This window comes from Dermochelys coriacea, chromosome 8, assembly GCF_009764565.3.
Source record: "Dermochelys coriacea isolate rDerCor1 chromosome 8, rDerCor1.pri.v4, whole genome shotgun sequence".
Taxonomy (NCBI): Eukaryota; Metazoa; Chordata; order Testudines; family Dermochelyidae; genus Dermochelys; species Dermochelys coriacea.
In genome coordinates this window covers 88,892,729-89,136,067 of record NC_050075.1, presented here as the reverse complement: position 1 = coordinate 89,136,067, position 243,339 = coordinate 88,892,729, and the positions used below count along the sequence as shown (strand labels likewise).

Genomic DNA, 243,339 nt, shown 5'->3' with positions numbered 1-243,339 from the left:
GCACCTGAGCCCAGAGTTCCTCAACAGTTTTTTCCTCCCCGCTCCAAGTTCTTGATGATTTCTCGGACAGTACAAAGCTCAATGTAGAGCTCGTCCGGGTCCCTGGTACTCTGCAGATTTGTTGTTGTTACCGCTGCAGACAGACCCGTGAACTCCAACTCCTTCTCTTGGGTGATATTAAAACACTGAATTTTGTACACGTAGCCGCTAGTGGAAAAGTCAAACTATTTCTCCAGATATTTGACAGAAACATCATAAAGTTTGTAAAGTCCTTGCAAAGGACTGAATACAAAGATGTCATTCCAATGAACGCATTCTCAACTTTAGCAGCGAAGAATGGGTCATTTTTTCGTTGCTGTAGCTTTATTCGCAGACCGTTTATTATGGCATACACTGCACATCGAGTCACACTAGCCTTCTCCAGGCAGAGCATTGCTGAACGCTTTAAGTACATTTTGTAGAAAAAAAAGGTGAATCTCAACACTGTTGGTTTCCTGACCTTCTTCACCAGGCTCACTCTCAGCAAACAGAGGCCGCAAACTCCGTGGACAGTTGTCACTGCCCAGAGACAAAGTAGCTCTTGACTGCTTGCCAAGTGCTAACCAGTCTGTTCACAAATTGGAAAGACTCAACCAATGTGTTGGGACGTGACGTAGCAAAGCAGCTTACTCGATGTCCATAAACCCAAACATCTTTCAGCACAGCCACTCTCTTAGTAGAACTGCTGAAGTGATTAAATGTCTGAATCACCAATGATTCATTGTCCACTTGTAGAGCCACTGCATTACGCATGATGTAGGCTGGGCAGTTAGCAGGTAAAATATTTTCATTCTCCTTTTTCAGGTTCTGGTATACAGATTTCTGCCTACCATCAGGGACACTGGGACCAGAGGAGATTGGGTTGTGCCAGGGTGCCCTGGCCCCATCACTTTTTTCCAGCTGTAAGGTCAAGTAAAGTGGGGGAGATGGGGTGGAGAGGAGCAAGTGGGAAGAGGGGGAGGTCTTGAGTGGAAGGGGTGGCGCAGGGGCAGGGCCATGGTTCAGGTGCCGGTGGCCTCCCCCCCACATACTTTTAGGGAGCTTCCATCGCTCCTGCCTGCCATAATTAACATTTGTATTGTCAGCACAAAAGGAAGAGACCTAAGTCAAGTTTGTGAATTACAAATTTTTGAACGAAAGTGTTAGTTATTGACTTGAAGTCTCCTCATTTTCTTCATAAAAGTCTAACAGTTTATCTTGTATTCCTAGTTCAGGTGTTCAATATCTTAGGGACAAGGGAAAGGTTTTACATTACCTTTGTCTGATGCATCCGTGGCAATTGAGAAGTAGGGTCTGTCTTGACTGTGAAGAATATTCACAAATTCAGTTAATGGCAGTGATGGTACATTTTTAATCAGGGCTTCGGCTTTTGTATGGCCACAACTAATTTTTTTTTGCAATCATTGAATCTGGGTATGAGGTGCAAGCTTCAATTCATGGTCACAGAACCAATATGACTGTTGGTGCACTACTGTGTGATACACTTGGTTAAGCTCTGCAGCAACAACATGGGTCTCCAATGTTTCATTGGGCTTGCTGAAGAAGTTTGAGACCAAGGTATTCTGTTTTGCAATTTGGCAGTTTTGCACGTTGTTTCCCACTGGCATGATGCTTCACATCCGACTCACTGCTGTGTCTGATGCTGAATTCTTTTTTTACTCAATTTACAAAATGCCTTTGTAACCCAGTCATATTATTGACGAATCCAGTTGTAATTTCCCTCCCCCACTCCGATCAGTACTTGCATTTTCTTTTTAGCTCTTTTGTGACGGGTTCATCAGCAACACTAACCATCATGACTCTTTGCAACAAAGTCTTTGCCAGTGAAATAGCATGGAATCACACACATACGCATGCACCAAAAAACATGATGTGATTAGATAGCCCTATAGATGCGTTGCCACAGTAAATCAAACAAACACACAGGACCGGCATTAGGGGGTAGCAAGCAGAACAATTGTTAATAACAGTCACATATGCCATCATAGGCAATCTCATCATTACATCCCCTTCATAAATTTATCAAGCTCAGACTTGAATCAAGGTAGATTTCCCCTCCTCCTCCCCATTCCTTCCCTTGGGAAGCTGTTCCAGAACTTCTCTCCTGTGATGATTAGAAACCTTTGTCTTAGTTTCCAAGCCTAAACTTGTTGATGTTCAGCCTGTATCCATTTGTTCTTGTGACAACATTGGCCCTTAACTTAAATAATTCCTCTCCCTCCCTGCTGTTTCAGTTCCCCTTGCGCATATGCTTTGTGATACAGTCTTTAATTACCTGATGACATGATATTTTTTACACAGGACTCCAGCCTTATTTAGCTTACAGTTAAATTTTCCCTTATAATTTTCTCTCTCATAAGGAAAAGTGAAACCACATTTTTCTTCATCACGAAATAATACTTATTACTAGAGCTGGGCGAAATATTCATCACAAAAGTGTCCGCGTTCATGAAACGTCTGTGAAATTGTAAAAAGAATTTTTTCTTTTTTTTTAATTAATGTTTGTGTAAAACATTTTAAGCTCTATGGAAATTTGGGGAAAAAACCAATAAAACCATCTTAGCATGAGAATTTTTTGTACTTGAGAATTTTGAACAAGTTACTGATGAGCTCCAGTGATCCAGAGACTGGGGGCTAGGAGTTCTTTTCCCACCTTTACGTTTATTTAGATAGGCCTCACAACATCCTTATAGATCAGGTAAATACTGTTTCCCCATTTTACAGATTAGGAAACTGAGGCTGAGAGAGGTCAATTGCCTTGCTGAAGGCCATACTTTGGGGACACATTTTGTTCCTGTGAGACTTTGAGTTCCTGTAGGTCATGCCATCCCTCACATCCATGGAAGAACAGTCTTGAAGGGCTATTTTGGAGGCAGTGGGTTAGTTTAATTAGAATGTTGAGCTTTAATATAGTGGTTCTCAAACTAGGGCTGCCGCTTGTTCAGGGAAAGCCCCAGGCGGGCCGGGCCGGTTTGTTTACCTGCCGCGTCTGCAGGTTCAGCCGATTGCGGCTCCCACTGGCCGTGGTTCGCTGCTCCAGGCCAATGGGGGCTGCAGGTAGGGCGGCCAGCACATCCCTCGCCTGCGCTACTTCCTGCAGCCCCCATTGGCCTGGAGCGGCGAACAGCGGCCAGTGGGAGCCGCGATCGGCCGAACCTGTGGACGTGGCAGGTAAACAAACCGGCCCAGCCCGCCAGAGGCTTTCCCTGAACAAGCAGTGGCCCTAGTTTGAGAACCACTGCTTTAATATCCTTGTCAGCTTCAGCAATTTACTCTGCGGAGGTTTGTGCAAACATTTTAATTGATTTGCAGTCCAGTTTGGGTCACTCCTGTCCTGTCCCTGCCCCAGATTTCAAGTTTAAATGAAAGCACAATCTCCAGGCACAAACCCTTACATTTCACAAAGGTTTCAAGTAACAAACAAACACGAACTTTGCAGCATTTCAACACAAAACATCAACCCAGTTGTGAGGATGCGTGTGATTTCTTTAAATATGCAGTGGGAAGTCAGGCTGAAGTGGCTGGAGGAGGTTCTGGGTCCAAACGGTTGAAGTAGAGAAACAGAGCAGCTTTAGGTTTAGAACCTTATTCTAGTAAAGTTCCTTGTTTGCCAGAAGAAAGTGACTTTTTCTGTGTCCTTTCCCATTGTCACATGACACCAAGTTCGGTCAAACGTTTCACAAACTTTAGCAAAGTTGTCAATGAACTTGTTCAAATTTATAACAAAATCTAAAGTCAGGTAAGCTTTATATAGTTTTAAATGTCATTCTCACCATTTTTCACTGATTCAATGTTATGCGATTTGTAAGGTAAATACTAGAGTCTGGTGTGAGCTACAAAACTGACATCTAACTCTATAACTAAATTATCCCAAATTCTGAGAGTTGTTCAGATCTGGGCCCATTTCTAATCTGTGTAATTAATACACATAAGGGGAAATATGAATTCGGTATTCCTTAGAAGAATCAAGGGGGCCTCATTGATTTCAAGAGAAATTTTTGCCAAAGTTACCGATCATCCTGTGGGGGAGAGACCACAATATTGATGCAAAAATGGTATTAATACAATTACTATACCTTGTTTGATTAGGGCTTTACAAATGTCTTTGGACCTTCGCTAAATGTTAAACTAGGATGCTTGGAAATATAATAGTACATATATTTAGCTTGTTATATTATAAAATGTTAAAGCTAATCAAAGAAATCCCTAAAGGTTTCTCTTTCTATCTCCCAAGGACATGCACGCATCAAGCAGATAAACAATGTTAAACATTCATGATTTAGGAAGAGGTGTGATTGTGAAAAGAATGTGGGGTGTGTTACCAGAGCAATAAATAATAAAGCAGTCTTTACTGACCTTCACCATCTTGCAAGAAAAGCTGCTCGTGTTCTTCGGAGATGTTTTCAACTTTTGTTTATTTCTTAAATGTTGAAATGGCAAAAACCTTTGTGAAGTGCTGACTTGCAAACATGGTAGCTAAATGCAAAGCTCTAATGTCATTGCTCTGTAAGTGGTAACAGTTTAAGTAGCAACATGAAATCTAATGACCTGGCTAAACTAGTGTAAGTATCCATTTAAATAAAGAATATTTATATTAATGGGCAATTAATTAATTACAGGCCATATACAAACAAGCCCTCACCAACTCAGGACGACAAGAAAAATCTTTTCAAAAACTGTCATGTAGAATCAACAGCTTATGCTAAAGACTTTCTAAAAGTTATTTAATGTTAAAAGACTGTTTTGATAACTAGAAGCTTTTATTTTGAAACTTTTAAGGCAAAGTTACAATAAAATAATATCATATTACATTGCACATTACTTATTAAGGATCAAGTTAATATTCAAAGAACCTGGCTAAAGATTCTGGCTTCCTAGCTGGGGAGCTCTGCTCCTCTGAGTACACTAAAAAAGATGAGCAAATTTCTAAATACTTATCCTCTTTTTGGTGGTTCTTTTGTGTACCTACTTGTGATGAAGAAGTTTTGGACAGTCCATATTTTACTATATCACATTCCACAGGAGGAGAAATCCCACTTTTCAATAACATGCCATACAAAGTCTTGCAGCTAATAATAAAAAAAATAATTTGTCATTCTGTTTAAAATGTAGGTCCTTTTACTGGCGCATTAAGAAAGGAGATCAGGAGATCTCTAGGAAGATGGCATTTTGTCATAAAATGAATCTCTAATAATTTCCACCCCAACCATCTAATTCCTGGACACTGCCACCACATGAACAAGTTTGTTCCCCTTATCCTGCAAATCCCCCAGCAGAGCATCTCCTTAATAGCAAGATCTTTATTATATAGATGTCATTTGACTCCAGTTATTTATAAAAAATTTCTTTATGAGCTACATAAATTGAAGATGTATATCTCCTTTCGCACATAAAGACCCAACTCAACTAGTTCAATGTCTTTGTCTAAACCCCTCTCCCATCTTTTCATCTGGGTTGTTTTCTTATCAAAATCTTTTTCAATCAAGACTGTGGTTCCCAGAATGGGACATCAGACCTCAACTGGAGTGTTGTAAGTGCTGAGTAGAGTGGAAGAATTACTTCTCGTGTCTTGCTTATAAAAACTCCTGCTAATGTTGACCATAATGATGTTTGCTTTTTTTGAAACAGTATTCCATTGATGACTCACTTAGTCTGTGATCCAGTATAACCACCAGATTCTTTTCTTCAGTACTCCTTCCTACACCATCGTTTCCTATTTTATATTTGTGCAACTGATTATTGCTTCCTAAGTGTAGTTCTTTGCTCGTCCTTATTGAATTCATCCTATTTATTTCAGACCATTGCTCCAGGGTGTCAACATCGTTTTGAGTTCTAATCCTGTACTCCAAAGCACTTGTCACCCCCAGGGCCGGCTCTAGGTTTTTTGTCGCCCCAAGCAAAAAATTTGCCACCCCAAGCTCCAAGAGCACAACTGCCCAAGCAAAAAAAAAAGAAGGCCGGAACGACGCCCCTGGAATTGTGCCGCCCCAAGCACGTGCTTGCTTTGCTGGTGCCTAGAGCCGGTCCTGGTCACCTCTCCCAGCTTGGTACCATCTGTAAACTTTATAAGTATTCTCTATGCCATTATTCGATCATTTATGAGGATACCGAATAGAACCAGACCAAGGACAGATCCCTGCAGGACACAACTCGATATGCCCTTCCAGCTTGATTATGAACTATTCATATCTAGTTACCTGGAATCTTGCTCCCCAGCAGGATACTGTTAAGCAATTCAGTTAAAAAAGGGAACACCTCTTATTTTAGAGCTCTATAATACTCCCTCCCAAAAAACTATTAGAACTTAGGGTTTTTTTGGATTTTAAATTCTTCATGATAAATTCAACTTCCTCTGAAGCAATTACCCTATCAAGAGCTGCCACATCATGCTCTGAAAGCTGAGGTAGTTTCACACTTCTCAAATATCTATTTATAAATTCAAGATTTGGATGTTCAGAAGTGTACTAAGTATGGAAAAAGTTAGCACATATTTCAGAGATCTGTTTGATGCTGGTTACTAAATCCCCCTTTTTATTTTTAATCAGAGGGATGGCTGACTTTTCTTGTTTCTTTAAGTATTTGCTCACCCTAATCTGTTTTGTAACAGGTTAATCTTCCCTCATCTCAATTATTTTCTTATACACTTTTAGATCCCATTGATTTATGTCTAACTTCTAAAACAGAAAGTTCCTTACCCAAACTTTCTTCTTCGAGTGCTCTCATCTTATTGAGGTATGATTCTTTATTTATAAGGATCCTTCTCATTACTGCCTTTCTGGCATCCTAGAGAATGCCTGATCCCTTCCTTGCCATTTTCTTCTATTTCTGAAAATATTCTTCCAACTCTTTAATTCTAAAGGGGTTATACAACAAAGCTCTATTCAACATCAGACACTTTATTTTTCCACTGGGTCCCAATCTTTTAATTAGGGCTGTCAATTAATCACAGTTAACTCACACGATTAACTAAAAAAATAATTAACTGTGATCAAAAAAATTAATCGCAATTAATCTCACTGTTAAACAATAGAATACCAATTGAAATTTATTAAATATTTGTGGATGTTTTCTATATTTTCAAATATATTGATTTCAGTTACAACACAGAATACAAAGTGTACAGTGCTCACTTTATATTTATTTTTATTACAAATATTTGCACTGTAAAAAACAAAATAAATAGTATTTTTCAATTCACCTCATACAACTATTGTAGTGCAATCTCTTTATCATGAAAGTTGAACTTACTAATGTAGAATTATGTACAAAAAAAACTGCATTCAAAAATAAAACAATGTAAAATTTTAGAGCCTACAAATCCACTCAGTCCTACTTCTTGGTCAGCCAATCACTTAGACAAACAAGATTAGTTACAACTTGCAGGAGATTCTGCTGCCTGCTTCTTGTTTACAATGTCACCTGAAAGTGAGACCAGGCATTCACATGGCACTTTTGTAGCCAGCGTTGCATGGTATTTACGTGCCAGATATGCTAAACATTTGAATGCCCCTTCATTCTTCAGCCACCATTCCAGGGGACATGCTTCCATGCTGATGATCATCGTTAAAAAACGGTCCACACTGTTTTGGATCGTTATCGAGCAGAACCCGTCATCAGCATGAACTCGTCCTCTGGAGTGGTGGTTGAAGCATGAAGGGACATATGAATCTTTAGTGCATCTGGCATGTAAATATCTTGCTGCGCTGGCTACAACAGTGCCATGTGAATGCTTGTTCTCACTTTCAGGTGACATTGTAAACAAGAAGTGGGCAGAATTATCTCCTGCAAATTGTAACCAAACTGGTTTGTCTGAGTGATTGGCTGAAGTAGGACTGAGTGGACATGCAGGCTCTAAAGTTTTATATTGTTTTATTTTTGAATGCAGTTTTTTTTCTACATAATTCTACACATGTAGGTTCAACTTTCATGATAAAGAGATTGCACCGCAGTACTTGCATTAGGTGAATTGAAAAATACTATTTCTTTTGTTTTTTTTACAGTGCAAATACTTGTAAACAAAAATAAATATAAAGTGAGCATTGTACACTTTGTATTCTGTGTCATAATTGAAATCAGTATATTTGAAAATGTAGAAAACATCCAAGAATATTGAAATAAATGGTATTCTACTATTGTTTAACAGTGCGATTAATCACGGTTAATTTTTTTAATATCACAAATCATTTTTTAATTGCTTGACAGCCCTACTTTTAATCCAATATATGCAGGGGCACGATCAGACTAATTTATAACTCCCAGATTAGCTTTCTTTAACTACATTAGCCAAGGGTCAAGAAACAAAAATCATATCAATACTGGAATAAGATCCATGAGTAGCAGAATAAAATGTATAATGCCTGACATCCTGATTCATCTCCTGCCAGACATTCACAGGTCTTCATTTTCTAAGTGATGGAACAAATTTTCACTTGATCCTCAATGGCTTGTCTAGTGTCTATAGGCACTCTTTTGTTGGGGGAGGAGATAACGCCTTTTGTGGTGAATAGTATTTGGTAACTTGGTAATGCTTCTCCCCTGACTGTGGGGGTTTACAGTCTTAGCAAACATTTTTATAATTACAAAGAAAACGTTATAACTTTACAACAACCTGGGATACAGATATTATAAGTAGGCTTAAGACATGCAGCCTCCTACAAGTATTCCAGTCAGTCTAAACACACTCTTATAACCCTAATATCTATTCAACAACACTAACACACGGGTGAGCCAGGCAGGTTTCCAGCTATGCATTTGTCAGTGTTTTGTGAGGCTCAGTGGCCTTGGCGTGAGCTGGCAACTGGTCTGCCAGCATCAAACCCTCTCACGTATACCTCCTATGCTAGTCTTTTTAAAACAGCAAGCCCTCATCAACTTATCCCATCCATCTGTACAAGCAAGCTGCCATGGACAGACAAGAAAACAGAGAGAACTCAAGAAGACACCAACCCAGGGAAAACCTCCCCAAAACTTCAACAAAGATTGATGAAAGGAAATTTCTCCTGTCAATCACCAAGTGGTTGGACTATGTACTTTCTGGAGAGGAGACAGGGGCTAAACATTGATAAACAGAGAAAAAATGGGATTTAAGATTCTGAATATTCATAATTGGCCGGTTCTAGACAGCTCCTCAAATGGTTTCTTCTAAGTAACTGATTTAAACTTTTTCTTTAGTTTCATAGCGCATAGTTAAGATTGCTTACTTTGCCAACTATAAACTGGCTGGTTAGTTATTAATAACCAGCAGGTCCACCTGCACTGAAACAAAATTCTTTTTGCCATCTATAAACATTCTTAGTTATCGAAGGATATAATAAGGAATGGATTCATAATAATTTTAGGAAGAAATATACTTTGATCTTAACTTTCCCACAGAAAAGAATCCCCCTTCTCACCTTCCCATCCAGAGGTGGTTCCCTCTTAAGGGTGTAGTGTATTTTTAAGTTCTCCACTGAGAGACATACAGAAGAGATTTCAGAGTGGTAGCCATGTTCGACTGTATCAGCAAAAAGAACGAAGAGTACTTGTGGCACCTGAGAGACTAACAAATTTATTTGGGCATAAGCTTTCGTGGGCTAAAGCCCACTTTATCAGATGCATGCAATGGAAAATACAGTAGGAAGATTGTCACAGCATCTGCTCAAGTTTCCACTCTCTCGTGCCTGCACCCTGTGTTGGCTGGTTAAATAAAGAGTCCCCACGCCTTCTTCGGTGCTTCACCCTTGTGTCTTTATTTACAATACAACAGTGTTATTCCCATTCTTCCCCCAACAGCTATCCCCAGTCAGACCCTTCCCAGGGTCTGCTGGCTTGTGAGGCTCCCTTCCTTGGGTGAGGAGACAGAGGTGTAACCCTCCTATCCCCTCCCAAGTTTGCCTCCCGACTGAGCTTTCCCCAGGGCTTTTATAGCCCTCTCCTCTTCAGCCCAGCTGTCACTACTTAACTCAACTCATAGCAGTGAGCCAGCCCTTGTTAGGGCTTGCAGCTGGGCTCTCTGCTGACCACCTGGCCCCCGCACTTGGTCTCCCTACCAGAGATTAGGGCTTAGCCAGCATTTTAGCAGGACATTCAAGGGGTTTACCCCTGCCCTGCCACAAAGATATATATGAAAAAGAGAACATGAAAAAATGGGTGTTACCATACCAACTCTAATGAGACTAATCAATTAAGATGGGCTATTATCAGCAGGAGAAAAAAAAACTTTTTAGTGATAATCAGTTGACAAGAAGGTGTGAGTAACAGTAGGGGAAAAATTAGCATGGGAAATAGTGTTTACTTTGTTTAATGTCTTTGTCTTTATTCAAGCCTAATTTAATGGTGTCCAGTTTGCAGATTAATTCCAGTTCTGCATTTTCTCATTGGAGTCTATTTTTGAAGTTTTTTTGTTGAAGAATTGTGACTTTTAGGTCTGTAATTGAGTGACCAGGGAGGTTGAAGTGTTCTCCGAATGGTTTTTGAATGTTATAATTCTTGATGTCTGATTTGTGTCCTTTTATTCTTTTGCGTAGAGACTGTCCGGTTTGGCCAATGTACATGGCGGAGGGGCATTGCTGGCACATGATGGCATATATCACATTGGTAGATGTGCAGATGAACAAGCCTCTGATGGTGTGGCTGATGTGATTAGGTCCAATGATGGTATCCCTTGAATAGATATGTGGACAGAGTTGGCAACGGGCTTTGTTGCAAGGATAGATTCCTGGGTTAGTGTTTTTTTTGTGTGGTGTGTGGTTGCTGGTGAGTATTTGCTTCAGGTTGGGGGGCTGTTTGTAAGTGAGGACTGGCCTGTCTCCCAGATCTGTGAGAGTGATGGGTCGTTCTTCAGGATAGGTTATATATCCTTGACGATGCGCTGGAGAGGTTTTAGTTGGGGGCTGAAGGTGACGGCTTGTGGCGTTTTGTTACTTTCTTTGTTGGGCCTGTCCTGTAGTAGGTAACTTCTGGGTATTCTTCTGGCTCTGTCAATCTCTTTCCTCACTTCCCCAGGTGGGAATTGTAGTTTTAAAAATGCTTGATAGAGATCTTGTAGGTGTTTGTCTCTGTCTGAGGGATTGGAGCAAATGCCGTTGTATCTTAGAGCTTGGCTGTAGACAATGGATCGTGTGATGTGGTCTGGATGAAAGCTGGAGGCATGTAGGTAAGTATAGTGGTCAGTAGGTTTCCGGTATAGGGTGGTGTTTATGTGACCATCGCTTATTAGCACTGTAGTGTCCAGGAAGTGGATCTCTTGTGTGGACTGGTCCAGGCTGAGGTTGATCGTGGGATGGAAATTGTTGAAATCATGGTGGAATTCCTCAAGGGCTTCTTTTCCATGGGTCCAGATGATGAAGATGTCATCAATGTAGTGCAAGTAGAGTAGGGACATTAGGGGACGCGAGCTGAAGAAGCGTTGTTCTAAGTCAGCCATAAAAATGTTGGCATACTGTGAGGCCATCCAGGTACCCATAGCAGTGCCGCTGACTTGAAGGTATACATTGTCCCCAAGTGTGAAATAGTTGTGGGTGAGGACAAAGTCACAAAGTTCAGCCACCAGGTTTGCAGTGACATTATCGGGGATACTATTCCTGATGGCTTGTAGCCCATCTTTGTGTGGAATGTCGGTGTAGAGGGCTTCTACATCCATAGTGGCTAGGATGGTGTTTTCTGGAAGATCACCGATGGATTGTAGTTTCCTCAGGAAGTCAGTGGTGTCTCGAAGATAGCTAGGAGTGCTGGTAGCGTAGGGCCTAAGGAGAGAGTCTACATAGCCAAACAATCCTGCTGTCAGGGTGCCAATGCCTGAGATGATGAGGCGTCCAGGATTTCCAGGTTTATGGATATTGGGTAGTAGATAGAATACCCCTGGCCGGGATTCTAGGGGTGTGTCTGTGCAGCTTTGTTTTTATGCTTTTTCAGGGAGTTTTTTGAGCAGATGGTGTAGTTTCTTTTGGTAACCCTCAGTGGGATCAGAGGGTAATGGCCTATAGAATGTGGTGTTAGAGGCTGCCTACCAGCCTCTTGTTCATATTCCGACCTATTCATGACAACAATAGCACCTCCTTTGTCAGCCTTTCTGATCATGATGTCAGAGTTGTTCCTGAGGCTGTGGATGGCATTGTGTTCTGCACGGCTGAGGTTATGGGGCAAGTGATGCTGCTGTTCCACAATTTCAGCCCATGCACGTTGGCGGAAGCACTCTATGTAGAAGTCCAGTCTGTTGTTTCAACCTTCAGGAGGGGTATACACAGAATTCTCTTTTTGTAGTGTAGGTAGGAAGTGTCTGTGGGTTAGTGTGCTGTTCATAGCTGTGTTGGAAATATTCTTTGAGTCAGAGATATCAAAAGTAGGATTCCAGGTCACCGCAGAGGGAGAGGCCCTGAGATAGGACAGACTCTTCTGCCAGTATAGCTGGATAGATTAACAATATTGTTGGGTGAGTTAAGGCCAACTGTTATGGCCCCTTGTGGCATGTAGTAGTTTAGATAGTTTTGTGTCCTTTTTCCTTTGTACAGACGCAAAGTGTGTGTTGTAAATGGCTTGTCTAGTTTTTGTAAAGTCCAGCCATGAGGAAGTTTGTGTGGAAGGTTGGTTTTTTATGAGAGTATCCAGAGTTGAGAGCTCATTCTTAATCTTTCCCTGTTTGCTGTAGAGGATGTTGATCTGGTGGTTCCGCAGTTTCTTTGAGAGTGTGAGGCACAATCTCTCAGCATAGTCTGTGTGGTATCTAGATTGTAATGGATTTTTTTACCTTCAGTCCTTTTGGTATGATGTCCATCTCTTTGCATTTGGAAAGGAAGATGATGTCTGTCTGTATCTGTACGAATTTTTTCATGAAGTTGATGGATTTCCACTTCATATGGCTAAATTCAGTGCCTTGCATGGTGACAGGTTTCAGAGTGGTAGCTGTGTTAGTCTGTATCAGCAAAAAGAACGAGGAGTACTTGTGGCATCTTAGAGACTAACAAATTTATTTGGGCATAAATTTTCGTGGGCTAACGCCCACTTCATCAGATGCATGCAGTGGAAAATACAGTGAGAAGATATATATGAAAAAGAGAATATGAAAAAATGGGTGTTGCCATACCAACTCTAATGAGACTAATCAATTAAGGTTGGCTATTATCAGCAGGAGGGGAAAAAAACCTTTTGTAGTGATAATCAGGATGGCCCATTTCAAAGAGTTGACAAGAAGGTGTGAGTGAGTAACAGTAGGGGAAAAATTAGCCTGGGGAAATAGTTTTTACTTTGTGTAATGACCCATCCACTCCCAGTATTTATTCAAGCCTAATTTAATGGTGTCCAGTTTGCAAATTAGTTCCAGTTCACCCTAACCCTAATCCTAACCCTAACCCTAAAAAGAGATTGTAACGGAAGCCACCAGTTTATCAGTTGTGTGGTTTGTTTAAGGCTTTCTTTCTTTAATAATAAAATAGGTATGGACAATGATTGCAATTATTTTGCTTAATCATGGTGTCCCCCAAAAATGTAAAAGAACCCTTGTGACTAAACAGTGGGAATCACACCCTGGAGCTGGCAGTAAGAAAAACAATTAGGCCTACCATTCCTTGTTTCTCTAAACTAAATATTTTTAGTAATTTTAAAAATACAATTATTTGGCTTATCTAGGGACCTGATCCATCTCCCAGTGAAGCCAATAGTCCTTCAATGGGACAGGATCAAAGCCTGGATTCTTAGTGAGATGCAGTAAAATACTACGTATGGATCCAGCAAGTGAGACATGCAGAACAGTTGCTGCCACCGAGCCAGAAAATGTAATAAGGAAGAAAGGAAAGAAATGTGAAATGTGTTTCCTAAGACCAAGGTGACAGTTGCTTGTTTGAAGTAGGAGCTATCAACGTGAAAAATATACTGACTACTGAAGAAGGATCTGAACTAAAATACTGGATCCAAGCATCCAGATTTAGGGGGTTTATACAGCTGTGAATTTTGCAGCTTGGGCTGTTCCTGTATTACATTAAAAGAAAAGAGGAAAAAGTTGGTAGACAGGTCACGCTCTCCATGTCCCCAAGGAGTAACCTATACAAAATTGACCTTTTTTCAAATGCATAATTAAGCACTGTCAAAAACAATGTGTTCTCTGTTTAAGCAGAGATGCAAACCACATGCTTGCTATTACATTTAGGTCAGAAGCTTGCACTTCTGTATAAAGTTTAAATAGACTCATAACTCTGGGACAAATCCTATCCTTGGCTATCAGCATGCAACTACTGCATCTTTGAAATCGAATGGGAATGGTATGCAAGTTTCTAAGGGCAGGATTCTTCTTGGTGGGATTAAATCACTTTTTTACAACTGATTCATGAAGAATACTGTTTTAATTATTAGTGTTTATTGTAGGACCTATTTTGCCTTCCTTACTCATGCTGGTAGTACTTTACTCTGCCAGTAGTCTAAATTATTTCAGTGGGACTACTTGTGTAGTAAGGCACTCGGCTATTAGAGACCAGGCCATGGGCTGGCTGGTCTAGTGGTTAAAGTGAGAATTCAGACTACCAATTACAGCTGGGTCCATGGTGGGCAGAGTTCAGGAACAAGCCCAGGGTCAGTGCTGGAAGGACAAAAGGCAAATGCCAGAGCCAGAGGGTAACCGGAGTCATAGGTCAGATGCAGAGTTGAGGATCAGCACGGGAGAGACAGGCGCCTATAGGAAACTGGAACGAGCAGGAGCAGGGACAGGCATGATACACATTGTGCAGCCAGCCAGCTACTGCTGGGCTTAAAGCCAGCCAGCTGCCCTTCCTGACCAGTCAGGTGGTGCGGTCAATCAGGTAGCCTGCTGCAGGCCAGCTGTGCTTGTAGGGTTGCCAGGAGACTGACTCTGCTGCAGGCCTTGACCCCTGACATAGGTAACAGGGATAAGAATGAATGGATTATGCTGCATGTGTTAAAATGTAATTCTGCTGCTTTAATTATCTTTAAAGAGAGAGCTATTGGCTCTACCCCTCATGATGACATAGGAGACCATGTGGGCAGGTAGTGAGTTTGGCCAGCAACAAAGGAAGATAAGCAGCTGGTCAGTCTGGGGTCCCCTAAACATAATTCATGAACATTAAACTAAAGTATTTCTTTTTGAAAGACTAGTGGCCAGATCCCCAGCTGGTGTAAAGTGGCCTGGCTCCACTGAAGTCAAAGGAAAGTTACATCAATGAGGTTTGGTCCCTAAGACTGGCCACTTTCACTTCCTGACTCTCACTTTCATGAAAAGCATTCGTCAATTTAAAAGTAGTAAGAGGTGCTGGTGTGCGTGGCGCTCCATAAGTCAGAGACTCTTTTCTGTAAGCTATATTTCTGTTTAAACTGTTGCAAATATAAAATACCACCCTAGCAGAATGTGGTAAATGTTTCGTGTGGTTACTGTGTCTAATGAGGTTAACACAGCTACTAAGGTTAACTCTTAAACTTGTCATGAGAAAAGAAGCCACCTCTTTAAAAGTGTTTTATAGTGGAGAAAAATCTGTCACTGATTGAGAAAATATTACGCTAATGTAATCCACAAACATCTCACCCCAATCCTCAGGTTCCTGTCAAATCTAGATCCTCTCTCCCCACTATCCTAGGTTGGTAGCAACCAACTGCTGTCTGGAGACCCAGTTGATGTGGAACCCAAATCTCCAGTAAAAACCCTGCCTCATAGACCTAAATTCCTCCCTTTAGCTTGAGTTGCCAACACACCCTGCCTCAATTCTACCCTGCTGGGACCAGATGGCCTTCTCAGCCCTCACTTGTGATTTAGTAGGGTCCTAGCCAGCAGCCTTTCCCCTAAAAAGAGCACCCCCCAGAACAGGATTTTTAGGGAACTGCCTTGTATAGGTCTATGCCTCCTAGAATCCATAAAGGTTCTTCTGGAGCAGGACTGTATTTATCCAGACTAGCTAAAGTTTTGAAGAAAATCTGCTGAGAAGTAATTTACGTTAATGGGACCCTCTAAACACTCACATCACCCTTTAATCACAGGTTTCAGAGTAGCAGCCGTGTTAGTCTGTATTCGCAAAAAGAAAAGGAGTACTTGTGGCACCTTAGAGACTAACAAATTTATTAGAGCATAAGCTTTCGTGAGCTACAGCTCACTTCATCGGATGCATTTGGTGGAAAAAACTGGTTTTTTCCACCAAATGCATCCGATGAAGTGAGCTGTAGCTCACGAAAGCTTATGCTCTAATAAATTTGTTAGTCTCTAAGGTGCCACAAGTACTCCTTTTCTTATCACCCTTTAAGTGGTCTTTTTGCCTTAATGCCACATACAACAAGCAATGTCTCAGATTACAATGTCTACCATTGCTTTAGAGACTTCATTTTTTCTCCTGATTTCTCCTTCCCCTACTTTAAGAGATAGGGCATCTACTGGAAAGCACATACTAGGGTTACAGGGGGCAAGAGATCTCCCTAAGGGACTTCTTCATTTCTTCTAGAGAACAACACCTATAAAACAGCCCTCGGCAGAAACACTTTTTCCTCCATTTGGGTAACTTTCTGGAGAAAGTCTCACCTTTCAGGGACATCCCTTACTGCCCTCTTCCTTCAGAAGCAGATATTCTTGCCATACAATTCTTCTTTGCCTGGACCATTCTTTGCAGAACTCTGCGCCTTCTAATGAATCCATTGGTGGCTGCCTCTGTGGTATGAATGGACTGTTGTCCATAGACTGGAATAGGAGTTGTGGATGGGCTTTGCTGCACCCTTCCACCTGGCACCACTTCTCTCACCCACTGCACTTCACCAGACTAGAGCCCAATTAAAATTGGGCTTTCTGAGGTGAAGTGTCTTTTTCCCTCTAGTAGAGGAATGAAGGGGTTGTCACAATACTGAGCTCACTGTTCTATACTGACCTAAGTGACAGGGCCAGAGGTTACAGGCAATACTATGAACTGACTTGTCAAATAGGATGGTCAGAATCTCATGTTTTAATGGTAAAGATGGCATTTGTGGATCCAACTGTCCACATGAACACCTGAAAGCAGGTTTGGTGCCCACATTAGGTGCCCATATTTTAAAGTTGTAGTCAGAATCTACTCTTAATCACAGCATTGGGATATACTATTAGATATCCTGAGAATCTGCTTCTTAAAACATTCAATGAGAGGGGGAAATTCTGTAATAAATTCAGTTTAGGAAATAAGTGAGAAGGGCAGCAGTTTGGGATGGAGGGATGTGACTGGTGGAATGCTGTAAGGTAAATATTAGGAACGTGTCTGTTCATTTCACACATAAGCTGCCTGGAAATAGGGGCAGAGATAGAATGTGATTAAATTTGATGAGCTGAAAGCTGGAGCATTTTGGGGGTGGCAGGGGGTGGGGGGAGATTTTTGTAATAGGCTGATGTTTGTATTATCAGAAAGACATTTTTCTTAACAGCTGAATTAAGCCTAACTCATTGCTATCAAACAGTAAATATGAAATATATCAGATTTCTTTTCTATATAACTGGCAAACATTAGGAAATTGAGAAAGGTTGTTTGTTTGTTTTAAAAAAAAACCTGAATAATAATAATTTAAAAATAAACTTTTCCAAAAAGCCACAAGAGAAAAAATGAGGCTGTTTCTTTAAGGGGTGCTGGGTTTTCCCACAGAATGACTCAGAGTCAAAAAGATACTTACTTGTCAAACTGGAAACAATAAGCTATTCTTGAGTGATCAGTAATGTAGGTCAGGGTTTGCTGATAGTTTCTGTTAGAGCAGTGAACTCTGAATTAGTCCCAGCCTCTTTAAAATGCTATGAGGTAGCAGGGAGTAGAGAAATCAAGGAGCTGACTGCAGAAGTGGAACAATGTCCTGACAGATGGCAAGGTAAAAAAATAACCAAACTCCTCAAAACTTTGATAAGATTTTGTTGTTTATATCTGAAGCTGCTAGCAGGCTTGAGTATTTTACTGCTTTCTTGTTCATGCTTTCTGTAAATATGCTTCACAGCATGTATTTGCAGAGCCGGTACAACTACTTTGTCCAGATTATTTTCTGTAAGTCAGTGGTTCTCAATCAGAGGTCTGGGGTCCGCTGGAGGGCCACAAGCAGGTTTCAGGGTGTCCACCAAGCAGGACCAGTGTTAGACTCACTCAGGCCCAGGGCAGAAAGCCTAAGCCCTGCCATGCAGGGCTGAAACCCAGGGCCCTGAGTCCCACCACTTGGGGCTGAAGCAGAAGCCTGAGCTACTTAGCTTCTCGGGGGCCCCTGTGGTGTGGGCCCCAGGCAATTGCCCTACTTGCTACCCTCTAGCGCCAGCCCTGGCTTTTCTATGCAGAAAAGAGTTATTGTGGCACAGATGGGCTGTGGAATTTTTATAGTATGTTGGGGGAAGCTCAGAAAGAAAAAGGTTGAGAACCCCTGCTGTACGTTACAATGCAGTGTCAGTGTACTAAGGTATTTAGGCATTGGAGCACTCAGCAGTGCAGCAACTAACTGATTTAGGAGCCTACGTCTCATTTTCAAAAGGGATTCAGACATTTAGGAGCCAAAATCCAATTGACAGTCAATGGGATTTAGGGTCTTAAGTACCTAAATCACTTTTGAAAATGAGACTTAGGGTACCAAAGTCAGTTAGGTATTGCAATGCTGAGCACCCCAACACCTAATACTTTTACAAATCTGGGCCTAAGATAGAGGTGGGCAAACTACAGCCCACGGGACTGTCCTACCCGGCCCTTGAGCTCCCCGCTGGGGAGACTAGCCCCGGCCCCTCCCCTGCTGTTCCCCCTCCGCCGCAGCCATGCCGCCACGCGGACAGCACTCTGGGCTGGGCGGCGCGGCTGCCAGACATGCTGCTTTGAGCAGCACGGTAAGGGGGCCAGAGCCGGGGTGAGGAGTCCTGGGGGGCAGTCAGGGGACAGGGGGCAGTTGGATAGGTGTGGGAGTCCCGGGGAGGTCCTGTCAGGAGGCAGTTGGATGGGGTGGAGGTTCTGGGGGGGGGTGGTCAAGGGACAGGAACATGGGGGGGTTGGATAGGTGTGGGAGTCCCGGGAGGCCTGTCGGGGGCAGGGGTGTGGATAGGGATTGGGGCAGTCAGGGTCAGGGAGCAAGGGGGGTTGGATAGGGGGTGGGGTCCCAGGAGGGGGAGGTCAGAGGACAAGGTGCAGGAGGGGGTTGAATGGGTGGGGAGTTCTGAGGGGGGCAGTCAGGGGGCAGGAAGTGGGAGGGGTTTAATAGGGGGCAAGGGCCAGGCTGTTTGGGGAGGCACAGCCATCCCTACCTGGCCCTCCATACAGTTTTGCAATGTGGCCCTCGGGCCAAAAAGTGTGCCCACCCTGGCCTAAGAGGTTTTTAATAGTCAGAGTTCTTAGTAGAGATGGGATCAAATCTCCAGCGCCAGATACTTCTAAATTATTGGGATGTTCAAATTCCAAGCCTGCATCTGATTCTAAAGTTTGCAAGTGGCCCCTATGAATTGGAATAAAACTGTAAATTTGAATAACTCCCAAATCAGGTGGTGTTTGAAATCCTGATCTAAATGTTACAGCTGGAGGTTTTTCAAAGGATGTGTGTTTTTTATTTGTTTCTTTTAACTTGCAGGATGTTGGTAGGGTGTTAAGATTTTTGTACCAGATCAGATAAGGAGAGAGAGTATGAAAGTTGATGAAAGGGACTATGAAGTATTTTTACCATCTCCAATACAGAGGAAAATCTTAGGACACTGTGGCAAAGGCAATACAAGGAGAAATACAAGGATTCTTGTTATGCATTAGACATTTTAGATATGTATTCTAGATCACTATGTACAGCAGTTGAAGAATTACCATTTCCATTGGAAATTTTTTTTTCAAATCATTGGGATTATTTAAAAATATTATTTGGCAATATCTACTTTTGATCATTTTTCTATAGCCTTAAGTACCAGTTTAAACAGAAGGGTAGAGTGATCATTGACCTTCAGCTAGTGCCAATCCTGTATCTCCTAGAGCTCAGTTTTGAACTGAGATCCACAAATGCATAGCCTCACAAAATAGAAAGATCGCTGACTCCCCTCAGAGAATCAGCTGCAGCAGCATACTATCATGTGCCTCAAAGTTGTGCTTGGGTAGCTAATGTGTATGTGCAGATAGCCTCCAAAATAGATGTGGTATCCCAGGAAGAGGTTTCAGCCCTGCCCATCAGTCATGCTTGTATACCCATCAAAAATAAGCATGGCTGTTCCAAGTTTCACCAGCTCCAGATATTTCATAGTCTAGCTCCTTCAGAGGCATCATCAATCAAGAATTCTCTGGTTTTTACCCATGTTATATCTAACTTGGGTCTCAATGTAAAAGTCCAGCACTGCGAAATATCATGTGGATTTCTGGCATTCTCTGGAGGGCTGTGGGTTCATAAGAGAGAAAATGGCCAGGGACAGGTGGTATGGAGGGATTAAAACTAGGTGTAAAGAGATCGAGTTCAGCAAGGAAAAATTGAGATTGGGTATTAGAGAAGACTTCCTGAGAGTGATAAGCTAGTCTTCCAAGGAGAAAAGTAGAAAACCCATTGCTTGGGACTTTTAAAACTAGACTGAATGACGCCCTAGAGAAAAATACCAGAGTGATTAATCCTGCACAAGTTAGGGGAAGATAAAACCAATCTAATAGCATTATAAATGGAAGAGACCTAGGAAAACAATTACAGCTCCCATCGTATGGGGTAGTCAATAGGTGGACCATAGGCCAAATCTGGACCACCAGATGCTATTGAATGGACTGCAAAATCTTTTTATTTACTTATCATCATTATTGTTTCAGGGGTGGGGGGGGGAAGAGATTTTTGTAATAGGCTGATGTTTGTATTATCAGAAAGACATTTTTCTTAACAGCTGAATTAAGCCTAACTCATTGCTATCAAACAGTAAATATGAAATATATCAGATTTCTTTTCTATATAACTGGCAAACATTAGGAAATTGAGAAAGGTTGTTGTGGTGTGAAAAATGTTTCTTTGGAGTCTGGACCAAGAAATTTGGACCTTGACAAAAATAATTTACTACCCCTTGCATAATCTTATGCATGTAAATAGTCCCATTGAAGTCTCTAGCACTGCTTCTAATAAGAAAGATTATTCATCTGTAACTGGAGCTTTCCAAGTATATTTTCTCTGCAGATCTGCTCTTGTGGGAAGATGCACCTTGATTCCATGAGCTTGCTACTAGCTGGAATGTTGTGATATTTGGGGCCATTTTTATTCCATTGTATGCTTCCAGATGTTTGATGCAAGGCTAAATCTCCTTAAGTCCTTTTCTTATTGCCATTAAGTGGTGCGGTCTCAGAAATCATGTTCCATCCATTGGTCTTTTTGACCCTTTAATCCTCTCCCTTTACCCATTAGTTTGTTTTTGAATTATTGTAATTTAGCTAACATTTAATGTTTTTTAAATAGTTTTTAAATGGTAGTCCATAGTGGTACACAATTATGGACTGGTTCCTCTTAGTGCAGTTGAATGGTTCCACACCAGAACTAGAGAAGAGATACTAGTGTGTCTAGACAAGAAATGACTTGCAAGGCTGTGCTGATTTAGACAGACACAACAATGCACACAGCAGTCAAATAAATGCATGAACGTTAACCCAGATTCATCTGCAGGTTTAAGATTGAATGTGCTTCACAAAATGTAACTTCAACAGACCCTGTCGTCAGCAGGATCGAACCAGGGACTTCCGGAGCATAGTGCATGAGCCTCTACCACATGAGCTAAAAGCCAACTGGCTATTAGCTAAGGCTGTAGAGCAAACTCATTTTCTCTCTCTCTCTCTCTCTCTAAGTGGTCTCTGCCACTGGATGGGACAGAACACTACACCCAGGAGGTGTGTGGGTTACATAAGCACACATGAAAACTAGGGCTCTGTAAAAATGATTACAACAACCCCCAAAATTCAACCCAGGCTTGCAAAAAGGTTTGAGCCTGGGCTAAGCTTTGGGGGTATGTCGACCCTCACCCTCCAATCCATTCCTGGCACACACCTACCTCCGTCTAACAGGCTGCTGGATTCCCCATATGTCTGAAATCATCCAGGGAAGAGCTCCATTCCCCCTTCCTTCTCGTCTTGACTTTGGGGACTGTCCCCTTCCCTCACTGCTGGGAGCATTCAAAGTAACAGCAGTTAGCCCCGTCTTCTGTGCTTGGAGTAAAGGGGTGGGAGGGAGGAGGGTGTTCTGGTAGCTCTGTTTCTTGCCATCAAAAAAGTCTTCCAAGGAGCTGGAAACCACCCATTTCCATCACCCAAATGGGATAGGAAGTAAACTACTCCTGTTGCTGACGACTCCCAGAGTCACTCTACAGCCAGAAGCCATGAATGCAGAAGTTTCCTGCCACACTGCTGCCTGATAAAGGGAAGAGAGGCTTCCAGACACCCCCGATCCTTAAAAGACCTTCCCAGGATTGGGGGACAGCTGTCTTATAAGTCAACCCCCTGAAAAGGGCAGGCTAAGGAGGCCTCTACTCAGCATGTCTTTTAGACACACAGTAAAGGGTCAGTAACCTTGCCCTTGAAGACCTGGGATGAATGTGATGGGAGGGCTTGCAGGCCACTGATCAGCCTTCCTATTAGGCTCCAAAGAGAGGAGATAGGGACTAGCACTGGGCGAGGAGTAGCTATGGATAGAGAGAGAGAAAGGCTTAATGAGGATGGAGCCTGGGCTCCTGCCATTCTGAAATTTCACGTCACCCGGATGGTGCTGAGTTTACCGAATAACCCTGGAATAACACACCCAGCTCAGAGCCAGATTCGGTCCCATTTCTGCCATGCCAGGTACATGCTGTAAGCTCTGATGCCCTTAGGGCAGAGAGGGGTGCAGCACATTTTTGCACCTATTCCTTTTGTTTCTAACCAAGTTCAGATTTGAGCTCTTCAAGTGGTGAATACCAGCGGCCTACAAGGAAGTGATGTCTCTGGATGGCTTTACCAAGAAAATAAGTTTATCCAAAATCCATGCATGTCATGAATTCATGAGAAGAATGTGTGTACATAGTGGATTGCCTCTCTCTTCAGAACATTGATATATTTCCAGGCCCAGTCTATTTCTTCTTCCATGGGCTGGACATCAAACCTCTAGATCTTTACAAGGCTCAAAAATTCCAAGTCCTTGCAAATGCTGGCAGAGATGCATCTAGAGCAGTGGTCCCCAAACTTTTTATGCCACGTTCCCCTTATCTGTAATGTAATCAGTCTGCACCCTCTGGGAGCCAGGTCCAGAATTGGGAGCTGAGGCCAGGGCTGGCCCTGCAGCTGGGGCCATGGCCAGGAGCAGAGCTGCAGCCAGGAGCGAGGCCAGGGCCAGAAGTGGGAGCTGCAGCCAGGGTCTGAGGCTGGGGTCCGAGGCCAGGGCCAGGCCATGGATGGGGCCGGGACCTGACACCAGGACCTTGACGGGGGGGTGGGGCTGGGGCTGGAGTGCTGGAGAGCAGACTGGGGGCAGGTCGGGGCTGGGGAGGTGCTCCCTTCCCACCCCCCATAGGGACTGGCCCAGTTCCCACCGCAACCCCCCCCCCGAACATTCCTCCGCGCCCCCCTAGGGAGGCATACCCACAGTGTGGGGAAAACTGATCTAGAGCAATCAGGTTGCAGTGAGGCTTAAGGCCAAAATTTTCAAAAGTGACTCGTGAATTTGGGTGCTCAACTTTGAGACTACCTTGAAGGGGCCTGATTTGGAGAAAGTGCCGAGTACCCACCCTTTGGCCACTTTAAAAGTGTTTCAATTTGGGCTCCAAGAGACCCCCAAAATTACTAGGCACTTCAGAGGCTTAATCTAAATCTTCTACAGTATGATGGCACCTGCACAAGTCAGAAGTAGAAGGGGTAAAAATCACTTTGTCTCCCTACCAAAGGGAATGTGGGTGTCTGAAGATTATTGGGGGTAAAAATCCCCTTCACCATCAGAACGTGCCAGAAAGTGTCACAGGAAAGTACTAATTAGAAAGTACTCAAGTGAATTTGCGTTAGATGTGACATCTTTCTTAAGAAGTCAGAGTCTATCTTCAAAACAAAGCAGAAGAAAGAAAAGAAATAGAAAAATGAGAAACAAAGTCATAACCAGTAGGCAAATTACCCAAGTGCTCCACCTTACAGCAAGTCATTTTCCTTTTCTCTAACAGATAGAAAGGAGACAGATAAAAACAAGAGCTGTGGGTGGTCTGCACTTCTGAAAATCAGGCCATATCTACTTTAGGTACTCACCATTAAAGACCTAAGTTTCCACATTATAGCTTCTGTATACTTTCCTCTCTAGCAAACCCTAGTCCTGGAACTCAGATCTCTGAATGTTGCCTCCTCCACCAGCTCTAAGCAACGCCTCTCCAAATTCACACCCCTATTACCTTCAATGGAATTGCCCCACTCATGAATTTGGTCCACTGTATTTAGAAGCATCTAAGGATTCATCCAACTGTGGCCAACATTTTCAATTTTTGCTGCTGTAGAATGGGAAAATAGCCTTAGGCCCTTCTGTAGGTCTGGAAGTTAGGTAGGACCAGAGCTATAGCAGTATGTACAGATCCAGAAACTAGTAGGACCAATGACATTTGTGTATTATAGGTTCTGATACTGGCCTTTCATGTTATTAGTTTTGTTTTGTCTTAGAACCTGGTCTCAGCATTGTATTGTTTAGTGTGAGAAAGGTCTAATATTAATTTCATTTTTTCAAAGGCCATGCTTTTCCACTGACATCCGCCACGATTCAATCAGGCCATGGTTAGATTTAAAGTGGCAGTGGCGCTCCACATACTCTTCAGCTGGATTTACAGAGGTATAGTCTGTCTTCCATCTAACCACTTTTCAGTGCTGAATTCAGGAACAATTGTTAGTATAGTTTTGTGTCTTAGAGAAATAAATACATTTCAGCTAACATAATGGAACACAGAGCTGATAAACTGCCAAGTATAAAGTGAATGTAGATGAAATAAAATGAACATATAAACTATTTTGGGGCCTTCTATTAGCTGTTTGACGCCTACAGACATATAGATATGCCTCGTTTTATTGCACATTTTAGAAGTCAGACGTTTCAATGCAGCCACGTCTTTCCAGGAAGAACAGATCACATCTGATATCACTCAGAAGCTAAATTTGTCATCTCTGGTGCAGAGCTGTAATCTGATCATAAGGGGCCCTTGTGCTTCTATCGTGGAGCTGCCTTAATCCACTTATATTTGCTTTAGCTCAGATCTGTTTATAAAAGGTTATCTCCCTATAGTCATTATTAAAGCACATTCTGAAATTTGTGAAGTCAGGTGATTCCTATCTGAGTTCTTACTGCATACTGCTGATATTTCATAGGGCCAGGTTCTACGTGCCCTCACAGGAGAATGTGGGGGCATTGGAGATGAGGCCTCCCTTAATCTCTGCACCGTGACCTGTACCAGCGAGAGCTGTGCAGAAGGGAGAACAGCATGTATCAAGTCACTATGTTTCCCCCCTCCCACACAGATGGAACCTTGGCTTCATGCCCGCAATGAACCAGTCAGTTTACTACAGGATGTATGATGGATCACATATATAATACTTTTCTCTCCCCCTTTGTCACAGCAGGGTGAGCTGTGAGTAAGACTGACTCTAGAGTCAAAATCTGCTTCCCAGTCTGTTACTGGGTCAGCTACATGCTGCCTCATATGGAGGCCTGGTGGCAGCGCTGCCACCCCATACTAATTGGTGCTGTCAGTTAAGTTTATGGTCATTGATAAACACTGGCCATTGAGCCATATTCTGACATCCTAATGTTCACTAGCACTTTGCTTCCCATTTGCGTTTCGATGGCGTGGTGTCCTGCGGGTGCACGCAACTGCCCCGGTGCCATTGCGCCCACGGGCACCGCATTGGGGTCCCCTGTTTTAGAGGGTCTGGAAGGCAGCGCTTCTGTACTCCAGGATTTTACAGCCACTGATTTGCTGTAGAAATCTTCCCCTTAGCATGACTTTGTGATCTAAACTCTAAGCTCTCATTAGCTATCAATAGCTTTGCACAGCGGTGGGCAAACATTTTGGCCCGAGGGCCATATCGGGGTTGTGAAACTGTATGGAGGGCCGGCAAGGCTGTCCCCTGACTGCCCACTCCCGGGACCCCCACCCTGACCCTTATCCACACCCCCGCCCCCAGACAGACCCCCTGGGACTCCCACACCTATCCAACCTCTCCTGTTCCCCGTCCCCTGACTGCCCCCGCCACCAGAACCTCTGCCCCATTCAACTGCCCCCTGTCCCCTGACTACCCACTCCCGGGACCCCCTGCCCCTTATCCAACCCCCTGCTCCCCACCCCCTTACCATACCGCTCAGAGCAGTGGGACAGGCAATCTCGCCACCCGGCTGGAGCCGCCACGCCACCGTGCTGCCTGGCAGGAGCTTGCAGCCCCGAGCACTTAATGTTTTCAAACATGTATTTCTCACACAGTCTCAGCGCAAAAATCTGTGGCAAACTGAAACTGCAGGTGCAGGGTAAAACAGGTTACACTTAGTATCCAAATAAATAATACAAAGGATATTATACTGATTGCCTTGTTCATTTTAACAAAAGCAACACTTAGCTCCTATATAATGCTTTTCCTCAGTAGATCTCAAAGTGCTTTACAAGGGAGGTTCATAACTAAAATAAAAAAACATCTCCATTGTTTAATCTATACCTGAAGTGGATGTAGAAGTTCCAGGACGCTACTCTGGAGCACTGCAGAAACCAGGGATAATTGTTGGACTTAGGTCTGACCTCGTACATTAAGGTCTGGTTTTAAGCAGCGTCCACTGGAATCATTTGACTCGTCAAAAAGAAATGCAGCCAAATGTGCTGCATAACTGAAACATTAGCTTCTTCTATTTAAATAAGCAACCAAAGCCTTATTTTAACCAAATTATGCTTTCACAGGTGTCATAAACGTTCACTGCTCTGGATACGTGTGGATAGAGCCAGCTCCAGTCATTCAGATGGGTTTGAACATTTCTATAAATTGCCACTCTACGGTAAACTGTCAAATGGCAAAGTTATACATGATACTAAATGAAACTCATATAGAAGAGAAATTATTAACAACAATAAACAAAACTACAGTACAACTTCAGCTTCGTGATTTCAGGAAACCATATTCCACTGTCCTATGTTATGCCAAGTGTCCCAGCAAAGCGGCAAATATGATAGTATGTGGAACACAGTTTTCTGCAGGATGTAAGTAATTTGCTGTGTGTATGATGGTTTCCCCACTAATTATACTTCATCCCATTTAAGATGGTGTAAACTGTTATTCCTTCCTAGACAGGTATTTGGGGGCTGCAGGCTATTTTTGGATTTACAGTATTAGACCTTTTAATAGTTTTAGATGCCCCCCCCACCCAATCACACAAAAGCAGTGTGGGTATTTTTTCCAGTTGAAAAGTGAAACTTCCATTTTTTATTTTATTTATTTAACAATAAAAGGTTTGGGGTCTTATTAGTAATTACACCTATATTGTAGTAAACCAGCAAGTTATGTTGTAACTGGAGTCAGCTGATATACGTCATTAATAGCAACGTCAGTGCATATTCCATCATGTGGCTGTGTACAGGTATCTGGACATGACACTGAAACTGTCCTTCTCCTGTCACTGTCATGTGCTTGCCCAAATGGCAAGGAGCTATTGAACTCCCTGAGCCAAGTAACAGAAGCGACTTTGTGCATCATTCCAGGCTATACCTCCACCTAACTCTTATACAGCACTTTTCAGTGGTAGATTTCAAAGCACTTTACTAGGAGGTCACTACCATTATCCCCATTTTACGTACAGGAAAACTGAGGCATAGAGAGGCAATGTGTCATAGTTTACCTGATGTGGCATAGTTTACTTTCTTCTACACAATCACTAGCATGGGTATCCTGACATGTGGAGTTGAGAGGAGGAAGATGGGGCAGCCAGAGTGCGGAAGGAGTTGGGAATCAGATGGTTTCCTTTCCAAATCCGTGCATGTTATGCAGACGCGGCTGCAAAAGTTTTAATGCTGTTTTGAGTAACATTAAAACCCTCCCCGCACTCCAGAGCCCCTCACTGCAGCAGCCCCATGAACACTTCTGGCAGGAGAGCTGCCGTAAGATAGCTGTACAGCCGGATTTACCACCAGTGTGCCTGAGTGTGCTGGAAGTCACACATCTGGCCTGAGATTAATAGAGTTTGAGCAGACTTTGCTTTCAGATCCTTGGCCACCGCCTCTGAGCTTTTGACAGGCTGTCCCCCGCCCCTTCACGCCTACCTTTCTCACTGTACCCATCTGTAAAATAATACTGATCTACCCCACGGAGGTGATAAATCTTTCTAACAAATAAATGCCAAGATGCCCATCCACGTGGTATCTGGCCACACACTGACATGGCTTAAATTGGCTCATTAACATTCTAAATTAGAGGAGAAAACACACTATGTTTCCCTGGTGCCTGTAGCTTTAAGACTGAGCGAAGACTATCTGGACTGTCAGCTAAGGCCCAGATTCACATTTTAAGTGTGTTTCTGGCAGAGTGAATCCCATAAGTGCCAGGAATGCCCTGCCTGCAGCCTGCAAGCTCCATCCTTAGAACAATAAATTCCAGCATCCCAGTGCAGTGGAAGATTAATTTCATTACTACTAGTGGAGAACTTTAAAATTTCAGCTAAAATCCACTATGGAAAGGCACAGAATAACACAATCATCTGATTCTGGTATCAAACAATTATAGGTAAAATGCAGCACAACTTCGTAACTTCTGTTCAAAAAGATATAGACCCCTACCTTTAGGTTCTATAGGACATTACAGTTTCAAATGTCTAAATGTCCAGTCATTGGATGAGCTGCCCATTAACTACCTAACTGACGTACATTTGCATATAATCTATCTTTGTAGATCCACCGGACAGTCCAACCAATTTAACTTGTGTCATTTATGAACATTCAGACCACCTAACTTGTGCTTGGGACGCAGGGAAGTACACCTACCTAAGTACTAATTACATTCTCTACCTGAAGAGGTAAGCCTGCCAGGACAGCTCCTTGCCATGTTTAGTTGAAAACCAAGAACAATTGAAGTAGAGGGCTCTCTGCAGGGCTTAGAATGTGGCTCTGAGCGTTTGAAATGAATAAGAGCAAGAGGCTCTCACTGATTCTCTCACTTGTTTCAGAGTAGTAGCCGTGTTAGTCTGTATTCGCAAAAAGAAAAGGAGTACTTGTGGCACCTTAGAGACTAACAAATTTATTTGAGCATAAGCTTTCGTGAGCTACAGCAATGCATCCGATGAAGTGAGCTGTAGCTCACGAAAGCTTATGCTCAAATAAATTTGTTAGTCTCTAAGGTGCCACAAGTACTCCTTTTCTTCTCACTTGCTAGTGTGCTTTGTGGTAAAGGTGCTAATGGTATGGAAAGAAAACAGCAGCACAAACTAGGTTAATTGGAGGCAATAGTTAAGACTGGGGAGCTCTTGTAACCTGAAGTACCAGTATGACTATGTGGTCAGAGTAACAGCAGCCACAAACCAAGCATGATTATACAAATGTTCTAGTTTTGATGACTGGAAAGACAGTGTCCTAGTTACACTTTCTAGAACACCGCCTTACAGATCTCTTCAGGTGAACTGCCTTGTGTATATGGCTAGCTCTCACTTAACGCAAATGAGGTGGTGTTTAAGATTTAAATCTTTTAAGACCTAGGTTTCTGCTCAGTGTTGTAATTACTTGTCTAATCAGTGCTATTTGCCTCATAGTTGAGCACGTGTTTCTAGTCAAACCTAAACCAAGAATATAAAACAAAAGCTAGCTTTTTACTCAATGGGCCTGAGCCATCACTGTGTTACGTTACTTGTATGCCGACGTATCTCATGCTCGTAGAACTCCATGGACTAATCCCTCTGTAAAACTGGAGTAGTGCAGTGGGAGAAAAGGGCCACATGCTCTGTTGGGAGGTGCTAGACAGCATTAATTATCTGTAACACTTAGTCTCCCCAACAAGATCAGGGCCCCATTGTGCTAGGGACTGTACAAACACAGTAAAGCTACACTGAAATCGGAAGGGCAATTGCAGCTCTGGTGCACACATCTGCACTGTATCTTTACTCTAGCTAGCAAAGGTAATAAGAGCAGTGAAGACACTGTGGCACAGTCAGCGTTGCAAGCTAGCATTACTGTACCCAGAGTTCCAGGCAGGCTTGTACAGCCGGCTCTGGGGTCCATGCCACTGTGTCTTCACTGCTATTATTTTTAGCTGTGCTAGCAAGATTACATCTTGGATAGGCATATTCATTCTAGCTTTATTCACACCTCCAATTATAGTGTAGACATGCACAAAGCAAGAGATTGTAAGGTCTTTGGGGCAGGAAACTATCTAAACAGACAAGACAAATAAAGGATGAAAAGGAAAATAATCCCCATTTTATAGATGAGACACAGAGAGGTTAAGTAACTTGCCTTAGGTCACACAGGAAGTTTGTGGCAGAGCCAGGAATTGAACCCAGTGCTCTGAAGTTCCATCCTCTTTCAATAGCTTACACATACTCATGAAACTTAACAGCAGAGAGAAAACTGACTTCCCACAGATTAATCAAAAAAACTGTGGATTGGAAAGTGAGAAATAGGCAAATCAGAAACAGAAGGGTGGGGTGAAAAAGGAAGGAAATATAGAGTAAACCTCCCACCCTCAAATGTATGGCATGTATATGTTTCTATTTGTCAGTAAGGACCCAATGTCCAGAGATAGTATCAAGTTGTTTAACCAGCCCTTGAAGAGGTCTTGAGATGCTATAATCTATCACAGTGTCTTGAGATAGTAAAGCAACAATTTAAATACATGCTAAAATACTGTAGTGTTTACTGCAGAATTCTTCCTCATTGCTTAGCTTTCACCTGTCAATGTTGTCCTTTCTAAGTAGATCCATGAAAACTGAGTACACCAGATTCTATTTTATTAAGAAAAAACAACACTGTCAGTACAAAGATTCACAAAAAAGTATCCAGTGAATGAGAAATCACCATCTTTCCTTTTGTTTAGAATTCTGGACATGGATGGCAAAATGAGAAATAATAGGGTTATGATGCAATGAAGTAGTAGGAAAAGACGCTACTACAACAGTATCCATTTGGCAATGGTATATATTGCTAAGGAAAGAGGTGGCATCACTAGCCCAACAGTCGTCCTATTTGGTCTGGGTGACCAACTGGGGATTGTTCGGGGATGTAGGAGACTGCCACAGTGCAGGAGGATCAATTTATTATCATACCACTAATCTTAAATGAGCTGCTGAGCTGCATTTGCAGCAGGAGATAAGACTGACAAAACCGTTGTAACAATGTGGTGGCCCTACCATCCCCATTCTCGGGGATTGTGGTTTTTAAATTGTATTGGTTTAAACTGGCTTTCGTGCTGTCTCTTTCCTTGCTTCATTGAAGTCAATTACAAAATTCCCATTGACTTGAATGGGGCCTGGAATTTACCCCGGTGCTTTTTGCTTTTTTAGTTTACAGACAGAGGAGGAGAAAGCATTTCCTTCGAATGCAGCACACAACGTTTCATTGAGCAAATTACAAGGAGGCAAACTGTATTCTATTTGGGTCCAAGCCAAAAATGACCTGGGCACAGCACATTCGGAGCATCTGCAAGTTAACCTTGAGGATTTAGGTAACATGTGGTATCTCAGTAATGGCTTTGAAAGCAGGTTGTAATACGTATGAACTAAAATAAACCCTAAACAAAGTGATAAAATCTACATCTAGATGGATGTGCAGTACTGAAGATTTCTGAGCGCATCAGTGATAAATTACACATTGTTGTACACAGAGTGCTGTTTAACATTAGGGAACCAGCTGCTGATGTAAATTTCGATACACTGTCTTATGGCCCTCTCTTATTTGTTCTTCTCAAGTTGGTCTGTAGTATTTTTCATCAATATTCTTTCACTGGTCAGTATGCTCTCTCCTTAGTTTTTTGTGATGTGCTGGATTTGAGTAAAGTACTTTGACGTTGAGGCTCACAAAGCCTGTGAATTGGTAGTACATTTCAATTACAGCAAGTCTCATACTGCCTGTCTGTTAGTTCCAACTTTAAATTCCCAGTGTACACTAATGAAAGTATAAAACTGATTAATGGAAAGTTATTTTTAACTGACTGTGAAATTGTCCAGCGATTTTTCTCTGACAGGGCTTTTTAGCAGGTTAAACTGAAAAATCAAGATATATTTCTCTCAGGAGAGAACAGATGTCCTCTGTAGTAAAGTATATTAAAAAATCATTATAGCAGAGCCTAACAGTGATAGACTGGCACCGTTTTCTTCATGGGCTCAGAATAGATTCACCATTCTTTTGTCTCTCTTCTAGTGATACCAGCTACACCTGTTGTCACCAATGTTGAAACTACAGACAGCTCAGCACCGAAAACCATACTCCACTGGAAAAAGCAAACATCCATGGAGAACGTATATTGTGAAGAGAGACACAAAGCACTGGCAGACCAAACTTGGCATGTGAGGCAACTTTTTTCAACTACATAACATGAGCCTGCTGCTATTCCCATTGACATCAATGGCAAAACTCCCACTATGTTCAGTGGGAGCAGGATTGGGCCCTGCGTGAAAGATTGCTGGACTAGATTATTGATACCAATTCTCTGGCATTTTTCCATGCAGTCATTTGCTGTATTCAAATATGGAGAGGAGAATGTCTATGAAACAAGGGTTTGCAAGCGATTGCATATCCTCCTTACGGACATAATAGCACCATAACAACAAGGGTATTTGAGGGGTTGTTTTTAAAACAATTTTAAAATTAACTAAATACTTGTAAAAGGTGCAAGGCTACTAATCCTGGAGACTGAAGTCTTCTGCTTATTCAGACAGGTACAGCAGTGGCAGGATGGTGAATGCTTCTTTGCACTATCCCGTTTGTGTGCATCAAACCTAACCTAGAGACACCTCCTCTGAGGGTTACTCTAAGCTTTTCCACTGAAACTCCTACCAGGAGTCAATTAGTGATGTTAGTTTTGTGCAGTGGACATGTCCACTCATACCTGGACTGAGACCACCTCGTCACTTCACATAGACTCTCAAACAGCCATGAGATTACTAACTACATTAGGGCATTTGTAATTTAGGCTGGATTTGAACAGGTGATTTGGAAGGGAGAGGCTCCAGCTGAACTATTCAGTAACACCTACTCACTGCCACGTGCAGATTTGCATTGCCTTGTAACTCAAAATAATTTACCTCTGTACTTGCAGAATTCTTTAGATAAACCCTATACTAAGCAAAGGAAAATTAACGCAATATTCAAGATATTTCCCAGTGTTACAGTTTAATTTAAATCACTTCCAAAGTGACCAACTGAGCTAGAAAAGCCACTCATACCAGAATAAGAGTGTCTGCCAGGGGAATTATACCAGAATAACTATTGCAGATTAAATTCACACCATCATTAAATTCACACCATCATCATCACACCATCTACATGTCCCATGTAGAAGATCCCTAAGAGATGAGATTGCTTTTGTAGGTCAATTTAACATCAGCTTGTTAGGACTCAATTGTGCCCGGCCCCTGATGGACCGTGCAAAAGGGCCACGGTGTATGTGGAGAATTTTATCCACCCCTCACACCCTGCCAGAGGGACAGGGCACAATCCCAATCCCTCCATTTGGGGGAGCACTGCTTCCTCCTGACACCCCCAAAGGTGCAAACCCAGCCAGAATGGATAAGGACAGAGGGCCATGGCCACGCCCCCCTCCACATTGGTATGAGGAGCTGGCCATGAGCACAGCTCTAGGCTAAGGCACAGTGCAGTGCCAACACTGATCCTGCACTCCTAGGCGCTCTGGGGAGGCTGGTGCCTACTCCCTCAGGGCTAGGCCACTTGGGCAGGGATTGTTAGAACATCATTAATAGGTGCCAGTACATGTTGTTGAAAGAATGTCTAATTTCATGAGGCTAGTTAGTACAGCTTGGAAAGTTATATTGTTTGTCAATTTTAGATGAAAGAATGGGACATAAATGTGACAAGAGGGCCACACCCAGACTACAGCCTGGAGGCGAACACAGAGTATGAGTTTCAAGTGAGATGCCGATTAATTCTTGCCAAAAGCTATTGGAGTGGATGGAGTGCGCCCTTTATTTACAAAACCCCAGAAGCAGGTGAGTTCATACCCAGGCTTACGAGGGGATTTCTCCATCTCTTGCTGTCATGCATTACTTTTTCTCATTTTTTAATGAGATCACCCCCTTGTTTGGGGCAATTGTCAAAGGGAGTGGAATGGTGCAGGCTTCCAGTTACCCTGCTATTGGAACATGAGGGATCAGTGGACTGTCAGGTGTACCTTACTGGAGCAGCAGATTATATATACTATAACAGGGTTCAAAAAAGAACTAGATACATTCATGGAGGATAGGTCCATCAATGACTATTAGCCAAGATGGGCAGGGATGGTATTCCCAGCCTCTGTTTGCCAGAAGCTAGGAATGGGTGATATGGGGGTGGATCAATTGATGATTACCTGTTCTGTTCATTCCCTCTGAGGGACCTGGCATTGGCCACTGTCGGAAGACAGGATACTGGATTAGATGGACCTTTGATCTGACCCAGTATGGCCGTTCTTATGTTCAGATTCCCTGGTCAGCGCATGCCAGCTGGAAGTCTAGCCATGCCTGACCCCTGTTGGCTCATCAGAGTCCCTTTGGGCCAGGGTGTAAGGAATGGGAATGTTAGCTGGGCCCACTTCTTAGTACTCTTAATCACTGATGAGAAATCCTGTCTCTGTGCTATGGTGGTGATAAAGAATGCTCCTTACATCTTCTTCCACCTTAATCCAACAAAGAGACCAGGATTTGTCCCTTACCATGTAAAAGAGGAATGTAGCATTTGATTTTTTCTAATCAGACTAAATGTAAAATATAGTCTCTTAAGCCAAGCCCTGTGTGACAATCTCTCTTGCTACAAACACTTCCCATTCCTCCTGGTTGGCAGGCTACAGGAGAATAAAGGCCCACTGTAAAGATATTTATGATGGCATGTGACACATCATTTCCTACTTGAAAGCATAAAAGGTACATTTTTTAAGAAGGGCTGAGGTGTGACCTCCCTTTTGACAGCTGCAGTTAGGTAGCTAGAGATGAAAGTACCCAGCTTTGCACCTGGGATTCAAACACACATGCAAAAATACAAATACAAGTGTATCTGCAAAGAGGAGATTGACTTTTTGTAATGTTTGATTAAATGTCAGAAAAGGTTAAAGCCCAATCAGGGTAGATGTCATTAGAATAGTTAGTGCCATTTTTTAAATGACTCAGTCAATAGAGACACAAGGTGGATGAGGTAATATCTTGTATTGGGCCAACTTCTGTTGGTGAAAGAGACAAGCTTTTGAGTTACCCAGCGCTCTTCTTCAGGTCATTTGTAACTCAAAAACTTGCCTCTTTCTCCAACAGAAGTTGGTCCAATACAAGATATTACCTGATCCACCTTGTCTCTAATATCCTGGGGCCAACATGGCTTCGACAACACTACAAACAACATCAGTCAAAGGAGACAGCATATCTTATGGTTAAAGTAGGAGATTTGGAGTCAGGATATCACAATTGTGTTCTTGGCTTTGACAATGACTTAGGCAATCATTTAAACCTCTCTGCACCTCAGTGTACATACCTGCTAGATGGGTTCGATACTCATCTACCTCATAGGGTCATTATGAGCCTTAATGTATATAAAGATCTTCACATGAAAGGCATTGATATGAGCACAGAGTATCAGTGCTAGTTACTGTCCTGTGTTTTAAACTGAGCTAGTAAAATAATTGCTGTACCCATTCTGCCTCTGCTCTAATGCAGCTGGTATCAGCCCTGGCCAATGCACTGCGACACCTTTCCTTAGATCACTACCTCCCAGCCATGGCACATGCAGGAATGATACAGCAGCACCATCCAAAGCTTGAGCCAAAGCCACTGCCATCAAAGGGAACCTTTCCATTTACTTCATTAGGCTTTGGATCAGGCCCCTGATTAGCATCTCATTACTGGATATAGTTTTTCAAAGATACCATGAGTACTTCCATCCAGGGAGGATAGATGAACCATGGTAGAACTCACACACTTGTCATAAAGGCACTATGCTACTTACCTGTTTGCAGTGTGCCTCATCTTTGAAAGTACAACAGAGGCTATTTCCTGGTATATCAACAGCATAATTAATTTGATCCTATTCTTATGCCGAGTTGGATTATTCAGTCATTCTGTGTGCTCTGCTGTCATGCAGAGTGCCATTTGATTCTGAACAGAATTATAAGTTAACCCCCCCAATCCTGCAAACACACCGCAGTAACTTCCCACATGTTAGCATAAGCAAACACCCCACAAATTGATGGGCAAATGGAGTTAACAGCACATCCTAGGCAAGAAGTGGTCTCACAGCAGTGTTTTGCTGGTGCCCTCTGCTGGCTAATTCTGGGTCTGGCATTGTCAGTAGCCAGAAAGCTTGCTGGATGATTTCTGCTTCCATCTAGAGGTGATGTATCACCAGCTGTTATAGAAGCAGATGTCTCAACTCTTCCTGGAACTGTCCTGATTCCAGCCCCACACACTGGTATGATGCCTGCTCCACCTCTACCCCTGTTGATCGAGGCATTCAATATTCTGTTTTAATAACGCAGTCACAGGGTTAGTTGGTTACATTTGCATTTACATACATTCCCCTTCCTTGGGGCGGGGGGAGGGGGGCTTTGTATTAATTTCATTCAACTCCCTTTCACATAGGGACCCTTCTCAATGGGAAATGGCTTTCTTATAACCACCAGACACCTCTCAAAATATCCCATCTCCACTTTGAGAGAGAAGGTTCTAATGTTCCAGCAGCCTCTGCTTTCTCCTGAGCTCCACCCATCTCCACTTTGGCCACATCAGGTATCCTGTGATATTCTTGGAGCAAATGCAGTTGTATCTTAGGGCTTGGCTGTAGACAATGGATCATGTGATGTGTCCTGGATGGAAGCTGGAGGCATGTAGGTAAGAATAGTGGTCATAGGTTTCAGGAATGGGGTGGTGTTTATGTGACCATCACTTATTTGCACTGTAGTGTCCAGGAAGTGGATCTCTTGTGTTGGCTGGTCCAGGCTGAGGTTGATGGTGGGGTGGCCAGCTGGAATTCTTCAAGGGCCTCCTTTCCGTGGGTCCATATGATGAAAATGTCATCAATGTAGTGCAAGTAGAGGAAGGTCACTAGGGGACGAGAGCTGAGGAAGCATTGTTCTAAGTCAGCCATAAAAATCTTGGCATACTGTGGGGCCATGCGGGTACCCATAGCAGTGCCACTGACTTGAAGGTATAAGTTGTCCCCAAATCTGAAATGGTTGTAGGTGAGGACAAAGTTACAAAGCTCAGCCACCAGGTGTGCTGTGGCCTCATCAGGGATACTATTCCTGATGGCTTATAGTCCATCCTTGTGTGGAATATTGGTGTAAACAGCTTCTACATCCATAGTGGCCAGAATGGTGTTTTCAGGAAGATCACCAAGGCATTGTAGTTTCCTTAGGAAGTCAGTGGTGTCTTGAAGACTTCTAGGAGTGCTGGTAGTGTAGGGTCTGAAGAGAGTCCAGATAGCCAGATTTGCTCCAGTCCCTCAGTCAGAGACAAACACCTACAAGATCTTTATCAAGCATTCTTAAAACTACAATTCCCACCTGGGGAAGTGAGGAAAGAGATTGATAGAGCGAGACAGGTATCCAGAAGTCACCTACTACAGGACAGGCCCAAAAGGAAAATAACAGAAGATCACTGGTCATCACGTGCAGCCCCCAGCTAAAACCTCTCCAGCACATCACAACAATCTACAAACTATCCTGGAAAATGATCCCTCACTCTCACAGACCTGGCGAGGCAGGCCAGTCCTTGCTTACAGACAGCCCCCCAACCTGAAGCAAATACTCACCAGCAACTACACACCACACCACAGAAATACTAACCCAGGAACCAGTCCCTGCAACAAACCCCATTGCCTACTCTGTCCCCATATCTACTCGAGTGACACCATCATAGAACCCAACCACACCATCAAGGGCTCATTCACCTGCACATCTACTAATGTGATATATGTCATCATGTGCCAGCAATACCCCTCTGCTATGTACATTGACCAAACCAGACAGTCTCTACGTAAAATAATAAATGGATTCAAATCAGACATCAGGAATGGTAACATACAAAAGCCAATGGGAGAATACTTCAATCTCCCTGGACATTCAATAACAGATTTAAAAGTAGCCATCCTTCAACAACAAAAACTTCAAAAACAGACTTCAAAGAGAAACTGCAGAGCTACAATTCATTTGCAAACTTAACACCATTAATTTGGGCTTGAATAGGGATTGAGTGGCTGGATCACTACAAAAGCAATTTTTCCTCTCTTGGTATTGACACCTCTACATCAGTTATTGGGAGCGAATCACATCCACCCTGACTGAATTGGCCTTCTTATCACTGGTTCTCCACTTGTAAGGTAACTCCCGCTTCTTCATATGCCAGTATATCTATGCCTGTATCTGTAAGTTTCACTCCATGCATCTGAAGAAGTGTTTTTTTACCCACGAAAGCTTATGCCCAAATAAATCTGTTAGTCTTTAAGGTGCCACTGGACTCCTCATTGTTTTTGTGGATACAAACTAACGTGGCTATCCCTCTGATATTAGCCTCCTCTTTGTGACCTGGCCCTCTAGCTGGATAACCATACACGTTCCCACCTTTCCGAGTATCAAAGTCCCTCTTGGCAAATTGGCTCAGGCTCTCTTCCTCCTCACTGCCCCACTGATCCCACTTTGTCAGTGGCTGGTAGGGTGACCCAGGTCCGCCCTCTACTCCAGGTCCTGGCTCAGGGGCCTTCTTATCAGCAGCCAAGGTTTGACCTACTCCATACCTCACTGCTCTTTCCCCTGAGCCTTGACTCCCTCTCTGGCTCTCCCCCTGCTCTGGGCTTGCAACGCCAGAGCCCTCTTCCCAAGGAGTAACTAAGCTACTTGTCTCTAGCCCCAGATACACCTCCCTTCTCCCAGGGAGCGACTGGAGACTCCTTCCGTCCGGTTCCCCCTTCTGCTGTATGCACCTTGGCTTTATGGAAGTCCCACCTATTCCTGCCCTGCATCTGTTCCCAGTTAATCCCCTGCTCCCTGGCTCCTCCTCCAGGTGCAGTCTGTGGAGTTAATTGGCCTCCTGGCCATCTGAACGCCTTCCAGTCCTGTGTGGGGTAGACACCCCATCATGGGCCCATTCAAAGAAAATGCATTTTAAGGTAGTCAAATGCAAAGTTACAATACACATCTAGAAACAAGGAATGTAGGCCACACCTACCGAATGGGGGGGCTGTATCCTAGAAAGCAGTGACTCTGAGAAGGATTTAGGGTACAAAACAGCTGAACATGAGCTCCCAGTGTGATAACATGGCAAAAAGGGCTAATGTGATCCCTGGATCTCCAAGTATGAGTAAGAGTAAAGAGGCAATTTTACCTCTGTATATGGCATTGGTGTGTCTGGTACTGGAATATTGTGTACAGTTCTGGTGTCCACATTTTAACCTGGATGTTGAAAAATTGGAGAGGATATAGAAGAGAGCCACAGAAATGATGCAAGGTCTGGAAATCTCAAACTGTTTAGCTTACCAAAAGAGTGAGAAGTGACTTGATTACAGTGTACAAGTACTTTGTGATGACAACATACTTTAAAAAGGAGAAAATACTTCAATTTAGGGGAGAAAGGCCAAACAAGAACAAATGGTGGGAAATTGAAGTCAGACAAATTCAAATTAGAAATTAGGCACAGATTTTTAACAGTGACGGTAATTAATCACTAGAAAAAACTATCAAGGGAATTCCCCATCTATTGGTGTCTTCAGATCAAGACTGGATGCCTTTCTGAAAGATAGGAGTTAGCCAAACACAAGTTATTGGGCAAGTTATCTCAATGCAATGGTAAATGGGTGAAATATGGTCCCTCTGGCCTTAAACTCTATGAATCCTCTATTGGTAGGGGGCCCATCATAAAGCATCAATAAGTACCAAACAATAAAACCAAACCACAAAACTTCAATTGAAAAGTCAGCTAAATCAGATGCACTGATTTTTGGGTGTAGGCACTAAATATGAGTTCAGAGGAAAACCCTGGGATTCTCATGGGAACTATCTACCAATAGAAGAGGACAATTTCCAACTCATACAGACAGGGTGGGGGAGTCAGGTAGATGGTACAAAAAGCCACACAAACAAGGGAGTGGACCACAGCAGGTCACAGTTACAAATAGGGCTCACACGGTGCCCGAAAGGCAGTGAGAGACATGCTGTGTACCAGCAGGTCCCTGAGACCAGGTATCATCAACTCTTTCCCTGCTGTCTGAAGGAGCTAAACTAAAGGCAGCTCAGTTCTTAATTATTATTAGACAGATTATAGAAACGTATCTGCCAGAGCCTGTGTCTCAGAATGTCCCCAAGGGGGTGCTTTGAAAATACTTGCTGATGCCATTTCATTTGATTTTGAAAACTGAACTAAGTCACATATCAAATCATGGCCATTACCTTGTTCATTTAAATGTTAATACCAAAAATCACTGATTCAGTTACTGTGCTTCCTTTGGATGCAGCACCTTCTAAAATCCTGGATGTGTGGAGGGTTATGGGTCCAGTATACATGAACGGTAGCCGAGAAGTGACGGTCTTGATAAAGGTAATGCCATTTTCTTTTTCAAGCCACATGGGATTCTAAGCACCAGAGGGGTAGCCATGTTAATCTGGATCTGTAAAAGTGGCAAAGAGTCCTGTGGCACCTTATAGACTACAGACATATTGGAGCATGAGCTTCTGTGGGTGAATACCCACTTCTAGGTATTCACCCACGAAAGCTCATGCTCCAATACATCTATGGGATTCTAAAATACCATTTATTATTATCTGTATTACTGTAGCATCTAGGAGCCCCAGTTGTGGGCCAGGACCCTGTTTCCCTAGGTGCTGTACGGACGCAGAACAAAAAAAAACAGCCCCTGTCCTGCAGACCTTACAATCTAAATAGACAAAAAAGAGACACAGGGTGGGGTAGGGGCAGAATACGTCAGCAACAGTGTGATGGCAGCAAACAGCATGTTAGTGCCACTACTTTTCTGGGGAAGGAGGGTTAGGATGTCAGCTAAATAGAAGGGAGAGGGGACACTGGTGGACAGGGAGAGGGAGAAGAAGGTAAGAGGAGTGAAGCTGGGATGAAGAGAGACCATTGGTACGTCTACACTGCCAGTTAGCTCGGGCTGCGGGGCTGTTTCATTGCAGTGTAGACCCAAGGGTCCTAGAGCCCGGGCCCCACCCTGAGCCCTGAAGCCGATGCTGCAATGAAATAGCCCTGCAGCCCAAGCCCACGCCAGCCGGCATGGGCCAGCTGAGCTGTGGATGTCTAATTGCAGTGTAGACATACCCTATGAAGGAGGGAGAGGGGGATGGCTGGAGTAAGCAGCCAGTCACCAAAGAGCAGAGAAAGTCCTGTCAAAACTGTAGAAAGTTCTCCAAAAAGGACAAACAGCTTTGGCTGTTTCTGCCCCTCTGGCTGGCTGGTCTTTCCATCTTTCTCCCAAGCCCACCTGGTGGGGGGAGGAGATACACCCTTGGATCCTGATACCACATAAGTGGGGGGGGGGGGCGAGGGAGTCTCCCCTGCAGAGTTATGGGCTCAGGGAGAAGGGGAAGGAAGAGATTTTAGTTTTGTGGCTCTAGTGCCGAGCAAAATTAGGGCTCATCGGCAAGTGTTCCACATTCTGGTTATATGGGAGCTCAAAGATGCAAGGAAAAGTGATGGTTTCCTTGTATAAGTAGTAACCAGCCAGTTTGTTCAAGGGAAGAAAGAGGACAAAGACGATGACATGTCTGTAGAAACTTAAGGCAAAATTTGTTTGTGTCTATTCCTTTAGAGGAAATTGTTCCGGAGTATTCTGCATGCTAAGCTGATGAGTCTCACTCCAGTCCTTTGAGATCCTCTGTCAATTAACAATACTCTTGGCACATAGTTACAATATCATGTGGAGCACTATGCGTGGGGATGGTGAACTGAGGAATGTAATTCCCAGTGGCAGCAAATAACTGCAAATGTTCTATAAGGGCATTTATTTTCCATTGTTTTCAGCCTCTCGCTCCAAAAGATGCCAGAGGAAGAATTCTGGGTTACACTGTGTTCCATGAAAGTCAGGGAGAAATGATTAACTTATGTAACACATCAGACACCAAATGCAAAGTTCTGGTTTCCCCAGCAATGCGTACCATCCATGTGACTGCATATAATTCAAAGGGAAGTTCCATGCCAGCCGGTATAACAGTGACCCAAGAGCACAGTAATTTTAACGGTAAGATTATGCACACATCATCATTAGCTTTAACTGATATCTGATTTTGTCAGAACTGGAGGAAAAAAATCTTCTGTTTATTGCTTTAAATTGGAGAAAACCCCCTGGAAATTCTGCTCCCACCCACTTCTTTTTATAAATGAACTGAGTGCTCTCCAGAAGACGCCAGACTGTGTGACCTGGAGACAATAAGCAGCCATATATTTCAAATGTTCCTCTCTGACAATGTTCAACAATAGGTTTAAAAATAAGTTTTGGGCTACATTGGCTGGCTCCAGCTGGCACAACTGTGCTACTTAATTAGGTCTTGAAAGCAGTTTCAGAACATGGGCATTTTCCCTATGTACACAGGACCTTAGTGAAAATAACCCCTTTCATTTCCCATAAAGGCAGTTTCACCTTTACATCTCATCATTTAAAACAAACAACAACAACAGGGAATTAGAAGTAGTTTCAGGGTCTACACCTTCCTCAGATTCCCCAGGCCAATGACTGTGGTTTTCCACAACCACATTTTCCTGTTTTCTAAAATGTTTCTTGCACTCAGCAATGGGGGAAAGTCCCACAGACACTGCCAGTGAAAGGGGTTATATAGTGAAAAATGATTAAATAAAAAGTAAATAAAGTGGAAAAATCAGATTGTTCTTGAGTCTCTCTGTTAGAAGAATCAGAGGTATTTCTTGTAAAAAGCAACAGATTCAGATTTTCAGAGAGAAAAGGTGCGATAAACTCGACAATGGGCCTTTAATATATAAAATGCTCCATGTATGTGTAAAATCTCTCTCTCATTTCAAGATCAGTTCTTAAACTATTTCAGAGCATAGGCAGTTTCCCTGTGCAGAATGGGCCATTTAACGGGCGTTCCTATGACTGGAAGGATCCGGCCCACCTTAGTCATTTCACTCCTCCTACCTTGTTTGCAGATTTCCTATCCCCCATCAACATGCAGATTAGCCATGATGACAACAGAGGAATCTCTGTCAAATGGGAACTGCCTAAAAACATTGGAAGATCAGTTCTGTGGTTCATAGTTGAATGGATTTCTGCAGCTCAGCATAATCAGCAACACGATTTTTTATGGAAGAAAATCCCCAGCCAGGATACATTTACATATATAGAGGGTAAGATATTTTAACAATCTTTTTGCTATCTATTTTCTCTATAGTGCTATAGATGTACGCAAGGCCTTGTAGCTCAAAATACAACAAAAGAAAACAAAGGAAGTGTGAATTTAAATTGAGCCCCAGATCTCTGGTACTTTTAACAGTACAAATATGACAAAGGAGAGCAGGTATATGTTTGTAGCAGATAGGCAGGAGGAAGAGTTACGTGGAGTGAAAGAGGTTGGGGAAATTAATTGGGAGGCTGTTCTAAATGTAGGATGCTCTGTGAAAGGACGGACCAAGTCACAAAGGGGGAGAAGACAAAGAAGCAGTAAGACATGAAACTTGGCTAGATTGTGGGAAGGAAAGAAATCATACGTGGGCAAGGAAGAGTGGTACGTATGGAAATGTGTCTATAAAAAGTGAAAGGACAGGAGAGGAAGCAGTAATATGTGAGGCAACAACTGTCTTCTGTGGTTATGGTTACTGAACAATTGTAGGGGACAAAACCTGCAGGCTTTACTCAAGCAAAATTCCCACGGAGGTCAAGCATCCTGCAAAATAAGGATTGTGGCATGTGTCCCATTATGCTGAATGCAGTGTTGTTGTAGCCATCTTGATCCCAAGATATGAAAGAGAGAGAGAGAGAGAGAGAGAGACAAGGTGGGTGAAGTAATGTCTTTTATTGGACCAACTTCTATTGGTGAAAGAGACAAGCTTCAGAAGCAGAGCCCTATGTAGCTCAAAAGCGTGTCTCTTTTACCATCATCAACTTCTGTTGTTCCAATAAAAATGATATTACCTCACTCAACTTGTCTCTCCGTTGTGTTGAATACAGATCCTGCCAGCAAAGTGTTCCTGGTCCCCACATTTCCATGTGATCGTTGACAGTCGGCATAGTCGGCATAGTCTTGGTGAATTGCATATAATGGGATCTGTATCCTGAGCAGTGTAGCAATATAGCCTAGTATGAGACTCCAGTTAACCATATTAGTTGGAAAAAAGATTCTGTACTATGAGGAAAGATTCTGTATTATGAGGAAAATGTGAGAAACCAAATTCAAGTGAAAACTGTAGCTGCTTTCATCATAATAAATACAGCTGTATAAATTTAAAAAATGAACACCATCCTTTGTAGTCATCTTCTCATTGGATGCCATATTACATTACATGTAAATGAATATGAAACTAAAATCCCTTCCATAAACTGTTAACTAATAGGGTCTTTACAGTGGGGAAAACAGAGCCTCACTGTAATTGACACACAATTAATTAATTCTTCCATCTGTTAAACCATATGTCACCACAGAGATTATAAAATTTGCTATGGCACATATGCACAAATGCATTAATTTTGCTAAATCTGCAGCAATGCAGATTCAGGAAGTTTGGATCTATAGTTTTTATTACTGGTGAAAAGTTTGATACCCAAATTCTCTCACAACACAATCGTCTCCAATTTTATGTATCAGAACAGATCTGTCATACATAAGTTAGCTATCTATATTCAATCTGTATTAAACTATAATTTCCTTCTAAAGTTGATAATAATATGCTTCTCTTTCTAGGCATTTTTTAAAACCACCAGTCAGTGTGGTGTCAAATATCCATAAGACTTTTCATCTTCAAAGCACTTTACAGATATTAACTAATTAATCTTCACTGCAATGTTGATGAGTGCTCTTCCCTTAGAGATGGGGAAGCAGAGAGCGGTTTCCAAGAAAATTTGAATTTTTTGTCAAAAATTAATATATAAATACATTAATTTTAAAAGCCCCAAAAATGGAAATATTTCAGCCAAACTCACAAAATATTTAGGTTTGCTGCTACAGGCAATGCCTCCTGGGAAGTGTTGTTCACTTGCCTCACCTCTCCATTGTCCTCTATGGGCTAGGCTTCCCAGCCAGACGACATCTTCCCATGATGCAAGGTGCCAAAGGCACGCATGGTGCACTGCTTCCCCTCTCCAAAAGGAGAGCCCAGAGTGTATCATTCAGTAGTTGATTTTTCACTGTAAAAAAATGAAGTTTTCCACCCCCCCCCCAAAAAAATGTGACCAGTTCTAGTTAAGTGACTTGACCCAAACTGAATAGTCAGTCTGAGTGATGGGAATAGAATTCAAGCATTCCTAGTTCCTTCCTGCTCCCATATATTCAGGCCAGGCCTCTTTTCACCTTTTCTTTAAATATCCCATTAGAATTTTCTGCAGTTTTAACTTTAATTTGCACAGAAATTTTAAATAAAACACTAACATTCATTTCAGGCAACATCACATCAGGAATTCACATGAACCTTTCAGTATATGCAGTGTATCATGATGGAATAAGCAAGCCATGTCTTGGCCAGCTCTATCTGGTGGATTTAGGTAAGTGTGCTCTTGTGGTAAAGTCACTGCATGCTGGGATGGAAGTAACATTTCAGTGTTTGTTTTTTATGGAAAACAGTCTTCCACCAGATCTTTCCATGATTTGGCAATTTTGTAGAGTTACATGATTTTATAAACTATGGCTAAACCTATCAGTTTTCTCCCACCTTCCTTGAACTATAGAGAAAAGCAGAACTTTAGAAGGAGTTTGAAAGAAGGAGGTTTTCTTTGGACACCAGAACACCACTAACAGGGACCTTGTCAATACAGTTGTACTTTGCCTTTGTGTGGGTATAATCTAGTTTGCAGCTCATGGAAATCAATTTTCACTTTTCAAAATGGTGCAAATACTGATGTGTTTGTGAATTTTCATTAGAATCTGCAGATTTGTTCATGGGGAGAATTTTCACTTTTTGTAATGGAAGAGGACAAAATTTGCTTCTTTTGGGGGCACATTTGACAATTAAAGCCCATGCAATGTGGGGAAACACCATCATTTTTATAGGGAGAAAATGACAAAGCTGTGACCCTTCCTAACCTCCCTTCAAGAAGCAGCTGTGTAGGTCCCAGGCCAGGCCCTACGTGGTCTAAATATAGAAAAATAAGAGAAAGCTTTGTATGACTTCCAGTATTCTGAATGCCCTTGCCTCCCTTGTAGGATAATTGAGTGGCCTCTAGCATTATTTTGACCTCTGTTCTGCTTGGGAACCAGATGCATAACATTAATTGAGATGTTCTGTGCAACTGATCCTTGACCAGACCACCAGCTGAAGTGACACACTGGGACAATCCAACAGCCAGTCAGGGATCTTCAGAACAATATGGGAGAACACAAGTATTTCCCTCTCCTACAACTACTCCACATACTTTCACACCCAAATCAAAGGGAAAGGGTCCTGTTTTCTCCTGGCCTCGACTCATGAAATCTATAATGTACACAAAGCCCAAACCTGATCTTTTGTTCTGGATCAATAGACACACACTTTCGGAGACCATCAGAATTCTACTGGCTGTTTTCTTCAGGAAAGAAAAGCAACTGTACCCATAAGCGGAGACAAGGACAACATGTGTGTTTTTTTCCATAAAGCCACAAAATAATTTTTCATGCTGCTCTGAATATATTTCCAGAGGAGCTACCTGAAGCTCTACATACATTGCCCCTAAGACAAACTGGCTATGTTTCTGGCCAGGATTTTTCTCGGGGGCAGTCCTGCCAATGTTTTCCACCAAGGAGGCATGACCTCAAGTAAATACTCAAAGTTATTTGATCACAGTCTTCAGTGTTGTCCTTCCTCAAAGACAAATTGATTGTCTCCAATGTGGTGATCTAGTTACTAGATCAGCAGACAGTGTTCTCATAGAAACTAACAAGGTTGCAGATATTCCATCTACTCCTGGGTGGGAGGGGAGAATCAGTATAAGCAAGACACTAAATCTTGAACTCTCAACAAGACATAGCTTAGGGTGATGTTTGCTGCACTGCTGAAGACACTACAGGATCTAAGTATAGAATGTTATCGGTACTACCGAATATATCAGTAATATATTCATAGGATTTAAGGCCAAAAAGGACCATTAAAGTATCTAGTATGACCTCCTGCATTACACAGGCCATAGAATATCACCTGATAATTCCTGCATCAAGACCATATCTTCTGGTTGAGCTAGAGCATATCAATATTTATATTGTGATTTTAAGCTACCTATGTGAAATCAAATATGTGCTATAAATGACTGGGGTACATGATGTATATTATATAGATAGGTAGGCAGCTAAGTTCTGTGCCTGAAAGTGCCATATTGCTGACTCCTGGATTGCTTCCTTACCAGTTCCCTGTTTCCCAACAGGTAAAGGAATAAACGTCAAATAACTGAAATCAAAGATAAAGTCTCAGACCTCCTGACTGTTGCAAGGCTCTCCACTATGGGTTTAGCCAAGTCTCTACAACCAGAGCCTCAGGATCTCTTGTAGTGCTCCTTCATTTCAGACCTCATTATTTGCTATTCTTATAATTCATTCATTATTCCCCAGTTTAAGAGTATTTAGTCATCCAATCAGGGAACAAAAACAATGCCATATGCCTTTGGTGACCAACCACACACACTATGAATCACAAGTAGTCAAAGACATAGTTGAAAGAAATACTTTGTGGAAATCAGTTTGCATAAACTCTTTGATGAATGCTTGCAAAAACCAAATATATTCTTAGAAATCAGGACTGGGTCATGAACAGAACAAAGGGCCAAAAAGTGACCAGATAAACTATTTGCAATAACGGATTCAACTAGTTCTAAGTAACATCCATGGTACAGGTATATTGTTATAATTTGCATTTTCCACCTGAGCCACATGATGGCAGCATTCCATGTAGAATATAGTAATTCTGTCTCAACCCACTAATATTGGCTAAATATATTTTAATGTATAGATCAATACATTTCTCGTTCCACACCCTCAACTTCCCTCCTCCCCATAGTTCTTCAGTGTTAACAAATAATATATTGGGAAAATCATCATACAATAGCAAGTCATCCTGACAAAATTGAACTTCATATAATGGGCTTTTCACATAGGCCTACAAATTACATTAGGTGAAAGTCATGTCCTTAACCCAAATAGAGCACAGATCTAAGATAACCACAATTCTTTTAAGTGGTGCTCAATGACATGGCAAAAGTGATTTCACACTACGATCATTTCACACTACGGTCATTATTATTACTAACTGTGTTGTTCTAGGCACGTCTACAATAGAGGAACCAAGGAACAGAGTAAATTATACGGTGCATGGACTGTAATTGTCCACAGTGATGACTCATTTGTATTCAGTCAGTATTATAATGGTATTTTATATCCTGAGAATCAAACATATGTTCAGAATTCAATATATCTTGTAATGATGTTTATCATTAGCAGGATTAGCAGTTCTCAAAATCCAGTACATATTTATGTGTAAACCTACAATATATTTTTCCTTTATAAAAAAAAAATATTGCATTACTCTACAGCAATGGCTCAAATTTCAGTGTCATTCAACTCTACTTCTTACAACAATGTTTTATTTTAAGATTTAGTGCAATAATATTGTCCTGTTGTAAGATATTATAAGATGGAGAGTTTTGAACCTTTACAGTATTTTTTTTAAAGGGATAAATTGTATATGTAAACTCTTCTTTGTTAGCTTTAAAAAGTCCTTCAAAATAACGTATCAGTGTTGGACTTGCTGGCCTGAATTGCCAGGTCTAGGGGCACAGAGTTTGAATGTAACTTTAAAAACAAAGTGAGAAGCATAGAATGGAACTTCAAAAATTAAAGGAAGAGATTTTCTGTGGAATCAAAGACACCTCCTATTGGCTGAGGGAAATGGAGATGCCAAGGGAATTGCAACAATAAAACAAGAAACCAGCTAGTGACTTTGTTCAGTAAAAATGTGCTTCCTTCCGTGGAAGCTACTCACAGTCACTGGCCATCACTCTGCATCCAGCCAGTCAAAATGAATGATATCAAAAAGAATTCAAAAGAAATTCAGGCAAGGCTGCAGCGTTCTTCTTTTCAGACATTTAGACTGCAGGGAAAAATGATTGAGGGGGTGGTCTCCATCTCCTGGGAGTCCAGATTATGGAGGCCTAAAATAGATAGATAGATATAGATATGGGACTCCATGGCTGTAAATAAGATTTTTTTTTAAATAAAGGTAAGTTGCGTGTTACAATTTGTCATACTGGTCTGTGGTCTTGGCCATCAAAATCCACACTAAGCTAATGAAATATCTCTGATGGGATCCTCTCACAGCACAGTGGCGTAGGGATTTCTCTCTTTTACCATTTAAAAATTATACAAAGAGGCTCATTAGACAAGGACGTTTGGCAACTGATTTACTGGCAGTCAGCATTAGTAAGAGAAATCTCAAGCAGCCACCCAGTTCAGAGTGGGGGAGCTGAAGAGGGTAAGTACGGGCATTCTGCACTTATGTCTAAATTCCCGACAGGTCTACAAAAATCCAAACTGAATTGCTTGGGCACCAAGGCAAATAGGTACCAACAGCTGCCTTGGGGCTTGAGTGAAACAGCTCTATTCTTTTCCCTCAGTAAGGACATGGGTAAAATGTTCAAAAAGCACCTAAGCATCTTGGGTGCCTAAATGCCATTTTGAACAGATTTAGGCACTTTAGATCCAATTTTTAAAGGAAGCACATTCTGTAAGGTTGTCACCACAACACTGTTTTCTCTCCCTCATTGAATTATTTCAGTGAAAAGGCTTCCAAACACAAGCATTTATACTGAACCTGTAATCGTCGCCACAGCTACAGGGGAGATTTCCTATGGTAAGAAGATAGTATTTCAGACTGGGTAAGCAAGAGTTTCTACTTGACCAGAAGTGGGTGGTTTTAGCTGTGCTACCAATAGTATCTCAGAGACTGTGAGAGGGGATGGCAGTTTCTTGATGCGATAGCAGAGAAGTGAAAAGTTAGTAACACTTGGTTTATTACTGGAGACATGGCCCAGTAAAAAATACACCCTTTCACCAGTACAAGAATGCTACAACCCTATAAAGCAAACAACACATGTTGGTTAGTCTAGGGCATAATGTTACGAGGTTGTATATACTGTGCTATTGCAACAATTATGCTTTAGGTCTTTTTGTTTTGTTAAGACATTTAAAATTAAATGTATGTGACAACAGCTAAGATATGAGAAACTGAGACAAAAAATAAGATAGCATTTCCTGATCATACACATAGGCATGTTGGCTGAACTATTTTGACTCCACAATTTGAGCCAAAGTCTTGTTTATTTCTCATGTAACACTAACCTCAGTTACTTTTCTGGTTTGTTGTAACCAATAAAGGTACTTTTGTGTTGCTGGTTCAGAGTCAGGCAGCCAAAACCAAATAAAAAATCAATTTAAAAGGAGTGTACACATTTGTTCTTATGTGTAGGTAATGGTTAAACACAATGGCCATATTTCTCAGAAGTGCTTGCCTGGAAACTCCGTTCCACAGCTAGATTCTCACAGCCAGATCACAGTAGCAAATGTACAGAAGTCTGCAGTGTAAAGTGTGCTGCTCCTCTAGCTTCTCGTCCTGCACTCACTGAAGACAGTGAGAGCATGGGGTGCACAGGGAATGTACAATTAGGACAACAGTGCACATTCATCTCCCTTGCTTTGTCATTTTTAAACAAATGGGCTGAATCAAGCACTCAATAGTCTATTTTGTATATCTCACCCCAGATTTTCAACTGGTATAAAACAGCATCGCTCCATTGACTTTAGTGGAGCTATGCTGATATGTCAGCTGAGCAATGGGCCCAACAACATTTCTTAAGTAAGAAAGATTTCTTCAGCTTTTCTAAGCTTCATTTTTGGAAAAAGGTTTGTCCTCTCAGCAGAGTTTACAAGCTAATGCCCCAATCCTGCAAACCCTAATGCACATTAATAACTTTATGCGTGTTAATAATCCCATTGAACTCAATGGGACAACTCACACACGTGTGTACATGTTTTCAGGTTTGGGGCCTAGAAAAAAAATCTTCCCTAAGATATAAACTATTTGATTAATTCTCTTTTTTTCCCTCCTTTTTCAGATAATGATGGAGAAGTTTTTTGGGGAATAGGCACTGGTGCGATCATACTATCAATTGTTTTCTTAACTTTGATATTTAAAAAATCACTTAGAAAAAGGTACTGCTTTCTTTTCAGTTTTTCCCCCCTTAGTCTCCAGAATATACCTCTCTCTCAGAAAACCCTAGAATTATAGAAATTGATCCAGTTTTGTACAGCCCCCTGTTATCCAGGGCAATCGTCCCCATTCATAATTATACGTTGCCAAAAGATGTCCTAGATTTTTCCCCCCCACACACAATAAGGTAGATAATCACAACACAAAATAATCTGACCATTTCTCTATAAAGCCCATATTTAGAGAACAAGGGGTATTTCATAAAATAGACATACGAGAAAAAAGAATAAGAAAAAAAAACTTATTCCAAACCCTAATTAAGTTTGGTCTCATGTTGGCCTATATTTGATCTTTTAAAACTTTATTGCTGAGGCATAAATGGAAATTACTGCTTAAATAGAGCTTGCCTATCAAAATCCCACATTAGGATATTTAGAAACGGGAAGAGATCATGGGAGAGGGGCAACAGAAAGAAAAATCAGTCAGAACAGTTAAAATATTTTACAAAGACTTCCTGACATCCATTTCACCAGTGATACAATACATTTGATACTGTATCCCCTGCTCCTTCCCTCTGAACCAGAGACTTCACAGAACAACATGCATGTTATTTGTGAATGACATCAACATTTGAATTTTGTGCTTCACTAAGATATTGATATCTAGGAATCCATCCACTGCTGCATCAAACACACCTGTACAGGAAACTTGAGTGAAATGCTGTGGTTCTTGGGCAAGCAGACTCCTGTGGCATAACACAAAATGGCTGATTGAAGATTTTCCTAATGTAGATTAACCTGCATATGGAGTTAACCTGCAAGATCCAAAGGATGGCACTAACACAAAGTAGGCTTACGAGAAATATGTGGACAGATGGTGTTTAGGGGTTCTCTGAACCAGACACAGAATCAGGTTTCATCTATTCTGTTGTTGATGCACCTGTTAAATAAAAGCATTTAATTGAAACCAGAGACTTCCTACTCCCTCAGGAACACTATACCACACAGTGAAATCAATGGAAGTTTGGCTCAATTAAAGTTTCTTTTAAGTAATTTTCATTTGTGCAGGTTACAGAGCAGCTTTGATTGTAAGAGAGTCAAGGTTCAATACCACCGTTTTTCTGACCATGTGCCTGAGCCAATCTCAACAGATCAGGAAACATATGCATCCTCTTCCTCTTGTTTTTTCCAGTTTGAAAGCTGGCAACACTGTAAATTTAAACCCATACATTTTGCACAAGGGCTGAAATGGCTTCCATGGTTTCTGATTTGTGGATGCACCATAGGCCTTGGAGGCTGCACTGCTGCAAAGGCTGAATCTGAGAGGATACTGCCTCCTTAATAGCAGCCACCTAGCATAAGACCAGAGTAAACATTAGGCAATTTCCAGAGCCTGTCCCCTTCCCAGGGGTGAAGCCAGACTCAACCCACCCCATCCCTCAGGCTCAGTCAGTCTGTTAGCATCAAACTGATTCAGGGATAGGAAATGTGTGGGATTCAAGCTATATTCTCTGGGCCCAGTCCCACAAGTAATCTGCAAATGGAGCGCTCCATGGTTTCCCTAGGAATTCTACGTATGTAGGGCTTTCAGGATCAAGCCCTGACTCACTTGTATGCATCTACCAAGCTACTTTCATGTTCCCAAAGAGCCCTGTTCAGCGCTTACCTTTCTCTGACTTCTATGGGAACTCAGTCTGAGAAAGGGGTACTCAACTGGGCACTTAAATTGAAATTTGCCAGGAGGTTTCAACATTCTTTTTACGATGAAAATGGGATTCAGTTTTCAAAAAAATTCTGAGAATTCACAGCCCACCATTATTTATATCACATTACTGTAAGTAAATGAGCCTTTAATACTCCCAGGGTAAATGTCACCATTGGGCAGAGGGCAAATGCAAGGCCTATATGCCACAAAGTGAGACATAAGTTGTGCGTAGGTCTCATATTGCCACTTTGTCCAGAGGCAATTTTACCCTGCTAAGTGACTAATACAATACACTAACTTTTTATCTATTTTATTTTATGTCAGAGTTAGCACAGCACTTGCATCATTGGCACCAAAATGGCTGACTGAAGATTTTCCTAATGTGGAAAACAGCAGTGTGGTAAAGTCACTCCAGGTAACTACTCAAAACAACATCCCAGTTGTTTTCATTTTTCTATACAGCTCAAATTTAACTCCACATGCAAAAAGTCATGACAAATAAATGCAGACCAAAGTGAGAGAAATCTTCTCTCTCTGATAGATATGCTCTGGTTCAAACAGGAATTAATTCAGGGAAGTCCTGTGGCCTGCATTAATAGGAGGTCAGATTAGTTTATAACAATGATCCCTTCTGGCTTTGGAATCTATGAATCTATCTGGAACAGGTTATGCTGCGGTTATGAGTCATGGCTCACCGTGATTCCACAGCAAGCACAGTGACATTCTGGAGTGGCTCTGGAAATCAGACTGCAAGCTTTTTGGGGTAGGAGCTATCATCCCTGTGTGTGTGTACAGTGCCTAGCAGCATGGGGTCCAACCTGGTTGAGATCTGAGACTCTACTGCAACCTAAATATTAAATAATAGCGCTACAATCAGGATTGGCCTTGAAGTGTGTTGAAAAATATTCAGGCACACTCACCTGTTCCCTTTCCTCCTCCCCTCTAGTTCCCTTTGCAGAAGGTGGTTAAATGATGGTAACACATACTAAGAAAGAGACTGAAAGGGAGAACAGTAAGGATAGGTGAATTGAGTAGGATTTTGAATCTGCGCTCCTGTCTCTCTCTTAGGAAACAGCAGTGACATTTCTACCATTTACAAAATATTATCTATTTGTTAATTTTTTTTTCCAGGAAAAATGTGATTTAATGAGTAGCAATTCCACCCACTTGTTCTTGAATAATTGTGACCCAATCGTTACGGAAGTACTAGAGACATCACTGCAGGAGGAGTGCAAGACCACAGACACCAAAAAGGGAAACAGAAAAATGGCCACTGAGCATATGGACATCTCTCAAAACTCACTGCTTGTCAGCACTCCAGACACTGAGCAGAACAATGGCTATAAGCCCCAGGTTTCCAACAGAAGCCGACTGGGAAACGTATTTAGTAATACTTACGAAACACAGGCCCAAGCACTGGATCCAAACACATATCTCTCAAGCCAAGATACACATGTTTTCTTAAAAGATTATACAAGTCCTATTACTTCCTTGTGGAATGCTGAAGGAACTGGGAGCAATACATTTTTACTTGAGAAGATTAACCTCATTTTAAACAACAACAGAAGTGGACAGAGCAACACTTTCTGTACAACAGATGAAGAACCTAATACACTTTTGGAAAACCAGTGGAAGAGTCCACCATCCACTGAAAATGTTCAAGAGCAGTCATTAGTTCCAGATGAGTTGGTCTCTTGCTTAGGAGTGGTGACTGAAGAATCCATAGGTATAAAGTCCTATTTTCCACAAACTGTTGGTAAGCTATTTCAATAGAAATAATTGTAATAAAGAAATAAAACTATTTTATGGCCATAATACATCTATCTCTCTGAATTTTCAAGCATCAGAACTAAAAACCTAATTCAAAATCTGAAGTTCATTTTCTTAAATTGAATCAAAAGACTTTTGGATGAGATAAAACACTTTGGGTCCTTAAATCACTAATCATTTGTAGTCATTAAATTTCCTTGGCTTTTCAGAAGAGTAAGTGTATCAATCAGGTGCCTTAGATTCATTCAAATGTAAGAGATTATAGACTGCCTGCTTCAATATCCGTGCAGTTTTAACTAGATACAGAATTCTTCTCCTATCCTAAATCCTAAATCATTTTCCTGTTAAATAGTTACAATAGATACATTTCACTCCAGAGCTAGTTGCATTTTAGTGAAGGATAAAATTATCCCTATATGTATTAGCTGAAGTTTGTAAAATATCTTGGGATTATTAGGAATGTAAAGGCACTACATTTAAGATGATTTTTATATATTGTATAATACAGGCCTGGAGTCTGAAAATACAAAATCTTTTCCATACAAATGAAAATCAAGATTTAATTGTCACTTCCATCCTGTAATAAGAATAGAAGAACTAGCCTTCAGCACACCTTGCCCTGCCCAGTTGACTTAAAACATCTTTCTAGACTAGTCATAAAACAACTTCTTCAGACTAAATTAATGGGAACTTAATGTTACTGATTTACCACCATCACTTCCCCTCCATGCCCCCCCCAACTTCTTACTTCCTCATCAATTATTTTCTTATAGGCCAGCATCAGTGTTCCAAGTGACCTGCAACATGGCAATGAGAACGTGCATTAGGTATGTTGCAGGGAATACAGTTTTGTTGAAATCAAGATAATGAAAAGCCAGGCCTCCCTTTTCTGATATGTGCCTATGGGGATGACCTGGTCTGCTATCATGGAAAATTCAGCCTGTGCTTTTAGAGGTATCACATAGTGTTCCCTAGGCATTCTGAAACTTACTTTAAATGAGAAAGGGTTGTATCATTGTGTTTAATATTTTTATTTTACATGGTGAGTCAAAACTTTTCAAAAAACATACAAATTGGCATGTGTTTTAGAGACTTAAATATGATAGTAAAGGGAGTTTAAGTACATTGTTTAAAAGAGTAAATTCCACAGAACTTCAAATAATTTTGTAATTAATAGAAAGTGTCAAGTTTTTATATCAAACTTTCAGCAGCCCATTCAAAAACAGACTTGGAAACGTTTGCTTTCCTAAAGTTTGCTTTCCTTCGTTACTTTCACTGTCAGCTCTTTGGCACAGGGGCCTTCATTTGGTTCTGCGTTTCTATAGCACCTACCACAATGGGGTTCTGCACCATGACTAGGGCTCCTAGGTGCTACTGCAGTGCAAATAATAAAATAAGAACAATATTTTAATACCTGTAATTAAAATAAAAGTCTTTAAGCACCAGGTCTGGACCTACAGACATCATCCAATATTTAAATACACTGCTGGCTTATCATTGTTATATTAAGGTTTTTAGCCATCCACCTACTCATATCATAAACCATCCTGCTACAAACAGCATGTTACTTGTGATATGTCTAGCTCCACCTATGGGGTTGTTTTAAAACACCTGAGGCCTGGTCTACACTACAGTTAGGTCGATGACAGGCATCTTGCATCAACCAATTCATGCATGTGTCTACACTCAAATTTGTCTCCTACTGATGTAAGTGTCCCATTCTGGTGATGCAGTAATAAGACCTCCCTGGACAGCCTTGAGTCCTGGGTGATACACTGAAGTTGATGCAGAGTGAGTGTAGACATTGCATGACCTACATCAACCCTACTAATCCTCTAGCAGTGTTTCTCAACCTTTTTGCAGTGGTGCTGGAAAATAATTTAATAGTGGGGGTGCTGAAAGCCAGCTCCCTTGCCTCTGTCTGCATCCCTCCCCCCAGACCTGGGGCCAGGCTATGTCTCTGGGAAGGGGAGACCCAGACAGGAGTAAGGGAGCCAAGGCTGTAGCCACTGCTAGGGGAGGGTGTGGGTTAGGCAGCCAGGACCCCATGTAAAACCTGGGGGTGCTGCAGCACCCCCTGCACTCCTACTTCTAGTGCCTATGCCTTTTTGATACCAGGAACCGGCTTGCTGCTTTCCTGAACTGTGTCAGGGAGATCTCAGGGACTGGTGCCAGTCCTCGGACCGGTCATTGAGAAATACTGCTCTAGTGCATGCCTGACACTGACTGCTCTGGTCACAATTGTGAACTTCATTGCCCAAGGGTTCTGGGGACCAGAAGCCACTCCCCACCTTTGGAAAACTCTGCGTATTTTTGAAATGCCTTTCCCTGATTGTCCAGCATGGAGAGTGCCCTAGCAGCTGGTCACATGTTCTAAACATGCTCCTGCCTGGAATAGACAGGAGGTATTGGATCTCCTGGGCCCATGGGGAGAAGGGACCGTTCAGGCACAGCTACGGAGTAGTCATAGAAATGTGGACATCTACAAAAATATACCACGTGAAAGCAAAGAAACTGTGGCGGGCATACCATGAGGCCAGGGAGACCAAGATCTGGTGCTGAGCCGCAGACCTGCCACTGTTACAATGACTATAGCAGAGTCTCCACCACCACCCCTTAGACCATTACAGATACCTCCAAGGAGCCCAAGACACAGACCCTGGCCATGAATAGTGACGAGGAGGAATATATGGGCTATGCAGTGAGCCAGGACCTCTTTGAGACACCACCACATTCTTGCCAGTCCCACCAGCCAACCGCAGATGAGCCTGATGAAAGGGAAGGGAAACTTGGGTAAGCGTGTGCATGTATTTTCCCATTACAATGTTTAAATGGAAAGATGGTGCCTGGACCATCCCAGGTTCCCAAAGACACATGTATCAACTTTTCGTCAGTTTACTTGTGTGAGAAAAGGTTGCAGTGCAACAAGCTGAGGTAGAGTTGTTTTCATTCCCCTGTAGGATTAGGTGGCAGGAGTAGGGAGGGCATGTGGAGCAGTTTGTTGATATACATAAGGACATCCCTTGTATCCCTCTGAGCAGGGCCATCCTTACCCATATGCAAAGTACGCAGCTGTGTAGGGCACTAGGAAACTTGGGGCACCAAATTTCCTGATGCCCTGCACAGCTGCGTGCTGCTCCAGCTCCCACTCCACCCCGCCCCTTCCCCATGGCCCCTGCCCCTGCTCTGCCCCAGCCCCGCCTCTTCCCACCCCTTCCCCAAATCTCCCGCCCTGCTCCACCGCCACCCCACCTCTTCCTGCCCTACCCCAGCCCCGCCTCGTCCTGCCCCTGAGGACTGCCACAGGGCCAGGTCTGCACTCACTGGCAGTGGGAAGTGCAGCGACCCAGCTCCAGCCACGTTGCAGGAGAGTGCTGGGGGGTGGTTCCCTCCTGCCCACCAAGCCAGCCCCCTCACCTCTGCGAAGGCCTGCCCCCCCCCAGCAGGGGGGCTGCGTAGGGCCCAGAATAGCTAGGGATGGCCCTGCTCCTGAGAGATCTCCATTAAACTTTCATAGAGATACTCTGTGAGGTTTCTAGGGTTGGCTGCCTTATTTCTTCTTCCATAGGAAGACACTTTCCCATGCTACTCCACGATGAGTTCAGCAGACACCATAGTCAGACCCTCTCTGAGGTCCAGAGAGGCTCGGACCTGTTCCAGCTTTTGAGGCCCCAGCCATAATAAAAATAAAAAATGACAACACATGAAAACAAAATAAGGCACCAAAAAAAGAGTGAGACATAATTTGAATATTTTTTTATTTAACAAATGCTTTTCTAGCCTTTTTCTGTGCAAATACACTAATTATTAAGGAAAAATCTAGCTTTCGTGCAATGTCACAGTTGATATTGAGCATTGCGAACCCATTCAAACACTCTTGTCCCATAGTTGAACGGTGATCGTTCTTTACCTGCTTCAACATGTTGAAGGTGTGTTCACCTGAAGCCACTGATGCAGGCAAACTGCCAAAAATACACAATGCAATTGTGATATTAGGAAACACCCCAGAGAGTCCAAGTTTGAGTATTTCTTGAAGCAATTCCTTTGGCTTGCAATCCAATTTAAAGTTTGTGGAATATATTCATTTGAGGCAGATGACCTCGTCGCTGAGATCTTTTGAGATTTTTGTTGTACTGTTGATGAAATTGTTCAGCTGCAGAAAGAAGATCTTCATTACTCAGTCTGTTGAACTGCCAAAGAAACCCAAAAAGGGTACAAATTGACATGTAAGACCTGATTGAATAGAGTCAATGATGACAAGGAAGACATTGACCCTATAATGCTGCTTGGCATCTGTAGTGGGGTGGCTACCACACTCCTAAATTAGAAGGGGTTAAAAGCAGCCCTGGAGAGGGCTGTGGCTGGAGAGGGCTGATTGGGGAAGCAGCCACAGCTGGGCCACACCCAGCTCCAGCTGTCAGGCTCCAGCAGGCCTGTATAAAAAGGCTGTGAAGCAGAAGCCCAAGGAGTTTCTCTCCAGGCTGGAAGAGAGCAGGGCCTGGCTGGGTACTGAAGGCGGGGCGGGGCGGGGCGGGGCGGGGCGGGGCGGGGCGGGGCGGGGCGGGGCTGGGCTGGGCTGGGCTGGGGAAGGAGCAGGCTGAACGGGGGTGCTCCAAGCTGGCAACTCCCCAGACTGTAGGCCCATAGAGGTACTAGGAGGCAAAGGAAGGCAGCAGGTCCGAACCCCTTTGCCTATGATGAGTGCCCTTTATGCTGCAGTCTGCCTTAGGGAGTGGGGGCTTGGTGATGACTGGCAGTAGTCCAGACTGAGGCCAGGTGGGGATAGTGGGTTGGGGGTTCCCCAGGAAGGGGAGACCCAGAGGCAGAGTGTGGGGGCACTGCCAGGGGGCAGAACCCCAGAGAAAGGAGGCACCGGGGTCTGTGAGGGACATGGGGACCAGAGCTGGGTGGATCACCAGCCTACAGAGGGCGCTCCAGGCTGGAAAAGAGCTAATTCCCAATGACCAGCAGGAGGCGCCACAGGGGTGAGTCCACTCCTTTACAGCATCGGATTCAGTAGGTAAGTTGTGATTGGTGGAGAACTCGGATGAAATGCCAATATTCTGTGCTACTAATTTGGACTCAACCCATTGTTCACGTATCTGTTGAATGTCATTGATAAGACTTTCAGTGTTATCCCTCTCAACATCAAGTGTAGCATTGTGTGCTTCAATTACCAGATTAGTTTGGTGGATCATTGTAAGCATCTTCATCCACAAAGATGACATCAGAATATGTACAAATTTGGACATGTGCTTCTGAATAGACTGAAGTTCAGTTTGAGCCTGTGCAGTGAGATGAAGAGATTCAGGCTTATTTAAAGCCTCTCTCACTAAATTCAAATAGTGTTCAACCAGCTGTGCAACATCAATCCATGCAGACCATCTAGTTTTGGACATCCCATGCAGTGAAACAGGAAGATATTGCTTCTGAATTTCCCACCTTTGTGGACTGCTACTGAAGAGATTGTACATTTACTGAACAGTTCCAAAGTAATTGCCTCCTTGCATGATTCAGCACAGTCAACACCTACAAGGTTTAGGGTGTGGTTTCCACAGCTGAGAAAATAGTTTGAATTATGCTCAAGCAGAACTGCTTGTTCACCTTTGTACTTCCCAGCCATATTAGATCCATTGTCATAGGCTTGACCAGTGCAGAGTTGAAAATCTAACTTAAAACCTTCTAGAATTGCTAGTACTTGAGCAGCAATTTCTTTTCCAGTTTTACTCATGAAATCAAACAAAACTTTTCTTCAATTGAAAATTTTGAGCTGTCTACAATCTTACATATCAAATAACCATAGTAGTCTTCCTTGTGAGAACAATCATTGAAAAATGCTTGGCATTTCGAATCTCATCAAGAATTTTTTGTACGAATGACCCACAAAGCTCAAACTCATTTTGTATGCGTGTGGAGAGATAATAGACTTGCATGCGCTTCTGATTCTCTTGCGATTCTTGAACATGTTTAAGATGCTCTGATAAAAGTGGGCCATATTTGCTGAGGAGCTCAACTATGCCTAGAAAATTTCCATTTGCACGATCACCAATACGTTGACTGGAACCAAAGAAAGCCAATCCCCTCTCAGAAAGAAAAAGGATGACATTCAAGATGCGCTCAAGAAGTCTTTTCCAGTTATTTTCTGTAGAGAGTTCAGTCAAGAGTAAATTCTCAACTGAACTTTCAGCTGATGCTGCCCTACTGGCTGATTTCCATGCAACATAGTTTTCTTTGTGCTAAATTGAACTCGTATATGATGGTATTCGGTCTTTCAACTTCCTCCAACCTCTGTTGATGCTCCATCCTGATTGATCAGAGAGAACTGTTGCATTTGCAGAACTTTTGTTCAAAATGAAGCAGGGTGCAGAGTACAGAGATTGTTTTTACATACTCCAGCATAACCAGTCTTTTTAGCAGGTCTCACCATTTGGAAGAGTTTGTCAGCAGGCAAGTAGGAAAAGTATGATTATCAGCCTCTCATGGGATGTTACTTGGAATTTCAAAACAACTAATTTGAAGAAAAGATTGCATTTGGGCAGCATTGCTCTGATCAATAATTCCAATGTCAGTCAGTCAAACCTGTAGTACTCATGAATTGCTCTTGCTACGCAAGATCTACGTCTTCCTGTTGCTGTTGAGTTTCTTGATCATACACAGGATCTTCTGCTGCATCTGTTGGCACATCTCCTTCTTGACTACTGTCCTCATGTTCAGGTATTGGCGTTGAAATATCACCTGTTGTAATTGCAGAGTTTTCATTATCTGTAGCATGCTTTGTTGGGTAAGGTGTTTTCCAGTGGTTTGAGGAATGAAGTTATTGGCTTTGAGCTCTTAGCTGCTGCTTCACTCAGTTGTTTTCATTGTTTCTTGCTTGCACCACTTTCAAATCTCCTCTTCATAGTGATCTCCTCTTCATAGTGATCTATCTGATCAATATGTAGCCTATCCACACTTAATCTTCTACTGTAAACATGTACACAAATGCTGAAAAGACTTAAAACGAAGGATACTAATTAAGAAACACAAAATGAAACAGTCGGACAAGTTATTATCCTGATCACTGAATCAAAACTCAAGCACACAAGGTATAATATAACAGGCTGAGCTGAAGACAAAGGGATGACATATATAGTTAAAACACAGATACAGACAGAGGGATAATGTCCAAAAATTTCAAACATGTCCTCACAAAACTCACTGTACAAACTTTCACCTTGAATCTGGGCCTATAGACTATGAAAGTCAATAATGATGACCAAGCTACCAGGCTAGGGCTCGACCGACCAACCAGTCACCTCTTTTTAGCTACCATATGAAGATAAGGAGGAATTCTCACACAAATAATTCCTTAGTCAACTAAACGTAAAACTATAAGGCACTAAAATGTAACAATTCTCTACTTTTCAACATGCACTTGATCCAGCACCAGCCACTAGTAGTGCTTTGTTTATATAATCAGCTGATCTGAGAGGACACATTTGTCACGGTCTAATCTTGTGCCATCAGAACCAATTTTTATTATTTATGAACATTTTTAACTCTTTAATGTGACAATCTATATCAGTTTACAAAAAAATTACTACTTATTTGCTTAAATTTGCATCTCTAAGCTGAGAGTGTCACATTTTGGCCCAATAGGGATGCGCATAAAAACAAGTTGCGAAACTTATCAAATACCAAAAAATTAACAAGTGCCTAAATCTGAAGCCTCCTTTGAGCTTGAGGCCCAGGCCAAATGGCCCTCCTCTCTCCCTCCCCTCCCTCCCATTGGCCCTGGCCCTGGGCACCTCAGGTCACAGCTCCACAATGAACTTTTCTAATAGCCTTTTTGTTTGGCTTGTCAAACTCGGCAGACAGCAGCCGCCCCCCCACTGCCTGGCACCAACTTTTCCTCCTTGACCTCACAGATATTACATTGGACACAACAGGCAGCTATAACCAACTGGGATATTTTTCTCATGAGCACCAATCCAGAAATACATTCAACAGTCATTTTGCACCTACTGAGCATGTAATTGAATCTTTTCTTGGTGCTGTTGAGGTGGCCGATGTACAGCTTCCTGTGCCAAGGAAGCAATGGGTCGGCTGGGTCTCCCAGGATCAGTATTGGCATTTCAACATCACTAATGGTAATTGGCCAGTCAGGAAAGAATGTCCCTGGTTACAGTTTTCTGAACAGTCCTGTGGTGTTAAAGGTGCAAAAATCATGTACCTTTCCAGATCAGTGCACACGTGCTCTGCCAATGCTTACATAACCATAGACCAATAGTCTGTCCTGCTGATGTACTCTATTGCAAGGCTGGCTGGTGCCAAACTAGGGATGTGCATGCCATCTGTTACCTCACTGCAGTTTGGGACCCCCATTGGTGCAAATCCATCCATCCACTGTAATGTGCACATTGCCAAGAGCCCTGGTTCTGTGTAGCAGGACACAATTAATGACCCAAGAAACATGACAACGGTCCTAACTGTGGATTTTCCAAATCCAAAATGATTTCATACTGACCAATAGCAATCCAGTGTTGCAAGCTTCCAGTGTGTGATCGCCACTTGCATCTCAACTCTCAACACAACTATCATTTTGGTGTCCATGCTCTCTCTGGAGGAATGGCCAGTGCACACAGATCCAGGAATATGGCTTTGTTTCTGAAAATTCTGCAGCTACTGCTGGTCATGATGCAATCCCACCAGTGCTTGTTTCTCGGCCCAGAAGCAGCAGTCCACCATCTGAAGCTTTTCTGTGAATGACACCAACACCCTTGAATTATTTTTTGCTTTGTAGCTCAGAAATCTGTCCTTGAAGAAATTGTCATGTCCCCTGTTTTGTTTCTTCCTGCAGTTCTGATAACACTGGAGAATCGTATGTCCTGTATTTGCTGCAGTCATGAGACTAGTACAGAGCTGTGTGGGCTCCATGCTTCTGTCAGAGATGACTGACACTGAATAATGCCACATGGGTTTGTGGGATATTAAAAAATGGCATAAAAATTATGGGATATGGATGCTAGTGTGGGTTGGCAAAAGTTGCATGCTGGGAACTTGACCTCTAGCTCCCAGTCACCACTGAGCTACTTGTTTCCACTCTAATATGTATTGCCCGAATTTCCCAAAAGACAGTGCACAGGACAATGGTGACGTGCACAATGAGACATCTCTCCATGCATCTCACTGTGAAGTGACACAAGGACACCTGATGAGTACATGCTGTGCTGATGCAAGGACCTAAATATGCACATACATGAGCAATATACTAACTGTCTGCTTTATGCCAACATAACCTGTGTCAGCCTACTTTTGTAGTGAAGACATGGCCTGAGTAAATTTGTTTTTTTTTGTTTGTTTGTTTGTCCCCCCCCCCAAGACCCCAGATTCTGATATCCTTACTTGGGTTGAATAGTACCTTACCCCAGAGTAGTCAGACTGTCTTTAAATGTGCAATTCAGCTTGAGAATAGTATCAGAATCACTTGGGTTCAGATTCTATAAACACAAATTTTGCATGTCTTTTCTGGTACAGTTACTGCAGTTGCTCTATAATTTTTACCATAAAGCAATGAAACTAAAATGGATTTTTCTCTTGTTTACACCAGTGCAACCTCAGTGGGGTTAATCCCAATGAAATGAAAACAGAATTAAGCCTAGTGGAGAAATCAGTGGAGTTATAAAGTGAGTGTGATGAGAATCAGGCCCATTGCCTTCAGTGCAAGCTTTACAATTAAGGTCTGAATAAGGGCTGTAGGCTTTGGCTTGCTGCCATTACAAAATCTGGGGGGGGGGGGGGAGAGATCTTTAGGTTCTCTCAAATTCTAAGATATTTTCAGTTCTGATGATATTTTAGTACCTACTTTACATTGTACGCAAATACATGCTCAATCCTGCTCCATTTGAAGAGCATGGCAAGACACCTGTTGACTTCAGTGGAGCAGACTTGGGTTCTGAGGTACTGCGATTACTTCCACTTGATGCCCCAAGACACCAAGAGTCACATTAGTAGCTTGTCAGGAGCCCAGGGCCCAATCTTATTTACATATGGACTTTTTTATTTTTATTAAAAATAAATGGTCAGAGCCAAAATCTTTGGTTGTACACCAGTTTTTAGGAGTACATTCATACAATTTATTGGTTGCTTTAGTTGACTAGAAATAAAATTCTGCAGAAAACCAAGCATTGTCCTTAGCCTGCATAAGAGGGAGAAGGTGGGGTCACCATAAGATGCATTTGTTCCTTTTGGTTGTATGTGGGGCACACTTATTTTATTCATAGGAAGTACAAGCCTATTAGGCACATTCTTTTTACTATGTGACAAAAGATTATACAAGTGTCTCGGACGTGCTTAGTCATGGAGGATACTGTATATACCTGGCTTAATTGGATACACAAATTGTAGGGCTATCCCTCTCGCTGTGTAATGATGAAGCTAATAATAATCATATTAAAAGGAAGTGTTACATCTGAATGCCTACTATCAAGCTGAAATGTAAACTAAAGGGAAACAAATATTGATTTTTATGAGTGTTAATAGTCTTAAAGCTTAGATAAATTATAATATCCATACCAAGCTATCTAGGAACATGGCACTTTATTACTACTATTTATTTTTTTTTATTGTGGTAGCACCTAAGAGCCCCAGTCATGGACAACGAACCCAATTGTGCTAGCACTCTACAGGCTTTTCTCAAATTGTGCTAGGCTCTATAAGCTCTTCTCAAATAACAGATGACTGAATGACTGATCTCTCTAATTGCTTGTCCTTGGCTTTTGAGCGGAGGTAGTTGTGGATTATTTGTGGCTGCTTCCTAGTAATGTGCAGTGTGCTATTCAGATCCATGAAATCTTTCACCTTTCTACTTAATTTACAGAGTACTCTATTACCAGGTAAGTGGTTTTTTTTTTTTGTTTTTTTTTTTTTTTTTTAAGCTGGTGGTTGTGGTGGTATTTAAGAAGCTGCAAACTGTCTCCAAGCATCATTGTTTTTCTAGCATGCAAGTTGATCTAAAAGTAGTGATCGTTACTTGTGCAGGAAGGAAATTGTAAGAGCAGCCACACCACCCAAAATGTGAGATGTGGAAGTTAATAAACCCTTTTCTTGTCCACATCCTGACATTTCAGTTCAAGACACTACATGAGCAAGAAATGCACAGGAGTCTTCACAACCTGGAAATGTTTCATTGTTCTCTTTGACAAACCAGAAGGTCTGATCCTGCATTCCTTTTGTATTCCAAATACCTGGGATGAAATCCTGACCCCACTGAAGTCAATGACAAAACTCCCATTGACTTCAGTGGCTTCAGGATTTCCCTCCCAGTCATGCAGAACAGGGCCCCTATACTTGAGCCCAGATCATCTTTCCTCATAGTTGAATGAGTGCAACTCAAATATGGTGTTGGTCAAACAGTCCTGTGTTTGACTCTAGGAAATTGCTCCATCTCCAGGGCTGGAATGGATGGTCTGTATTTTGACAGGTATATGAAGAAAACAAATATTTCAAATATAATATGTCACAAACATCATTCATTCACATTGCAAATCCCTAGCAACAGGATATCTTAAGCACAATTCCATACAATTTTGTTGTATGTAGAAAGATGGATGGGGTAATATCTTTATTGGAACAACTTCTATTGGTGAAAGACAAACTTTCCAGCTTACACAGAATTCTTCTTCAGATCTGGGAAATATATTCCCTATACATGTCTTTTCCCTTATCTCTCTGTTTGCCTTTTCTGAGCTCTTTGGCCCAGGGATGGTGCCTTATTTTGATTATGCCATCTAATCCAGTATGCTAACTGACAGTAACCATACCAGATGCCTCAGGACAGTAGTGTGGTCTAGGTTAAACATGGGTAAACTGAGTTTACCCACTTCTCATTTGGGGAATATGGAGTTCTGGTTATGTTAGCTTATCCACTTCCACATCACTACTTCAGACAATTATGGAATAAGTGAGAAGTCTCAGTGGCCTGATCCAATGTGGAATAACAATTTTATGATGTTTCTTTTTAACCCCCACACCAGTTAGTGGATGGCTCATGTCCTGAAGGATGAGAGGTTTTTATCCCTTCTAAAAATATTTTATGCTATCTAGTGTGACTATGGATGTTCTCATTCCCCATCTATCAATCTAATCCTTTCGGAATTCTGCTATGCTCTGATATATTGTGGTAATGGATTCCACGTTACTTATGAGTGTGGCAATGTGTTCTACAGATTATTATGAATGGTCTAAAACTATTTCCATTTAACAGTTTTAAACTCAATTTCATTGAGTTTCCTTATTATTCTTGTGAGAAAGGATAAATAGGAAGGTTTGATTCATCTTCTGTATATCATTCATTATTTTACATTCCTCTGTCATGTCCCCTTGCACTAATCTTCTCTCTAAATTAAACCATCTTAATCTTTTCAGTCTTTCCTCATGTGGAAGTCTTTCCATGCCTCCTCTTTTCATCCTGTCTCAGTCCTTTAAAATTCTGCTGGATCTTTATGTGCATTATATTTTAGGTGTTGGAGGATCCTGAAAACCAGCTTGGATTCTGATTGGAGAAATGTCTAATCCTCTTAAATTATATTTAAGCCATTTGTCTCAAATGTATCTTGCAGCAGGCTGTTCCATGGGTTACTTACAACTTGGATGTTGGAGAATTTCCTTTTATTTTTTCTAAGTGCATTGCCTTTCAGTTTCACCATGTCCTCTACTCATTCTTGTATCATAGTATAGGGCAAAATTAATTGTTTTCTATCCCTTCCATGTATTCATAGGATGTTGCAGGGCTAGATATTGTGTTAGAATGGCAGTAACTATATATACACAGGTGTATTGTTAGAATGAGACCAATATGCCACTGTGTGTGTGAAATCTGAGTGTTCCCGATATGACAGAGCTATTTCCATCAACTTGTGCACACTTTGAACTGAGAACTCATGTAGTTATAATTGAAGTGTCCTGCTAAACCTGATTCCTTACTAAATAGTACAGATACTGACTTCCCTAACAGAAACTACAACAAACCCAAAAGCACAGAAGTTAGTGATCTTGTAGATAATTTTTAAATGATCAAACAGTTTAAATCTTGAAGTTAATATATTACTCATGTGAGATCCCAGATAAACAACCCAGGGGACTGAAGTTCTAGATTTAGTCAAACAAAAGGTAAACATGGCCATTGTTACTGTCTAATTCTCCAGCAATGAATCTCAACTCTGACATAGATGAAATGACCTGTAAGGGAAAGTGGATAGTTCAGTGTCCATGCTCCTCCAGTCTGGACTTCCCTGCTGAGACTCTCATTAAGTCTTCTGATCGTTGCCCATTGTGAGGGTGATTTTAATGTATGAACATTTGTTAATGGATGGAGAACATTTGCTAATTTCATGCAGGCCCCCACATTGCTGGTAGTTAAAAGTCATTACAATCTATAACCAACATATGTTAGAATTCAACCTGTGACTTTGAGGAAGGGTTTCTTCACCTAGGCCCTGCAGTATCATTGCTCTTCAGAAATGCTTTTATAGCTATAGAGCCATATCGTGCATCAGGAAAAAATTATGACTTAATACACCAAGTGTTAAGGAGCTATATGCCACTACTTGCTCCATAGAATCTGTCTTTGGTTTGCTATTAGTACTTCCTGGATAAGTTTACAAACGAGGGCTTTTTTTTTTTTGGTTACTTCAGTCTTTCACCACCTTTCCTCCCACCACTCCAGGGACAGAGGAAAATATGTACTGGCTGCTCTAGAATGCATGACTGAGCTCTGGCACATCAGTAGGATTTAGCTGATCTTGTATGACAGTGCAGAGTTCAAACATAGATGTAGAAATTAGGGCTGTCAACGCATTAAAAAAATTAATCACACAATTAATTGCACTGTGCTCACTTTGCAAATATTTGTAATCAAAAATAAATATACTGTAAAAAACAAAACAAACAGTATATTTTAATTCACCTAATACAAGTACTGTAGTGTAATCTCTTTATCATGAAAGTTAATTCTTAATTAAAAGTTAATTTGGAAGTTCACGTACAAAAAATACTTACTTTTGAATGCAATATAAAACTTTAGAGTCTACCAGTCCACTCAATCTTATTTCAGCCAATCGCTCAGACAAACAAGTTTGGTTACAATTTGCAGGAGATAATGCTGCCTGCTTCTTGTTTACAATGTCACCTGAAAGTGAGAACAGGCATTCGCATGGCACTGTTGTAGCCACCAATACAAGATATTTATGTGCCAGAAGCGCTAAAGATTCATATGTCCCTTCATGCTTCAACCACCATTCCAGAGGACGTGTCCATGCTGATGATGGGTTCTCCTTGATAACTATCCAAAACAGTGTGGATGGATGCATGTTCATTTTCATCATCTGAGTCAGATGCCACCAGCAGACGGTCATTTTCTTTTTTGGTGGTTTGGGTTTTGTAGTTTCCGTATCTGAGTGTTGCTCTTTTAAGACTTCTGAAAGCATGCTCCACACCTTGTCCCTCTCAGATTTTGGATGGCACTTCAGATTCTTAAACCTTGGGTCGAGTGCTGTAGCTATTTGTAGAAATCTCACATCAGTACCTTCTTTGCATTTTGTCAAATCTGCTGTGAAAGTGTTCTTAAAAAGAACATGTGCTGGGTCATCAAATGAGAGTGCTATAACATGAAATATATGACAGAATGTAGGTAGAACAGAAGACATAGTTCTCCCCCAAGGAGTTCAGTCACAAATTTAATTAACGCACATCAGCATGGAAGCATGTCCTCTGGAATGGTAGCTGAAGCATGAAGGGGTATACATATGTTTAGTGTATCTAGCACAAATACCTTGCAACACCAGCTACAAAAGTGCCAAGCAAATGCCTGTTCCCACTTTCAGGTGACACTGAAAATAAGAAGTGGGGAGCAGTCTCTCCTGTAAATGTAAAAAAACTTGTTTTTCTTAGCGATTGGCTAAACAAGAAGTAGGACTGAGTGGACTTGTAGGCTCTGAAGTTTTTACATTGTTTTGTTTTTGAGTGCAGTTATGTAACAAACAAAAAATCTACATTTGTAAGTTATACTTTCAGATAAAGAGATTGCACTACAGTACTTGTATGAGGTGAATTGAATACTATTTCTTTTGTTTATCATTTTTACAGTGCAAATATTTGTAATCAAAAATAATATGAAGTGAGCACTGTGCACTTTGTATTCTGTGTTGCAATAGAAATCATATATTTGAAAATGTAGAAAAACATCCAAAAATATATAATAAATGTCAATTGGTATTCTATTAACACTGCAATTAATCACAATTAATGTTTTTAATCGCAGGGTTTTTAATTGCAGTTAACTCACACTATTAACTAATCAACAGCCCTTGTAGAAATGTCTGTGTTGCTGCATGCATCCTACCACTGAGCAAAATCTTTACCTGCTATCTCATGACAGCCAGGCATTCTCTTTCTGTACATAGTGCAGAGGAACTGGCTGGTGTCAGAATACGGTGTGGGAGAGCTTCTCACGCTGATGTTGCCTTTTATGATACACAAAAGCTGTGGCCCCACATCCTCTGCTGTAGGTGTCAGTGCAGATGCAAGCGAAGTAACAGGCCCACTCACAATTCATACGTATCACCCTGTGGAGGAACTCCTGAATAACAGACCTACTAGTGCATGCATATATCATGCCAGTACATTACATTATTATGACGTTCAATCTAAATATAAAGAAAAGGAGTACTTGTGGCACCTTAGAGACTAACAAATTTATTAGAGCATAAGCTTTCGTGAGCTACAGCTCACTTCAGCGGATGCATTTGGTGGAAAAATGCAATAATATTTAATATAATATGCATTTCCACCAAATGCATCCGCTGAAGTGAGCTGTAGCTCACGAAAGCTTATGCTCTAATAAATTTGTTAGTACTTGTGGCACCTTAGAGACTCCTTTTTCTTTTTGCGAATACAGACTAACACGGCTGCTACTCTGAAATTTAAATATAATGTCTTAACTTAGCATCATACTCTACACAATAAAGAGTAAGCTAGTCCCATTGTTTCTTACTGCTGTAATGCAATCTCAACGGGAGGGACCTATCAGTGGATAAAGAGAGGAAAAATAATACAAGAAACTGTACAGTAATCCATTAAGAGCCTGGCTTTTGGATTTTACCCACAAGAACAAAAACATTCAAGCTCAAGGCTTTGATATTATCCTTAACTCAGCCCTGTCATACCTTTAGAAGATGGCATATCAGGAATTCTCCTAAGACAAATACAAACTTTAGGTTCAGTGGGATGAGTTATAGATAGAACAATAATGATTATAGAGTCTGTTATTTTGCTTCAGTTGTTGTTGGTCTCTTATTTTAAGAGCATTTTAAAATTAAATATTATCCCATTAAATTAAACATGCATTGTTATTGCAGAATGATCTACACTTCTGAAGGTCTAACATAAATACTCAGCTATTACAGTGTGGATGCTATGTGGAGGAGGAGGTAAAAGTGTGAACTAGTGTATAGAGCACTAGACCAGTGTCAGGAGATTTAGGTTTTTCCAGATCTGCAACTAACCTGCTGTGTGGACTTCAGCCAATCACTCTGCCTCAGTTTCACATCAATAAAATAAGGATATTGAGAATTACCTTCCTTTGTAAAACACTTTAGGCTCAACAGATGACAAGTGCTATATAGGAACCAAGTAGTAGTGTTATAAAACACTAAATAGAATAATTCTTCTAATAATCTGGTAATGCTTAGTTTTACCGTACATTACCATAAAAAGATTTTTTTGACATCATATCACCATAAAAAGATGTTTAAATATTATTCTCTGTGACCAGTGTGTTACAGAATAAAGCTTTTGGCAGGTAAGTATGTTGAAGTGACTAAAAATTGGATTAAAAGACTAAACTAAAGTTTTACAATGTTAAGTAGTGATGCTGAAGCACTAACCCATAGCATTTTTGGCTTTCTTAGTGCAAGGATAAAAGGTTAAAGTTCAGGCAGACACACATAAGCAAAGCAATAAATAAACTGCAGTTGGTACATCAAAAATCACCCGGACAACAAAGCAATGGAAAACATCAGAGATTCAAGTAGTCACACCAGCGGAGCATGAATGTTTATTAGAATGATATGATTCAGTATGGTCTCTATTATTTTTTGTTAGCACTATTGAGGATTAAGTACATACATGGCTAGCAGGACTGAATGCAACAGCAGAGAATGAAACTAAATATGTAGTTTCTAGAAGAGGATGTAAGAAGTCATGGATGTGGTTTTATACATTTACCTGCTTCATTGAATGTTAGCTTTACAACATCACTTGTAATGTCTAGTAAAAAAATGGAACAAATATTAGGAGAAAATAACCAAACACTAAACATAAGGGATTAAGAGAATCATAAGAACCATGAACAATTAGCATCATCTATCGTGGGGGGTTTCTGGACTGCTCCCTCCCCAATATAATCTAAATACCTAAGAAGTAATAAAGAATCAATCTTACCACAAGGGGTGGGGGCAGGGGCAGGAGATTCAACAACTGTTAGCTATTTAGATTTTAGTAGATTATTGGTACAATGTCTCACAAAATCCTACTCTCCAAATTAAATCAACTTGGCTTCAGTTCTGAGGTGGATGGGAGGGCAGTTGAGGGGAAACTATATTTGATACAGCTATATAACTTTTTTTATACTGCTGGATAACTAACTTTCACTGAACAAAATTGCTGAGATAAACAATACACACATGCGCAGAGAGCCAGAGTAGAGTTCATTTGCATGGCATTGTGAAGCAAACCAAGTGAGCAATATAGTTCATTCAAATCATTCAACTCAGAGTTAAATAGAATGGTTGCAAAGGAGGGAGATGAAGTGAGGAGCTGTAGCTTGAGTCTTGGAAGCTGGTTGTGTGTGTGTGTGGGAAGCAGTAGGAAGAAAATTTAAGCCCCTCAAAACTGGCCTACAAAGGGCCTGGACAACTGAATCACTAGCATGGGGCTCTGGAGGACTGTCTCCATAAATACCATGGTTAGTCAGGATGCAAGAAAAAAAGGGAAGGGATGAAAATAGAAGCATGAGGGCTGGCAGGTGAGTGATACTCGCTCATATGGTCAAATGGGGACACGGATGGCTCGAGGATTCAAGATTCTTTGATTTCCACTTCATTTAAGCTGTAACAAAGAGCCTTTCCAGCTACTCCATGAGGCCTGTGATAACTCTCTACAGCAATATGGAGGGGAGCAATTTATTTGTCTTTATTCTATATTTTCAACATTAAATAAACTTTGTATTATGTAAGCTACTCAGTGTTACTGCTGCATGCTATTTTAATGATCGTCACTCAACTTGTGTTCTTGATCAAAGACATCAACCAACGGTCTTGGCCTTAAGGAGTTATTGGTATTCTGGCTGCCATCCGACCAAAGCATGGGAAAGGCCTACAGAGTCAGAACAGGAGCAGAATTTGGAGGGACAAGAAGAACCACGACACATGGAGGAAAACTGACTGAATTACTGTAAGCAGAGGGTAATGGTAAATGGGAATGCATTGAACTGGGGAATGGGTGTCTATGGGGGTAGCACAGGAATCGCTGTTAGTTCATGAGCATGTTAAATAAGGCAAGAGCTATCTGAAAGAGGAAGACAGCAGCAGCATGTTAGTGAAACTTGCGTAGCTTCTAAATTGTAAGGGGTTGCAAACATCAGACAGAACAGAAAAACAACACAAAAGGGGCAAGAGAAGTTAAAGGTATGGGCAAAGATATCAAAATGAAAGCTTGGGGGAAAACGGTCTGCTGATATGTTAACTTGCAGAGATTCATTCTATCTGAAGAAAAATAATCTAAACTGCATATCCAATGGGAGGGAGAATACTGGAAAGTAGTGATGACAAGAGTATCCTTGGCATAATAGTGAACGTGAGATTAAACATGAATTTGTAATGCAACATGATGGCACTTGACAATATGGCCAACATATTTTTGAGTTGCTTGAGTGGAGACATTATGTAATTGTAACAAAATCAGGCTGGAGAGCTGTAAGAGGGTTGTCATCTCAATATACAGAATTGCTTGAACCTTCACAAAAACATACATGTTCCACAATGAAACACAGTCAGTACTCAGAGTAGCAGCCGTGTTAGTCTGTATTCGCAAAAAGAAAAGGAGTACTTGTGGCACCTTAGAGACTAACAAATTTATTAGAGCATAAGCTTTCATGAGCTACAGCTCACTTCACCTATCCTGAAGGATGACCCATCACTCTCACAGATCTTGGGAGACAGGCCAGTCCTTGCTTACAGACAGCCCCCCAATCTGAAGCAAATACTCACCAGCAACCACACACCACACAACAGAACCACTAATCCAGGAACCTATCCTTGCAACAAAGCCCGTTGCCAACTCTGTCCACATATCTATTCAGGGGATACCATCATAGGGCCTAATCACATCAGCCACACTATCAGAGGCTCCTTCACCTGAGCATCTACCAATGTGATATATGCCATCATGTGCCAGCAATGACCCTCTGCCATGTACATTGGCCAAACTGGACAGTCTCTACATAAAAGAATGAATGGACACAAATCGGACGTCAAGAATTATAACATTCAAAAACCAGTTGGAGAACACTTCAATCTCTCTGGTCACTTGATTACAGACCTAAGAGTGGCTATCCTTCAACAAAAAAGCTTCAAAAACAGACTCCAACGAGAGACTGCTTAATTGGAATTAATTTGCAAACTGGATACAATTAACTTAGGCTTGAATAGAGACTGGGAATGGATGAGTCATTACACAAAGTAAAACTATTTCCCCATGGTATTTCTCCCCCTCACCCCACCCCCCACTGTTCCTCTGAGGGATAGCTCAGTGGTTTGAGCATTGGTCTGATATTCTTGTTAACTGCTGGAATTAGCCTACCTTGCTTGTCACCATGAAAGGTTTTCCTCCTTTCCCCTCCCTGCTGCTGGTGATGGCTTATCTTAAGTGATCACTCTCCTTACAGTGTGTATGATAAACCCATTGTTTCATGTTCTCTGTGTGTGTATATAAATCTCTCCTCTGTTTTTTCCACCAAATGCATCCGATGAAGTGAGCTGTAGCTCACGAAAGCTTATGCTCTAATAAATTTGTTAGTCTCTAAGGTGCCACAAGTACTCCTTTTCTTTTTGACAGTCAGTACTGTTATACATTTCATAAAATGAACTTCAGGTTCAAATAATCCATGGGAAGATCAAGGTCAGACACTCTACTTTGTTGTCAGCCCAAGTCTATAATTCTACAGGAGCCCTGATCCTTCACTTCTTTATTGTTTTATATGCCACTTCTCATTAGATAATAGACTCCTGTATTTTGGACAGGATACTTCTGTTCTCTGCTTGGCGTTGGAAGGCAGGTATATTAACCCTAGAATGATAAAGACTCTTTTCCCTATAAACTGAAAAGGGATTACTTAAGATCAGTTAGGGATCCCTATGTCCATTTAAAGGCTGCCTGAAACCTTTAAAAACTCCACCTCCGGTGAGAGAGGGGAGGTGAGACAAGCTGCTGCAGGGCTAGTGGCAGCAGGAAGAAAGGGTGCCCCCCGGGTGGATGGCTGCTCTCCTCTCTACAGAGGAAGCTACATAACAGATTGCCTGTTTAGTTTAGAGAAAGGAGGGGCACCCCCAAGGCCAATAACAAGGCCACCTACCCTCAGAGTGTGGGTAGGGAAAGCTATTCCCGTCTGTTTTGTGTTGAAATTGGTTTATTTTTGTTTTCGTTTGGTGGAGGGGCACTCTTTGGGCTTGCCCTGAGTCCTGCCTAGAAAATATTGGGAAATAAACCCCCAAGTGGGAGAGTAAACACTGTCCAGAATGGAGCTGGTTTACTCCAGGCCCCCACCACCAGAGGGGGAAGTGCTGAGCCTGCGGAGGTGGAGGAAGTGCATTGCCACAGTAGTGCAATAGTGAAGAAAGTCTGTCTCTATATGGTCCAGGGTGTGATCACTCCTAGAATAGAACATTCAGTTCTGGTATCTCATTACCAGAACAATAACGGGGATAATCAGAGAAGAAAAATGATTGGAAGGAGTGACTTCAAAGCGAAGTATTAATAGCTTAGGTAAGTGATGACAATACGGTAACAGTCTAGTCTATTTGCATGTTTCATGGAGGGAGAGGAATTATTTATGGTGATACAAGGAAATATAGCTAGGGACAGTGTGGCAATATTAAACAAAATTAAAAAGAAAATGTAGGTTGACTGAGGTCTTTTAAGCAAAGTGTGGGATAGTTTACAAGGAATGGAGATGGAAGCATGGTCACTTGGGACTTTTCTAAATTGGATTGGATAATGTGGTAATACAAAGAACAATGGTTTGCATGGCAGGGGAATAGAGTAGATGATATATTTGTCTCTTCTCATATTTATGGGACACATAGCAAGAAATGCTCTTTCTTTCAAGGTTCAATTCTGAAAGGTGCAGAACATGCTGGCCTCAATCTAGAAAAGCATTTAAGAATGTGCTTAATTTTGAACACAAGTAATTGCAGATGCTTAAATGATTAGCTGGATTGGGGGCCAGAATACTCATCATCTTGCAGGATTGAGCCCTTAACCACATTGAAAAGAGAGACTACGCAAGTTGTTCTCCAGCTTTTAGTTTCCCTGTGAATAGTATCTCCCAGTTCTGCACCAGACTGTTTTAAATTGCTAAATGATGTACTGATCTTTGTAAAACTGGCCTGCATAATCCTTTGTAGAGAAACAAAATGATGCGCAGAGACTGCGGTCATGAACACAGTAGAAATGCTTATAAACAAACAAACAAACAAACAACTATTTACTGACTTAATAATCTGTGAAGAGTTTTGCTTTAATCTTTCATGACTGTCTAGTGCCTCCACTTTTTGACAAGCTCAGTATATTGTCAGTAAAGCATTTGCATATAGGATATAATAAAAATAATTTCAAATATAATAAAGCCTTGAAAAGGGCAATGGGATTGCATAGTGACCAGCACAATGGGGTCCTAGTCCACAGCACTACCACAATACACAAATAAAAATAAAAGATCTAATTATTTGAGCAAGTGTTATCCTTTTAAAAAGCTTAAAGAGATTGCATCTTAATTTCTAGTTTGACTTTTTGTTTTGTTTCCTTTCTTGTCAGACTCCATAACACTAAGATGGATTCTGATACCCTCGCTCACTGTGAGGTGCTCCTTACTTCAATGGCACCACTTGTGTAGTAATGTGCTATGCATTCGCTTAAGTGATTATTCTGAGAAGTGAGCGCTCTTCTAATTTGGAAGCATTTTGCACCCACTTTCCACTGATACAAAGGACTACACACAGTGCCCTGTTGATGAACTGAGCCCCAACATGAGCAAGGGAGTCAGAATCTGGTCCTTTAGGAATAGTAGGAATCTTTGTTTTACAAATGGTAGAAAGACTATGCTGGAACCAACTGCAATGCAAAGAACTCTGAAAAAAAAAAAGAGAAAAATTAAGTGTTCAGTATAAGAACTTGTAGAAGTGGGGAAAAAAAATTCACACCTAAACTGAAACTGGGGAAATTTGTGTTTTCATAAAGTATGTGGTCCAAAACTGCACTGTTCACACAAGCCAGTGCTGTGAATTGTCAGCAGTTTTTTTTTTACTAATGCTACTTTGGGTTTTGGTAAATGGAGGTGCTGAGGAAGCTGAAAGTTCACAGATTAATCCTTTGGACCCTGCAGACTTTATACACATCTTTGGGCATTCATTTGGATGGCTGTCCAGAGAATACCTGTCTTCTGAAATTCAAGCTAGTCAAGGGGACGTCATTATTAACAGTGCCGTTTTGTTGTCATATCCTGAAAAGAGAAGCGGCAAGGACAAATATACAAGTACATTTTTTTAAAAAGCTAAATTTAGGTAGAAATTGACTATATTTTTCCTCAATGTTTTGTAGTCTGTCCTATTAGATAATACTGAGCATGTGATTATAGAAAATTAACTTTAAAAGCTCTTTGGAACACAGAGTTTGAGAGAGGAGAAACTATAAGGCAAAGGGTTTCCAGCACATGGAAAGAAAACGTCACATGGGATTAAGCACAGAACAAAAACTACTCTCCAAGTTTTCCTATAATAGGAAAATACAATGACAATAGCTTTGTCTTTGTGTCACTGCTCAGAGAAAGGAAAAAATTAGGTGGGAGGGAATGTTTGAGCAAAATCCTTTCAGCAATTCCTTTTCTTTCTCTCCAAATTTCAAGAATCTTACAATAGGTACGCATCCTATACTCTGGTCACCTAGCCCATATTATAAAAAAATAAAAATAAAAATGCAGAGGACTGCCCCTCTCAGCCCATTATTTCCTTGAGAGCTATTTTTGTTTGTGTTTTTTAAACAGAATTTTAAAAGTAATTAATATTTGAAGAGTGGACATACACAGCAGATTGTGTGTTGGGTTAGACATTGCCCACTTAAACAGTAGTGTATGTCAGGGTCAGCTTGAAGTTGGGGAATACAGGTTTCAAAAGTTGGTTAAGCAGCAGAAAAGGTTGGACTTTCCCTAATTGTTGTTTCTTAACCTGTCCTTTTCCATCTTGCTGTCAATGCTCCAGCCTCCTGGCGGTCTCCAGAAGCGATCTGGGTTTTTTTGGAATATTTTTGAAGATTAAAAATAGAATGTATCCTTCAAGTGATTTAAGCAACTTCAGTGGATTTCAAGTTTTTAGACTGTAAGCTCTTTAGGGCAGGGACTGTCTGTATTTGTACAGCACCTACCACAATCGGGTCCCTGTCTGTGGCTGGGGCTCCAAGGCACTACAAATCATATAATCATTACGAGGGGCATGATCCAACACCCACCTAAGTCAAGAGAAAGTCTCTCATTGGAGCAGAACCTGTAGATTTGATGATGCTACGGCAGAGATTTTAAATAACAACCCACCCCCATCCCCAACCATGGAGGGGACGGAAGGTGTGAGCCAAAGGGCTGGCAGGACACTCCCCAGCCATACAGCTGGCCCTGCAGGGGTAGACGGCGAGTAAGGGTGATATTAATAAATACAAGCACCCAAGGGTGCTGGAATAATGTGTATAGTGTGGGGGGGAGCTGAGAGCCACTGAACCAAACCCTAAACCATGAATATGAGGCAAATCGCTTCAAACCCGGGGGTGGTGCCGCCGCACCCCTAGTTCCAGCACCTGCACCCCTGAGCTCTGCCCAGTGGCTCCTTCAGTTGACGGGGGGGGGCTCATGATGGTACCCAGCGCCTCTTCCCGGCTTCCACCGCTCTGAGTAAGCGCAACGCTGTCCCCTCCCCCGCCCCAGGCAAAGCCGGCTCCGCCGCCCGGCGGCCGGCCCTGCCCACGGCCAGCGGGGCGCCGGCGCCTACGGGGGCAGAGAGGCGCCGCCGGGGTCCGCAGCAGCGAGCTCCCCCGGGGCCCCCGCGGCGCGGTTTGCCCGGGAGCCGGGCAGGCAGCGGGGGCGCCCGGCTCACGCGGACGGCAGCGCAGCGCTCGAGAACCGCCGCCAGGGCCCGGGGCCAGGCCGGGAGCCGGAAAGGCCGGCGGGGAGGGGCGGGGCGGGCGCCGGGGGCGGGCAAGGAGCGCTGTCCTCGCCCGGCTGGTGCTGCGCGGCGCACAGGACTGGAGGGGCTCGGCGGGGAGCCCGGCTGGCGATGCTGGGGGGTGAGTGGCCCCCGGAGGGTGAGGGGAGAGTGGGGGGGGGGGGCAGCGCGGCCTGCCAAGAACGGGGAGTTTCCAGCCTCTTCCCTGGGCAAGGGTCCCCTCCTGCAGGGAGTGGTCCTGTCCCCTCCCCTGAACTCAGCTCACTGCAGCCAGGGCACAGGGGGCTGCTTGGGGGGTGAGGGGAGCAGCTCAGCGCCGGGCGCCACAGGCTGGGCTTTGAGGGAGTCTCATGCAGGGTCAGACTTTGCCCCTCTCACTTTCCAAATTCCCTCTGAACAGGAAAGCTGCGCCCCCTGAAGCCAGCTGTAGAGACACGCTGGAAGGGACGCGTCATGTGGGGTCAGTGGTGGAGATGGAGCCGGCCTTTCTTGGGTACCTCAGGAGCTCTCCCCTGGTGACTGGAGCCACATCAGTGAAACCAGGCAAGTCTATTCTGTGGTCAGGATAAAAAGGACAGAGAGAAAGAGAGAGAGAGAGAGGAGTGTCTTGCCCACAGAAGTAAGAGATGGAAAAGGCCCTGCTGGATCAGCATCCCGTTTTCGAGTTAGCTGAGAGAAGCTTTTGGGAAGGAGGAAAGACAATCCTGAATGATAAACTGCAGGTCATGGGCTCAAATATATTTATCCCTTAAAAAAGTGCTCACAGACGTTTTTGAGACTCTGTACTCCAGGCTGAGAATGTCTGATCTCATTATGCCTTTTGGGAGACAGTGCAGGAATATTAATAAGTACTGACACTACACCATTGCTAAACGCTATTATTAGCGATTCAATACTTACTTCTGTTACTAAGGCAGGACATCCTGCCTTAGTATGTTACAATTACATTCATGGTTATATCAATGTGTATTGGATGCTTTCACAATTCAAATATGCATTTTTAAAGTACATTTTTGCAAGCCATGTGTGCATAGGAATGGAAATTAAAGATATCTCTGGTTTCAGATTAGCAGCCGTGTTAGTCTGTATTCGCAAAAAAGAAAAGGAGGACTTGTGGCATCTTAGAGACTAACAAATTTATTTGAGCATAAGCTTTCGTGAGCTACAGCTCACTTCATCGGATGCATTCGGTGGAAAATACAGACTTGACTGGCAACATCTTCCAAGCAGGACACTCATTTTGACAGGATTGTTTAACATTTGTAATTGACAGAGAAGTCAGGAAAATAAAAAAAACAAAACCTCAGAGATGTTCCAATAAGCCTCTTTTACAGACTAGCCTCCTTTTAGTCTGGGTCCAGCAATCACTCACACCCCCATGGTTACTGTCCTTTGTTCCAGTTTCTTTTAGGCATCCTTTGGGGGTGGAGAGGCTCTTTCTTGAGCAAGCTGAAGACCTTGCTTGAAGATAATAGAAAGATATTTCTATTATCTAATGGGTCCAGTCCAGCTCCCACTGAAGCCAACAAGAGCTGTGCTGTTGATTTCAATAGGAGGATGAAGCCCAAAGTAATCATATTTATTATTCGTATTACCATTGTACCTAGGAACTGTAGGCACAGACCAAGACCCCCGTGTGCTAGGTACTGTATAAAACAGAGAACAAAGAGACCATCCCCCCCCCCAAAGAGCTTTTGCATAACTATTGCTAAATATAAAAATCCATATTACCATGGAATGGTTTCTTATTATTGGATATTATTGGAACCCTGTAATAGCTTCCGTTGTCAATAATCCAAATAAAAATTATAAAAATGTAATATTTTGAATGAAAGCCCTACCTTCAAAAAAAAAAAGTTGGAGGGGTTCCTCCCCCCAAGACCTTATGATTGTATTAAGTAAGTTACAGGTATTTTTAAAAAATTGTTTAAGATATGTTTACCCAACAGCAGAATGGTTAGGCTGTCATATAAACGCTATAGTTCCAGTCATTCTGACATCTGCAAACAGCTATATTCACACCTTTCTTTGCTCAACATTAAAGTCTGTCAACCCACAAAAGCAAGGACATTCCATAAGTGCTGTAACTCTATCTATAACTTCTCATGGTCCTGTCTAGAAAATACCTTCAGCAAAAGTGCAGCTGCAGTGGTGCTACTAGCAGCATAAGCACTACCTTAGGGAGCAGGCAATTTTTTCAGACTACCTATGAGGTTAGGTGATACAGTAGTAAACACTCCTGTTCTTGGTGTCCACTAGATTTTACACTATCAGTACCACTGTTGGTGGTTTAATGGTGCTGAACAAACAAGGTATTAGATTTATTAGTATAGTATTCATGATTCCTAAATAGTATGTGATCTGTCATACTGCATGTGCTGTAATGCATGTAAGATAATGCACTGTCAGAAATCATGCTGTCATTAGAAAGACATCTCAATGTTCCTATCAATGTCAGTATATCCTGCTTAGAATGAAGTTTCTGCCTGAACTCTGAATTTCTTCGCTCTTGGAATGAGAACCATTAGACTTAAAGGTGAACTGCAAAGCCTTTGTGAAGGATATACTTCACAAACTATTTAAGAAGTAAAAATTAGTTGATCAGTTACTTTAAGACAATTGTAATACTTTCATGGACACAGAATTCACAGCCATCAGCATTTTTGCATATCATGTACACTTCATAGTTGTAAGCGTGCATAAGCACGGGGGACCTTTTACTTTTTTTTTTTCCATAGGTCCGCTACGTCACAAGCTTAAAGAGAACCTCAGTTATCTTTTATTCAGTCTGTGTACAGGTGGCAAAATTTCCCCTTCCTGATGTAGAATCTTAAAGATTGTTGTTGTTGTTTTTTTAAAAAAGAAAGTTTGAAGTTTACCTCTGATCTCCTTTGATATTTGCTCTTACATTTTATGCTGTATGAATTTTGCGTATGTGACTTGGTCAGTTCATCTGATAGTGCTTTCATTGTCTAGAACTTATGCAATAAGCAACTCTCCAAAGAAGGATATGAATAGATGCGTTGTTGGCATGTTGACTCAGTACTATGGCTATGGTTTTGCTGTCATAAAGCAAGCTGTCTGAAGGATGTTTACAGTTACTGGGCAAATTTCAGTTTATTGGAAAACACCTCATTTACTTGAATCACATTAGTGCTCTGATTGCTCATCAGTATGGTAGCTGATGATTTCAGTGACTGCTGTAAGTAAAAGTTTGGCAGAGGCTGAGGAATTTTACAGTGAGACTTAAGATTTCAGTTTGAAGGACTTATAATTACAGGTTTAAAAAGATAGTCTTTGTAATTTTTGAAAAATCTTACATATTTCATAAACCAACACATGTCAACTCCCCTCTGTCTTTCATCCTTAGATACCTCTCAAAAAAGAAAGTAGTTCACATTTCTTTGCCTAAACCCACTCTCCTCCCCCCCAAAAGCCTGGAAAATAAACTTCATATTAATGTAAAAATAGATTAGCAAAAACCGGATTTTTCTAGAACAATGTCTCAGGCTTGTCCCCCCCAAAATGTCATGAAAAGGGGTCAGGATTTACAGAGTTTTAACAGCACAAATACTTTGTTTGAAATAAAGAATTAAATCGTGAAAATGTTTCAATAGAAGTATTTTCATTACAAAAGGTCAAACAATAAGAGTCGTAATAGATTCACTCTGCTGCAACATGCCTGATATGCCTTCACTCCTCCAATATATAAAGTTCAAACACTTCAACATCATCTGTGTTTTAAAGTTGTTTGTTATGACCAGAACTAGTATAGGTTTGCAGTTGGAAACAGATACTTTTATTTTTTTATTTTTTTTATTCTAAATAATATCAGTCCTTTAGAAGTTTGAAGCTTAAATCTCTTAGTTTTAAAGAGTGTTTGCCTCCACTACATCTGCCTGGGCGTTTGTTTATTGTATGGTAGACTTTAACTAACTGTTTAAAAGTCAGCAGTGTTTTTATCATGAGTGCTGCCTTTCATTTTGTGGAAATGGATGGATCAAAGAATTGTGGTATTGCCAACTTCCACAATTTTATTACAAGTCTTGCATTATTTGGTGTTTTTTGTAAAGTTCTGGATCCTTGAATCACATGATTGTGAGAATCTCAGGTTTCATTAAAAAAAATTGTTTATGGCCCTCATTGAGGGTTGCCAACCATCCAGGATTGGCCTGTTGTCTCCAGGAATTACAGATTAATCTTTAGTTAAAGATTATGACATGTGATGAAATCTCCAGAAATACATCAACCAAAATTGACAACTCTAAAGGCTCAAAAGCCAGAAGGCAAATAAGAACCACCCCACTTTTATGTTTAAAAAATTCATGATTGTGTAGGGCCTGATGCATGATTTTCTTGGAGTCAGCAAAGACTGATTCCTAGGAGAACATAGAGCCTTTGACATATAACCTATCTTTTGATGTGGCAAGGTTGAACTAATTTCCTCATGCTGGAATAGCACTTCCCATAGTGGCCTTCTCAGTAGTGAGGCTGGACTATGCCCTAATCCCTGGAGGAGTTTGGAGTTCATTAACAGGGAAGCTTTCACTGCCTCTACTACCTGTTCTGTGTATAGAAGACAGCATTCTGGTCCTTTCCACAAGCACGCACTCACTTCAGGGCAATATCTTGGGTCAACCAAGAAAAGTCAGAACACAGACTTTGAAGAATGGCGGCAAACACTGTGCCCCTCCCAGTCCCCCATCCCGTGGCTTTCTAGCCAGGGGATCATCCAGTTCGCAAAACCGCTTACTGTTCTCTTCTCACCATTCGCTTGTCCTATCCACTAACTCCTTTTCCCCTGGGCTCCTACAGAGCAAAATTGCAGAGTTTAACTCTGTAGCACACAAGGGTTGCAGAGTGTCCCTACCTAGCAGGTCTTCTTTCTTGTAGCTATGCAAGGATTAAAATATGACAGAACTCCAGGGAGCTGGGGAATGTCACCCCTAAGAAGTTCTGGATGACTAATCCTGCTCAGATATACAAAGAAGTGGAAGAAAGGGGATGAGAGTAAGATGTGAACAGGGACCCTTACACCTGCTTTGCACAGGGACTAGTCACAGTCTGTCTTTGTGGTTCCTAACCATAAACACTACAATAGCTAGCACTTGCAGTGGTGCTAACCTCCACATAGCCTTTTTAGGCTAGTGGGTTTATAAAGACGGGCTATTGGGGTGGAGTGGGAAAAGCATATGCTATATCCTTTTAGAGTGCTCTGAAGGCACACTTAGTCCATATTTTCCTATGGATAGAATGCCTGCCAGAAGCAGTCAATAAGCTCTCTAGCCAATGCCCCCAGTAAGCCACAATTTATCCGTGTGTGAAAGGATTATTTTTGTATTAAATATTGCAACAATCATCTTTGGGTGCTCTAAATTGCAGATGTTGTAACAAAAGGAGTATTTTAAAATGTTTTTTATTTTTTAAAACAGGGAAAAGGAATTTATTTCACTTTAGAGAGCAAAATGTTCTCCACGTGGCTTGTGCATTTGGTAATTTGGTGTTTGGTACAAGCAGTAACAGGTAAGTGTTTGATTTCTAAACAGAAACTTTGCTTAGAAAATCTTGAACAGTTTAATTTGTTTCTCCTTCAGTCTTTGAGTGCTTTGTTGGAAAATACCTTCCTTATATCTTAGTTCCAGAGGGTCACACTACTATAACTTTGATGCCTGGCTGGGTTGTTTTCTTATAAAAAAAAAAATTCATTTTCAGGTAATTGGATAAAGCTATTAAGAATAGTGGATGTGATTCTCTGCTGCCTTCTGCCATGTCACTTAAACCTGGTCATAGAGGATGTATGACACTACTATTCTGATATGGCAGCATTTTACACCCAGGGTGCACAACTATCACCAACCCTACAAAGTGCAAGGCATTGGAGGATCAGGCCTGGTGTTTATTGAATGTACTTTTCAGAACCAAATGGTGCACAAGATAAGAACCAATACATGCAACCATTGGCAACTCACTTTCATTTGTTTATACTGCATATTCAAAGTTTCACTTCTGTCTGATGTGTGAATTCAAGGCTACTACAGGAAATAACTGCTTGTAAGTTATTTATTTATTTAAAGTTAGAGGTTTGCTGTTGGTTACCTGAGAGGCACATCTTGCATACAGTCCATTTCCAAATAGGCCGAGCTGACTACGTTAGCAAATAAATAGCAATTCTGCTCCATCATTTTCCACTGCCCATATCAGTTTTTTATAAAATATTTAGTTTCTTTTCTCTTTTAGATTTGTATTGATTCAAAGGGTAGCCTGAAGGGCCACTGAGCAACATCAAATGTATATGCACATCTCTGTTTGAATTGGGTGTTACACCTTCCTATCCTTATATCCACACAGGAACTATGAAAAAGAAAATAAGGCATATCTCTCATGGAATTCAGAGGGACGTTTACTATTCACCTCAATAGGGGCATGATTGCTGCTATTTCACCAATATGCATAGTGTTTTTTGTTAAAAGAGAAGATAAATAAAGTTCTCCTATCAGGTGGCTCCTTGAATTGTACTTTTTTCAGTAAGAAAGTAGGTTGACTTTCATTCATGATGTCCCTTAAATCAATGAAAATTTAGTGCCATGCACAAATCATGAACTGGATTATGGTGGAGGAGTCTCCTTCGCCTTGTAAAATACCCTATACTTAGGACCCTTCTTTTTCAGTTTACTGATTTTTTTCCAAAAATTCTGAAGTTTTAGAAAAGCTATTACTTGGGTTGGTTTTTTTTGTTTTAAAAAAAACAAACAACAACAACAACTTTACACAAATTTTAGACCACTTTACATGAAAATACTGATTATGGTTAAAAAAAAATCCAATACATTACATTAGATAGATGTGTAAATTATAAATGTATAAATTAATCTAAGTATAAATGTGATGCTGTCTGTTAAAATAAAGCAATGTAGTGAAGGGTGCACGTGCATACAAATGCATCCCAAGTCCTTAAAAAGAAAAGTGACAGAATTCCCTGGGCCCAGCTCCCCAATGTGGAAAGAGAGATGGCAGCGCAGTAATCTGTTGCTTTTTTTCCCCTCTGTCCTCCTGTTCCCTGGTATTAACCCTGATATTTACCCAAAAAACCGAAGTTAGTTTTTTGCACTGATTTTCACCCCTTTTATAAATTTTTGCAATAAATACTGATACATTTCTAGGAAATTTCAAACAAAAGGTTTTGCACACTCTTTAGAAGGGATCATGTGAATATTATACTGTTTGTTTTTTCCCATTGTATTATAGAAAATTGCAAAAGAGGACACATGATCGCTAGCACAGATTCTGTAGTCCTTCCTGGATCAAACATTACCCTCTCGTGCCAGCTAAAACAGGGTGAACAATGCAAGGAGCTAATTTTCAATAAGTCTAAAATGGTCCTTGCATATGGAAGACACACATTTAGTTGCAAATGTAAATCGAATGGAAAAATCATCTGTGGAATTGACATCTATGTTGGAAGTAAGGAGAAGCCATTTTCTATTTCTTATTCTATCAGCTGTGATGTACCTCTGAGAAGCACATCACAAAGTGGTAGTGGGATAACTACTTTAGTGAGTCCATTGGGTGATGGATAGGTTATTATAGTCGGAGTTAGTTAATTAGATTGTGCCTCAGGGGTCCATACACTGATCTCCCCCCATGCATGTGTGGGCATTCATCATTGTAGTATAATATGCTTTACTTTGGGAAGGGGTTGGACACATGTATCACCAGCCCACTGTATACACATTGACCCTTCCCCCTTTGTAAAATACTACATGAGGCTTTATTAATGTTTGTGCCTCTCCCACCCTCCTCAGTGGAATGCCCCTTCTAGTGTGATGGGGACAAAAGATTCCAAGGCAGTGATAGATGGAAAAATCCCCAACAGATTGCTCCATTGGAGCGTGCAGGGTTCCCCAAAATACAGACATAGGGTCTCGGCATTGATGGATCCAGTGGATCCCCAAGATTTGTGATTCAGGGCACAAACTCCCAGTAGTTCCCTTATGAATCCTACTGTGAATAAGAAACTGTGAAATGGGAATCCCACAGAGTTTCTAGTAGCCTATGGGAGCTAATACTCCTGAAGTGGGTTGGGGTTGTGTCTCTTTTGTCTCATGGGGAAAGAAAGCTTTTGAAGAGCAGTTTTCAGTTGCTGTAGGCAGGCTTTTGGGCCCCAATCCTATCCAGGCTGTGCAAATTGAGGCCCCTGCGTCTATGTGGAATCCCATTGTCTTCACTAGAGCTCTGCACAGCGGTCAACCCATGCAGAACAGCTTGCAGAAATCAAGGCTTTAATTTGTTCTTCTAAGTAAGTAAAAAGCCTGTCTCCCATAAAAGAACTAGGTAAAAAGACAGCCTGAACCCAGAATTCTTTGTTTTTAAAAACAAAATCAACAAAACAAAACTCAAGACTGTGTAGAAGAGGGTTTCTTAATACCTCGGTTACCAGTGTTTACCTCAAATATTGATAAGAGTGTCTGTTCAGATCCTCCAGACCAGCCAGGAAATGTATCCTGTATTCTGTATGGAAGAGATGGGAACCTTACTTGCACTTGGGATAAAGGAAGACTTACTCACATAGAAACTACCTATGTGGTACAGTAAGTAACTAATGGACAAGATTCTTTTAAACCTACAGTTGAATAATAGGTGGAAAACTTACTATTTCCGGCAGGCCTATTTCTTTTTATTAAGGCCCCAAAAAAGTCAGTTGTCTTATGTTCAAACCATTTTGGGAAAAGCACAAACGGAGACAGTATATGACTCAAGTTCATGAAAGTGAGTCTAGTTGCATAAGGAACCTATTCAGCTCGCATTTTTCCTGCAGATGCAGCACCACATTACCTCAGCACCTTCTGGGCTAGGCAGGTGCAGGGACTATACCCCATTTCTAGACATGCTTCCCCCTTGAAACTGGATGTTTAATACTGGAACTGGTATTAAACAGCTGCTTAAGCTTGCCCCTTCCTAGGAAACAGTCTCAAACTGTCCAGTGTCCTAATATATGTCCAGGGCAGGTTCTTCTCTGCTCAGTTATGGCATGAACTGAAGTACTTTTACTAAGAGACCTATAGCTTGTATCTCTGCCATGGAACTCTGCTAGGGAAATGGAAAGTGGCCATTGCTCTGAAATGTATTCACCAAACTTGCTGCTCAAACACAGGGACCAAAAACTCTCTCCTCTGATCCTACTGAGGACCCATGATTAACTCCGAGGGAGGGATATAGGTTTCCCTATATCCTGCTATGGAGACCTAGGGAGCTTGTTCTCGACCCACACAGGCTACCTTGGTATGTGAAAGGAAGAGGACTAGATCATTTAGGGAGTCAAAATGCACGGGAGGTGGGAAACTCTTTAACAGAAACTCTTCTCCCACCCAAGTGGCTGTACCAAATCTGCCATGGAGTTGCGGTGTATTCGTTTCATCCTTTACAGGCCAGCTGGAGAGGCTCAGCTGCTGCCTAACCAGGCTTTGGACACCAACAAGGCATTTTGTCCTTCTAGAGCACCTATCATGCTATACTCTTTGCCATAATAGCAATGGTGCTTGTATAAATAATGGAAACCTGCTATCAAGTCTCTAATCTGATAAGAGGATATGCAAGTAGATTATAGACTAGGAGGAAAGTGTGTATCTCTTGTTGTAAAGAAATACGATGTAGATTGCTATCCCCATCGTTACAAGAGTAACCTACCTGGATTCCTTCTAAGCTGCAAGAAATGTATAGTTTTTGAAATAATTTTGTTTTAAAAGTACACCATGGGCCCTGTGCTATCATCTTGGTATAATTTTGTTTACTTTAAAACCTTCCATTGCTTTGATGATATTTGAGGCATTTTAGAAGCTACAGATAAATGCTACATCATGTACAGATCATGTCATCTGTTTTCAAGCAGAGCTGCCCAGCAATTGAACAGTACAACCCCATATTAATAATATTTTGTTGTTCAAAGAAGAACTTTAGGGCCAGATTCTCAACTGACGTAATCCAGTATGACTCAGTTGAAACAACAATATACATCATCTGAGGATTTGGCCCACAGAGTGTGTGTTGAAGATTTTAATCACAGGTTTATCTTTTGTTCTAGGCTAACAAATGAGACAGAATGCTTAAGTTTTGCAGAAGAAAGTATGAATCCTAAATACGGCTCACTGAATCTGACCAAGTTGAATTTTGAATCCAATTATACAGCTGTGGTTGCTGCCTCAAATAGCCTAGGAAATGCTTCTTCCCTACCCTTTACATTCATGTTGATAGACATAGGTAAGTATTACTTATCTCTTAAATGAGCAGATCTAGGGAGTTGGTAAGAAGAGGTTGAATATACCAATATATGTCTTAGTGAATCAATTTCAAAAGGTTGCCAAAGGCACGCAGAGCTTTGGATGGGGGCTCTTGTTGTAAAGTAACCGCAATCTAAATAAATAAATAAGCAAGCAAGCGACCCAGTGTAAATTTACCTGAAATTTATATTCCATCATATCTTACACAAACAATTTCTAATCACATTGCATATCTAACTGGCTTTTTTTTTTGTCTTTGCTATTAGTGAAACCCCATTCTCCAACAGATATTTTAGTGAAATTTGACAATGTTTCTGAAACAAATTGCACTATCTTGTGGCAGGATCAACAACAGACACAAAGCTTTCGACTAAGATATCGACCGGTTAACAGTCACTCCTGGAATATGGTAATTCTTTCAAGAAAGGAAAAAAAAAAGGAAGTTGCTGGCCATTGATGATTGGTTTTGTTTAATTATTTTTACCAGGTTTTATTTCTTCAAATTTGCATCTCTTCTTGTTGGCACCATATTTAGGATAATGCAATAATTCATATCAGAAATTATTAACTTTAAATTAAACATCCATCATAAACACCATCTTTGGCACTATCTGAAGTTTTCTGCATGTGAGGCCCTAATCCTGCAAGAACGTATTCATGTACTTAATTTTATGCATAGGAATAGCCCCAGTGAAGTCAGATATTCATGTGTGTCTTTTCAGGATCAGGGCCCTCATGTCTGACATAGCCCTGTGTTCAGACTTATATTAAGTAGCTTGCTGCACCTCAGCAAAAGTCAGAAATTTTTTATTACGCTTTCAGAGTTACAAGATATAAACTACAACCCTTGTTAAGCTGAAGAAGGGCTTCATCCAACTCCTACTGAAGTCAATAGAAGTTTTTCCTTTTACTTTAACAGGATCCAAGTTGGACCTCAAACAAACATTAGGGTTTTTTAAAAAGTAGAAATCATATAAAGAGAACAGAATTTGTGAACAATGGAAGAGTTTGTTATCTTCAGGTTATTAACTATAGAATTTTGTTGGAAAACTGTAAACCAAAATATTCATTACACTTTTCTTTTTGAAAAGGTTATTCAGGGTTGCACTGAATTAGTTTGCCATTGGTTTTAAGCATTATATATATTTTTTTTGCTACGTGAGGATAGCTGTAACTCCCAAATTGATATTTCAGTGAGTAACCCCAGAACTTGACAGTACTGCAGTAATGAGCAGTTTGGTAAAACTAGAAAATTAGTGAACCATCAGGAGTTACTATGGTGACCCACTAGGAGTCACTATGAGTTATGTGCTTTATTTAAGTTAGCTATAAAATGTTAGATAAATAATGCGCCTTGGAGCAGTTCAAGGAAACTTGTCTTCAGGCAAGGAGCTGACACCTAAACTCCCAATCAGACAGAAGAAGGGCTCCCGAAGCCTGACTGGTGATCACTCAGAACCATCTCAGACTTTGGATAACTGGGCTTGGGGTACTCGGAACCTACTGTGACAGCATATATTTTTGTGCAACAATATATATTAAGACCTAATTGGGAAAAAAAAAAAAAAAAAAAAAAGGTAGATTTAGGTAAAAGCACTCATGTTTGTACCCATTATCAAACGGAGGAGCTGTCCCCATTGATTTATTCCTGACACTACCTAAATAAGACCGTTAAGTTACCACTGCTTTGGGTTCTGAAAACCCTGGGTAACAATACAGGCTTCAGGCATAATATAAATTATCCATAATTCAGAGCATTACTTCATTGAATCTTTATTTCCTCTTAAGTTTAACATTACATATGCTTTACATTTAATGCCATTAAAGGTTGAAACTTTAAATTCTACAAGATACAATCTACATGATCTGAAGCCACATACAGAATATGAATTTCAGGTTTGCTGCAAATTTCACCCTAACAGAGGAATATGGAGTGACTGGAGCACATTTCGAAAACAAACTCCAGAAGCAGGTAATAAAATATGCAGTTTGCCACGTTAATCCATTGTCTAACATGTATTTAGAAATTGTTTGAGAACAGTTTAATATTAATAAATGCAAAGTGTGGGGCAGATTCTACCGTCAGTTACGGCCATGTAAATTCAAAAGTAGAGCTAGTTGGAAACTGGAATTCCTGTTCATTGGGAAATTCCAAAATGTCAGAAAAAAATAATTCATTTGGAAATGGAACAAAAATTAAATTTCTGAAGTTTCCTGCAAAACAGTAATTCCAGAAATGTTGTTTATTATCAAAATGAAATAAAACTTCAGCTTTTCTTTTTGAAATGTTTCCGAGGCTCTTGAAGCCCAGGAGCCAGGACTCCTAAGAATGCTGAGGAGCTGAGAACCTGGAAGCCCTGGTTCTGGGGCTTGTCTGCCTGACATACTGCCCTGGAGCTGGGGACCCTTGAAGCCCGGACTGCCAATGAGCCACAAACCTGGGAGCAGAGTTTGCCAAGGAGCTGCACCCCTGAAAGGACTTTCAAGCTCTCAGCTACCGATCAGCCTACCAGGTGGGCTCCAAGAGGCCAAGAATGGTGACAAGAAATCCAGGCAGGCTTCCATTAGAAACCTGCCTGGTTTCTGTTGTCAGTTTCAACTAACTTGACATATTTCTGTGGAACATTTTGATTGAACCAAATTGACATTTTCGGATGGAAAAATGTTCTGTTGGAAAATTTCTCAACAGCTCTATCCAGAAGTCAATGGAGTCACTTCAGACTTACACTATTGTAACAGAGCAGAATCTGCCCATGTGTTCTGACAGTCAAACACACAATAAAGTGTGATGTGAACAGGAGATCTTGCCACTATTCCATATTGTAGGAACAGGTGACAGTTTCCAGGAACACATAGTAAGACCATAAAGAGAATTAGTATTAATCAGTTTGTGCCAGCTCTAATATAAGATGTGTGATGCTCACTATCGTGTCGTGTTTGCTTGCTTGACTTCAAATTATCCCCTATGAAATAGTACAGGATTTTCAGTTCTTCTTAAAGAAGAAAACTTCTCAGAAGTTTGTCTCCCAAAGTTGTGTTAGTTTGGCACCAACTCCTTTGATCTTACACAGACCTTTGATATATTTGTAAGTTATTATAAAACCTACTGGATCTTACTGTGACTCATGCAATTTACCACCATTGACAGCATCAGTTTCTGTATGAAGCATTGACTGATGCAAGAGAGAAGTGTGAACTTTTCTCCCCACTAACAATTTCCTTCTTGTAACCCTTTGTACGCACATTGGGTTGCTATAGTATTTCAGTTAAATGTTAGGATTTCAGTTAGGGCGGGGAAAAGCATTTTGTCTTTTTCCCAGCTAAATGTGAAATAAGAATCTCAAAAAGAAAAGGAGTACTTGTGGCACCTTAGAGACTAACAAATTTATTAGAGCATAAGCTTTCGTGAGCTACAGCTCACTTCATCGGATGCATTTGGTGGAAAAAACAGAGGAGAGATTGATATACACACACACAGAGAACATGAAACAATGGGTTTATCATACACACTGTAAGGAGAGTGATCACTTAAGATAAGCCATCACCCACAGCAGGGGGGGGAAAGGAGGAAAACCTTCCATGGTGACAAGCAGGTAGGCTAATTCCAGCAGTTAACAAGAATATCAGAGGAACAGTGGGGGGTGGGGGGGGGGGGAGAAATACCATGGGGAAATAGTTTTACTTTGTGTAATGACTCATCCATTCCCAGTCTCTATTCAAGCCTAAGTTAATTGTATCCAGTTTGCAAATTAATTCCAATTCAGCAGTCTCTCGTTGGAGTCTGTTTTTGAAGCTTTTTTGTTGAAGTATAGCCACTCTTAGGTCTGTGATCGAGTGACCAGAGAGATTGAAGTGTTCTCCAACTGGTTTTTGAATGTTATAATTCTTGACGTCTGATTTGTGTCCATTCATTCTTTTACGTAGAGACTGTCCAGTTTGGCCAATGTACATGGCAGAGGGGCATTGCTGGCACATGATGGCATATATCACATTGGTAGATGCGCAGGTGAACGAGCCTCTGATAGTGTGGCTGATGTGATTAGGCCCTATGATGGTATCCCCTGAATAGATATGTGGACAGAGTTGGCAACGGGCTTTGTTGCAAGGATAGGTTCCTGGGTTAGTGGTTCTGTTGTGTGGTGTGTGGTTGCTGGTGAGTATTTGCTTCAGATTGGGGGGCTGTCTGTAAGCAAGGACTGGTCTATCTCCCAAGATCTGAGAGAGCGATGGCTCGTCCTTCAGGATAGGTTGTAGATCCTTGATGATGCGTTGGAGAGGTTTTAGTTGGGGGCTGAAGGTGATGGCTAGTGGCGTTCTGTTATTTTCTTTTTGGGCCTGTCCTGTAGTAGGTGACTTCTGGGTACTCTTCTGGCTCTGTCAATCTGTTTCTTCACTTCAGCAGGTGGGTATTGTAGTTGTAGGAATGCATGATAGAGATCTTGTAGGTGTTTGTCTCTGTCTGAGGGGTTGGAGCAAATGCGGTTATATCGTAGCGCTTGGCTGTAGACAATGGATCGAGTGGTATGATCTGGATGAAAGCTAGAGGCATGTAGGTAGGAATAGCGGTCAGTAGGTTTCCGATATAGGGTGGTGTTTATGTGACCATCGCTTATTAGCACCGTAGTGTCCAAGAAGTGGATCTCTTGTGTGGACTGGTCCAGGCTGAGGTTGATGGTGGGATGGAAATTGTTGAAATCATGGTGGAATTCCTCAAGAGCTTCTTTTCCATGGGTCCAGATGATGAAGATGTCATCAATGTAGCGCAAGTAGAGTAGGGGCATTAGGGGACGAGAGCTGAGGAAGCGTTGTTCTAAGTCAGCCATAAAAATGTTGGCATACTGTGAGGCCATGTGGGTACCCATCGCAGTGCCGCTGATTTGAAGGTATACATTGTCACCAAATGTGAAATAGTTATGGGTCAGGACAAAGTCACAAAGTTCTGCCACCAGGTTAGCCGTGACAGTATCGGGGATACTGTTCCTGACGGCTTGTAGTCCATCTTTGTGTGGAATGTTGGTGTAGAGGGCTTCTACATCCATAGTGGCTAGGATGGTGTTTTTAGGAAGATCACCAATGGACTGTAGTTTCCTCAGGAAATCGGTGGTGTCTCGAAGATAGCTGGGAGTGCTGGTAACGAAGGGCCTGAGGAGGGAGTCTACATAGCCAGACAATCCTGCTGTCAGGGTGCCAATGCCTGAGATGAATTAATTTGCAAACTGGATACAATTAATTTAGGCTTGAATAGAGACTGGGAATGGATGAGTCATTACACAAAGTAAAACTATTTCCCCATGGTATTTCTCCCCCCCACCCCACCCCCCACTGTTCCTCTGATATTCTTGTTAACTGCTGGAATTAGCCTACCTGCTTGTCACCATGGAAGGTTTTCCTCCTTTCCCCCCCCTGCTGTGGGTGATGGCTTATCTTAAGTGATCACTCTCCTTACAGTGTGTATGATAAACCCATTGTTTCATGTTCTCTGTGTGTGTGTGTATATAAATCTCTCCTCTGTTTTTTCCACCAAATGCATCCGATGAAGTGAGCTGTAGCTCACGAAAGCTTATGCTCTAATAAATTTGTTAGTCTCTAAGGTGCCACAAGTACTCCTTTTCTTTTTGCGAATACAGACTAACACGGCTGCTACTCTGAAAAGAATCTCAAACTAATCAACAAGTATGCTCTAGCCTCATTACAACGGATCTCAATGGGAGTAATGACTTCTCATTCACAGGTACAAAATGGCTACATTACTACCTAAAATAACTAATGTGCAGAATTCAAAGCTCTGCTTTTAATACAAGAATGCATTTTTTAAAAAGCTTCTTATTTTCAGGTCTCTATAGGGTCTGGTCCTGCCATGGGACATGTTATATTTAAGCGCCATTCTGAAATTTGTGTTCTTTGAAGCACCTTGTATAGGATGTATGTGAAAATAGCCTTGAAGGAGGAATATTTGAGCTTGATAAATTTATTTTTGATTCTTTGGAAAAAAAACAAAACCAAAACAAATAGCAAATAATTTATTTAATTTATTTTCACTGTCTAATAATGCTTAGAATTGGGAGAACTAAATCTTAGTTTTTTCCCTCCTCTAGCGAAGATTAATAAGTTTGTGGGAGATTTACAGGTGATCGGGGCAACAGTTCTTAGCATTGCTTATATTGAGAATTTATCTCCTCCTTGCATGCAGTCCCAATCACATTCCAGTCAGCTTTGTCCAAGAGCTCTTGCTTTTGTTTTAGGGTTATTAGTAACAATTTGTTCTTATTTGGAGTTGTGATGTTTTTCTTTCAGCATACATTAGTGAAATCAGTTTTGAAGACCCCGTCTGTAGTATCTTTTGTTTTACTATTTTTCTTCTTATTTTGCTACTTTTCTGATTTTGAACTACTTGAGCACATAAGCCAAAAGTTGGTGGACATTCTCCACACTCAATTTGCTTGATTTTTGCTATTGTGGGTTTGTTAAAAACTTTAGCCAAAGCTTATCAGATATCTTATTTCTGCTAAATCTTAAAAGGTCTTTTTAACATTTTTCTTCTTTGAGCCTGCTGCAACTTTTGACACCACTAATCATTATGAACATTTATTATTTTCAGTAACATAATAAGAAACAGTATATTCCCATTGAGCTTAGATCTAGTGCTCTTTCTACCAAGAAAGAAAGTCACAGATATAAATCGTACAAGAAAAACCCTATCAGAATGTTATCTATGGAGCTGTTGATCTGTCTTGAGTGGCCACAGAAAAGTTTGCCGATGTTGCGCCAGTAAGAATAAAAAACCATCCAGTGCTTGAGTGCTGTGGCATAACCACAAGTTTAATTGGTTTAGTGGTGAAACGGTTTAACTCTCTAAGTGTTATGCAACTATTAGCTGCTGATCTTGTTAGCACTCTATTATAAATCGAATGATGGCAGGATGTAGCCTTAAGAATGTATCAGAGTTTTATGGTTTGGATGGATGCCCTAGAATATTGGGGGGTTTTTTGTACTTAATCACACCACTAACATAACCTACCTGTCTTAGTACTATGTTGCCATTCATCTAGAATCATTTCTAAAGTGCCGCTCACCCTAGACTAAGTACTATACATAGATGAAAAATTCAAAAGAGTCCCTTCAGGGATTCTAGGCTGCATAGTTTTGTGCAATTTAAAAAACATTTCTGTTTCAGTTTAGTTTTGTTTTCCCTCATACCTTTCAACATTTTGCAGATTTGTATCAAAGTGCAGTCATAACTCTATACATTTTTCTCCCCCAAACAGTGCCAAGTGGGTTGTTAGATGTCTGGTACATAAGGCAGGATATGGACTCCAAAACACAGAAGATCACGCTCTTTTGGAAGGTAAGATTTTACTAATCTAAGTGAATTTAAAGGCATATAGTTAAGTTTGAAGCCGGGACTGTGTCTTACCACGTGTTTAAAGAGAAAGGGCTTAGAGCAAGGAAAAACACAGCTGCTCTTCCCCTGCTAAGAGCAGAGAGAGAGCTACCTCCTTGCCTCTCTTAAGGGAACTGACCAAGAAGGAGAAGAAATTCAGCTATCTGTGAGTTTTCTTCTCCTCTTTGATCAGTGCAGCAAAGACTCACCAGGCAGGGGAATGTGAAGAGGGAGGAGGAAGAGGAGCCAGTTCCTGGCTAAAGAGTTTTTGGGGTTCCAACATTTCCTGCCAGTGGATGGAGTATGAGTAGCAGTACCTGATCAGGAGAGTAAAAGTGTCCCAGATAGGATTTCCCACCCCTTTCCTTTAAAAGGGATGCTCTTCATCACTACTTCCCTCTTCCTTCCACAGAGATAGGAGAGACAATACCCATGTTCTCATCCCCCTCCCCAACATTTCAACTCTCATCCCTGCTGTGGGGAGACATACTTTGAAATATCTTTTGTGGTGTTATTTATATCATCTTAGTCTGAGGATCTTCCAAAATGCAAAAAGTTTCATGGGGAATTTCAAAATTTAAGAACATCAGAATGGCCACACTGGGTCAGACCAATGGTCCATCTAGCCCAGTATGCTGTCTTCCGACAGTGGCCAATGCCAGGTGCTTCAGAGGGAATGAACAGAACAGACAATCATCAAACGTTCCATTCCATCATCCACTCCCAGCTTCTTGCAGTCAGAGGCTAGGGACACTCAGAGCATGGGGTTGCAGCCCTGACCATCTTGGCTAATAGCCATTGATGGGCCTGTCCTCCATGAGTTTATCTAGTTCTTTTTTGAATCCTGTTATAGTTTTGGCCTTCATAACTTACTCTAGCAACAAGTTCCACAGGTTGAGTGTGCGCTGTGTGAAGACATACTTCCTTCTGTTTGTTTTGAATCTGCTGCCTATTAATTTCATTGGGTGACTCCCAGGTCCTTGTGTTATATGAAGTAGTAACACTTCCTTTGTATCTGGTAAGTTATTGACACAGTAGCTGCTACTTCTAGTCACAACAAATATGCTTCTGCTAATTAAAAGCAATATATTCAACTTCTCCAACATGAAGTGCCACTGCTGACCGGTTAATTTCTGATAATGAGTTACAGTTAACGAGTCTCAATAAGCTCTCAAATAATGCCTATGGTGTTACTTTACTTCCTTCCTACCTCTATTCCAGAAACTGGAGGAAGTGAAATTCGTTACTAAAGGACAGTTGTTGATACAAAGTGTCATTTTCTAGCAAAGAGGACTATTACTATAAATAACTATCTGACTCAGAAAAATGTTACCTCACCTTGAAATGGGTATTGAAGGAACACTGGCTGAGTTACTTAAAATAGGCAGCTTGAGGGTCTGAAGCAAGATGTGGAAGATGTGAAAAACACTGAACAAACAGTTTGTCATTCAGGTTAGCGACAGACCACAGTAGTGACAATTGGTAGGCACAGCAGCTGTTCTTGAAGTCGTTCCAATTTCTTGAGTTTGTTTTCCAATTCTTTATTCTCATATGGAATACAAGCACATGAGAGAAGTGTTAGATCAGACTATGCCCCTTCCTGGAAAGGAGGAAGGATGTGCTGGTACATTTTTTCCAGAAAATGACAGCTCTCCCAGCTGCCATCAGAGGAGATGCTGAATTAGGGCCTGATTCAAAGCTCATTGGCTTGTATGGAAAGACTACATGGAGGACAGTGGGCTTGAAATCGAGCCTTTAATGGACAAGCGAAAACCCATGCGTACTATGTTCATATTATAAAAACTTACAACAAGGAGATTGTATACAAGGAGGCACAAGAATCTGTTTTCTTTCATTGTATTAGGCAAACAGACAGATCTAGGAATTACAACTTCTATTGTTCTAATCAGTGCTTCCAGAACTGTCACAGATCCCAAGATGGTGTTCATTAATAATTTTCCACAGCAGGGGGAGCACAGGTAGAATATCTTTTTGCAGGTATTACATGAGCAGCGATTTTTCTTCTTTATATTTCTCATTGACAGGATTTCCCCTCCCTCTCTCCTTGTCCCTGGATAGCAGCCTCTAATGAATCATTTTCTTAAAAAAAAAAAAAAAAATCCTGTCAGCGCTGAAGTGAAGCTAAGGTAGCAGCTAATGGCATAACTTTGCAATGGGGATTTTCAAAGGAGGAGGAGTTAGGTGACCAATTCCCAGTGAACTGATCTGATTGAATGGGGTTTAGGTGCCTAACTACCTTAAACTCCTTTGAAAATCCTAGCCATAAGCGTTAATTTAATTACGTGTAGCTACCTGGTAGAAGATGCATTTGAGCAGAAGCAGAAACACAGTGGGTTATTTTAGATGCACACAAAGCTATCTAGCAAATAATTGCATTGTTTTTCTGGGTTTTTGAATGGAGTCAACTAACATTGCTGATCTCAGGTTTGTTAGCTTACGGACACAGCTCTGGGAAACAAAGTGCATTAGCCTCCATGGAACCACCACCCAGGACATAAATCATTATTTACCACAGGTCCCACAAATACCAGCTTTCCATCCCTCTCCTCTACAGAGAGGGAAAGCTGGATTAAAGTTTTATATTTTTATTTTCCTTAAGGAAAAGTAATTTAACAAATGATAACCTTTCTGTATAATTTGAAACCAACCTATAAAATCCCGTAGTAGGGATAAGACCTATAGTGGTCTGTACAGCCTTACTGAGTTCCCTAGGACTTTTCCTTAAAGGTATAATTGCTCTTCAAATAGTTCATTTATGAGCTAAAAGTTTTGCAAAGCTGTAGAAATCATAAACAAGTAGGGAGATTACTCTGTGATCACTATATAATTAAGGTTCTCTGCCATAGAATTAGTATTTATCTTGGCAAAGATTTTAAGGCCAGAAGGAACCATTAGATGATCATTTAGCCTGACCTCCTGTAGAACACAGGCCATAGAACTTTAGCCAACATCTTTGCTATATATTTTGTTGTATAAATTGCAACAGGCTTATGAACAATAATAAAAATGAGTGAACTAGAGAATGTTGTCAGATTGTAAATTTAAGGTAGGTCATATTTGGTATCTGAGCTACAGAGTAGTGTCCCTTTGATCACTCTAGTGTCTGCGTATAAATTAAAAAAAAAAAAAAAAAAGAGAGAGAAACCCAAGATATGCCTATGCCATCTAAATGGATTCTTTAAAAAAAACCTGAAGATAGCAGGTTCATAACAAAAGTACATAACAAAAGCTGAAGTCTCTGTTTTTGATGCAAAGGCAAAAAAACAAAAACAAAAATTGTAAGTCTGATGCTACTTTGGGAGGCGTCTATGTCAGTGTAATTGCAGCACTCTCCGTCAATAGATGGGGCTTGCACCATCCCATCCCATCTAACATCCCATCACAGGCCATTGGACCTGTTTACCATGAATATTTAAAGATCAATTAATTGCCAAAATCATGTTATCCCATCATACCATCTCCTCCATAAATTTATTGAGTTTAATCTGAAAGCCAGATAGGTCTTTTGCCCCCACTGCTTCCTTGGAAGGCTATTCCAAAACTTCACTCCTCTGATAGTTAGAAACCTTTGTCTAATTTCAAGTCTAAACTTCCCGATGACCAGTTTATATCCATTTGTTCTTGTGTCCACATTGGTGCTGAGCTTAAATAATTCCTTTCCCTTCCTGGTATTTATCTCTCTGATATATTTATAGAGAGCAATCATATCTCCTCTCAACCTTCTTTTGGTTAGGCTAAACAAGCCAAGCTCCTTAAGTCTCCTTTCATAAGACAGGTTTTCCACTCCTTGGATCACACTAGTAACCCTTCTCTGTACCTGTTCCAGTTTGAATTTATCCTTCTTAAACATGGGAGACCAGAACTGCACACAGTATTCCAGATGAGGTCTCACCAGTGCCTTGTATAACGGTACTAAAACCTCCTTATCTCTAATGGAAGTACCTCGCGTAATGCATCCCAAGACCGCATTAGCTTTTTTCATGGCCATATCACATTGGCAGCTATAGTCATCCTGTGATCAACCAATACTCCAAGGTCCTTCTCCTCCTCCGTCACTTCTAATTGATGCATCCCCAGCTTATAACTAAAATTCTTGTTATTAATCCCTAAATGCATGATCTTATACTTCTCACTATTAAATTTCATCCTATTACTATTACTCCAGTTTACAAGGTCATCCAGGGTTGCTGTATCTCATTCTGTTTGTCTCTGCTGGAAGAGCTCATTGCTGTTTTTGATAGAGTGGAAATGGCAGGATCCTCGTAAACTTTCTCCAGTCTTCATAATATCTTTTCTAACATCCAATGCTGATTCTTTAATAGCTGCTACATTTGTTTCATAATTACAGAATTATCAAAAACAGAATGTTACTGTGTAGAAGACTCTGGTACATCTTGAATATTAAAAGCCTTTATGTATATAAAAACAAAAACACACCCCAATTATATTCCAAATATTTGATCTGAATTCATGCATTTTTCTAGACATGATTCCCCGTCATTTATTACAGCCTCTTCTGCGGGCATGTATTTTTATGCTAATTTTTTTAGGCTTTGTACCTTTTACTGTTGAGTTTAATTATTACTATATTGACCTTTATACTGTACTTGCATTATGCACAGGCTATTTTAAAGCACCAGATGCTCCTGTGAACTGCTAGCCATAGCTTTTGGTAAGATGTATAGTTCTCAGACAGCTAACAACATCTTTATCCAAGAGCAGATGTGAAAACTTTCCAAAGTCTCTTGAAGCACTTCAGTTAACTAATTTCAGTTGAACAGTGCTAGTGCAAGGTGTTCTTAAGAGTTTTGGTAAATTCCTCTTTTTGAATATTTGTGATCTTGCCAGGAAAATAATGGGGGAAAGTAATAAGATATATTTCTTCACAGGTTATGAGCAAGTCAGAAGCAAGAGGAGAGATCCTGCATTACATACTGGACTTTCAAGCACTAAATCAGACGAGTCTTAGAACAACAAACGAGACCATTACCACACAAACCCACTACACTATAGTCCTCCCCAAGGTGGATTATAACATAATGGTCTATGCTCATAATTCAAAAGGAAACTCACCTCCAACATCCATCGTTATTGATCTGAGTATTTTAGGTAAACACCTTTACTGCTTGAGTTACGAGAAATATTGGCTCTTGCTTTTGAACAGAGCAGAACTCTGTGTTCTGAAGTATTCAGCTTTTGTGCTACAGCAGCCTAAGCTAGAAGGTCATTCAAAGCCCTGTTACTTCTTTACACAATTAAGATTAGTGCTTATGAAGCTTGCTGTCTATGCTATAATTTGTTAGAGTTTGTAATTAATGAGCAATATGATTGGCTCTAAGCACATTGTGTCCACGTATCATGGTTAATATTCAGCAGCTGGACTCAGCTAGCCAGGTTTCATCCTTCTCTGCAGCCTAGGCTGGCACATAGTTGCCTTCTTGTAGTCCAGAAGTAATGCTTATTTTTAAACTATTGATAGGATCCCCTACTGGGCCCTGTCCTAACTTTGCAGTAGGATATTCACAGGGTGCATTACTCCACGTGATGCTTATTCTGCTCTGCATTACTGTTTCTGGACACTCTCTCCCCAGCTGACACAGTACGGCATATCTGCTGAGAATGTGTTGATATAGGCCCTCTTTACTTAGGCTGCCTGAGATGGCTAGAGACAGTTGATACATGACTGTATTGTGAAAAAAGCGGTTGCATGGACACAACTCAACCATGTTTGTTGTACCAAGGTCAGATCTGTGACATGGTCATACTTCAGTGGTAGACAGAAACTTCCTAACCCACCTTCCTCACCAGCTTCCCTCCCACATCTTTTCCCTGCAGAAGAGAGTAATGTGGCCCTGTGTCTGAAAGCAAAATTTTACTCTTATGTGGATCACACATGTTCCAGACTCTTGGTGGAAGCATGGGCATTATTAGAATGGTTGGTAGGTAGAAGCCATGTGAAGACCATGGGGATTAAGGTGTAAAGCTAGCACTGCTCCGGTTGCTGTACCATGATACAAGATAGCAATAAAAACAGCCAAACAAACAAACCCCATTGTTTTAGCAGCTTAGTTGTAATCAGACTAGCACAAAGAACTTTTCCCTCTGATCAAGGATTCTGTACACCATGTAGCACTAAGATGAAGAAAGGCAGCAACTGCAGTGAGAGGACACATATCCAATCTACAAGTCAAAATACAACAGCCCATGATTAACAGATTCAAATAAGTGATATTGTTTAAGGGAGCGTAACAGGCAACTTTTATGTGTTTTTTTCTCCTTTTTAAGATTTACCTCCTCCACAAAGCATCTCTGTTACACCAATGGGGAATAACAGCATCTTTGTCATTTGGGAGCCTCCCATTGAATCCGCAGCCTTCATCAATGGCTATATAGTGGAATGGGCAGAGACACATAGCCCTGAACCCCATCTGAACTGGATAAAAATTCCAGCATCCAATTTGTCGACAACAATATCAGGTAATTGTACAATTTAGAAGTGAATTCTCCTTCCAATTAGAAAGCTCTTTGTTAGGAACCATCTGATTCACTGTTAATTTCTACTAGACCAAGATGAACAGTTATAATATTTAAAAAATATTTAGTGGCTGCTATGTAATTGTCTAACCTAGTGCAACTAAGATTGTCAGTGACTCCTTGTATGTTTGTAACTGGTAAATGGACGGTTCTGTGTCAGTTCTCTCGCATTCCATAAGTAGTAGTCCTTCCAGATGATTTAAGAACAGTGCTACACAAAGTCTGAACACTGAAACAGATTAACAAGGCAACTTTATCATTAATCCCATGAGTACCATAGAATCAGTACAAAGTATGCTGAAGGACCATCTAGGCATTAGTACTTTGCTTTTTACGGCAATAAATAGTCTTTCCAATATACTGTATTGGGACTGTACCTTGTTGGCTGGGCCTTTCAGGAGTAAGGACCCTGCTGTCTCTGGAGTAGATCAGAAAACAACAAGCAAGCTTATGCTACTATTTTGTACTCTCCTGGAACAGAGTGAGTTACTAGCAGCATCTCACAACCCCCAGAGACCCTTCTAGTGGGAAGGTGCTCATATTTCATGGTTATGAATGTGGGATAGGAGACCATCACTGGCACTGCTTCCAATCTGGCTTTGCTACAGCAGCCATCTATCATATATATTAAAGCTGTGAACCGTGTAACAGCTTGTTTCCTCCTTTGCTTTCCCAAAAATGTTTGAAGAGATTTTACTCAGACTTTTGACTTTTCTTCCACTGTGTTGGCCTGTGCTATACCCACTCCATGGCAATATAAAGGACTTTGGTCTTCAGGACTGTTAGCTTGACATCTTTCACAAACATTAAAGCTACTTACACAAACAGAAAGATGATGCAAAGCTGCCAGAGAAGAGAACATAAAGAGCCTCTTGCTCAATTTGAAGAATACATACAATAAAATTGAAGCCTAATCTCCACTTTAGATGGTTAGTTGGGTTAATAATATTTCAATTGACCACATATCCGATCTCTCTCGTTTCAGAGAACATAAAGCATGATGTGTGCTATGACATCAACGTATTTGCACTTTATAGGAACAGAATCGGGAAAGTGGCTTCAGCTAGAGGATACTTGAAACAGGAAGGCAAGCTCTGGCTATTCAGTCTAAGATGTTTTCTTTAAACTAGCCTTAACATTTGTCCTTAAAAAGAAAATCTTGTGTTTTGCAGCACCATCAGCTGGCCCCCAGGTTTATACAGCAGTAAAAGGAGATGATGTTTGCGTTTCATCGGAAGAAATTCCAGGCCACCAGCAAATGGGCGGTATCACTAACTACAATATATACTTGCAGAAGAAAAACTCACAGGAAGGCCCTAAAGTTTATGGTAGGTATCTGGCAAAAAATAAGTAGAACATAAACCCTGTTCTTATACAGGACATATGAAAATATGAACCCCATAGTTCTAGGTAAGAGAAAAAGCGCATTCAGAAAACACATGAGCCCAAAAGCCACAAGACTTAGCTCGAGAGCTGAACTTCCCCAGAGTTGGAGCCAACAGATTCCAGGTTTTGGTTTGGGCCCTTGTCTACTAAAAGTATCTGCAGAAGGGACTGGAGAGTCAGTTTTTAAAAAATGTGTCACTTGTACTAGGAAGACAAAAATAGAATAAACTAATGCAATTTGATATCTGTGCACACTGCTACACTTGAATTATCTACTTAAAGTTATTTAAACAGTAATTGACGTAGTCCTTTTTAGTTATAGATTGGATAAGGTAACAGATTTATGCAGAAATCATGCAGGATATACACATACCAATGAAGTTTTTAAGCAGTACATTGTGTGTGTGTGTGTGTGTGTGTGTGTGTGTGTGTGTGTGTGTGTGTGTGTGTATATACACACACACACACACACACACACCACTTTCTTATTGTGCAAATCATCTATTATCCCATGAACACTAATTCCTATATCCATCACCCCCTCTCAGAAGAGAGAAACCCATATACATTCCTTTCTCAATTGTATCCAGGCACTGCAACAACAGAGTTCTTAAAACACAAATATGCCTTTCAAAATGTCACCTCACAAACATCTTTTGAGGCAAGGGTGATCTTTCACCCCTAACCAGTAATATGCAGAGGATAAAAATATCCAATCATCAGGCAATATCTAGTAATCATTGTACTGTAGGATACTCACAATAGTGTTAATTCTTCTGTATGCTTTCTAGGTTCTCAAGACTAATACAAAAAAAAAAAAAACAAACTTACCTCTGTTGCAGCCATACATGCCCCTCTGTTCTCCTTACTCCTACTTGCATCACTTCAACTGCAAGGTCCTTTACTGTTTTATAACACTGTGTCTCTCAAGTATCTTCTCCCTAATTACACATCTTGGTCTTTACATAGCTGCTTTTCATTATTGATTCTATTTTCTGCTATAAACCATATATAGACTCATCTTTTACACTGTAACCAAACAAAACAAACCCTAAATCCCACTTTTTTCTCTGCTCTCAAGTTTCTTATTGACAGCACCTGGGGGTAAGATTAGGTCAATTAATCACTGTGGGAAGGCCACAAATCTCAGTCTGTAGTATCTCCATGATCTCTGTGGGTCTTCTGCTCATTAAGTATGTATGAAGATGGCCTAGAAGACATGTTTCTTTCGACTTCCTTTAAATGAAATTCAGGTCTTATCTACCCAGGTATTTTGGGTGACCAGAGAACTAGTAAGTTTATGACATCAGAGATACCAAGGAAGCGAAACCTAATTGAGACCTTGATGCTGCTGGTTCATGTATTTAACTTTATTATTGTGAGTAGTTCCACTGAAATCAATGGGACAGTACATAGTAGTGAAGTTAAGAATGTAAGTGTTTTCAGAATTGGAACCTGAGAGAGGAAGCAGTTTATAGTCACTGCTTAAAACTATGGGTTTTTTTTCTCTTTTAACAACACCCCTTTTAACTAAAGAATTGGAGAAAACTTCTTGGATAAGGATTTGGCCTGCTGGCTCCTCCATTATGGAACGAGAACCCTTCCAGCTCACATTTCTGAGGCAGCCAAGAATTCTGCCAATAGAGAGACAATTTATTGTTTCTAAGAAAGAGAAAAGAAAAAAAAAAAAAAGCAAAAACCACTTCCACAATTAAAAAAAAAAAAAACAACTCCCCACCCCCTTACTCCCAACAGCCTTCTGAGAAAATGCATTCAGGCCCTTTTTTAAAAATATATTGGAAAGAAGCAAAAAAAAAAAAAAAAAAAAAACCACACACTCTCATTCACCTTTAAAGTAATTTTATAGGAGCCAGTTTAGTTTTTAATTTTGTCCTCTGTGCTTTATCCAGTTGTTTTTCTTCCTTATGTAAATGCAGTTTATTTCTACCGAAATAGCTAACACAGAGAAGGACAGCGGTTAGGGCACTAGCTTAGGACTTGAGACATGTAGCTTCAGTTGCCTGCTCTGACAGAATTCCTGTACGACCTTGAGCAAGTCACTTAGCCTCTCTGTGCCTCAACATCCTGTCAGTTTAAAAAAAAAAAAGCCAGTATTACTTCCCTCCCTCACCAGATGTTGAAAGAATAAATACATTAAAAGATTATGAGGTGTTCATGTACTACTGTAACGGGGCAGTACAAGATAGCTATTGTCTAGAACAGCAGTTCCCAAAACTTGTTCTGTCGCTTGTGCAGGGAAAGCCCTTGGTGGGCCGGGCCAGTTTGTTTACCTGCCGCGTCCACAGGTTCGGCCGATCGCGGCTCCCAGTGGCCGCGGTTTGCTGCTCCAGGCCAATGGGAGCTGCTGGAAATGGCAGCCAGTTTGTCCCCCGGCCCGCGCCGCTTCCAGCAGCTCCCATTGGCCTGGAGCAGCGAACCGCGGCCACTGAGAGCCGCGATCGGCCAAACCTGAGGATGCAGCAGGTAAACAAACCGCCCGGCCCGCCAGGGGCTTTCCCTGCACAAGCGGTGGAACAAGTTTGAGAACCACTGGGCTAGAGGAAAACATGCCACCATCTGCACTGATTTACATCCAAGTTCACAGTTTGAGGAGTAGTTTTGCTACCACAGGGATTTTGATGAGATTTAATAAAATAATAAAAGCTTAGATATATGACACTCACTATGGATCTATTCAGTGAGCAACTATTAGCTAGCTCCTAATCCTGTGAACAGACCAGTTTGTGATCTGGGGGCTTCTGATCCATGTGGAGCTATGGGCAGGGATTTTTTTTTTTTTTTTTTTTACAGAAAAACCAGTAATGAATCATTGGTAAGGCTAACATTTTGTCACAGTATTTTTAGTAAGTGTTGATAGCCAAAAATACTATCAAACTGCAGAAAATGCTGCGAGAACACCACAAAAAACAGCCAAATCAGACTGAAAATTAACTGCTCCAAAATTAAATTTATGCAGTTTGATACCTTGCCAAAAGCCCAGATAACAATAACAAATAGAAGTTGAGCAATATGTCTATTTGGGCCAAGAAATTAATATGCGCCACGATCAGGAAGGTGAACTCTTGCGAAGAAAGAAAGCAGGCTGGTGCGCATTCAGTTCTATCAAGGATGTTCTCTAAGGAAAAATCAACAGAGCAACACTCGCCAGCCTCTTCAATTCAACAGTACTGCCAGCAATGTTGTATGGCAGTGAAACATGGACGGTGATGAAGTCAGAGGAGCAGCAACTGTCTGTCACGGAGAGGGCAATGAAGAATTCTGGGAATTTCAGTCCGCAAATGAGTCCCCAAAGAAGTGATCAGACAGCAGAGTGAAGTGGAAGACGTTGCTATTGAGAGCAGGCATAGTAAAACACAATGGGCCGGGCATATAGCGAGGCTCACTGACAATCAATGGACTGCAGCTGTTGCTGAGTGGTACCCATGGGAACTGAAACAACCACTCGGCCGACCTCCAAAGATATGGGAAGATTTTATTGTGGAAAGACATGGCCGTACATGGAGAAGGGAGGCCAGGATATGAGAAGAATGGAAGACGTGTTGTGATTGGTGCAATCTATACAAGGGCTGAAGGACCAATTGAACAAGGTGATTTTTAGTAAAAGTCACAGACAGGTCACAGACAAACAAAAATTAATGGAAACCCACAACCTGTCCCTGACTTTTACTAAAAATACCTAGGAGAGGAGGAGGGACAGAGTGCTGCCGGTCCTTGCAGCTGCTCTAGCCCCACCACTATTCCTGCGGCAGGGGCTGACCACTGCTGCTCAAGCCCCAGGGGACTGCTGCTCCAGCGGCCCTGGGGCTGCCTGCCGGTCAGCTGTTCAGTGGCTTGGGGCTGGCCTCCGCCAGTCAGCTGTTCTGGCAGCCCTGGGGCTGACAGCTGCTCCAGCCCTGCCCCCAAAGAAGTCCCGGAAAGTCACAAAATCCATGACCTCCATGGCAGAATCATAGCCTTAATCATTGGGGTAGAAAATGAAAGCACATATATATAATTTGTAAACATGCCTCACCCCCATCCTATTACAAATGCTGCATAGGCAGACCCCTGTGACCATGTGGAGCTGCACTGACTTGAAGTAGGGCTCCATATGGGAATTTGAGTCCATCCTTCTTGGAGCTCATTGCAGGAGCAGCCGATAGAAAGTAAAAGTAGCTGTTCAAATATGAACACTACTAATCTATGCTTAGTGTTCCTTTACAATATAGGAATCACACCAGTTAAAGTAGGTCAGAAAATGGTACTGTTAAATTCTTTGTAAATAACCATGTCCTGTACATAAAGTCCTTTAAGCATACTTAGTGCTTATCAAACATGGCAATCATAGTCCCTACCCTGAGCAGCATATGATCTAATTCAGACAAATAGGATAACAAGACAATGGCTCAGATTAAAAAGGGCAAAGGGGACAGAGGGACAGATCTGGGTTGAAAAAGCTTCATGAAAGAAGCTGCACAGAGATTTAGAGGAGAAAGCAGGGCACTTGGTGAAGGAGGAGCCTGTTCAGAGCACAGGTCATAAAGAAAAATAAAGATGGGTAGCCAAGAGTAGGAGAAAGCAGTGAGATGGAGAATTGATGGTTCAGTTCTTTTGAATTAAACAAGAGAAATAAAAACACTGCATTCTTTGTTGATTTCTCTTCCCCCCCCCTTTTCAGTCATCCATAAAGAGACTTCCAGAAATTCATTTTTAATGAAAAACCTGCAGCATGGTGTGAACTATGTTTTGTGGATGACAGCTTCAACCATGGCTGGAGAAAACCCTGTGGGGAACAAGGAACTGGTTTACCTAGAAAGTAATGAATAGCTTCATTTTAAGACCTTTGTGTGAGGAGCCAGCAGAAAGACACCTTAGCCTATCCCTTGCCCCAGCTCTTTCACACAGATTTGGATTGTACCTACTCCTGTTAATCCTTACAGAGAAAATAATCGGAAATTTTCAGCTGGTTATAAAATTGTGCATGTGTTTTTTTTCTTCCAGTTGCCCACCTTCCCCCAAAACATCTGTAGAGACAAATAGGATATGCAAGTAGTAATTTGAGCCCAGTGGGACTATTCACATGAGTAAGGCAAGTTTGACCTCACTGAAGGTAATAGGAGTTTTGGCACAGACTTCAATATAAACAGTCCCATTGACCTCAAATTACTACTTACATATTTAAGCTAGGGATAAAGTAGGGCCTGATTATGCTCACATTGAAGGGAATGGCAAAATTCCCACTGACTCCAGTAAATAAATAAAATAAAATAGTATTATTTCTGAATTCCTGTAATTCTCAGCTATTTCAGATGTTTCCTATATTCAGAAGTTTCCCTCTTTGTGTGTGTATTCCACACAATTATGCCTGTAACACCATTTACAAAGTCAGACCCCTTTCTACAATTTTTGACTGGAGCTGGTAGAATCATACTTTCCAACCCCTGGGAAATTCCCATAGTTTGAAATTTGTTTTCATCCCAAATTGGGACAGAAAGTCAAAGAACAAAATTTTACACATATAACAAAGTTCAGAAAAATTGTGATTAGTAAATATCAAAATTTCGTTTTGGTTTGTCAGCTCTCCTACAATATACAGTGCTTATATGACTCCCATCATGCACCACAGCAGTTCAGAGGAGAGCATCATGGGAGATGTCCAGGTAAGGAGCCTGGCCTGTAGAGAATGGGGGCATGAGGCACTGTGGCACCTGAGGCAGACACAGAATCATGTTGAACTGACCTTAAATGAAATATTTTGATTCAGTTCGACAAACTGAAGTATTCAGATTTGGGTCGATCTAAACCAAAATATTTCATTTCAGTTTCCCTAACAAAAAAATTAAAAACTTCAGCAAAATCAAAATGTTCCCCCAATGAATTTTGATTTTGCAGAAAGTGAATTTTCTTTCAAAAAAATTCCTGACCAGCTCTAATTTTGATTTTCACAGATACAACATAGTATATTTACTGTTTAAAAGCTTTTCTGCCTAGCTTAGTACTCGCTACCACAGTCCCTCTTACTGACTCCAGGTTTATTTGCTGCATATGTCTATGTTAAGTGCAGTGGCCCAAGACAAAGATTAAAGGGCTGCATATATTAGACAATCAGTCTTGGGTTAAATTGCCAAATGGAGAGCCCCATGTTATAAAGTACTCTTTTTTCTTAGCATTTCAGCAGTGCCAAATTCCAGTTCTTAAATGTACTCAGTTCTTTTTAGTTTATGAGCAAGAGAGCATACCTCAGGACTATCATAGTTAAACCATCCACACAGTTGAGTTAGCATATTTAAAATCTGATTGTTGCTGTTTATCAACTTGGATTTGCAGGTGTTTCTGAATGGATTATTGTTTTGGCTGCTTGCATCTTCTTCAGCATTTCAACCTGCATTTGCTTTGTACAATCTATTCAAAAAGCGTAAGTGAATTCTTTTTGATCATATCTGAACTCCAAAAATAAAGTAGAGTTTTCTTTAGTATGTATAATCATGTCTTTTTACAACTTGTTCTAAACGTCTTTGAAATTTTACCTGAAATTTTTAAGATGCCAAATAAAATGCATAAATGATATTAAATAAAAACAGAGCACAAAGTTAGGTATTTGTACACGTAAATAGATGCAGGTTCAGAAATGCACCAATCGAGAATGCGCGCACACCCCATATATATTATTTTTTTTTCAAGTTTAACCCTTAGGACCTAATCCTTCTCCCATTGAAATGAATGACAAGACTCCTGTTAACTTCACTGAGAACACAATCCGGCCCTTAGACTGAAAACTCTTAGGAGCAGGAATTTGTCTTCATAAAGCAACACATACCAAGGAAATAATAGATGTCTAGAGACCAGAACAAAATATAAGTCATAGAACAGAAGAGCTCTCTAATTATATGAGGTTACAGAACAGTTTTGATGCCACAAGGATTTCCCTATATTAGCTACCTTCCAAATTTAATTCATTTAAAACATTGAAGGGTCCACTTTTTTTTTTTTTTTTAAAAGATGTACTTAAAGGTAAAAGGCAAAGTAAATTATATACTAGCTTGTTGACTCAATGACCACCACAAAATGCTAACAGCAGAGACAACAAAGTTTGGGAGCTACATCAGAAGAGTAACTATCTGGGCTTCCAGCTTAGCAAATTTCAGTCTATATGGTTAACAAAAATATCCAGCATTACCTTAGTAAGGAGCTATGGCAAACAAGAGCTACGGAAGGAATGTAACTCTCATGCTTCTGAGCATAAGACAACTTGTAACTATCAGGGTTAGGATGAAACTTCCTGACGACAGACCACTCCATTACTGCTTACTGCATGAGTTTCTGTTGAAGCATCTGTTGCTGGCCACTACCAGATACTAGCTAGACAGACCACTGGTCTGATGAAGTATGGCAATTCCTATACTTCTAAAGGAGCAGCATCACAGAGGTGATACATTACAGGAGGGAGCTAGTTGCAGTGTTTTGTCTACTTTGTGGTAAATTATGATGTAGAATCAGTGTCTTAGAAACAGTCCCTTGCCATCTTGGCCACAGGAGCGAGAGAGTAGTGTTTGCAGCTGTGAAGAATTAGGATAGGATATGAAAACAGCAGCCCAGAATGTAGAGTTGAACTACAATCCCTAATAGAACTGGCCAGAAATTTAGATTCTAAGTTTTTGGGGACAGGAATTGACTTTTGTGGGGCGGGGGCGGGGGGGTTGGTATACACACACACACATACACACACACACACACACACACGAGTGCCTAGCACCGTGGCCCCCAATCCCTGACTGGAGCCTCTAGAAGCTATTGTTACACTGTTAGGTGAAAGTTCAGCCTTCTCAGGTGCCTTGCACAGAGTCACTGGAGCTAAGAAAAACATGCTTGAGGACCCTTTTTTACATCCCAGCACTAGGAGCAGGGATGGGAAGAGACAGTTTATTGGCTTGTAGGGGTGTACATCATGCAATATTAGTGTACACTTTACACGGTTTAAATTGAAAGTCCATCTAATGGAAAGCTGGGACAGAGATGCATCTTCCATTAGGGTTCAATGTGGTCATACGTGGGTTTAGAAAGTCACTGGAGGTTGGGGCAGAGCACAGGTGTAAGAGTGCTCCTGTTTATCTTCCCTCCTGACAAGTCAAGCAGCTTCATTCCAGACTAGCTTCTTCAAGATCAACTCAAGGCAGAGGTTTCTGCAATAGTCAAGCTTTGAGGTAAACAGATGTGCAGTCCACATCAGAGAGGAAAAAGTGCATGTCTTGGCCAGTTGAAACTGAATAAGAGATTTCTTGTCACTGTTATCATCTGGGGAATCCAGGAGCAGCAATAAGTAGCAAGACTCTGAGTTTGCAAATCATCTAAGTGTAGATTGGCAGGTGCCCTCAGCTGACAGAGCAGCCACAGCTGTTAAAGCGAAGATTTTGAGAACCTGCCAGTCAACATCACAACAGTTTTATCCAGATTGATCTTAAACTAAATTGTTTTAATACAGGTTCCAACAAAGTAAATTGCAAATTACCAAATACTGGCAGGCTGGAATTTCTACTGGTCCAGACTAAAGCAGTCTACACTGAGCAAAATACCGATTATTTGGTATCTCGGCATTGCGTGGTCTCCCAATTTAATACGTCAGATTTAAACATGAGGGTGTATGCAATATAGTTTGAAGCCATTACATTTTCCGGAATTAGCAATTGTGATTGTAATGCCAACATGTTCAATTTGTTTGTAGATTATGCTTACTCCTTTCTGTCCTTGTACCTCAGTGGTACAGAAAAGCCATTCCAGACCCAGCTAACTCTACATGGGCTAAAAAGTACTCCTCTGCAGAGGTAAGTCACCTTTCAAAATTATTTTAATACTAAGCTTGTCATGCTCACCTTAAAAATGATTTTGGCCATACATGTCCATAATCTCCCAGTACAAAAAAAGTGTGAATTTATTATCTGTGGGCTGATTGCAGGAAATTACTTTGTGAATCTTATGGCCTGCTAAGATTATCACATATCAGCCTGATAAAAATAAGTTTCTGCATTGTCCTTGTAGGAGTAGTAGAATTAGAAAGGATGTTGTGTGGTAGCTATTTGCATTTTGACAGGGTGGAAGATGCTATCTGAATAATTAATATTTTTCCTCACCCATCAGGATGAGCTGAACTTAGATTCCAATCAGTTTTTAAGCTACTTCAGCAGTTTTGAAGAGCCTGAAACTATAGAAGTAGAGGAAGTCTTCATAAAAAGGGAACCAATGGCTTTCAAGGACATACCCATCTTCAACAAGATTAAAAACAGTGAAGGTCATGACTGGGAAACAATAGAAAACAGCTTTGAGAAACAGGAATCCACTGAAAAGAACTCTGAGTACAAACCTTTGGCCCCCAGCACACCAGATAATGGAGACAATTATAAGTGTCACCTGCCTTACTTGTACAAAAAAGTAGTACTGGAGGAAACAGAGCAAATTCAAACTGTTTCTGAGTACCTTACCAATCCACTTACAGACATGACTATGAACTATTTGCCTTCAAACATATTGTCTCCCATTATGGACACGAATAAAGAAAGCAATGAATTTGAATGCAAATCCTTCTCCATTTTCCCAGCAACTTCTGTTCTGATGCCAATGTTTTCTTGTGGAGGGAAACTTACTTTGGATGCAGTAAAAATTGACTGCAATTCTTTCACAGACTAAGCAGTCCAACTTGTATGTCTGTTTTTTGGTATTCTGGCCAGGTTCTGTGCACTTTAGTCAAATACACAAATCACAAAATTGTATTTGGTTTGATAGTACCAACTCATCCACTTCATGAAATTTAAAGGAAAGGTGTAAAATCTAAACATACAAATGGTTCGAGTTGTGTTTTGTGTCTTACTTTGTGAGATAGTACATGTTTTACATCTCTTTCTTGTGTGTTTTACATCTCTTCTTTCTTACATCTTATGAGAACCTGCTCTTGCGGTAGGTGACTTGTTCATACAGATAAGAAGTTGAGAGTTCTTACAGCAGAGCATACTTATATATTAACTGCCAAAAGTTCCATTTTAATGTAGAGAAGAGGTTCTCTACCTGGGTGAGGGAGGGAAATGGCACTGAATGTATTCTGGGTGTGTATGAGAAGCTTTAGGGGGAAAAAACCCTTACTGTGCACATTGTACCCACAGCTCTGAATAACTCTTGAGGTTTGAGGGAGACAGGGCATCCATCTTACACCCTAGCAGCTGTTCAATATACCACTCTTTTGCACTGCTGCTGGTGGTGACATTGCCTTCAGTGCTGAAGGAAGGTGGTAAGATGGAAGTCCCTTATGCTTAAATGGCTCTGTTTGAATCAGTGCCTTACTGTTTTTAATATTTAGTGAGAGTTGCATTTTTTTTTAAATTGGTATATGTACTAGTGGGGGGGACTACTACAAACACAAAGCAGAGTGGGGGAGGAGGGGTGCAATCAAATAAATTGAAGAACCACTGGTGTGGGGGGTAAAGGCTGCCCATCCCTGTCTTGTACCTGTGCAGGACATGGCTACACTGAAACCTTTGAAAACTAAGAAATACAGAGGGCAGATCCACACAACCCCCTCTCATCAACTTTAGACAGCCCACCGCACCCCCATCTTTGAGGTCTCAGATTATTTTTGTGGAGGGAGACCATGATCAAAAGCATTGCTGTATTCACACCCTACACATCACTGTAATAATCTTTGTACAAATTATGCCTTGAGAGGTATCTTTTGAAAATTAGTAACTCGCTGGTCAAAATATCACAGTGAAATGTATGTAGCAATATTATATATTATGTAAAGTTATGAATTCCCCATCTGATATTAGCACGTTCCAAAACCAGCCGGCTCTGCCCAGGCAAAAGTGGTTAAACAAGCCTGTTCTAAGTAAAGAACTGTGAGTTTACATATAAGATGTAAACAGGGTCTTCAAGACAGTAGGGGGAGAAGATGGCAGGAAACAGAACAATTTGGATTTCAGCAAACACAAGTAGGGGAGGAAAGCATGGAGCCTCCTTCACCACCAGACTCCATGTCGCCTTCTTTGCTGATTGAATGAACTTTACTTTGAAGAGTGACCCTCAGAAGAATCCACTTCAAAGGTTCATCAGACTGTAAAAGAATGGGGCAGAGATGCCCAAGCTATATCTTTCACCTAAGACAACAAAGGCACCAGCACCTTTGGGCCACTAGGAGAGATCCTTACCAAGGAAAGGGTCAATCACCCTGGTGCTGGAAGACTGGGGGTGAGAAAGGCCACCTTAAAACAAAACCTTCAACCAAAATTTGCTGGTTTAAGTTTTAGACGTGTGGTTTCACTTTTATTTGCTTGTAACAATCTCACTTTATTTCATACTTGAATTCACTTAAAATCTTTTTTACTAATAAATTTGTTTTATTTTTAATCTAAACCAATCCAGTGCTGTGTGTGAACTGAACTGTTTGGTAACACCAGTTAAATTAACAAATTGTTAAATATTGACTCTTTACAGGGGCAATAACCCATAATGTCTGAACTGTCCAGGAGAGGGCTGGACATTGCAGAACACATGTTTTTGGGGAACTCCAGGACTGGGCGTGCATTGGGGTCACCCTGCAAGTTGTTACTAACTCTGGTGGAAGCCAGAGTGTGACTGGAGTGTTGCTGACAGGTTGCTGAGGTCAGAGCTGTTGGACCAGCCACAGCCATGCCCAGATACTCAGGGTGTGACCTACATGCTGGTTGCGGCCCAGTTTGGGAGCGACAGCAGCAAGGCATTGTGAGGTAGCCTAAAGGGGGTGACAACCCCTCACTGGGCTGGATTGCACCCAAATGTAACAGAGGGAGTGTCAGGGGAAGGGGCTCTAGGTTCTGACTCATCCCTGCTCCTCAGCCCCAGAAGTGTCCCTGGTGGGACAGCTCCTCCCTCACCCTTAGCACTCCTCTTCTCCAAAATTTGCATAAGGGATCATCACCAAAGGGGCTGCTTCTCTGATGGGGCAGAGCCATAAGGAGAGGAGGAGGAACCACCCCCACCAGGGTGTTGTAAAATAAATAAATAATTTCTTTTTTGGGGGGAACAACCACCTGATTTTTATTTCAATTGGATTTTCTATTTAAGTATTTTAGATTTTTTTTAAAAAATAAGCCTGTTTAAAATGAAATCTGTATCCATTACTAATTATGTTAAAGCCTAAATTTATGCTAATCTCTTAAAACACTTTAAATAAATATGCTGAATCCATGGTGGAGCCTCTACCTAAAACTTAAAGGCTGTTTTGCTATATGAAAGATATTTCTCCCCGATTCTAACTTTTGAGGTCAAGTTTTATAAATATGGCACAAATAGGTCCTGTACAGTATTAAGGGCTTGATCCTGTGGAGGACCCCAGGCACTGTGCTACTGGGTGCAAGACCCTGGCAAAGTCATCACAGGCATTGGGACCTGGCCTCTGACTCCAGGAGACATCATTATGTATCATCTCATCAGGATCATACAGTGAGCCACTGGGTGGTCTCATACTCCTATTTTATAGCTTCTCTCCCCGAGTGCCAATTGGTTCAGTTCTCCAATTGTGACTCCATCTACCATGGAAACTTACTCTCCAGCCCATGGGAAAACACTGATGTGCTCAGAAATGACGAGCCCTTGCTTCTAGTTGGTTCTGGGCCCTTGTCTACTTGCACCTGTACCTTGACAAAACTACAAAGAAATCCATTTCTCAACTGCCCTCTCGGTCTCTAAACCAGTGGTTCTCTACCTGCAGCCCAATCAGCACACAGCTGCGGCCCATGTGTTATCCTCAGGGCCATACAGGGAGTATATATATATATTGTATGGATGCAGCCCACATAAGAATAGAGAGCTGTATATGCAGCCCACAAATGGTAAACAGGTTGAAAACCACTGCTTTAAACAAAATGCTACCATGCAAAAGGCATGTGAGTTCATCAGCAGAAGTCCTGGATTGTTAGTTCTTTTGTTTTTTCTGGGGGTATGGGTGGGAGTGGGGCAGGGGAGCTGCATAACAAGGGAGAAGCAGCAAGTGTGCAACTAGAAAGAAGCAACACTGGCGTCAAGATAGGACATGGGGAAGAAGAGACAAGTCTTGAGAGTGCAGCCTCTAGTGTTGAGTTCAACACCTGGGAACTTCAGGGGAAAAAACTGCCAAGGCTGGTAGGTCATAAAAAAAGACCCTGTTTGGGAATGTTTTCAAGAAATTCCTGGACATCTGGGTAAAAAAAAAAAAAAAAAAAAAAGGAACACATACCACATGTAAACAGTGCAACAAACAGGTGCAAGACCTGGTTGTCAGAATGAAACATGAAAAATGCTCTTCAGAAGGAATAGCTTTGACTATGATTACATGGACATCTCTGAACAATCTGGATCAGCTGGTTAGTAAACTTAATTTTTGCACTATTCTTATGGACTACCATGCCTACCATGTTTTACTCTGCTATTAGAGGATCATCATAGATTTGTGTTTTGGGTGGATTACACATTTGAATTTCAAAATATAATTGGCATGTTAGTCTGTTGTGGGAGTATTTATCAATTACCTTTATACTGTTACTGGTGGACTTCTGAAATGAATTTTATTGCTCAGTACAAATAAATCTCAAGTGAAGATTTCCTGTTTGAAAGTAAAGTCTTATTAGGTTTTTATGAATTTTAACAAGATTTTTTCCCCCAAGCAGTTTGGTAGAGATAAAGATTTAAATAGATTTTGATAGTCCTCACAATTTATTATTTTCCCTATAAAACAGGGCTTAGAATAAGTTATATCACCTAGACGGTGGTACAGACAGCTGCAGTACGAGGAATCTTTCATTTACCATCTTTTTTTAAAAAGCAGCGTACTTAAGTAATAGAGTGAGAATGACTTTTGTTGCCATTTTGTTTCAGAGGGTTATGAATGTCCATCACCTGCAATATCTAACTTCAGAGTCAGCTGCTGTTACTGCCAGCAGTGTTGTAAAGTAAACATACAAGACACAGACAGTAATATACACACACACTCATGACTATCATCATCTAGTAAAGCCATGGATGAGTTCATCATCAGGACCAGCAGGAATGGCTGGGAACCACAGACCTCAGAGCCCTGCAACCCTCAGTTTCCCCCTCTGTGCCCCGTCAGGTTTGGGGGTGGGGGCAGGGACAGAAGGGCCTCTGGTAGTTGAGAGGCTCTGAACAACCCAGCTTCTCCTGCCACAGACAGGAGCTGCACCACTGAGGATTGGGGCAGTGCTGGGCTCCCAGGACCACTACAGCCCTAGCTCTGCCCCTTGCACTGTTTGGGGGCTGGAGCTGACAGCAATGCAGGTCCCACCTTAACTCAGCTGCAGACAGAGGCGGGTAAGGAGTTGTACTCCTCAGAGCTCCTCATTTTGAAAAATGAGGCTGTTTAAGTTCTCAATGCAGGAGCCCTTCAACAGCATTTATCATTCGAGTACAGGCAGAATAGTTATGTGCAAAGGGGAGGACGTGAACTCATAGTACATGGGTGTTGCTCAGGTTCAAGGACTACAGCATGTCACCTTGAGCTAGTTACTCTGATGGCAGGAGCCTGCTAACAGTCTGAATCCCTGTCCTGCTGCACATGCACAAAATGACTTTCTTTGGCACATCAACTTGGCTGATGCCACCTGCAGATCCAACTTTCACCCTGCATAACTTTTTAACTATTGCTTCGCCAGAGGGATGCCTGACACTAGCCGAGACCAGGCTGAGTGTGTGAATCAGAATCACCATTCTGAGCCCCAAGTATGAGCAAAAAAACCCACTGTAAAATTGAGGTCACGTGGTCTTAAAAATATAAAGGGACACTAGAACGCCACACTCAAACTCCAGCCTTAGACCACTCCAGCCTTGAGCCTTGCTGAAGCACAGTTCGCTTCAAGGCAATGGAAATATGCACAATTTTAGAGCACTTCACTGATTTTTTCTTTTGCCCTGGTTAAGCAGTACACTAGTCTCAAGTTTAAGTATAGTGGTGCTATTGCCCACTGTATTACAGATGTGTACATGGGTAACTGGAGAAAGGGCTTCCTACTACATTTTTGCAGCAGGTTATATGAATCACTAAGCAAAAGTGATCTTGCTTTTTTGAGTGAACCAATGGCAGTTAGGAGGAATAGTTTCCAGGAATGAACAAACAGGCAACAAGAATCTGCCAACAGCAAAATCTTTGACTGTTTATTAAAATATTCTAGTTACAGATTTTAAAATATTTTCTATACATTCTATGATTTTATTCACTTAAAATCTTGGAAATCTGAAAACTAAGTTGCTTTATTCACAGTCTTCTTTTTCATCGGATACTGACTTGTTAGCTACCGTATGACTGGTCACATGTTCTGGGTCACAGATTAAGTTTTTAATATGAGGTATTTTTTAAAATATAGACATTTCAAACAGATCTGAAGTAGTTCAGATTTTTGACTTACCTTTAATGTATTCCTTTGACCTTCTTTACTCAAGATTTATAACAGCAGTTCCCCTTTCAAGGCAGGTAAAGCAAGTGCTTCAACAAATGGATTAAGATTTTAGCTTGTTGCATTGCAACTATTTCAATACTATCCCAAACCGCTGTTGAAATGCTATTTTCTAATTTCCTGATGAAACAATCCTCAGTGAATCTGCAGAGATCTATACTCCCAAAGCCATGATACCAAAGGAGAATTTCCCAAACTCCTCCCTTCCCCCCCACCCCGTAGTAGAAATGCACCATTATTGCAAAAGACTGCTGCATTTGAAGCACAGCTTTTTCCACCAAGACCAATGTAGCATCCATACTCAGAAGTGAAGTAAACTCAAGTAACTCTTGCAGGTCAGGGAGGAAGCCCTTTATTTGTCTGCACAGTTCCAAAAGACTTTTTATTCCAACTATTGCCTCTTTGTCAACATAGAAACTTACCATATGGACCCTAGCATATCTGTCCTCAACATCAAAAGATCTGTCATGACATTCCTGTGGATTTTGCATGAAATACAATCACACCAATTTCCCTGTAGTCGTTGCACTTGGTCTGTAGTCAAGCATCAAAACAATCAAAGATAATTAGCAACAACAAAATACTATCTTATGGTCTTATACATCAGTCTAATATTTTGATATTGCTTGTACATAGGAATTCATTTTAATAAATTAGAGACTGTGCATGTGAAATAGCTATTTTTCAGTATGTACGTTATTTAGCTCTTTTTTTTTTAATTGGAAAGAAGAGATGTGAAAATTCATGGTACAGCGCCCGCAGCCACTTCTCGGGTGGAGCACCCTTCCGGTTGCTGTACAGATTAGCAGCAGAATGACGCTCCAATGCCTGCAAGATTTTTTTTAAAGCAAATTTTAGTCTTAGAATTAAAATAGCCAAATTATGATCACCTCTGAAATGGTTCCCGCAGGGTTTCAAATAAATTTTGCTTTTAACCAGCCCTTCCGAAAAATTGTCATCTTGTTCCTCTTTATTCCTGAGCTGAGAAGACGACTCAGTTAAGCGTCTTGCATCAAATTCCTTCTCTGTCATACAATTAGACATGAGCATGTGTTACCTTCATACAACCAATCATGGCATCTTAATGACCAAGAATATAACTTAGGCTCATGAAAATAGGTTACATACAAATAAAGTAAATCTAGCCAGTTGTCATCGATATACTTAGACATTCTTGAAGAAAGTCTATTTCCATCATATTTGAGTCTTTTTTTTTTTTTTTTTTTAAAGAACACCTAGTTTTAAATTTGGGTAGCAAAACTGATGCATTTAAAAAAGTGCTTTGGTATAAATCAACAAGTCTATAACAAGTACACCTGAGGGAGGACTAAAACTGACAAATGTACATGAACTGCTATAGTACATCTTGTTCCAGATGAATGGCATAATAGAAGCTGCAGCATTCGGCCTAAGGTCTGTACTCTAAGTAAAAGTGTCTGCACAAGGAAGTTGCCCCAATTTAACTCAATCAGTAATTTCCTTGTGTAGACAAGGCTTAATGTGACCAACCCGACTAACTCAACAGTTGCTCCTCCTTGGCCTTCTGGTTAACATCAGGCATAGTGTCCGGTTAGTGTTTTATCCCATCTATAACCTACCTTTGCAGTGGGTGGCCTGAAAGATTCCAGCTGATGCTTTCCATCTCTAAATTGTATAGTAGTCTGATCGCAAGTAACCAATGTCTTCTCAAACATTACTATTTCAGTGCTATACATTTCTGCTATTCTGCAATAGGTCACTGAACTTCAAAATTAGAACTGGCAATTTGTTCTTACCCCACTGTTGAAAAGTCCTTTACAGGTAGAAAAGATTACAATCACTTTTAAAGACATTTGAGCTAAGATTTTAATATCTGATCAATGAATGACAACTGAATCCAATATACCACAAAGCTTATCTACCAGCTCTAAAGTCTATTTTTGAACATCTGCCAATTGCCACTGAAGCAAAAATAAGTAACCTTGTCTTCATTGTCTCTCTTCTACACCTAATTCGGGCTTGAACTAACGTTCGAGAGATCTGGAGTCTGCTGGCCTTTAAGAGGTAGGATTATATGTAATTTGGAGAGGCAATTTTTCAGAGCTAGAAGGAAATCTGGGAACAGGAAAATGGATTGCACAAAATTAGAAGCTCCAGAAACTTTTCAGCAAAATAACTGTACCACAAAAAGGCACATTGGAATAGCGTGAAGTGCAAAAAAAAGTTATATAAAGGAACCTCATTTTACATCTTACTTAGCAGATAATGGCCATCAGCAGAGAGTTCAAAGCCACTCAAATCATACAAGGGTTAAAAGTCTTTCCTATGCATATTTTAGGCTGCTCTGCAATAAAAAATGGGGACAGAGCAGTTTTAAAGAACTCTTCTAGTCCGCTTTTTAATTTGGAAATTAGTGATGTGCTTTATTGCTGGGGAAATCTTCACAAAGCTTTGTAATGGCTCCATTGCCACCATTCCAATACAAAAAAAAAAAAAAAATCAGGCTCATTTGCAATCACAAGCCTTAGCAGAGGAACTACACAATTTGACATTCATTGTGTCAAGGGCTTCACAGAATTTCAATCTGTTATGACTATAACTTAATATAAAGCCCAGTACCAGGAGTTAGGAGACAAGTACATCCCCAATTCACTGTGTCACCCTGGCCAAGTCCCTTAGCCTGTTTCTGCATGGTAAAATTGGAATATTTCTACTCTTCACAGCTGTTGTAAAGGCTATTTATTAATACTGTAAAGTGTATTGTGCTCCCTTGACGACAGATGCTACTTATACTTATTGTCAAAACACTTCACACGGTAATTGTCATAAAACATGTTGTAGAAATTATCCACAATATATAGATTAAGGAAAGGCAGAAAGCAAGCTTTGCCACCCATGCCAATGTATGTACATAATTACTACTAGCCCACCACTTGTGTTTGGGGTGTATACTCCCACTGACATGCAAGGTATTTATGCCCCAAACCCATTAGCCCTGATCAGAATATTCCCTCTAATCCCCACAGATATCAGTGGGAGGAACCTGGATCTCCCCCTCCCCCAAACCATTTGATCTTGGAGTCATGATGAACAAGTGTTTTAAGATCACTAGGATCACTTTCAATATTCATTTTATTTTTGCAGTTAGGATGGCCAAACCATGCTAAGGATGGAGACAGTCATAGCAATTGAAAATGAATGCAGCAATAAATTGGTCGTTTCATTCCCAAAGAATTTGCTTGCTCAGTGGTTTCACAAAAATTTGCAATGAGAGAGAGAATATCACCATCATGTTTGTGCTGCTACTGACAAAACATTTTCTCTTGAGTACAACATAAAGGTATTTGAACTCTAGAACATATTTTATTATCACCTAGGAAACCAGGTCATGGACCATTCTAACATACAAACAGAACAAAAAGATGGTGACTTGTAGTGATATTAGAAGGGGCTTGAAGGGGAATTTTTTTTTTTTTAATAAAAAAACCCCAAACCTGCATGCTTATTTTATACTATCACCAGCAACGGACAATTCAGTCTCTTTTCTCCTTAACAGTCTTAAGTATCTATGGTTAGAAAGTTAATCTTCTATGTAGCAATGCAAGTCTCAGTGCTACCATTTTGCTGAAGGAGCAGGAGTGCTCATTGCCTTTTATCTTGTGATTCCAGTATTTCATTTTGGATTTAATCAATTTGACTTTAAAAACTGGGCAACTGTTGCCTTGTGATCACAGAGAGAACAGTGAAGTCTTTATTTTTATTCAGTGTTCTGTATAAAAAGTGAATTACAACAAGCAATGTGAACTCTCTGAAGTGCACATTTTAAAGGCTGCTTAATATACTGATCACATGTTAATTAACTCAACTGCAATATCCTGTGACCAATCCCATGTCACTTGTATACTTTCCCCACCATTAAACACTGGAAAAATTCAGTGTTTATGAAAGTGAGAGTGCTAACATTGGCAAGAGTAAAGCCACCCACACTTGGCACTATTAAACAGCATGGTGGCCCTGTCCAAGACTAAACATTTGAAATAAGCTAGGCCGTTACAGAATTTGGTGCATAGACAAATTTTCTCAGACACAGAAGTGGTTTTATGTCATTACATCCAATAAAGAATGGCCTTATTTCATTTTAAACTGTTCACACACGCATAACAGATATACTGTATGTCCAGCACCGTTTTGCCGCAGAGCTGAAAAAAATGAAAAATGTTTAGTATTTGTAGTCACTGCTAAATTCATTTTAAAAAAAAAGACAAGTATATATGAGGCGACATAGCATATTAAAATGGTTTCTTTTCAGCTCAAAAGCACAGCGGCCAGCAAACAATACTTTGATCTTTGACTAGAAGTGGTCATATAATGACCTAGCTGCCTGAAACCCTGGGTAGACTATAACCCTCAAATTTGATACCAGAATTCTCATACTCGGGTCCCTAAAATGCATGTCAGAGATGCTGAACACCTGCAGTTTCCACTGAATTTCCAGCCAGCAGTGGGAATGTTGATAGAGAGCACTGACTTCTCATGTGTAAGTGCGAGGCTACAGCTAGTCAAAGTGGAACTGCCGCTTTTTTTGGTCCTTAGGCTAAACCAAGAAGTACAGGTGTGTGGTAACCTGCAAGCCTCTTCTGACTGCTAGTGCATCTTACCCTGGACAAGCTCTAACAGTCCCAGGACTCTGAGCAGACAGCCAGTTGTTTATCAGAGCAGTGCGCACAACAGCTACTTCACTAGTGACAAGAACAGAAATCACTGCTCTTTTACTCTATGTAAAACTGAAAGCTTGCTGAAGGCAAAATGAAAATAGCTTTAAGGCATGACAAAGGTTTGTTCTGAAGGAAGAGCAATCTTTACAATGGAACTGAAAATTCACCTGTGAACAAAGTACACTTAAATCATGCCACATGGGCTTCAAGCAGCCTTGCAGACAGCCAAGACTATATTTGAATTTTCTAGCTTCATACAGGGCCACTTTCTAATGAAAGTGGTCTGAAAAACAAAGACACTTTTTCTCCCTAAGGAAATACCTGGCTTTTTACCCTATCTGCTTCATTTTCAGGTCCCAGAGGTTTATTGCTCTACAGCAACACAGCCTGGAGTACATGCAAAGGTCTTCAGTCCTATGTGTCCAATGGTTTATCATTAGACTTGTCAGACAGTACAACATATTTGGCTATGACATCCAAGATCTCACCCTTTTCAAGCGCTGCATATTTCATCCATTAATAACTTTGGTAGAAGATTCTGGTAGGGCATGTCAAAGAAAAATTAGTACCTAAGGGTAAGTACCTTATGACATCTTCCCACAACCAAATTAGATGCCTGTATTATAAATCATTTGAGAATGGGAGTCTAAAAACAGCTATTTTATTTGACAAACATTCTCCTAGCACTCAACCACTTAGGTTTTACATACTGCTGCACATCACTTCATGTACAGCTAGCTGATTCTAGAAGTTCAGCATCAATAACTGTAATTAAGCAGTTAATATATTCTTTGCTATTATAGAATTTAAGATCTATGAAGTCTGTTGACCCAGTAGTCAGTTTCAATGTGAAACTTGCTTAAAAGCCTCATTTCAAGCTTGAAAAATTGATTGGCATCAATCATAAAATCCATTCAGACCCAGAGATAAAGTACTTAAACTCCATAGTCTGTATAAGCGCTTGTAAGTGAGAATAAAACATTTCTTTCCCCAACTTTTCTTTATTTCACTAGCAAGAATGTTACTTTACTCTTTTTATTGCAGAAGCCAACACAGCTGCCTCGGTATATGGATCAGTGAACCAGGATCATAAGAGATCAGCGGGAATCTGTGCATCCATTAGTGCTGTTGTAGAGCATTATGCAGACTTGCATTGTGTTAATCATATCACACAAGTGGAAGCATTTAACTTTACAAGTGTAAATAAATGCAGATGGGGGAGGGATACTGAGGCTAAATGAGGCTGACGCTATCCCTATAATCAATCATAAAATAGGTTAGAAAACACTTGGAAGTGTCAGTCCTAAGCAGATGTACTGCATTTATTAAGGGACATGGGTATACAAATCAATGTCACTTGGCAAAAGGTATTGGGTCAAATGACAGTAAATCTTTTGTCTTTGAAAGTAACAGGTGCAAACACCATATCCACAAAAAAGGCTTTTTATCCTTGTTTAATTTTCCTTCAAATAGTTTATGCTCTTTTCCATGAGGCCAACACTTGTATTTCTCTATCAATCTTAATATTTTCTACCAGGATCAATGGTATTCAGGTTATAAGATGAACTTTCATGCTCAAGCCTTTGAATTAGTACAATCATAAGCCAATTTGTACTGTGATTCTGTCCATTTCCTTCCACAAACATGGAGTGAACTTTTCTGTTCTGACCCAGCTTTTTTAAATATGAACAAGCTCTAGTCATAGCATGGCAGCATGATGAGCAAGCAAGAGGACAAGACAAGTTACTGAAGAGACGCTCATCAATAGCAAATATTGGAACTACTCAGTGGAAGGAGACATTTACCCAAAGCAAAGTCCACTGCTGGCAATGGATATGCCAAGGCACTACCACCGTAAGATTTAGAACACTTGAGACAAACTAGAAGAGACGCCTGAACCTAAACGGATTCTTGTATCTGTTTTCAGGACACTTTTAAAAAGAGCATGAAAATAAACCTTTACGTCAGTTAACACCCACTAACAGGAGAGAGAGAGAGAGAGAGAGAGAGAGAGAGAGAACTTCACAGTTTTAGTTCTTGACATAAATGGACTAAAAAAAGGCAAATTTACATCTATCAGAAGAACAGCAGATGGACCAACTTTATGTACAAGCTGTCTTTAAAAGGTGTATTATATCTGACATGTTATTCAAGGTATTGCTCTATACTTTGATATGCAAAGAGGCAGACAACTTCTGTGACAAAGTCACGGTAGCAAGGCTCAAAATGCTTGACTGGCACAGGAGTAGTCTGGATAAAGAGTTAAGATTCGTGGTGGAGAGCGCAAATATATAGTTTGGGTGGAAGGGGTTCTTTTACAGCAAAAGTTTTCCAATTAAGGTGATTCTGGAAATCAAGCTATTTGCAGAGTTGTATCATCAGTTGTATTCCTAATTGACAGATGCCATTATAACCTTCAACACATTCCATGATGTGGAATGTGCAATTGCAAAGGGAGCAAAAGTAATTAATGAAGGTTTACCTCTTGGTGCCAGGAACTGGAATACCCCAATGCTAAGCATCTGTGTAAAACGTGTTTAGTGTCAGAAGATCTGACTCAGGAACAAAAAATGTCACCTTCCACTGTTGGAAAAATTTACTCCTTCACACAGCCTACTATTTTAAACTGATAAGTGAGTGCACTACAAGAGTCTAATCCAATGATATTAACATTTGGATAAATCCGCACAAATGCATATTGGGGTTTTTTGGGTGGAAAATAGTTTAGATAAAGCAAGCCAGCTAAACAGCAAAAGTTTCATATGCAAAGGCTTCCAATATTTTTTGCCTGTCCTATACAGCTTTTAAAAAAATAGGGCATTACCATTTGTTTTCTATCTACCTGGTTAAGAAACTACAAATATTTTATAAATTGCTCTAAGAATAAAACATTAAATAAAATGAGCAACCTCTTTCTAGTCTCCTAACAAATGCTGCAGACAAAAGAAAAAAAACCTAAGAATTTTTTTTTTTTTTTTTTTATTATTAGTCATTCTCTCAAGTCCTTTCATATTTGGAAAGTGGTAATGTTCCTGTTCACAGGGATTAAATTAACCTAGAAGGAATTTCTACAAGGCGTAGCACGTCTTCTTACAGTCACCCTCTGAAAAACATTTATTTGTCAGCGAGTAATCAGAGACCAAAGGGTGAAGAAATGGAACAAAAATTCAGAACAAAATTTAGAGCAAAAAGGTAAGGTTGTTTTTGGTTGTATCCATGCAGACCAAAGATGTCTGCTTTTGAAGGGATTTGTTCTCGGACTTAAATGAGTCAAACATTCTCCTCCCAGACCTAGATGGTGTCCTTTGTTTTCCTCTTCAGGTTAAGAATTGCAGCTAATGGAATAGTGCGTAAAGACATCAGATAGTGATGTATTTATATAAACACACTGCACTACCAAAATTCCATATTCCAAATGGAATTTAAATAGACTATATTAGAAATAGACGATGCACTCTTTCCCACCTCCCAGTCCTGTAGAACAGAAAGAATTACCCCAGTCTAGAGGATACTTTCTCAAAGAATAATATTCAGTAGGATAAACAACTTTTATCAATAAAGTATCTAGTTTTGTGAAAGGAGAAAGGAATAAAGGAAAAAAGGGTGAGTGAAAGGTGTAATATAATTTTAAAAAACTTTTTAGACCAATCATCTGCACATCACTGCTGGATCGATATGCAGGTATTTGACTATAAACCAATGTGCTTTGACTATTTTTCAAGTATTTGATATCAACTTTGTATAAAGATTCTGCAAACACAACAAACTACCGAAGATAGATGAAAAATGACTGTTTTTCCAAGTCTGAAATTAAGTATTAAAAACTAAATTAAAACTATTCCAGAATAGGATTCCACATGGTACTAACAATTTGCCAAATTAAATTCTACATATCCCAACTGACCATGGGTTGATAAAAATCTGCTAAGTAGGTACTAAAGGAAACAGAAATAATGTGCAATATTTAAAAAACAGTTTGTAGTCTGGGGAAAATGTCTAAAATCCCGAATTAAAAAAAACACAAATGAAGTGAAAGCTTTAACTGGTACACACTGTTCACACCTATATTTCAAGTTTGGAAACGCATATTTTCAAGCAGCAATACAAAAAAGTATCCATGAAGAATGCATAATCTCTGAAAAAATTATGAAAACATCCCTGCTACCATTACATTTCTAAATACAAAACAGACTACCATATTGTTGCTTCTGTGTAGCGAGAGAAGTTCATTTTCAAAACAGATAAAATTCAGTCTTTAGGTGTGAATGGTATGAATGACAGTCTCATTTTTTAAATTTCTTAGTTGTTTAGGATCCTTAAGCATGCAAGCCTCGTAGAGGAGGGCCCAGCAAAGGGCAGAGTTGGTTTATGACATCCAGTTTAGGACAGAGCTGGGAAAGCCTCTGGGTCATCTACATCAGGAGCAGAAGCACTTGACTGAAAGAAAAACATATTATAGAAATTAACTGGAGAACCACAAAGTTTTTAATCTTTACACTTTTCATCTTTTTTAATGTTATGTGTAATGATACACTTGTGTCTAGCGAGTTGGAAGCTTAAAATTAAGAAAAGTGGCTGAAAACCCATTGTTTGGCATTTTAAAGTAGTATATAAAACAGTCAAAATAAAATTACTGCAATTTCCTAAGATTTTTTTCCACGATAAATCACACTGAAACTTAGGCTAAGTAAGTACTGTCAGATCTCACACACTAAAATTTTACAGCTGCTACTCCACTATTCAGTTATCCATTTTGGGCATCTATTAACGCCTCATTATTAGGGTGACCAGACAGCAAGTGTAAAAAATCAGGACAAAGGGTGCGGGGTAACAGGAGCCTATGTAAGAAAAAGCCCTAAATATCAGGACTGTCCCTATAAAATTGGGACATCTGGTCAGCCTACTCACTATAGTTATAGTACATCTCTCTCATGGTACCATGTGTTTTTCAAAAGGTATTAAATCAACTATCTCTGTGTGTGAAGTACCTTACATATGGCTGATCCCATTCTATTAGAAGTACAACCTTAGACACGAACAAAACGACAACCTGTGATGTGGCTATATATTGACACAAATTCTAAGTCTTGTCATGGCATGAAGGGATGGGTCACAACTGTTTTGTTCACTGTATAGTTTTTATTCATAGATGAAAATATAAATATTTTTTCACTTTAAAATATGTAACTATTCATGCCAATTCAGAGATATACAATAGAACTGGGGAAAAAATAAGTTTCTTGGGAATTCACAGAATTTTAATAAAAAGATTAGTTTTTCAGGAACAGAATTCTGTTAAATCCAAGTCTGAGTTCAAGTGGAAACCTGTGCTAACATACACTAGAGTTGAAATACACCAAGCAACAATTGGCAATCTAAAGCTGAACTTTTAATAATAATAAAAAAATGGTCCCTTAAGCACATCTTTTATGAAGAAGGTTGCTACGCTGAATCTGAATAAGGATGTAATGACTAAATCAGGATTTAAGAGGCTTCTAACCCCTTGAGTGGGGGTGGGAAGGGTGGGGGAGAGGAGGAGAAAGGGGCATACTCATTCACCAGAAGCAAAGAGGTTTAGTTATAGCACTACAGTACAGGTTACCATTTATTTAGTATTACTCAACCCAAAAATCCAAACTGCAATTGCAAGCAAGAAGGAATTTCAAACGAACAGAGGGGATAGAAATGCCAAAAAGCAAGTATAAGACTGAGGCAAGAAAGTAGTCCCCTATTCCATACACACATATACATTGCTGGACATCAGTGGGGCCAGGGGCTGCTATGACAGGTCTCTCGGCCTCCCCTTTTTCCATTCCATCAAAATTAAAAGATAAGCCATAAAAGCCAATCCACGCAGAAACAAACTGTCTCCACAATAGGCTAGCCTAATTCAAAGTTAAAATAAAACAAAACACTATCATTGTAAATCACCAACCTGATTGGGTGTGTGGATCACGTCAAACTCCTTCACCAACTGGAAGGAAACACACAAAGTCAACACAAAATAGCTGCAAGACCTGAAAGCCTTTAAGAATGCCATCACAAAAACAGTCAAAGAAACTAGATGTCATACTGGAGTACCAAATTAGAACAAGAAATACCTGGATTTTGGGCATGCTTCTAAGGAAAGAAAACCCAATTCAACTGCATTTGTAGAACCATTTCCCAACTACTAAATCTAAACATCCAAGATGAGCTAATGCAGAAAAGAAAAGAAAACCAGATTTCTGTGAGTGGTACAAGTGAGCAAGGTATTTTGAATAAGGAGTGACTACAAGCAGGCCTACATTTGAAAAACTGCACCAGGGCTGCAACTAAATAAATGTAAAGGTGAAAACCTCCAGCACAGATGCACTTAAACTGGTTAAATGACCAACTAAACTTGCTCGTATTGTACCTATAGTAGGGATGATTTGCTTTAAGGTTACACTGTTCTTCCAGTGCAGACAAGCCCTAGGTGCTTTTGCTTTCTAGTGAGAGAGAATTATTGCAGAAACCAGGAAAATAGAAACTACTGAAACAGTAATGACAGAAGTCTACCAAGGACAAGAAAAGGTAGAGGGAACCAAGAAGTATTTTAGGTGAAAACATGAAGACCCGATTTCTACAGTCTGCTAACTTTGCATACTTTTCTAGAGGAAAATTTACATCTTCTGGAACATGTCTGAGTCAGTGGAGAAAATGCAACCATAAACTCGGAGTTGTGTGTCAGGGATAATATAGACAATTAGAGATGACAAAGCATTCCTAGGCACCGTGTAACCTGTAATGAAACCTGAAAGAATCCCTGTAGAGAGAGACTAACATTTTAGCGTCAAGTTTGCCAATAATGAAAACATTACCAAGTTGCATCCTTAAGTTCTAGTAGAAAGCTAGTTTACCTGAAACTTAAAGGGATAAACTGCACAATTAGCATGTAAGTACCTCAAAAGTGCTGATTATGTGTTTCCTAGCTGTGACAGGCTCTCTCTCCACTCCAGCAGGAGGAAAAAGGATGGACTACTAAGACAATGATCTCTATAAAAAGAATACACATAAATCACGGATTCCAAGGCCAGAATGTGCCACTATGATCATCTAGTCTGGCCTCCCGTACAACATAGGCCACAGAACTTCCCAAAAATAATTCCTAGAAAATATCTTTTAGAAAAACATCCAATCTTGATTTAAAAATGGTCAGTGATGGAAAATCCACCACACCCCTTGGTAAACTGTTACAGTGGTTACCTACTCTCATGGTAAAAATAATGGCTTCTCTAAAAATGGCAAAGATTTCTGGAAAAGCTTTATTTATTTATTAACCCAATTTGCCGGAAAAGAGACTGTTAAAAAGAAAATAATTTGTGGATCTAAGAACAGATTACTTACCTTGTCAGTTCTGCTTCCACGGTTAGGCCTTCCACCACGCCCCCGGCCACCTCTACCACCTCTGCCACCACGTCCGGGGCGACCAAGGTCTCCAAAATTGATCTCCAGCTGGGACGTAATATCATTTGCTGGTTTACGGAAGTGATGATCCATTACAGAGTCTTCAGCATGAGCCTAAAATTAAAATGAAAGAAGCCACCACCACTTAATTTTTCCCCCCCAATTTAAAGCCCTACTCTTACAATCACTTATCTATAAGCTTAGCTTTAAGCAAGTAGTACAAAAGTATGCTAGGTTCAGAGTCTAAGAATCAGGAAACCAGCAGGTTCTTCTCCTTGTGAGAAATATATCAACTTTGTTTGATTAACACAGAAACTTCACTAACATACTAGCTAGCATACAGCAAAGGAAATATTTACCAAAAGAACTTTAAATGAAACACACTGGGCTATTCCTAGATCTTTCTTGTATTCCATTAAAGGAACAAGAGCTGATTTAGTTTAACATCCATATCTTTCTCACTAAAAACAATAAAAAGTCCTCTTCCAGGACTCCTGCTAGTTCTATATTTCAATTGTTATTTATTCCGTGTCAATAAACTTTGCATATTTAACATGACTGCTTTTTAACTTTCTCCATTTGCATATCCCGCTGTACTATCTAAAGCCAAGAAAAAAGTTTATAGTACTTCATTCACCATACAATCCATTTGCTCCAATGGCCAATGGATGAGATGTATGTACAATATACTGCAATCATGATGGCAGCTAACATACCATGCTTAAATAAAGAACAAATTGGTATCATGAGCTATAGTGAAAATTACACAAGAGTCCCAACCTTGTGCCATATTAGTGTATACTTAAAAAAAAATAAAAAATAAAAAACCAAAAACGTCTTCTGGAGCTAGTTGATCCCTTAGGTATTCACCATTTATTGTGTTGAGGAATCCTAAATTCCAGTACCAAAATATATATATTGGCAAGTCATTAAGGTTGGGGGTGTTATTATCAAACACGTACATAATACAATTAATCATTAAAAAAAAACAAAAACACAAAAACAGTGAGAAGTCAAGAAAACTATATCAACATTAAAAAGCCATTTACATGCATCTTTTTTGAGCTGGCTTCCTGCAATGTGCTTACAGTAACTGAAAACTTAATAGCCCACCAGAAGAATGAGTTTTAATAAAACAGTTAGCTTACTCAAAAACAGATTTTATCAGAATAAAGAGCCATAAACAGCAATTGTCAGTTAGCAATATTTAACATTAAATAATTTAATTTCAAAGAACAATCTCCCCTTTTTTGCTGACATTAAAATAAATGTTTGTCAACTTCAGACCAATCATTTTCTACTATGCTTTTTTTGGGTGGGATTCAACTATTGCAATAAATACACATTATGGCTTGAACAACCACAGGCTGCATAACACATCAGAAAGTGAATCTATTTTAGTAACTGCGGTAGCACATAAAAGCCCCACTGAGGATCAAGGAAAGCCTCATTGTGCTAGACTCTATACAAACATATCTGAAGATACTGTCCCTGCTCAAAAGAACTTACAATCTAATTTAAAAAGAAAAGGAGTACCCGTGGCACCTTAGAGACTAACAAATTTATTAGAGCATAAGCTTTCGTGAGCTACAGCTCACTTCATCGGATGCATCGGATGAAGTGAGCTGTAGCTCACGAAAGCTTATGCTCTAATAAATTTGTTAGTCTCTAAGGTGCCACAAGTACTCCTTTTCTTTTTGCGAATACAGACTAACACGGCTGCTACTCTGAAACCTGTCAATCTAATTTAAGACAAACTAACAAAAGAGTAAAAAACAGGAAAGGGATGAGGGTAATAGTAATAAGAACATATGACTACACAGGCACACTATATGCATGGCTTGATGTTTCCACCTCATTTTGAAAGCTATTCTAAGTAAGAACAAACATCAGCAATTCTCTCTGGCACTATCTCGCCATTATCAGCTGACGGTTTCCTGTAGACATCAGGGCAGGAGTGGGTCCTGAGATGGGCTGTGAAAAAACTTTGTGGGCTGTCTCAGGGAAAGTGGCTTCTGTGTATAAGGTATTGGATGAAAAAAGTAAGAGGAACTTATGAAAGAAGCAGACAAGTAGACACTTAGGAAGCAAACATGCTAGTTATGAAATGGTCATACATGATACACAGCAAGACACCGGGCATGGACAGAAGAGCTGTATACCATATATTTGTATACTCTATTGTTATTAATTTCCTTACATATAAGTGCTTTCAACTAATGATTAGGTGATTAGTGATATTTATGTTTTGATGTGACCTCCTTAATTACAGATATATAGGATAAGGTACCTCATTTGACTCCAGCAGACTCCCCGGCATTTCTGTCATCCCCTTTGTCTGATGCAAGTTGTGTGTCCACACCCAAGATATAAAAACAAAAGGAAGAAATGAGACTCCATTACATACATAAATACCAGGCACTAAGGCTAAGTGAAACCACTGAATACATACGCCACTTAGTACATGAAACAACAAAAGGCTACACAAGTATCCACAAAGAGAAGACTGATGGAGTGAAGTATCTTGATTCAATAGCAATCAAATTTAAAACACCACAACTGCAAACCCTGTGAGGAAACCAAGATGCAAATTCACATCTCAGGTTCTCAGCCACCACTGTGAGTGGTACAGTGTAAGAACCTAGGTTGGTAGATTAAATAGGTTGGTAGATTGCTCATCCGGTAAAAAAATATCTACACATAGTTTGGATTTGTGTGTCACTGTTCCAACTGTAAGGCTGACATAAGCCTTCAATGTAAGAAATCTTGTGTTTTTCACAAAGGGTCATAAAAAAAACAAAAATAAAGTTTTCAAAAAGGACTTGCTATTTTCTGAATTTTCAAAGATATCAGGTATTTTCCAACAAACAATATAAAGCTATTTCAGGTACCTCCCCATCACACTACATCTCTTACTATGAAAATTAGGAGAGGCAAGAAAGCTTGGAAGCATAGCAAACATGTCTGATATAGACTGATTTTCCAGCAAGCAAGTCTTTCACCAGTAAAACTATTTACACCTGAAACTTTAAATCCTTTTCACAATGCCGTTTACATTTTGATTTTTCAGCTACATCAACAGAATTTGTGTATTTGACTCAGTAAAGCAAATCTGAAGGGAAACATCGGAGATTTGTTTTATGTCACACAATGCAATTTAATGTGCATGTGCAAAGGGTTTTATTGGGGATCAAGATTCCCAAAATTCAACAGATCTCATCTTAAATCTAACAATGATAAACACTTTTGAGTGAATTTTACTAGACAACCACTGGTTGGTTTGTTTGCTTTTTTTACTGTTTCATGGGAAACGTGAAAAGGATAAAACAGCTAGATAAATGCTTGGCTGTAACTCCTTGAAATAGCAAAAAAGAAAATTGAGGTTGATATGGGGGACAATTCTTTCACAACTTTAAGGCAGATGGTGAGCACAGGACACTTAAGTCCTCTATCCTTAGAGGCTGCAGGTGGCACTTGCCCACCAATTACCTCAAAATGTAGCTGAAGGGTTGAAAATTGTTTCATCACCAAGCCCATTCATCCCTGATTACTCTGTTAAGACTATCAATTGAGGCACACTATGATCATCTGTATTGTCCACAACAGTCCAGAAGGACCTGGACTGAAACCTCAAACCTATATACAAGTCAAACCACTGTTGCACATAAGTTTTGATTGCTACCTACCAGAGCAAGGTTTGCACAAGTGGCCTAAATGTGAATTATTCCATATTGCATCATCAGTTTTCATGGATGATCAGGTGGTATGAGAGAAGGAAGAATGGAAATGGCAGGAAATAATACATTCCTGGATTTTGTTTGACCACTTTTGCATTATTGTACTCAATCTGTTGGTAGAGAGCTCATGCAACTGCTATTCTGGACTTCTGTGTTATGAAAAGCTCCCCTTCTATATTTAGCTAACAAATTTATCTCCCTTCTTTGACTCAATAACAGATCAATATGAGTGGGGAGAGATGTTTGTTGGGCTGAAATACTGAGAGTCTTTATAAACATTTTTAAAAATTGAAAATTGCAACTCCAGAAAACAAAATAGTTACTAATTAAGATAAAAGATATAGTATGTATGTACCTTTTCACGCGCTGCTAAGATGACTCTACGTACTGCCGCAGTATTTTACCCTTATTTTATTTTTAGAAGAGACAATAAAATTGAAGTCTCCCTGGCCAGATACCAAACCAATCTGGTTTAGAGAAAAAGATTCCAGCCCATCTGCATGACTTCGAGAGCTGCTAAACTTCCAAAGCCATATTAGACTGCCTTAACACATAAATATATAGGTAGGTAAAAAAATCAATCACCTAACTATCATTGGAAAATTCTCTCTCTCTCTCTGCCACTAGCTCTAAAGGGATTAGATGGTCTATATGCCTTGGAAGTCAGCTTTTCCTTGTATATTCTCAGGTTATTCACCACTTAGCCTTTCTAGCAAGGCTGGGTCTTATTATAGAAAGAAGTTAACCCAGGAAATTATTATTTTTTATATGTTACTCTAGCATCTAGGAGCCCTACTGATGGATCAGAACCCCACTGGACTAGGCAGTGTATAAACACAGAACAAAAAGATAGTCACTGCCCCCCAGTTTACAACTTATTTTCCCCATACAATACCGACTCCCAATGATGTCATTGTAAAAGGCGTTTCAAAAGAGTGAATTTGTTTATTTCTATACTGCGAGGTAAAATTTAAACTAAATTATAAAAACCTATATTTTCTACTGATGCCATACACATTCAAGTGTTTTTCTTGACAAATTTTAAATATTCTTTAGTTTAACTAAAATGAAAAGTATTGAGCGTAAAAACAGCACACAGATCTAAGCATTTATATAGCCACAATCACAGTATTATCCCAGTACTCCTAGTCTCAGAATGTATTCTTAAACAAGAGGCTAATATTAGTACCCTCGTTTTATAGACAACGAACTGGGGCTAGAGTGCTCATCTATCCATACATGTAGTTTAAATTCTATGAAAAATAAACTGGGTATATATACTTAACAAGAGTGACAGACGAGAGCATCAATTTATGCAATTAGAAAAACTGAGGAGAGTAATGACAATTTAGTGGCTTAGTGGAGTCAGTGCAAACTACAGAACAAAAGTCTAGATCCTTGGCTTGTCACAGATCAGGTCATTCATCCTTTTTGAAGCTAATATTTAAAACAAAAACCAACTAAAAAAACCCTAACAGCTGTTTTAAATCACTGGCTAGGCTGCATTAGAAAATGATGCAGTTTGAATTTGCTTCCTCTCCTGAAACTTAAAGGAATTTGCGTTCGTGATGCTTCTAAAACTGGTGTGCGAGGTCCAATAATCCGCTAGATATTGTGGGAATTGGATACTGTGATTCTTCACAAACACAGGATTTCTCTGCTTCTGATTCATAAAACATTTCAGAAAAATAGCAAGTACTCCGTGGTTTCTTGAATTTAATATTCTTTACAGGCACTCTAGGTGGTCATGCAGTTATACTGCAAAACATCAGGATACCAACATTATGAAATTAGATGTTATCTTAAAATCTAATGCGTTTCAGACAGGGCCCATATGTTCAGACACATTTGTACAGAACCTACTACAATGAGCTCATATCCTGACAGATCTTTGAGCATGATAGTAACTATAAAAAAATTACTGAAGGCATTATTTGATACTTGATCAAATACCTTTCAAAGTTTAAGATATAATTTGTTTAAATGCACTTACATGTTGATAAGGTACGGTTTTATTTTAAATGTTCAAAAAGAGCTTCCTTATGAACCTATCAAAACTGCATAATCTCTCCAGAATTTAACACATTACTTTTATGGATAAAAATATAATACCCACTAAGCTAAAAGGAGACTGCCCAGTAGCGGAAACTGACTGCACTAAACATTGTTTTATTTATGCTGCTTAAAAATTTTAGTAGCAAAGCACTCTATTCCTGCTTTTAAACAGCAATTTTATTGCCATAATCTTCACATGTCAAGAAGTAAAATCTGCAAGTCAAACAGTAAATATATTTTAACAGCATGAGATCTAGGTACTTTGGAATACCATTAAGTTTTACTTTACCTCCTCACTCTTTGACTTATGAAGAACAAATCCTTTTTTCCATTGCCCATCAGCACCCTCATTTGGTTTACGGATGTTGAATTCAACTTTTGCACGATCCTTGTTCTGAATAGCTTTCCATTCATCCAGGGTCATTTCTTTTGGGCCTTCTTCCTTAACCTCTTCCACCTCATTCTCTCTGAATGAAATTCATTTTTATTATGATTACTTAATTTCTATTCATTAATATTTTAAATAACTATGCATAGCAAATCCAAAAACAGTGCATCAGTGTCAGAATACATGGGAATTCATTATGTCAAAGATTTAGTAGTAATTATTAGGATACAGAGTAGAAAATCTTCAGCTAGAAGATTAGCTAGCTAGAAACTCCTAGCTAGCCAGAAGATTAGCTAGAAACTCTGCCCTACAGAAAGGGTGTGCTGCTTTTCAAAAGTAAGATGGGATGTCCACCGTAACCAACCAATAAAAATTCAGCAACAGCAGAGCAAGGTGCCTCTGAACAACAAAATGGGAGTATAGCACAGTAAACAGTTTCAAGTTAGTGGTGGCCCAAGGTATCCCTATATCCCTTAATGTTATTTTTCACTGCAAATGAGATTTTTATCTTTTGCCATGAAATCAGTTTTTCAGATGTCCCATAGTAGATGATGAAAATAAGACTGGGATGGTAAGCAAATTAAGTGAGGGACATCATCATATGCTGTTCTCAGTCTTCGTAATTTTTCAAGTAAGTCTTTTAATAATTTGTTTCTTTGTTCAATTTCCAATCTTAAAATGCGCAAAATGGTTTATATCTCCACCAGCTGACCACAGTTATAGTTTCACCTGGCTGGAAACAGTAATTGTAAACAACTTAAGATCTGATTCCTAAGTTTTGCAGTTTCACTAAGTGTCTCTGATCCCAACCAAAAAAACTATTTTGTAACTTAAATACATACTCGATCACTGTGTTCAGTAACAGATTGTGCCCTAGTTACCCATATTGAGAACACTAAAACTCTGTACCTATTTCACCTAGTATGTTTATATGGGGCAAATGATACCACTTACATTCTGTATTTACATTTCATTGGACTTTTTGAGAGAATGGTGTGCACAGGCCTATGTAAGATACTATAAAAGCATCAACTAAATGAGAAAGTTTCTTGTTATTTCGTTACCTTAATTTTTGGTGTGATAATGGAAAGGTATTTTTTACGTTAAACAAAGATTCAGACTTAAGTACTAAGCTGAAACGGTTCAGCTGTTTCAAAGAACAAGGTTATGGAAAAATATGTTTGGACATGTTAAAAAAATTGTTTTCAGCTACTCTGCTGAGAAGCTCTACTATTCCATGCTTTAGAGGAAGGATCTGAAATTTGGCGAAGAGGTTTCAGGAATGTGCCTTTTGCCATCTCCATGAAAATTTGCACAGATGTAGAAAGTTAAGCCTCCAAAAATCTCAGTTTGCACATGTTCAGCAGAGACTTGTTACAGTTTGGCAGCTAAATTCTCCAAACACTCTGTATGCACTCAGCATGGTCCATTTCCTCAGCACAGCACAGCTCCCGAGTTCAGACTGCATGTGCTATCCCTAGGGGCACTGGATCCAAAAACAGGAATGTCTGTCTTGCACCCTCAATACTACCCGCTCCTGGTGCCCATAAGCATGGATGGAAAAGGAAGAAGCTCAAATGCAGAAGAGGATGAAAGGGGAAGTGATGCTGGGCAAATAGGAAAAAAGCATGGGGAGGAAGACTAGAGGCAACAGGGAGTAGTGGCAGAGGACAGGAGCAGAAGTGGCAGGGATCAAGGGCAAAAGGGTCTGTAACCACTAAAGCACATTCTCTTAGGATATGCTTACATCAACTTAACTATGTAAACGTACACACTACAGTGTTCCTCCTGCCACAGTAACTTGCCTGCTACACCAACCTAGTAAATCTACCTCAACAAGAGGCATACGGCTTAGGTTGACCCATCTTAGTCTGGATGACGCAGCATCTGTATGCTGTCTGCCGCACGAGTGGGAAGCTGAGCGCCCCGGTAGTACCCGGCCTCCAACTAGGAGCTCCCTGGGGAGTTGAGAACCTGGGTAGCAGCCAAGCTTCCGGCTTGACCGAGGTGCCAAGCTGAGAGCCTGGGCTCTCAGCCCCCCACACCGTCCCTCTTCAGTCAGTGCAAGCCCTCCTCGTAAGGACACATCACCCACAGAAAGACAGCAGTGTGGACATGAAAAACCGTAGTAATTACTACAGTGCTGTAAGTCGACCTAACATAGGTTGACTTAACTTTGTAGTGTAGATGTGTCTTTAGAGAACCTAGAATTGATTTCATGATTCCTGAGTGAACTTTCTGTTTCTGTTACTAGCAAACAGCTGTGAAACCCACTAACAAAGCGTCTCCCCATATCCTTCTAATGGTAGGTACACACAAATACACAACCTTCTTCTGTTACCACAGTTACTCTATTAGCTCAAGCAGCAGAGGACTACTGTGAATTTAAAGATCCCGACCTGCTGATGACCCATGGGCAGGGTTGTCAATATAGTTCCACGTGATTTTTTAATTTCAAGTTTTAAGCTTTAAAAACAAAAACAAAAAACCACCTTAGGAAACTGCATCCAGAATCATGTTAAAAGAACATTAACGTTGCTAAGTCAAGCACTCAAAAGTTAGGAAATCCAAAATTAAGTTTGCTTGTACAGCATTAGCCCCTCTGGTACATATGCATTATGATCCAGTCTTTAATTACATGATCACATATTATTTTCCCCCATATGACCCAGCCTCATTCAAACACAGGATGGACAGCACTCACTGACAAGGAAGCTATTCAATATTTCTTTTTATTTTCATCCAAACCCTGTGCTAAAAACAGTATCATTAATTTCTTCTGTGCCCTTTCTATAGCGCTTATGATAATATACTCCTTTACAAAACATGAAGGTAAAATGATTCATAACACGCGTGTGAAGCAAAGTAGCGTTATATCCACTGAGACAGAGATTAAAGCCAAAACTGTCAGAAATGTAAACTAATTTCGGGCACCACATTTTAATTATTTATTTTAATATACACCGGACTCTCGCTAGAATGCAGGGTTCGGGATCCATGCGTGGTACCGCGTTATAGCGGAGGCCACGTTACCATGGATCCCAATTTAAATATTTAAATTTGGGATACAGCACCACGAGCGCACTATATGCAAATCTGCGCTCTAGCACCTCATTTATATTTAGGGCCTGTTTTTTCATATTACTTAGCTTTTTATAGCACTTTATACATTCAAACGAGAGCCCCCATTTACAACAGTTGCAGTTCTGAGTGCTCCCAACCGCTGCAACTCAGACCCTGGATGTCTCACAGGGTAACCAGAAAATGAGAAACGTAGATCTACCTATGAAAATTTTTGTTTACATGACTTTCCCAGAATCATATAACTCCTCTCTGGCAGAGGCAGGGATAGAATCCATCTTTCGAGGGTGGCTTTCAACTGTATTAACCACATTCTCTCTCTACCTGCAATTCCATGCCTCATTCACTGTACATCTTCTAACTTCCACTACAAACGAGGTAGGGGTCCTTACAGACAACTACAAAACCCTGATTCACCCCCCAAGGCACAGTCTGTCCTGCACACGAAGCAAGGGTTGTGTGCTCTGATAGTTAAGGACTGTTTCACAATGCATACACACAAGACCACCAAATTAAGGTTCCACAGGCACCCTTAATTCTGGCATTTTCTAATTTTGAGGGCTTGATTTTGCAACCTTAATGTTCTTTTTGTGTAGATTTTTTGGATGGAATACATACTGCCATTGAATCAGACAGCTTTATGCCTCATAAATCAAATACACATCCAGGAGATGCGTCTCTTTCTCCAGCACTGGAAAATTCTCTATCAATACAAAAAGCTACAGTAAGTCACTGCATTGGCCCTTTCTAACAAATACCAGTAGGTCATGATGTGCCTAAAGAAGTTATTAGCGCTCAAGCCAAGGTTTTCTCAATTCAAGTATATTCCTCTCCTGTTAGTTCATGCTACACTGAAGTCATCAGTTGTGGCAATCAATTCCTTAATATCATACGGCAATAGTGGCTTCAACATGAGATCAATCAGAAGGAGAAAACTGAATTGAAAAAAGTCTTTACTTACAACAAAAGAAAGAATAATAAAAAAAATTAGCGGCGAAGTAGTTTGGATTTGTTTAGTTTTCCCTCCCTCAGCTCCATTTCCAACAAGACATTTACCAAATACCTCATTATAAAATTTTAAAAACCTCAGAGAGCTTTCTGTTAATCTATAAACCTGTCTCACTAACAAGGGGTAAATTTTAATTTGATAGTTTAAAGAAAATTTTTAAGGAAAAAGATGTTGAAATGTATGATCATGCTTCTAGAGTGTTGAACAAACATTTAAAATAAATCTAACACAAATAAATGAGTTCAGTGTAAACTCCAAGATATATAGATAGATCTGTATATACAGAAGCCCCATTTACATGAGAACACAATATCGGTATCCACATCATTTCCATTTTCATCCAGACGGACATATCTTATGCTCCCACTCAAGCCTGTTTGACCAACCACCTCTTATCTTCTTTGCATAATTTCCAGTTTTCATGCTACTTTCTATGCTATCTCGGATGGTGGGGCAGCTTCCCAAGGATAATTTCCCTTCCAATCTGGTCCACGAAGCTTATGTAGACTAACATCCACAGTTAACTTTACTGACCAGTGCCCCGTGTCCAAGTTACCTTCTACCTATTTGTCAAAGGACATCCCTTCTGTTGGCATTCTGCATATTTTACTAACGGAAAGTGTCCTACATGCTATTTAAACAGATTACAAATTGCTATTCCAATTTACAGTGAAATTCTATGTAAACCACCCCATGGTTCAATATAAACACATCCTAATTCAGTAAGAACACTAATGTATGTACAGCTCTCTGAAGATGTATAGCAGTGTGTGAGCTTGCAAACTCTCATTTTCTATCCCACCCATCTTTTACCTAAACTTGATCAAAATAAAATGACTAGACTTTTTCTCCTACTTTAGCATTCTATATTCCAGATCTGCTTTAAAGGTACCTTAGCTACTCCATGCTGCAGGGGAACCTGATTTTCATTAAATGCAGCTCACCTGAGATTCACACTAGTATGCTACTCAGATGCATGCTGGAATAGGATATTACTCCAATAACTTCAAGGAGAAGCAAAAATTGTTTGATCAACTATTAAACATATTTAACGTTAGTCTGTTTTAGTTTGAAACACGTGATTTTTAACACAAGCTTTAATAATGACAAACTGTAAACTTCTAACATGTCCAGCAAAATATGCTTAACATTACAGCTACAGAAATTAGTGGTTTTAATTTAACAATTGTTTTCCAATAAAGTATATACTGAATGCACTTCTGGGAGGCAAATGCAAGACTTCCATGTGATTCACACTGTAAAAATGATTTTCAACATGAACCAAACTGTCTAAACAGCTGTAACAAGTAGTAATGGACTCCGTTCCAAAACTCCAATTATGTCAATGTAATTATTTTAAATAAATAATCTATCAGTAATATGTTTATCATACAACTGCTCTCAAAGCTGATTTTTCAAAAAACCCTGTTCTTACTAGTTGGGCATTTTGGGTGATGTCAAGAGCTATAAAGAATAAAATGTTAACATTTAAGCATGCAGTTTCATTCATTCATCCACCCAACTTCACATCAAGTGTTTCAGAGAGAATCTGTTTTAAAGAACATTTTTATATTAACAACTGATTTATCATTTTGGGTAGTGGGAATCTAGTGCATCATAAGCACATTTTCCACAGTGCAGCAGAATTGAGTACATCTGTAAACCCTCCCTGTTGGGTGGATCCCTACTCAAACCTTGACTAAGTCTCCCTTCCACAGCACATTTTTGGGTTACTGTTTGTTGTTTTAGGAGCCAAATCTCAAACACCAGCGTGCAGCAAGTGGCTAGACTGAGCCTGAAATCCCTGAAAATGCATCACATACACTTGCCTCAGGCTCTGGAGGACCAATCAAGATGTTCTGCATCCTGAGCACTTCCCCACCATCCCTAGTGCTCGGGAAATCTGCTGGTGGATCCACTGACCCCACTTCTGCTCACCTACATACTAGAAGGTGGGGATCTTCACCACAACAGAGATGCATGGGACATGGGGCAAACTGCACTTCTGCTGTACCAGAGTCTTCCACAGCCTTGGAGGGGCAAAACTGGCCTTTAATATTCCATCTAGGAATGGACAAGGACAAGGAATGGATCACTTGATTCCCTCTGGGGCACCTGGCACTGACCACTATCAGAAGACAGGATACTGGGCTAGATGGACTTTTGGTCTGACTATTCTCATATTCTTATCTAAAATTTCCCTCACTGAATAATAACTTTGCCCTCCTCTTTATGACTATCCACAAAGTCATTAATTAGAAAACTGACTGGTACTACATCCCTTATTAGAATTTTCTTAGACAAATGTATACTCTGAGATGCCCTCTAATCCAGTTGTCATTTTCTTATGACATTGTCACATGAAACCGTATCACATGCCATACTAAAATTAACAAACTACATTTCATTCATCTGCTACATTTATCATCTTATCAAAGTTTCACATTGTTTTCATGAACCCCATGTCCCACTACTGATTATCTTGTTTCCTATAGCCACTTGCTTTTATTAAACCAATCCAACAGGTGTTAAAATCACTGATTTCCAATTCTCTGGTTCCCTCTTTTTTTGAGGGTCAAGTTAAATTAAATTAAAAGTAGTCAGGTTATCTACAAATCATACAAACACACAGCAATAGAACTGGGGAGACGTGCAGTATTTTCCTCAAAAGTTTGGCCATCATCAATTCAACTACTTTGGAAACCTGGAAGTAAAAACGTGCTGCCTATCAAGTATCTCCTCATGAGTAGTTACTCTGCTCAGATGTGGCTGGGTAGCTTTCAAGTTTTTCTGTTTTGATTTGAAGATCTTATTTTGGAAGCATATTAAAACTATGATTTAACTGATTACTAGAAAAATAAATCTAAAGGCGGCCTAGCAGTTGATGAACCAATAACATGTAACCATCTAGAAATAAAGGTAGTTTAGAACATGCCTTCTCTTCTTCCCAGTCTTTCAACAGTACTGTGATCATTTAAATATCTGTGGAAGAAATACCAGTGGTCCCATGGGTAACAGCTCATGCCAATGGCACCATGGCCAAAGAACCCAAGAAACTAAAGAGTAAATTACACTTCTACCCAGATATAACACGGTCCTCGAGAACAAAAAAAATCTTACCGTCTTATAGGTGAGACCGCGTTATATTAGGGTAGGGAGAGGAACCACTCCCTGCCCCAGCTCGCCTCTGCCTCCTCCCCTGAGTGCGCTGCCACCACTACGCTTCTCCCCTTCCCTCCCAGACTCGCTGTGCCAAATAGCTGATTCGCGGCAAGCCTGTGTATGGGTGGGGGCGGGGGAAGTGAAGTCGGCTGCGCGCTCAGGGGAGGAGGAGCGGAGGTGAGCTGGGGCGGGGCAGAGGAACTGCTGCGGTAACACAAATTCAGATATAACGAGGTAAAGCAGCCCCGCTCCCCGGAGCACTGCTTTACCACGTTATATCCGAATTTGCGTTGTATCCAACTGCATTATATCGGGGGAGAGGTGTAGTTCAAAAATGGTATGTGAAGCAATTGAAGAAAGTTGTAAAAAGAAGAGTACTCACTTATTCTCAGAATCAGCAGGTGGATGTTCCTCTCCTTCTGGTGTTTCCTCGGTCACGTTTGACTGATCCAAATCACTGCAATTAAGAGATTTTTCTCCAAACCAGTGCCTAACTGTTTAAAACTCCTAAGATGTTACTGAATCTCTAACTCAGATTCACTTAATTGTCATGAGTAAGGCTACATTTTAGTCACGGGTATTTTTATTAAGTCACGGACAGGTCACAGGCAATAAACAAAAATTCATGGCCTGTGATTTGTCCATGGCTTTTACTATATACCCCTGACTAAAACTGGGGCACCGGGATGGCGGCCCTGGGGGCACCGCGAGTCACGGTCTGGGTGTTCGGGAGGGGGTGGAGGGAGGCCACTGATTCCCCCCCCATCCTGCTTCTGGGAAGCAGGGACCCCAGCTTCTAGCTCCACCTGCTGCCTCCACTCCGCCCCAAGCCCCAATTCGGCAGCTCTCATTGGCTGGGAGCCGTGGCCAGTGCCTGCAGGAGCTGAGCCCAGGGAGTTGCTGTCACCCATCCGGGAAGCGCTGCGGCCGCGCCCCCCCACCCAATGAAGCACTGCCCCCCACCCCAATCCCCAGCCCTGAGACCCCACACACCCCCAAGCTCCTGCTGCTGGGCAACAGGGGGCCGAGACTGCCCCAGCAGCAGCTGGTCCACCTGGCCCAGGCCAGCTGCTGCAGAAGTCACAGAGGTCACAGAATCTGTGTGAAACACAGAGCCTTAGTCATGAAGTTGAACTTTTCTCACTATTTCATGAAAAACGTGAGTCTCTTTATAGATCTAAGAAGGCCATTTGCTACAATTTTCTGGGCAGCTTCCCCCAAGATTTGTATTGCTCTTAGTATCAATCCCCAACACTTCAAGTGTCCTGCCTCCTCCTCAAACATAAAACTGACGCAGGCATTAAACTGAGGACTAGAAAGACAACGAAGCCCTTGAGAAAGCGTAGATGTAAAATGATGCAAAGTGACAATCACAGTTTTTCAAAAAGTGCAACAGAAAAACATCAGTTTAAACTTAGAGTCAAAGCCCAAGTAACCTCAAATGTTACCAGCAAGCTATTAAGTAACTTTTTGCTTGGCAAGTGTTAATAAGGTTTCCACTAACACTGGAGACTTAAAAAGTCCCACAAAAAACTACAAATTCCAGAGAGGCAAATACATTTTTTATATTTTATAAACAGTGGAAACAGAGGGACCTGTTAAACTTTTCTAATTTTAAAATTTTAAAAATTTCAAGAAATTACAAATTACTAACGTTAGCTCATCTTTGACGGTTCCCCAGTTGTGTGATCCACTGCCACCACGTTTATCCTCATGCTTTAGGCCACTGAAATGGGAATGTGAGAGAGAACTAACAAAACTGAGTTAACATAATAGTGTCTGGATACAGAAATTCAAAGGCAAATTAAGAATTGTATTCTATTAAAGGCTAGTGAAAAACACAATAGGAAGAGTTTAAATTTAAGACTTACGATCTATCACTTCCACTATGCCTGTCAAATTCACGCTTGCCACGGGAGTCAAAGCCATCTCCTCTGCCCATTCCACGTCCACGACCACCACGTCCACCTCTTCCGCCTGGACCACCACGACCACGTATAAGTCGGTCAATAATGGGTCTATCACAGAACAGGGGCCATTAAATATTACATTTCCAAAATGTAAAGCACAGGTCACAGAGCCTTTCAATATATTTGTTTTTAAACTCTGCTGTATATCGTTCGAATATAAACATCCATTTAGGAATACTACCATCTAATTACTATCTGAAAAAAATAGCACTTTAAATGCTGCTTGAGTTCTAAAATCTTGAAACAATGCTTTAAAAAGTCAACTGCTTACCTTATTTCATCTAGTAATCAACCATATTATTGCAAGCAATACAACAAATATCATGAGCACCACATTTTCTCTTTAATAATGGCCTTTCTCCCCTTAGCTTCTTTCTTTAAAAAGGAATGATATTTTCATTCTGGTACAATTGCTTAAAAATTATAATACCTGGTAGCACTATATTTAAAACACACAATTCTGGAATTCACATAACTTAGGCTTTGTCTACACACAAGTTGCACTGGTCTAACTAAAATCAGTTTGAAAACCTCTAATTAAAGTGACAGAATCCCCTGTATGGACATACTTATACCGGCTTAAAACTTGATCTACAAGTTTAGCTTTTGACTATAAACTGAATGACATAAGCTAAATTGATTTAGACCTGTAACAGTGTCAGGACAGAGTTCTGCGCAAGTTCAAAACACACACACCTGTAGTTAAATCAATTCAACTATGTGTTTACACTAGACCTTGGGTCCACATTAATTTGGGTCAAGTATATAAACAAAGTCAGGCAATAATGATAAAGGTAGTTATTCTACTTTGCATGATTACAAATCTCTTCTGATGAAATTAACAAAATTAAGGTATCAATGTTCTAATCCAATCAGCTCAAAGATTTTTATTAATTTTGTATACCAGTAGATGGAAATAAGAGTACTGACCCAAATCACCACAAAGATTGTTTGCAAGATGAAAAAGTCTTACTTCTCCACAGAAAATTCCCCTCCTTCACCCTTCTCTTCAGCAGGTTTATCAAATCGGCGTTCACGAGGCGGTCGTCTCTCCTGTCTCCTCTCAATAGGCTTGCCTTCACCCTGAGGCTGCTGCTGATCAGGCCGTCTGCCAATTCGTCTTATACCTAAAATAGTAGACAATCTACATCAGCAAATTATTGAGCAAGCAAGAAATTGTGACTCTACCAGCACAAAAGCAAAACACAATACAGAATTGACATTTAGGTTTTACTTCCAATCTCCTGATGGCCAGGGGTTTGGGAGGATTTCCTTTTACAAGTAATGTTTTGTCTTTTTACTACCACGATGTAGCAGCTTGTTTTTTTGTTGTTTTGTTTTTTTTAAAATTGGCTCCTGGCAAGCAGGGGCAAAGGGGGGCAGCGGGGGAAGCAGTGTACAGCAGGCCCACCAGTCGCAGGCTGAGGGAATCTAGTCATATGGAGTGTTGGGGTTCTTAGGGATTGGCTTGTTTTGAAATGGGATTAGCTTGACTTTTGGCTTATTGTGAAAATCAGGGTGCTTATTAACCACGTGAAAGTTGGCAACTGTGCTTCAGATGTGTCACTGCTTTGGTGCACATTAGAGAAAGTAAGTTAGCATCTGCATCAGATGCACTGGAGCTCTGCTCTGAGATGTGGATGAATGAAAGTGCCTTTACATCACATTTCTGCTGCATCCTCACTCATCCTAGGACTGGTAAAGTGGCTACGGATTGCCAGGGCCCCATGTGCTCTAACCAAGCATCTTCCTACCCCAGATATTATTGTTTGTTATTTGTATTACTGTGGTGCCTAGGAGCCCTACTCATAGACAGAGACCTCACTGTGATATGCACTGGATAAACTTTTCCCTCTGCTCACCAAATGGTGTAGAACCAGCTATTCTGGCTCTGTGACAGCGAAGGATTCACCCAAACCTTTATAAGCTTTAGGAACACTTTGTGCCACTAGCTGTAAGTTTATTTTCTTCCTGCAGGAGCTCACTTTCCCCACTCCCATTTGCAGGTCACTTTTAAAGGGTCATTACCAGTTTTTCCACTGTGGGATGTCTGGAGGACTCAAATGGACAATTGTATGGTACTGTTCTTTTAGAAAAAGTTAGCTTGAAAAAATGAAATGAAAGAAGTCAGGTCACCAGAACAAATTTGTTTTAAGCTTGTTTTCCACTCTGCCATTATCTTCCATAACAAGCCACATCATTTCAAAGCAACAGAAACACCCTGATTTCTATGATTCTCTCCTAAACACATTCTAGTTAGAGAATTTAAGATATTTCATTTCCCTGTTTTATGCTAATACGATTATTTTAATGAAAAATGGACCTTTGTTTACTGGTATTAATATCCTCATGCTGTTTGCTCCTCATGTGGAAAGAAGTTAATTGACATCTTCAAAATTAGATTATGTCAAAAAGACCATTATGACTTCATAAATTATGATCAGAAGGGGCAAAAAAACTCAAGGAAGAAGCGACCCTGCTTTTATGAAAATGTGTTTTGTATTGTATTGCAAAGTTCAGAATGCTGAAAATATATAAAAGCTGTTTTTTTAAAAACAAAAACAAAACATTTTCATGAGACATCAGCTGGTTTAACAAAATCAAAACAAGCATGAAAACAATGCATATCAACATTAGAAAGAAGCAACAACCACAGAAACTTATTTTTTAAACTTTTTTTAAAACCACAATTCAGCTATGAAAACAGCCATATTCCCCATTAATCTACTGTACTGTTTTGTAGGCTCTTATGAATAAGAGAGTCAAGCCATGTCGTCTTTGAAATTTGGCAGTTTTTTAAATGTTGGGATCAATCTCTATAATAAGCCAACTGAACAAACGCCTGCAGAACAAGCAATGCCATATTTGGGTGGAGCTACAAGAACTAGCACATTTGGAATGATATCCAAGCCAAACATACACAAAGGAACAATAACTTCCTTACCCTACAAACATGTTTTCAAGACCCAAAACTCTTGCTAAATAATCCTTATCCATATGAAAAGATGGAAACTCACAGAGATTTACTCTAATAAAATTCTTTGGAGGAAAAGAAGTATTACCTCAATTTTACAGATGCACAGGTGAGAGGAAGAGAAATTAAGTGACTAGCTTCAAGATGTACAGGACATATGTTGCAGAACCTGGAACTGAATTTAGATCTCAAAAGTACAAGTCCAGTGCTTTCACCACAAAAATTCTCATTTCTAGCAGCCTTTTTTATGAGTTCCTGAAGGTGCAGGTCATCAGCTCTTAAATTTTGAGACTAATATATTGGAGATGCAGTTTAGACAATGTCATGACTATTCATGAATGGCGTTTGTATTTACACATGTACCAATATACAAATTTACTTGGAATACAAAATTAAGAATGTCATTAAAAGTGAAATAAAACATTTGTGTTCTATAGAAAATCAGGCATGCTTACAAACTTGAGTGAATTTTCCCTTAATACAATATGCCAAGTTTAAAATTCCCTCTACCTTTATTATTCCAGTGAATGGATTTGCCCTTGTCTAATAGATTTCTACTACAAATCCCTGAAATACTGAGTTATTTCTTTCCATCTAGATATTGTTCATTTTTTGAGACAATTTTTAGAACTGTTTGACACCCATGTTGGTCAGGAAGAAACAAAAATAAGTCAGGACCTTATAATATGATAGTCGTCTTAAGGGTCAAAAATCTTACTGTTCTGTAGCTTTAATCAGGAGTATTACCCACATTTAAAAATCTATTTCATGAGGGAAGACAGAGCAAGTTTATGATACTGGTCTTTCAAAAAAGCTACCAGGTTAGTAACTGTCAGTTGGTATTTCTGAACCTGTCATGCCACTGCTCAGGAAAAAAAATCCAACTACCAGACTTTGATGTGTAAGATGTCCATAGGCCCAGTAATGTAAAACACACATTTTTGATTTTTATTTCCTATTTTTCCTTCACAAAAATGCTTTACTTAGTATTTCCTTAGTTAAAGTGACATATTTTGTTAAAGATAATTTCGCTCTTACCAAAGTTCAAAAAAAAGCACCCGGAGACAATATTGCAATGTATTTTTTCTTTAAAAGAAATGCAATGTGTTAATCTTTAGCATTATTATTCTTATTTCTACTCTTCTGGGGAGTAAGATTTTTAAGAGCTCATTTAGTGCTGGTTAAGTAATAATTATCTTATTAGTTTGCCAAATAGTTCTTTATCCAAATATTACCAAGCACTTTCAATGCACTCAAAAATTATATGATGAGCATTACAAATTTAGGCCACAATCTTTCAATCATGCATGTGCTGAAGTTTATGTACATAAAAAGCCCTCTATCACTGTCCTGCTGGGGACCTTTGACAAGTATCTTTCCTACCTATGCCTCAGTTTCAACATCTGTAAAACAGGGAAAATGATACTGATTTCCTCCCTAAAGTGCTTTGAGATCTAATGTGCCACATTATCTGCCAATGAACTATACACATCCTTAAAATTAAACATATTTTTGCAGGATCAACCCATAAAAAGTAAATCAAAGACATTAATTTTAAGGTCACTATATGTTCATATTCCTTCACTTGTTCATAAGAGAAATTAAACTTTATTACAGTCCATAAAAATGTTTACCATACATTTATTTATGAGTAACTTCAGTAATAATGCATCTGAAAGACAATGTACTTTTATTTCTAATCTCAATCCAAATTATCCTTAGTAAACCAACAGTATTTCAGAATGAAACTATTAAATGGGACATGTCCTTAAAAATGCACTTTAGGCTTAACAGCCGATTATTAATCAGTCTCTAATTCATATTCCCAAATACGTTTCCTTACTCATGCCTCTCTTTCCAGATCGGCGAGTACCTCACTTCAACAATGAAAATTTTGCCACAACTGGGTCCAAACATACAAAAATAAAGACATCAGATGCACCACAAATTAAACGGCTCCATTTTGAGCTTCCCAGCCGGTGGAAGGCGGCGGCAGATAGCTTCGGCTACTGCGTTAAGGAAAAGGGATCGACAACATACTGAAAACGCACGTGGCTAAGGTATAATTAGCACAGCTGCACTAACACGAACATGCGGCTACCGTGCTTTAAAAATTGATGCAACTCCCTTTGGAAAAACAGACTCTGCGGACAGTTTTTCGTCCTCACACGTGGGCTGCCATCCCACCCAGATTCTCATCGTCAGCAGGGTCATCCATCCTCCACACGTCTGTCGGTGCAACGCTCCGAGGCCACAACTACTGGGCAACATACAAGCACCAGCAGACCTTACTCAATCCTCTTTCCTAACCCTGCCTAGTTGGGTCACCCCGAGTCTCCTCCACGCATCCCCGGCCACTAACATTGTTAAAACCCCTTCCGCCCACCCCTCGCCCCCCTTGGATGCAGCCCCCTCCTTCCCAACAAGCATGTGCGACAGGCCTCACTTTCCCCCACGTGGGTCGAGAAGCAGCGGCCCCGGCCTGAAACGACTCCACCCCGCCGCCCCAAGGAGCAGGTGGTGTCTCCGAGGGGATCGAGCAGGAGCTGGCCCACCTGGGGCTTTCGCGAAGTTCAGCCCGTGCTGCCAGGCCGCGTGTGGAGGTGACGGGCTGTCACCCAGGGGCGGCAGCTCCCCCTCAGCAGGCCAGGAGGGGGGATGCGGCGCTTCTAGCGGCCCATCTGCAGGCCCAAGGGGGCTTAGAGAGTCTGAACCCTGCTCAGCTGTGGAGCCTCCCTCCCCAAGGGAAACCGGCGGGGGCTCGAGCCCGGCCCCTCCAGGGCCCCACACCAGGGCAGGGAGCGCCTCTGCACGTCTGGCGTCTCCAACTCCCGCCGCCCTGGGGTACTGTGCGCCTCCCCGCCCGTCGTCCCCGCTCACCTTCCTTCCTAAGCGGCGCGGCGGGCTGCCCGCTGCCCTCCTCCCTGCGGTCGCCGGCGCCCCCGGGCGCGGCAGCGAAGGGGGGCAGCGGGTTCTTGCGCTCTTTCTGGGACTCCCTGCGCAGCTGCTTGGCCGCGCTGCTGCTGCCGCCGCCGCCGCCGCCGCCTCCCCCAGCCTGGCCCGAGCCCCCGCTGCCGACCCCGCCAGAGGAGTTGGCCTGGGCCGCCTGCGCGCTGCGGGCCCCGCCGCCGCCCCCTTGGCTCCCGCCGCCGCCGCCGCTCTCCTTCCTCCGGCTCTCGGCCGCCCGCAGCACCTCGAAGGGGTCCGACTCGTCGTCAAAGAGCTGGTCGAAGCGGTTGGTGACGACGCAGCCGAACCCTTCTTGCAGGTGTCCGGGCATGATGGGCCCCTCTCGGCGGGATCCTCCTCCGATGCTGCCCAGGCCCCAGCCCCCTGCTCGCGATACCACTACAAGATGGCCGGCCCCAAAGAGACCCGCTTCTCTTCCGGCGCCAGGAACAGCCGGGGTTTGCCGCGCGCAAAGCATCGCGGGAGCTGGAGGCGGCCTACCGCGACGGGAGCCCGCGCGGGCGGTGGGGCGGGACTACAGTTCCCAGGATGCAGCGCAGGAGCCGCGTGTGTGTGTGGGGGGGTGTTAAGAAGCGTGCGTTGCCAGGGGGTGGTGAACGCGCGTTGGTGTGGGGGCGAAAGGAGACAGAGGCAGAACTGGACGGGGGGGGGGGGGGTCTCTCTCGCGCAGGCCCAGCCCCAGGCCCACGTGGGCCAGGCCTCCCCTTCCCTCAGCGCCTCGCCTTGTCCTTGTGCTGGCGGGGCAGCGAGTTGCTGCGGCGAGGGGAGCAAGGCCCCGCGCAAGCCCAGGCTCCCTGCGGCTGCAGGAGCAGCCAGCGCCGTTGTTCATAGCTGGCTCCCCATCACTTTTAAAAGGGTGTTCGCAGCCTGTGCAGGAAAGATCCACGGAGCGGGCCCCCCACCCCCTTCCCAGTGTATTACCATAAATAGGAGCGACCACTGGTATAGTTCATCACGCGGATCTTGGTTGCAGCTAACTCATGTCCACACTGGAACCGAAACTCTCCTTGCCCCTGTTGTGTTTGAGCACAGATGGGTCCTGCTATGGGGACACCTACAGCTTTAAAAAAAAAAAAAAAGGAAAATGATGTTTTCTATTGTTACAAGGCTACTATGAGTGACTGAAGGGGGGGGGGGGAAATATACAGTGTTTTACTCCTCAGAAAGAAAAGGAGGACTTGTGGCCCCTTAAAGACTAACAAATTTATTAGAGCATAAGCTTTCGTGACCTACAGCTCACTTCATTGGAGCTCACGAAAGCTTATGCTCTAATAAATTTGTTAGTCTCTAAGGTGCCACAAGTCCTCCTTTTCTTTTTGCGAATACAGACTAACACAGCTGCTACTCTGAAACCTGTCATTACTCCTCAGAGGAGCAGCTGCGTTAGTCTGTATTCGCAAAAAGAAAAGGAGGACTTTGGCACCTTAGAGACTAACAAATTTATTTGAGCATAAGCTTTTGTGAGCTACAGCTTACTCTGTGCACATGAGAGCACCTTGGGGCCCGTTTCACGGTGCATTTTTTCTCCCTCACCTATTGCGAAAGACACTTTTTAAAACAGGAAAATCTGATTGTAAACCCATACAAGTTAAGGGGCAACTCAAAATTTGGCCATGGTAAAAATCATGCTTTCAGAACTGGTAGAAGTTTTTTGTAGGTTTGATTTAGTGCCAGTAAAGAATTACTTTAAAACAAAACTTCACCCACCTTGTCTCTCTCTTTGTAAACCAGACATTTAATGGTTTACAATAGTAGAAACAAATTGGCTATGAACCAAAGTGAAAACTATGCTGTTCAGACTTTTCTACTCTCAAGCCTGACAAGATTTTTAACTGTTTTTTTTAAAAATTGACCATTTTTAAGTCTCCATTTTTTTTTACTATATTTATGCTTTTTTTCAAAAAAAAAACTTGTCAGTCATCTCAGCATGGACAATAAGTCAATTTTAATATTTTAGGTGTTAATAACTAAGGCTCCACTCCTACAATGAACTCTGCACCTGTACAGTCCCCTACTGAAACTCTCTGCAAACAGTGATTTGCTCATATGGCTCTCTCTAAGCCTGAAATGGGCTCCACAGCAGATATATATGTAACACATCCATTAACAATATGATCTGAGCTATGCCATTAACTCTACCCACCATACTGCTGGTGTGATGGCAGCCATCTTCACCAACCTAAAGATTGAACCAGGGATTTCCAGAGTTGAAAGCAGGAGTCTTGGCAACTTGAACTAGGTGCTGTAGATGAGGGCTGTAACTTATTAACATCTTATAACACACTGACCAGTGGATTACACTAGCAATAATCAGAAATGTATCAAAATTAACTGTTGAAATGGAAAAACTTCATGAATACAGGAAGTACCTTAAAGAGATACTGTCAAGGTTGGTAAATCTACAATTAAACCTAATTTTTTAAACAGTTTTGCAAGTTACACCACATTTTAATGAATAAAAGCACTCATGCCTGAAAGCTATTGAGCATCTTAAATACTTAAACAAAAAATGATTTAGTTTTAACATGGCTCAATAATCACAGGTGCTACAGTAATATAAATATCAAGCAATCAGCAAAATCCAAATAGGTGTCACACCTCTCAACTCATATCTAAATGTGATATTTAAAAAAAAATATCCATGTCAGCTACCTGCCCAAAACACCTTATCACAAGCCTAGTACATACCCGCAGATAAGGAGTCAATAGAGAAATATTGCATTTCAGGATTCCCCTGTGGGTGTGGAACCACTTATGAAATATTCTTCAGGTATCCTTCCAAGGACATTTAATCCTACTTTTAAAAATGAGACAGAAGCTATTTGTAGTTATTCTTTCAGGGATGACTCAATTTGGCCACTGTATATTTACAATTTTCAGGTACTTTTATATAATTATCTGTGTGCAAAAACTTTTAAGAGTATGTTGTTAACCCAGAGTGAAGGCAAGAATCACAGAGCTGTGACTGATTTACATGTTCAGATAATTTTACATGGTATTTTAACATCTAAAATATAGGTATCAATCCATCCATGAAATCTGAGATCACTTCATTTACTTTTATTTTTATTGCCCTATTGACAGTGGGAAACATTGTTTAGATTCCCCCCACTTCCCATTTTAATATTGAAAGTACTGTACTCCGTAATTGGTATTTTATTGCAATTGAAGTTCCTAGCACAAACCTTTTGAAAGATAGGGCCCCTTCTGGCTGCATGCAATGTGACAAAATGTCGCTGTTGCTCCCATATCCTCTACTGTTGTATTATTTCTGAGTTCAAATGCATCTAATAGCCACTTTCAGGACTTTCACATATTAAGGAGGAGGAAACAATGTTAGTGCACTATGCACTGAACAGTAGAAAGATGTCAGTTACTGTTATCTACTATTTGATTTGGAGATTAAGAGGATTCTTACATGATGATGATGATGATGATGATGATGATGAAGAATACTGTTAAATCAGTCCTAGGAGTAATGCAGATAAGGCATGAAGATCACCTACATGTTAAATGCTGGGTGAACATTTGAAACCTCATCCCTCTAGCCCCACATAATTAGAGGATAAACATGTTCTAGCAAAGTCACTAAAGAATTGTGTACCCAGGATGTGCAAGATGCATTAACATTGGAATTGCCAGACTGGATCAGATCAAAAGTCCATCCAGTCCACTATCCTGACTCTGACAGCAGCCAGTACCAGATGCTTCAGAGGAAAGTGTAAGAACCTTGCAGTAGGCAGATGTGGGATAATCTGCCCCTAACACAGGTCTCATTCTGGTCTCCAGTAGAGACTGGTTTAAACCCTGAAGCATGAGTTTAAATATCCCTTCCAATGCTTTCATAGTGATTTATATGGCTATTAAAAATACCCAGAGTTACGATAAATAACGTCCAATCCCTTTTTGAATCTGGTTAAATTTGTGGTTTCAGTGACTTCTTAAAGCAGTAAGTTTCACACTTAAACCACACCTTTGAAAAAAAGTCTTTTTATTAGTTTTTAATTTACCACCTTTTTATATAATTAAATGTCCCTCTACTCTTGTATTATGAGCCAGGGAGAATACTTTAGTGCTTGAGATGTGTAATCCTAGTCCTTCAGAGAATCAGAAATTTGAGAAGAAAACAGTGCTACTACCTAGTCCATCATATTTCACAGCTATTACACACCTCTAGGTCACCAAGTCAAATCCAGCTTTGATTTAATTATCAACATTAGTTATCACCTGCTTGGGTCCTCTATAAAATGTTTGGGTGATCTCATTCTAGGTACTGGTGGATGAATATTCACATCATCATTCACCCATTACATCTGGTACCCTGATTTACAAACTTGGCAGAAGTTCCTAGGATTAATAGACATAGGGGCTGAATTACTTGGAGTGCCTAAAGGGTCTGATTTTGGCCCCTGCACATTCATTTTTAATATCCTATTTTGGCACCAGACCACATTGCCACGGAAAGGTCTACTTTTCTATGCCCCTCCCACCCATTCAGGTACCCCTTAGCTGAGTTGTTCTGGGCTCAGCACACACACCAGGAGGAGTCCCACAGCTGAGCCAACCAGTGAGAGGCTGTATGTGCTGATGCTGGAGCAACTCAGCTAAGGGGCATCTGAATAGTGGGGCCATGGCCCCATCACTTGTAGAAGTGGGAGTGCATTTTTTTCCTGCCTTATGGGCAAGCAATGGGGGAAGTGGGCAGAGAGGAGCAAGTGGGGGGTGGGACATGGTTCTGGTGCCGATGACCCCCCTATTTCTAGGGACTCCCTGTATGGAGGGGGAACCCCCCAAGGCTGCAACAGCAGCAGCTTAGGATAAAAACACACAGATAGTATCATCAGTATAGTCACAATGGAAAGTGAAACTTAAGATTCTGAACTCCCCCTTCCCTTGCTCTCTTTAAAGTTTTAACCAAGACATGCTTATTGACACATCTGCGTCAGAGTGCTCGTGTATGGCAATTGGCCACGGTGAGTATGGCCCACCAGGGGTGAGGGAAATGAGGAGGGAATTGCTTGGTTACATGAAACTATGAATATAGGACAGTGGCACTGAATACTGGCACCATTTTCCACAGGTAGTGGAGATTTTAGTTAATATCTCACTCCTGAGGGTAACTAGGGCACAGAGAGCACAGGTGCTGCAGGCTTCTTGGAGCCGCCTGGACCCATATGCTGCCAGCCTGCTGCGTGCTGCAATGGTGCCTGCTGAAGTGTTTGCTGACTGGTGTGGGGAAGCATCCTACCGCAGAGGAAGAAATAAGACTGCCATCCCTAGAAACAGTGGGGAGAGGACTGCAGAGTACTGCCACATAAATTTCATTGAGATCTCTCAGGAGGATTCAAGGAACACCCCTGTGTATATAAAACAAACAAACAAACTGCATGACCCATCTTGCCCAACTCTACAGGGGAATGAAAAGGAGAGAACTCTTCCTCTCTTTGTTGTATTGCTATCTGTACTAGTACGAGTAAGTTAATGAAAAAAAGTTGATAGCTGAATCCTGTTAAGTTGGGGGCACCATCAGTATGTCATTGCAATGGGAAATACAATTACACTTACCTGAACTTCCTTTCCCTGCATTGGGCTAACCCATGCCTGGCTGCTTGGATTGTTTGGCCTTTGGGAGAGTCTCAAAACAGGTTCTGGCTAATGGCATAACTTGATCCCTTGGTTGTATGTCCCACGTCTTCCTCCTCCATCTCTTCACGGTTCATGCCAGGGGGCTGTGGTATTCATTCTGGTCTGCAGGGTGGAGGTGGGGTCTCTGCCAAACATGGCATACAGCCTTTTGTAAAAGCTTCAGGTCTGTGGCTCGGCACTGGATCGACTGCAGTGTTGGCCTCCCTGGCCTTCTGATACGCCTGACGCAGTTCCTTCAATTCACACGTCAATGCTGCCGGTCCCTGTCATACCCCTTCTGCATCCCCCATGCAATCTGCTGGTAGATGTTCACATTTCTATGGCTGGACTGTAGCTGTGCTTGGACAGCCTCTTCTGCCCACTGGCAGCAGAGATCCAATATCTTGTCTACCCTAAGCCAGAGTGTGTCGCCGGCAGGGTCAGCTCCTCACAACAACGGAGAGCTGCAAGGTGTGCTCACCAAACTGGACAATCAGGAAAAGACATTTCAAAAATTCCATGGGCTTTAAAAGGGGGAGGGAGGGCGACTTCTGGTGTCTGTGACCCCTGAGCAGTGGAGTTCACAATTGTGACTAGAATGGTCAGTGGTGGGCATTCTGTGACAGCTGCTAGAGGACTGTTAGGATTGACATAAGTACCGCAGAGTCTACACTCATGCGGTGTTGACTTCAATACACTGACCATGGCTCACCGCTGCTCAGGTAGGTGGTTTTACTGCCTCACTGTAATGGGGCACTTACATGGTGGGACACATGAATGGCGGGTATAATAAGCCAGGGAGGCTCTGCCTCCCCGGTGTGGCTGCCAGACCCCCGGTTGCAGAGTTTGGAGGTGAAGTATTTGTTTTATTATGCCCCATGCAGGTTCCAGGGTAGCAGAGGAGGCACATATGCCTCCTCAGCTGCCCCAGAACCTGCATGGGGCATATCAAAAGTGTCTTCTAACAGATGGCTTCAGACAGCCCGGGGCTCTGGGGGGGGAAGGGGGTGCCTCAGGGCTGCAGCCAGCCCAGGTCTCCTGCAGCCAAGTGGGGGGTGGCATGCTCCAGGCTGTGGCTGGCCCATGGCTCCTGTAGCCAGGGAGGAGGTGTGTGCTCTGGGCGGAGGGGGCTTGTGGCTCCGGCTGCAGGTGGAGCAGGGAGTTTGGGGGCTTCGACCATGGGGAGGGCAGGCAGAAAGGGCGGAGCCAAGGGCTAGCCTCCCCAAAGGTGAGTTCCACCCGCCACCCATGGTGGGACACAAATTTAAGCATAGACACATGCACAACTAGAACACCACCAAGTCTTCTTACATTGACCTAACTTTGTAGTGGAGACCAGGCCTTCATATCTCCACACATTCAAGATCCTTAAAGAGTGACCTGTCCTTCCCCGCTTTCATCTAGATTTCTATTAACATCTTGAATAAGCCTGTATTAAACTAAATCACTAATGAAGTCTGAAATAACTCTTTGGCAGTTACCTTTTCTCAAAATATACATAATACCAAAACAACTGTTTCAATTAATCTCCTCATAAGTGACACAGAAACCTACTCACAAAAGGATGCTACAATTGTTTTCTCTGTCCCCATTCCAGCAATATCTCCTTGTTAACGAGTCAAGGTCCCAGTAAAGTGGGACTATAAACCTAAGTGTTTCTAAAAATCAACATCTCCGAAATTGTTTTGAAAATGCTTATTTCTTCACTTGGAGCAAACTGAATGATTCCATCACAATCACTAATGCACTTCTTAGCAATGTGCAAATAAATAAATTAACGTAATAAGTAATCTCACAACATTCCCTAGTTCATAAAGTGAAGAAAAGTAAACAGCTAATGTTTTAGCCACCTGGAGAGCCATAAAACTCTAAGAGCAAATCACATTACAACTTTTTGGTTAAGGCTTAAAGCAGGGGTCAGCAATCTTAGGCATGCGGCCCATCAGGATAATCTGCTGGCAGTCTGCAAGACATTTTGTTTATGTTGACCGTCCACTGGCGCGGCCATCCGCAGCTCTCAGTGGCCACCTGGCCAATGGGAGCTGCGGGAAGTGGCGGGCTGCAGAGATGTGCTGGCCACCGATTCCTGCAGCTCCCATTGGCCGGGAACGGCAAATCGCGGCCACTGGGAGCTGCGCCTGCGGACGGTCAATGTAAACAAAATGTCTTGCAGCCCGCCAGCGGATTACCCTGATGGGCCATGTGCCGAAGGTTGCCGATCCCTGGTTTAAAGTGATCAAACAAAGGTTTTTCTAATAAAGTAAGTTTTTTTTATCATTGAATAAGTTCATATATATATTATATATATATATGGAAAGGTGGGTGAGGTAATATCTTTTAGGGGACCAACTTCTGTTGGCGAGAGAGATGAACTTTCACAGAGAAACTCATTTCTCCTTACCAACAGCTTCTCTGTGAAAGCTCGCAGTGGTGCTGGAACAATTTTTATAGTGGGAAGTGCTGAAAGCCATTGAACAAAAAACTGTAAACCCTGTACATGATGGAAACTACTTCAAGCCAGGGGGTGTGGGTCTCATCCCTAGTTCCAGCACCCCTGAAAGCTCATCTCTCTCATCAACAGAAGTTGGTCCAATCAAAGATATTACCTCACCAACCTTGTCTCTCTAATATCCTGGGACCAACACAGCTACAACACTACCACAAACATATATATGAAAATATCTTTTTACTAACAAAAAGATGATTTTGGTATATAGAACTGTAGTGTATGCTCACATATTAATAAATCTAGAAATATGGTATAAAAAAGATTAAGTGGAGCAACTGTTAAATTACATTAGAAGCCATTATTATTAAGAAGGAGCACTCTTATGTGTTGCTAGTGTTTTGAAGTATCAGGGGTAATGCTTAAAACCAGCTAATCTAGTCTAACCATTTGGAGTTAAGATACTGATTTTTATAATGAACCTGGAAGTTGCTGTAAATTAGAATCAAATGGGGGGTAATTTCTTCCCACATTTAGAAGTGGGCTGGAATAACTTTAATTTGAGGAAAATTTTAAGCCCAAGAAGAATACAACTTCTGGAAGATAATTACCTAGTTACAATATGAGAAAGCTTTATTCTGTTGTTAAATGGTGGTTCAAACGGTTCTTGAAACAAGAAGTGAACCAAAAGACACTTCGAAGAATTCTGTTAGTGTATATTTTAATTAACCATGCTAAAGAAGACATTAAGGATTCCAAGGAAAGGCTGGAAGCCCTTGGAAAGGAACTTTGTGTGAGGCTTGAATGCCGTCTATTGGATGGGCAGGAAACTTGCCATGACTCTTCGACCTATCCAGTTTTTTTTTTTAAATTAAGAGTTCTTCACTAAGAACAAACCTTAGATCCTGGAAGACTAACATCCAGAATCACAATTATTAGCATCTTGGGGAAAGAGATTTCCCTGAAGACAGAATCCTAAGTCCCACCACGAAAAAGAAGATTGCACACCAAACAACAGAAGGAAGAGTGAGAAATTCCAACTGCTTAAATGTGCAGAAAGATTTAGGAAATCAATGCTTATTGCTAAAATTTCATGGGGTATTTCTGTGCTTCAAAGGAAGTCAGAATTTGGCCTTGAAGAGCATAATTATTGTTTTCCTAGAACACTGAACCCATTAGATTTGAGCCCTATTCCATAAAACAAGACTCTTAGGCTGGTAAAAAAAACCTCTTCATTGGAAAATACCAAAGTCATAAGCATATCAGTTTCCATAGATACTATAAGATAACCTGATTCCAAATAAGCCAAAGAATAGAATTACAGTAGACATGAAATGTAAAATGAAACAGAGCCTTAAAGTAGCTTAAAATTGGGGAAATTCTCCTACAAACATAACTGGACTAAGTTATAGGATTTAAATCAAATACCATTGTATTTAAAACTGATTTGGTGCCAATGCTGCCACCTGTAACTGCAAGAGTTATTGTTCACACCGGTGTTTAGTGCTGAGCTCACTTCACTTGGCTTACAAAATTATCTGGCTTACTACTTGAGAGCTAACCTCAAAATCTTTGGTTTGATAAGTACATTACATGTACAGTTAAGAGAGTTATCATATCTTTGTAGAAATTCATTGTTTAAATGGTTAATTTTGCTTTGCTGCCTTGCATGTGTGAGTGAAAGTTACTTGAGAGACAAGTTAGCTGAGGTACTATCTTTTACTGGAAAAACTTCTGTTGGTTAGAGAGACAAGTTTTTGAGTTTACACAGAGCTCTTCTTCAGGTCTTGGAAATGTTTAGTGTCACAACTAAATACAAGGTGTAACAGATCATTTAACATAAGTAGTTAGCATACTACTAACCATATTACAACAAGGGACCAGTGAAGGTGAAGTGGCCCAGTCATGGGGGAGAGGAGAGGAAAGGGAGAAAAAAATCTGGGAGTGGGGAGGTTTAAGTGGCTATAGATTGTTACAATAAGCTGTAAATCAAGTGTCTCTGTTCAGCCTATGATTTTTAGTATCTAGCAAATCCAACTTAAAAGAAGAATATCTGGACAAATCACCATGAAACCAATGATATACCTGAGATACATCAATGAGATTTCATTCTCTGGACAGACAACCTAACTTGCCTCATAAATTTCCACCAAAACTTCAACCACCACCAGTAAAGTCCCTTTAGAACACTCCCACACTAGAATCAACTTCCTGGACACCACAATCAGCTTCAACAATAGAATTCTACAGACAGGAATATATAAGAAACCTACATATCACCACACCTACCTTCACAGGTCCAGTATCCACACCAAACACACTAAGAAATCTGTTATCTACAGCCAGGTACTCAGATATCACAGAATATACTCTGAAGAGAAAGTCCAGGATATACACCTTGACACACTTAAAACTGCCTTCACCAAACAAGGATATCCCACCAGATAAGTAGATTGTATTATGAAATGTGCCACCCAAATACCCTGAGAAAACCTGCTACAATACTGAAATAAAACCCCCTCTGACCACACACTTCCAGTTGTCATGTACCTCCTCACACAAACTCATACTGAGTATCATCAAACAATTACAGCCCATACTTGATGGGGACCGCATCCTGAAAGAAATCTTTCCTGAATCCCCACTTCTGGCCATCAAACAACCTCCAAGCTCACCATCAGAAGCAAGCTCCCCAAACACACCCACTCAAAGCAGCAACAGACCCTGCCACAACAACTGAGGCAAAACCTGTAGACATATCTGCTCAGCTACAATGATCAACACTGCCCACAACACACCTTTCAAGATCCATGCCTATCATAGGGTACCTCATCCAATTCACTAAATGCCCCAACAACAACTATGTAGGTGAAATCAGACAACAACTATGCTCTCAAATGAACTCGCACAGAAAAATGATAAAAGACAAAAACACCCTATCACCGTGAGTGAATATTTTGCACAAAACAATCACTCTGTATCTGACATATCAGTCCTTATCCTTAAAGGAACTGTATAATATCTTCAAAAGACAAACAGCTTAAATTAATAATTTGCTAGATATTAAAAATTATGGACTTAATAGAGACACTGAATTCATGGCTTGTTACAACAATCTATATAACCTTCCCCCATTTCTTCCCTATAACTGTTGACTACTTATGCCAAACAGTCTGTTCCACCTTGTATTTATCTGTGACACTCCGAGTATATTTCTCTGGACCTAAAAAGAGTTCTGTGTAAGCTCAAAGTTTCTCTCTCTCTCAGCAACAGTCGGTCCAATAAAAGATATTACCTCACCCACCTCTCTCTCTAATATCCTGAGACCAACATGGCTACAATAACACAAGTTACCTGTCAGTGAGAAGCAGTGAGAGAACAGTGTGTGTTTTTAACTACCAAGTTATCTAATCTATTTTTATACCTTACATTCCACACTAGCCTTTTTCCAATCTTAATGAGGCAACCTAACTAGTGACTATCTTACCTTTGTCTATTTTAAATACCAAAAGCAGGGTACTTTATAATATTTAAATACAGAAAAAGTATTGCAGTGTTTAAACAAGTGCATAGTATTACCTTTAATCATTTCTTCTACCAATTAACTCAGACACCAGGATCTTCCTTCAATACTTATCAGCTCTCTACGAACACTCCCTCAACCTGTTTAATTAACTTTAATTTTAATACTTTGCTTAATCAAACGGCTTTCTAAATATTTACAGTTGCAAATTGACTATTGACTCCACTATATCAGAGCTTATCTGATCTGCTCTGGGCTGCTGTATCTATGGGCATGTCTACACATACAGCACTGCAGCGGCGCAGCTGCATTGATGCAGCATGTCTGGTAAAGACGCTCTAGGCCAATGAGAGAGATTTCCTTATCTGGCATAACAAAACTAGCTTCTGCGGCTTGTAGAGGTATATCTGTGCTGTCTACACCAGCACTGATGTCAGTTTAACTTATGTCACTCAAGAAGCAGGGTGCTTTATTCACACCTCAAGTGACTTAAGTTCTGCCGATATCAGCTGTAGTGTAGACATAGCCAATCTCTCATTGGGTGATTCTGGTACTTCAGCTTTGTATGCATCATTGTAACATTTCCATCTAGGTACATGTTTCTAAACACAGCTTAATTTTGAGCTGTAATGGTCATATGACTGTGAACTTGCTTTAAGAATTATGGTTAACCTCAGGGTATGTCTACACATAAACCGTTATAGCGACACAGCTGCACCACTGCAGCACGTCCACGAAGACACTACCTACATCAATGGGACAAGTTCTCCTGTCAGCATAGGTACTCCACCCCCACCAAGAGAATTTTTCACACCCTTGTGCGACGTAGTTATACAAACTTAATTTCCTAGTGTAGACTAGGCCTCAGAATACTATTTTTTTAAGACAGAAGTAATAGAAGTAGGAATGATTTTACTAGCTTTTGTTTAAGTTAACACTACTTTCAATTAAATTGTCCTATTCAATCTAGTTTCATCCTAATTCATTCATTAGTTTAAGAGTTTTACTGTAAAGTTGAATTATTTCTGTAATCTAGTTATTTCATTAAAGGAATAGTATATAACAAAGTATTAAGCTTAGTTGTTAGATGATGTTAATAATATTTGCTGCTAGTTTGTTTATTGTAATAAAACTATCTGTTGATGCTGTTAGTATCCTAAGTGAATACCACTGTGGTTGATGCTCATAGGTTTTGAATTTTATACTCAGTTGTATACTTCTAGTCCATTCAATACAGTTAGCCAATTTTGTGTTATTGTACTTTATATTTTACAATTGTGTTGTTTTAAATATTGCTTATCACTTATTGCTAATCACTTGTTTTATTTATCTTTTTATCTGGTGTATCACATTTGCCTAATCCTTGTTGATTTAATTATTTGGGGTTTATCATCATTTTGATTTAAATAAACATTTCTTTATTTCAAAGTCAAGTTCAATTGTTTATTTTGGGGCATCCCTTAGTGTAGAGGAGAAAGAATCCTTGGTGAAATTTATGTGGCTATTCCTTGAATGCAATCTCAATAACAATAATCAATAATTCCATCTTTTGAGTTGGTTTTCCTGAACTAGTCATAGGAGAATCAATTAATAATGTAATCTAGTTGATTGTTTTCTCCTTATTAATTTTGATAATTGGTTTATTTTGGTAATTTTACTTTGAAAATTACTTGGCATCCAACCCCTTTCTACCACCATACTCAATTATATAAATGACACCTCTGTCAGGAGAGAGACGTGTTGGTGGTAAAGCTTGCTTTATTGCTGCCCAGGTTGCACTTTTTGTGGATATACAGAATACCTTACGCTCTAGCACTATCAATGTGGCATTTTTCATTAGCATTAAAATTCACATTTAAAAGAAAATACTAGCTGATCTTTATGACCTAAGTGTTGCTTTTTCAAGTGTTTTGCCACTAAAGGCATCTTCAATGTATCCTACTAAAAAAAAAAACAGATCAGAGAGTCATTGTTACAATAATCAATAAAACATGTTGATTGTTTTAAAGACAGACAGTCTTACAAGTGGGTAACAGCTTGAAAATGCTCTCAATGTATTAGTAAGTAAATGAATTTTAAGATTAATTGTTTTATCTAATCAGGAAATAATCAATTAGAATGAAGCAGCATTAAGGGAAGAGTCTGAAACAAGAACAATTAGTATTGCAAATATGTGCAACAACTCAATGAAAGTATAGGCTATAGCATATTTGCAGATCAGAATGTATTTCATAGGTCCACACTTAATATATACATACCCTTCTAACTATAATTACCTTAGGCTATGCATTATACTATGCCTTTCAAATCAGTTGCAAAGCTTTTGTTACAATAGATTTTAAAACCCATCAAGTGACAATTTAATATTAACATCTTTTTTCTTGTCTATTCAAGAAAGTTGCATCAGTTTAAAGTAGTTGCCTTAGTAACTGATTTCATTAAATCAGTTTAAGAGTGTCTACATTAAATTGGTGCAACCCCATGTGTAATCAGGTTTAAAAAAAAAGTCAATTTTTTCATTAAGACGAGGCTGAAATCATTGTATTTTCATCATAGCAGCCCAAGTTTCATTGCATTAGCTGAACAATCTTTCCTACAATGACAGGTTTCAGAGTAGCCGCTGTGTTAGTCTCTAAGGTGCCACAAGTACTCCTTTTCTTTTTGTGGATACAGACTAACAAATTTATTTGAACATAAGCTTTCACGAGCTGCAGCTCGTCAAATAAATTTGTTAGTCTCTAAGGTGCCACAAGTACTCCTTTTCTTTTTCCTACAATGGGGGATCTCAGGAGTCCCTTATTAAAATGCTGCTACCAAATTGAAGGGAAGTTTAGGATGATTGTCCTTTGTAAGGAAGCTCACCCCATTCTCAGGATACTGCTAACTCATTGTTACAACAAAGATATCCCTAGTACTCAAAAAGTATTTTGCTATTGGAATGGATCAGATTTCACCAAATAGCAGGTAAAAATAAAATAAAATAAAATAAAATAAAATAAAGGGAAAAACACCCCTGGATAAGTGTTCAGCCTGTCCCATCCTCCCTTCAAATTACACAAGTTGAACGCTCTGCTAAAACATCAATACACAACATATTTTTTCAGGAACAAAGTATAAACATTTCCCACATGAGATACTTAATGTACTTGTTTGCTGAGTGGTATTGATAGTTTTTTATTGGTTTGTTATGATAAGGCATATGTTTATAGGAAGAGATTCCACAGTCAAGTACCCATAGTACATGGGGTTTGTTATATACCCAGGGGAAGTTTGTGGGCATTCCTTTTTAAAATATTCATAGCACATAGGTATACAATCCTGTTGCTTTGGTTTGCAAGAGTTGTCTGATTCTTTTCAACCTCATTTTGCTTAAGCTCCACACTAAGGTTTCCTTCAATCAATGAACAAGTTAAAATGATAGACTTCTAGGGTGAACAAAGCAAATTAATATGTTTTAACAACAAGTTCAAACTGCACCTTCTCCTAGTGTAAATATGGCCTAAATCTGTTTTAAGGCACACATTTGGTTAAACCCATGTGATGTGTGTAGCACAGGTCTTAGACTAGACTTGTTATATTAGAACATCAGTTTAAAAGTAACCCAGAGGATACCATTTTTATGTGATCCCTGATTAATAAATTGTTATTCTGTTGTATAAAAGCAACAGAATATTATGGAGATACATGATTAATTCTTTAACTTTTCACTGGACTACGTATCTACTTTAGTTGCACACCAGCAAGTCTAGGTACTTGGTATTGACACTAAGCATATATTCCATTCAGCCATGCAAGTCAAACACCAATATTTAAATCAAATTCTACAGAATACCAAAAATATTAATTCATAAATTGCAGAATTCAATTTTCAGGCATCTGCAATTTTCTACTAGCGCTGGCCATAAAAACAATATCCATTTCTAACATTCTGAAATACTGTAGTGTGTTTAGAGCCTACATACAATTTTTGATATCTGCTATGAAAGCATAGGAAGAAACCTTGACTCACGTATAGAATGGACAGACATCTTACCTTTCAGTGATGGAACAGAACAACTTTGGTAAAATGAAAGGGTTAATTGGCTTTAAGTTAAACTTGATATGTAACTCACCAAGTTACATGTTTAACCTGATAAATTTCTGCCTACTTTTAGACCATGTCAAATACAGTGTAACAGAAATCATGACAAGACTATCCCTCCCCCCTTCCAATTCAGTATTGTAATTTACTGTTGTAGAACATCTCTCTGGAGCAAAGTACAGCTGGAAGGTCCTCAAAAGTCTTCATCCTTACCCCATCCATTTCTTGCTGCCCTCTGCGCTGAGCCAGAATATAGACAGGTTAAAGAGCTTTGCCTGTTTGCCAAGCAGACAGTCCATTGGAAAAACAGGCAGAAGACAAGATTATGTTTGGAAGAGCCATCATAAAAGTTGACAGTCTCTTAATGGGAGCGAGGGGGAATATTCAGCCAAAAGTCATCAACTAGCAGAATACACTTGTACATAGGCTGGTGGGAAACCATCCAATAAAGGTGACATTTTAATGCATTTGATTTGGACTGAAACATAGCACAGCAGATTTCAGTCAGGTAAGCCAAAGAAGTTGATTTTGTCTACAAAATGTTGTTGCAAATGATTGAGTGGAGGGTCCCTACAGCCAGCTGTTTCTGGCTCCCAGCCTTGTGCTCAGTCCCTAAGGCTGCACTGCCTTTTCATCTCAGGGTCTGTGGACAGCAGAGTTTTTTAAATTGAACTAACACTGATTGCCAATTAACCTGAATTAGCCAACATGTTTGTACATGACTGATTCATTTTCAACCAAGATTACTCTGGTAGGGCTTAAGGGCCAAACGAGCATGGGGCCCATTGAGCTAGGCACTTTACAGACTTGTGTGTCCTGGAAAGAACAGTCTGTGGAGTGTCCAGATGAGCATGAACACGTGTGTTAGCCAACCTGAGTTAAAAACCTCTACTGAAACAAACCCAGATACTTTTTACGCTAGGAAAGAGAGACATAAGTGAGGGGGTTTTAGGCTTCTTTACTTTCTAACTGCCAGACACATAGCAAAATAAGCAGCTAGGTCAGGGAAATCGCACTGATTTTCTACTGGAAGCATGTTTTCATGCACATTCCATGATATAGAATTGTAGTCAATCTTAAAAGTCTGATCTGTGACTAGTCCTTGCTTGAGAGTTCAACAGCATTTGGCAAGCATTTTTAACTTAGCACTTTTGCTTGTAATCAAGTCTATGTATTGTATTAATACCTGCAAAGCACTGAACTGCCACACATTGCCCTCAGGCTAGTCACATTATTAGTATTGTGTACTGATAGGAACCTTATGAACTATTAGACAACAAATGAAAAATAATTTGAGTTGAAAATTCTTAAATACTGAATAGATTAATGCAGTTTTGGGCTCTGTATAGGACAGGTTCATTCCATCAGTTACCATTTAACATTGCATCAAAGCCAACAGGATCACTATCCACAGAAACATATCACTGGTGCTATTTATAGCTGCAACATGCAATAATGTTATTTGGCTGCAACTGACCTATAGATAACCTACCAAAGGAACTACTGCTGTACTCCTTACCAAAAGAGGAGCTGAGAGCTTTATGACATGCTACACTGTTGTCAAGCTTGGCTAACAGCTGTTGCCTGGCAGCTTACTAAGCACTGTTAAGTGGGTAATAAGAAATGCAACAAGTTTAAGTAGGAGAAAGAGCACCTGTCTGGAGTCTTTCAGGGTAGCAGCCGTGTTAGTCTGTATTCGCAAAAAGAAAAGGAGTACTTGTGGCACCTTAGAGACTAACAAATTTATTTGAGCATAAGCTTTCCTGAGCTACGAAGTGAGCTGTAGCTCACGAAAGCTTATGCTCTAATAAATTTGTTAGTCTCTAAGGTGCCACAAGTACTCCTTTTCTTTTTGTCTGGAGTTTGACTCCATTAACAGTATTTCTGAGGTTTCCACATCAAGATGAAGGTTTCTAAATCTTGTAGATAGTTGTCAGATGTATGTTTTTCAGAATGTTTCACTGTCAAAGTGAACAGTATTGTGAAGATAAAGACAATTTTAAGAGCTTTCTTTTGGGACTGATCTTTTCCCACTCTTTGTGGAATATTGAGAGTTTTTGGATAGAAAATACATGTCTGTGTAAAAACAAGGAGAAACCTGATCCTATGTACCAAATCTCAATAAGTATTCAATATACTACTTTATGGTATTAAACAATTAACTAATTGACTGAATGGATTTTGTTTAATTTAACTCAATTTGTAGTACTGGTGAGCGTTTTCAGAGGACTTGGAATTTGCTTCATGAAACCAACAAGCATTCAAAACCTGCTGTTCTACAACCGTAGCCTCTATGCAGCTTGAATGAAGACTGTGACAGAGTAAAATGTGATACTGTGACCTATTCCTTGCACCTTATTCTTTCTGAATACAGAACATCAATTAGCTTTCAATGTGGGTTGATTCTGAAATCAGACAATTATTGCAAGAAGAAGAACAGATTTTACAGTCATAATTATGGATGTTGAAGTTTACATAAATACCACATGCATAAGAAGGGCCAAAGAGATGCTTAATGTTTGTTTTGTTCTCAACTCCTAGATATTGCCCAGGTGACGAATTAAATGGGTTCTAAGAAACCAAGGAAACTTGCTGTTGATTTGTCTGCTTGCTTTTTTCAAGTGTGCAATGCGGAGTTTATAGCACACATGACAGGAAGAGAGTGAACGCTAGTTAGAACTATACAGCACTTACTGCTATCATCCTAGTCTAACAAAGAAACCCATAGAGGCAGGCATAGCACAGGCAGGAGTCGCACAAATTTCCCCATGCACCTTTGCCATCACAGCTATCCTGCAGTAACTTGTTCATTTCAGCATAGCACTAGACTTTTCCCAGGCAGAGAAAATGGTGATTTTCTTATGGCAAGGGTTAAATATTTGAATTACTACAATATATCTGCATTAAGCATTCACATCATTATAAAATAATGAAGGCAGACTTAGCTGTAGGGCTTTCAGCATTAGGACACATTTCAGTTTTGCTGTGCATGTTAATTTCAAAGCAGCAATGCACATTGGATTGGAAATTAAGACTAATTTATTCCTTTCTAACCTTTCTTTCTCTTGAATGCTCAGTAATCTGCAAATCAAACTTTCAACTCCTTTCATAGAGAGGAAAACAAATGATTGATACAGGTGACAGATACTCAATATGTAAAAGCACACATTGTATTTTAAAAATTGAGGTCAACACATAAAAACCCTTTTATAAATCACTTTTGTTTGACCCCTCTAAATCTCATTCTTTCATGGGGCTCGCTGTACAAGCTTCCTAACGGCAAGCTAGCATCCCACTGAGGATTTTTAAAAGGGCTCATAGCCTGATCAGTTGTACATGCAGAATCCCCAAAGCAGGAAATTCAAATTCAAATTCAAATTAAAAAAAAATGATTTTTTATTTACCCTCACTAGCACTCCAGTTTGCTTGTGTTCAGAAGCTGACTATAGGAGAGGTGAAGAAAAGTATTTCCCCTCCCAAGAAAGGTCTTTAAGGCCCAGACTGAAGTCCAGGTCTGGGCAGAGAGGTGTGACTACTCACAATCATGTGTGTTTTGGAGCTTAACATCACTCAATCCAGTATACCGTCATCCTTCATTCATAAGAAGATAAATTAATTAAAGATAAAGATAAAGGCCCTCATTTTACAACCACATACACATATGCTTAATTTTATGTGAATAAGTTATTTCAGTGGGGTTCTACACAGGTGCCTGTGTGGAACAACATGCTGGAGCAGAGCCAGGGATGGCAGCACATCAAGCACACAGTTAGACATACTAATATAACAGATTTAATACTCATTTATTGATGGCTTTATAAAATGCACCTATCCAAAGCTCTGGGTGTACCTCCAAAGATTAACAATATACAACATGAACACATTTCAACTAAAAAGTTCATGCTGTAATATATGAACAGTAGCGGTAGTTCTAATTATATATACTCCTTAGTGTTAGAAAGAATGTATGGGACTACATGACCCAGATTCCTCAACAGGAGCTGGGTTTGTCTGTGTTTGGAGTGTGAAAAATAAAACAAGATGAGTTGTTAGCAGAGGGTCTCAAAGTCTGGTCTTCCCCACAAGCACCCTTTACTCCCCTCCATCCACCCCAAAAACAAACAAAAGCAGAAGCCTGAGTAAACAGATGAGTCTTACCCTATGTCAACAAATTTAGGCTCGGATTGACCTGAAGAGAGAGTGGATTCCAGAACTAAGGGCCCAAAGTGTTATTTAACTGTAAAGGCCACCAGCAAGAGCCATAGACCTCAACTCTGTAGATGGCACTTGACAGAGCAGTCTCTCTCAGAGCCAGGTCTCATACCAGAGGGATTACCATCCTATGTTGCATCTGGAAGGGATTAGGAAGCCAGTACAGCTGGCTGGTATAATATGTTTCCTGCAGTCAGTGCTGCCAAGCCAACCAGAGACTGGTGCTGGAACATTTGTAGTAGTGGGAGTGCTGACAGCCAGCCCCCTTATCCCTTCCCCCCTCCCGCACCCGAACTGGAGGTGGGGAGAAGGGCTGTGTCTCTGAGGGGGGGGGAAACCTGGACAGGAGTAAGGGGGCCAAGGCTATGTCCACAGTTGGGATGGGGTCAGGAGTGGAGCGGGCCCCATGTGTAGGGCCAGGAGCAGAACCTCATCCATGGGGCCAGACACGGGGCCCCTGGAGCAGATACATGGCTTAGGGCAGGTCTATGCTAAAAACGGTGCACTGGTGCAGCTGCACTGATGCAGCTGCGCTGGTAAGGCACTTAAGTGAAGACACTCCTACGCTGATGGGAGAGTGTTTCCTGTCGGCATAGTTAATCCACCTCCCCGAGAGGCAGTAGCCTTCCCACCGGCATAGCACTGTCTACATGGGAGGTAAGTTTGGTATAACTATGTTGCTCAGGGGGGTGGATTTTTCACCCCTGTGCAATGTAGTTATACTGGTATACGTCTGTAGGGTACACCTGACCATCTCAAACCGAGCAGGAACAGACCTTACATCAGGGATGGGCAACTGGCAGCACAGTGCTCCATCTAGCCCACCAGATCATTTTATTTGGCCTGCCATAGCCCAGCTTGAGACAGGCGATCTGCTGGCATCAGGACTAGGAAGGGGGCAGGGCAGGGCATTGCAGGGGGACAAGAGGGTGGAGGGCTGTCTGCACACAGATGCACCTGTCACAGGACGCTGTGGTGAAAGCCAAAGGGCTAGAGTGTAGAGCCCAGCCCAGTGCCCAGGAATAGCAGCTGCTGCTGCAGGGTTGGGAAAGGAGGCCCTTGAGCTCCAACAACCCACCCCCCTCCCAGGGGCAGGACCCAAACCCCTCCTCTTCCAGTCACAGTCCCCAGGTCAGGACCTGACATGCACCACTCTCTATGTCAAACCCCTTGGCCTGCCAAACAGTTTTAAGTTTCCCTCTACTATCTTAAATTTGCCCATCCATGCTTTAAGTGGTGATTCCCTGTAGCTCGGTGCTGACAGCTTAGTATTGCACTTTTCCTGCCTACGTTCCTCCCTCTTTTAAAAAAACAGTGAAAAAGTTAACTTTGTTTTAGATAAAAGCCACTGGTGCCACTTCCTGTGACAGTGAACATTGCAGCTGCCACTACAAGTCCCAACCTCAGTCCATGCAACTGCTCAGTCTTCAGATTTGTACCAATGGTTCAGATGTGTCAAATAGTACACAAATATGAATCTCAGCATGGCGAAGTTTTCCAACTATAAGGAATACAACCCCCCCCCCAATCCCTCAATTGTTATTTTTCTTGTAAAAATAGCTAGGCCTGGGCCCAAATCAAAACCTCTCCCTCTTAACACACTGAGCACTGGGTTTGTTAAAAATCCTTGCCCAGCTCTACATTTTGCAAGTGTATCTTTACAATGGGCTGATCCAAAACTCCACAGTCAAACACACATAAACTTCCTATGCAAAAATCAATTTGTGGCTTAAACCCATCTCTGAAAATAACCCTTTAAAAATACTGGATCTTACACTTATTACTTCTAGAGTTCAAAGCTCTTTTTTGTAGTATTGTTCCTACATGGGAAGGTTGCTTCATAGTACTCTCTTATTCAATAAGAGACATGTAGAAATTTGTTTTCCCTTCTTCTGCTGTACTCAGTAGCAATGCCAAGCCCATCTCTGCAGTGAAAACCAGCCCTTCCTGTTTGTACACACAGAGCAAACTTTGAGAGTTTGATGTTTCAGGGTGTGGAAGAGGGTTGAGAGAAAGCAGAGTGAGACCTCAAGGAAGGCTGCTGAGCATGCTGCTTTGTTAAGCTCCAAGAAGGTGAACTAAGAGGGAAAGAGCAGGCAGTGCAGGTTGAGGGGTTGGCAAGAATTCTTTGGCTCGGCATGTGTCATGAGACACTGAGCAACTGGCTGTGGAATTGATGGTTTTATTAAAACCCCTGGACATATATGTGTCAGTCACTGGCCTTCATGGCTTCCCCTGTTCCCAGTTTCTTCTAAGTGCAGTTCTTAAACACTCTCGGGTAGCCACTGCTTCTTATGGGCAGTAGGAGTAACAGAAAATACTTAAAATATCTGAGATTCACATCATTTGTATTCTTTGGCATAGGTGTTTATACGCAATCCACACACTTTGGCCAGCTCCACCTGTTCCAGCTCCTCCCATTCGCTCCCCTACTTACCCATGCTCAGTTCAGTGCAGGTGTCGAGGTTTTTTCAGTTTGCTGAGTACAGTGCATGCTTCTCCATCCTATAGCAGGAGTGCTGAGCAAGCGCTTTCTCAGACCAGAGCCCTGCATAGTTAGCCACTTCTTTCTTCTTCATGTGCACCTCATGGTGGCTTTGGCTTCACTTTCTAAGTGTCCCCCATGTATTAAGGCTGAGTTAATCTGTTGTATCTCCTTGTTAAGGAAAGTATTGTGCATTTATAAGAGATTGGAGAATGCCTACAGTGCAGAATTCACTCATTGGAGGCAGTGCTTGGGATGTGATGGGACTGGATGGCTCAGGGGAGTGGCAATGGATACACAGCTCTTCTTTTCTAATTCAGCAGCCCAAATCTACCCCAAGACCACAAATTACCACCTACTGGTAGCTGTTTAATGAGTTAGTGATCTCAGTCCAGTTCCTAATGGACAGACACATCCAGGAACAAAAGCACCACTACAATTTGTACCCTTGGTGGTAGCCTCAGCAGAGAGGTCAAGAACTGAGCAAGCATGGAGACTCCCCTCTCACTCCCAGAGTGGTTCTCTCCAGAACTGCATCAAGGCACATTGTCATGACAGCATGGGGAAGCTTGCACTCAGCAGCTGGTACTGCCCCTATCACAGGTACCACGTTCAAACCAGACATCCAAAGTAATAATAATTTTAAAAATCATCTTTTTGGCTGCATGCACTGATCTCCTGTGAAGCATGGGTTACAGAAACAGCTTCATATAAAACAGGGTCTGGATTCACATCCTGGTTGGACACAGATTGATCTTGTGTTTTGCCTCCTCCTCCATGTGACTGAGTGCTGAGATGCCTCTTCAGTGGCATATTTTCATTTCAAATTAAAACACTTAGATCAACAAATCATCCTATCATGAAGAAAACAAAGATGTAGCTAAAGGAGGTCCCACTCCAGATCGGGCTTGGGGCACATAGGTAGGGCAGCATGGGAGAAGTTTGTGCTGCATTTACCAGGGCTCTATTTGTTGTGTAGCTAAATAAAAGACCTAATTTTCCAGGCAAACCAGTACCTTTCATAAACCAATTCATTCCCACCCCATCCCCCATGTAACAAGAATAGATGCTGTATATGGGACTTGGGTTATTAGATTTTACATTTTGGGGTTTGATGATGCAAAATTACATTCAAGAGAGCCAGCAGAAAGCCCTAGAGGGATAATCACTCTTCAGGGCCATCTACTGACCTAGAAGCAGTAGCTAGCATTAAGTGAGCTCCCAATGGACTTCATGCAGCCTCATAAAGAATGAGAAGGGTATGTTCACAGAGGAGAGGTTACATCCCATAAGAAGTTGGGGAAGGGGTTGAAAACATGGACACTGTGAAAGTGCAGGCTCAAATTACACACTAGGCAGCTCAGTGAGGAGCAAAGTTATGTCCCAAAATTCACTACCCAAGTCAGTCAGGTTGCTAGCTTTTCACTGAGAGAGGGGGCTTGTGTCATAGGGCATGGGGTAAGTGCAAGCAATTAAAAAATGTTCCAGAGCACATGTTCTCAATTTTCAGCCCCCACTTCCCAATGGCTGTGGCACTGCTCTGTCACTCTGCACAGACACACCCTGCTCTTTGAAGCCTACTCCAGGACTTTATCTAGTGCTTCCAGAGGCTTTTCTAACCAATACACTAAGTGTCAACATGCAGGAGGAGGCCAGCACAAGACAGCAGAGTGACCTGGGAAAAATCAGAGAAGTGGGAGCTGCAGGCAACAAGGTCCTAATCAATGTCAAGTTCCACATCCAGGGTGTAAGGGGAGAGAAGCATAACCAAGAAGCAGCCACACCTAGTGCATTAAAGCACTTTCATTTTCATCTTGGGTCTTTCACTCTGTCCTAATTAGGTGAGGGTCCAGCAAGCTTTGGCTTTTTCCAAAGTTCAGGAGTGTCTGGATGCAGGGTTTTAGCAGAGGCCTCTCTACTCTTCATTATTCTTCCGGTCAACCACACACACCGCATTTGGAACCAGAAGTACACAATCAGGCAGCAGCAAAGACAAAAAAATAAAGGCAAATCCACCCCTAACCAAGATAGCTATGATGGCAAAACTTAAGTGCTGATCAGGCCTAAAGCCAGTGGTTAGTAGACATCATTATTGCAGCTCTTTGTATCACTTTCAGTAGTTTATAATAAAGTCCTAATCCAAAACCTTGAGAACTTTGCAACTGAAACCTATCGCTACGTACAGCTTTTTGTTATGTTCACAGGTGAAGAATTTTCTATTTTTCCGAAGCCTCTCCCTAGAAGATATCCAAGTATTGTAGTACATGTTCTGACACATACCTACAGTAGCACCTCTGCTGTGTTACATAGTTCTCACAGCAGGATGTCACTCTTTTCGCCAAGGAGTTATTGGTAGCTACTAAATAAATTATTGAGAAATAGATGGTTAGATGATTTAGTGAAAAACAGATTGAAGACAGGATTAGAATTGGGGAATCAGAAAGTGTGCTGAGGACATCACAGCTGGGATGTGGGCAGTCTGACCTAGTGGTCAGAACAGGAGTCAGACTGGGTCTAATACCAGGAGGTCAGAGTCCGAGACAGGTCAGAGAGCAAACCGAGATCAGGAGGCAGGCAGGGTCAGGTTACCAGGCAACCAGCAGTAGGAGCAAGTCTCTCGGGTGAAGCAATCCAACATAGGCAGAACCCAGTTACATAGACAACTCCTGGTCCTGTGCTGGGTTTATATAGAAGCTGTGAACCAATCAGGATACCCAGCATTCTGCCAAGCGGATTCCAGAATGGGGTCCTCTGTCAGAGTTCAGCTTCTAATCTGCCACCCCTTAACAGGTCACTGGATCGCAGGTTGGAGCCTGCTAGGGCTGAAGAGCTCTGTAGACCTGGGTTCAAGGCCCATGGTCTCTGCCATCAGAACAGCTAGAGCTCTAAGAAGAAGCTAGTTAAGGCCTGGTCTATACTGCAAGTTAGATTGATGTAAGTTGCCTTGCATTGACTTATTTGTACATGTGTTTTGTCTCAGATCAATGTCAGTGCTCTGTTACAATGACTCAGGAAAAATCACTTCCCTGAATGGGGTAGAGGCCTACTGAGGCTGGTACAGTACAAGTGTAGATGCTGCATGACCTGTGTTGACAGTCCTCCAGCAGCTGTCCCACAATGCCTCACCCCCTACGACAATGACTGCTCTGGTCACAATTATAAACTTATAAATTACAAGGCACAGGTCACAGAGACTGGAAGACACTCTCCACTCCCTTTAAAATCTCCCATGTGTTTTTGAAATTCCTTTTCCTGATTGTCCACCTTGGTGAGCAAACCTCGGAGCTCACCCTTGATGGATGTCCATGCACAGAGACAAGCAGTGGACACATTCCTGTCTAGGAGTAGACAGGAAGAATTGGAGCTCCTGGGCCTGGGAGAGAAGAGGCTGTGCAAGCACAGCGACAGACCAGCCACAGAAATGTGGACATCTACGAGCAGATTGCCCAGGAGATCAAGGCACGGGGGTACAACAGGGAGCAGCAGCAGTAGCAGCAGCAGGGCCACATGAAAGTGAAAGAACCGCATAAGGTTGACCACTGTCTAATCACACAAACCCAAACACCCTTGCCCTGTCCCTCCCCTTCCCTGAGGCCCCCCTGGCTGATTCCACCTCCCTCCCTCTGTCACTTGGTCTCCCTCACCCTCACTCACTTTCACCAGGCTGGGGAAGGGGCTTGGGGTGCAGGATTTGGGCTGGGGCTGAGGGGTTCAGAGTGGGGGAGGGGGCTGTGGGCTGAGACCAGGGCAGGGAGTTGGGGGGCAGAAGGGGTGCGGGGTGCAAGCTCTTGGAGGGAGTTTGGCTGCTGGAGGGGCTCAGGGCTGGGACAGGGGATTAGGGTGCAGGAGGGGGTTCAGAGTGCAGGCTCTGGGAGAGAGTTTGGGTGCAGGGTGCAGGCTCAGGGCTGGGGCAGGTTTTGGGGTGTGGAAGAGAGTGAGGGGTGCAGGCTCTGGCTGGCTGGGCGGCACTTACCTCAGGCAGCTCCCAGTTGGTGGCGCAGTTGGGCTAAGGAAGGCTCCCTGCCTGCCTTGGCCCCGCTCCGCTCCCGGAAGTGGTCAGCATGTCCCTGAAGCCCCTGGAAGGTGGGAAAAAGGAGGGGGCTCTGTGCACTGCCTCTGCCTGCAGGCATTGCCCCTGCCAATAGGAGCTGCGGAGTTGGCACTCAGGGCAGGGGCAGTATGCAGAGACCCCTTGCTCCCCCACCCCAAGGGCTGCAGGGATGTACTGACCACTTCTGGCAGTGGCATGGAGCCAGAGAAGGCAGGGAGACTGCCTTAGCCACACTCTGCTGCCGGATTTTTAGTGGCCTAAAATCTCCCAGTTTGGTTTCAGTAGCCTCTGGAAGATAGAGCCCGATTCTGGGAGACTCCCGGCAAAACCGGGAGGGTTGGCAACCCTAGAACTGTGGCAGGCATACCACAAGGCCAGGGAGTGCAACAATAGATCTGGTGCTATGCTGCAAACCATGACCCACATGCCATACCTGGTGGAGACCCCGCCAGCACCCACAGAGCACTGTGGATACCTCAGAGGAGCCTGAGACAGAGATGCCTGCCATGAACAGTGAGGAGGAAGAGAAGGTGGGGAGACTTGGTGGAGGACTCCAGCCATGGCGCAAGCAACCACCTGATTGAGATTTTACCACAGTCTAGCCAGGCCCGGCAAGCGATGAGCCTGATGAAGGGGAAGCGTGTGTATACATTTTTCCTTACAATATTGACATTTAACTGGTGCCTGGCCCAGCCCAAAGCTAAGAATTAATTAACTATTTTACTCATTCAAGAAGAAGCAGACTAGGTATCTGTTTTTCATTCCTCTGTTGGATTAAGCGAATGGGGGGGGGGGACAATGTAGAGCACTTTTTTATGTACATAGGGGTGTCCCTTTTATTCTCTAGAGAGATCTTCCTCTGCAAGCCTCTGCCAAAGGTTTCTAGGGTTGGCTGCCTTATTTCTTCCTCCACTTTCCCATGCCGCTGTGTGAGAAGTTCAACTGGCACCATTACAGTAAACAGGTTAGTGGTGGTGGCCTACACTACAGCAGTGTGGCTGCTGCACTGTAGCTGTGTTGCTGGTAGAGGAGACAGAGCCTAACATATTTATTAACTGCTAATTGGCTCTCACCCTTCTCAACCAATTTATTCACAGTTTAATTGATTCTCCACCTGACTAATTGTTCTGTTTCCTGACTCAATTGATTATCAGTTGTTTATTATTTAATCATCTAGCCTAACTGAGCTGCTCCTTACTGGCTGATTGCCTGATTTACAGCCCATTGATTCCTTCCCCAAATAGTCATTGACCATTTTTTTACATTTTGGCCTTCCACTTCTCCTTCTCACCCCTTCCCTAATCTCCCCCTCCCTGTTACTTCTCCCCCTCTACTGGTCCCACTAGCTCAACCTTGTCTGCTCTCGTCTCTTCTTGGAGGAGAAACCCACATCCCACCTGCTCACCTTCCCTCCTCTCCCCACCCCTATGGTGTGGGGTCCTATGGTGTCATTGGATCCAAATCTGGCCTACCTTTCATCCCCTATCTCCTGCCTCTTCTCACTCCCCCCCATCCCATCCTCTTCTCTTCCCTCCAGCAGCTCCCTGGGAATGCCCAACCTGTCTCAGAAATTATCCCAGCCGTTCACCTGCTGTCATCTCCCCACACACACTAAAACCTGGATCCACCTCAGCGGGCATTCTCACAGCGACTTCTCCTCCTCTCACGCTCCTTACCCCAAATTATCCTCAAAAGGAAAGGGGGGGGGGATGCTGGGCTTCTCCTCTGCTGCCATTTACAGCTCCTCCCTCTTTCCCCTCTCATGCGTTCTCCCCCTTTGAACAGCGCTGACTCTCCTGTCTCCCTTCCTTTTGCTGGCATCCGCTTTGGGTCAAAATGGGGGGAAGGGGGAAAGAAAGATTCCTCCCAGCTTTGGTCACAAAACAAGCTCTGCTGATTCAGCCCCAAAATTAGATGGCACTGACAGTAAATTGTTTTAATATAATCATGTGGGCTCTGCTGGCATCCTCTGATGGCTCCTGCCTTGTTGGGACTCAGGTGCCCTGTTTGGCTCAATTTCCCCTCACTGGGACACGGAGACACCCTTGGGCTTTGCTGAGCTCCTTAGAATTGGATCCTTCAGAACTAGGAAAAATAAGTGGTAGAACTTTGCCTGGTGCCACTTACAGTGGTAGCACCAATACCAGATGTCAGGCACACTAGATTGTGCATAGTATGATCCTCCCTCTCCTTTTTTATGTGAAGTAAACTGAGACTCTGTAGCCTGAGATGGGAGCTTGGTGGAAGTGCATGTATGGCGTATATACCCACTTACAACCTTCCCATTCACATTCCTTTCTGACTTCAGCACCTGGCTCTTGCTATTCCTGTCTTCAGTCTGCTACCTTGTGGTTTAAACACTGATGGCCCAAGTGACCTCTGAACCTCCTCACCTTCACCTCTTCATTTGACCTTGATGGAGCTCTACCAAGAGGTAATTTAAAAAGAAAATTATTTGGATTAGTGGATTGTAACAGGCTTGGATGTTTGAGGTGAAAATGGCCTCTTTGTACATTATGACAAAGAGAACACCGTCAGACTCTGCAAAGACAAGCTGACAGATAGAGAGATTTCTGTAGCACAACTGCAGACATCTCATGGCTCTGTAGCTTTAAGGGGGTCAAGTAATGCCTGGATAAAAGGCAGCATTTCCTGCAGGTTATTTTCAGTTCGGTGCTTGCTGCCAATTGGGAGAACCCCAAGGAGGGACGAGCAGACTCCTGTAGGGTTTCTGAAAGGCTCGTGGTGTATATGACACACAGGGTAAATTTATTGCAATCTCCCTGGAGCACTGCAGTCAGCTGAGATTCTTGTTTGCTTTGATATATTTGCTTAGAACAAACCTTGTGTGTGTTGCTAATATGCCCAAAATAAATAAATAAACCCACTTGAAGGGAACAGTTATGTTAGCCAAATAAAATCTGCTTGTTTGTCTCAAGAGCTGCAGCTTCCAGTCCATTACCTGTAGGCCCATGTACACGAATCCTCTATGGCTCTAAGTGTGTGGAACTCTTCCTGAGTATACACTAACCACAAATGGCCAGCGCCTTCTCCCCAGTGCATAGCCCAGGTCCACACAGGGCACAGAGAAAGTCCACAGGGATCAGAGGTGACAGACACTTCTTCACACCCTCCTGCTGCTCAGCTGTTCCTTAGGGCTGTAGCTTCTGCTGTGTGTCCCCAGCCCCACCCTCACCCTGCGGGAGATTTGGCTAGTGGACCTGCATAGTCATGGGCCATGAATCGCTCCAATAAAAATGCCCTGCAGGATAGGTCACAGGGAGCCTCTAGAGAGCACAGCTCCACAGCACACAAGGGCAGCAGCGCAGACCTCCCTACATGGCCTCCCAGCATCTGGCTTCCTGGTGGGTTCAGGACCTTCTGCAGCCCCAGAGAGGGAGCAGGATTTGCTCCAGAGCGAATAGGAAAGAGACAGCACAATAACGCCGTGTAGAACAAGCTCTTTTTGAAACCCAGAAAGGTCCAATTACATCTGAAGATATTGTGATTTGCAAGTAAGTAGGTTGAATCTATCAAAATGCTATCATGTTATTATGGTGATAAAAAGATAAATCATTCCAATTATCTAACAAAAGTCAGATCAAGAGATAAATTAATGCCTTTGGGACTGATTAAACAAACTGTTATTGTTACATGGAGTCTTCATTCACGTGAGGAGTTCCACTAAAGTCCTATTCCCTGCTCATGTAGCTTTTTCTTTGGTTGAGGACTATGTTGAAACCAAGCATTCTTTTCTCAGATTTCCTTCTGCCCCAGAGTTTTTCTTCTATCTTGCCTTTCTCCAGGCCCTCTTAGTAAGGTCAGAAGCAGCATTAATATTCTGAATCAGTCACTGCATTGATATAATAGTTACATGGCAAGTACTAGAGTCACTTTTGGGCAAGTGGGGGACTTTTCTATGTCTGTGGGATCACACTTGCATGGATTAAATAAGTTTTAGGGTTCAGATAAATGACATTCAACTTCACCCAATTATTTGTCCAGTTACTAGGGAGAGTAAAGCTAGCTGGAAATTTTCTGATGAAACAAAGTTTCCTCTGAGAATGCCAATTATTTGAATCCCAAAAGTCTCATGAAAGCAAATCCAGTTTTACACACTTCTGTTGAATGACAGGAACCCCGTCTGCCAGGTAGGTTTCCATCAGAAAACTGCCTGGTTCCTTGCCAACTCATCTGGCAGGCTTCTAGGGACCCCAGAGTTCCAGGGTCCATGGCTCTGGGGCAGCTCTGCCATGCCAGGGCTTCCAGGCTCCTGGATGAGGAGCCAGGAGTCCAGAAAACCCAGCTCTAGTGAGGGCTCTCAAAATCAAGATTGAATCAGACTGAAGCCAACATTTTTGAAAATTTCTTACAAGCCAGAAATCCACCCTCCCCACCCCCGCCCACCCCCAATTCTGAAATATCAAAATTTCTTGGAACTGAAAATCCTAAGTTTTGGTATTGTTACCAAAACAAAGTAGCTCCAGAAGAATTAGTTAAGTTATAGGGCCAAGAACATTTCCTCCTGCAGAAATACCTGGGGAAAAATGCTTGGAGGTGCAAAACTCCACAAAGGTTTTTTGGCAGAGATTCCTTTTTGTGAGATGGGGATACTCTAGAATCACTAACATAAGCAAAGATTTCATGAAAGGGCCCTAATGTTATTCTGAAGGATATCAGTTCCACAGAGCAGGGGTTGGGTACTGGTGTTTGAAGCATATCACTGCATAAGGATTAAAACAGCCGCAATTCACATATATGGCAGACTTCTAAATATTCACTACTTACTACAAAGCACTTTTGTTCATTTTGCAAATCAATGCAATGTAATGTTGAACAGAGAGGTAAAAGAGACACCAAGAAATAGAAAGAAGACGAAATCTACAAAGCATTCAATATAGTTTAGGAAAAAGATGTAGAAAAAGACATTCCCAGTGTGTATACAAAATAATCTGGGCGAAGGATGCACAGAAGTATCAGAAAGATACAGATGATTCTAATACATTATTAAGTGCTTTGAAGGTATTACCTCCTACTTCAGCAAGATATCATGCTACAGCAATTAGGCGGATTCATGCTGGCACTATCACTCATTGATTAGTGCCTAATTCCCTGAAGGTGAGGAGGACCAAGACTATAAACAAGGTTCAAAAAAGAATTTAGATAAGTTCATGGAGGATAGATCCATCAATGGCTATTAGCCAGGATGGGCAGGGATGGTGTCCCTAGCCTCTCTTTGCCAGAAGCTGGGAATGGGCAACAGGGCATGGATCACTTGATTACTTGTTCTGTTCGTTCCCTCTGGGGCATCTGGCATTGGCCACTGTCGGAAGACAGAATACTGGGCTAAATGGTCATTTGGTCTGACCCAGTATGGCTGTTCTTATGACTCATACAAAAAGTTCTGACATTTTGGAGCTGCTTGCTGAAAGGAAGTCTCTTTTAATAGGTGTATAAATTCCACACATCTCTGGTGTACGTGCTGGGTCTGAAATGCAAAATATTAGCCATTTTACAATGTGGGTAAGGAAATATAGTACTGGAAAACCAAGACTTATTTGAACACATCAAAGGGAGATTGTGTAATTGCATCTGGTGGACCTATACAATTATTCATTAAAGATTATTACTGTAAGGATAATTAAAGTAATTTTTCCCTGATGCGGGTGGATAGAATAGATGACCCTCTAGGGGTCTCCCTTCAACCTAACTGATTCTTCAAAGTCCACAGCTAACAAACAAAATATAATGATGTGAGAATGGATGACCCAGGGGACTGAATTTGGGAAACAAAGCATTTTGCTTTATGTGGGTTGTTCATTCACTGTTATGTGGATCAGATTTAAGGGAGTACATTGTTGAATAATATTTAGGATAAAAATGAGCACAGAATGCAAGAATTACTACAGTAACTTTCAGTATCTAATATAATAATATTAAACATGCATTATAAAGCACCTTTTGTCTCAAAAAAAAATCCCAGCGCTCTTTACAAACATATAGGAGTCATTTCACACACACAAACAAATGAAGCCACTTCCTGGATGGAACACAGTTGACATTTAGCAATATACAGCAATGCTGTACCACAGTCTGGAACTGGAAGTGTAGAATACAATTTCCAGTTGAAACTGCAGGGAAATTTAAAGATGGAGAAATTAATTACCCAGCTGGGAGTTTGGCCAGAACTTCTGGAGTACTTCTCTTATGAATACTGCAGGGTGAGATTTTTAATGCCCACGGTGGTAAACATTTTCTAAAGTCTCATCTCAAAAGGGGCATTTCTAACAGCAAGTGCCCACAACACCACCATCAGGGGGCATTAGTTCAGCACTGAAGAATGGCACTTCAATCAGCAATGTACTGATTTACCACAAATGTGCCATAATCTCAAAACAAACTAAACAAAACAAAGCCAACTTCTGATTTTCTAAGTATTTTTCTGATCAATGAGCAGCTTGTAAAGATATTGGCCAACATTGTCAAAGGAGGCAATGACTTTGGGTTCCCAGCTTCAGCCACTCAGAACCTGCTTTTCAGAGATGCCTAGCACCAACAATTCCACCTGAAGCCAATGAAACACAGAGGTGCTGAGCACCTGTGAAAAATCAAGCACAAGATGGTTCAGGTTCTGTATCCCATACGTTCATTCATGATGGATTCTTCAGTCCACTGTATGGTAGGAGTCAGAGTCAGAACTTTTTGATTGGCTGGACTGACTCTACAGAGGACTCCTCCCCTGAAGAGTCCCTCCAGAGCATCATTTCCAAAGAAGGTAACTGTTGCATCTGAATAAAACACTCTTTCAAAACACATTCATAATAGCAGATAAATCTGCCCAACAATAAATAGCACTATCTAACCTGGCAAACATAAACTGGGATAATCCTGACTCAATGTAAAAACTACATTTTTCCCCAGGACTCCCTAAAACAAGAAAAATAGGGCAGCACTATTGAAAGTTTACCTCCTCATAGAAGAGGATGAAGTGCATGGGGTGGATGAATTTATGGACCCAACCCCCTGCTCAGAACAAAAATTTCCTTGGGAGACAAATTCTTATTCTCACTGCTGAGGATTGGTCCGTAAATTCCACTGAGAGGGGATATTTTTGTAGTAGATCCCCGTGCCTCCCCCCCGTCATTATCAATTGTTAGATGTGCTAAAAGTGAATAGTAGAGCTGGTGTGGATCATAGTGTTGGTGGAGGTGCCACAAATATCTCCACAAGGTCTGAAAACCAGGGATGTCTGGGCCAGCACAGCAGAATCAGAATAACTGTCACCTGTTGTCTGAATATCTGTTGGATAAGTGTTATCAAGGAAAAAGGAGGGAATGGATATAGCAGAGTCCTTGGCCACACTTGGTAGAAGGCATCAGTTCCCCAGGCCCCATGATCTCTCCTCCTGGCATAGAAGTTTTTCGCTGTGGCATTGGAGCTGGATGCCAAGAGATCCCACATTGGTTTCCCAAAGATCTGGGCTATGCAGTCAAAATCCCTCTGGTGGAGACACCACAACCCTTGGACCATTCTTCTGTGGCTGAACCAATCCACTGTGGCATTCAGTTTCCCTTTGGACTGACAGAATGTTTCTCTCATGTTTCTGGAATGTGACATTCCTCTCTGGTGTTATCTGAACCCCTGATCTGCTAGGTCACTCCAGTCCTTGACTCTGCTGTGCCAGCCTTACCGTGCTCTTTTCACACACAGCCTCTGGCATGTAAGCTGCACCTTGGGTTGTGCAACCGAATGACACTAGCCAATATCTGTGGTCCCAGACACAACTCTAGGAACCTCCATCTTGCAGTGTCCAGTTATGCCCGCTGGACCCTGCCAGCTTATATGAGTTCGTCAATTTATCAAAGAAATTGATATGTACCAGGCTTGCTATCCCAAGGGGAGTCTGACATGCTTCAAACCAAATGCACTGCTCCAGGTAGAATAAACAAACAGATTTATTAACTATAAAATAGATTTTAAGTGATTATAAGTCAAAGCATAACAAGTCAGATTTGGTCAAATGAAATAAAAGCAAAATGCACTCTAAGCTGATCTTAACACTTTCAATGCCTTTACAAACTTAGATGCTTCTCACCACAGGCTGGTTGGTTGCTCTTCAGCCAGGCTCTCCCCTTTGATCAGTGCTTCAATCGCTTGGTGTGGTGTCTGTAGATGTAGGTGGGAGAGAGGGAGAGCATGGCAAATGTCTCTCCCTTTCATCATGTTCTTTCTTCCCTCTTGGCTTTGCCCCCCACCCTTCAGAGTCTGGTGAGCATTACCTCATCGCAGTCCCAAACTGTCCAAAGAAAGGGGGGTGACTCACTCAAAGTCCAACAGATTCTTTTGTTGCTGCCTAAGCCAGTGTCCTTTGTTCCTGTGAGGCTGGGCTGAGGTTGTCCCATACCTGCCCTGATGAGGTGTGAACTGCCTCTCTGCTCTTGGAGTTTTTGCCTGGGCTTATTTTAAGCCATGAGGATACATTTTCAGCCTCATTACTACATACATGAAATTATAACCTATAACATTACTGTAACAACAATGCTCAGTGCATTCTGAGCCTTCCGAAGACACCCGACATGAGAAACTTTGCATTGGATACCACACAATCATTTTACAAGAATTAACATGGGGGTTCTGGGGGTTCCCCCGAGGTACAGACTGTCACACCACCTGAAGAAGATTCTGCTTGTAATGAGCTCATGCCCTCTGTTTATGTATGCCATGGCAGTGGCATTGTCAGTGTCTGACAAAAGGAGGAGGAGAGAAAGTGACTTAAGCCCAGGGAATTACCCTGCACAGCTTCTGTTGGCTGGAGCTCCTGCGGCCTCCATAGTCCGCCTTCCTGGGGTGGGACACTTGGTGATGGGGTCTGGTTTACATCAGTGACCATTGATGGAGCCCCCACTGTCCTGGGCGCTTTTTTCAGAGTTTAGTCTTTCTGGGACCCTTGTTTCTCCATAGCCATTACCGTGCTGTCCCATTGGGATGGGTCAGGGCCCTGCTTTCCCACCGTAGTGGCACCAAGGTTGGGGAACAAAGGAATACTTTTCCCTTTAATATACTTGGCCCAGCAAACAGGCCTTGCCCTTCCCCTTTTTTGCTTTTTCAGCCATTACCAGTGACTAAAGTCCCTGCAATTGCCCAGACGTCAGCAGAGCAAACGTAAATGGCCCTTAACAAATAGGATGGGCCAGCATGACTTCAAACACAGTGCGTTTGCAAGGTCATGCCAGTGGGGACAGCGCAGCAAGCTCTTCAGAATGGCATCACCCATACCAGAGGGGAGACAAACTACCCAGAAAAGAGGATTGTCCAGTTTAAAACCAGACAAATGGCCAGCCTATTAAAATGTCACTAGTCTCAAACTGAAAGAATGGTGAGTGGAGGAAACAGGTCATGGGGGGCGGTGGGGGAGGAAGAAAAAATAATTTGGTTATGGACAGTCTATGAAGGGCCTGACTAAGTCTGCTTCACTTTGGAGGCAGAGAAATTTTTGGAGGGGCCTTTTTGTGGGAGGAGTTATCCAAAAGATCAAACAAACAGTCTCCCACAGCATGGGGAATGAAGAACCCCTCAATTCTGAGTGTATGGACCTATCCCCAAAGTGAGACCAAGGAGTTTTTCACCCTTTCCTGAAGGTTTTACCATGGGAGGAGGACAATCTGGCCCACTTTACAACCTGCATAGGCACCCCATTTGCTGTGCAAGTTTATCCCAAAATTGCCTGAGTTAGATTGAAAAAGTGTTGACCAAATAAGACAAATTCAGAAAGTTCTAACCTAAATTAGGTATCCCCATCACTGCCCTGCTGTACATAAATACCGGGGAGACATCAAATACATTTTGCACTTAGCTATGAATTTTAGCTTTGCAAACAAACTCTTATTTTGTTTTCCATCATAACCTTAATATTACTTTAACAGCAGTTTGTGTGTGTTTTAAGGTCATGGTTGCAGTTAGTTTAGATAAAGAGACAAATAAGTGGAAAACTACAGAGGCTGCTGGCTTAGGTAAGAGGATACAAGAAATATTAGTGTAACAGATCCCTAAAGCACCTTATTTATAATGAGAACAAATAATAACATAAGGCGTCCAGACCTGCTTGCTTTGATAAGGGGACAAATGTAACAGTGGGATTGTCCATTGCTTCACATAGGGTAGTATAGTTTTAAACAAACCAGCTGAGACATGTCCCAATTAACCACGTTTGTGCACGGAGTCATTAAACAAGAGACTTCTGAGGACTGTGGGAAGAATCAGGCTTAGACACGGTTTTCTGGTTGAAATTCCATAAAAGAAAATGGGTGAAATCCTGGCCCCATTGAAATCAATGGAAGTTTTGCCATTGACTTCAACTGAGCCAGGATTTCTTCCAGTGCATATTACAGTACTGGAAATATATGAGAAATAGGCAGAGATCCAACAAATCTCACTTAAAAATAATTCTCAAAACCCTAAGCACCCTCTCGCTGTCACTTGGGTCGGGAGGTACCAGCTAAAACACCTCCTTGTCAGACCTGTGATCCACTGCTTAGAACACAACAGGAACTAGGCCTTCTAGGTTTTATGCCTAGTTCTGCTTGCAACCTGCTGTGTGGCCTTGGGCAAATCACAATTTCACCCTGCCTGAGTTTACATATCTGTTAATTAGGAGGAACAATACTTGCCTTCATCAGAGAAGTGTTGTAAGAGCTAATTACTGCTTGTAAATGCTTTGAGTTCCTCAGATGAAAGGAACAGAGTATTATTACTGTTCTATTATTATCATCCTTAAATCAACCTACTAAATGATGAAATGTGACTTTTCTGTACAAGGGCTGACATAAAGGAGGCAAAAAATACTGGAGGGAATTCTCTGGTGACAGGTCTTGGTGTAGGTCCATAGGTGCCTAATACCTTTAAACATCTGGCCCATATTAACTGCATAGTGGTAGGAAAAGATATTAGGATCATTGTTCTAGTTTATCACCCAAACTTTTATTTCTTGAGTTTAGAAAGGAATCTGCAGCTGGCAATAAAGCCCTCAGCCTATGGCTTCAAGCAGTTCTCATTACTGCTATTTTTTCACCCTCAGGACAATAATTTCTGCTGTAGACCCTGATTCATCCAAACACTTAGTCCCACTGAAGTGAGTTAGCCCTTATAAATTTATTTGAAGTTAAGTATATGCTTAAGTCTTGTGCTGAATGGGGGTCATAGTTTCTAACCTTCTACCTTCTTTCCTCTGTCAATTTTGTGTGCGTGTGCATGCAGACAAGTGTGTAATTATTGTAATAAGATGAGCTGGGCCAATAATGAAAAAATGTTATTTGAATATTTGCTTAAGTTTTTAAACCACATATGCTGCAACTGTATTTTCTCCATTTTAAGTTTGCTTTCAGCAAGTATTCTAGCAAACATGTTTAGTGGCAAGAATGATTGTGGGGGGAAAAAAAAAGTTTAATATTGGAGAATATTTGCAGGAAGAGAATTCTGAATTTGCAAATGCTAGTATTTGATCTGGAAACCTGATTGTAAGAGTTGTGCTGCAATTTAAGCCCATTGCTTCTTATCCTATTCTCAGAGGCTAAGGAGAACAGTTTTTCTCCCTCCTCTTATTAAGTACTTGAAAACTGTAATGTCCCCTCTCAGTCTTCTTTTCTCCAGACTAAAAAAAACCCAGTTTTTTAAATCTCTTCTCATAGGTCATGTTTTCTAGATCTGTCATAACCATACAGCTAAGGGTAGCCTAAAATTCCTCCTTACCTGTAAGGGGTTAAGAAGCTCAAAATAACCTGGTTGGCACCTGACCAAAAAGGACCAATGGGGAAAGATGATACTTTCTTATGGGGTGAGGGGGCAAGGCTTTGTTTGTTTGTTCTCTGGGGAAGCAGAGAAGCATCAGGTCAGAAAACTCCTTCTCCTAAAATGAGTCTCAATATTGGGGGTGGGGGGGCAAGTAAATAAGGCAAGGCATGTTAGATTATCTTTTGTTTTTAGCTTGTGAATTTTCCTTTTGCTAGAGGAAGGTTTATTCCTGTTTTTTGTAACTTTGCAACTAAGCCTAGAGAGAGCTCCTCTGTGTTTGTGAATCCTTTGTTACCCTGTAATCTTCCATCCTGATTTTACAGAGGTGATTCTTTCATCTTTTCTTTAAATAAAATTCTTCTTTTAAGAACCTGATTGATTTTTCAGTGTCCTATAGACCCAAGGGGTTGGTCTGTGCTCACTTTGTAACTAATTGGTTAGGATATTATTCTCAAGCCTCCCCAGGAAAGGGGTTGTAAGGGCTTGGGAGGATATTTGGGGGGGGGGGAAGATAGGGCTCTAAGTGGCCCTCCCCGAATGTTTGTTTAAATCACTTGGTGGTGGCAGCATACTGTCCAACGACAAAAGGAATTTGTGCCTTGGGGGAGTTTTTAACTTAAGCTAGTAGAAATAAGCTTAGGGGGGGGTCTTTCATGCGGGTCCTCATATCTGTACCCTAGAGTTCAGAGTGGGGAGGGAACCCTGACAAGACCTTTAATCATTTTTGTTACTCTTCTCTGGACTTTCCCCAATTTGTCCTCACCTTTCCTGAAATGTGGCGCCCAGAACTGGATACAATACTCCAGTTGAGGCCTAATCAGAGCAGAGTAGAGCGGAATAATTACTTCCTGTGTCTTGCTTACAATACTCCTGCTACTGCATCCCGAATGATGTTTGCTTTTTTTTGCAACAGTGTTACAGTGTTGACTCATATTTAGTTTGTGATCCACTATAAGCCCCAGATCCCTTTCTGCAGAACTCCTTCTAGGCAGTCATTTCCCATTTTGTATGCGTGCAACTAATCGTTCCTTCCTAAGTGGAGTACTTTGCATTTGTCCTTTTGGTTTTTCATCCTATTTTCTTTAGACCATTTCTCCAGATTTTGAATTTTAATCCTATCCTCCACAGCACTTGCAACCCCTCCCAGTTTGGTACTGGCCATAAACTTTATAAAATGCACTCTCTATACCATTATCCAAATCATTTATGAAGATATTGAATAGAACCAAAACCAGAACTGATCCCTGCAGTACAACACTCAATACACCCTTCCATCTTGACTGTGAACCACTGATAACTATGGATTACTCTCTGGGAATAGTTCTCCAACCGGTTATGCACCCACCTTATAGTAGTTCCATATAGGATGCATTTCCCTAGTTTGTTTATGAGAAGGTCATGTGAGACAGTATCAAAAGCCTTACTAAAGTCAAGATATACCACATCTATTGCTTCCCCCTACCCACAAGGTTTGTTATCCTGTCAAAGAACGTTATAAGATTGGTTTGACACGATTTGTTCTTGACAAATCCATGCTGCTACTTATCACCTTATTATCTAAGTGTTTGCAAACTGATTGTTCGATTTGCTATTTTATTTGTGTCAGAAAATATACTCCTAGAAAAGTCTTAAAGAATTTAATTTAAAAAATTATAACGTTCTATTTTCTAACTATTCTATAAGACTTAATAGAAAATTATATTCCTGCTATACATTTCTATTGAATGGTTTAAAAAAAAAAAAATGTGAGCTAGTGGTCTGAATGAGCTCTCTCCTGCCATCTATTGATAAACTGTGGGAGAAGACCTCAGAAGCAGACAGTATTTGGATAGGTTTCAGTGGTAGCCGTGCTAGTCTGTATCAGCAAAAAAAATGAGGAGAACTTGTGGCACCTTAGACACTAACAAATGTATTTGGGCATAAGCTTTCGTGGGCATCTGATGAAGTGGGTTTTAGCCCATGAAAGCTTATGCCCAAATACATTTGTTAGTATTTGGATAGACATACCTACTTCACCTAGATGATCAGCAGATGGACCTGCTTTGCCAAAGTGATCTTTTTTGGCTGTTTTGGTTTAAAATTATCTTAAGTCTTGGATGCTGGAGAAATGAAATGTTATCCTAATTGTATGAATAAAGGGCAGCAGAACTGCTCCCAGTCACTAAGTTTGGGGTAGTATTCCAACACCATCTGAAAGAAAGAGGTGAGATGAGGTGAGGCAGAGTGATGGGGACAGATGTTCCGATCTAGTGGTGTAGACTCTAATATAGGATCCTAGATGATGCTTGATCCTTCCCCTGAAGTGTTTAAAGACAGAGCGGATCAGACTCAATTGAGAGTCTTTGTTTCTTCTCTGTGATCACTAAAGCTGAAATCACTAACAGGCTGGTATAGGGTGCTGAGCCTTTGACCTGGTTGAGGACAAATGTGGCAGTGAAAGACAAGGCAGATGAAGCAGCAGCAGTAGTGAGGTTCCCCATGACCCAGTGAAATCATTAAGAGCGGGGTTAGGTGCTGGAACCTCAGAACACAGCAAAGGCAGTGGTGAGCACACTCAGTAGTGCTGGTGAGCAGGGGCAGAGATGGAAGCATAACATGATCAGCACCACTTCTCAACCACCTATATCCCAGACTTCCTAGTGCCTTCCTAAACATGGCCACTCTAGGCCTTTGTTCATGGTGCAAGGTGGGAAAAAACTTGAATGTCTGACAAACTTGACAGTCCAGAGGACAAAGGAAGTTGGCCCATGGGATGCTTTTTGCAGACTCTCAGACCATGAAGCCAGTGGAGCTGTGTCTACACAACAAAGCAACAGAGCTAGAACCCTGTGGTCTCAGCTTGACTCTGGTTAGGGCCCTTCACCCCCATGGGATTCTAGGACTCTGGGTCTGAGCCGTGGGTTAGTGTGATTTGTGTGTAGACAGAAGGGAGGTTAGGGTTGAGCCTGAGTTCAAACCCTGGGAAAACATTGCAGTGTAGACATACTCTAAACTCAGATTCTGACTCAGGTTTGAGCCTAAGCCACCTTTTTGTCCACATGCAAATGAGTCTGACTTAGGTCAGCAAACAAACAGTCAGGACCACTTTACTTAGATCTCCCCACTAAATGGAAGGAAAGGCTGCTGGATTTGTGGCCACTTATGGAGCTCTCAAGTTAAACAGTTTTCACTTCCTGAGCCATATATTGCCTCAGAAACATCCATGGAACCCTGTTGTTATTGAGGCAGAATTTGGTGCCATGTGTTCACATATTTCACAATTTTTAAAAATATACTATGATAGGGATTGAAGGCCATGTAAGAGCTGGATGTGCGCAAGGTCTGAGACGGCCCTACTATTTAGCCTGTGGGAACTGACAGGATCACAACGCAAGGTGGTATGACATGGCTGCATACTGCTCCAGCAACAGTTAATAGCTGAACACACAAACCAACGCACCCTAGTGGCCACCTGCTGGCTAAAACAACATATTAACATATGATTAAACAAGCTTTAAATAAAGAATGCTCCCACTTCAAACAGATGAATGAAGGAACTTAGTAGGTCATAGAGTACAGAATTTCGAGCGCGACTTCTAACAAAAGCTACACCATAAACATCTATATATTGCCCTGGCATATCACCAGTCTATTATAGGATGCCCCTATCTTTTGAACTGTTGAGATTGCATTGTAGGATTGCAAAGCTGAGCCATATACATACTGCAAAGAAGGCACCAGTAAAGCCATTTTCAATGTTGCCAACTATTAGGATTTTATTACGAGTCTTGTGATGATATTTTAATGTTTCTCTTAAAGTCCCAGCTCCTGGACTTAAGTGATTATGTGAGAATCTCAGCTGAACCTTTTTTTTTAAACTCTTGATTTTTATGAAACAAAACAAAGATTTTTGGAGCTTTCACTCATGATTTTTGAACACTTGGGGCTGGCAACAAACCATGTCTTACTGTCTTAGTTGCTAAATGTGAATCATCAGCTACTAGAGAGTCTAACAAACTTTGCCAGGGTGATACAAAGGGTGACAGTTTCAGAGGCCAGCCTCTGACTTTGCATTTGCACTTCACAGATGCCAACACCTGTGCACTCACTTTCAATAAACTAACCCCTCTGTGTTTTAAAATTTTGCACCTATGCAATCTACTGCCTCTAGTGGATTCTGTAAGTGCAAATTCTAACACACCTGTGCAGCTGCTAGACTATTTAAAGTGTGTTGGAGGTACAAATCCCTGCATAGTTTGGGCATGAATATGTGCAGAGACAATTTTGCAGGTGCACAAGTATATGCCTGGATGTCTGGTAAGGAGCCTTTAGAAAACTTACCTCCAATGTCTTCTGGCTGATTTTTTCTTGTGAGCTTTGTCAAGGTATCACACTCTGTTTTGCCCCTGCCAAAACTCTATGTATACTCAGTAAGGTAAGACTCAGTCTTTCAAGCCAATATTTGAGAGAGAAGGTGGGTGAGGTAATCTCTTGTATTAGACCAACAAAGCCAATATTTGTATAATAGTCAATGCAAAAGATATTTTCCTTCTCTTGCTTTTCCTGTTTTCTCCTGGATGCAGGGATTGATCACTGCTAATGCTCTGTAGGTGCAGGGAAGGGTCTGCAGGAAGCAGGGCCATCATGGTCCTGTCACCTTCCACACTGGCCATCAATGCTGACAGGCTACAGAGAAAGGAGAAAGGGCTGATGTAGCAGGCATGCTACCTCTATATGCCAGGCAGTTTAGGAAGGCACTACAAAAGGCAAAAAATGTAAGGACTGCCTAGAATAATCACCACCTGTGACGAAGAGATAACTGTTGAAACAGAATGTTCATCCTGGTGGATATGTTGGTAAAACAAAATGATTTTCAATTATGCAATAAAATACGACAAGACACGAGCCATGCTGTAACAGTTCACGTGTGGGGACATCAACCTCTTATGGTATATCCATGGGTCGGTGTGAAATTTTACCCCTTAATTTAAGCACTGGAGTGTTTTATAATATTTGGGGAAATGTTTACTTAATCTTTGGACACATGCCAAAAGCCCAACAAAAAGTGAATGGAACATCTGACAAGATGGCCTCAAATGCTGGGGTGTGTGGTGGGGGTGTGAAATGTTGTGATAGGACCTAACGGGGACCTGCAAGGGAAAATATTTGCAACTGGCCTCGTGTGTGTTTTGTGCGTATGTGCACACACACGAGTTGTGGGCCTGATTTTGATCTCTTAGATTGGTGAATATCGGGAATAACTTCACTGAAGTCAGTAAAGTTACAGAAATGTGAAATCAGAATCAGGCCCTAAAGAAATCTATAAGCCAGATTCTGTGCAGAGCCCTTCAAGAGTAAAGGGAGCACAGCAGAAGCTGGGCCTTTATCTATATGATGATAAAATTTGTGTGAACAAAATGGTCCATAGCCAAGTGAACTCAGTAATAAAAAACTATATAACCCAACAAAATCCTCTTAAAGATTCCTTCTCCCATACCCATGTAATTCATTTCTATTTGTTTTTAAAATCTGAAACACTTTAGGTATATTGAAGTTCTATTGACTAAGCCTGAAACAGAGTGGCTGCTGCCATTTGGTTCACAGGTCTTTTGAAGTTAGGTAGTGGAGGATGGAATCTGACCACTTGAAGCCTTTTTCAGATCAAAGCCCAGACTTTAGACTTAATCTAACATTGAAAAATTGCTTGATTGTTTGTTTGGAAAAAATCCTCTTTGAATTTGAAAATTTTTGGAACAAATGTTCTTGCTGATTTATGGCTAAGCTGTAATGTTCATGCGTGTTGGCGGGGCATCTCCCCAGGAGTCAAGCGACGTATGGTGGAGTTAACAGGTGGAGTCTAAGCTCTCTGGGGCAGGGACAGTCTTTGTGCTGTGTCGGTACCTAGCACAGTGGAGTCCTGGTCCATGACTGGGCTTTGCAGGGAATCTCTATACTGCAGCTGGGAGCATGCCTCCCGGCCTGGGTAGACAGACTCACACCAGCTCTGATCAAGCTAGCACACTAACAATAGCAGTGTGGGTGTTGCGGCACGGTCAGTGGCTTGGGCTAGCCACCTTATCTTGGACTCAGGGTGTTGGGCAGGCTTGGGCGGCAAGCCCGAGCTGCTGCCTATGCTGCAACATCCATGTTGCTATTTATAGTGCATTAGCTCGAGAAGAGCTAGTGCAAGTCTGTCTACCCAGGCGGCGAGATATGTTCCCAGCTGCAGTGTAGATGCTACCATAATAAATTAATAATGACTATGACATTTTTGCTACATCACTGTCTGCGGATATTTTGTAAATGGGATTTTTTAGCTAAATTATAACCTGTGCTGATCTTTTCATATATATCACATTGGCCACACATAACAAGCAAGAATGGAATCAGCAGGTATGTTGCTCAAATACAGTCAGATGACCTACTACTGATCAGTCATAATGAGAAGCTTGTCACTGAGAATCTCAGACATTGGCTTGGCTGAGGAGCATATCCTCAAAACCATTTGCAAAACCTCTTAGGCCTTTTGAGTTTCTCTATCCCACAACACTCAAATACTGAAAGATTATAAAAGAACAGAGCCCTTGAGGCCATAGCAACTTCTCAGAAAGAAAATACACTTTAAGGGAATAAGAATAATCCCTCCAAAGAGAAAAGAAAATCCAGTCTCAATTCAGCAAAGCATTTAAGCACATTCATTTAGACATGTTCATGTATCACACTGATTTCACCAGAACTTGAATGCTCTGCTGAATCATGACCTCAGTGAACTACAATACTGATCAGTAAGCATCCTAGTGGTAGAGTGGGAATGGGCAGTAGGATGGCAAGGAGGACATGTTTTCATGGCTATTGTTTTCTGTCCCTAAACATGTTGCATCTTGATTCTTTTCTCCTGCTTTTAAACTAACTTAATCATTGTTCTAAGGCACAGGTCCAAGAAATGTAGATTTTGACTTTCATAAGCCAACAATGGACAATGCAACAAGGACTTGGTGCTGAACAACCAAATGGCAAACTTCCATACCATATGTTTTCAGACCCCCTCCCCCTTCCTGTCTGGCTATTCCTTGCTTTTTTGTGTTGTTATAGGTCAAGTTCCTTCTGATAAGCAGATAATGCACAGCTTTAATGTGCTCCGACTCTAGCCCAGTTTCTAGTCTTGCCACATTGTTTGGCTGACGAATGCAGACAGATATGTGCCAGTTCCCCAAACTTAAACCCTGACACTGCAGAAACATTACTGGTCAGACCTGATCGTCTCAGACATAATGGTGAGCCTCTGCTGGTTTTAACATTATCTTCCTAATTGCCTCCTCTTGTTAAGAGCTTGAGGTTTATTCTTAACTCAGAGTTTTCATCAGAGGGTAATTTAGAGTTCTTTCTACATCAGCATTGTTCATTTATAAAGCTCTTCACGCCCTTGTTCAGTAAGTCCATAAATGGTTTACTCAGTGGATACAAACATATACCTTCCTTGATGCAACTCCTATTAGAGGTAATTGAAGCTCCATAAGTGTATCAGAAGGAGGTTGTCCTCTGAATCAATACCATACCTCAGGGGTGGTCTCCTAAGATGGGGGTTGCTTGCTTTCCCCATATACACTTTCACCTGCAAGTCAGAACAGTATTGTTACTGAACTGAACAATGAGTAAAAAAAAAAAAAAAAAAAAGACAGAACGCCTACTCGAGGCACTAGCTGCCCTAGGTACTAGCTGATTTTCAGAAAATGCTGAGCAGCCACCCTCTGAAAATCAGACATCTACCTGGTGTCTCTGGTTGGGCACTGAAAGATAGAGGCATCCAAAAAAATCACTTTTTAAACTCTTGGCCACTATTCTTATAGTTCACAATTCTCTCGGTTCCCCTAACCAACAACAGCTAGCAAAAAATAGACACTGAACTATGTCCCCCTCTCTTGCTTCTCACCCACTCACAACCTTCATAAATCTCTCCCTTCTTAAAAAGTCAGAGACTAGATGGGCTTTTCAGCATACCGTGGTTCAGGCTATTTGTCAGGGCTCTGGTAGCATTCCCTCCCTCACGCACGCACACCGTTTCCCCAATACTGAAGAAGTTCCAGCTTGAGCAGACAGACTCATTACAATTCTGACAGGATGGTAAAGGGAGAGACAGTCTATGTCTACATTGGAGCTGGAAGGTTTCAATTCCAGCTCAAGGAGACATACCTGTATTAGCTCTGATTGAGCTAGCATGCTAAACATAGCAGTGTAGCCACAGCAGCATGAGGGATGGGAAAGGCTCGCCATCCCAAATACAGTCCTGTCTGAGACCATAGGTAGATACTTGGGGTGGCTAGCAGTACTGGAGCTACACTGCTGTTTTTAGCAGGCTAGCTTGATCAAGGCTAGTGTAGGAATGTCTCCTCAAGCTGGTATTTATACCTTCCAGCTCCAGTGTAGACACACTCTTAGAGAGGGAACGCTTTGTACCTATAAGCACTGGAACGAGTTACCTAAGAAGGTTGTGGAGGTTTTTAAGAACAGGTTAAACAAGCACCTGTCCGGGATAGTCTAGGTATATGGAATCCTGCTGCAGCATGGGAGGGGGAAGGACTAGATGAGCTCTCGTGCTCCCTTCTAGCCCTACATTGCTATGATCTGAGGCATACAAGATCTAGGCTTTATAAGTCAAAATTTACACCTTATAGTGTAGCAATTTACATTTGAAACTGGTTTAGTCAAAACAATCCAGGCTGCCTGGTCTGTGGCTCCAATCAGTTTTTAAATCTGTTAGAATTCTGGGGGAAATTTCCCACACAAATACATTCTTACTCAACAAATCTGCTCTGTGTATCCAGTGAGTACTTTAGCTCGCTACTTTTTACTCCTGTTAGTCCTGTAAAGCCATTGTCTTTTCTACTGGTGGTGATGTGGAAAGAACTCAGCTTGACTCGGATTCCAGGCTGCCTGCAGAGTGAACACATAAACCACTCCTTCAGCTCCCCACCCATCATCTTTGTACTTGAAACCTGAGTACATTTGTCCTGAAATCCTGGAGAGGTGATGTAGTACATGGAACCTCACAATGCCACACAGAGTCACTTTTCAGAGAAGAGCCACGTTGTAAGATGGCCAATAGAGTGGGCTGAGATATTTGATAAACTTTTTTTCCCCCCAAATCAGAAAATGTTGATCAAAGCTGAAACATCACAGGAAGTTACTGGTTTCAACAAAATTTCTCATATTTTTTTTTTATACAAAACCTTTGGAAGATGTCCAAACATTTCATGTTGACATTTTCAAAATTACTTTTCATATAGAAATTTAGTAATTTTTTTTAATGTTCAAAGTCTAATGAAATGTTTCAAAGTTATCAAAAATGAAATGTCTTAATTGACCCAAACCCTTTTTTTGTTTGTTTATAAACTTTTGAGATTTTTGACCCAGTTCAGGATGAGACTTTTCTTTTTAAGTCTAGACATGTTTACAAAATGGGAAACCCATTTCCTACCCAGCTTTAATGGCCACTTTCTTCTGGATATCTATTAAAAGCAATTAAAAACAAAACACACACGGGATAAAATCATAAGATACTAAAGATAGATTTCTCATGGTCTTTAAAATATAGATGCAACATAGAACACAAGTTCTTCAGTCAAAAAGACAAACTAGAGGCACGTGGAGTATAATAGGATTGAATAAAAGGAGCAGCCAGAAGATGGCACTAGAGAAACAGGTAAAACAGAATTCCATATGAAAACTGCTCACTTCAAAATGTTTTTGTTTGATTCAAGTCCTCATTTTTCCATTGCCTTGCACCTTGTAGAGTCTTTTACAACTATGCAAGTGGATGTAAAACACTACCAGTTACAGCTCTTCATGCACAGCACCAGTGGTGTAAATGCTTACACAAGGTGCACAATCCTGGGGAAATCAGGCCCTTTGTTTCTTAATCCATTAATCTATTGAGTCCCTCATCTCCACTCACAGTCACGCTTTATGAGACAGATATTCAAAAGTAGTGGTTAAAATTCCAGGCAAAAAACTGAGCTTTATTCTCCGTTTCCATGCAGCTTGTATAGTCATTTACACCAAAGCATAGCCCTATTGGAGGCTAGGGGAGGCAAAGGCTCCCCAAAACTCATGCCACCAAGGGGCGGGGGACGGACGCAGTGGCAGATTTGGGGGCTACCTGAAAAATCTCCCCCTGCTATGGCCCCAGGCTGGCTGCCCCAGGGGCACAAAGCTTTTCCGGTCTTGGGACCACAGCAGGGGAGAAAGAGGCAGAGTGGGGGAAGAACTGGGATGGGACTGTGGGTGGAACAGGGGCAGAGGGAAGGGGTGGAACCATGCATGGGGCTGCAGGCAGAATGGGGGAAGGACTCTGGGCTCGGAGCTCCAGCCAGGGCAGAGAGCTCCGCTGCAGTCCCAGCTGCACTCTCAGCCCCTTGTCAGCCAGACCCACTTAGGTGCGGGGCCTCAGCGGAAGAGGCAGGAAAGGGGGCTAGTCTCCCCAAGGAGAAGCTTCACCGCCCCCCATGGTTACACCCACTTTGCACACACTCTGCCCTGGCATAAGTATCTATAGAAGGGGCAGGGCAACTGAGAATCAAGTTCTCTGCCTTCAAATTTTAGATCACACAAACACGGTGAGTGTGTGTGCAAATGGCAATTGCAAGCAGAGTCAAAGGCTGTGTCTACACTAGAGACCTTCCAGAGGTATAGTTGTACTGATGTTGCTACACTGCTGTAAGATCTCGTGTGTAGCTGCTCGATGCCTATGGGAAAGGGTTCTCCTGGTGACATAATTAAACCATCCCCAATGAGCAGTGGCAGCTATGTGGGCAGAAAAAGCTCTCCCACCAATGTAGTGCTAGGCACACTACTGCTTGTGCTGGTGAAACTTATGTCACTAAGTGGTGTGTTTTTTCACATCCCTGAGTGACATAAGTGGCAGTGTAGCATGGCTTTAGATGCAGAATTGGGCAAATGTATATGCCATGATGAGGCCCCTTTGAGAACAATGTTACTTAGAAGATAAGTTCTTTGGGGCAGGTACTATTGTTTTGTTGTGTTTGTACAGTGCTTATCACAGCGGGGTCCTGGCCCATGACTAGGGCTTTTACACATTATGGTCATGCTTATATACTGTCTTTTGTCCAAAATAATCTTAAAACGTATTACAATGCTATGCATATATTGGCACGGCTAAAATGCAGTCACGTCTTGGGCAAAACATGGTGACTGTTTAACAGCTGACAGCAACACCCCTCATTCACTTCTGAACTGCTGCAACTAGTGTACTCAAGTTAAACTACACAAAATAATTTTAGATAGGCAGAATGTAGTTACCTATATAGTAGTTTGGCCAGGCCACCAGTAAAGGATCTTATCAAGGAATCTGAAATGATGAATGGTCAGGACTTTGGGTTTACAGCACTTCTGGAGGTCACCCTTCAAGTGAGGTTACCTTACAACTATGCATGAGCTTTGGTTCAGAACTCACTCTGAGGAAGAATGCCATCCACTGAATCAATTATTCCACTCCCTGCGGCACCTTTGATTTATCTTTGTGGGATCAGTAGGGTCTCTGAGCCAAGCACTGACCAGTTATCTTGACAGCCATCAAGATCCAGCTGATGGTGATATTTCTACTTTGTCACACTCTAGCCTTCTTTTAGCATAAAAAAAATATTCCAGCCCAGACTATCAGTATGGCTGAGGAGTACACAATACAGCTAGGGAGGAGATAAATGTGATCTAAAGGCTGCTCTAAGCTACAGTGGCTGCCAATAGCCTCAATATTATAGCAGCCAAGGATCAGCATAGACTGGGCCCCCTGTCTTGATGGCACTGGAAAGTCTCCCTTCACTGCAGTGGTCCTCCTGTGACCAGCTACACCTACTTTCAGTCCAGCATGTGACAGCAGGGTGGTGCAAAGTGTACTCCATATTATGATTTGACCCTCCCACTTAAATGGCTGGTTCTGCACTGGAAAACCACCAAGTAGCAATGGTGCATTCTTGCTCAATGGAGTCAGATTCAACTCTGCTCCCTTCTTTGACTAAGGTCCACATTCCACCCTAGTTGTAAGCAACAATCATTCACTTTGACTCTGCTGTAATCACTTCACTACCTTTCTGGCTTAGTGTGAATCACTTCAAATTGCACACAAATATCGCAGAGCAAAACCTGGCCCTAATGTAAATTACTACTGGATTTATTACTTAGTTCACAGTGCAGCACTGATTCAGCTCTAGGAGGGAGGACTGGATTGTATTTGGGTTTGTGCATCAGAATTAATGATCTTCTAGTATGGGAATTTCTATTGATGACGAAGCACTAGCTGGAAAGAATCCAGCGTGACTTCCAGATTCCAGGCTGAGTTTGCCAGGCTGTGGTGATTTGATCAGGAATCACAGAGGTACCAATGCCACCCGCCTGCATCAACAGGTGGGGGAAATTGATGGGGTCAGTGGTGAAAGGGGGATAGTCCCAATAGCAAGAGAGAGAGGCCGTTGCCAAGGAACAATAGGTAACTCCTCTCATGAGTCTCTGGCACCCACTGGCCAGCGGGGGAGAGGGGTGCTGATTGGCCACCATTCCCCAGCTCTCAGGATTTAGCCCAGCGCAGGGGCCATGGAGAACCCGTTCCTTTCTAGTGTGGTTAAGAGAATAAAAGGAATGGTTCCCAGAAGCAAAAAACCTGGGAATTTGGTGATGGGCCTTGGGCTCATGTGATAGGGTGAGACGTTGTGGCCTTTGCAGGCCAAGGTCAGACCTTGTGGCCCTCATGGGCTGAGGTCCTTACCATGCTGCACCCTCCATCCTTCACAGAGGGGAGAGTGCTAGGCTTCAAAGAGAACTGAGTCCTGGGGGGAAAGCTGCAGAGAGCCTACCCCATGTTATGGGTTATATGGTAAGGAGCCCTGACACTGGAACCCATTAAATGCTTGGCTTAGGAGAGTGTGGGTGATCAGCAGGTTAGTGCCCCATCCTTGTGCAAAAAGTTGTGGCCTGCTACTTAATTCCATGCAAGTTTGTCCTCATTTTGCCACCATGCCCCCATCAATTAACATGGAACTCACCATGCCATTTTGACAGATTCACTCTTCAGAACTGCACTTTGAAAAGAAAAGGCTGTCCATGGCAAGCAACTTCTTTTCTTGTTCCTTTAGCCTCCATTATTAAATAAATATGTTGGCTGATTATGACTAGCACTCAGACAGAAAAACCACAGGGAAGGAACTGCAGAGCAATTTTGCTAAGCAAAGAGCTATTTTTTAGAAAAGGTGGTGGTGGGGGGGGGGAGAATTACCTACCTGCACAACAGAAGGTAAACATTCCCAAGTTAATCTTTGAAGCAATTAACCTAATAAGACAATGAAAGAATACAGTTTCTGTACTCCTAGCCAAACATATATTCTGACACAATGTGGCCCTTTTAAATGAATACTTCCTACATGTACAAAAACAGACTTTCTGAGCACCTTAGTTATATATTGAACAGGTTTCCACTCTGTGTTGCAGAAGCTGATTGGTTTGGAGAACTATATTGTTTAATTTCAAACAGGTCCATTCTATTTACGGAAGGAAAAGAAAGAAATACCCCAATTTTTTTCCTGGCATGGTACCTCAAGATCCTCTCTTTCACTACCTCGTCTTAGTCCCACCCATGCCATTCAGTGACCTTCCCTTTTACAGAGTGGAACTTAGTTCAGCATGGCTCAGCCAGAGAAAGTGGCTAAATTAGTTGGCTATATTATAAATATGTACAGTGCACTCTGGCTTTGCAATCAGTTGAGTCAGACAGGCCCAGGACCAATTACTAGGAACTGAAGTTGTTAGGAGGAAATGGTTTACATGTGGAAAACTCACCCCAGGCTTGTGAAGTGAGCTAAAAATAACATTCTCCTCTCTGGGTGCTTGATGATTTACCTAGGCTACAGTCACAGCTTCTATTACAGTGTAGACATACCCAGAATGCCTGGAAAATAGTATTTATGTGACACTAAATTTTGGCTCTGAAAATGGATATCCCTCTCCCACTGGAAAAAAAAAACCAAAAAAAAAAACCCAAAAAAACAAAACCACTCCACCACTAAAAAATCAGGAGTTTGCTGGTCTGTCTACACTAGAGTCTGTGTGGACATAGTATAAACTGTAGAGAGAGTTTTATTTCCCCTCATCATTATGCACTAAGTTGTTCTCACCACAAAAACACTAGGAAAACGATATCATAAAGCAGTAATATGAAAGTACCAACCCCCATCTGGTTATAGACAAAGTTCTCAGTTGTCAGGTCTAACAAGTTTCTAGTTTGTCTCTTGTTTGGGAAATCCATGGAGCAGGAAAGGTGGAGAAATGCTGGATACACACCTCTTGGTTTTGTGAAGGAAGGAGATAAAAAGGTATTGGGCCTGATTCTCATTTATCCTAAAGCACTTTTACAGTGTTTCATTTAAGGCAGTTGCTTGCAGACCATAGAGTAATACTGTTAGTACACTGGTTTGATAAATTTTCACTTTGGTACCAAACAATGTTTTTATTAGTCAGGAATTTCATCGCTTTCTGGGCAGCTGTTGGCTCTAAAGCACATCTCCTTTTAACTTCATACTTGATGGAACCATTGGCACTGATAAAGTTCCTAAGGGTCAGGATCCTAACAAAGGAAGTAGGGACCAAGGGTCTGAGCAGGGTCAAACCCGAGGCTGGGAGTAGCAGAGGAGTTAATAGTCAGGTTCCAGATCAGTGTTGATACCAAGGGTCAGACTCAGGTTTCAGGGTCCAGGTCAGGAGGCGAAGTACAAATCAAGCAGAGGTTAAAACCAGGAGTTCAGGAGCAGAAATGGTCATAGCAGCTACAGAAGATGCATGGCGTTGCCTGGATACTTCCCGGAATGTCCCTTGGGTTTATATAAGGTGGGGAGCCAATCAGGAGCCATAAGGCTGCTGCCTGTCAGACCCCTAGAGTACACAGTCCCTGGAGGTGGGACTTCCCATGGTTTGTGGGCAGTGGAGCACAAGCTGTTACAGCTCCTAGCAGCTCTTCAGGCCTGGGTTCTAGACCTGCAGGGCCTTATGTTAGGTACACATAAGATTTTACTTGTTGTGTGATTTCACCACTACTGCATTTCACCACTTAATCGTCCCTTTTCCAAGCTACAACCATTTCATTGTCTTGGCATTTATTGCCATTCCAAGTCGACGACACCAATTTTCCAAGATAGTGAAGAGTATCATTAATTCATAGGTGTCTGGCTGTTGTACAATATCAGCTGCATAAGCTACAGAGCTGAACTTGAGATCTAGAGTTTCTCTAGGTAGTGGCACTGGTAATTTATCTAAATTCATTAGGGCTACTGTACTGTGTCCAGCACATGGTATCTAAGGTTGCTAGGCATCCAGTTTTTGACCGGAATGCCCAGTCAAAGAGGAACCCTGGCTGTTCCAGTACCCCTGCTGACCAGGCTGTTAAAAGTCTGGTCAGCAGCACAGCGGGGGCCCGGGGCTAAGGCAGGCTCCATGCCTGCCCTAGCTCTGTGCAGCTCCTGGCAGGAGCCGCTGGATCCCTACAGCCCCTAGGCTCATGGGCATCCAGGGAGGCTCCTCATGCTGTCCATGCCTCAAGTGCCGGCTAAGCAGCTCCCATTGGCCGGGAACCACGACCAATGGGAGCTGCAGGGGCAGCACCTGTGGGCACAAGAGCAGCATGTGGGACCTCCCTGGCCACCCATGCACCTAGGGACTGCAGGGACCTGGCGGCCACCTCCTGGGAGCTGCAGTAAATGCTGCTGGGACCCTGCAGCCCCCCCCTTCACGCCCCAACTCCCTGTCCCAGCCCTGAGCCCCCTCCTGCAAACCAAACTCCTTATCCCTGTCCCCACCCCAGAGCCCACACCCCCAGAGGGGGCCCTCACTCCCTCCACCCCCACAACCCAACCTCCTGCCCCTGCCTGGAGCCCTCTCCCATACCCTGAACCCCTCATTTATGGTTCCAACTGGAGCCCGCATCCCCAGTCCAGAGTCCATACCTCCCACTTTCCAAACCCCTGCCCCAGTCCAGAGCCCTGTCCTGCACCCCAAACCCCTTGTCCCTGGCCTCAGCCCAGAGCCTCCATCCCCAGCTGGAACCCTCATCCCTTCCCACACCCCAACCCCTTGCCCTAGCCTGGTGAAACTCAGTGAGGGTGGGAGAGTGTGAGCCATGGAGGGAGCGGGGATGGAATTAGCAGCGGGCGTGGCCTTGGAGAAGGGGTGGGGCAGTGGTGTTCAGTTTTGTGGGATTAGAAAGTTGGCAGCCCTAAATGGTACCCAATAGCTGAGATGGAAACACGAAAATGGCCCAGTTAGCATGCAAATTTAGTATCAGGTCACCTGAAAAGCATTTTTGGAGAAGAGAATACTAAAATTCTCAGTGTTCAGTCCTGCAAGGTGTTGCACACTGCTATAAGGTAACAAGCACCCTTGAGTGGTGCATGAGGCACTCTGCAGAACTGAGCCCTAAATGAACATAAAGAATGGCAAACGTTCTGAAGTTGACTTACAGCAGTTCTGCCAAAGGAAGCACCTTCCCGAGTTAGTTATGTAGTTAAAGATAATAAGCATCCCATTGTATAATAAGTCCAGAGGCTTTAATCAAAGAGCCTGACTGTAAAGTTAAGAAGCATCCACAGGATGCAGCTGGGGGAGGGGATGTGTCTGAGTGATTCCCCTCTTCCCATCAAATTAGAATATATTTTAAAAATGTAGGCCAAGAATTGGCATTGAAGCATTGGCAGAGTATTTTACACTCTGATTCAAACATTTTCTTTTCCAAATCCTGTCACCACACTTTTTTTTTTTTTTTTTAAATATGTGCTCTGTGAAAAATGGCACTGAGCTTCAGTTGGAAAGGCGTTGATATTGCAATGCTTCGGGTACATCTATCCTACAAAAATACCCATGGTATCGAGTCTCAGAGCCCAGGTCAACTGACTTGGGCTTGTGGGACTCATGCTGCAGCACTAAAAATAGCAGTGCAGACATTCCTAGTGGGGCTGGAGTACAGATTCTGAAACCCAGTGAGAGAGGCAGGTCTTAGAGCCCAGGCTCCAGCCCCACTGGGAAGGTCCCACAGTGTGAGGCCCTCGAGACCGAGTCAGTAGACCTGGGGTCTGAGACCTGCTTCTGCGGGTTGTTTTTTGCACAGTGGACATACCATCAGTTTCAAAGCACCACATTCCCCTATATGAGAGAATGCTAGTATCCAAAACTAGATTCACTGGTCTACTTTTGCTGTTTTGCAGCACTGCTGAATGACGCAGAATTTGACTTAATGAGTGTTTTTCCTTTGACTTCAAAGGAAGCAGAATCCAGCTTCTAATGAGGATCAATTATTTTGATCGTGGAAGCATCTAGAGGCCTTAACGAAGCTGAGGTCACATTGTGCTGGGCACTGTACAAACGTATAGTAAATTACAGTCTCTGCCCCAAAGAGCTTACAACATCAGGCTCCAATTCTGCCAAGACTTGTACATATGCTGAACTTTACACACACTGTGTTGACTACTATATTCTGGGCTAGCATATTATAGATCTATATATTGATATAAATCACACACATATACATATAAAAATCAGTATATATTAAGCATGTAGTAGTTATCTAGCCTAAATTGGCCTATGCTTTTTATAAAACCCTGTTCATTTATGCTAAGTATCCATAACCCCTGGCATTCAGCAAAAGCTTACTTCAGTTAAGTAGATAGGAAAACTGCCAGGATGAGGACATACAAGTATTTTACCATAGCAACAGGTAGAGAGTTATTCTCACAGGCCAGTACTGGAACATCCTAAAGGAAAAGTACAAGATATAGGATTGTTCTACTCTGATACAAACCTAGGCGGTACCTGCACAGATCAGTACCTGGAATGCAAGTATCCAAAATAAAGACAAGGAAAGGAACAGAACAAGTTAAGGAACTGGGACAACTGATGGGTTGGATTTTAAAGAGATGTGTAACTTGTAAAATCATCCTCAAATAATGCCAGCTGAAATATGCAACTTTGGGAGCACCCTACTGTGCAAGGTGAACATAACACTGCGTGAGACAGCTTCCCAAAGACTGGTATCATATTGAACCTTTTTCCTGTACTATGCTATTATTAGCTTAAAGCAATAAACCTGACTAGTATTGGTTATTTAGTCTCCTGAATATATTTCATAGCCAAGTGTGGTCAAACAATTGACTATACAATTTATCAACAGTCCTATGAAAGTCAGTGGAAAACTACTTCCAGCACCCAAGCACATGCAAGTCTTTGCTGCATCAGGCCTAAATAGATGAGGCATAAAGGATGGGTTAAACCAATCAAAGGGTGGCAAGAGTGGGAGAGCAGGTTAACAAGAATAATAGGCTGTTTTACCATAGACTAGCTGCATGCCCAGTTTGTAGCCACTCACCTCCTGCCTACCCGTTGACTAATGACTAATCCTCTTTTCCATCTTAATCTCCAACACAGAAATGCCACTGTCAATTCAGAGCAGTTTCCTTGGCATTGTGTAAAAAAAAAAAAAAAAAAAAAAAAGGATAGTAAACAAGACCTCAGTGCCCTCCCTTACCCAAAATCCAGCGGGGACAAAAATAGACCTGCTCTTTCCCTAGACATCAAAAAGCAAGCACAGAAGAACTTGCTTGCTTCATTGTGCAAAAAAATAATCCAACTGCTCTCACATCTTGGCCTTTGCACACTTGGGTGAATCCTAACTGGGTGTACAGCACTTTAATGAAGGTGATCAAACCAGCCATCTGACTAGACCGGAATGAAATGTGAGGAACATTTTTGTTCTCAAAACAAAAATGATTCTTGCACCCTTATCCCTCTATGTCCTTGTCAGAATCAGAACAACATCACCTGCAGCTTCCCGCCTACTTTTTTCTTGGCCACAGCTTATTACTTGTGTGCGTTTAACAAAGCAGAAGTCTCTAATTAGTTCTTTTTGGCCAGCTCTCAGGGTCTCTACTTCATTTTTCTGCTCCTTGATCTCTCTAGTGCTTTTGATACTGTCAGCTGTCCTCTTCTCTTAGGCATCTTATTCCCCACTGGGTTTTCATGCTACTATCCTCTCCTACCTCTGACTGTTCTTTCAGCCTCTCTCTTTATGGGGCCTCCACTGCTACTGTTTGCAGGAGGTACCCCTAGGCTCTGTGCTTGGCTCCCTGCTCTTCTCTCCTTACACCCGCTTTCTGGGCAATCTCATCTATTCATATGACTTTAGTGGTCACCAGTATGCTGATGATTCACAAATCTACCTCTCCAACCCTGACCTGGCACCTCCCATCCAATCTCACGTCCAACAGTGACCCTCTGACAGCTCCTTGATGTCTTGTCATCAGCTTAATCTGAATATGGCTACACTCCTTACATCCACCTTCTCTGACACTGTTGACCACACCACTATGCTTTCTGTCACTCAAGCCCATAATGTGGGGGTGAGTTTTGACTTCTTCCTTGCTTCATACATCCAGGCCATTTGCAAATTTTGATGATGCTTTTTCCAATATCTCCAAGATCTCTTCTTTGCTTTCCATCTCCATAGGTAAATCCCTACAGTTATATCCCATCTTCACTTCTGCATGGCTACCCAAACATGCCCATCACCCACCCACCACTAGGGGTTCCACCTTTCTACTGGTGGTTGACCAGGCCCCCAAGGCTCCGCCCCCTGCTCTTCCCCATGGTCCCTCCTCCTGCTCTGCCTCTTCCCCCAGAAAACCAGACTTCAGGGCTTGTCAAATGGCACCCGGACACACAAGTCAAAACCCAGACTATCTTGGTGAAAACTGGATAGGTAGCAACCCTACCCACCCTCCCATAAGTCCAAACCATGCTGCAAGGAAAGCTAAAGGAAAACCATTATGAAATAAATCCACATTTAGTTTGGGGTGGGGGAAGACAGCATGAGGTGTAACTGAGGGGGCGATTTGTGAAGGGGAATTTGCAGGTAGGAGAAGAAATGAAAGGAATGGGTTTCCCAACACCATAAGTAACTTCAGTAACAGCTCCCCAGATATTAAAGCCGGCCTTGTTTCTGCCCTAAAGAAACAAGACTGGCAAAAGAGGAGTGCACACAGTTTTAGGGCCACACTGTGACTCCCGATGACGTCAGTGGAACTCCTTATGTGAATAACTGCTCACTAATGTGAATAAGAGGGTCACAGTCAAGACTGTATGCTCTTCAGGATAGGGCCCTGTCTATCTGTCTCCTGCGAAGCACTTAGCACCATGGAATAAATAAATAATAATACTGCACATATTGTTGGTGGCATTTCTATTTGTTATAGAATTATCTGCATGCCATCCACCAAACACTAAACCAGTAAGGCTGCCTGAACCAAGCCTCAAAAGCACAGACACTTGCATATTGGATAAAATTATTTAACAGGACAGCAGGAAACAGACAATTTCCTTTCCTTCCTCTCTGCCCTTCCTCAGCCTTTACTACTCAAATTGGCAGTGCTGCCTGGCTAAGGCAGGCTAGTCCCTACCTGTTCCGACACTGCACTGTGCCCCAGAAGTAGCCAGCAGCAGGTCCGGCTCCTAGGTAGGGGGGCCATGGAGCTCCATACGCTGTCCCTGTCCTGAGCACTGGGACCAATGGGAGCTGGGGGGGTGGGAGGGATGGTGCTTGTGGGCAAAAGCCACGCGGAGCCACTTGCGTGCCTCCGCCTAGGAGCCGAACCTGCTGCTGGCTGCTTCCAGGGTGCAGTGCAGTCCTTGGTGCCAGGACAGGAAGCCTGCCTTAACACCCCCGCAGCGCCACTGACCAGGAACCTCCCGAGGTAAGCCCGTGCCCCAACCTGTGCCCCTACCCTATACCCCATCCTCAGCCCCCCCAAACCCAGAGCCCCTTCCTGCACCCCAAACTCCTCATCCCTGGTCCACCCCAGATCCTGCACCCCCAGCCTAGACTCCCTCCTGTACCCCAACCCCCTACCCCAGCCCAGAGCCCCCTCCCACAACCTGAACCCCTTATTCCCAGCCCCACCCTACAGCCCTCACCCCCACACCCTAGCCCAGAGCCCCCTCCCACACCCCAAACCCCTCATCCCAAGCTCCGTTGGGTTGCTGGCATCAAAAATTTTCTTCAACTGTGTCACCAGAAAAAAAAAAAAAAAGTTTGAAAACCACTGTTCTAGCAAGTTTCAGGCTTCACTAAGTGGCACTGATTTCTGAGTCCTCAGGCCAACAGGTGCTAATATCTTCACCTGATCTTTCACTCCTTACTCCCTGATTGGAACAAAACCTAGTTCCCATGAAAAGGAATAAATCACCTTCCCCTTGCTGAGGCTATGTAGATATAAACTAGTATTTTTTCCATTTAGATGAGAAGAAAAATGACCACAATCTAATAAGATAGGGCCATCATGAAACAATAAAATGATTCTAGTTTATATTTCCTGTTTTCAGTGCTGTCATTGTTACATTAACACTCTGGGCAGTGCAATAAAAAACACATGCATAGGTGGATAAAACCGAGCCACAGTAAAACGAATAGCAGTGAATGGAACACGAGGATCTTTAACTCTGATCCCCTTGCCACTGGATAGAACCAGTGGTGAGTACAGTATTCTCCATTTAACTCTGGTTTTAACTCATATGCAGGTTATTTGCTTTTCTTTCAAAGTGAGGCACCAAGCCAGACTTACAAGCGTTCTTGGCCCAGCATTCTTGGCCCAGCTGTGTGCTCCTTTTTGCACAACTCAAAGAAGTCCAGACAAAACATTGCTCTAGCTTTGTTTTCCATTCCCAGCATGGACTTTAGCAACATTTGTGTTTTCTCCTTGAGATTTAATAATCCAGCAGGATGTGTGTTTTAGTCTGAAAATAAGTCAGTATCACTAAAGAGGTTTTTCAGAGGCACATTGTAGGAGGCTGACTGAGTATCAGCAGAACTATTAGTTCCTGAGCACTTATAGGATGGGGATTCTTTCCCAGTTTCATGTAAAGCTGCTTTTCTTTAACCCACATAATATAGGAGCTCAGTACTCAGCCCCAAAACTGAATACACTCTTCACAGGCAGGGGATAAACTAGATAACCTACTGAGTCCCATCTCTAATGTCTATGAGCCTCTGATTCTCTGAGGATAGCAGAATGGCAATAGATGGCAATTTATCACCTCATCTGCACATGGGTACTTGTGGAAAAGCCTCATCGCTTGCCCCATAACCTCAGCCATACAGAACACAATGCCATCCACTGATGTCAGAGTTGTTTCTGAGGCATAGTCAAAAAGGCTGACAAAGGAGGTGCTGTCGTCATCATGAATAGGTCGGAGTATGAACAAGAGGCTACTAGGCAGCTCTCCAACACCACTTTCTACAAGCCATTACCCTCTGATCCCACTGAGAGTTAACAAAAGAAACTACAGCATTTGCTCAAGAAACTCCCTGAAAAAGCACAAGAACAAATCCACACAGACACACCCCTAGAACCCTAACCTGGGGTATTCTATCTGCTACCCAAGATCCATAAACCTGGAAATCCTGGACGCCCCATCATCTCAGGCATTGGCACCCTGACAGCAGGATTGTCTAGCTATGTAGACTCCCTCCTCAGGCCCTACATTACCAGCACTCCCAGCTATCTTCGAGACACCACTGACTTCCTGAGGAAACTACAGTCCATTGGTGATCTTCCTAAAAACACCATCCTAGCCACTATGGATGTAGAAGCCCTCTACACCAACATTCCACACAAAGATGGACTACAAGCCGTCAGGAACAGTATCCCCGATACTGTCACGGCTAACCTGGTGGCTGAACTTTGTGACTTTGTCCTCACCCATAACTATTTCACATTTGGGGACAATGTATACCTTCAAGTCAGCGGCACTGCGATGGGTACCCGCATGGCCCCACAGTATGCCAACATTTTTATGGCTGACTTAGAACAACGCTTCCTCAGCTCTCGTCTCCTAATGCCCCTACTCTACTTGCGCTACATTGATGACATCTTCATCATCTGGACCCATGGAAAAGAAGCCCTTGAGGAATTCCACCATGATTTCAACAATTTCCATCCCACCATCAACCTCAGCCTGGACCAGTCCACACAAGAGATCCACTTCCTGGACACTATGGTGCTAATAAGCGATGGTCACATAAACACCACCCTATAATCGGAAACCTACTGACCGCTATTCCTACCTACATGCCTCTAGCTTTCATCCAGATCATACCACACGATCCATTGTTCTCAGCCAAGCTCTACGATATAACCGCATTTGCTCCAACCCCTCAGACAGAGACAAACACCTACAAGATCTCTATCATGCATTCCTACAACTACAATTCCCACCTGGGGAAGTGAGGAAAGAGATTGACAGAGCCAGAAGAGTACCCAGAAGTCACCTACTACAGGACAGGCCCAACAAAGAAAATAACAGAACGCCACTAGCCATCACCTTCAGCCCCCAACTAAAACCTCTCCAACACATCATCAAGGATCTACAACCCCACCCCCCACTGTTCCTCAGATATTCTTGTTAACTGCTGGAACTAGCCTACCTTGCTTGTCACCATGAAAGGTTTTCCTCCTTCCCCCCCTCGCCCCCCGCTGCCTGTGATGGCTTATCTTAAGTGATCACTCTCCTTACAGTGTGTATGATAAACCCATTGTTTCATGTTCTCTGTGTGTGTATATCAATCTCCCCTCTGTTTTTTCCACCAAATGCATCCGATGAAGTGATCTGTAGCTCACGAAAGCATATGCTCTAATAAATTTGTTGGTCTCTAAGGTGCCACAAGTACTCCTTTTCTCTTGGGCAGTATGATACATGGGTTAAAATCAACTAGGCTAAACTCTCTGCACCCAAACATGCCCAAACTTTGGGGAAGTTCAGCTCCAGATCCAAACTTTGTAGTTTGGGTCAGTGCTGTAGACAGCAATAAAACTGTAACATCCTTGCTCTTTTTTTGTGGCACTTCCACCTTTCTAACTCCAAGAGTCACTTTAATTGCAGTGCAGACAGACCCTCTGAAAACAGACACTCATGGCTGGCCTGTGCCAGCTGGCTTCAGTTTAATTGTGGCATAGACATTCCGGCTTAGAGCTTGAGCTGCAGTCTGAGACTCTCCCACGTCACAGGGTACTAGAGCCTGGGCTCCAGACTGAGCACGAACATCTACACCACAATTAAACAGCCCCATTGCCGGAGTCTGCTGGCATGGGCCAGCAGGGGTGTTTTTAATTGCAGCGTAGACATACCCAGAGTTTCTGAAGCCTGGTGCAGAGGTGATAAACACATGGAAGTTTTACATTTGTTCTCTTTCATTTTCCTTGTTCTAAAATAAATAGCAAAAACTTCAGCTTTAAATGGCTTGTGTACAGAAACAAGTTGCAGAGCTACATTAAACATTTAAGGACTGATTTGTACAGCTTATCAGTCATCAAAATCTATTTCCTTCTGAGCCAACTTGTTTTCCTGGCATCAGGATTTCAATCTAGCCCAAAAAGAAAAGGAGTACTTGTGGCACCTTAGAGACTAACAAATTTATTAGAGCATAAGCTTTCGTGAGCTACAGCTCACTTCATCGGATGCATTTGGTGGAAAAAACAGAGAGGAGATTGATATACACACACAGAGAACATGAAACAATGGGTTTATCATACACACTGTCAGGAGAGTGATCACTTAAGATAATCTAGCCCAGTAATTCTCTTCTTACTGATGGTTAGCACTGTGAAATCTTGCTCCCTGTGTCACAGGGTTAAAAAAGTGCCAATGACTAACTGGCAGTTACAGTTTAACTTCTTGCCACCTACAGCTACACAAACAAAACCCCAGCAGCTATGGACAGTATTTCAGAAATTGTGGATTTTGTTTAGATTTTATGCAGCTAGCTTAGCCAGCACCTTCCAGGAAAAAAGGCTTGACTTCTGCCAAGCAAGTCCTGTTGCTTCATTAACTCCTAAAACATGTTTTTAACATGCTGTGCAGTTTGAGAAATCATATTTTTCTTCAGACCTGCAGCATTTTAAAATACCCTTCTGGTAAACTGTTGGTCAGCCAGTTCAGTGGAATAATCATTGCAGATTCAGCATAGGACTGATCCTAATTAACAGAAGCTTGGATTCAGTAGCCTTTTCAAGCTGCGTTCAAATGGAGGCTCTTATGCATCTGTGCTAGACTACTAAGTATCAGTGAAGTACTATTATCATGATTCAGCACATAGGTTAAGTATAGAACAATATTAGTGAGTTTCCTTTACTGCACATCTCTCCTGCATCTACAGGAAGTAATGCTAATAATTAGCAAGACATATAGGTAATTGTAATTCACTTGATGCAAAAAGCACTATGCATCAAACAACCACTTCTTGTTGACTGCCTTGACCCTGACTTTTAGGAAAGCTGTTGGCCAGCTGCCTAGGCTCATGTGTACCCATATGGCTCAGAAGCCAAACAAATTGAGAGAGTTGCATTTTCCCAGCTGCATTATGAATTCACTGAATGTCTGGCCAAAACAATAAAAATGACCCAGGCAAGCCAGCAGAGGAGAGGGAGTTGCTTCAGCTGAACTTTGTTTTTTATTTTCATTAAGAATCAAGAAACGCGTCTAAGTAAAAATGTGGGAAACAAATTTCCAAGGGTTAGGAGCATATTCTCTCCCAGATGAACACATCTAACTCCCATGCTTAGGATAGGAATGGTGTGCAGTTGGCTGAAATACACTCTTTGTACAAAAGCCCAAATAAATGGTCTTTGTACTAAAAACTCCGTAGAATGCAGAGGAGGATGTAATCCTCAATCAGGCCATGGGCAGCCCCTCCATGACCGTTCCGCACCGATGAGCTGTAATCCATTGGTAGGGTCCCTAGATACTGGAGTCATATGTGAGTAGATCCACATATGAGGTATCTCCCTCATCTGTCCCCAATGCTTCCCCCATGCCAATATCATGGGAGCCAACATGAAGTTGTTTCCTTTGTGTGTAGGGTACCATAAGGGTATCATGGCATGGACAGCCATGTGTGAGCCTTCTACCTATGTGTATTTGTCACCCATGTGGTAGAGCACAACTGGAATCTGCAATTCAGACAAAGGGTGAAATTCTTGTGCCATGGGATGTGAAGGGACTTCAGTATAAATGAGATTAGGCTCAGTCTTTAACTTCAGAGAGGCAAAATGATCTAATGACCCGAGCATGGGACTGGGAGCCAGGAACTGCCGAGCTCTGATCCACGGTTGTGTCATTGACTCCCTGTAACCTTGGGCAAGTCACTTAACTCTGTGCCTCAGTTCCCCAAAGTGGGGATCATTGGTAGAGGCTACCACAGTTTTGCCACCCACAAAGCCATTATCCTCCCCTCATCCGGATCCCACCTGAGGACCCACTTCTAGCAAGAGACAACTGGCAAGTTCACTAGCTTATCCATTTCCTGTGTCTCTCTCAGGAGTGACCTGCTCATAGACATGGAGAGAAGGGTAAGGCCACTGGAACTGAAGCAACAAAGGAATCAGCATGGGAGAAAGGAGTAGGCAGGATCCTGAAGGGACGATTGTTTGCGCGTTAACGTCAAAACCCCCATAGATGAAGAACTTCCACCAAACCTATAATTTAGCAAGACATGCGCCACTCATGGTCCTGATCACTGTGATTGGGTGTTACAACTACACCATCCTTTGTCTGGAAGCTCTTCAGAGCAGGGGCTGCATCTGTCTCTGGGTTTGGAACACACAGCATACTGTGGGCACTACCACAATCTAGATAAATAATAACTAAAACCAGTGTCTCCACTGAGCATGATGGCCACTCTCGCTATGGCCAGTGCTGCCCACTTTGGGCCCCTGGTTGAGGGGGCACTTTATGCAACCCCTCTGGTGTGCAGATTTTCTACCACTAGGTGCCTTGCTCCCTGATTTCCACTGGCAGAAAATCTGGCCTCTACATTAAAGGCTCTTTACTCTTTGAGCTGTACAAAAACCTATATTTGCCCTGGTTATTTTGCAACATTGCCGGTGTCTGAGTTCTGAAAGGAAAGGAAGAGGTTCAGACCTGCTTCTCTGTGCAGAGTTCTGTCCCCAGCGCCCTTTGCAAGTGAGAGTAGAGGACAGCTGAGAACCAGGAATCTCATATTGCCAACTGACAAGGGGTGGCAGAAATCTCATAAGTCTGGTGTATACATTCTAGTTCACCACAGAATGTCATGTGAGTCTCAAATGACAGCCAGTGTCTCACTGGTCATTAATAGCATCGTGAAATGCATGTAGAGATATGGTGTAAGGAATTACGTATATACACACACATTGAAAAGATGTTCTTAAAGTCTTTATCAAGGTATTAGTCACCAGCAAAGGTGAAAACCAGGTTTTTCTCCAGGCAAGAGGGAAGAAGTGTGTACCTCTGTTGGTTGTAAATTAAGCTTTCAAGCTAACACAATGGATGCCTGGTTCCATCATAACAAAGAGATGTGAAGTCAACAGAGAAGGAGCACACAAAAACAATCCCTAAGGCAGTTATCCTGTCTAGGATATTTCTAGAAGGCACAGAAGACACCTTGGTAGAAAGTAAATGGAGAGAGCATTTACATTCATGAAAATGGCATCTCAGCCAGCGTCGGTTGAAAACACTGAAGAAGACTGTGGGAGAAATAAACTTTTTTAGATAGACAGTGAATTGTGATTTTGTTTTATATGTAGCCATTTGTTTCCACTATGCTTACTCTCTCTCTCTCTCCTGAATCTCTAGTCTTTAATATGTATTCTTGTTTTCACTATAAATATATCTAAGAGCTGTTGCTGAGCTGACTCTTACAAGCTGGTGTGCACACAGTTCATTTGGGAACAGTAGCCCAGTATTTCTGGGAGTGCTCAGGGGATAAGAGGCTGGACATTACAGGGAATGCTCAGAGAGACACCGGGCTGGTGTGTACTATTCACTAACCCTGGAAAGAGGGGGCAGGGCTTGTGCTGCTATAGGCTGGTGGCTTTAGGGAACTGAGCCACAGACAAGACTCCTTCATGCTAAGGGCAAGTAATAGCACATGGCTTCCCAACCCTGGGTACCCCTGGGGAGCATCACAACAGCTGCCTCTGCAGCTGTTTTTCTGAGGAATGTGTTCTCGTGTCAAAATGAGACACCCAAGTTGAAAGCCTGCTGGACTCTAGCTGCTTTCATGGCAATGATAGCCACTCCACAATGCTATTATATGCAGATTGCACCAGAGACCAGAAGGGAAGGCTGTAGAATGATTTCTGAACTTGGGGATATAGCGTCAGAGGGCAATTCAGTGATTAACACAGTAAATATTCTCTTGAGGAGGGCAGATCCTGAGCCCCAGCTCACACACAGCATGGGTGCTCCAGTCACTGGGCCTCCCTCACACTGCCTAAGTGAGCTGTAGCTCCCGAAAGCTTATGCTCAAATAAATTTGTTAGTCTCTAAGGTGCCACAAGTCCTCCTTTTCTTACTGCCTATACTGGCACTTTACAGTATTGAAACTTGCAGCGCTCAGGGGGGTGTTTTTTCATACCCCTGAGCGAGAAAGTTGTAGCGCTGTAAAGTGCCAGTGTAGACAAGCCCTTCTAGAGAATGTAGCACTTGTGAAAGGTGCTCGATGGAGAAGTCTTCTCCAAACTGGTACAACAAAGGCAGAGTCAGTGCAAGAGTAGCACATTGACCGTGTGTGTCACAACCCTTTACTGGCTGGTCTGCTAGCAGACAACAACTTACCATTACTAGTTAATGGAGTTGCTCCTTCAGCTCAAGCAGCAACTGTAACAGGATTTTGGGTGGTTTTTATGAGTTCTGTGTAGATGCCCGTGCAGTGTTATTATATCAGCAACACTGCTAATTACTTCACTACTGATTCTAAGTGTGTTAATTCAGGAAGCTCACAGGAACTTGCGCTACTTGGAAAATGAAATAACTGTGGAGATTGTAAGGGGTCTGTGGAATCTGCTGGCTACTGTTCACTTTTCAGTGTGAATCACCATAGGTTCTCTCACAGATTTAATGGGAAATTAAAATTACAATCCAGAGTCTGAGGCAAACCTGAAAGTTTTGCTATGTTTGCCTTCCAGAGAGCCTGCTAACTGGTGCAGACAACATACTTCTGTACATTGTTGACCAAGGAACCAAATCCAGGGCCTTTACATAGCAACAACATGACAGAGGGGAAAGCTCAGTGAAGCAGACTAAAGATTCTAATAAAGTCAACAACAGCAGGCAGCTGGTGACAGATTTCCACAGCAGGAAGGAGGCAATGCAAATGACAACAGGGTAGAGCAGAGATTGGACCGTAAGATGGAAACTGGACCAAATGAGTACGTCAGCAAGGGATTGAGTAAATGTGGAGCAGCCGGAATGCAGGCAACCTCTGTGTCCTCTTTTGTAGGAAGAAAAGAAATGCGGCTTTAAATTTTTTAAAAAATAAATAAAGGACATTCAATTCTGGAATAAATGTTTAGTCACTTTTCACTGAGTGAAGAACTAAAAGTTACCTTTCCCCTCAGCCCTGGTTTCAGATCAGACATTCATATACAAAAAAGTACTTTTCTAGTGTTAAAAAACTTCTCTCAGTAACTGGATATGTTTCTCTCTCCCTCCAGATGGGTGAATAACAAAGAGTTTCCTTTTTTCTGTGATCAAATTGTCATGACTCTCAAATATATTTGCTATTTGAGATTTACTGAATGCTCTCAAACAATTTTTCTTCATGGAGCGCTTGTTTTGAGTGCTCAACGTTTAACAACCTGATTGAGCACATAGGTCCCAGTGTATCCATCCTACCCCCTGACTGGAAGAGCTTAACTTTAAGGGCTAAGTTGTGATGTTAGGCACAGTTCTGAGCAAGGGATATGGTGGGGGCAGCACAGAGGGAAATTGTTGCTTAGAGACACACTCTGAAGGCAGAATTCCATCCTTCTCTGCATCTTCCTTGTGCAGGAGTGTGTATTGGGGTAAAGTGGGGGTAGACATTTGCTGCTGGCCTAACAGCAGCAAGTTACAGCACCTCTTGTGCTGGCTCAGCTACACTGGCCAATGCCACCTGCTCTGAGAGGAGTCAGTGAGCACATTCTCTCCATTTACCACTGCATGCCTGCAGCCAACCCCCCTATAGCCTGTGCACAGGTGTAAGGAGGGTTCTTACTCCCCTGCACAGGTGTGTAGTCCAGCTTGCAATCTAGCCCTTAGAATCAGTGTGAATGCTCTCAATTACAAATTCAAAATATACTTCCTGTGATTATTCTGCAAATCAAAGATCTGTTGCCTCTTACCAATAACTACAACTGCTCGAGTAGTCAGAGAAAGTGATTTTAGAAGGGGCACAATCAAAGTGAATGTGTTTAAAAAGACAAACAAATAATCCCTCAAACTTTTGCAGTATTTTCTCTGCTCTAATATATGCAGCACACAGGATACATTTAACCCACCAGGATTCAGCCCTTTTCCCTCACTGATATTTATGCTGTGATGCACGCACTTCATTCAGCATTGCATTTTTCTGGTTCTAAAACTAAACACGCCATTGAGGCCCCGATTCAGGAAAGCACCTAAGCACGTGTTTAAGTGCTTTGCTGAATAAGAGCTTCTGTTGGGTACTTCCAGAAACATAACAATGATACAGGGTTCAAGACACAGTTAGCATGTAGTTTTGCATAAATTCTTAACATTGTTCTTATTCTTTGCTTCAGCTCATTTCCAATTAGAAAATTCAGGAACAGGTAGATCCTGGGAGCAGAGTGAGATACTGTACCTGTAATGTGGGCTCCAGCCAGTTAATTTCACTAGTTAACACATTTAGTGCAAGGGTCACACAATTTGCATATGGTGGGGCTCTCTGAATCACTGAGACTAAGGCTAGACTCATCCTGCATAATGGATTCAAACAACTTCAAACATAGCTGGGCAGGCTTGCTTAGTTTGTTGTTGTTCCACCAAATCCTAATTTGTTAACTATGAGGAAGCAAGTCGACCCTGCTTGATTTATTCTTATTTATTTGACAAGAGCACAGCTCAGCTTCCCACCTACAGGATTTGATTTTTGGCCTCATTCCCAAAATCCCAAGAGAGGTGAATTGTGTTCTTACATGCACGGTGTGGTGTAATATTTTAGCTTGACCTGTGGAGAATTATCTGCTCCTAAATCAGGAGGGTTTTCTCTTTTGTTTTTTTAAGTCTCAGTTACATTTCTTAATTATAATTTGTGTCCATTTCTCTCTGTTAGTATTGCTAATGCACCCACCACCCTGAGTGCTTTTGTCCACAATCGAAGGGTTTCTGAAAATACGACAGAGACATACAACTATCTCTGGATGAAAGGCTTCATTTTGCAAGTATAAACAAGAGGGCAAAATATATAATACACATATTTTGCAAAATGCTTTATCTGGTATTTTACTGGAATAAATTCTAATTAAATGTCAGTAACTTTGCTGTCAGACTGACCCAGTCTCATATTATTGGCTGACTATAGGAGTTATGCATGTATAGGATCACTATCTCAGATGTCTCAATAGTGCCTGTGACATTGCATTTAAACACTGCACTCTGCAATTGAGGTGGCTCTTAAACAAATACTTGATTACAATTAAAGCTGGATCAGGGTTTAAAAAAATCCTGAAGTTAAGGGATGTTTGAATGGGTGATTTTTGTTGGGGCTTGTAAATGGGTATACCTGCCCTCTAGCACCCCCTGCTGGCTCTCAGGAGACCAAGTTCAGTTTCCCCTTCTCTCAGGGCTCCTTCATAAATTCCATACAGGCTCTCTCAGAGCTACCGCCACCCATGCCTGGGGCTGGTTTAATAGGATAAGTTAAAAACAATCCTGAAGTCCTAAAATAAAGTCCATGACCACAACACAAAAGTTCATACTTAGCTCTTGCATCTTCAGCCAGTCCTGGAGCTCTTCTTTACCAAGTCTGCTCCTCGCTAAGCAGCCACTTCCTGCCCTTCCTCACTGGACCTCAGCCTTCTTCATCTCTTTCTCACTGTCTGAGAGAGGTCAGCGGGCAAACCCTCTCTGCTGCTCTTGTGGTTACTCAGGGTCTCCTTTCTGTCCTGCAGCTCTGCCACAGCTTCCTTTGCAGCACCCTCCCTTCCCTCCATTGAGAGAGACCAGAGCATAGATATCCTTCCTTTGCTACTGTCTCCCCCTTATAAGGCACAAGTGCCTTCCCAGTTGGACAGTGTGTAATCAGTCACAGATGCACTGGACCCTCCTCCATCTTACATGGGCCTGACAAGGCTTAGTTGATGAGGCCTGGAAACATCTCATCTTTGTGTCACAAAGCTGAATCTGGTTATGGTCAGCAGAGATTGAAAGCCTTAGCTGACAGCTATGGTGACCTATGTGAAATGAGTTGGTGGTGTCAGTCTGGTTCCTAGTGGCTGTAATAGCATGCAGGTTTTAAAGCGAGAGATTGAAAGGGCAAGTAGAGTAAATCACCACAGAGACAGCATGGCCTAGGACAGGAGTTCTCAAACCTTTTTCTTTCTGAGGCGCCCCTCAACATATTATAAAAACTCCATGGCCCACGTGTGCCACAACAACTGTTTTTTCTGCATATAAAAGTCAGGGCTGGCATGAGGAGGTAGCAAACAGGACAATTGCCTGGGGCCTCATGAACAGGGGGACCCCATAAAGCTACATTTGCTAAGGCTTCGACTTCAACCCCAGGTGGCGGGACTCAGGGCCTCGGGCTTCTGACTCATGCAGTGGGGCTTCAGCTTTCCACTCTGGGCCCCAATGAGTCTAACACCGGCCCTGCTTAGCGGCCCCCTGAAGCCTGCTTGTGGCCCCCCCAGAGGGCCCTGGACCCCTCATTGAGAACCACTGGCCTAGGCCCTAGCATCTGAACATTGTGGTAGGGCCAGGAATTCTGCAGTTCTAATACTAGCTCTCACATACTAGCCCTGTGGTCTTTGCATGTCACCTATAAAGTCAACATTCACAGAATTTACTCATTTACTGAAACTTTTCTATGCATCAGTATAATCAAAACTTGCTGATCTAAAGACTGAACCCCGGTTAAATAAAAGAAAAACTGGAAGCTGAAGCTAGACAAATTCAGACTACAAATAAGATACACATTTGTAACACTGGAGATCAGGCCCAGATTTAGGGGCAGGTGACCAACTGAAGTGTTGGGCTTGGGGGGTTGCCACCTCGGGGTGATGTTTTTGTTGTTGGTGACAAAAGGGAAAATAGAGTGTTTGAAGTAAAATGTTTCAGGTATTCCGTATGTGGATTCATTTTTCACTAGCCTCCTAGAATGTTCTGGACCTTTGTAGCATCTCATGGAACCTTCCAGACTTTCTGAGAACTACATTTTCCTTGAACTTCTTAGAATGTTGTCTGTCATGCCCTCGCAGGTATATAAAGAGCAGGGCGTCGCCAGTCAGTCTTATATGACAGGGATAAATCATGTGTGCAAATCATACATCAAAGTTGTGAAATGGGCTACAAATGCAATAAAAAAATAAGGTATTCAAAAGTTTAACAAATGGGAGGGGCGCCAAAGATGCTCCCCACCTGGGGTGCCATTTGATGTAGGACCAACCATGGTGAGGGTAATTAACCAGTGGAATAAATTATCTAGGGACATGGTGGATTCTCCGTCACTTGAAGTCTTTAAATCAAGACTGGATATCTTTCCAAAAGATGTGTGATAGCTCAAACTGAAGTGATGGGTTTGATACATAAACTATTGGGTGGGTTGGTCGGTCTGTGTTATGCAGGAAGTCAGACTGTGATTCTAAAACTCTGTTATCTTAAGTTAAGATACAGTGTAAAAGTGGAGGGTAGCTGGGGATGGGATGGGGATCTCCATGACATAGGTAATCAGAAAGAGAAAACCTCCATACATCTGGGTACACTTGACTATCCCTTGTCGCTGTATGAACCTAGGCTGCTTAAGTGCTTAAAACCACTTGGTTGTCTGAAAACTTTTCATGTACTAGTATTACTGGTAACATCTATAGCAGGAGTAGCCAAACTTATTGAACCTCCAAGCCGCATACAACAATCTTCAGAAGTTCAAGAGCTGGGATGCACCTGTCAGGGCTCGGGACTTGAGCCCCATGGGAGGCATCTGATGAGGCTCAGGGCTTCAGCTCCACTCCTGCTGAAGCCCAAATCCCTGGCAGGCGCACCCTGCAGTGCTGAAGCCCCAAACCCCCCTGCCCACTGGGCAGAAGCCCCTACCCCACGACCTCGCTGCAAGGCACAGGTCCCAAGCTCCCCCACACACCAGTCTGGTAGGTGGAGAGAGGGGAGGGGCTCTGAGAGCCTCACTTTAATGGTAAAAGAGCCACATGTGGCTTGCGAGCCGCAGTTTGACCACCCCTGCTCTATAGTTTCCAATAACAGAAAGATTAAAGGGGAAAATGTCTCTGTATTTTCAGTTTGTTTACATTATGCATTTGACAGTACATTGTGTACAGTCAGTTTAGGAGTTTCCCCATGCCAGTCCCCTGTTTCCCCCTGTTCTTTGTATGGGCCTTTCACACAGCAACAAAGGAGAAAAAACATAAACAAAGATAAGAAAGTGAGATTGTGAAGCCAGAAACCTTGGCAAGGACTGGAGTAATTCTCTGAATCTCCTCTTTAAACTCACTAGATTTCAAGATGACGATGTCCCTTCAAATTCTCTGGGCCAAATTCAGAGGTGAATCAAAAGGTGAGACTTCATACAGAGTTATAGCAGTTTAACCAAAGGTGGGGTTTTAAACCGATTTAATCAAACCAGTGCGAAAAGCTGTGCAAAAACTCTAATTTTGGTTTAAACCAGGTTTATTTCAGTTAAATCAAAACAAGAGTGTTCATGCAGCCTTTTGCAATCCTGTAACGAAACTGGATTTAGGCTACATTAACACTATGAGTGAGGGGTGTTCCCAGCTCTCACTGACCTAGAGCAAGTATCAATAGTAGGGTAGTTGGGGTAGCGTTGGTAAATGCAGGAGAGGCATAGCTGATCTGTGCCCAGTATAAATCAGGTGGGTTTGTGCTCAGCACGGCTCAGCTGTGTCTCCGCTGCCAATATCTGTGCAACGGCAACTACACTGCTGAGCCAGCATGGGTCTGTGTACAGGAGCAGGGGATTCACACCTCCAGCTTGTCGTGTAAACATCGCCCTAGTTAGCAACTTTCGCCTAGAGATAAGACCTAAGCTGATGTAACTTGCATCTTCTTCTGGACCAGCTGTATCATGTGAGTTATAGCAACATAGGCCTTGTCTACACTGCAGAGTTTTGAGGGCAAAAGGCAGCTTTTGGCGGCAAACCAGTGTAGGTGTACACATTGCAATGCCACTGGTGGTGACAGGTTTCAGAGTAGTAGCCGTGTTAGTCTGTATTCGCAAAAAGAAAAGGAGTACTTGTGGCACCTTAGAGACTAACAAATTTATTTGAGCATAAGCTTTCGTGAGCTACAGCTCACTTCATCGGATGCATGACAAAACTCTTCAGTTTTGGCAACAAAATAAAACCACCTCGATGAGAGACATAGGGCTTTTTGGACAAAAGTTTTGTCAACAAAGTGCCAGTGCAGACACTGCTGTTCATTATGTCAACATAACTGGCCTCCCCCGTATGCCACGATGCCTGCTGTGACCCCCGCACTCACTTCTTTGAACTCAGCTGCCCTGCAGGCATGCGCCCTCCTCTTTCAAAGCTCCAGGAAGACATTCCTCAGCACAGAGAGCTCACAGGATGCAGCTCCTGGTAGCTGAGAAGGCTGTGGGAGAACTCGGAGGCAGTCACAGAACCATAGACAGGCGGAGTAGGCTGCTGTTGCGGTGGGCTGCAGGAGGGAAGAAGAGATTGCTGTGCTCTGCTGTGCATAGCTGGGGGTTGATGTGGGGGGTGTTCCCCTCCCCACAGGCGCCGGCTTCTAATTTTCCCAGTGGGTGCTCAACCCCCACTCAGCTCAGGCCTCGCGCCCACTCCACCCCTTCCTCCAAGGCCCCACCCCCACCCTGCCTCTTCCCACCCCCGTCCCATCTCTTCCTGCCCCCTCCCCTGAGTGCGCCCCATCCCCGCTCCTCTCCTCCCTCCCAGCGCCTCCTGCACACTGGGGAACAGCTGTTCCGTGGTGTGCAGGAGGCACTGGGAGGAAGGGGGAGGAGTTGATGCGCGGGGGCCGACGGGCAGGAGTAAGGGGAACTAGACTGCAGGTGGGTGCTAAGCACCTGCTAATTTGCCTGTGCCCACCCCCCCCCAGGATTGGTTGTTCAGGCTGCTGTCTGAAAAAGAGACGGCACGCTAACACACTCACTCTTCCCCAATGCACACACTTCCCAGCACATACCCTGTTTCTGTCTCTCCCCCCACAACATATACACACACTCCCTGTCACGCACTCTCCCCCACCCCATACACTTCCGGTGAAGTGGTTGGCAATCTAGTAGGATGCCTAGAGATAGATGGGATTGAGAAACCTGCATCATGTGACTGTACCTGCTCCATGAGGCATTGCAAACCCTTCCCAAAGCACCCTGCGACCAGTTGCACAGTGGGATAGCTACCCACAGGACACTGCTCTCTGTGTTGATGTAAGAGCTGCTAGTGTGCATGCGCTCTGAGCATAGTGTGGACATGCAACAGCAGTTTAATTACAACACTTTAATTAAAGGGCCATAACTTTTGTCGACAAAACTCTGCAGCGTAGCCAAGGCCCTAGATTCTGCTAGGCTGAGAGGGCCAAATTCACAGGTGTTGTGTTAGTTACGTAATAGCAAATGGGTGTGAATCTAAGGGAGAATTAGTAGGTCATTTACAAGCATGAAGGGGCTCGAAAAAGGAAAAAAGTTACCCCAGCTCAGAGCTGCCTCTCAATTGGTCTCTGTGTCTCAGTTTCTCATCTGTACAACAGGGATGTTAATATTCACTTACCCACCTGACATGGGCATTATGAGGATTAATTTATTCATGCTTGGCAAAGGGCTAATTATTGCTATTAGCTTTTCAATGGAGTGGTCCTGCCAGGTCGGTGCTGAGTCACATTGGCGGGGCAGTGTGAGGAAGCTTGCACTCCTGCTGGCCGTGCAGTACGTGCACCTGTGGGTACACATAAGACTCGAGGCTCCAGTGTAGTCCTTTCCTGGGAATTAAATTGGCTGAAAACAGAAGAGCCCTCACTTGGCTACTAAAGGAGCGTTAACATCAGCAGTGAGTCAAATGCAGAGCCATGAAGCACTGCAAACCTGCCCTCATCCTGGCAGACTTCAGCAAATCATCGCCTGAAGACTTAGCCTGTGTGCAAGTGTGCACAGAGAAGCTCCTCTACACGGGGCATGTGTGGAGAAATACTTGAGCAGCTGCATCTCAGGCTAATTGCACTTTCTTGACAGAGCTATCAGGGAGACCCATACAGAGGGAATTACAAGCAGCAACCTGGCAAATTATGAAAGTAGGGATTAAAGCTCAGAGTTTGTGTGAGAGTGAAATGCCTTCAGCACTTTTTGGCAGGTGATGAAAGGCAGATTTAGTGACAGCTGCCAGATGAGAATCAAGGAACAACTGAGTCCATATGGATCTCTAGCTTGTTGGCAAGCTCTGAATCTTCTAATGTAACGTTGTGGGAATAATGGGGGAGCCTGACTCAGAAAGCACATCAGGCCAGTCAGGATCACATCAGCTTTATCTGACTTGAGCCAGAACCAATTTTGAAACACTCCATCCTGACCAGCTGATGTTAAGACAGCACTGAGCCTACCGTTCCCCCATTCCCTTAGCCACTTTTGCAAAGTAAATCTATAGGCTGGTCACAAAGCAGAGGAATCCCAGAATAACTGAGCCAGCTGAAAGACATTTAAAGGGAAATTGACTAAATCAGGTAATGACAGTAGCTCATAGGCTCTCCATGTGTTCACAGGAGTGAAAGAACCCAATGATCTAGTGCATCAAGCTGGTTGAAACTCTGAATTTCTGTTCTGTGAGAAATCCTGACATTTCAAGATTGGTCAAAATCAGAACAAAACAGCTAAAATTTCAAATTTCCTGCACAATGAAATTTCAGACAAATTTTGTTTCTGAAATATCAAAATGACCTTATCTAAATATTTCCTTTCAATAAGGTCAGAGCACTTCACTTTGAGTTAGAATGGCCTAGAATAGAAAAATCAGAAGAATAAAGTGAAAACAAAACTCTTTGATCTTATCAAACTAAAATGGTTTGCCCTTATCAAAGCAAAACATTCTTATAATTTTTCATCAAAAGTTTCTGTTAACTCAATATGTTCCTGTGAAATGTTTTGATTTTGTGAAATCAGTATTTTCTGAAATGTTCCATTGGAAAATTGTCGACCAGCTCTAGTCATCCGTAATAATACAAAGAATAAAAGAAGGACAAGATGAAACCACCTATTTGCTGTGGCAGCATTAGCAGCCCATATCGGTTTGTCTTTATGCTGTGTCTACATCTAAAACTAAGTGGGAATTTTCATACAAGCAAAGGTAGATGGGATGCATTGCTACTCCTTTCCCTACAACCGTGCTCACAAATCAGCAGGTCTGAAAGGATCTTAGTCCATACAAGAGAGGAGAAGGGAGAGAGGTCTTTTCAGCAAAACAAATAGTGCATCTAAGTACACAAAGACATGCCACACTCTTCAAGGGGAAATGAATTATCCTGGCCAATATGTGACCCAGGATTAAAAATCATTGAGTAAGAAACTAGGCTGACTGTGGCCCATTTGACAGAGGGCAAGGGTGCATCTGGTTTATCACTTTAAATAAATCTGTTTTGGAAATCAACTCAAAAGTTCCCCCAAGTTCTAGCCAGCAACCTCAGCATGAGAGGGGTCCCTGATTCTGAAAATGCCAGGGTAGGGCTATAGCGGAGAAGAATGAATCTGTGTCATTGTCAGAGCTTTTTTGCAGCTTATCAGTAAAAGGAGAATGGAGGGGAATTGCCCTGTGCATGAAAATCCTGAGAAAATACACATTTTTACAGCACTGCACAGGGTGTCTAATGTCCTGGTTTCAGGGGGTTACTGACACACAGAAGATAGAAACAGGCATTTTGTTTTGCAGTTGACTTTAAGACAGATTTGGCTCTACAAGCAGTCACAGATGGACTTGCACTGGAAGTTTGTCTGCAAAGTATAAACCTGATCTCGATCTCGTGCAATGAAGTCTGAGATTTTAGTTGCTAGGGATATGTAAAGATATAGTAAATTAACCGAACTTAATTCAGATCATCATCAAACAATGGTTCCACCTGTTTTGCTGTTGTCTTACCATCTGCCATCCCTCTACCTGCTGCAAAAGAAGCTTTTCCCTTTCCCCATATGTGATACATATTGTTAAGTCACGTCATTTCACATCTGATACACTCAGTGCCACCTTAGAAATGAGAAAAGGACAATACAAAAGGACAATGCAGGCTGAGCTAAGCTAGTGAAATGTGCCCACAACTGTTTTCTTGCCCATGTCAGAAGCAATTAAAGATCCACTAATTTTGTGTTTAATAACCCCTTTGTATTGTGCTATGGCAGGTAGTTTCATACCCAGCTTTTACTAACAGATGCTCAAATAAATGGTTCTAAGTACAGCATAAAGAATAAACCTTTACCTCATTTAGCTGCATGCTTCAAGCTATGATTTTAGAGGGTTTCAGGCATGCACTGCACTAGATTGACTTAATTGTTCTGAAATCCAAGTTGCCATTTATAACAAGCAAAAAACAAATCTGAAAACAAACAACAAACCATATTAAACCACATTGCCAAGACGTCTTTAATAGATTTGTCAGGGCCAGATCCTTAGCTGATGTAAATAAAGCATAGGTCTGTTGAAGTCAAGGGAGCTATGCTATTTTACACCAGCGGAGGATCTGACTCTCCAGCTCTGTGTTTCTGTAGATAATGTACAATGAATACAGGTCTTCTAGAAAAGGGAGGCTTGCTTCTTGGGGCAGCAGCTGAGAAAGCATGATCTCTGACATAGTTCTGATTATAATAAACCCTCCCCTGTAGGTCTTACAGGGTGAATGGGAACATATGGCAGCAAAAGTTCAAAGAGAAGCACTGGGCTGACTACTGTCCTTACAAAGCCTTACAGGTCAACTGTAGAATCTGAAACCACAATCTACCACGTTACAGAGGGCCAGTACAGTTTACCAAATGCAGAAGTAAAGCATAATAGCTAGCCAGAGAATAGCCTGGTAGAAGTAGTCTGTGTTAGCTAAAGGTGGTGGATTATCTTCCTCAGGAGTAAGTTATAAAGTTTTAATAGAAGATAAGCATCTAGAAGATAATAAGATAATAAGTAACCATCAACATGATTTGTCAAGAACAAATCATGTCAAACCAACCTAATATCCTTCTTTGACAGCGTAACAAGACTTGTGGATAGGGGAAGAAGCGGTAGATTTGATACATCTCGACTTTAGTAAGGGTTCTGATACTGTCTCACATGACTTTCTCATAAGCAAATTAGGGAAATAAAGCCTAGATGAACCTACTATAAGGTGGGTGCACAACTGGTTAGAAAACTGAAGGATAGTTATCAGTGGCTCATAGTCAAGCTGGAAGGGCATAATATGTGGGGTCCTGCAGAGATCTGTCCTGGGTCTGGTTCTATTCACTATCTTCATAAATCATTTGGATAATGGAATAGAGTGTAAACATATAAAATTTTCAGATGATACCAAGCTGGGAGGGGTTGCAAGCACATCAGAGGACAAAATGATCTTTACAAACTGGAGAAATGGTTTGAAATAAATAGGATGAAATTCAATATGGACAAATGCAAAGTACTCCACTTAGGAAGGAAAAATCAAGACCACAAATACAAAATGAGAAATGACTGCCTAGAAAGGAGCACTGCAGAAAAGTATCTGGGGGCTATATTGGATCACAAACTAAATATGAGTCAACAATGTAATACTGTTGCAAAAAACAAACAAACAAACATCATTCTAGGTTGTATTAGCACATCTGTTGTAAGCAAGACATGAGAAGTAATTTTACTGCCCTACACAGCACTGATAAGGCCTCAGTGGAAGTAATGTGTCCAGTTCTGGGCACCACACTTCAGGATTGATGCGGACAAATTGGAGAAAGTCCAGAGGAGAGTAGCAAAACAGAGTAAAGATCTAAAATGCATAACCGCGAAAGAAAGATTGAAAAAACTGAGTTTGTTTAGTCTAGAGATGAGAAGACAGAGGGGGGACATGATAACAGTCTTCAAATATATGAAAGGGTATTAATAAAGACACGGGGGATAAATTGTTCTCCTTAACAACTGATGACAGGACAAGAAGTAATGGGCTTAAACTGCAGCAAGGGAGATTTAGGTTAAACATTAGGAAAAACTTCCTAACTCTATGGATAGTTAGCACTGGAACAAATTTCCTTGGGTGGTTGTGGAATCTCTGTCATTGGAAGTTTTTACGAAAAAGTTAGACAAACAACTGTCAGGGATGATCTAGATCAGTGGTTCTCAAAGCCGATCTGCCACTTGTTCAGGGAAAGCCCCTGGCGGGCCCAACCGATTTGGGGCCCAACCGCGGCCAGTGGGAACCGCGATTGGCCAAACCTGCAGATGTGGCAGGTAAACAAACCGGTCCAGCCCGCCAGGGGCTTTCCCTGAACAAGCAGCGGACCAACTTTGAGAATCGCTTATCTAGATAATACTTAGTCCCGCCTCAGTGCAGTGAAAAAAAACCTATGAGGTCCCTTCCAGTCCTTCACCTCTGTGATAGGCAAGTATAAAATAAAAAAGGGCTATGTATAAACTAAACTTCCAAACATGGACTAGTTAAAATAGATAAAAGAGTTGCTCTAGCATAGAGGGTGGTGGGAAGTCTCCTCACCCCAACTGCCCAGACCACCATCTCCTTTCCATCAGAGCAAGAATTCCAATGGAAAACAATCACATGCTTCTTCTACATATCAGTAATCACCAGCAAAATGAATCCCAGTCACTCGTGTAGGGAAATAAGTGGCAAAGGTGGTGGCAACCTATTACAAATACAAGTATAATTCAAAGGTAAATCCAGCACCTTCCTCAAAGCCACGAAAAAAACAAAACCCCAACAGGTTAGCTAAGGTAGAGAGTGAAATGCAAACTTGAGCCCCCCATTCTCTGTCCAAGCTGAGCAATATTCTGTGCAGAACGAGAGGGGGAAGAAACGAAGTTGGTTTTAAGACACTTTTGAATGGGGAAGTCTGAGATTGTATGCAGCCTTTTGTTTAGCTGTTCATTTGTATTTTATAGGAGTATTTCTTGATAAGTCCAAAGGTAAAATATACATGTAAATATTTGGCATAATATTGCAGAACAGAAAGGGACAGTGGGTTTTGGTGTGCTATTGTTATACATAGGTATGTGTATAGCTATTGAGTTTAACTATTGTATATTCAAAGGTATTCAGTGCAGCACGGTTATACACAGGTAGGATAGGTTTGAACTTGTTATACACAGATACATGGGTGGTTTGTATAGCATTCGTGTTCAGGTTGAATTTATTCAGTCATTGATATTTTTTGAGAGATACGATAGTGGAGCTTTAGCCCTGAGGCACTGCCACTTGTTTCCTGTGTGTTAGCTCTTCAAACAAGTTACAGACTGTCTGATTTAAGAAGAGATCTATTCCCTTTCCTCTTTTCATATTTTGTTTAGCTATGTTGTACTTTTCCTTTAAGTCACAGACTTTGCTGCTTCAGTTAATATCTTTTTTGTTACTTTTTTGTAGGTTTGGGGTCTATCTCTGGGAACGTAGCGGTCTAAGGTCAGTGGAGCTGACTGATTTACACCAGCTGAGGATTGGGCTGTGATTTTTTATTAATCTCTCTGGTCTGTCAAAGGTTTTGTAAAGTCTGATCAAAATGGCTGGATTTGGGGGCAGTGCCAGAAAATGTGTGTGTGGCAACTAAAGATGCCATCCAGGGCTTAAAGAGACAAGACACTGAACAAAATGGCAGGTTTCAGTGTAGCAGCTGTGTTAGTCTGTATTCGCAAAAAGAAAAGGAATACTTGTGGCACCTTAGAGACTAACAAATTTATTTGAGCATAAGCTTTCATGAGCTACAGCTCACTTCTTCGGATGCATTCAGGGAAAGCTTCTCACAGTACCTTTTAGAAAAGTTATTTTGTTAATATTGCAACGGTTGCAAATAACTATCTGGCTTTTGGAGAAAAGCCTAGCCTGAAGGGCCAAGTCTCAAATTTGAAGTAACTAGATTCACTAGAACGAAATGCTCACTTCCCATCAGTTCTAACATAAATCAGTTTGGTTCCATGCAGCTTGTTGTGTGGGCTCATTCAGGTCAGATCTGACAGCGTGGATCCACCTGTGAGAATTACTATTCATTTGGGCTTATTTAAACCATACATTTAAAAAGTGCCAAGTGCTTCTAGGAGGAGAGCCCAACCCTAAGAGGCTAAGCAGCTTCTGAAATGTGCTGAGCAGCCTCAAATCCCACTGAAGCCAATGGGAGCTGAGGGTGCACTGGTGGCTCGCCTTACTTCACAGTTATCAGTGGTACCTTATCAGCAAGGGGCAGATATAAAGTGTAGCCAGGGTGTCCGTTGTAGAGATAGTGTTGTTATATTAAGAGTCTGTGCCGTATTTAGGGACCCTGTGCCCTTCTGAGCCCAACAGATCCAAATTTATGTACATCAGAGAATGAAGTATTCTGAATCCAGTAGTTGTCTAAGACAGAAAGCATGTTCTCTAGGAGGAACATCTAAGGGTGACCACCAGCCCCAAGACTCTCTGTCTAACCATCTAACTTACCACACAGTTTAGTACAGGAAACTTCCTCCAGTTAAAATCTTTGGTGAAAAGATCACACCAGGCATGTGCATGACTTACAGAACGTACAGGACAGAATTTAGCAATGGCAGAAGGTGATATAATTAACACGTGTATCATTAAAAACCATGTTATAATAAAAGTTATAGACATGAGAAACCTTTAGGCTCCTAAAAACAAACCTAAACATTCTACAAAGTCACTGACAAAAGCTCCTATATTCTTTGGAGGACGATGTATGAAGAGGACATTAACCGCAGTGCTTAAATGTCTAACAAGGCCAGATGTTCAGAAAGCCACAAAGGCTGCGGGATAGGCTGCATTGTGTAATCAGGATATACAGTATCTGCTGCACAAATGCCCCCTTCTTCTATTCACTCTTAGCAATTTTTTAGTATAAGTAATTTGAATTGCTGCACAATTAAAATTATAAAATACCTAAAATAAATTAAAAAAGCAGAGGGGATATTTCTTTACCAGCTTCTTGGAGAAAAAAAAACAATAACCTAATAAGTTATGGCTGCATCTTTCACTTCAGAGTTGCCAACTCTTCAGATTGTATTGCAAATCTTGCAATATTTTGTGCTTTGTTCTTGAAGCCCAAGCTGCCGGAGTCAGATAATGAGCTGAGTATCAGAGGGGTAACTGTGTTAGTCTGGATCTGTAAAAGTGGCAAAGAGTCCTGTGGCACCTTATAGACTAACAGACGTATTGGAGCATAAGCTTTCGTGGGTGAATACCCACTTCATCAGATACATGTAGTGGAAATTTCCAGAGGCAGGTATAAATATGCAAGCAAGAATCAGGATGGGAATAAAGAGGTTAGTTCAATCAGGAAGGATGAGGCCCTCTTCTAGCAGTTGAGGTGTGAACACCAAGGGAGGAGAAACTGCTTTTGTAGTTGGCTAGCCATTCACAGTCTTTGTTTAATTCTGAGCTGATGGTGTCAAATTTGCAAATGAACTGAAGCTCTGCAGTTTCTCTTTGAAGTCTGGGCCTGAAGTTTTTTTTTTTTGCTGCAGGATGGCTACCTTGAAATCTGCTATTGTGTGTCCAGGGAAGTTGAAGTGTTCTCCTACAGGTTTTTGTATATTGCCATTCCTAATATCTGATTTGTGTCCGTTTATCCTTTTACATAGGGACTGTCCAGTTTGGCTGATGTACATAGCAGAGGGGCATTGCTGGCACATGATGGTGTATATTACATTGGTGGACGTGCAGATGACTGAACCAGTGATGGTGTGGCTGATCTGGTTAGGTCCTGTGATGGTTTTGCTGGTGTAGATATGTGGGAAGAGTTGGCATCGAGGTTTGTTGCATGGATTGGTTCCTGAGTTAGAGTTACTATGGTGCGGTGTGTCATTTCTGGTGAGAATATGCTTCAGGTTGGTGGGTTGTCTGTGAGCGAGGACTGGCCTGCCTCCCAAGGCCTGTGAAAGTGAGGGATCATTGTCTAGGATGGGTTGTAGATCACTGATGATGCACTAGAGAGGTTTAGTGGAGTTTGTTGGTTTCTTTCTTGGGCTTGTCTCGCAGCAGGAGGCTTCTGGGTACACGTCTGGCTCTGTTGATCTATTTCCTTATTTCCTCGTGCGGGTATCATAGTTTTGAGAATGCTTGGTGAAGATCTTGTAGGTGTTGGTCTCTGTCTGAGGGGTTGGAGCAAATGCGGTTGTACCTCAGTGCTTCGCTGTAGACAATGGATCATGAGGTGTGTCTGGGATGGAAGCTGGAGGCATGAAGGTAGGCATAGCAGTTGATGGGTTTTTGGTATAGGGTGGTGTTAATGTGACCGTCACTTATTTGCACCCTGGTGTCTAGGAAGTGGACCTCCCGTTTAGATTGGTCCAGGCTGAGGTTGATGGTGGGGTGGAAGCTGTTGAAATCATGGTGGAATTCTTCCAGGGTTTCTTCCCATGAATCCAGATGATGAAGATGTCATCAATGTAGCATAGGTAGAGAAAGGGTGTGAGTGGACGAGAGCTGAGGAAGCGTTGTTCCAAGTCAGCCATAAAAATGTTGGCATATTGTGGGATCATGCGGGTGCCCATACCAGCGTCATTGGTCTGGAGGTACATATTGTCACCAAATTTGAAATAATTGTGCATGAGGATAAAGTCACAGAGCTCAGCAACCAGTTGTGTGTGACCTCATCAGGGATATCATTCCTGACAGCTTGTATTCCATCTGTGTGTGGGATGTTTGTGTAGAGAGCCTCCACATCCATGGTGGCTAGGATGGTATTTTCTGGAAGATCATCAATGCATTGTAGTTTTCTCAGGAAATCAGAGGTGTCACGGAGATAGCTATGAGTACTGGTGGCGTAAGGTCTGAGTAGAGAGTCCACATATCCAGACAGTCCTTCAGTGAGAGTGCCAATGCCCGAGATGATGGGGCATCCAGGATTTCCGGGTTTGTGGATCTTGGGTAATTGATAGAATAACCACGGTCGGGGCTCTAAGGGTATGTTGATTTGTTCCTGTGTTAGTGTAGGGAGTGTCCTGAGTAGAGGGTGCAGTTTCTTAGTGTACTCCTCAGTGGGATCTGAGGAAAGTGTAGAAATTGGTATTGGAAAGTTGTCTGGCAGCCTCCTTTTGGTAGTCAGACCTGCTCATGATGACAACAGCACCTCCTTTATCAGCCTCTTTGATTATAATGTCAGGATTGTTTCTGAGGCTGTGGATGGCATTGTGTTCTGCACAACTTAGGTTATGAGGCAAGCGATGTTGTTTTTCTACAATTTCTGCCTGTGCATGGTGGCGGAAGCATTCTATGTATAGGTCCAGACTGTCTTTTCGACCCTCAGGAGGAGTCCATGTGGAGTTCTTGTGCTGTTGGTGGGAGGGTATCTGTGTATCAGTGTGCTGTTCAGTGTTATCTTGAAAGTATTCTTTGAGTCGGAGACGGCAAAAGCAGGCTTCCAGATCACTGCAGAACTGTATCATGTTTGTGGGGGTGGTGGGGCAAAAAGAGAGCCGCCGAGATAGGACAGACTCTTCTGCCAGGTTGAGTGTGTAGCTGGATAGATTGACGATATTGCTGGGTGAGTTAGGGGTATCACTGTTGTGGCCCCATGTGGCAGGTAGGATTTATACAGCTTATAGTCCTTTTTCCTTTATAGAGAGGTGAAGTGTGTAATGTAGATCTCCTGTCTTAAAGTCTGTTTGTATGAAAGATTGGTTATTTATGAGAGTCTTCAGATCGGAGAGCTCTTTTTTTATGTTTTCCTGTTTGCTGAATGCCATGATGAGCCGAGTATCTCAACTTTCATTAAAAAAAACAAAGTAAGTCTCTGGGCTTCCTGTTTATGAAGAACAACTTGAAACATGTGACCTGAGTGTACCCTAAAGGCCCAGAAACAAGACGGCAAATTAAAGAGAACCCCCAATTTTTTAAAAAATTTTATTATTTTTAAGCCAGTGTCATGATTTGGGGAGGGGGGGGGTTAACTTGTGATTTTTGAATGCTTGGGGTTGGCACTATTGCACTTAAGAAATTCTGATGCAGAAGGAAAAGTGAATCATTGGGCCAATTGCTGCTCTCAGTTACCTGAGTGGAAACCAGAATGACAAATCATTGATCCTGGTACTAAGCACATATCAAACTAACTCAGCCTAAAGCATTTCCAGTTATGCAGTGAAATGCAATGCCCAGCTCCCTCATTTTAAGCACCAACTCACCTCCGTGCCACCCATAGTTTCTATCTCACTTTTATCACAGTGAATTATTGACATAAATGCTGACTCATGCAATGGATATAATAGAAAACTTTGTACCTATGCTAAATCAGAGTCACCTGAATGTAATGTCACTGAGAGCTGTATTGGCAATTGGCCAAGGGCCCAGGGCTAGACCTGGCTTGCATGTACACTTATCCCCAGTACAAGATTGAATGTGGGCCTCAAAATGATATGAGAGTCACTTCTTTTAAAAGGGGGGCTCATTGTGTGGCACAAGAACTAAAGCAGAGGTGGGGAAACTACGGCCCGCGGGCCACATCCCGCCCATGGGACAGTCCTGCCCAGCTCTTGAGCTCCCGGCCACAGAGGCTAGCCCCGGCCCCTCCCGCGCTGCCCCCCCGCAACGCTACCAAACGGGCAGCACTCTGGGTGGTGGGGCTGCGCGCTCATGCAGGCAGCACGGCAGTGTGTCTAGCTCTGCCCGGGCGGCGTGGTTGCCAGACATGCTGCTCTGAGCGGTATGGTAAGGGGGCCAGGGCTGAGGGGTTGGATAAGGGACAGGAGGTCCCGGGGGGCAGTCAGGGGACAGGGGGCTGTTGGATGGGGCAGAGGTTTGGGCAGTCAGGGGACAGGGGGCTGTTGGATGTGGCAGAGGTTCGGGCGGTCAGGGGACAGGGAGCAGGGGGCTGTTGGATGGGGCAGAGATTCTGTGGGGGGGCAGTCAGGGGACAGGGAATGGGGAGGTTGGGGGGTCCCGGGGGGGCGGTTAGGGGTGGGGGTCCCGGGAGGGGGCGGTCAGGGGACAAGGAGGGGTTGGATGGGTGGAGGGTTCTGAGGGGGGCAGTCGGGGTCAGGAAGTGGGAGAGGGTGGATGGGGGTGGGGGTCAGGCTGTTTGGGGAGGCACAGCCTTCCCTACCCAGCCCTCCATACAGTTTCACACCCTGATGTGGTCCTTGGGCCAAAAAGTTTGCCCACCCCTGATCTAAAGGGTGATCTCAGTCAACGAGCTATCACTGCTTCTCTCTCAAGGAAAGCACAAGTTCAGGCACTTCATGCTTCTAATGGTGATATAACTTCATATTTCAGGATTTTTTTAAATTGATCCAGCCCTGACCTCAGCTGACTGCCAACACAGATGTCACTGACTTTACTTTTGGGCACCTTCTTGCCTTAGCCAAAACCAGAGTGCCCCTCCTCCCCCGAACCTCTCCCCACTGACCCCTATGCCCAGCGTCGGCCGCCAAGAGACCTCTCCACAGAGTGGGGCCAGGAGTGGAGCCCTAGGTGGGGTCCAGGGAGTGGGGAGCAGGGACCCCAGACCCCTCCAAGCGGGGCCATGCGGCAGCCCTGACCTGCTGGACCCCGCCGCGTGGTAGGGCAGCCAGGCAGCAGCCCGGACCCCGACCCTATGGGGATGGCCTGCATCCCTGACACCAACCCCGTGGGGCTAGCCAGCAGCCCCGGACATGAACCCTATAGGGCTGGGCAGTGACCCTGGACCTGTGCTGTGCAGGGCTGGCTGGCAGCCCTGGATCGCAGACTCCATCTGTGCAGGGCCAACCAGCAGCCCCAGACCCCACACTATGCAGGGCCGGCCGGTAGCCCGGACCCGTGCTGTGCAGCCTGGCAGCCTTTCGCACACAGCTGGGCCACAGCTGTGTGATAATTAGGCTGCATGCAGCCAGTGGGTTGAGAAACGCTGGCCTAGAGAAAACGTTTTCTGTCATTTCCACTGCATGAGTCAGCATAATCTTACGTCAGTAACTTACTGTAACAAATGTGAGATAACAGATTTGGGTGGGTCTTGGACCTGAGGAAGAGTTGGGAAATCCATTTCAGTGCATGACTGGGAATACTTAGGGTGATTTGGTCTGATACGCACTTACTTATTTCCAGCCCATTGTTTTTCCTTCAATTACCATCCTTAACTAGGGAAATCAGATTTTTGAAGTGGAAAACCAGGGCAATTGCCAGGGTAGATTTTGGGTGGAAAGGCCAGAGCTCTACCTGGGCATTAAGAGGCACCTCTGACACTCCCCTTCAGAGCTAGCCCCTCTTCCAGAAGAGAAACCAGGACTATTACCGTAAAGAATGAAGTGGGAAAAAACAGTCCTTACATCTCAGTGCTTCCTTTAGTCAGGGCTTCCACAGTCTCAGCCCCACCTCTTGCAGGCTTTGCTCCCTTTTTAATTTACTCCAACCTTATTTCCTTATTGCTTCTCTGAGTTTCTGTCTCCCTAAGTTCTCGGTGCTTCATCTTCTCTCTCTGTTCTCTGCTCCCTATGCTTTCCCTCTTCCTTCCTAACCAGCATTACTTACACAGCTTTCCTCTTCTCTTGTAACAGCTCTCCTTCAAGCTTCTTCTCAGTCTCCCACTTACCCTCCTTCAATGTCTCTTTCCTTGCTTGTTCTCTCCCCACCTCTATTGCAGGGTTGTCAAAAGAGAGGGGAGAGATCATGCCAGGGGAAAGGGGTACCTGAAAGTAAAAAAGGAGCTGGGGGGGAGGGGCGGAAATTAGAAGAGAAATAGCTGGAGCAGGTTGGAGGCCAGAAATGGAGGTCCTAGGGTAGAGAGAAGGAATCTAAAAATATGCCTGAGTCCAACCATAGATGGACTGGGAGTGAGGGGTGCAGGAAAGTGACCTAAACTGAAGACAGGAGATAGAAATGGACCTGCTGTGTAGCAGGCAGAAAATGATGTCAGAGTGCACAGCTGAGACATGACTCGCAGGAGCTCCAGAGCAGCACACAAGGCCAATGACGCAGCCATATCTTCCAGTATTCACTCAGCAGAAACTGAGACTAACCCAACCAGGAGGGCAAGACAGGTCCCATAAAACTGGGAAATTCCCAGTAACCCAGCTCCCCCTGACTGTAACCATAATGCTGTCTAGCAAAGGGTTGGATCTGCCAGATCAGCATTCTGACCCTGACCCAGAAAAACACATGCTTAAACATTAAGTGCTTTTGTGGATTAGTGCCAGAGCATTCAGCACCTTGCAGCATTGAGCCCTCAGTGTGTATTTGTAGGCATAAACAATTTTTGGCTTACTAAGCCTATTTAAGTCCTGATTTTTAGGAGTCAAGGGCCAGCTTGTGTAAATCTGCATAGTTATTTTGACTTAAATGGAGCTTTGCCAATTTATATTAGCTGAGAATCTGGCCCCTACTTTCTACTTACAGCTGCTTCACAAGAATTGTCTTATATTACATGCAACTGGTAACCTCTCTTCTGATGTTAATGAATACCAACAGCAACACTTACAATGGCATTCTTCAAACATATGTTAAAAATGGGTATGCCATAATAACCAGGCTCCCAATAATACTGTTTTGTGTTTCCTAAGCACCTTCCATCTGAGGTTCTCATCCAGCTTTCACCAGCATTAATGAACCAAGTCTCACAACATCCCTCGAAGGTGTTCAAATGGGGGAAACTGAGGCACAGAAACCAGATTTTTTTTTTTTAAAGGTGCACTGGGCACCCCCAGCTCCCACGGCAAGTCAACAGCTACAGGGAAGTCAAGGGGAGCTGGGGGTACTTAGCACCTCTCCAAATGGAGCCATATGCATGCCAAAGGCCATGCAGCAGCAGAGGGGGCTACAGAAAGCGGGTCCCTCCCCTGCCCATGCCGTGTGACATCTGGGTGGCAGGTCACACACCCCACGACTGAAATGCTGCCCCCTTGCACAGCCAGGCAGCGCCCCGCAGCACAATGCAGGAGTTGAATGAGCATCAGCTGGAAGGGACGCCGCGCTGCACGCGGGCAGCTACCCTTGGCTTTTCTAACCTGCTTA

General features: G+C 42.0%; 3 protein-coding genes and 1 long non-coding RNA gene across 15 annotated transcripts; 2 read left to right on the top strand and 2 right to left on the bottom strand.

Moving 5' to 3' along the window:
• The first annotated feature begins 17,676 nt into the window (after positions 1–17,676).
• On the top strand, positions 17,677–54,953 carry IL23R (interleukin 23 receptor). Of its 4 annotated transcripts, XM_043490905.1 has the most exons (15): positions 17,677–17,820; positions 24,625–24,726; positions 26,831–27,127; positions 28,809–28,932; positions 31,408–31,568; positions 32,264–32,409; positions 33,909–34,068; positions 40,544–40,626; positions 42,067–42,283; positions 43,207–43,404; positions 45,650–45,751; positions 50,002–50,076; positions 51,338–51,434; positions 53,461–53,551; positions 54,268–54,953. In XM_043490905.1, exons 2-15 carry the CDS (start codon positions 24,669–24,671, stop codon positions 54,907–54,909), a joined length of 2,451 nt encoding a protein of 816 aa, XP_043346840.1. In that variant the 5' UTR covers positions 17,677–17,820; positions 24,625–24,668; the 3' UTR covers positions 54,910–54,953. The 4 variants fall into 4 exon arrangements, with proteins under 4 accessions (XP_043346840.1, XP_043346842.1, XP_043346841.1 ...); XM_043490907.1 differs by lacking the exon at positions 43,207–43,404; XM_043490906.1 differs by lacking the exon at positions 50,002–50,076.
• Positions 54,954–79,642: 24,689 nt separating this feature from the next.
• On the top strand, positions 79,643–116,421 carry IL12RB2 (interleukin 12 receptor subunit beta 2). 4 transcript variants are annotated; one of them, XM_043490754.1, is made up of 16 exons: positions 79,643–79,967; positions 84,857–84,947; positions 86,670–86,885; positions 87,898–88,012; positions 89,503–89,678; positions 89,965–90,107; positions 91,526–91,670; positions 96,964–97,043; positions 101,990–102,209; positions 103,386–103,577; positions 104,620–104,721; positions 104,807–104,962; positions 109,699–109,832; positions 111,348–111,435; positions 113,740–113,839; positions 114,153–114,296. In XM_043490754.1, exons 2-16 carry the CDS (start codon positions 84,890–84,892, stop codon positions 114,160–114,162), a joined length of 1,935 nt encoding a protein of 644 aa, XP_043346689.1. In that variant the 5' UTR covers positions 79,643–79,967; positions 84,857–84,889; the 3' UTR covers positions 114,163–114,296. The 4 variants fall into 4 exon arrangements, with proteins under 4 accessions (XP_043346689.1, XP_043346688.1, XP_038270854.1 ...); XM_043490752.1 differs by having other exon boundaries at positions 79,647–79,967; positions 109,699–109,836; positions 114,153–116,421; XM_038414926.2 differs by lacking the exon at positions 109,699–109,832 and having other exon boundaries at positions 79,645–79,967; positions 114,153–116,414.
• Positions 91,050–107,347, bottom strand: LOC122455506. Of its 2 annotated transcripts, XR_006273727.1 has the most exons (4): positions 105,852–106,198; positions 98,418–99,179; positions 91,229–91,243; positions 91,050–91,198 (listed from the first exon to the last, which is right to left on the bottom strand). It is a non-coding gene; the product is annotated as an uncharacterized LOC122455506 (long non-coding RNA). The 2 variants fall into 2 exon arrangements; XR_006273728.1 differs by lacking the exons at positions 91,050–91,198; positions 91,229–91,243 and having other exon boundaries at positions 98,818–99,179; positions 105,852–107,347.
• Positions 116,422–129,215: 12,794 nt separating the features above from the next.
• Positions 129,216–154,381, bottom strand: SERBP1 (SERPINE1 mRNA binding protein 1). Of its 5 annotated transcripts, none has more exons than XM_038411961.2 (10): positions 153,863–154,380; positions 148,982–149,135; positions 147,910–148,056; positions 147,693–147,788; positions 146,421–146,495; positions 138,688–138,865; positions 134,897–134,944; positions 132,547–132,720; positions 131,114–131,152; positions 129,216–129,615 (listed from the first exon to the last, which is right to left on the bottom strand). In XM_038411961.2, exons 1-10 carry the CDS (start codon positions 154,260–154,262, stop codon positions 129,559–129,561), a joined length of 1,368 nt encoding a protein of 455 aa, XP_038267889.1. In that variant the 5' UTR covers positions 154,263–154,380; the 3' UTR covers positions 129,216–129,558. The 5 variants fall into 5 exon arrangements, with proteins under 5 accessions (XP_038267889.1, XP_038267891.1, XP_043347327.1 ...); XM_038411963.2 differs by having other exon boundaries at positions 147,693–147,764; XM_043491392.1 differs by lacking the exon at positions 131,114–131,152 and having other exon boundaries at positions 153,863–154,381.
• Positions 154,382–243,339: the final 88,958 nt, after the last annotated feature.

Coding starts and splice junctions, on each gene's coding strand:
- IL23R (XM_043490905.1), top strand. CDS start 24,669: ATGGTTAGATTTAAAGTGGCAGTGGCGCTCCACATACTCTTCAGCTGG. Junction 28,933..31,407: donor TACATTCTCTACCTGAAGAG/GTAAGCCTGCCA, acceptor TTGCTTTTTTAG/TTTACAGACAGAGGAGGAGA. Junction 32,410..33,908: donor TGGCAGACCAAACTTGGCAT/GTGAGGCAACTT, acceptor TGTCAATTTTAG/ATGAAAGAATGGGACATAAA.
- IL12RB2 (XM_043490752.1), top strand. CDS start 84,890: ATGTTCTCCACGTGGCTTGTGCATTTGGTAATTTGGTGTTTGGTACAA. Junction 91,671..96,963: donor AAAACAAACTCCAGAAGCAG/GTAATAAAATAT, acceptor TCCCCCAAACAG/TGCCAAGTGGGTTGTTAGAT. Junction 104,963..109,698: donor GGAAGGCCCTAAAGTTTATG/GTAGGTATCTGG, acceptor CCCCCTTTTCAG/TCATCCATAAAGAGACTTCC.
- SERBP1 (XM_038411961.2), bottom strand. CDS start 154,262: ATGCCCGGACACCTGCAAGAAGGGTTCGGCTGCGTCGTCACCAACCGC. Junction 149,136..153,862: donor CGCGCCGCTTAGGAAGGAAG/GTGAGCGGGGAC, acceptor CTACTATTTTAG/GTATAAGACGAATTGGCAGA. Junction 129,616..131,113: donor TGATCCACACACCCAATCAG/GTTGGTGATTTA, acceptor TTTTTCTTTCAG/TCAAGTGCTTCTGCTCCTGA.